At 37.9% G+C, this 288,358-nt stretch overlaps 11 protein-coding genes and 1 long non-coding RNA gene across 22 annotated transcripts in view; 5 read left to right on the forward strand and 7 right to left on the reverse strand.

The window, feature by feature from the left end:
* Positions 1-67,499: 67,499 nt before the first annotated feature.
* LOC309488046 lies at positions 67,500-74,741 on the reverse strand. The gene is made up of 2 exons (XR_014201994.1): positions 74,158-74,741; positions 67,500-73,441 (listed from the first exon to the last, which is right to left on the reverse strand). It is a non-coding gene; the product is annotated as an uncharacterized lncRNA (long non-coding RNA).
* Positions 74,742-92,561: 17,820 nt separating this feature from the next.
* klhdc8a (kelch domain containing 8A) lies at positions 92,562-123,660 on the forward strand. 2 transcript variants are annotated; one of them, XM_082155960.1, is made up of 6 exons: positions 92,562-92,702; positions 114,509-114,921; positions 115,712-115,876; positions 116,115-116,333; positions 119,583-119,684; positions 119,772-123,660. In XM_082155960.1, exons 2-6 carry the CDS (start codon positions 114,546-114,548, stop codon positions 119,972-119,974), a joined length of 1,065 nt encoding a protein of 354 aa, XP_082012086.1. In that variant the 5' UTR covers positions 92,562-92,702; positions 114,509-114,545; the 3' UTR covers positions 119,975-123,660. The 2 variants fall into 2 exon arrangements, with proteins under 2 accessions (XP_082012086.1, XP_082012085.1); XM_082155959.1 differs by lacking the exon at positions 92,562-92,702 and adding an exon at positions 99,489-99,810 and having other exon boundaries at positions 119,772-123,659.
* An 8,098-nt stretch (positions 123,661-131,758) lies between these two features.
* On the forward strand, positions 131,759-163,231 carry slc41a1 (solute carrier family 41 member 1). Of its 4 annotated transcripts, none has more exons than XM_082155878.1 (12): positions 131,760-131,962; positions 133,902-134,067; positions 134,144-134,616; positions 139,114-139,221; positions 152,674-152,745; positions 153,584-153,728; positions 155,667-155,813; positions 158,401-158,548; positions 158,720-158,799; positions 158,917-159,051; positions 159,197-159,345; positions 160,374-163,231. In XM_082155878.1, the coding sequence occupies exons 3-12, from the start codon at positions 134,152-134,154 to the stop codon at positions 160,557-160,559; spliced, it is 1,635 nt and encodes a 544-aa protein (XP_082012004.1). In that variant the 5' UTR covers positions 131,760-131,962; positions 133,902-134,067; positions 134,144-134,151; the 3' UTR covers positions 160,560-163,231. The 4 variants fall into 4 exon arrangements, with proteins under 4 accessions (XP_082012002.1, XP_082012004.1, XP_082012003.1 ...); XM_082155877.1 differs by having other exon boundaries at positions 131,760-131,950; positions 133,869-134,067; XM_082155875.1 differs by having other exon boundaries at positions 131,760-131,950.
* A 1,010-nt stretch (positions 163,232-164,241) lies between these two features.
* Positions 164,242-176,837, reverse strand: LOC309487896 (EF-hand and coiled-coil domain-containing protein 1). The gene is made up of 9 exons (XM_082155849.1): positions 175,707-176,837; positions 174,060-174,624; positions 171,153-171,259; positions 169,225-169,360; positions 168,997-169,114; positions 168,800-168,898; positions 167,192-167,261; positions 166,918-167,114; positions 164,242-166,484 (listed from the first exon to the last, which is right to left on the reverse strand). Exons 1-8 carry the CDS (start codon positions 176,263-176,265, stop codon positions 166,957-166,959), a joined length of 1,812 nt encoding a protein of 603 aa, XP_082011975.1. The 5' UTR covers positions 176,266-176,837; the 3' UTR covers positions 164,242-166,484; positions 166,918-166,956.
* An 11,147-nt stretch (positions 176,838-187,984) lies between these two features.
* On the forward strand, positions 187,985-207,822 carry etnk2 (ethanolamine kinase 2). Its single transcript, XM_082155129.1, has 8 exons — positions 187,985-188,335; positions 195,604-195,863; positions 197,813-197,953; positions 200,265-200,407; positions 201,078-201,161; positions 201,250-201,410; positions 201,608-201,681; positions 203,198-207,822. Exons 1-8 carry the CDS (start codon positions 188,156-188,158, stop codon positions 203,268-203,270), a joined length of 1,116 nt encoding a protein of 371 aa, XP_082011255.1. The 5' UTR covers positions 187,985-188,155; the 3' UTR covers positions 203,271-207,822.
* Positions 207,823-209,142: 1,320 nt separating this feature from the next.
* sox13 (SRY-box transcription factor 13) lies at positions 209,143-239,363 on the reverse strand. 5 transcript variants are annotated; one of them, XM_082155127.1, is made up of 14 exons: positions 239,093-239,363; positions 220,932-221,112; positions 220,696-220,804; positions 220,003-220,089; positions 219,640-219,812; positions 219,451-219,519; positions 218,963-219,077; positions 217,709-217,776; positions 217,480-217,615; positions 216,126-216,247; positions 214,795-214,870; positions 213,971-214,138; positions 211,244-211,460; positions 209,143-211,148 (listed from the first exon to the last, which is right to left on the reverse strand). In XM_082155127.1, exons 2-14 carry the CDS (start codon positions 221,109-221,111, stop codon positions 210,902-210,904), a joined length of 1,767 nt encoding a protein of 588 aa, XP_082011253.1. In that variant the 5' UTR covers position 221,112; positions 239,093-239,363; the 3' UTR covers positions 209,143-210,901. The 5 variants fall into 5 exon arrangements, with proteins under 5 accessions (XP_082011253.1, XP_082011254.1, XP_082011251.1 ...); XM_082155128.1 differs by lacking the exon at positions 239,093-239,363 and adding an exon at positions 233,925-234,054; XM_082155125.1 differs by lacking the exon at positions 239,093-239,363 and adding an exon at positions 224,781-227,119 and having other exon boundaries at positions 218,963-219,074.
* A 12,545-nt stretch (positions 239,364-251,908) lies between these two features.
* snrpe (small nuclear ribonucleoprotein polypeptide E) lies at positions 251,909-254,907 on the reverse strand. The gene is made up of 5 exons (XM_082156045.1): positions 254,719-254,907; positions 254,404-254,430; positions 253,877-253,939; positions 252,220-252,298; positions 251,909-252,108 (listed from the first exon to the last, which is right to left on the reverse strand). Exons 1-5 carry the CDS (start codon positions 254,770-254,772, stop codon positions 252,053-252,055), a joined length of 279 nt encoding a protein of 92 aa, XP_082012171.1. The 5' UTR covers positions 254,773-254,907; the 3' UTR covers positions 251,909-252,052.
* Positions 254,908-255,321: 414 nt separating this feature from the next.
* On the forward strand, positions 255,322-258,966 carry yod1 (YOD1 deubiquitinase). The gene is made up of 3 exons (XM_082155975.1): positions 255,322-255,371; positions 256,069-256,293; positions 256,384-258,966. Exons 2-3 carry the CDS (start codon positions 256,086-256,088, stop codon positions 257,079-257,081), a joined length of 906 nt encoding a protein of 301 aa, XP_082012101.1. The 5' UTR covers positions 255,322-255,371; positions 256,069-256,085; the 3' UTR covers positions 257,082-258,966.
* A 2,054-nt stretch (positions 258,967-261,020) lies between these two features.
* Positions 261,021-266,023, forward strand: LOC309488138 (uncharacterized protein). Its single transcript, XM_082156180.1, has 4 exons — positions 261,021-261,151; positions 262,723-262,876; positions 263,312-263,513; positions 263,596-266,023. The coding sequence occupies exons 2-4, from the start codon at positions 262,772-262,774 to the stop codon at positions 264,786-264,788; spliced, it is 1,500 nt and encodes a 499-aa protein (XP_082012306.1). The 5' UTR covers positions 261,021-261,151; positions 262,723-262,771; the 3' UTR covers positions 264,789-266,023.
* Positions 266,024-266,576: 553 nt separating this feature from the next.
* Positions 266,577-274,473, reverse strand: kif17 (kinesin family member 17). Of its 2 annotated transcripts, none has more exons than XM_082155209.1 (15): positions 274,363-274,473; positions 274,018-274,258; positions 273,512-273,658; positions 273,181-273,282; positions 272,909-273,098; positions 272,371-272,823; positions 272,198-272,286; positions 271,734-271,890; positions 271,551-271,642; positions 270,807-270,925; positions 269,267-269,495; positions 268,374-268,632; positions 268,128-268,207; positions 267,334-267,460; positions 266,577-267,226 (listed from the first exon to the last, which is right to left on the reverse strand). In XM_082155209.1, the coding sequence occupies exons 2-15, from the start codon at positions 274,240-274,242 to the stop codon at positions 267,039-267,041; spliced, it is 2,457 nt and encodes an 818-aa protein (XP_082011335.1). In that variant the 5' UTR covers positions 274,243-274,258; positions 274,363-274,473; the 3' UTR covers positions 266,577-267,038. The 2 variants fall into 2 exon arrangements, with proteins under 2 accessions (XP_082011335.1, XP_082011336.1); XM_082155210.1 differs by having other exon boundaries at positions 274,018-274,261; positions 274,363-274,463.
* A 90-nt stretch (positions 274,474-274,563) lies between these two features.
* Positions 274,564-281,333, reverse strand: sh2d5 (SH2 domain containing 5). 2 transcript variants are annotated; one of them, XM_082155211.1, is made up of 10 exons: positions 281,182-281,333; positions 280,702-280,782; positions 280,452-280,532; positions 279,264-279,338; positions 279,039-279,185; positions 278,594-278,794; positions 277,691-277,871; positions 276,849-276,954; positions 275,817-275,973; positions 274,564-275,723 (listed from the first exon to the last, which is right to left on the reverse strand). In XM_082155211.1, the coding sequence occupies exons 2-10, from the start codon at positions 280,750-280,752 to the stop codon at positions 275,532-275,534; spliced, it is 1,191 nt and encodes a 396-aa protein (XP_082011337.1). In that variant the 5' UTR covers positions 280,753-280,782; positions 281,182-281,333; the 3' UTR covers positions 274,564-275,531. The 2 variants fall into 2 exon arrangements, with proteins under 2 accessions (XP_082011337.1, XP_082011338.1); XM_082155212.1 differs by lacking the exon at positions 281,182-281,333 and having other exon boundaries at positions 280,702-281,098.
* A 1,135-nt stretch (positions 281,334-282,468) lies between these two features.
* hp1bp3 (heterochromatin protein 1, binding protein 3) overlaps positions 282,469-288,358 on the reverse strand; it is a 7,015-nt gene continuing 1,125 nt past the window's right edge. The window contains exons 3-12 of the mRNA XM_082155340.1: positions 288,129-288,358; positions 287,895-288,030; positions 287,047-287,193; positions 286,917-286,958; positions 286,618-286,766; positions 285,842-285,932; positions 285,608-285,767; positions 285,253-285,364; positions 283,942-284,106; positions 282,469-283,706 (exon numbers count right to left, since the gene is read on the reverse strand). The exon at positions 288,129-288,358 is cut by the window's right edge and continues 8 nt beyond it. Of these exons, the coding sequence (XP_082011466.1) occupies positions 283,325-283,706; positions 283,942-284,106; positions 285,253-285,364; positions 285,608-285,767; positions 285,842-285,932; positions 286,618-286,766; positions 286,917-286,958; positions 287,047-287,193; positions 287,895-288,030; positions 288,129-288,358 (1,614 nt within the window). The 3' untranslated portion in view covers positions 282,469-283,324. The remainder of the gene's footprint in view (positions 283,707-283,941; positions 284,107-285,252; positions 285,365-285,607; positions 285,768-285,841; positions 285,933-286,617; positions 286,767-286,916; positions 286,959-287,046; positions 287,194-287,894; positions 288,031-288,128) is intronic.

Raw genomic sequence — 288,358 nt, forward strand, 5'->3', positions numbered from 1 at the left:
TTTAAAGATGGTGCGGAAAGCAAAAGCTTGTATTGTCATTTCAGATCGCACAGTTTGGCCTACGCTTTTCTGGGTCAGTACCATAGCTTTTACAGAGTCTACCTAAGGTTGTTCTGCCAAGCGTATAGTGTAAATGCAGATATCGGATATGGGTCACTTTTAAAAGATGATGTAAGCTGGTCATCAAACAAAATCAGATATAGTCAACTCATCGCAAGACCTGCAGTGTAAATGCGGCCAAAGAGACCGAATCGGCTGAGTGACCTTGTCGGGAAGGAAAGAGAAAGAGATTGAACAGCAGAGGGACAGAGTTTTCTCCCCACAGGCAACATGCTGAGATCTGATTAGATCAGCGATGCCCTTCACAGTGGACTCAGATCCGAGCTGGGACAAAACGAACGCTCCGGAAAATGAAAATCTATTTCAGGGAGGAACGGGGACCAAACGGCCGGGGTTAATATTTAATGAACAAACAGGAGCGTGATGCGGTGGCAAAGCTGCAGGACCCGCCGTGTTTGCACAAGAACAATCTGCAGCTTTTTTTTTAAAGAGCTGCTTTGATTTATGCTGTGAGAAGAGACGCCCTGGGAGAGAGGACACGTCTGATGGAGTTCTGTGCTGGGAAAGCATGGAGTCAGCACATTGACTGGATAACAAGACTCTTCATCAAGCTTTTCTCCTGTGAGAGAACTTGTTTCAGTGGCTTTCGATCGATTTAGCTGTATTCTTGTTGGGGAGTGTTTCTTCTTTGTGATGGTGTGTGTATTGTGTAGAAGTGCCTGATGGGACGCCTGCTGCTCTTTTCAGAATTTTAGTGCTCATTATGCTTGTGTTAAAGACCTAGGTTTGTGCACACTAAAGGCTATGTTCAGACTGCAGGTAAATGTGGCCCAAGATTTTTTTGCTCACATGTGATCTGTTTTTCTCATGACCTTTTCAATTTTGATTTGGGCCACTTCCATATGTGGAACTAAATCAGATCCTGGTCAGATGTTTTGCAATTCGCCGCAGTAATATCAGAATTCATGACTTTTACGTCACTCTAGATCAACATTCGTCACAATTCTGCGCTCATGGGAGTCACTTCAAATATTTTACATACCCAAAGCTAAGACAGTTGTGAAAGGTAAAGTCGGTGAAGGACTGTGTCAGAACTTATAAGTATTACAGTGACAGCTCTATATACAAGCAAATCACGAGGGCTCGTATCATAAATGTTTAAAAACTCTGCTCTCTTTTTTCATATGCTTGTCTTTGTTTTTTTAAATTGCCTGCGCATATATTTTCTGGCTTTGGCGGCAGATCACACTATAAATAAACGCATAATCGGTTACTAGGCGTGTTTCCATTACAGATTTGCGCAAAACTCTAGCGATTATTTTCTTCTAAATGTCGACAAAAAAACTATTGCGAAATGACTGCTTTTCCATTAACCAATGTTATGCGACTAAAACTTTTATGTATATCTCAGCCATCGCACTGGCCATTATTATTAATTCAAGGAGACGTGTGTTATCCAATCATTAATGGCAAGGAAAGACCCTTATACTTGAGAGCGGCACATATGAGGTGTTTCTGGGTGTTTCTCACTATTCTGCTTCGAGGTCTTGATTGTGGCATTTCTTTGAGGTTTAGACTCCAGTATTCCTGTAATTCTTCTGTCTTTTATGAATTTAATAAAGAACTCTGTCTCGTATTCTGTCCAAACATACCGCGTCATCTACGTCAGGTGACCTGGAAATGCGCAAAAAACTGTTTCCATTGCAGTTTTGCTAAATATTTCTTTTTCGAATTGCCTGAAAAACCGCCTCATGCGAGCGTAAAAACTTTTTTGCGATAAATGGGAGTTTTTGCGAAACTGACGTGTTTCCATTGGGCGTATTTTCAATTCGCAATTTCAATTTGCGCAGTTTGAAGGGTAATGGAAACACGGCTACTTTAATGTCCTCTGTCTTTACTTCGGTATGACAGCGTGCTACAGTACGTGACTTCTTTTTATCGACCTTTTGATCTGTTCGCACTGGATTCTGATATCGGCCTCATTTAAAACAATGTGAACAGCTATACAAAAAAATCGAATCTGAGCAATAAATCGGATTGAGCTCCAAGGCTCGCAGTGTGAATGTAGCCTAAGAGGTTTTGGCTTTGTGTTAAAGATTGTTTAACCCTATAAAGCCTACTGTATCATATTTGGTACGTACATGTCTTAAGCCTCTAAACCTGTTGTGCACAATATGCCATCTGTCCTCTGATTGATATTTCATACTTTTCAGCAGCCTAAGTAAAAGGCATTTTAATATAATAGCAAAAACGTCCCCCTTCAGGTCGTGGTTCATGTGTCTTTTTGATGTGAAATCTTTAATGTTTTTTATAAAGTAATAACTTTTATATTTCAACATTAACTGGCCTGAAGCAACTTGATTATGAGTTTGAGCAAGTCAAGATTTTCAGTTTCGTTTAAAGCCAACATGAAAACTGACATACAAATTGACCCTATTTTACTTGTCTTAAAACATGTTATTGTGCGTGATTCATCACTTCACTCTATTCTAAAGAAAAACATTTTCTTCACAATCAAAAAATGTAATAACTTGCTCACCCAAATAGCAATTTAGACTTTCACTCAGAAATGGGCCACAAATGTCTTGTTGACTTTGTTTAAAATAACTATTCCTTTAACTGACTTTAATAATACTGCTGTCATTTACTGTATCAGAGAAGGGCTGAAGATAGCTGTAAACATCCACTAAAAACAATAATCTAGGTCATTTATTCGTTGATTAGAGGGAATGGGTGAATTGTCTGAGCTCTCTGTGGTACAAGAAATATGATCACCCCATAAGGTCAGAAAATAAGAGTGATTATTCTCCTGGTGGAGATTCCATCTGAACCCAACCGTGAGGTGAGCCGAAGACAAAGGAACAAACTGTGATCTTGAGATTCCTCTCAATTCATCTCATTGGAGATCTCAGTGAGGGTTAATTCTGATTCGTGATGCTCTTGGTCGGCGGGCCACATGCACACTGCGTTCAGTCAGGTTTTCTGATGACCTTGGTGGCAATAAAGGCTCCATTATCAGACCGTGATGTCATCGTTCTGTTACACTGTGTGAAGATGATATATTGTCGCAGAGCGGAACAAAAGAGATTTCACAGTAAGTGCGACTGGTGATCTCAACGTTCTAGAAATACACTTAAAGGGATAGTTCACACAAATAAATTCTGTTATTAATTACTCACCCTCATGTCGTTCCAAACCCGTAAGACTTTTGTTCATCTTCAGAACACAAATGAAGATCTTTTTAATTAAATCCTCCATTGACAGCTACGCAACTACCACTTTGAAGAGTTCGTAAAAGAAATCTAATCCATATGAATTGAGCGGTTTAGTCAAAATTTTCTGAAGAGACTCGATCACTTTATATGATGAACAGATTTTATTTAGTCACATTTAAATATTGATCAGCGAAGATAAACCGAAGCTCAACCGAATCTGCTTGACGTGCGAGAACAAACCAGTAGGTTTGTTTACAGTATTTTAGGCTTCTGTCACTTTAAGACCGAATGCTTGGATCTAATATACTGACACAGATCAGGTTTTCACCGACTGTATTTATGTGAGATGCTTTACATGATGGGCATTTTGACAACTGTGTCTGTATTCGACCATTCAAAGAGACCTGAATTCGGATTGCGCGCTGTCTGAGAGAGCTCTTCCGGTGTGTGTGTTATTCAGCGTGATTCAACATTGAGTTATTTTTTCACAACTTTCTGTACTGTGCATAATAATACTGTACTCTTTTTGAATATCCTCGTTAAATGTACACACGTTTCTTTGACGTCTTCGCATCTGATGTCCCTCCCGCTGTCTCTAATATCCCGCCTTCACTAACTACAAGTTAGTAGATAACGAATTGTGATCGGATGGTAATTTTGTTCTCCAAAATTTACTATGACAGATTTACTACCTGTGATTGGGCTATTCTCGCGTGACAGAAGACTACTACTCGCTTTTATGATCACTAGCAAATACAATTTAGGAAAGAAGAAATATGGGACAATATGGGATTTTTGAAGTCGGGACACTAAAAATAGAGCTGAAATACTGGACTGTCCCTGGGAAAACGGGACGTCTTGTCACCCTATGCGTAACACGAGAATGAACCTCATTGGTTCTTGCATGTCAAGCTAACATGCTTGAGTTTCCGTTTACCACAACTGATGTGTGAGTTGATGAATGTTTTTATGTGAATAAAAGCCTAAATTCAATCTGTTCATTTAGAAAATTTGGACTAAACTGCTCAATTCATGTGTATTAGTTTTACAATCCCTTTATGAACTTTTTGAAGCGTCAAAGTGGGAGTTGCGTAGCTGTCAATGGAGAGACAGAAAGCTCTCAGATTTCATTAAATATCTTCATTTGTGTTACGAAGATGATTGAAAGTCTTATGGGTTTGGAATGACATGAGGGTGAGTAAATAATTACAGAATTTTCATTTTTGGGTGAACTATCCCTTTAAGATTGGTCACCCTTTTTTCTTGGAGGAGGAAAAAAGAACAAATCTGGCCTTTGAATAAATATCCCCATGACTTTCAGGAGGCATGAAGGAATTCTGATTTCACTTAACGATTATGGGCCTAAGGACAAAGAGAGAGAATGTATGTAAATATATACATAGTTTTAAATAGTTCATTGTTTTTGTGCTTCACTTCATATTTTCTATAGGGCAAAGTCTTGCCTGAAACTACTCGTAGCATCACATGAGAGGTCGCATGAACTCTATGCACAAGTTGTATAAGTTATTAAACCATTGCATCTGCAGTCACATTTTTAAACAATTATTCATTCATATAATTTAATTACATTTTATATGTAATTTAAGTATTCATTTAAATGAATAATCAAGTAAAAAGCTTGTGCTTGACTTAATACATTTTTTAAAAAATTATAATAGAAAAACTGCATTTTTTTTATACTGTGGTTTTGTAAGTTGTTGTTAGGGTGTAAACAATATAAGCTACTATAATCAGTCAAATCTTTGGTTATTTTCAGCATTTTTTATAATTTATTCCAGTATTATTTCTTAGCGTACCCTTAATTCCAGCTTTGTAAACAAATCAGTTTAAAAATATGTTATACAGTATATGAAAGGCTCCACTTCTCGCTTTCACTTGCTTTCTTCTCCCAAAAGCGCGTCTCTCATCTGTCTTACTGCACAAGTGAGAGCAGAACTCTCTCTCAGCTCAGTGTGTGCTGTGTGGTTGCGGCTCAGCAGCGCCGGCTCCAGGTTTCACAACGGCAGCTCTGAGACGCTGAGGGATGAAAGGCACTAGCCTCTCTCAACAAAAGCATTAGCTGGCCTTTGAATTATGCAAGTTCCACACTTCAAATTGATTTTTTATTTTTTTTTAAGTCAAAGAACAAAAGAGATGAAACGCAAAGGCGTCCCTGTGAAGACGACTATCTTCATTCAAAGAAGAGGCTCGTCTTGAGACAATAAAAACTGGCACAGTATTTTGCAGGTCTCTGCCAAGGATTTCATCCATATTTGCCTTTTCTCATATGTCAAACGTATGAGGAGTAGCAGCCAACAACATTAGCTGTAAACTAACATTTCTAATAGCTCTGATTCATATGTCATAAGATTAAACAAGCAAGACTTTAGTCAGAACTTAGACACTGCATTTAATTGGATGACTTTGAAAGCGAGGTTGTGGGAGATGAAATAAGTCAGTCTCACGCCACCACACTTACTATATCAGATGAAAATCTGATCCATTTTAGAGCTTCTTCTGAACCACCCACTTAGACATGAAGTGACAATCTGATTGACATTTAAAGAGATCAAACAAATGTGTGTGTGTGTGTGTGTGTGTGTATGTGTATGTATGTGTATGTGTATGTGTATGTGTATGTGTATGTGTATGTGTATGTGTATGTATATATGTATATGTATGTGTGTGTGTATATATGAATATGTATGTGTGTGTACATGTGTATATATATATATATATATATATATAAAATTTGCTGCCACTAACTTGGAAAACGTAGGCTAATCCAGTCCTTTCTCTTAATAAGTGGTTGTTATAAATCCATTACCTTGTAAACACGACTTTCCAGATGGACGAGTGCATCCCGGACTTCCGACTCCTGGAAGATATGTAATGCCAGCCAATCCGTTTGGAACTGCCAATTACTAACTCTGGCCTTCTCGACTCTTCAGAAAATTTTGGACTGAACTGCTCAATTTATATGGATTTGTTTTACGATCTCTTTATGAACTTTTTGAAACGTCAAAGAAAGTGGTAGTTGCGTAGCTGTCAATGGAGGGACAGAGAGCACTCAGATGTCATTCAAAAGATCTTCATTTGTGTTCCGAAGATGAACGAATTTTTGGATGAACTATCCCTTTAAGATTTTTTTTTATATTTTAGCCTGCCTGGAAAATAAGACATGAACCGTTGTAAAGAATAGCATTTTTTTTTTTTTTTTTTGCAGTGCATGGTCTTAATTTTATTTACGTCAATCTAAATAATTCAGTTTACTCTAATTTGAGTCTACAGTGTCCAAAGCAAACCTATTTTGTAAACTTTTAAATTTGGTGTCTCTCCACTGTTGGGTGACATATTTCACATAAATGGCAATACATAACTAGCATGCACATATGGTAACCTGCAAAAGTGACATATTTTTGTATATCGCTGTTTTGCAATTTGTGCTCACCTGACACTTATTTTTAACACGCATGTCCTTGGCAGAGTTATCTTTAGGGTTTAGATTCTGTGTGTTTAGCATTAGTTTGTCTGTGTTGGCAGGAGTCCTCTCATTAAGCTGATAGAAGCTCAAAATAGTCCACGTAGACACCTCCCCAACAGTGTGCGAATTGCCTTTACACCGAGATAATTATGGCTGTTTTCAGTGGAACATTTGTTTGCAGTTTTTTCCTCCCCGCTTTTATCTGTGGGAAAACGAAGCAAGGGCCTCGGGAGATGCCGAGACGTTTATTTCCTTCTGTAGAAAGTTTTTTCCGGCTTGCGTTCTGATTCTCATCAGAACAGGACAGATGCGGAGCGGGGAGGGCCGACGGTGCTCCGTTAACAACCTAAAATCGAATCTGTTGCATAAGACTGTGGGGTTACGCTGAGTGAATGATGTACGCCCAACTAAAAACAACTCTGAGTAGATATTGCTCACTGGGAATAAACTGCATTACAGCTAGTTTGTCTTCATCCTCCCATTCCATCATTTCGCCTGTCACTTTACGCTTTCTTCTCGTTTCATGTAACGTATTTACACCTCCCGTTGTAATACATGTGTTCTTTAATGCCTTGGAGCACTAAAAGCACTTGTGCAATAAATTTGTGATGTTTTATGCATGCGTCTCTTTAAAGCTTCCAATGCGAGCGGTTCCTCTGCAAAGACGTTTAATGTCCTAGATCACGTCTCGTTTCCTCAAGCCTTGTTTTCTGTGTCTCTTTTTTTTTTTCTGCTGGAATTTTTTCGGAAATGCATATTTTCAATGTTTTATTCTTTTTTTAAAGTGTTTCTCCTAGCAATGAGATTAAATGGAGAGTTAATGGAGATGTTTCTCCTGCTTCAGAGAAAGAAGTCCCTTCTCTAGTTTTTCTTCTAGCGTTTCTCAACAGTGAGTTGCCTAGAATCAAATTTCTCAATGTAAACTCAAAGATTTTTCATCAGATACTCTCAAGAGCAAAAAATATCTGCTATGTACATAATGTTTTTTTCTATTGTATGACGAATATTGTATCATTTTATTTCTTTTTAAGTTTAAGAGAAAAATCTGAGGCAAAGTTGAGACTTAAATGTTAAGTGTCATTTCTGCTCTGCTATTTTAGCATAAAAGCCTTGAGGTCTCCTGTGCTGTGAAATAACTGAGCAATAACATGTTCCTCGGGGAGTGTTGCTTTATTTCTCTTCATCTGTCCTCTAAAGACATGTCTCTACCCCCTTCATGCATCGGCAGGCTTTGAGTTCTCTGGCTTTCTCTCTGTGTCTCATCTCTCTCCTGAACCCTCTCTGCTCCACATCTTAAACCCAATCAACAGCTCTCGCTTCCAGCCTGCGAGCAAGATGTCTGACCTCAGAGAGCGAAAAAGAGAGGACCGATGAACAAATGATAGAAATGAGGCAGAGGTTGAGAGTGGTAGATGGATATCAGAAGAGAGAGAGAGGGAAAGGGTAAAAGAGAAAAAACAAGCTGTTAGACTGGAACAAACAAAAGACGACTTACAAAAGACCTTCAACGTTTTCAAAGACAGAGAGCAGGTAAAATGTCCTCTAGTCTAGACTAACACGTACTCTAGTGATTTAAATGAATCCTGTTTAATTATCAAAATCAGCTAATTATAATTTATGAAGAGGCCATAGAGGTACAGGATGTATCATCAATTATCATTTTAAACTTTACAGTGTTGTGAATGGTGGGTGGATGGATTGATGGATGGATGGATTGGTAAACATATCGATGGATAGATAGTCAGATGGATGGATGGATAGTCGGATGGATGGATAGATAGAGTGAGATGGATGGATGGATAAATGTATGGATGGATAGTCGGGTGGAAGGATGGATGATAGATGGATAGTGGGATGGATGAATGGATAAGTGGATAGTCAGATGGAAGGATGGATGGACAGATAGAGTGAGATGAATGGATGGATAGATAAATGGATAGTCGGGTGAATGGATGATAGATAGATAGTGAGATGGATGGATGATGATACATCTGGGGCTTTATCTATCGCTTTATCCATCCATCCACCCACTTGACTATCTATTCATCCTTCCACTCGACTATCCATCCATCTCACTATCTTCTCTCTATCCACCCATCAACCCCTATCTCTATAGAGATACATCTCCTCTAGTCTACACTAACATCCATCCATCCATTTTTTTCTTTATTCATCCATGGATAAAGGGATAGTCGGGTGGGTGGAAGGATGGATGATAGATAGTTAGTCAGATGGGTGGGTGGGTGGATAGAATAGATATATACTATGTCTATCTCTATTTAGAGATAGTTGGGTTGATGGGTGGATAGAGAGATAGTGAGATGCATAGATAGTCGAGTGGAAGGATGAATAGATAAATGGGTAGTCGAGTGGGTGGATGGATGGATAAATGGATAGTTGGGTGGAAGGAAAGATAAATTGATAGGTTGGATAGATAAAAAGATAGCCAGATGGACGGATGGATAGATAGTGAGATGGATGGATAGAAAAATATTTAGATGAAAGGCTGATAGATAAATAGTCGGATGGATAGAGATACACTGACAATCGGATAAATCGATGTTATAGACAGACAGACAATCAGATATGTTAAGATGGATGGGTGGATGGATTTTTTTTTTTCTCAAGCAGCAGTGCTATAGAAATTTCTTACAATTATTTCTTAAAAACTACAGAAATACTTTTGAGGGACCATTGAGATCTCAGGCGTGCACTTCTCTAGTATAAAACAGGGTTCCTTAAATCTGGCCCTGGAGCCGCTCCGCTCAAACCCTGATCAAACTCACCTGTAGCTCTGAAGACCTTGACTAGCTTGTTCAGGGGTCTTTGATTAGGGTCGGAGCTCAACTCTACAGGGCAGTCTCCAGAGCTGGATTTGAGGAACACTGGTATGTAAATATAGTCTCTTGACAGAAGGTGAAGTGGCAGAGATGTGATGTTGAGCTCAGTGTGAGCTGATGTCAGACTCCTCCACTAGATGGCAGACCAGTGTCATGAGCCTGTCCTTATGGAGCAATTCAAATATCATCTGCTGAAAAAGGCCATACAATCACACTCCTATAAAAGCCAGTCATATTGCCTGTATTACAGCATACAGAGATATTGGAATTTTTTTATTTTTTTGTAAAAAGATGCTGTGGTGCCTTTCTGATGATACTGAATATAATAGACCATCTTTCTCATGAAACCGTGGTAAAGCAGAATGTGTAGCCAGCAGACATATCTTGAGCATCGAGGAGATGTATAAAAGGTTTGAAGAGACTCTTTTATGTGTCTAAAGCAAGAACAAGAACTGAAATAAGATACAGCAGACATTGTAAATCAAAACTCAATGAAAATCGACAATGCGCATTTGATCACCCTGCGCTTTTTGAGGGCGCTTGCAGGAAATTGCGGTTTGAAATCGGACAAAAGTCCTTTGATTCCTCGAGTCGCAGAGGTCAGTGCATTGCAAACAATCTTCCCACAATAGTCTTTTAATGAAGAGTGTTTCCAGCTTTCCGCACAGTTGGTTATAAGATTGGATATCTAATAGTGCCACCCCCACTTTTCCATAACCATAACAATTCTCAACTGTCTGTTTGAATAATTTCAGGGGTGTAGCATCTCGCTAAAGGCTATTTAATTTCACAGCGTATTCTCTGTTTGAAATTGATTCATGAGAGGACCCGAACTGTGTGCGGGAATACAAATGCAGGCTTTTGGCTGCCGTCAAGAGAGTGCCAGACTTATTCGAGAAGAGCCGTTTCATTAAAACAAGAAATTTGAAAAATCCCTGCCACTTAATTCTCTGAATCTGCCGAGGCTTGTCGTAGGATTATTAACTAACGGATGAGAATTAAGAGCACCGGGATGCATTAATGATGCTGTTCATTGTTGTTATTTTTACGATGCCATCCAGAGGAACATTTATTATCATTTATTGAGATTTAATGGCGTTTTCAGACATATTTTAAGTAGTTATCAACTTTGTATTATAGATGTTTCTCATAAAGCTCCTTTGGAAAAATAAGACTAGACATACATTAAGAGTGCAGAGCATTGAAATAAATGTGGGTAACATATAGCTCAGAAATGTTTAAGATCTCTGACTTTTGATTCTGAGCTTAGTGTGAGTTCTTCTGAAACTCTGGAGGAGATATTCTCAGGAGGATCATCAAGGAGCAAAGATCTTCATTTGCTCTCTGTTTAATCTCATTGCTGTCTAGGAGACAACGTTCAGATTGGTAGAGAAACCTCATATATGTTTTTTTCTATAAGCACTTTATTAATGATGAGGTGAAAAACATTTCTACAAAGAGAAACGGTAAGATAACCCACTTTTGAGAAGCGTTTTTGACCAAACCATGCATGAGGGCTAAGGTTAAATTCACCTTTCAGAGGAATGTATCCAAAGGTTACACTTCTTTTTCAAACCGTAATTTACCAATATTTTCTTAACCTCAATGTTACATGGAATTGTATAACTGTGTTAGTAAGATTTCTGACAAGTCTGCATTACGTACAACAGCAAAGTCTGTCAGAATAGAGTCCAATGTACTATGTTAATAATATGAAGGAAGTTTACATATTGATTTTTCACAGGCGTTTTAACCCTATTTTGAATAATTGTTTTGTTGAGTTAAAAAAGGAAATGGACGATGTCCTGCTAGAAAATTAAGGTACCTTTTCTGTTTTTCTACTGTTTTTTTTTTTTTTTTTTTTTTTTGACTGATTCTCAAACTTTTTGGTCAGCCAAACCTCAGTCTCCCTGAAATGATAAGTCAGTATTTCAATAATTTAATAACACATTTGCATGTTCACGGTTTTCTTGTATTGGCTTATGGTCACATGATATAAATGAAAATTCATAAAAAGAAATAAAAAATTTAAGTGTTAAATCTTTTTCGTAAATTTATTTTTGAATTGTTTTTATTTTTTAATTATTTAATATTTTTTTAACATTTATTTATAATTCATCATCGAAATCTCCATCTATCCATCCATCCATCCATCTGACTGTCCATCCATCCGTCCATCCATCTATCTGTCCATCCGTCTATATGACTCTCCATCCATCCAACTCTTTATCCATCTGTCCATCCATCTGACTGTCCATCCATCCGTCTATACCAGGGTTCCTCAGACTCGGTCCTGGAGGGCTGCTGTCCTGCAGAGTTTAGCTCCAACACTGATCAAACACACCTGAGCAAGCTAATCAATGTCTTCAGGATCACTAGAAACTCACAGCTAAGTGTGTTTGATCAGGGTTGGAGCTAAACTGTGCAGGACAGTGGCCCTCCAGGACCGAGTTTGAGGAACCCTGGTCTATACGACTCTTCGTCCATCCAACTCTTTATCCATCTGTCCATCCATCTGACTGTCCATCCATCCATCCATCCATCTATACGACTCTCCGTCCATCCAACTCTTTAGACATCCAACTCTTTATCCATCTGTCCATCCATCTGACTGTCCATCCATTCGTTTATACGACTCTCTGTCCATCCAACTTTTTATCCATCCGTTTATACGACTCTCCGTCCATCCAACTCTTTATCCATCTGTCCATCCATCTGACTGTCCGTCCATCCGTCTATACGACTCTCCGTCCATCTAACTCTTTATCTATGTCCATCCGACTCTCCATCCATCCGTCCATCTGACTCTTCATCCATCCGACTCTCCATTCATCTATCATCAGACTCTCTATCCATCCGACTGTCTGTCCGTCCGTCCATCCATCCATCCACCCAACTCTCCATTCATCTATCATCATCAAACTCTCTATCCATCCATCCATCCGACTGTCCGTTCGTCCATCCATCTGTCCATCCATCCGTCTATACGACTCTCCGTTTATTCGTTCATCTAACTCTTTATCATCTGTCCATGTGACTCTCCATCCATCCGTCCATCCGGCTCTCCATTCATCTATCATCAGACTCTCTATCCATCCATCAGACTCTCCATCCATCCATCCATCAGACTCTCCATCCATCCATCCATCCATCCATCCATCCATCCATCCATCCATCCATCCATCCATCCATCCATCCATCCATCCATCCATCCATCCATCCATCCATCCATCCATCCATCCATCCATCCATCCATCCATCCATCCATCCATCCATCCATCCATCCATCCATCCATCCATCCATCCATCCGACTCTCCATCCATCCATCCGACTCTCCATCCATCCATCCATTCATCCGACTCTCCATCCATCCATCCATTCATCAGACTCTCTATCCATCCATCTATCCATCCATTCGACTGTCCTTCTGTCCGTCTATCCATCCATCCATCCATCCATCCGGCTATCTATTTAACAATTGAGAAGGCACAAAACTCACCTTGTCTTTTTTATCGGCTGAAATCCAGTGACATTTGGACGTGGCCACGTCATTAGCAGATCGACCTCTGTGGGAGCAGGTGGAGGGGGTAGACTGTGGCTCTGACTCAGTGTCAGGGGCAACACCGTGGGCAGAATTTTAATAAAGCAGCTCGCCCATGTGTCACCACCGTCCTTCGAAGCTCTCTCTCCATCTCACCCGGTGAAACAAGGGATGACACATAGACAGAGCGTGTCCGCGTGTCCCTGTCTGAGCCCGTCCCTTCCTCCCCTGCCACCCCCGGATGCATGCGTTTGCCTGGTGGGGAGCATTTTGTCAATCCTCTGAGAAATCGCGAGGTCTAAAAGCTGGAGCTGTAAGCTAGTCACATCCTGTCTGAGGGCCAGATCCTCAGAGGTTCTTACTAGATTCAAATTTTTTTTCTTCAAAAGCTCAGTTGCAGTCCAGGCGTAAGTCGCCGTGTTGAATTACAAGTGAGAGGAGGACCCGTCAAGTGAGATCTGTCACGTCAAAGCCACTCGATGCGAGTTAATGCTGATAAATGGAGCCCTTATACGTGGCGTTTTTGATCCATGAAGTGACATGAATGAATGTTTGCTTCACACAGACGCATTGCTTTAACCCGACTGTCATCTGTACTGATTAAAACACTCTGACTGAATGGAATTGTTGCTCATTTCAGCATTGAACGATGGTTTTCTCAGAAGTTGCTCGCTTCTTGAACAAAAATAGACCATGTTTTACACAGTTTTGTCAAAAAATTATAATTACTTAAACTATTAATGGTATTTACTAAGGGTTCAGAGCAGGGCATTTCAAGAGTTTGATCATCACTGGGGCACAGGCCCTCCAAAAATGTTACCAAAGTACTTAAAAAGCAGCACTTTGGGAGTATTTGGGAGATTTTCTGGATATTGATTTATTCATTCATTTTCTTTAATCATTTTAGGTAACAAGCATTAATGTAATTATGTGCTGCAAATCATTTCATTAGTTTAATTGTACAGTTTAATTTACTGTAATGGAATTTGCAAGGTAACTGGTTACTGTTTGGGTGATGACAATGACAAGCTCCATATTTTTATTAGGTCTGTCAAGTGATTCATTTTTTTATCAAATTATTTACACAATGTGCCGATTTAGTAATCCAGTTAATCAGAAACAAATCAATTTGGGCTGGAAAATTACCCCCAAAAGTCATTATTGTGTTAGATGAGAAAAGCATTGAATAGACATTACAAAAAGTATAGCTTTAAAAGGAAATATTTTGATTCAACAGAATTTATTACACAAACTTTTAAGGTTACAATTTGGCCATATAACATTTTATTTTTCAGAAGCTGCATCTGAAGTGGCATTTAGGTATATTTACACAGACTGTTTAATGCAGTTCAGAGGTGGCATGAACATGAATGAAAATGAAGTGATACTCTGAATATGAAGCTAAAACCGCCAGTATGTCACGGCAAGTCACTGTCTGAATGAGTGAGTGATTCGTTCAGCTGATTCAATCCAAATGGCTGATTCATTCAGGAATGAAGCAAGTGGCCATCTTTATGAATGAGTCACTGAATCATTGGCTCACTCGATTTGTTAAAAACCACGGATTCATTCAGTAATGAAACAACGCTGTGTGAGGCTTTTTTTGTTGTTGAAATATTGTGTCTAAAATATAACACTATGAACTTCATGTTTATTGAACTGTTGTATAAAATCATCACATTTGCATTCGTGCAGATATTCGTGAAAAAAAACAGCACTCTTGCTTGTGTGATATTGCTAAATTATATAATATGAAATAAATATAAGACAAAAACTGCTGTACAGGTTTGGGCTGGGGCAGGGTGCATTAATTTTTATACATTGGAATTCTATTTTAGCATGGTAATTTGTAAACAATTACTAACTTTTAACAAATTATTAACTTAATTATTAAAACATTTTATTTGACACTTGACCATACCAAATTTCTATTAAAATTACTGAAAATGTATCTGTATTAAAAAAATTATAATAATGTTAGTTTCCTTTTAAAAATGCTAATTGTGAGTTTAACTGATGCATGACTAAATCAAGCCACAATTAAACAATGCTAAATTAGAAGGGATAAGCAAACATTATTTTAGCAGTTAACAAGCTAACGTTATCAAATTTGTGCTAAGTACATTAGATCTGGAAAATGGGATGTCCTCATTCTAAATAATATAAATTCACATACTACTCATTATCATAGTGATAAGCTTTAGCCTGGTAGTTACCTCTCCTCAGCCAAGTCGAGGATTTTACAGGAAAAGTGAAGGGGGAGGAGCACAGCGAGGGGGCGGGGCCAAAGCGTATGATTGAATAGGATGTGCAGGATATTTTCGCTTCAGCTTGCGTTACAATAAGCCTTCAAGTTTAAAATAATTCACTTTATCTAAATGATAACGCTCAATGAATAGGACAACCTATTTTCCATTGTATCCTACCTCATCGTAAAATTATTTATCAGAACATTTTTACTGGGGCACAGCAAGACTTTACTGAGGCTCGTGTCCCAGTAAAAATGATCTAGCAATGCCCCTGGGGAGCAATAATTTACTGTGGACTCATTAATCCCTGTTTATGGACTTAGACTTGCTAATCCCCTAGACTTGCAGGACGAGCCCGCAGAGGCAGAGCCAGAACTAGATCCAAGAACTAGATCCAACTACCTAGCAACACCTGAACACATTAACAACTGTATAGCAATGACCTGGTAACCAGCTAAAACATCGTTTTACACTCACATTTTCTTCAGAAAATGTAAAAAGGGAAGAATCTTGCAGAATTTTTGGTAATTTTAAGTTATATTTGGGACGACACTGGTGGCTTTTATTGTTGTATCTAAAACTACAGTAAGCGTGGTATTTGGAGTGAAACTGTGTTTAGCATGGTAAATATGTGTAAGGAAAGGAACTATTTTTCAGTTTTTCTAAGATATCTTGGGGCTTGGGTTTGTCAAAATTGATTCTGAATGGAAATAAAAGGACTGTTTGTGTCTATTTCTCACGTCACATAAACACAGTAAGCTTTTATAGCTCTGAAGAGTATCTTCATTATCATTCTTGTGCCAACGAAAATGGTCAAAAATAATTTTATAGCTCAGTATTTTTGTCTTTTCCAGTACAAATATCTAAACATTCTTTGGTCAAGAAACATAGCAAAATAACTTGTTTTCTAATTTGCTTAAAGGGATAGTTCGCCCAAAAATGATATTTAAGCCATGATTTACTCACCCTCAAGCCGTTCGAGATGCATATGTCAATCTTTTTTCAGACGAACACATTTTCAGTTATTTTAGAAAATGTCTTAGATCTTTCAGTGGTTATAATGTGAGGCAATGGGGTCCAGCTGCTTCAAGTCCGAGAATGTGCATGCATCCTTCACAAAAATAATCCACCCGGCTCCAGGGGGATAAACGAAGGCCTTCCGAGGGTAATCCGTGCGGTTTTGTCGTAAAAATGTACATATTTAAAACTTTATAAACGAAAATAACTGGCTTCCGGTCAGGGTTGGGGAGTAACGGAATACATGTAACGGCGTTATGTAATCAGGATACAAAAATCCAGTAACTGTAATCCGTTACAGTTACGTAAAAAAACATAGTAATCAGATTATAGTTACATTTTGAAAAAAGGGAGAATACTTTCAGGATTACAATGGTTTCATTTAAACCTAAATAAATCAGTATTTTGGCATAATAACACTATATTAAGCGCTGCTTGATTATACAGTAGTTCCTGGTTCTGTTGCCAGTAATGACTCACGTGTGCCACGCGCTGGTGCGTGTGCAAATAACAGCTTTCTACAATCTCCTCCAGATTGAATCACTGCTAGTAGAAACGATCTGCGGGTAAAATCGCTTTTAATTCATGGAAATTCCGCTGCTATTTTGTAGAAATTAGGAGAGTAGCTTTTTTAGTACCCAAAATGTCCTTTCTTAATCTCTTCTCACGTAACGGGATGTTCGCTGTCTAGGTAACGTAGGGGAACTCCCACTGCCAACGCCCCACGTCCAGTCAGGCAAATTAAGAAAGATCACGGCTTTAGTCAACATGTAGGCCTATTTTAAAATAAACTAATATGTAGATTGTGTAAAAATGTTAAATGTTGTGTTTTAATTTTTTAGTTAAAAATTAGTTAAAAATAAAACAAAATAATCTGTAATACCATACATTAGCCACTAGATGTCTGTATAGCCCTTTACATAAATATATATTCAGGCATGTGTGTATATTTTGCAAATATTGTACACTGGACCAAATTCTTAATAAAAAAATAATAATAATTTTTTATAATATTTCTTCTTGCTTGACTTTATTTATATACGTGACCTTGAAGTAATCCCAAAGTAATCAGTTACATTACTTTCATATTATAGTACTTGGATTACGTTACTGAATACTTTTTTTATGAAGTAATTTGTAACTGTAACGGAATACATTTTTAAAGTAACCCTCCCAAGCCTGCTTCCGGTGGCGGTTGGTGCGCGTTCATGGAGATGGATGCTGGCGTATGACGTAGGACGTAGCGTAGGAAGCGTCGTGACGTAGAACGAACGTGACAGCGCAGCCAGAGAGCAGAGCAAAACAAAACTCTACGTTCGTTCTACGTCACGACGCTTCCTACGCTACGTCCTACGTCATACGCCAGCATCCATCTCCATGAACGCGCACCAACCGCCACCGGAAGCCAGTTATTTTCGTTTATAAAGTTTTAAATATGTACATTTTTACGACAAAACCGCACGGATTACCCTCGGAAGGCCTTCGTTTATCCCCCTGGAGCCGGGTGGATTATTTTTGTGAAGGATGCATGCACATTCTCGGACTTGAAGCAGCTGGACCCCATTGCCTCACATTATAACCACTGAAAGATCTAAGACATTTTCTAAAATAACTGAAAATGTGTTCGTCTGAAAAAAGATTGACATATGCATCTCGAACGGCTTGAGGGTGAGTAAATCATGGCTTAAATATCATTTTTGGGCGAACTATCCCTTTAAAGGGATAGTTCACCCAAAAATGAAAATTCTGTCATCATTTACTCACCCTCAAGTTGTTTCAAACCTGTGTGAATTTCTTTTTTCGGCTGAACACAAAAGAAGATATTTTGAAAAAGGTCGGTAACCAAACAGTTGATGGACCCCATTGACTTCCATAGTATTTTTTTTTCCTACTATGGAAGTCAATGGGGTGGGAGAAAAAAGAAATTCATACAGGTTTGAAACAACTTGAGGGTGAGTAAATGATGACAGAATTTTCATTTTGGGGTGAACTATCCCTTTAATTCTAATTCTTAATTCTTCAAATTTTTTCTTGTGTTAATCAAAAAAAGTTTTGCCTCTCAAGTAAACATAACTTGATTTAAGAATGTTTATGTATTTATGCTGGAAAACAAGACAAAAACAATTAGTTAGAAAATCATGTTGTGCTTAAACCAGCAATGAGTATTTTGCTAACTTTATCACTGTTTTCAATAAAAACTATTTCTACAGTACCAATTATCTTCAACCGTTCGGATAAAACCGGAACCCATGCATACTTGATCAACATGATCATTATTTAAAGGTGATGTGTGTCATTTTTCAAAGTTAAAATACTTTCTCATATCCCTGTTTATGAGCAGATGCAGCTGGCAAGACTCTGTTTGGTCGGTAATGGAAAATGGGGTAAGTGTTAGAGAAAATGATGCGAGTGGCACAGAAATTGTTTCACCTTTAATGATAGTAATATATGGTATATGATGGGAGTGTAATGTATTGTATAACCAAAACCAAATGAAGTCAGATTCATTCTGTCTTTCCTATAGGGACGTTGTAATTCTCAACACATCCCAAACCCCAGGAGTTCTTTTCCTCTAAAGTTTCACTTTGAATCGTACAGTAAGTTCCTCTCTTGAAAACTTAGTATCCCTCTGACAGACACTGCAGCCCAAAGCTTTATATAGAGCGGAGAGAGAAGAAACATTCTGCTCCGCTCCGATTGTCTGGATAACAAAGAGAAATGGCAGACGGTGTCAAACTTCCTCACAGCTGCCACATGATAACTAGTGTGTGTGTGTTTGTGTGCAATATGTGTTGCCCTGGGTCGCATGTCTCCATGTCTATCACACCAGTAAAGTAGATGTCCTATTCTGCACCTGATTCCCTCATATAGAGCAAATGAAATCCTGTAAAACCCATTTCGTAGAGGACACACTCTAATATCACCGTAATCGCACTAGCTGAGATGCGGCCTGACTGCAGACACGTAATTCCAATGTTTTTTGTTGTTTTATTTCATCATTTTAACCAATGAGCGCATTCCATATGTCGTGCGATTCGTCTTAGCTGTCAGAGATCTCTGAAAAAAAGGGATGAGACATTTGTCTGGGTTTTGAGATGGAGAAGAAAAGGGGACGGGAAAGTATGGAACTAGAGATATTGGGGAAAAGTAGCTCCTTTTTTGCGCTCAGTTTATCAGTGAGACGGAAAAAGACAAGGGGAGATAGACGGAATGAATGGACGAGCTGAAAGGGGCGTGAGAGCGATAGATACACGGCTTTAAACGACAGAATGTGTGTGGGAGAGAGATAACACGAGACAGGGATGTCACTGAGATGGAGAGAGGGATAAACGCGAGCAGGGACATATGGAGGCAGAACGGTGGAGTGTATATACCGTTATGCATGGAAAGGCACATACTGTGCATACTTAAAGGAGTTGTTCCAACAAAAATTAAAATGCTGGGTCTAGATTGGGTTTTAACATTGGGAGGGAGATTTTGAAGGAAGTCATTTTATACGGATGAACTGATATACACGGAAAGTCCAGATTTTATAATTTTCGCATATTAAAAGTTGTCCTTGCCAGTCCGTAGGGTGTGTACAGTATGTTATGTGTGTAAGGTGAACGGGACTTCACCAAGTACAACATGTTTGTTGATCCTGGAACAATATTCCAATCAACCAGATTTGAGGGACAAGTTTACGGTTTATGTAAAGTTTAGGTTTACAACACGGTTTGGTGCTTCAGCTTCTATACATCAGTGTTATTCACCTATCATTTCCCTCTGGATTTAGGGGTAACTTAAATGGTTAGGTTTAGGGGTTAGGACTAAGTTTTCGGACTGGAATGTTGTTCCAGGATCAATAAAATACTTGGCAAAATCACAGTGACCGTGTTTAGAATATGTACGTATGTAACTTCAATTACAGTATAATACTTTTAACATACTTTATAGCTTTTTTTGGAACTTGACATCTGGTCACTGTATTGCGTTGAAAATTGTGTGAAAGTTCTTCAGAATATCTATTTATGTAGAGAAAAATTAAGTTTAATAAAACAGATTATGTATATATTAATGGACCATTCTTAAAGTAATTTAATCATAAAAATGGTGCCACTTTACAATGAAGTTTTATACATTAAAGCTGCAGTCTGTAACTTTTTTGGGTTAAAATAATTTTTTGAGCAGGTAAATAACCAGCCAGTGTTCAAAACTCTCTGCTTGCCGTAGCTCGATTCAAAACGATAAACTTGTAATAATGTTTTTAACTCCAGTGGTACTGGTAGATTTCCGCGGGAAATTAGAGCATGTTTTTGCGTCATTACGTCACATCTGTACACATAAAGAAGAGTCTCGGCTATAGGCTATGTTGCGTGTGAGGATGTTGGAGGTGGAGATTTATAGCCTTTTCTCACAGCACTTGATCTAATTAAACGTATCAATTTGATGGCGGATCCAGAAAGTTTCAAACGACAATTACCAGTGACAACTGGAGATTCACCCATTGTAAAATGCAAAAGATTTCAAAGCGGCTAGAGAAAAAAAGAGACTGCAACCGGCCCATGCGAAAACAAGGATAATATCGGAAGGGCTTTTGAAATGTGGCGTGAACTCAGTGTTTTGAAGGGGTTCAAAACGGACGCAGAGACGGCTTTTTTTCTGCTGGACAGGTAAGAATCAGTTCTAAGGAACATTAATTTGTTGGTATGACAATTAGAAATTACAGACCTGCCAACCTGTACGCATTTTGCGTAGCGGATACGCATTTTGACTTCAAAGTACGCTGGTACGATTTGTCACTCTAAACTACGCAAAAACCTGGTGACGCCTCTGTGCACGCGTTGTCCTCAAATCAAGCTACAGCAAAAGAAGAAAAGTTCGACCAATCATAGCGCTGGGTTCATTCCCCAAATAGCAAGCGGGAATGATTGACAGATGCGTAGGCCTATCATTAAAAAGAGACTGAAAATCGACACCAATAAAGATTCCCGCTCGATCCCCCTTCCACTCCCGCGGCCGCCGTCTGACTGATGTCATGAGCGAGGACACCACAGTACGGTACACCGACTGGTCGATGTGTAAAGTTGATTGTTGAGTTAACTTAATCTTATGGATTCGATGATCACACAGATCGCATGGATTATCTTAAAATACTCCGTTAAGTTATTCATGGTCACTCAGAAAAGAGGAAGACATCATTCAGTCATGCAAATAATAAAATGCTCAAGTAATGCTGAACTATAAATCTTGAAATCGCTATGGCTTAGTGATTATGAAAGTGCTGTGATTTGTGGATTACGTTACTGATAAGCGCGAGTCTGGAGAAACAGGCGTTTATTTATTCATTCATTCTCAGTGTTGAGAAACGTATGCGTTACGTTATTGTGTTAATTATATCTAAAGTAGCCTACCTAATTATGTTACATATTTATTTTGTATGAAAACTAGCGCGTTAGTTACTTATGGATTAAAAAGTACCGCGCTCAGTGCTGCGCTCTCTCTCTCTCTCTCTCTCAAACACGGACGCGCGCGCACACACAGAGAGAGAAGATCATTGTAAAATTAAAATTGACGGGCTAAATTTTAATTTTGTTCTTGCTTGTTTGTTTTTTTCTGTCAAAAAGCATTTTGTATTATCCATCCCTGCTTTTAAAATTCGTTAAATGACGGACGTTTACTGTTAAAGGCCAATTTATACTTCTGCGTCGGGTGCGCGTAGAAGGTACGGCGTAGCATACGCATTGACGTGTACCATACGTCGTACCCTTCGCCGTACCCTGACGCGCACCTCCTCAAAAATGTAACTACGCGTCGCGGCGACGCGGACCGCAAGATCTGTGATTGGTCGGCTGGATAGCATCGCGTTTCCTCCTACGCATTTCCGGAATGATCTTCTGCACTCTGCACCGCCCGCCCGCCATTTTTAAATTCCGAAGATCAGTGAAGAGCCATGGAAATAGACCAAGTGACCGAGAGATTGCTTGAAGAAGTGCGGAAATACAGCCATCTGTATGACTCCTTCAGTCGCCATTGCTCAGACAGCCGCGAGGAATGTAAACACAGTGGAACATTAAAACCCACCCGTGCCAACTAGCGTTTCGGCGGTGTAACTGCAGAGCAACACAGACATTCGCAGAAGTATAAATGCTCACGACGGCGTCGCCTACGTGCGTAGCCTACGACGTACACTACGGCGTACACTCGACGCAGAAGTATAAATTGGCCTTAACACAGCCCTTATTATATGTCGGATTCGGAACTTATAACGTTACTTTATATTATTTTTAGAATAAGTGATTCGTTATGCTATTATTGGACTCCTGTCTATACATTGTCAACTGTTTTCTATAAATATGTTTGTATTGGGTAACATTTATTCAGTTAATGCGTGTCCTGTTTAAAATGTGCAATGTTTAAATGCAAAGACAGCACGTCACAAATAGAAGCCCTTTTCCCTGTGGTATTTAGTATCATATTTGGATATTGGAAAATAAATTAATTAGCCTATCTTAATTGTACACAATGTTCGTATGTTTTTTTTGTTGTTGTTTTTTTTACTGTGTTCTAGGGGTATCTTAATTTTAGACTAGTTGACCAGCACACATTATATGCAATGCAATAACGCATGTGTGTCGTCGTCCAAACCGCCCATTAATGATGTAGTAAGACCGGTCTCGAGACCGATTTCTGCTTTCTCGGACTCGACTCGGACTTGTTCCTTCAAAGACTCGGTCTTGACTCGGACTCAACCCTTCAAAGACTCGGTCTTGACTCGGACTCGGCATAGGCGGTCTCGTCCCCAATCACTAGTCCACTAGATTAGAATACACACTAGAAAATTTTAATTTGCTCTGCATGTCCTAACTATGATTAAAAAAGTCAGGGTGGGCTTAACATGTTGATGACAGAGCAGCACTGTTGAAGCAGTTTAGAAAAATAGGCAGAAGATGATGCATGTGGTAGGGATTTTTTTAATGATAGTAAAAGCATAGTCCATATTAAGACGTTAAGACTGCTCCTCTAAACAATTCCCAATCTAGCTTAGTCTGTAGGCCTAACTGTTGATTATTAACTGGGGTGATATTAAATCATGAATATGAAAACTGACATGTTTTTATGGTCTTGGTCTCGACTCCTAAAGACTCGGTCTCGACTCGGACTTGTTTCCTCAAAGACTCGGTCTTGACTCGGACTCGACTGAATTTGAAAACCAACGGACTCGGTCTCGACTCGGACTCGACCCTTCAAAGACTCGGTCTCGACTCGGACTTGACCCTTCAAAGACTCGGTCTTGACTCGGACTCGGCATAGGCGGTCTCGTCCCCATCACTACCGCCCATACAATGAGTGTTCAGCGGTGCTGCGTCTTCTCTCTGTCTCTCAAAATGGGTTGGACAAGGCAAGCGTCGAAACTACACTCTCGCGTTTAGGAGTCGGGACATGACGGAATTGTCACAAAAGTCTTATCAGTTTAAACATTCAAGCTGAGAGAGTTTTATGGCTTTGGGAGGGGCGGATGTGTGCATGCGCGTGTCATTCAGAACACAAGACAAAATAAGAGTGTTCTTGCAAAACAAAACATGGCAAAATAATCGTTTTTACTCGATTGTACTATTTTAGTGATCGTTGGGAGCCGAAATCAAAATCGAAATTAATTGCACAGCCCTAACTACAGGTAGCCCTAATACACATTAAATGTAGTCACGCAATGCTGATGTTGTTAACATTAACAATTTGAGAACTAAGTATAATTTGCATGGTGTGTTGTGATATGATAAGCGATCGTTAGATTTAATCAGCGTGATTTACTGCAATGCTTTTTTTCCCTTAGTTGGTCAGAACAAAAGTGGATGTTACTTTCTTGTTCAGACGACATTTTCCGGTTAAAATTCTTATGTTGGTCATACTTCCAAAAAGTAGAATCTGTGATTGCGAATGCCAGTATCCACACCGGCGCGGCGACTGACAGCCGCACATTCTCCTCAAAACATTGGATTCATCCACACTGTGCCGTGCCGAGGCACAACCCACGTTAAAGGCCCGTTCACACCAAGCACGATAACTATAAAGATAACAATAAAGATAACTATATATGCATCCACACCAACGACCGATAACGGTCTTTTTATTCTAAACACGCGCGCGCCCGCGCTGTCAATGATGGGATAAAAACATCGCCTAGTCAACACCTTTATGTATACAACGCCTTTTTCACTGCAACTTCAGCAATGTTGTCAAAACTAGCGCTGGATAGCCTACCTGAGGTAATTTTGTTACACTATGCTAAACTGCATAATATCTCATCGTTAATAGCCTACTTCTCACCATTTATTTCCAGGATACGACCGATTGCTTTCCATATATCCATCTTTTTTAACGTATCCTTGAAAAGGGGGTTTGACTTGTCAAACAGTGGAGGATTTTTTTGTACCTCGACGATTAACTTCTCTGCAATGTCATCTGCCATTTTAAATGCGCAAGACCTTTAAATTAGAATGGATTCTGATTGGCTGTCAGTGTTTTATCGTTGGACAGCTGGAAAAAAAATCGTTCTGAAAGTGATCCCAACGATATCGTTCCTCATATCTTTATCGTTATAGTTGTGGTGTGAACTCTGTTATTCTTTAATATGGAGAACGATTTTTAGAATTATATCTTTATCGTTATCTTTATAGTTATCGTGCTTGGTGTGAACGGGCCTTAAGTTGATAAGTCCGCGAATAATTGCAATTGCAGATTTCGAACAGAGATGGCGACAAAGAGGAAAAAACTACGGCCTGCAGCTTTAACATTATTCAAGAATTGACAATAAACAGTATTTATATTGTAGGGTAATGTTAATTTCTACATGTGCATTTGTAACATTTGAAGTTGTATAAATAATATATAATTTTTATTTTTATAATACATTTAATTATTTATAAATAAATAATATATTCAAAGTTTAAATTTTTTTAATTAGGTATTATAAATTCACTTTTATAAATAATAAATAAATAAATATATAAAAAGTTTATTTGTTGTTTCATATATTTTTATTTATAACTAATATGAAGGATATTGAACTTTAATGTAAATTATTACCATAATAATATTAAATGTAGCTTTATGTATCTGCATATACATCTTAAGACAATGTGACAATGTGATTTGCACAGAGATAAAATGCAGTATTCACATAATATCTTTGGGGTTATGTGAAAAGGGACCAAGAAAGTGTTTTCAGAAACAAATCATAACATCCTGATACTCTGGAAATTGTGTGAATTATTCCTTTAAAGGAAATGCCGGTATAGCCCATATAGTCTCACTTGGATGCAGGAAACTCGAGGTGTTTAGCAGGATTTAATTGGTTCTAAATGTCGAATGTGTGATGTGAATGTGATGCAGGTCTTGGTCACTTCAGAGAGAGGTGAGGACCTAGCAGACAGCGGGTGAGCAGGGCATCTCGCCTCTGGTAATGAAAGCAAGGGATTCTGGGATGGATTGTGCACCGAGGGGTAGAAAGAGAAAGATGGGGAGATATGTTATATGATTGACAGCGAGAGAAAGAGAAAGTGGGCTTGATTCAGATTGATTCCTGCTGTTCTGCCTGCTGCACATCCTCAGCCTGTCATATGTGCACGTGTTGAGGAGGATGTTGAATTCATGAAGCCGTAGCCATTCACCCAGCGCTCGCGTTCACGTTACTCATCGTGTGTGTGCGTGTGTGTAGTGCGGGGGCTCCTGTGTTCAAACAGGAGATTCTCTCCCACTGTTCGTTTTCCATTAAAAACCACGGCCAAGCGCTCCGTGTCTCTAGACTGCGAGAGTTTGACTGGGTTTAGAAAAGTGTGAATCTAATCTCATGTTGACGTTTAATTTTCAGCATAAAATGTTGCTAATTTAAGCTAATTCTGCCCTCTTAGAGAAGAACAGACCATCTTACTGATTTGTAAAAAACTTCTGCTAACACTTTAAGTAAAAGGATAGCTCACTCAAAACTGAACATTTTGTTCCAAACCCCGTAAGACTTTCATTCATCTTCAGAACACAAATGAAGATCTTTTTGATGAAATCTGAGATCTTTCTGTCTCTCCATTGACAGCTACACAACTACCACTTTGAAGCCTCAAAAAGTTCATAATGAGATCGTAAAACTAATACATATGAAGCTGTTTAGTAAAAATTTTCTGAAGAGACACGATCACTTTATATGATGAACAGTTTGAATTTAGGCTTTTATTTTTGGGTGATATATCCCTTTAAAGTCCTACGTATAATACATTATAAAGATATTATAATGTATGTTATAATGCATTATAATATGTGCAGAGTCCTTGTTACATCTGAATATGGTTGTTTATCATGTGTTTTAATGTATTATACTTTCTAAAGGCTTAACATAAGTATTCTAATGTATAATGACTGAGGCTACAATTATTCATGAGGCCATAAAATGCATTTTAAGGTTCATTCCAAGGCATAATTAATGCATTAAAATACTTTTGGTAAAGTGTTACCGAATGTCAGTTAGGAGTAAAAGCCATTTTAACCACAAAGTAACAGGCTGGCCTGGAATAAATGTCGCATTCAAAATATTGCAAGACATTAATCGCAAACAGTATACAGAAAAATAGTGGAAAATTGGTGTAGACTATGTGATCAAAGTTCCTGTCTGATCAAAATTAATGAGTACTTTAAAGCAAGTCATTTCACTTTGCGGCCATATTATTAACACCCACAGGCAGCTATTTCAACCTTATATAAGAACAGCTTCTGTAATTGAATGGGTAAAGTCTGAAATCTGTGCAACTTCAAATCAAGCTAAAAACTGTACAAGCTCGTCCAGCTAATTTACTCTACCGTCCAAAAGTTTGAGGTTGGTCAATTTAACTCGATCACTTTATATGATGAACAGATTTAATTTAGGCTTTTATTCACATAAAAACATTGATCAGTGAACATAAACATAAGCTCAACCGAACCTGCTTGACACGCGAGAACAAACTTTATTGGTTCTTGCAGAAGCTCAAACGTGCTGCGTAACACAAGAATGAACCTCATTGGTTCTTGCAGAAGCTCAAACGTGCTGCGTAACACAAGAATGAATCTCATTGGTTCTTGCAGAAGCTCAAACGTGCTGCGTAACACAGGAATGAACCTCATTGGTTCTTGCAGAAGCTCAAACGTGCTGCGTAACAAGAATTAATCTCATTGATTCTTGCAGAAGCTCAAACGTGCTGCGTAACAAGAATGAACCTCATTGGTTCTTGCTGAAGCTCAAACGTGCTGCGTAACACGAGAATTAACCTCATTGGTTCTTGCAGAAGCTCAAACGTGCTGCGTAACACAAGAATGAATCTCATTGGTTCTTGCTGATGCTCAAACGTGCTGCGTAACACGAGAATGAACCTCATTGGTTCTTGCAGAAGCTCAAACGTGCTGCGTAACACAAGAAGGAACCTCATTGGTTCTTGCTGAAGCTCAAACGTGCTGCGTAACAAGAATGAACCTCATTGGTTCTTGCTGAAGCTCAAACGTGCTGCGTAACACAGGAATGAACCTCATTGGTTCTTGCAGAAGCTCAAACGTGCTGCGTAACACAATAATTAATGTCATTGATTCTTGCAGAAGCTCAAACGTGCTGCGTAACACGAGAATGAACCTCATTGGTTCTTGCAGAAGCTCAAACGTGCTGCGTAACACGAGAATAAATCTCATTGGTTCTTGCTGAAGCTCAAACTTGATGTGTAACACAAGAATGAACCTCATTGGTTCTTGCAGAAGCTCAAACGTGCTGCGTAACACAAGAATGAACCTCATTGGTTCTTGCTGATGCTCAAACGTGCTGCGTAACAAGAGAATTAATCTCATTGGTTCTTTCTGAAGCTCAAACGTGCTGCGTAACAGGAATAAACCTCATTGGTTCTTGCTGATGCTCAAACGTGCTGCGTAACACGAGAATGAACCTCATTGGTTCTTGCTGAAGCTCAAACGTGCTGCGTAACACAGGAATGAACCTCATTGGTTCTTGCAGAAGCTCAAATGTGCTGCGTAACACAATAATTAATCTCATTGATTCTTGCAGAAGCTCAAACGTGCTGCGTAACACAATAATTAATCTCATTGATTCTTGCAGAAGCTCAAACGTGCTGCGTAACACGAGAATGAACCTCATTGGTTCTTGCAGAAGCTCAAACGTGCTGCGTAACACGAGAATAAATCTCATTGGTTCTTGCTGAAGCTCAAACTTGATGTGTAACACAAGAATGAACCTCATTGGTTCTTGCAGAAGCTCAAACGTGCTGCGTAACACAAGAATGAACCTCATTGGTTCTTGCTGAAGCTCAAACGTGCTGCGTAACACGAGAATGAATCTCATTGGTTCTTGCTGAAGCTCAAACTTGATGTGTAACACAAGAATGAACCTCACTGGTTCTTGCTGAAGCTCAAACGTGCTGCGTAACACGAGAATGAACCTCATTGGTTCTTTCTGAAGCTCAAACGTGCTGCGTAACAGGAATAAACCTCATTGGTTCTTGCTGATGCTCAAACGTGCTGCGTAACACGAGAATGAACCTCATTGGTTCTTGCTGAAGCTCAAACGTGCTGCGTAACACAGGAATGAACCTCATTGATTCTTGCAGAAGCTCAAACGTGCTGCGTAACACAATAATTAATCTCATTGATTCTTGCAGAAGCTCAAACGTGCTGCGTAACACGAGAATGAACCTCATTGGTTCTTGCAGAAGCTCAAACGTGCTGCGTAACACGAGAATAAATCTCATTGGTTCTTGCTGAAGCTCAAACTTGATGTGTAACACAAGAATGAACCTCATTGGTTCTTGCAGAAGCTCAAACGTGCTGCGTAACACAAGAATGAACCTCATTGGTTCTTGCTGAAGCTCAAACGTGCTGCGTAACACGAGAATGAATCTCATTGGTTCTTGCTGAAGCTCAAACTTGATGTGTAACACAAGAATGAACCTCACTGGTTCTTGCTGAAGCTCAAACGTGCTGCGTAACACGAGAATGAACCTCATTGGTTCTTTCTGAAGCTCAAACGTGCTGCGTAACAGGAATAAACCTCATTGGTTCTTGCTGATGCTCAAACGTGCTGCGTAACACGAGAATGAACCTCATTGGTTCTTGCTGATGCTCAAACTTGATTCGTAACACGAGATTGAACCTCATTGGTTCTTGCTGAAGCTCAAACTTGATGTGTAACACGAGAATGAACCTCATTGGTTCTTGCTGAAGCTCAAACGTGATGCGTAACAGGAATAAACCTCATTGGTTCTTGCTGATGCTCAAACGTGCTGCGTAACACGAGAATGAACCTCATTGGTTCTTGCTGATGCTCAAACTTGATTCGTAACACGAGATTGAACCTCATTGGTTCTTGCTGAAGCTCAAACTTGATGTGTAACACGAGAATGAACCTCTTTGGTTCTTGCTGAAGCTCAAACGTGATGCGTAACATGAGAATGAACCTCATTGGTTCTTGCAGGTCAAGTTCGAACTTCCGTTTACCAAAACTGATGTGTGAGTTGATGAATGTTTATATGTGAATAAAAGTCTAAATTAAATCTGTTCAGCATATAAAGCTATCGTGTGTCTTCAGAAATTTGGACTAAACTGCTCAGTTCATATGGATTAGTTTTATGATCTCTTTATGAACTTTTTGAAGCGTCAAAGTGGTAGTTGTGTTAAATCTCTCAGATTTCATCAAAAAGATCTTCATTTGTGTTCTGAAGATGATGAAATCATCATCAATAATTAATGACAGAATTTTCATTTTTGGGAAAGTTCTTTTTGTCTAATTTTCCAGGTAAAAATCCATCACTTGAGAAACAACGATGCATAAGATATCAAGACTTATTTATATTTATTTATTTATTTATGTATTTATAGATTGTGTTTTGAATATAAGTGCATGCACTGCCAATTGTTTTTTAATACTTGTTTTAAGTATAATCAAGTTAAAATCAAATGAAAAAAACTGCAAGTGCAGTAATCAAACTAGACTTTGATTCAAGATACAAGACAATATCTTATGCACTGCAGCTTTTCAACCAAATGCATTTTGTTTTAAGAATTTTTAGTTATTTTTAATGAAAAACTCATTGAAGTCACTCTACGACTTACTCAACTCAACCAATCAGATTAAAACTGCCATTTTCAGACGGTGCCAGACATTTTTGTGTGATCAGGCGGACTGTGAACAGATCGTGTTGTTCTTGGACACGCCGTCTGAGGTTGAATCTAGATTCTGGCTTTCCCTTCGAGACAGATTTTTTTTTTTTTTGGGGAATCGACATGTGAAATGACTCGAGCGTGTCGGTGCTGTACAGTATACGATGCCCTTTTTGAAGTGCGTAGGCTAGTGTATGTTCTGCCGCAGGCTTACCCACGCTGCCTCCTGTGTGTCATCAGTGAATGAAAGGCTCTCGTCTCGTTGGGAACATGTGAGGGAAGAGCGCGTCAGATCTCCGGCAAGCTCTGGCATCAATTATACAACTGACACCGGTGTGAAGCGTCTCTCTCTCAGTCTCTCCCCATAGCGCACGTAGCTTACGAGACCGTAATGAGTCATCCGTCTTAATTAACAAATGAATGGTAGAACGTCAGGAGCGACTGTCACGCTTGTTTACGTGCCATCTTGGCCTGCTGAGTTTCGCCTTTGTGTCAAAGCAAACATGCGATATTGCCGACTCAGAACTCCTGTCACCCAATTAGCTTTGAATGATCGTAGCGGGAAAAACGCATAACGGTGGCGAATGCATCGGGGATGAGTCGAACAAAGAAGTGTCTCTCTCTCGCGCACTCTCGTTCGGTCCCTCTCTTGTTTCCTCTTCAAGGGTCCCCTCAGGGTTCCCACGTTGCTTTTCAAATGAATAGCCTGCCCCGATAAGGGCTATTTGTTTGTTTGCTGTGGTTTCCTAATGTGTGCCTGTCTATTCAATATCCATTAGGGGCCGGCATGAGGCGCTTGGCATCCAAATGCAAAGTGACAAAAACACCTTGATGTGGAGTTTGTTTTCTCTCTTTCGGCCGTCGCTTCCTTTTGTTTGGGACGGAGACAAGCGTTCGTCTTTGTTAAGGCGGCTAATTGCTTCTCTAGTGGCGCGGCTGTAGCTTTAGCTGTCTGGCGGCTGATAAAGTATTGATTGTCTGTCTATGAGGAGGGGAAGAGTGTGGAAGGGGATAGAAAAGGAATTAGGTTCTTTGCACCTGCTTCTACCTGTGGCACAAAAGCGGTCCGAGTTCAGTTGAGAAAGGACAAAGCGTTGACCATTAGCTAGCTTGTAGGCCATAGTTTTATAACAATGCCATGTTGTGGGAACTATTTGCTCCTCCACAGCCGTAGAAAGAGCTGCATTGTGTCTGGAGAGGAAATTAAACGCTAATAAGCTCCTCAAGCCTGAAACTTTTGCCTTTGCCTCGGCTGCTGAAATTGCATTGGGTGTAGAGATAATGTATTTTGACCTGAAAGAACGATTGATTTCAGATTCACCTGAGAAAGCATCGAGAAGGCACGCCAAAGCAGTTAATGAGGTTCTTATTTTAGATTCGTGCAGAAAACAAAAAAACTGCTTAAACCCGAACTACGTTTACACCGCTACTTTTTCTTCTTTTTAATGATTCTGTCAAACCGATTCACAATGATTTTGTTTGGGAGTAAAACTGAGGTGGATGGCATGAATAATAAGCCATAAATGCAAAATATAAAACAATTTGTAAATCTTATTTGAAACGGTGATATGTAGCATTATTTAAAAAGATTTTTGTATTTTTTTGAAGAAAATGTGAGTGGTGCTTGCTCATAGAAAATCATATTTTTTGTATGATTTTTATTTTATTTTGTACTTTGTATTTACTTGGGTTATCTTTGTGTAATATTAAAATTAGTTTGATGATCTGAATTATTTAAGTGTGACAAATATGCAAAAATAAATAAATAAATAAATATCAGGAAGGGGGCAAACAATTTCTCACAGCACTTTATCTATCTATCTATCTATCTATCTATCTATATATATATATCATATATATATATATATATATATATATATATATACATACACACACACACAGATTTATTTTAGATGCGATTTATCGATTTGACAGCACTAGTATAAATGTTTTATTTTTATTAATATTTGTAGTAATATTAAATACTCATTTTATTACAAACCTGTTGCAAATGAACAACCAGTTATAATTACGTTAATTTAAGTTTTGCATGCTTAATTTGGAAACGGACATCACAATGATAACTTGCAGGTTCAGTAAGTGAGTCAGATATTGATTCAATAACTGATCTGACTGATTCAGTGAAGGATTTGTCAGCAACTGATTGACAAGATCCATTCGGTTTATAAGAATCATTTGTCGAAAGTTTTCGCAGTTCAGTCTTTTTATCTCATTACTTCAGGCTGCAAGCTCACGATGGCAGAGATGCTGAATCAATGACTTCATACTCGAGATAAGGAGTAAGACAGCAGAATACAGTAACATGTTGTCAAACCTCTTTTCGTAAGTATGAGCAAGCAATAGTAAATCTTGTTTTAGCAAACACCGCTAACTAAAGACAGCATGAGAGTTCTAATAACTCTTTTGAGTGATGAATTGTTTTTTTTAACTGATTGATTGAAACAAACGAACCACTTCACCAAAAAGCATTGGACTTCCCAGTGCTGATGTCAAATACAAGTGACATGATTAAAATCTAGTTTGGACCGGCAGCCTTTTAGCCTGTGTGCTTCACTGCAGCCCATTTGCTTCATCTCCACTTCGTTAGATCTGTAGATGGCCCCAGAACCCAAAATATCAGCCTGGGATATTAAAGGAAAAGAGTAAGAGCCGTAGAGACCAGGTTTTTACATTATCTGAATGAAAATGTGGGTGGTGGTGACAGTGTTTTAAGGTGGTTGTCATTGTCAGGGCATATGGTTGCTAAGATGTTCTGAGTGTATTTTTTTGCATGTTGCTATGCGATTGCAAAGGTGTTCTGATTGGTTGCTTGTCTTATCAAGTACCACTAATCTTAAGATCTTAAGAGTAAGAACAAAGCGATTAGACTGAACCTTCCCACCATCCTTAGACTCCTCTCAAGCGATGCGATTGTATGGATGGCTTTTTGTTTTGTTTATGCGCTGGTGTTTGGGTCAGTCAGAGTTAGTGTTTGTGAGGCTGACATTAAGCGACGGGAAGGACCGCTCGCCAAGAGAACCGATTGTTTGTTTGAGATCAGTAGCGGTCAGTGGCATTTGTCTAAGCTGTGAGTCAAGGAACAGCGTGACGTTGGTGTTGCCACGGGGATGAAATGACCTTACAGAGCCCATAGATCAAGAGTAATAGGAGACGCCGGTGTCAGTACAACGTTATAAACTTCCTAAAAGAGCAACTTGTTTCAGCTCAAACGTCATCGCACGGCTTTATTAGTAGGGCAAAGAACTACAGAAGCCTGCAAGGTAAGTCAAGAAACGGGTGTCAAGACTATTAAGGTGTTGGAGAGATTTGGGCCTTATATGCCGCTTCATCCTTCATCTGATGATCATGTGTGATAATGCATGTATATTTATGATATGTTAAACATTTTCAAATGCCATAAAGGTAAAGTTATCAGCTGGAAAATGCTATATATAAAATAAAATATAAACTATATATTTATAGACAAAAAGTACTGTAAAATCAAAGTTTGTTATATATAATGTACACACACAATTAAGAAAACCACTTCAAATGATTTTTTGGTGAAGTAAATACTACTGAAAAAAAACTATGTAATTTACATGAAAAAGTTAGTTCAGGCAAGAATTAAAAAAACTAAGTAAATTCCATATCAGTACTTAAAGGACAAGTTCGGTATTTTACACTTAAAGCCCTGTTTACAGATCGTATCTGATGAAATAGAACGGTTAAGATTAAAATTTGGACACATGCTGCTGTCCCGAGAATTTTAGGTTTATTTCGCTTCCCCCCACCACCCCCACAATGGTTGTCTATATGCACTGGAAGATTCCGTCTTAAAAACACATTAAACTTTCGTTTACAAAGACGTGAAACTCACCGAGTGGTCAGGGGGTGTTCACTGATATGTTCCATCAAAAATCGCTGAAAAATATGCATTCCAACAGGTTTTATCGTAGTTTTTGTCCAACTCCATTGACTTAATAGGACGTGCTGTGAGACCGCAGCACCTTTACGATATTACTCCGCCGCTTCTTCTTCTGCTTCTTCTGTGTATTCAATGAAATGCCCGTGGTTTGCTTGCAATTGGCAAAGGTGCATTATCGCCACCAACTGGGCTGGAGTGTCTATTATTCAAGCTCTCAACGGAAGAATCACGGGTGTGACGCGTTTGGCAAAATAGGTCCACAAAAGCGAAATAAACCTAAAATTCTCGGGACAGGAGCATGTGTCCAAATTTTAATCTTAACCGTTCTATTTCATCAGATACGATCTGTAAACAGGGCTTTAAGTGTAAAACACCGAACTTGTCCTTTAATTCAAGCGAGTAGAAATGAAAGCGTAAATATCAACTCAATAAAATTAAGTAAAAATTACTCAACTTTTCTGATACTGGGGTTCCCATCATGCACTGGACCTTGAATAATTAATGAGGTTCATTTTTCACTGGTTTCCAGCTGTATTTACACTGTTTTATCATTGCTTTTGTTGTCAGGATTAGTAACTTGCCATTTTGTGACATTTCGAGTAAATTTTCTGCTCAAAATGACACATACAAACACAAAAACGATCCATCAAATGTTACCGTCATTGTGTATTGAGGTCTTTGCATTCACAACCTTTGACATGATTTAGTATAAATTACTTAGATAATCGAAGTAAAACACATATTATAAATGACTGGTATAATTCAATATTATTGTTTGAGTGAAATGTAATGCAAAGGAAATTTCAACTAAATCGATAATAATCAACCTTTTACTAGCCAAGTTAAAATGACTTATTTTCTTTGTTACTTTCACTTAACTAGGTTAAGTAAAGTTTACTTAAATCCATATTCCAAGTAAATTTAACTTAAAGATTTCTAATTAAAGCTACTGATAAATATGTTTAGGTTTTTACTTGGCAAATCTTTGTAAATTTACTAGCATTTTTTCAAGTAAATCCTACTCCGAATTTTTTTCAGTGTGGAAATGTTAATTGTTAGTGTTATAAACATACATCATATAATATTCTAAATCTACAAATGGTCAAATTTCATTATAATAAAAGTTTGTAAATATACAAACTGTCAATAGAGGCTTTTTTCCCCTTGTTAAACTGCTTCTCTCTTATTTTAAACACAACGCTCTGTCTTTGTGTGAATGTGACTGAACTTGGTTGCATAATGTGATTGTCATTCTCATTAACAACCAAATTCTGTCTGATGGTAAAAAGATGAAAACTGGACTGATGTTCTTCCATTGCAGTATGTAAACCTCAGTTCTGTAATGAAAGAGACTGTATTATGAGCTTATGCATGTAAAGCTTTGACAGCATTTAAATATATATATATATATACACGCATATATTTGGGCCCATCTGATCTTTCAGTTTCAGTGTTTCTATATAACGCTCTCTCTAACGCACACACATTCCCACACACCCCCAAAAGTAACGTCCCCAGTTAGAATCCCATCAGAGAAACAGGTCAAGAAGGTCAATATTTACAGCGTCAAGCCCAGATTGCAATTACCTTCATGGAGGCCAGGCGGCGAGGAGAGAGGAGGCGGTCGCAGAGCAGTTTAGGATGAGCCGTGATGCGATACACCCCCCCACCCCCCTCCACAACCGCAGATTCCTTCTCTTCTGATTGCGGTGCACCTCAGCCTCCAGTGTGGCTAACACTTGTAGAAATTACCTGACAGAACCAATTTAATGTTATTACCCAGCCACGTGCATCCAGCTGTCTCCGAGAGAGGCGTTCGTTGAGATATTGGAGCAGAGCCTCCCCCTCCCACCCTCCCCAATTTATTTCTCACAAATGAAAATGAATTATGCATTTTCCAGTGTCACTCTGGCACATAAATGCCGAGAACACATTCGGCTGGTTCTATTACTTGCGAAGGCAATATGAGGCAGATACTTGTTGAGATGACACTGTTTCAAACTATAAACTTGCCACCAAGTTTTGTGAGCACAAGGCAGAGGTCATCATTTTTCAGGTTTTGGGTTGCACTGTACATTATACGGTTTAATTGTCCTTCAATTGGTTCAATTTGAAGTAAATTCAACCAATTGAAGGATATACTGTATATGTATATGTGTGTATGTATATACACAAATTATAAATACAAATTATAACATAAATAAATAAATGTAATATATTAAAATGTTTATATATAATATTTATATATTTAATAATATCTAAACATCTGGGGAAAATCACATGCTTGATATTGCAAGCGTAATTGCATCTGCATGTTTATGCAGTCAGATGTGTTTTTAGATGTCTATTATTAGAGAGGCAATTGACATGCTCACAAAAGTCACATAAACAGTGCAAAGTTTAAGGAGTGACAGATGCATTTTAAAGCAGGAGTGAATAATCCTAAATTACATTCATTTGCATTGCATCAGTATTCCCTGGTCTTCGAACTCCTAACCTTGGCGTTGCTTTTCTATTTGAGCTACAGGAATGTTATTGGCTGTATTATGTTTAAGTTTGCTATTAAAATCACCTTCCAGAAGAATAACAAATGTGTTGCTTGGCTAAATGAATGCCTCCACATTTTCAGTTCTCTCACACGTCGCTCATTAGAAGTGGCAAAGCTTCATCGGCCTCATCAATACAAGCCTGGTATTCTCGCATGAATGCGTTATGTCTATAACCGTCGTCTCCCTGTTGCAAACGGCCGTCCTTTCTGTGTGTGACAAGGTCGCCTCACATCTGCCAACTTAAGAATTCTCCTCACATTCTCGCTAATCCTTAGCATTTGAGCTGGCAATACAAACAAATTTAACTCTGCCTGTAAGACAGGCTTTTGTAATACCCAGCGGATTGTTTAGTATTCTAGCCATCATCCATCACTGCATCCCTATTCCCTACGCTGTCCTTTCTGTACAATACTGTAAGGAAGCGGGAAAGACTAGCATGCTAACCGTACCCATGAACACAGAAAAATAATGTGGCCTTTCTTTTCCAGACGCTGAATCGTGATGCTTGGAAAGCTTTTATCTCCCGCTAAGCTGCATGGGACGCCTGCGAACCATCGTGATAAGAGGACCGTGAGATGGGTCCTGTGTGTGCTCTGGCAGTAAGTAGCTATTAGGGCGATGACATTTTAGTGGGGTCTTATTGACCGTGACATGCACATGGATGAGTCTGGCTAATGGGTGTCAGGCCCACGTTTTGGCACCCCACACCCCGAGGGCTGTCTAACAAAAATAATAGCCCATAATAGCCTGCTAAATCATCTCATTTTACATTGCTCTTTATTTTGAGCACTGGATGTAACACATATTTGGATTGGAAAGTACTTCAGAAAACAGGATGCACTGGATGCCCTCTACAGAGTTTGGACGTTTCTCCCTGTCACTGGTGAACCATGTTGTCAATTTTTAAGGGTTGTGCACCATTCTGAATTGAACTGAGAATGCCATCCAAGTTCAACTCAATTTGAATTGAGGTAGCAAACAGGACGCACAATTGCAATTAAAATTTTAATGCAAAAATATTAAAAATGATTGAAATTCAAAGAAATTCATATTGATTTTTAACTAGATGAGCAAACACGACAAACTCTGAATGGTGACTTGACAAAACCTTGTTTGAAAGTTGTGAAAAATTTACAATTTACAAGTCTGAATGTTTATAGGCATTATATACAGACAGACAGACAGACAGACAGATAGATATACAGACAGACAGACAGATAGATATACAGACAGACAGACAGATAGATAGATAGATAGATAGATAGATAGATAGATAGATAGATAGATAGATAGATAGATAGATAGATAGATAGATAGATAGATAGATAGATATACAGACAGACAGACAGACAGACAGACAGACAGTATAGATATAGAGATAGATGGATATATCTAATCAATATTGATTTAATGAATACATTAGATGTTTTAATATTATTTTTGTATTGAATATTTGTTTTTTGTTTATATATTTGAAGAAATATTTATATTTTTTAAAATATTTCATTTCATTTAATATTTATATTTTAATACTTTAATAAATATATTAAATTTATATATATGTGTGTGTATGTATGTATGCATGTATATTTATATTTATTAAATATTTAATTTAATTTAATATTTATATTTTAATACTTTAATAAATATATTACATTTATATATATATATATATGTGTGTGTGTGTGTGTGTGTGTGTGTGCATCTACTGACAGTATATTTAATCTTTTATGTATTTTATATGTTTATATTCTTATATTCTAATATTTAATATTTAATATTTCAATTTTAATATTTAATTAATTATTATTTAATTAATTTTTGTAGACCAGGGTGGAAGAACACTTAATTTCCCAGAATGCAAGAACTTCAAGAAGAATGTTGAGCTTCTTCGAATGACAATTCGGTAAAATTCAACTCAAATTCCAGCTTTCTCGTCTGTTGTGGCCAATTCAATTCAAATCCACACTCTTGAATTCAAAGGAAGCCAATTCTTCAATTCTGAATTTTGCTCCACCATGGCAGAGATGTCGTATCTTATTGCAGAGGTTGAGGCCAGAGGGATATTGGTGACAGGAACGACTCGGTCACGGGCACTTTCCCTCCACGTGGCACCGGGAACGGGTTGCCTTGAGTAGTGGCAGTGCCACAGGCTATCGGAGTGTGAAATCGCACGGCGGTTATCCCATTACGCTTCATTTATCAACGCACCGTGCCATCCCTCACTTTTGACAAGTTTCTTAACCGTTGGAAAACAGTCAGGGGGCATGGGGGGGGGGGGGGGGGGGGAGATGGCTCGAGCACAGAGGGGGCAGGGACAGAAAGCTGTTGTGCCGCATCTGGAATGGGATTCTAATAAAGCCAGGCGCTGCCATGGAAACAGGAGGAGAGCCACCCCACATCCTCTGAGCTGGGAGAGACCCCAAGGAGCATCTCTCTCTCGCTCCGTCTTCGAGCGTGGCAAATGGCCCAGTGCCTCCGACCCATACAGAAGCAGGCGCCTTGCCAGCCAAAAGGGGCCAGATAAGGGTGCGTAAAATTAGCTGTGGCTTCCAGAAAAAGAGGGGGAAATGTGCAACCTAGTCCCCCATGAAAGGAATTTCACACAGACGCCTCTATCGCATTTTCCCGCTCCGCACACCGTGACTGCCAGTCCTGCAGTCAGACGTCCACAGGGCGGAAAAGACGAGTACAAAGGGCGAGCAGACAATCAACGCTCAACCGTGTCTGCTGTGGGTGCAGGAAGCAGCGTGCATTATGGGATTGGGTGGCACCAGTTCCTGCCTCCTTTTCCCAGTTTGCTGCATTTAAAAAGGTGGCACCTGCACCTGCCTGTATCCTTAACGGATTACTGGCCGATTTGCTTGGATAACTCGTGCACCCAGCTGCATTCACACAGCACATCTTCTAAAGGAAGCTCTGCTACCCAGAGTTCTCCTCTTCTGTTCCTCGCTGCCGCCTTTCAAGTGACACCAGACTGATGAAAGTGGAAGAAAAAAAGAAGACAGCGGTGGCGGGGAGAGAGAAAAGGAGTTGCGAAATGAAAGAGTTGACTTGTTTCCCTTGAGGGGGGTTTCCCTCAGCCTGCGTTTACACAGCGAGTGTGAAATGCCCCTTGGCTCGCATTAAAGATTGGGTTTTAATATCTGACTAATACAAAGCCTTAATAAGATCCTTTTTTCTGCCCCCTTTCCTGCTTTCCGTGGGTTTATTAGGGAATTGATGAAAGAAGCAGCTGGCAAATGTCTGGCTTCTTATTTATTCACAAATGGATTTGAAAATTGCCTGTATGCAAATGGCTTCGTAGAGCAAAGCTTAATTCCTCTTCCGAGAAAATGCAGGGATGCTTCCGTATAGCCCTCATCTGACGCAAGCGATGGTGTACTTAAAATAATTGTTTACCTGATCTTCTCAGAAAGCCTGATTAAAGCAAAAAATATTCTGTATGTCTCCATTCCAGCATCCAATTCATAATGGCTCCCCTTTGTTCTCACAGTGAAGTTGTACTCAGGTCAGTGGAAACCACATGGGCCTCTATCCCGCGTTCAGCTTTACAGGTCTCGTTGTTCTGAAAACGTCATACTCTTTTACTTGCAACAAACTTGCTGCCCTGTTTTCGCTCCTCGGCGAACAGCTTTTGGAGAAAGTCGGACTGATGGAGGAGGAAAGTGGTTGATTAGATCTGCCTCCTGCTGAGCTTTGATAATTCAAAGCAAGGGGAGCGCAACAGGAAGTTTTTTAATATTCAAATACATTCTTCCAAATTCTAAAAGCATAGACGACAGATAACAGCCTGACTTTGCTGAGAGCAGTGGGGCTCTTTTAGTCCAGATGTTGCAGAAGTTGTAATTATCATTGCTTTTTGTGCCCCACCTAACCAATCCTACATCTTTCACTTATTGCCTTTGGACTTCACTAAATCACTTGTTTATTTAATTTGTCAACTAACTATGTTAATTGCGGTATATATACATAAATCACAGGATAATTCTGTCGTTTTATTAATGGCATTTCTACCACAATGTTATTTCCACCACATCTTAAGTGGAAATTACGTTTTTTAACTTGTTTTTGGAGTAAAATGCCGAGCTCCTTTGTTCTTAGACAAGACTAATTTCATAGCTACCATTTTGTAATGATAATGTACAGTATAATAATATTTTCACACTTTCTGTTTACAAGTGATATTAACCGGTTTTCTTCACAGTTCATGTCTCAGCTCTTCGAACTGAGGAACTCTTATTATTACTATTATGATTTATTTTAAGAAATGAGAAATCTTTTTCACAATATAAATGTTAGAATATCTTAATTTATAATAATTTTTTATAATGCATTTTCATTTTTAACATTTTACATAAAAAAATTCTCTCGCACCTAAAAAAAAATATATATATATAAACAATGAAGAAAAATCGAACTACCAACTAACATATTAAAATATTTAATGAAACAACATTTTAATTACTGGAACTTTGCTTTAAATGTTGTGCCTTTGCAAGCTATGTCAGTAAGCGCCGTAACAAAAATTTTAATAACTCTTTATAAGATTTTAGTTTAATTTTAAAAGTCTGGGTCAGGGACAAATGGAGTAAAACACTAAAACCTCAAAAGAAAATGATGATAGCATGTGGCATGGTTTTAATGTGACTTTCACATAATAAAAAGAAAGTCGAAAGCTCCTAGTATTAATAAAAATCCATTCCTAGGACATAAAAGTGCCTGTATAGTTGAAGAAGCCCCAAGGGACGGTTAACATTAACATGCTCGGCGGGTATCTTGGCAATTCAGTTTCCTTCACACTCCAAAGCAATGTTTATTTAACATATGGCGGGTCTAAAACACTCTCACTTTGTTCACCTTTGCAGGGCCACCAATGTGACCTTCCCTGAAACTCCAGCAGATGTGAGTTGGAAAAACGCTAGAACGTACGATCGCATTCATAGAAGATTGTAGAGATGCTTGGTGAGAAAAATTACAAAGATGAAGCGAGTTAGAGACACTGTTTAAGACAGTCGGTGGACTTTCAAGATCTCTGGCATGTATTTGACACGCTCAAAGGCCTCATCATTCCCCCTCACCGCGACTGTGGCATCCAGCTGTAAAGTGGAGATGAAGTGTAGGATTACACCGATGCCTTTCATCAGCACGTAACCTAACAGCAGCCGCATGAAAGGGAATACAAGGTAGAGCGATGGCGTCTGGAGACACCGCTGGTTGGTTCTGAGTGCGTGGGACGGCTCTGTGATGTGTCCTTCCCAATAATCCTCAACTACAAACTTTGCTGAGGGCTCAGCCGATGGAGGTGGCAGCTCTAAACCTTGCCATCCCCCCCACCACCACCACCACCACCTTTTGTAATGCAGAGCCATTGATCGAGGCTGAGTTGGCGTGGAATAGGAAGAAGAGTGATCCTCCGGCAGCTCTTTGTTTACCGCCAAGAGCGAGGTGTTGAGTCTTTGTAGGCGCTCTACCTGTCACCTAATTTCCTTTTCATCAGCTCCTTGATGGCTTCGGCTGTTCGGTTGCTTGTACGTGGCGCGAAAAGTCAGAGCGGAAGACGACCGAGTTCCCAAATTATTCTGAGGACCGTGCCTTCAGCTTTGGATTGACTAACAAGAGTCAGCTGTAAGCAGTCGTACTGTCATGGTGCCGTTGAAACGGGAGTGTATACCGTGTGATCCCTCGCTGAATCCCGGTTTAATTAAATGGGGGTTAGGTGAAGGGTGTCGAGGCGCAGATGGTGTAGGTGTAGGAACTGGAAGTGTGTGCGTTCAACTTAATCGCTTCCTGTGGGAATCAAGTCGAAGTGATAGCCGCGGTCTCCGAATGACAGTTTTATTGCATTTATAATGTCTGTATACACAGCAGCGAGAGTCTGTGAAAGAGAGGGAGACAAAATCGTTGGCTGTCACTCTCCAATCCCCCTTTTCCCCTCCCCACGCCTCTGGCCCCTCACTTCTGTCAATCATATTTGTGAAAAGGGCACTGGCTCTTAATACGGTGAATGACAATGATTTTTTTCATAATAATAACCTGGATCCTCGGGAGGAGCTGGCGAGGGCATCCCTTTATATTCTGACATTTAAGATAAGCAAACTTTCTCATAACGTCAACACGGATAACAAATACCCTAGAATAGCACACAGTTGCCCTTTAGTGGGATTTGCACGGCTAAGAGAGTTTGAAGCCGTCTAATTATGGCAAGTATGAGCATCGTGCTGGTCAAACTTCTTCTCAATTTTTGCTGTGATTAATCTTAACTATAGCTGGTGAGTCATATGTGCGCACAGAGACTCAAGTGAAAACAATCTGTACTCTTACAAAATGGACAAACACCGTGGTTCCAACAAGAGCAAAGTGTTTTTGTCAGAGGTTGCTCTTCAGAGAGTTATAGCTCATGTAAGATTAATCACAAGTTAGTCAATTTTGGGAGAATAGGATGATAAATGTTTGAGTTCACGTTTGTATTTTCCCGCATTGATTATTGCAATGCTCTACTTGCTGGGGTCTCTAAATCTACCCTAAATAAATTACAGTATTTGCAAAACTCAGCTGCTAGAATAGGACCAGCACAAGTGAAAGGAATTTCACACAGACGCCTCTATCGCATTTTCCCGTCTCACAAGTGACCACATCACACCTGTATTGGAGTCCCTGCATTGGCTCCCTGTCAGGTTTTGTGTAAAATTCTACAAGGCTTTGCATGGTTTGGTGCCACAATATTTACGTATCTGAACTTTTAACCCTCTACACTCCGAGGCGTGATCTCCTCTACCTGTTTTTTAACTGTTCCTCCAACTCGCTTACGCTCTATGGGTGACCGGCCCTTTTTTTTTACTCTGGGATTAGACATGCTGAATCTTTTTAAAAAATCGTTTAAGGGTAGTTTTTATGTGATTATATATTCTTCTTAAATTGTTTTGGTGTATGTTTTCATTTAGCCTTTACATATTTTATTATATTTTGATCTTTGTAAAGCGCTTTGAGATGCTAGAGGAGGTGCTAAAAAAGTAGTTTATTAGCAATATATTGAAATCTCTCATATATGCATGTATGTGTGTATGTGTGTGTGTGTATATATATATATATATATATATATATATATATATATATATAGCCCGAGCTATAGTTCCCGAGCAGACTGTGGGATTACCTACGTTTACACTAGTGCATTTTCATTTTAAAACACGCACAATTTTTGCTACGGTTATGCCTGCCGTCCACACACACTACTCCGGAGTTTCAGACCCAGTTTAGACCCTAACTATTGAGATACTAAATATACCTCTTTTGTGATTTCCCTTTCCCGTGGGTACTTTTTCGTCAAAAAGAAATTAAATGAGATTTATATATAATTAAATTATATATAAATCAAAAACAGAAACATTCTGAAAGCTTCCTGACAGTGTGCACCATTCAGAATTGAAGTGAGAATGCTTTTTAAACTGCACTTAAAATCTTGTATTTAAATTTAATTTGAATTATGGTCGGAATTCATTAAATGAAATTCAGTGACATTCATAATGACATTCATATAAACACAGTTTGTAAAATATGAGAATGTTTGGCTTGACTGCCTTGTTTTGGTTCATTTATTTAAAAAAAAAGTTTCAAAAGTCTGAAGTTTAAAGGTTTTATCGACCTTACAGAAAGAAAGATTGATTTATGCCCAGATGTATGTATACACACTTACTTTCCCAGAATGTCATTACCTGTTGATTTTTTTATTGAATTAAACTATGAAATATGGCCGGTGACTTTTGAACAAGCAAGTACCACTCACATGTTCAAATACAGTGCTTTAAATGTCTTAACTGTAGTAACAATAGCTTTACCTATGTGTGGTGAAAACTATATTCTGCAATGGTGAAGATTTATTTTTGAGCTTAAGAACTTGACCAAAAAGCAACCACCCAAAACGCCCTGACAACCACCTGGAACCTGCAACTACTGTGACTTTGAACAAGTAAGGACCACCCACATTTTCCTCTTGTAATGATTTTCCAGTAGTAACAGTAACTGAAAATGTGTATGATAGTTTTGCGAAAACTATAATAATGGTAATTAATGGTAAAACTCCTCAAAAGTAGTCTAGGAACTATAAAACTTGTTGATGCAATACCAATTGTTGATGCAAAAAACCTACTGTAGTAAAGTTTTATAAAGGTAAAATTTTGAGCTTAAGAACTGCCCCAGTAAGCAACCATCTAAGGCAAGCAAGGCAAGTTTATATAGCATATTTCATACACTATGAGAATTCAAAGTGCTTTACAGAAAGGAATTAAAATAATCACAAAATAAAAGCAAGGAAAATTTAAACGGTTATAAAAGAAATTAAAAGAGATATATGTAAAAGAGAATTAAAAGAGTAATAAGATTATACATAAATAAACTTCTCATAAATAAACTTCTCATCTGGCAAAACACCGGTGTATCATATTTTGCACAGCTGCTTGTTTTACTGTAAGATTTTCCCATGTCGATTGTACTGTGTGTTCTTTCGACGCGCCCAAAAAATCTATTGGACGTCTCCAATAGACCCGATTTTTCCCTAAAATCGGACAGGAGGAGCTCTAGGACTGACTGTAGCAACACCCTAGCCGGTACCACTCACATTTTCTTCAGAGAAAAACTAAGTGTAGTTATTATTTTACTATAGTAACAATAACTAGTACGTGGAAACATGCTAATGCTAAAGGTTTAGCTTTTTTAAATCAAACTTAAGAACTACAAAATCTGTTCATGCAATACCAGTCATCTTCCATCTCCTTTTCCTGAGAGGTTCACAAGTACTGTGTTAAAGAACTGGACTAGCAACCACCCGTAATGTCCTAGCATCATGGAGGTGACTTTTGAACAGGTAAGTAGGCCAACCACTCACATTTTCTTCAGATAAATATAAACATCTACCTATTCCTTTACTATAGTAAGGCATACCTGTGTGTCAAAAACTATGCTAGTGCTAAAACGTTAGCTTTCTAAACTCAATCTTAAAAACTATAAGAAAAACCCCTGTTGTAATTCCAATCGCCCTCCATCTCCTTTCCAGGACCGTTCGCAAGGACTGTGGTGAAGAACTGGATTAGTAAGCAACCACCCAAAATGTCCTACCTGTTATGAACAAGTACTGTAAGTACCACTCAAATTTACTTCAGAAAATATAAACATCTGATTGTTGTTTTACTGTAGTAACAATAACTATACATTTGTGTTGAAAAAAACTATGATGCTAAAGATTTACCTTTCTAAAACTGAGCTTAAGAACTACAAAACCTGTTGATGTACATATCGTCTTCCTATTCCAGAGCTGTTCAAGAGAACCATACTACTCTGGCCTTGGGTGAAGTGTGTCGAGGCCATTTGAGAGAGAGACTAACAGAATAAAGTGGAACGGCCTCTTGAAGGGCTCGGCTTCTTTTTACAGACAGATGGAGCAGAAAGTGAGAGAGAGGACACCTGCTGGTCCACAGCACTGCCCCCCTCCTGCTTCTCCTTTTCTCTACCTCTTTCTCTCACTCCTGCATTAGAATTCAGCATCTCTTCTGCCTCGTCTGAGTGAGTGGGTTACTGAAGCGTGTCACAGTAAGAACCAGTGAATGATAATGAACCGAACGTGTGTGAGAGGGAGGGGAAGAGGGAGGAGATCCGAGAGGATTCCTGTGTGCCGGCTCTCTTCTTGAATCGCAGATAGGGAAAGAAAGAGAGTGAGCGGGCGAATGAGCGAGAGAGAGGACGAGCAAGGTTGTCGACTGAATCACCACCACCTCCACCACTTCACCACTCCTTTCTCTTGGCACGGGGGAGTGAGTGTGGGACGGGACGCCCCACACTGTTCCCTCTTCCCCATTCCCGTCCTCCACCGGCAGACCCACTTATCCGAATGATTTCATTCATCTTCTTCCCTCCTTTTGTCATTTTCATGTCAACCTCCCTCCGCTTTATTATTATTATTTTATTTTCTCTCCTTCTCTGCCCCCTTGTTCTCTTTTCTGAGCTCTCCTACACATCGCTATCCCACTCATTTTGTCACGGCCAAGGAAAAGAATATGATCGGCCGGCGAGCCCGTGAGAGGCAAAAAGGAACGGCGGTACGAGGATAGCTCCATACGGATGTGGAGCTCAAAGCCACAAGAAGCCGGTCCCCTCCTGATGGATTATCCCGAGCGGAGAACTCGGAATGCCTGAGAGAAAAGAGTGCGCTGAAAACCTGATGGGGGGGGGGAGATGATCGTTCTTGTTCTTTTATAACATTCAGATAGTTCTCAATTTGTTCTCCATTGTTTAATTCGATCTCTTGTTTCTCACTCGCGTCTCTGAACCCCCCCCTTCCCACCCTCTCTCGTCTCCGATTTGGGACATTTTGGCTGCTCATTGTAAAGAATTCTCGGGACTGTGCTCTGAAAAGCACTTTTGAATCTAATTAATTCCTTTCTGAGCCGAGACTCGAAAAGAAGCTTTTTTTTCCCTCTTGGTTTCCCTCCTTTTGAGACCAAAATAATTGGACCCGTTGACTCTACTGTAACTGTGCCACAGGAGCAAGTTGGACCAATCCGGACACAACACCTGGTGCAGTGTTTGCTAGAGGAGCCATTTCCCCCCTCTTCCAAATCACTTTATTATCTCTGGGAGGGGGGTACAACCACCCAGGCCCTGGGCCTTACTGATCCGGATATGCTGGAGAGAAGAATTGGAGAAAGGGAGACCTCCAACGAGATGAAAGCCAAAGTAAACTCAGTCTTCAAGTCCAAATCCGAGATCTTGATGACCTTGTCCTAACAAGAAGACACAATGAGGGACGGATCTGATCTTGAGACACTTGACAACCTCGTGAATCTGCTCAAGACTCACAAAACCAGCTAGAGTAGATTAATTATCCTTCCTTCATTTCTTGTTTTAAAAATCTAATTTGAAGAAAGAAAAAAAACAGGTGGAACACGAATTGGCCTTTTGCGCTCATTCCGAGGCACTGAAGAAACTTCGACAAGTCTGGGAACCCCTTCTCGCACTGTATTGTACTTTTTTCCCAGCCTTTTCTTTACCTCCGCCTCCCTCTTTCTAAGTCATTCTCTGGGGCACTTTCACTACCCCCCCCCCCTCCTCCCCCCTCCTCCTTTCGGTAGCTGAAAGCTGCTGAACGCTAATCCACGACCGTTTCATCAGATTCTCTCACTGATTTCTACATTGATTGGCCGTCTACTTCAGAACCTCTCCGACTCCCTCCTCTTGCTCTTTCACTCTCCTTCATCCACTTCTCACTCTCTCATCCCCCTCCCTCCTTCTCTCTCGCTCTCTCTCTCTCTCTCTCTCTCTCTCTCGCCCTGCCTCATTGTCTCTGTGTGCGGCAACAGTGCCGCTGGAAGCCAGTCCTTTTCACTGCTCGCCAGACAGAGGAAGGCAGAGGTGAGTCCTGTCAAACGCATCCCGAACGCCGTTGCCCACCCTTTCTCTGACATCTCTCTCTGGATGTGAACGTCCACCATTGTGTTTGTGTTTGTTTGCTCTCAAAGTCTCTTTTGTCGTCTGACACAACTGTGATTTTTGTGTTTTTCTTCGTTGTTTTGTAGGTGAGTGTGAGTAAGTGTGTGCTCTGCTGGTGTGTGGTGGTTGGGTTCTGGCAGGTGCTTTTGGTGGTCGGATGCAGTTTTTGGCTGGCTACTAGAGTGTGTGTGTGTCTGATTGGGATGTGTTGCCACTCTTGGAGTGTTGCTGTGGTTGCCTTATCTCCAAGTTCAGCATGCAAAAAGCCTTTAGGGTCCAAAAAGCTCTGCAGAATGAGAAAATCAATGACCGTCGCTTCAGCTGTATATGCTTTACATAGTGCTGCTGTATATGCATCCTTGCATAGCCACAGGAATCACATTAATAAATGCATACATGTACATATATATTAAATTGCACTTAAAAACTTTTAACTTTGATTCTCAAGCACACTCTCACACAACGTGTATTTCACTATGGCAAATTTAGGTGTATCCCCAGGGCTGGACGGAAATAGATCCCAAGCTAAATCAGGACAAGCACCAAGACTCCATGGAAAAAAGGTGTTACGCACGACCAGGCTTCCGTGTAAAAACTGAAACTGAATTAAAAGACAGTATTTTAATGGAGACGAAGAAAAGATTGATTGAAAACAAGCAAAGGTAGCAAGTAGATTTAAATGGGACAGGTTTTGTGTGTTTTTTTCGTGTTTTGATGCTGTATCTCCATTTGTCCCATAAAATGGTGTAAGCTGTTCCCTCAGTATCACCTCATCACTAAATCGGATCACCAACATATTGCACCAAGACCTTCATCTCTTATTGGGAGAGAGAGAATAAAAATATAATATATACACTTTTTATATACATTTCATTATTACTTTTTGTCAATTTACCATATCTGTATACAAGCATTTAACGGAAACCGCTTCTATTTTATCTGCTTCTATTTTCCGTTTTATAGTGTCACGTTAAAACCTCTTTGTTATTCAGATTGCTATAGAGACCTCAGTCTATCGTTGTTGCTTTTAAGTTGTTTGGTTTTCATTGGGGTTTAATGCGGCAGCATATACAACTGAAGTTTATCTTCATTTGCTGCACAGGCGCAGATACAAAAGAATGACAGGTTTTCTTACTACTTCTCACAAAATGTCAGCAAATGTAGCTTAAGCTCGTATAAGACAACAAGTGGAACCGTAGATGATAGTGCAGAGTCAAAAGACATCATAAAGTGGATTTTTCACAGCTAAACAGGATTCCCTCTACATTCAGGGTTTCCCTGCTGCTTCGAGATGGAAAGTATAATGTGTCTGTGTGTGTGTGTGTGTGTGTTTGAGCGAAGGGAAGGGGAGGGGAGTCGGACACACATGCTGCGAGAGACGATTGACAGTAGCTAAATTGGTTCAGACACATTACGGTTGGATCTATCCCTTCTATGCAGCGGGGACGGACACCTACGGAGGGCGCGATATATGTTGTCGTCTCAAAAGCAGCAGGTCTTCTGAATCCTGTCCTCTCGTGTGAATGCCTGTCTACATGAACAAAGGGGTCCAAAAGGTTGAGGGATAGTTGTACGCGTACTACGTGACACAAAATACAATCCAGCAGTAACAATAGCCTGCGCGTAGTAAAAAATAGTGATTTCTGTGTTAAAAATACTGAGAGTGACAGAGTGGAAGCTCGGAAGCGACAGGGTCTGGCAGTCTCACTGAGATGCCGGTGTCCAGAGATGGCAATTCCTCCACACCTCCGTGCTCAGATACTTAAGATGACACCTCTGACAGCCCCGCTGTCAGTATCAGACTCTGCCGAGAGATTATCGTTCGCCTCGAACAATGTCTCCAAGTCCCCTATTGTCCTTTCCTCAACTCTCTGGCTGCACTCGTTTGGTTTTCAAGGGAACTCAGTGACCCTGAGGACAGGTTTCAAGACGCTGCCTTAGTCCTACATGTAAACTTGAATGCAGAGTGCATTCGGTTGAATCGGTAAGGTTTGCGAGTAATCGCTCAATGCTTTTTGGAGTCATTTCGATGATTTTGAAGTCTAGCATTTGTAATTAGCTGCTTCTGGAGTAAAAGAAGATTATTAGAAATTATTTTAAAATGCAATTTTGGTTCCCATAGGCAATCAACCATTACGTCATTCCGTAGCCTGTTGATGTGGGCGTCGCCCTTTGAGAAGGGTGGCGAGACTTTTGCCGTCCCCCATCCAATCGCTGTTTACACCTCCTCTGCCCAGCTGCATATTCAGGGCGTGGCACATTCTCTCTGACAGACATCATTCTATCTGTTTTGTCATTCGGCTTTCGAGCCGAAGAAGTTAAAGGCATCGTTCCCGCAAAAATGAAAATTCTGTTCTCATTTACTCACCCCTGTTCTTCTGCCGAACACAAATATCTAAATAGCTTTCGAAATATCGTTTTTTGTGTGCTCCGCAGAAGTCAAAGCAGGTTTGGAACGACATGAAAATGAGTAAACGGTGTCAATTAAAATTTTTGGGTGAACCATAACTTTAAAAACAGAATTAGTAAATACCAAGTATTTTGGAGACTTAAAATGATTGAGCCAGTTGGTTATCGTGCGCAAGCTAGTTTTTGGTGAACGATTACAATATACAAAAGTAGACCCGTCTGGGATGTCTTAAGCTCAGTTCAGCTGCGGGTTTTTTTTTTTTTGGCAGACGAACATGACGTGATTGTGTTGTTCGGGGGGAACCCTGTCTAGTGCATAGCAGCTGCTATTCTCATATCGAAAAAAGGGGGAGAGTTGAGCATCCTACGTTTGAATGATGAGAGCTCTCCAGCATACAGAAGCGTGGTCATACTGAGGCCCATTCACTCCCTAACATTCCCTGGCTCTTACTCATTTTCTGGGAAAAGAGGCGCGTCGCCCAGCAGCCTCCTTTTTCTGCCTCCCTCCCCCGTTTTTATTTATCCATTCTCTCATTTTCCGATAATGACTCTCTCCCGTCAATTAGGCTAACTCGTCGCCAACGTTCCTGAGGTGAATGAATACATGATGATGCCTCCCCTGCCGGCCCCCTGCTCCTGGGAGGTGCGAAGAAAAAAATCAGTGCGATCTTGCAGGGGAAGGCATTTGCCAGAGATAAAGCTAATTTAATCCGATGAAATGTGACATTTGGACGGCGGACGCTCCCACTCGGCCAGAGTGCAGGTGCTGCATCAAGATTAATGAATCGCCAACAGCCCATCCATTCGCACCGAGAGAGAGAAACAGAGGGCGCAGGGGGCAGGGCTGATGAGAAAGAATGAGATGGAGTGAGAAAGAAAGGGGGGAAAAAAGGAAAGAAACAGAGGAAGAATTGTTGAATGCAATGGAGAACAGTGGTTGGTGGGAGGTCAGGTACTCTGTGAAAGGAGGGTGTTGAGCTGCGTGCTGTGTTTTGTCACTGGGGACCTGCTGCGAGAGATTGAGAAGGCGGCTACCTTGATTAGAAGTGAGAGTTCTTGCTCCCCATCTCTCTTTTTTCTTCTGTCTGTTCCTCCTCTTCATTCTGCGAGCCCACTGCTGTTTCTGAACCAACTGGTATAATGAACCAACTGGTATAAGAGGCTGTGGATTGTTTTCTTGTCTGTGCACGCATATGCGCGAGTATGTTTACTTGCGTAGTTAACGGCGCCCACGGTTGGTGGGGAATTTCCTTGCGTGAAGTGCGCGGCCCTGCCAAATGAAGCAGATTGGCATTTTCGACTCATGCCAGAGCATAATAAATACTTACTGCTTCTCACGATTACTTCTGCTCTGAATTTCATTAGGAAATGAGGCCTATTAACTCTAAACTAATAGCTTTTCATGTCGACATTGTAATTATGAAGCGTTTGCTTGCCTTCTGCTAGCTGAATTTCAAATAAAAGCGAAAAGCAATATTTGACTAATTGTAGAAAAACACATCAACAGGGTTTTACATATAAATATTATTTTATATACTTATGCAATTAATTATTAATATAATATTAAGTGTAAAATATAGATATACATTTTATATGTGAATTTAAAATATATATTTTTATTAAAAAAATTATTATATATTTTTCTTACAAAAACATGATTTTTAAATTGTATATATTAAAATTATATACATTTTTAAATATAAAATATATTATTAAATTATATAAAATTATATAATTATAACGGTTTCGTAATCTACAAAGTAACTTGGCACATTACTATCGTATATGCACTCACAACAAGTGTGGATTATTATGATTTCAAGGCCATTGAAAAGCTGATCCAATCAGAATATCCCAATCTAGGCACCGTCTGTTTTGTTGTTAAAAGTTCTGAAGCTTTTGGTCGCATTACAGACAGGTAGCAGGTGAGAGTGCCTTCAGATTCCCCTTCCGTTCTGATATCACCTTGACCTTCATGTCTCCTAACTTATAGAGTGTGACAGGATGTCCTCATTAGAAGAGAAAAAGAGGGCGTTCTGAATTCACCAGGGGACTTGATTACCATATAAAGTGACAGTGTACAAAAACAAAAACGGTAATATGCAGTATTACTGAGTCTCAACTTGTGACCTTGATGAGAGATACTTTCCTGTGAACTGGCTACATATTAGTTTGAAGCTGAATTATAGTTCCCAAGAGCCATCTGCATCCAGCGAGCCGGTAACAGTATCTTTTCCCTATGCAAATAGAGAATTTGTGTGGAAGTGATAACCAGAGAAGCTACAAAACCTGCTGTTTGCAGGAAACTACACCTCCTCTGCAATCATAATTTTTTTTTTCTTAGTATTTCTCTGAGTTTCTCTCATATTTACACGTCCTGAGATACTGCATTGTGTTGCGTCATGGTGACCGCTAGCATTGAATCCAGGCAAATTGGTGGCATAAATCCAAGCCGACAATAGATCGATATTACATGTAAGGGATAATATACAGTCAGCTGGTCTTAATCGTAAAATAAACACACTTATTATGGCTACTTAACAAAAAAATGGAAGTGAATAACTGCACACCTTTTAGGGACTCGGTTTCCTGGGACAAATGTCCATTATACAAAAATATATATATTTGACCGTAGAATTCTGTGATTAGCCAATCAGAATCAAGAATTCCATAGAGCAGTGTAGTGATCAGTTATCTCTGAATCAGATTCACTCACGAATACAGACCTCCTTTTATACTCACTTCCCCCCTTCACATCCGGTTCGGCTTCACCAGTCGTGTAGTGAAACTCTGAATGTGTGGCATCTCTGTAAAAGCATTGTGACCTTTTCTTACCTGGTTACGCTGCTTGGTTTTGTACCTGGTTACTTGAAGATAATCCTCCAGGAGCAAAGTACAACATCACTTACCCCTCGCAGCACTGTTTTTATTTAAGACCGATCAGATCCAGCATCTCAGACGGCCTCCACGGGAGGCACAAATAGGCTTACGTCCACATTTTCCTCCCTTTGAGTTCATCGTTTCAAGAGGCCGCTCAGATTTCTCGTTCTGAATGTGCTCTCCGCGGAGAGCTTTACTATGTGGGCCAGGATCTTTCCATATGATTAGTGAGCCTGATAAATGGGACTGTATAATTATGTTGTGACTATTAAGAAGTAGCGGTTAAGCCGTTCTATAAGAAGTGTGTATATAATTACATGCCGTTTTATCAATAGGGTTGTGCACATCTCAAAAGAGCTCATGCTGAAGGCAGCTGCTCTGTAGTGCTGGGCAGCACAAAGACCAAATAGAGAGCCCTCTCTCTCTCGTGCTGTCTATCTCTCTTTCATTCCCCGCTCTGCTTAATCCTGAAAGATCAATTTGCCATATCCTGGTCCTGCTTAGCAAGGTAATGATGTTTTTTTTTTTTTTTTTATGCTAGTAACACGGCAGTTGTAGGTTCTGCCTAGGAATGGTTTACATCATCAACACAGTAAAAATAAAATAAAATAAAAATTAAGAAAAAAAAAAGTTATATATATCATGACAACTGATACAGCATTTACTGATACAAATGGAATGTAAATAGTCTTGTTGGCCTCGATCTGCATTGCTACTGCTTAGGGGTGCAACGGATCAAAAAACTCACGGTTCGGATCGTTTCTCGGATCAGAGTCACGGATCGGATCATTTTTCGGATCAGCAAAATTTTTTTTTTTTTTTTTATTAACACTTTTAAATTGTTAAATTAAAATATATAAAATCAACTTAAAGTGCACAAGGCATAATATCTTCTTTTTAACATAATTAATGAAAAACAACTTAAAGTGCAACATAAAAAGGCATCTCCTTCCTTTAAACATGGACCAATGCTTTATGTGTTTCCACTGTCATATAGGGCTGTCAAAATTGCTCAAAAATGACGTTCGAATATTCCCTCTAAAAAACACATATTCGAATTATTCGAACATCTGGTTGCGCATTTTGTCAATGACGCGCATTAGGCCTATGTCAATAACAGGACAAATTAATACAAAGAGACATAACTACTTGTGTAGTTCATTTAAGTTTAAACATATTTGACAACGTATTACCTTGCTCGAGTCGCTCGCACTCGCAGGCACTCTTTCTCTCTCTCTCTCGCCGTCACCCATGCTGCGTTCACACCAAACGCGAATAGAGCGTCTGGCGCGAGTGATTTCAATGTGAAGTCAATGTAAAGACGCGTTTACGCACGTCTGGAGGTTTTGCTGCGCGAATGAGGCGTCACGCTCTCTGCGGTTCATAACGCTCGCCATGACCACGCTGTGTGTGGACTGAACATGCGCACAACTTTTTTTTCATCAATCAATCCGCGGATCACGTGAGTGCCGAACCGAAGATATTGATCCGAACGGATCACGGATCGATGATGATCCGTTGCACCACTACTACTGCTGCATGAGTGAAGGCTATTGCCGAAACATATAGAATGCGAGTTGTTTCAAGGAAAGTAAGGAGAACCCCCTAGCAGATTTAGACAGGTGGTGCTGGGGAGGGTGAAGGGCCAGGAAAATTCCTATGAAGTGCACACTGTACTGATGTGAGCCGGTTCGGGATGGAAACAAATAGGTTACATAGATAGAGCATACAGATCGGTTTGCCAAACAACAAAGTTTTGTAACTACATGTTATTGATACATTTTATCAGTTATATTTTTGTCTTGATTTTTTTTTAATTTTCAGAATTTCTTTAAACTATTTGATCTGTTGTGATAAGTTGTTTAATGATAAAAAAATAAGTTATTTAATACAATAAGATTTATAATGTAATATATAACTTATATGAAAATCTAAATGATTTAATATTTTCTATATTGTACAAACATAAATATGATGAAACATTATTAAATATAGTATTAACTGTAATATTGTTTAATATATATTATCAATCAATATTATCAGTCTTGGCAGCGCTGGCTATGGTTCTTCCACCTAGGCCAGAGCTAAGGGCGGACAATAAAGCAAATGCATATATATATGCACAGTAATATAGCTAAACATTTTATATATATATATATATATATATATATATATACTGTATAATTCAAATTCATAGTTGTGGATGAGGTAAATGAACCAAGAATTAGAATTTAAAAGATTCTCTGTTGTTCCTTTTAGGTAGACATTAAACTGCAGGTTGCCACAGCAGAATTATAGCGCTGGTTTAAATAAGCTGCCTCAGTAAAATGTGTGTGTGCTAAATAAGTATGAAAAACAGCAACAAAGCCCTGAATGTTCACTTTAGAGAGGATCTGAATTTCTTTTGTCTTCCTCTAGAGGGAGCTGTTGAGTGCAGTTACGCTAAAGGAGCATAAAATGCAGTTTTGTGTTTTTAAGGTCATATTTGAAAGAGGACATTGCACCCCATGGCTTCTTATTTGCTGCCACTTCATCGACTTAACTTAGACGGACAGGTAGCGCTCGTTTACAATGCTAGTTTTGACCACCGGTGGCCTTCACAAAGAGCAGTTTGGTTGGGCTCTCTTCCTCTGAAAAAAGGGGAAAGGAAAAAAAGGAAAGGAAGGGTAGAAAAAACGTTGCTGTAAGTGTCTTGAATGGAGGCTTTGTTACAGGGGCCAGGACCCAGCGTGAGAGGGCTGAGGGCAGTGATGGATAGTAATACCTGGCCCCCCCGGTGCCTCAAATGCCTCAGCGAGATACCACCTCCACAAACACTGCCTCTGTCCGGCTTCTGTCCCTCTTTCCCTGCCCAGCTTTTTGTGTTTGAACAACCAAAGCTTTTTTCCTACCTCCCCCCCCTCCCCAATCCCGGTCTTCCCTTTTTCACATAGACCAAGAGGGAGGGGTTGGCCAGCTGTCCGTACTCACCTGTGGACGGTGAGATGGAGGTTTTGGGAGGTGGCTAGGAGGAAACAGGAGAGAATAAAGTATTGCGTTTTCTTAGAAAACCCTGAATTTTGAGAGGATTTGGTGTAGTTTTTTGGAGGCTAGCGGAGGAGAGGATGTGCGTCCCAGCAAATTAACCAGGAGAACACACATCGCAGCTAGAGGAAGGTCTGTTTTTTTCCCCTTCAGTAAACACTACTTCTACCAGATCTGACTTTTAAAAATGAATTTGATTGGTCTAACCAATAACCAACCTATTCTGCTTGATTTAGTCATAGTAAATCACATTTTTTTTACTTTTAATTTACCTTTTTTTCAGTTTATCTGACTTTTTTTCTTTCTTTTTTTTCCTTTTTTTCTTCAAATGTAATGAATAATAATTTATTCAGATGGCTCTTGGGAAGCCACTGAATTGTATACTTTATGCTCTATATAGTCTAATTTTGTTTGAGTTTTTTTTTTTTTTTTATGTGTTAAATAATAATTTATTCTATAGAAGCCACTGAATTGTAGATTTTTGTCAATAATATACTCTAATTTTGTCAAGGTACAAGTCGTTGCTGTTGACGGTGAGATGTTAGTGCTATTCCAGGAGACAAGATCCCTGTGCTGAAAGCATAAGCAGCCTGTGGATTCCCAAATGCTTTTATCTGTGTCTATTTTGTAGAGAAGTGAATTCAAGAGCTTGTCGACTGAATTTCCAGAGTTGTCTTAACCTTAATACACACTCAGAGGAAGGGAACTTACTGCCTCAGTGCATTTGCAAACAGTGTGGCTTTTCATCATAACTTTTTTTTTTCTTTTTGGGGGGGGGTATGACTCACTTCTCCTCTTCCCTTCCTCTTATCTTCCTTTCCATCGCTCTTTCTTTTTTCAGACAGGTTTGAGACAGGTCTGTGCCACTGATCAATGGCCCTCTCCCTCACTTTTTAACCAGACACTTTCTCCTTTCTCAGGGTGCTTTTCTGGCCGCCGTCCATTTCATTCTTCACCAGCCAAATAGATCTGCGGAAGGAGAGAGATTGACTTCTTTTTGTTTGCTCGTTCGTTCCCCCTCATTGCGTTTTGAAAGGACTGACGCACACGAGACAAAACCAATCAATTGCCCTCTCTGTGGATCTTTTTCGAAACGACCGATAACCTGATCGAAACATGATGTTGCTCACGGCGGAATTTGATCAGTGGCTAGAAAGAGGGTAATAAAATTTATCACGGCCGACCCATAACTGTATATCACATCGTTCCCGCGTGCCCTTTAGCCCACGTTCCCGGCGAGACAGAGAGCTCTGGGATCAGATGGATGGCTTTAAATTATAGAGAAAGACAACGGTAATAGGCTTGTGGTCAAACTTTGTTTCTCTGTTGACCGTTAGGATTAGCTGTCGGATTTTGTCCCTCGCATCCACGGCTGGAAAACCGTGGCTTATCTTTCTGTCTTCCTGGGAAATAAATAAATAAGACTACTGTCTGTTGCCACAGAGATCTTGATAATGGCACAAATCAGCTTAGGATCCCCTTTCTGCACAAACCTATCTCCCCTAGGATGTTGAAGGCAGGAAAGGACTTAACTCTTTTTTTTTTTTTACCCTCTTCTTTTCATTCTGTCTTTCTGTTGAGCTCACAAAGTCACAAGGAACTCCCATGCTGAATAGGAAGTGAGGATTAAGCCGTTCCTCTGACAAATAACCAATCTATTCTCTATCTATCCATCTGTCTTTCTATCTATCTATCTGTCTGTCTGTCCGTCCGTCCGTCCATCCATCCATCCATCCATCCATCCATCCATCTCTACTGTTCAAAAGTTTGAGGTTGATAAGATTTTTGTTCTCAAAGGCTGCATTTATTTGAACAAAAATATGGTAAGGTCAAGGACAAGGTCATTATGCTTTAGAAGCAAACAAGGCAGTAATGAAATGCTGATGCTTGTTGCTAGCGGTGAGTTGAGTCATCCCAGATTGGTTAATAATTTATTATAGGATTTATATTTTTTGCCTCATAAGTAGTCTTTGCGACTTCTCTTAAAAAGGAGGTGAAAACACAGCCAAGTTGAACAGAGAATATTCAAAGTTTTCTGAGGCTAGTAAAGCAGTGCTAGCTTAGCTTCTTTGCTCTCTGTCAGGAAATATAAAACTCTACCTGAGGACTTGACATTCAGGGAGTCATTTACTCCAAGGAGCCGATATCAGACGCTTCACTCTTCATGTTTTGCAGCCTGTGCTTATGGTCTCCCTGTCAGCGCTCCGGCTCGTGGTCCTATCTGATGCCGCCACATCTAGCTAAACCCACATTGGAGTTCCTCTCTGCGGTCGACAGACCGATGCTGAGGGATTGTGGGACCGCTGGTCCGTTCAGCCGGCTTGTCAGTGCCACACAGAGAGTGATTGAGAGTCTCTCCGCAGGGCTTCTGAGGTGGGGAAGATGTAGGTCGGAAAGGAAGGAAGGATGAGAGGATGGCTGAAGTGTCTAGGCGGTTTCACTTGGTCACTGCTGTGTTTTATGGCTTTCTATTCCTATGTGATTTTCTTCTGTCATGTCACATAGGGTTCAAAGCCATTGGGTACAGAGTGGAAGCTCAACTGAAGGTTGTGGACGGAGAAGATTTTCATCCAAGTTTTATAAAGTGTTTTAGTTTACCACTGTCCTAACCTAGACATTTTTCAGCTTTAAGTAATTCAAATTCAAATAAAATTTCAGCTTTCAGCTAATTCACCTTTATTTTTAACAATCCCCAATCGATAAAATCAAATCCCACTCATTTTTTCTCGTTGAATTTCATGCACAGATTACAGAAATGCATTAAATGCCATTTTATGTTGATGCCAAAAATGGCATCTCAAATTTGAAGTTGCTAGATGAAAAAACTAAATCAGGATTGTGAACCTTTTGTTATTTTTAAATTCCATTTCAGTTCCTGAATTAGAATTGAGTTTGCAAAAAGTAATGAGAATTGAAATTCAAGGAATTATAACCCCAATAAGTGTCACTCTTAACAAGAAAAGTGTATTTAATTTTTTAGAAAACTTTGTTTGAAGCTTTTATTGGCCTTACAGACAGATTTATGAACCAGAAACTTTATCCCAGAATTCCATTTACTTTTAAATTCCATTTTTGGCCTCCAAAACTCTAATTTAACCTCCTGTAGTGTTTGGATAATTACATTTTTATACCAACTCATGTTTGATATACATTTCAGAGATTTTTTTTTTTTTTATGTGAGCATGGTTCCCAGAAAAAAATAAACCAAGCAACTGACACATTGTCTTATGTATAGCTTTTTGTTATCACAACCGGTGTCATGCATAATTTTGTAAAGAAAAGAAAAGGAAACATCATCAACCGGTTAGAGTAGAATGCCTCGATCTCTTATAGTATACAAAAAAACGAACATTTTTGTTAATAATCATAAGATGTAAATGTGTGCGTTTTCTAAATGAGACGAGTTAATGTACATTGGTAATTTGATTGCAGACATTAAAATGTCGTGCATCGTAGCACCATCACAGCATCACAGCACCTTTCCTTGTTCTAGAGTGTTTTTGTGGATCATTGTGCGTTATGTTTCACTTCTCTGTCAGCACAAACTAGCACCTCAACTATCGTGAATCCATTTTGGTAATGAACTTAGCATTGAGTCCCGGAGTGCAGTCACGCTTGTGATGGGCTAATTAGATATGTAGCTGGCGATGAATAGAAAAAAAAATTCTACTCGTTGACAAGTATGACATTACAGCATTCAGGATGTGGCAAGGCCTGCACAATACTGCCAATAATCCATGATTCTTTCCCTTTCTCTCTCGTTCTCGCTGTCACACACACACATTGTGCCCTTGGGCACTGTGTCTGTAGGCTTGCAAGCCCCCCGTTGCACTGTGGCTGGTTTTTGTCCCTGTGGCTGGCAGTTTTACCCGAGCGTCAAAAGCACAGCGCCAAACTGCCATGACCGTCTGCTGAGTCAGGCTGTTTTTAACGAAGCCTGCAGTATTTATCACCGGCTTCCCGCTCTTAATTAGACTCATTGGGAGCAGCGCTGGAGAGTGAAATGTTAATGTTTTATTTCCTCCCAGGCGCAATATCACCTCTGCTTGTTATTGTGATCAGGGCAGGGGTGGCGATGCTACCTGGGGGAATAAGTGAAAGAAGTGATTTGGACAAATAAAAACCCAACAGTGTTAGAACTGGGAGGGTTTTGTGTGTGTGCAGACAGGCAGACAACCACAGCGCGCTGTACCATGAAGACCTGCCTAATTTGTCAATGTGTGAGTCCTCATCTCTCAGATAAAAGCACGGCGTAACTGTCTCTGGGTTTTTCCATGCGTATTTGTGCTAAGTTCGTTCGTTGTTGTGGCTTCGTCCGGCTTTGTTGTAGCTACAGAACTGCACCTGACACAAAATAACGACAATGATAACACTCCTCGACAGCGAACTCAGCAACCAGCGTTTTCCACTCAATTCGCAAACCGCTACGAGTGCCACTCGAGGGCCGTGCGCATAGACGCTCTCCCAGAAGCCCTGCCGAACTGACCTCGATTTGAAAATAATCACAGACGTGCCACATTTACTTGGACTTTAGCCTTGAACTGAACTCCATGAGGAACGCTCAGCGTTGGCTTAAAATACATGTGAGCTTCTTAAATCGTTTCTTCCCCTCTTTTTGGATAACATTTTTATTTAATAAGGTGACTGCTATCTATCTAGAATACGAGGTCATAGTGGATACAAAAATAGTCTTTGTAAAGACCCACTCACACCAAGAACAATAACTGTAACGATAACTATATTAGTGTCTACTCCAGTTGACAATAACGCTCTGTTTATTCTAAGCTTGCGCTGCAGTTTTGTTGTCTTCCACTTTAAATGCTCAAGCTCTTTAAAGCAGGGTGGATTCTGATTGGCTGTCAATGTTTTTATCGTTCATCAGCTAAAACAAAAGTGATTCCATCGATAACGTTTCTCTGCCAATATCGTTATAGATTTGTTTTGGACTTTTATACTTAGAAAAATGCACAAATATGACAAACAAAATGTAAATCTTATCAAACACAAGCGGAATTAACTTGTAAATTGCACGATCCAACAATTAATGTTAATGTAAAGTTGTTGTTTTTTTACAAAAGATATTGTGACAGTGCCAGAAATTACATAAAAATGGTTTACGATTGATTTCAAAATTAAAAAAAATTATTTATGTAGAAATTCATTCTGTTCGTCTTTGATGAATGAGGCCAAAACATATTTTTTTGTGTGTGTTTGTCAAAAAAACAAACAAAGTCGTCACCAGCACATTTGAAATAGCATCATTAGAGTGTCTGACTAATTCATGAGTTGTTTGACTAAACCAGGGACCCTTAGGAGTGCAAATGGAGGCCTGTGCTTGTCTAGGACGCGGGTGCTTGTGGTTTAGTGGCTATAAGGTGCTTACATGTGTAGTTCTCATCACTGGAGTGCCCTCAACCATTAGTGGCAAGTACCCTAATGGGACCGTGGGGACCATCCACAGTTCTGCAATGTCAAATCCATTCAGCGCAGTCCACCCCAGCCGTATTGCTTTTCTGTCCATGTCCCATTGCACATCTTGACACATGGTGTCTAATTTCCCAGCACCTTCCAAATGCATACGCACAAGGCTGTTTAGCGTACGTGGCGGGATTTAGACTCTTATTGAGGGGGTCTATAAATGAACACACCTCCGGTGTCCACATATTCACATGCATGTGTGCCGTGCTTGACCTTCCCGCTTCCACGAGGCTTAAGACTCCAAGATTTCAGACGTCTCAATTCCCAGAGCGAAAGCTGCACTCGAGTTAATTGCAGTCTGCACAGGATATGATAGCTGCGATTTCGCCCTGTCCTCTCACAGGAAGCTCATCAGCGCGTGAGCCGCTCGGCTCAGCCAGCCGAGGCCGAAATGCATTCAGCATGTAATCTCCTCTCTGCAGAACACAAGCAAACCTACAGCCTGAAACAATGCAGTGCAGATAACGCGCCAGTCACGCTGAGATGCTGCTTTAGCGCGTTTTGCCTGTATTATGGCCCTTCAGAATTACGTTATTGAACTTCATAATTGAGAGACTGCTGCATTTTCAGCGCACGATGCTCAATGTTTAACGAGCTTTGTTGCAAGTGAATAAAGTGGCAAATTAACTAAACTCATTTGCTCATGGTATTTCAGCGCAACTCTTATTCACAAACCAATTCGCAATTCAGTTTAAACAAGCTCTTTCCAAGCTAGGCCATTCATGGAGTATTTAAATTAAGCGATTATAATTATTTTCAGTGTAAACACTCCTTTTTATATAAATTTACATTTATTATAGATCAGATCAATTTTCACAGATAAATCAGACCTTTTTGCCTTGGGCAAAAAGCAACTGATTCTGTTTTGTTGCAAAAAGCAAAAAACAATTGGTTTTCTTTTACGCATTTGGCGGATGCTTTTATCCAAAGCGAATCACGTTGCTTTAAAGATATACAATTTATCAGTTCATGCATTCCCTAGGAATCGAACCTATGACCTTGGCATTGTTAGCGTCATGCTCTACTGTTTGAGCTACAAAAATGTCTAATTCTGCTTGGTTTCAACGTATCTTAGAAAAGGCTGTCAAAACGTCTATGTCTAACCCGTCATTTTTCCAGATGCACGTTGTAGTGTAGACTACTTTCATCGTCAAGGTCATCAAAAGCACCGTCTTTCGGATAAGGCGTTAAACCAAGGTCTTGACTCTATGTAGTAATGGAAAAAAATCAAAGGATGTCCTTCGGAAAGAGTAGAGGTGTAAACTCGGCATCCTGGCCAGACTTGCCCACTGGCCTCTGTCCATCATCATGACCTCTTAATCATCTCCAAACAATGATTGGATTCATCACTCTGTCTCCTCTCCACCATTAAGCTGGATCTGGCACAATATGGCTGCCGTCGCATCATCCATGTGGATGCTGTACATTGGTGGTGGTTGAGGAGATTCCCCTCTTCCATATGTAAAGCACTTTGAGTGCCAAGAAAAGCGCTACGTAAATATAACAAATTATTATTATGAGTTGTCGAAATTGCATTTAGCACTGATTTTTGTGTGTTTGTTATCTGATTTGCATCATTTCTTGGTTCTAATTTGATGCAAATTATTCACCCCCAAATACAAAATATTCCTATATCTAGATAAAAATCCTAACACTTAAAGGGTTAGCTCACCCAAAAATGAAAAAGCTCTCAGAAAGCTCTCAGATTTCATCAAAAAGATTTGTGTTCCGAAGATGAACAAAAGTCTTACAGGTTTGGATCGACACAATTAATGATAGAATTTTCATTTATGGGTGAAGTAACCCGTTAAATCTTTTTTCTGAAATGGGATTTTTCTGAAGGCATTTTTATTTCGAAAGCACTGATCATGGATCTGCCAGTACCAATGATTCATGATTGTATCTGGTATCTACAGTACATGTCTTTTTCTCTCTTTCTATCTCTGCAGGTTTCATAAATTTGTGGAGATCCAGAGATAGGTAGACTATGCCTCAGTTCACCTTTGCCTGCTTCTGTGGCCTTCACGGCCTGTGTGGAAGGAAAAAGAAGAAAAAGGAGCAAGAGGGACAACCACGGCAGGAATACGAGACCGAGGTTTGAGACGATGTCTGGACTGGGAAGATTCTCAAGGTTTCAGTAGCTTACAAAGAGAACCAGATGCAAGACGTGACCTCGGTTTCGGCCAAGATCTCAGGGCTGAGAAACAGAGGCGATATCAGTACCCTGTTCATGATTTTAATGTACTTACCTGTAAGACGATCTGCTTATTTTCACAGTTTAGACACAGATAGATCAGTCCAAGGTACAGAGATGCAGGGAAGTACTGTTGCACTTTAAAAAAACTAATTTTTAAACATTTTAAAATGTATATTTACTTTTAGCTGTTCCAAAAATTATTTGGGCACTTTTAAAAATGTCTGAATGTCATTGCATTAGATAACAAAACGTCAAATCTACTGGCATTTATTTTTTCCCCACAAAAATAAGTTTCATTTTAATAATTTTAATTTTTAAATTAACTTTTTATTCTTTTTTTATTTTTTAAAATCATTTGCTTGCATATGCAGTTGGCTTTGATATTTTTATTGAATATAATAATATTAGATATTGTTATCTGATGCATTAAAAGTGGCTACACATACGTCCAAATACGTTTTGGGGCCGCTAAATTATTAATTTTTATTTTTTTATTTTTTTATGGCCTAAATGAATGCATATTCTGTGCTAGGTTATATTACTTTTCAAGCATACTCCTCAACACATGCTGAACATCGAATCTTATTACCATTTAACACGTTTAAATATTCAGTTATTCAATGCAAATACGTCTGGTGGCAGTCGTACACTGTCAGTCTGTTGATGCCAAAAAAGAAAAAAACTTTCGACATATTATAACACATGTATGTTTTGGTGAATGTAAATTTTTGTGTTCATTAGAGCGGCTTTAGAAGCTTTAGCTATGTTTCCATCCTTATGCACAAAATTGGAATATATCGCATAAAACATTGCGAATAAAGCACTGTTTCCATCCAGTGAGCTGAACAGAACAAAATCGCCACTTCCTGTTAAACTGGTCCTAAATATCTCTAAGAAGAATGGAAGTTGCTGCAACAGGAGAAGCCACTATATATAATAATTTCCTATTTAATAAAATGCTTGTGCCTCAGAGCGTGCAGACGAAACGCAATAAAGTTATGTTTAAGTTGTTTAAACTGGTTAAACTGGTTAGTCCAGTTATGCCGTCTCATCACAGTCACATGTCATTTTTGATGCGCAATTTATGTGCATTTCCGTCATTTATGCGCATTTTGGTGTTTCCATCCAGCGGGTTTTTTTAATGCAGTATCCCAAAATGCGCATAAAAATAGGTGGCTGGAAACATAGCTAGTGACGGACTATATTTATAGTTTATGGTGAGAAATCGATTGTTTCAACAAATAGCACCTAAGTATGGTGCCCCTTATCTTGACCAGTTTGCCTATTAACTGCCTCCATGGTAATTAAGGACCTGCGGAGAGATCCAAGCAGTCCATTCGCAAATGCCGTCACGGTAAAGGATGTCTACCATCTGTCATTTCTCAATAACATTTCAAATCTGGCCCCGGGCAAGTTTCACCTGACTTCCCCTCAATTATTGCGCGGAAACTGGAGGAGACGCACCATGAATTTGAATGAAACGTCTGGGTGTCGTTTGTGTGTCCTAGGGAGAAGTGAGCCTGGAAAGTGTTCACAACACTACATCAAAGCATGTAATCAGCCAGAGAGAGGCTTATTCACGCTGTGAATTGGACCTTACCAATCATACCGCACCAGAACCGGCTGGCACAGCCGCGATAGTTGTGGCCGTGAAACGTTTTCCAATAAGAAAAAACGATTTGGCCGTCTCAGGTTGTTTCAGGTTGTTCACTTGGACCGTCTCCCCCTGAAGGCACAGGCTTCGCTGTAGAGTGATAAATAGGAAGTTTATTTCCAGATACATTTCCTGCTCTCTTTTTTCCTCTCAAAGATGAATGCAGCCGAATCGAAATGCACGGGAGTAATTTTGTATGATTTACTTGACCGTGCAACTCAAAAGTCAGCATGTAACATCTACGGGAGCCATTTTCTCTGGCCATCATCCTCTGCCCTTCATAGGTCCATAATTGTCACTATTTTTAGCACATTTATGCGCGTGTTCCCCCAAGCCTGTGTGAATTACCATTAGATCCGCATTAATATATTCAATGAAAGTGGAATTAAAAAAAAAACTCTCCATGGCAACTGGGCTGACCAAAACTTTGGCCTTTGGGTGTGAGGTTTGAATGGGTTTGAAAATAGAAGCAATTGTGTGGGTAAATGGCAGCCCTCATTAGCGGAGGTGATTATGCAGTTCATGCACGCGCGGATGGGGCGACGCAATTAATCTTTCTCAACAGGAAGCAGTCCAGGATGACGGATGCCCTAAATCTGATGTCACCGAAACAAAAGGCGGAAAAAAGTCAGAGACTGAAACTTGGGCTAATCGCCTTAAAGCAAAGGCTTATGAAAACAATTTTAGCTTAGCTTTGTTTTTTATTACGGTTAGGGATCTTTAATCAGCTTTCTCCTGTATTCATAATTTAAGAACTCTGAGGCTGTATTTATGTCAGAAATGGCTTTAATTCTGATTGCGTTTTACTTTCTTTCAGATATTTGTTTTGACCCCCGGAGTCATGCTTAAAAAGCTAGCGAGTCGAATTTCTCATCCATTAAACGAACATCTCGAACAGGCACAGGCCGAATCGATTTCGCAGAGGTGAGCGTCTGTTTATCATAGCCGTGGATTGCTGTGTCTGTGGGTGGACCTGGTTCAAATGACCTTAAATTATTATCTGCAATCACGCTAATTGGCTGCATGTCTTTCACCGCCTCTCTCAAAACGCACGTCGTGAGAAAACTTCACTCCTGTAGATTTTGTCCGGTTTTATTAGCTCCTGTCAACAGGCATAAATTAATTATGACCTCTGTTTTTATAGATAGAAGCTGAAAAGAAAAGGGATGTGCCCAGGGCTGATGTTTGGTGATTAAGAGAGATGTGAGAAAATTTGTTTATTCTCTAAAACACAAATGGAGATCTTCCAAACTTCTGTTTTCCATGCAATAAATGTGGGTGATGATTTTACTTGCAAAGATCTAAAAAGGGAAAAAGTTAAAAAAAAAAATTATGTTTTTAAAGGTTGCATCCAAAGGCGCCATTTTTGAAGTGCAATTGAAATTTGTTTTCAAAGAAAAACAACTTAAATTGTAGCCTGTTCCTCACACAAACTTCCATCATATGGCTTCAGAAATACAGGAGGATTTTTTTTTTTATGGATGACTTTTATTGTGTTACATTTTCTTGAGTATTTCGGTTAAAATATCTAAAACTCCTGTAAACATTATAAATTTCATTGAGAAGCAACAATGCATGTATAATACAAGTGTATTTTTTCTTGCTGCACTTGTACATTTTTCACTTGTTTTAAGTATAAACAAGGTTGAAAACAAGTTTAAAAAATCTAATCAGCCTGTGCAGTAAAACAAAATATACTTTTATTCAAGATACATTCTCTTAAAACAAGTCTAAATATCTTATGCACTGAAAAACAAGTCAAAAATTAGAATTTTTTTTTTTTCAGTTTATCCTTTTTTTTTGAGTAAAAATCCCTGTCCACCTTTGGGAAAACGGAAGCTCAAACATCTGTTTCTGTTTCACAGTATAGAGTTTTCATTTCAGACCATCCATTTCTTTATATCGAAGATGAGATCGCCATCGGGCCGAAACGAAGCGTCTCATGCTTCATTTCCCAACTACACCATGACAAGTTTCACGTTTCTCCATAACAGACATACAGAGAGAGAGAGAGAGACAAAATGAGAGTCAAAGAGAGAGGTCATACACATCGCTTCTTCCCGCTGATGGCAAGCGGTGACAGTCGGGATGTCTCCTCAGCGTAATGAAAATTAAAGTGGGTTTCCTCCTCTTAAGTTCCCCTAATTAGCCAATCGTCCGAACGGACAGGCGAGGCGATGGCAGTCTCTGGTCGAGAAGGGTGAGCGGGGAAAGTGAGATTGTGTAATTGCAAAGGTAATGGATTTTGTCAGGAGCACCTGTCAGGGCCCTGGTGAAAACAGACGCTGGAGCCAGAAAAGGGAATTGGAGTCAGGATGCCAGCGAGTAGAGCCTCTATCCAAGCCAACCTCACCTGATTGCCAATTTGTGCGAGTCTTCATACATCAAGCGGCTGGACACGTGCGTTAAGGGGCCCGGTGGGTGGCGATTCCACGGGCGAACCATTAAAGAACGTGTCAAAGTAAGAGGGCAGACCGGAGAGATTGAAAGATAAAACCCACAGACATTTAATTCCCAATTTAATGTGTGAAAGATGAAAACGGAGCGCGCACCATACTAGACTGGGGCCTGGCTGTATAAAGTTGACAAAACTAGACTTGGCAGACTCGTTGGTGAGAATAGGGCCAAATGAAGGAAAAAATCCAAAGCAAGAAGGTAGATAAACACCAAATGAACAGCCTAGGCGACCGCCGTCTCCCTCGTGTGAATATGGCCTGGTAATAGGAAATGGAAATGTTCCTTAGAGGAAGTGCGGTTGGCATGTGCTTTAAACATTCGTTTTTCAGATCGCAGTGGCCCTTTGAATGTTGTCAGACCTTCCCGGGTAGCTTCAAATAGAGGTCAAGTATACAATTCATTTGGTGCAGCAGATCACATATCCTCTTGAAAACACTTCAAACTTTGAAATAAACGCACGCTGAGTGGCTAAGATTGGTTGAGGGAATGAAGAATCTGGTCTCATGGTCACGGTCCGCAATGCAGCTCATTTGTGCAAAATGTTGTTTGGAAACAGGCTGTTTTAAATAGTTTAGAATATATTGTGGGTAGTGATTTGATGCAAACACACTGATGCTGTATTCAGCCATCAGAAATGATGGATGTGATTCGAGAGCAGCTTTAACAGAGACTGTATCACCGTTATAATGAGACAAGCGGTGCTTAATGAAAATTCACCATGGTAACCATAGTTTCCACCAAAATACCATATGTGCTATTGCAATCATTACTGCAATAAACTGTGCAAACTACCGTTATTAAAACCAACATGAAATCAAAATTGATGCTCTTCACTTCAACACATACTCCTGGTATTATTTTGAAGGCATCATCTACAAGAAAAATTGTTCTTAATATTTTATTGGAATGCAATACCTTTCTTTTTCAATTGATGTCACCAGTCTTGTTTTTATTATTCAGCCCTCTTCTCCAAAAGCACAATTCTTTTCATGATCCGATCAAATCCTACTGGATAAAATCAAGCCCCGCTCTGCATTTTTATTTCTAATTGAATATCCTGTTTCACATATTATGCATCATATTAAGTAAAATGCTCTGGGAATGGAGAATCTTTATTATGATTCTAAACTGTGGCGACTGGTATTTTGGGTGGAAACCATTGTTATAATCGTCGTGTTTCATATAAAGCTATGAAATTAGAATATACTGTAGTAAACTACTGTTGAAAAGTTTTGCATGCATTAAACTGATCAAAAGTGACAGTAAAGATTGTAGTGTAGAGTAGTAGGTATAATAATGTCACTGGGCAGGAGTAGCTATAGGCTATTTCCTTTGTTGCATTCAGCATCTAAAACCAAAAGTTCTGGAAAAGTTTTTGCCATGCAGCTAAAAAAAGCATTCTGGGTTTCACGCTGATAGTTAATCTTAATCAGCTTTCCACGAGTTAATCAATTACACCTCCCTCCGAAATTGTGAGTATCGTTCCTCCCTCCCCGGCCGTCAGACGGGAGGATGGAGCTCAGATGAACACTGATTGCGGTGAGAGAGAATAGCCCTTTCACTTCATCGCCGGAATGTGAGACGGCTGCCGAGTTTCCCCAGACCCGTTTAATTCGAGGTTGCGGGAGACAAACAATCGTTCATTTGTCTTCATTAATGTGCCTTTCTCTCAACGGCTCGAAGCAGGGACAATGGAAAATATCTGTATTATAATCCGTCTTCTCATTCATTCCCACAATGCCTCTTGCTCTTTGCGCAATGAGGTATATGCCCTATTGATCTGTTTGTTGTCGTTTTCATTAGCGCATCGCATTTGCTCTTTACAGAGCGTGTGTGCAACCAACATGCATAATGATTCCATTTATATCTTTTCGATGAAGAGCCATTTTCTCCTTCGGCTAGGAACGGAGGGACTTTTGTCTCCTCCGCTGGCTTGTGCATACAGACGGAGCCGCGAGCCTGATGTTTTTCTTTGTGTAGATTGACTCGCACACCCTTTCAGCAGCTTTTGTGTGTTTCATCTCATTTGGGAGATTTGATGAAGCAGCTTAGCGTTCTTCCTTGCTCTTTCGCGTGTGCTCTCTCTCTCTTTCGCTGTCTTTTGCATTATCTTCCTCCGCCCGAATCAGCAGCCATGGCAGGCGCTATGCCGCTGTAAGCTCCTCATTTTGTTCCAGGCACAAAGTTACATTATTCATTTGAGTGAACCGCGCTGGCGTGCTGTCAGGAGGGGTGTGAAGGGAACTTTTCAGCGCTCTAAATAATACAGATATAACAGAACGGGTATGACAGAACTTTTGGCGCTGTTCGCATCAGGTGTGGTCCACGTTTACGCGAGATGCGAGAAACGCGTCCCTTTCTGCCCTCCGTCACCGTGTTCTCTTCATCAGGCAGCTTCCTTCTCTTCAGCAGGGCTAATGTCACTTTTGTTTAGTGTTTGTGCATGTGCTTGTGTCTGTTCCAGAACCAAGTGAGATGCATCACTGTCTAGTGTCTACTGCTTAGAGGGCTCTACCAACTGAGAGACATTTACCCAGCTATTTAAAGGGTTAGTTCCTCCAAAAATATCCCATAATTTACTCGCCCTCAAGCCATCTTAGGTGTATAATATAATATAATGGGAGTGAATGGTACCAATTTTTTGAAGCCCAAAAAAGCACGTCAGTCCATCATAAAGGTAATCCATAAGGCTCCAGGGAGTTAATAAAGGCCTTCTGAAGCGAAGCGATGCATTTTTAGAAGAAAAATATCCATGTTTATAACTTTATAAGCTATAATAACTGTCTTCCGGCAACGGCCATACGCGAGTCTACTTCTGGCTGAGGAGTGACCTCTGACATGACGTATTGACGAACGTGGAAGCACAGAGGATAGAACAAAACTAAATACTGGTCACAAATTAGACGTTTTAAAAGAGAATTTGTACAGAGAAATGTCAGAGGATTTTGATATAAGAGAAGAGGAGCTTGAGTTTGTTGCCCAGCCCTATTTGTTTGAACCACGAGAGGAGTCTACTCTCACCTAAGCTTACTCTACGCCTGCATCCTACGTCATACGTCGGGTCAGAGGTCACTCTTCAACCCTAGCTAGACTCGCGTATGGCTGTTACTGGAAGCCAGTGAAATATGGATATTTTTTCTTACAAAAATGCATCACTTCGCTTCAGAAGGCCTTTATTAACCCCTGGAGCCGTATGGATTACTTCTGTGATGGATGGATGTGCTTTTTTGTGTCAAAATCGAAGGTAACATTCACTCCCAGTATAAAGCTTGGAAGAGCCAGGATATTTTTAAATATAACTCTGATTGTGTTTGGCTGAAAGAAGAAACTCATATACACCTAGGATGGCTTGAGGGTGAGTAAATGATGGGATCATTTTCATTTTTGGGTGAACTAACCTTTTAAGTAGAAACGGATATTTGATGACCACCAGGAAAAATAAGCTTAAGACAGCATCCCAACAATCGTAGGTGACTGATTTAGAACACCCTTACAACTTGGAACAGACTTTAAATGGATTCAAGTAAAGTTTGAATTTCTAATGGTGCTAATAGCCTGCTGTATGCGCATAAAAAAAAAAACTATGGTGGGTGAATCTATATACACTTATTTTTTATTTTGCCGATGGATTATGTTGGATTGCATTCTGGTATTGGCCTTCTCCAATCCCTTCTCTGAAATTGGCAAAGGATGCACGTGGTGCTGCTTTACAATTTGGCCAAAAAACGAGGCATCTTAGAAGGCAGCATAATTAATTTGCTTACCTTTTGGAACAGCCTTCACGCCTTTTGATCCCTTAAAATGCTTCCTGCGTAGGCAGCACACTAGGTTCTGGAACAGAGCGTGTCTTTGCACGAGGGAACACAACCAGTTAGCCACAGATGTGTGGCGAGAAGCTTGTTTATTTGTCGTAATCAGGTTTACGAGACTCTCTTTCTCTGCCACGTCTCAGGGAAGGATGAATTCGGTATGCATACTGTGCATCACGCCTCAAGGTTAATTACACTTCAGAGGAGTGAAAGAGAGAGCAAAATATCGCACAATCCCCCCATTAAGGGAAGGAGAATACCATTGCAGAGTCGAAGCATTGGCCCACATCTACTCAGTGTGACGTGTATGTTGGAGGCCACGGTTAAGACGGGACCCCTACCCCCGTCTGAATGCGTGTGCGTGTGTGTGTGTGTGTGTGTGCTTAGGATGCTGGGCACGTCTTCGTCCGGCGGATCCTTCCGGCCCGGGGAGCCTCATTAGAACAACTTGTGCAGCAGCCTTAAAGCCGGGATAAGCTTAGCAGGCAGGCACTGCCGATAAAAGAGTTATGTATCACGTTCTTACACAAGCATGACAAAAAGCCCCCTTATCCAGGTGCCACGCAAGCCTAAACTCCTACGGCGCACTGCCGAGGACAACAGTGACGAATCTGTGCAAATTGTTCTTATTCGATCCTCCTGCATTGAGAGGAAACAATAATACGTCTGTCAGAAAATGGAACGGATTTAGCCAGGGCTTTTTGTGATTGTAATACGCTTTTAACTAGATTTGTTTCAATGCAATATGTTTTAAGTCGAAATGGAAAACAATGACAGCTGGGTTATAAGGCAGAAATTAGGTCTGTGGAAATAATTCGCTCAAACTGTGCTTAATTCTATTTCGAGCCTATTGCACGCACATAATTAACGACGTAATACGTTTTTCTGAGGCATTACATTGTTTTAGTTTTTTCACCAGACACTGAAATCAGTCAAACAAACTTTTTTTCTTTTTTTTTTTTTTTTGCTGTGTGATCTGGATTGTGTTTGCTCTTTAAATTGGGTTTTCTTAGGCTACGTTCACACTGCAGGGCTTAATGCTCAATTCCGATTTTTTGAAAAAATTAGATTTTTTTGCAAGGCCGTTCACATTTCCAATTAAATGCGACCTTTTGTGATCTCCTGTGTGAACGTGAAATGACCCAGAAGTGACCCGCATGCGCAGAAGAGTACTCAACGGTCAACGACGTCACTTGTTGTTTGCGGAAGTAGCTAAACTTTAACTGTGATTCTCACACACACACACGAGCGCGCGCAGCGACCGTTACACAAGAGCCAGACAGCAGCCGCTGACTTATCTAATATCAGATTCAGCACAAATAAGTTAACATAACGTATATATAATGGCCGTGGGATTTTTTTTTTTTTTTTTTAATTAACGGGCTCGTCGAGGTCGACCCGTTCGGCAGATTTACCTCAGCTCGACGAATATGCAGTCCGTTAAACGTTTTCAAACCGACGACTACTTCAACGCAGAATTATGACGTTTTTCGCGTATCAATGACGTGCGGGTCGGATAAATGCGACCTGGCCATTCAGACTGAAGTCGCATTTGAAAAGATCGGATATGTATCGGATTTGGGACCACATACCCAAGTGGCCTGGGTCGCATTTGAAAAGATCGGATCTGTGTCGTTCAGACTGTCATGAAAAGATCAGATCCAGGTCGCATAGGGGCAAAAAAATCGGAATTGGGTCGTTTCAGCCTGCAGTGTGAACGTAGCCTTAGAAGAATGTATGCGATGCTGTAACTTCTTTTCATTGATTTACCGTTAATAAAATTCAGTGTACAGGGAAAAATACTAATCAATATCTGACACTGTGTCCAATCGCAACACTGATACTGTAATGTAAATGTATTTCTGCTGCAGATGCCAGTATATTAGAGATGTGATTTTGTAATATTCAAAGTGTGCTGTCATTTTCCTTCTATTGTGCACTTACTATCACAGCTGAACATGAAAGTGAAATGTACTGTGTGCCTTTATCAATATTAATGAGGAGGTAATAATGAATATGCATTTTCTTTCCGGGAGAGCCATATAGCTAATAAGCCATGATCCGGTGAAATGAGATGCAAATGTTTTTCATTAATAAAATATATTACTGTGAGTGCTTCTTGCGTATACATCACTTCAACGCTTACAAAAGACAATTCACTTGTATCTCACGCAATCAATTCTCAAATGAATTCTTCCTTTTGGTGGCAGCTTCCAATGTGGCTGCATGCCGAAAATCTCAGTTCTGTAAGAAAAATGATGGCTAATAAAGTCTTACACCCTGATGATTTTGAATAAAACATCTTTTGCACTGTAAAGTGACTCCTTTGTGATTTCTTCAGTGAGCCTCAGTGGACTATAATGGCAAATGAGGACGCTTTGCTACTGATTATTGGTGTGAATCTCCCCTGAGGGTTATTAATGTCCTTGCACTAACACCTCTGACTAAACTTTCACACCACACCTCGTTATCGTTCCTAATGCAACCTTTACACGCACACACGCTGTGTAGCTAGTTAGCACCCGTGTTTTGGTTTGATTCTGGGCTTCCGCCGTTTCAAAGCGGATTGAGGGGGATTTCAGGATTTCTTCAGCATACTGTAGATAATCCTCGAGTGTCTCCATGGTCTGATCTCTTGGTTAGTGTCTCTCACGGCATGGTCGAGCTCCTCGGTCTCCCCCTCTTCTGGAAACGATGGCAGTTCTCCATCAGCAAAGCAATAGAGGTCATGTTCTCATTTACAGGGGCCAGAAATCATTGGTGTGAATATCGGTTGGCTTGGTCCCATCAGGTTAGTGCAGTGAAGAATGACCAAGACTTGTCGATTTCTCTGAAGGATCTTGTAACCTAGCAACAAGCTCTGGCCTGGTCCTAGTGGACAAACTCTTAATTCAGTAGTTGCTGACTAAATGCGGATTTAAAGTTTTCCATTAGATGCGGCTCTACATGCACACGATTTTATCTCTACACAGTCACTTCTTGTGTCGTAGTTTGGTCATGAGATCTAAATATTCATCCACTTTTTGGTGAAGCTCTTAATTAAAGCACTGCTTTCTTATAGTGCTGCTCTTGCAAAATGTAAATTGATTTTCATTTCCTGTGGCCGTTACAGCACCAAGGTCACAGGTTCGATTCCAGGGAAATGCACATGATAAAATGTATATCTTGAATGTGCTGTAAGTCACTTTGCATATTTACAGATAGTAAAATGTTTCCTCTTGAAGAAATAGTTCACCTTAAAATTAAAATTTTGTTTTCATTCTCTTGCATCATTCCAAATGTCTGTGACTTGCTTTCTTCTGTGGAACACAAATGGAGATGTGGTCTCGATGGAACACAATGGAAACAATTCCACGTTATCAAACTTGGCACATAATGATTTTTAAACGTATAGTTCACACAAAAATGAAAATTCTGTCATTAATTACTCACCGTCATGTCGTTCCAAACCTGTAAGACTCTCGTTCATCTTCAGAACACAAATGAAGATCTTTTGAATGAAGATTCTGTCCCTCCACTGACAGTTACGCAACTACCACTTTGATGCTTCAAAAAGTTCCGAGATCGTAAAACTAAGCCATATGAATTGAGTCCAAATTTTCTGAAGAGACACGAAGGCTTTATATAATGAACAGATTTAATTTAGGCTTTTATTCACATAAACCTAGATCGGGAAACATAAGCTCAACCGAACCTGCTTGAAGCACGAGAATGAACCTCACTGGTTCTTGCTGAAGCTCAAACGTGCTGCGTAACACGAGAATGAACCTCATTGGTTCTTGCTGAAGCTCAAACGTGCTGCGTAACACGAGAATGAACCTCATTGGTTCTTGCTGAAGCTCAAACGTGCTGCGTAACACGAGAATGAACCTCATTGGTTCTTGCTGAAGCTCAAACGTGCTGCGTAACACCAGAATGAACCTCATTGGTTCTTGCTGAAGCTCAAATGTGCTGCGTAACACCAGAATGAACCTCATTGGTTCTTGCAGAAGCTCAAACGTGATGCGTAACACCAGAATGAACCTCATTGGTTCTTGCTGAAGCTCAAATGTGATGCGTAACACGAGAATGAACCTCATTGGTTCTCGCACTTTAAGCTTGAACTTCCGTTTACCACAATGATGTGTGAGTTGATGAATAAAAGTGTGATATAAAAGTGTGATATAAAAGTAATATGTGAATAAAAGCCTAAATTTAATCTGTTCATCATATAAAGTGATCGAGTCTCTTCTAAAAATTTGGACTAAACTGCTCAATTCATATGGATTAGTTTTACCATCTCTTTATGAACTTTTTGAAGCGTCAAAGTTATAGTTGTGTGGACTGTCTTCATTTGAGCTCTGACTTTGAAAGAAAGTCTTCCGGGTTTGGAATGACATGAGGGTGAGTAATTAATAACACAATCTTTGGGTGATATTTCCCTTTAATGAGAACTTATGTTGTTCTTTGAATGCAGGTCACTTCAGATAAAACACCTGTAGAAGGTCTACGCCACCATTCAAAAGAAATCAATACTTCATTCAACATTAAATTTATAGAAATTTACAGAAAAGAAAAAATTATATTTCTAATAAATGCAGTTCTTTTGAACTTTCTATTCATTACAGAATCCTGAACAAAATGGTATCATGGTTTCTACAAAAAAAATTTTTTGGAGCAAATTTTGCAGCAAAACAGCATATTAGAATTATTTCTGAAGGATCATGAGACACTGAAGACTGGAGAAATGATGCTGAAAATTCAACTTTGATCACAGAAATAAAATGTGATCTAATTGCAGCCTTTGTGGGCGCTTTCAAGAACATTAAATATATTATACTGACCTTTTAAATAATGAACTTGTGAACGGTAGTGTAATCATGACAGGATCCTGAACAAAACTAGTTTTCTCATAAGGTTTTAAACATGTTTCCTTGTTCATATCTTTTCTGCAGATTGATTGTGTGAGCTGCCAATATGCGTTACCATTTTTCCTGACAAAGCAAACTCTGGAAAATTACAAGAATGGATGTTTGCAATCAATAAAGCCAGAAGATACGAGTACAACCCAGAATAAATTTCCTCTCGCTTGAACGAGAAGGGAAGACATTAATGTTTGAATATGAAATATTAAACTCAATCCAACAGATGCGCTCAACCGCCGACAGAATTCTGACAGGTGTTGTGGCAGGAAAAGAATATGGATATGCTCATAAATACCACTTATTGACAATGAAATTGCTTTAGAGGACATTCTCACTTCAAGTCCCCTAGATTAATTCACTTATCTTAATTTACAGTAAACTTTTGGTTGACTAGCTTCTGACTGTCAAGAACTCTATAATATCTATAATATCCACAGATTCACATTATAAACACAACATTTTTATAAGACTAGATCAACCAAAAATGTATATTCGGTCATCATATATTCACCTTCACGTTGTTCCACACCAGTATGACTTTATCTTACAAATAACAAAAGTACTGGAGAGATTTGGCTGCTGTTTTTATGAAGCTTTTTGTTAGACCAAACAAAAGATATTATGAACAACATGATGGTGAGACTATTCATTATTTTAATCTACTTTAATTTAAAAATCATACCACAGCAGGATGGAGTCTCAGTGATACCAGAGTAAAGGCCAGTTCACAGCAAGAACTTTAACTAGATAATAACTAACGATATTAGCATCAACACCATCGTTCTTGGTTGCGTTTGTCAAAAACATTGTGAACTAAGTTGATCTTAGACACCATTGGTGCCAATGGTTCTACAATCTACCGAGGCTTACGATGCTTTTGAGAAATGCAACCCAGTTTTAGGCCTATCCACCTTATTTTTCAACATTGAAGTACCTTTCTGTGAATTTCCGATTCATTAGCCGCCATACAATAACTAGAAGAATATCAAAGTGCTGTAAATAGTACAACTATTTGCACTTGTAATGGGAGATTTTTGATTTTCATTACTTACTTTGATTTTCATTAACATACACTAGATTGACTACTATGTGTGCTGCTGACTATGTGATATAATGATTGATGTGAAACGCCTGCGAAGCAGGAGGAAGAGGGGGAGAGCTTTGAAGGCTGAAGCCTTGACCCCTAAGGTCAAAGGGCTGTCCAATTTAGGACTTGCAGGCTGTAAGTTAAGCTAAACTAAAGTTCAGTATAATAGGATCACTGGTGGTGTCTTATCCATCTCTGGAGTTTAAAGAACCTTGGAAGATAACAATAACAGAGTATAAAGACTGGCCTGCCCCTCCCTCCTGGTCGCACTTGTTTCACAGACTGTACTGTCTACCTCTGTGTGGCAATTGGGCCTCTTGCAAGAATAAATTACTTTTTAATGATCATTTGATTCCAGACTGTCTCTTACGCCAAAGATGATTGTTTAGTGAATTAAACTGCCACAACACACTACAAACCAGTGTGTTTATAATTATGACAATAAGTTAAAATAATATAGTACGAAATTTCATTTTGCAATATCAAAGTTGCAAAGTTATTTTGATTTAAAGATTATGAAGGCACATGAATAAAAAAATGTGCATGGATAAATCATTTATAATAAATACTGCAATATTCCATAAAAAAAGAAAGAAAGAGGAATTGTCAACTTTGATTTCTTGGTGACTTTAAACCCAGAACAGCAGGTGCTCCTCATAGACTCACCCAGATCTTCAGTGCAGTCCGCCCTCACACCAGGACTGATGTATTATGGCTGAGGAACAGAGCGTTTTCTACTGCCATAGCTTTTTCTTAGAGTGGAGAACATAGTATTTTACTGCTATTAATAATGACAAGTCTGAGGAAAGACTCCTTTACTGTTTAGATTTAAGATACGGGTGGGTTTTTAAAAGTGGAATCTTTCTTTGGAACCAAAAGGAAGAGTGTGATATTAGCGAACAATCATTTCAGAGGGCTTCATTAAAATCTGGCTTCACAGCAGTTATTCCTTGCTTCATCGATATGTTCCTCAGGCTCATTATAAAGTGTTAAATGTATTGACACTTCGTTAAAGTGTAATAAAACTTTATAGGAACCATAAAGAGGTAAGATGGTGGTTTGAGGATTTAATCAGCTGAAGTCCACTGCATAATTTCAGCCACAAACCAATCCAACATTATATGAATTATATTAAAAGAACGTTCTAGTAAGTTTAGCTCTATGGACTGCATATCTGATGCATGCACAGATGTAAGAAAGACAGAGTGATTAAGAGGAGTAAGCTTAAAAACACATTTCTGTATGAAATAATTCATATGAGCACTTTACCAAAAATACAAGTTGCACATTTGCAGTGCCTTGCCCATAGACTTCCACTGTGAGTGCAATACTGAAAAACGACACATCATGTCACAGATGAGTTACATAGAGCTGGTTTTGAAACAATTCATTTTTATCTACTAAGTACTTACAAAAGTGGAAATGAACTTTTATGGTGAGCATGTAAGAAAATATACAGTTTTGATACACTTCAGTGACACTGAAATTAGGGTTGCCAACTTTTTATCTTTTTAGAAAAATTAGTTTGAAGTAAGCCGTTTACCATGACAATTAATCACATTGTGAAGAAAAAACTAAATGCTGCATACAAAAAGAACAAACAATAGTCAAGTCTCTGCTTTACTAAATTAAGTGCTAACACACATTTGAGATGCTTTTGGCTCATTGACGTATGACTTCATTGGATTTGTTGTAAAAAAATAAATAGATGAATTTTAATATCACACACCATTATGAACATAAATCAGCTTCAACCTAGGCACATTAAAACACTGGAGAATTACGACATACATTTTTTCAAGTTCAGCTTTCAAGTGTTTTGTATTGTAGACATTTTCATTAACAGAGCAACAAATCCAGAGAAAAATGTTTCATTGAAATGCTGAAATTGGATTGTGTTTATTTATATATCAGCATACAAAACATTCTGATGTGAAAAAACTCACCTGGAAAGTTATCTGGCCTTTAGCTTCCTTGATGTTAGCATGAATATAGGTCATTTGGCAACCCTAACTGAGTAATGATTGTGATATACATGCATAATGCTGTTTGAATATAAATTTCATGAAAGCATTGTTGATTTGACATTGCATTTTGGCAGTAGCTCTAACCTGTTTTTGGCCAGTGTGTAGATAGTAATTTGGCTCGCGTATGTCAGGTCAGCTCTGAGGCTGAGAGAGCTGTTCAGTTCAGGCCGGCTCTGCTGAGAACTACTGGCAGATCTGGGCCAGCTGTGTCCATGAATACCATAGACCTCATTTCTCTATTTTATCGCACAGGCCATCAAAAACGCCCGAAGTGTGCAGTGTGTGTGTCAGAGAGACACACACACAGAGAGAGAAACATCGAATAGAGTGTTAAGGTGAAAATACAGCAGTGTAATCAATGCAAGAGTTTTCTTAAAGGAACGGTTCACTTAAAAATTAAAATTCTGTTACTCACCCTCATTTCATTCCAAAACCATATGCTATATTTGTGTGTGTGTGTGTGTGTGTGTGTGTGTGTGTGTGTGTGTGTGTGTGTGTGTGTGTGTGTGTGTGTGTGTGTGTGTGTGTGTGTGTGTGTGAAATATTGTTAAATGCAAATTAGAGTAAAACTGAATTAGTTTGTCTTTGTTATCAGAGTGCTGCAGAGATGATGTATTTTTGTTGGCCAAAACCCGGGAAAAAGTTAGCATTTTACCACTTCCAGTTCCATCATCTCTGGAACGATGCCTGAAAAAGGGTATATGGTGAACACAAGCTAGAGGTATTTTCAGATTTTATTTTATGACGTAAAATACATTAATGTCCCCTTGTGAAAGTATTTGTCTTGAAAAAGTGCTAACAATTGGCTAAATGAGACTAGCTACAGAGGTTGCGTGGGACTTTAAACATCAGCAGCCGAACGGGCCAACTCATCAACTCACTAGTTCGCTTTTTACAGCCACGTTGTGTTTATAATCACGCTCTTGAAAACGTAATTATTGCTCAAACTTTCAAGGACATAAAAAAATAAAAATAAAAAAAAAGCCTGAAAGAATCAGAGGTTTAATGATGGTGACGGTAAAGTCATGTGACCGTGGTGCAGTTCGTTTATAGCGTACATTTAGCTTTTGACTTCTGCCAATTGTATTTAGGCTTCAAAGTTCATAAAAGTTGTGTTCATTTGATTATCACGATAAACAGTGCAAGAATCATAAACTTTTGTTGGTGACAGAGTTTATTTTCCAAAATAATCCAAAAGCGTAAGTCATGACTGCAGGACTCTATTAGCTTACCAAATCTGACCCATTCCTTATGATTCCCACAATGCAACATGCATTAAGATACATGAACACGCCAAATATAAGAGGACCTCAACCAAAACCTCTCAAGCTGATTTCCTTATAATCTCTTTTAAGCATTCTTCGATAACCACAGATATAAACTAGCACTTTACCCATTAATGGCCTTGTTGATCAGTTACTGGTGTGTTCTGCGCCAGCCATTAGCTGTGCTAGCCGAGTTTGTGTCTATGCAGTGGGTGGGCTGATTGTTAAAAACTCCCATCCTTTTTAACAATGAAATATTCAGTTATCTAATTACAGAGAAACTTAGTGTCTGGATGGCGGCCTTATTTCTCACAGCACGGTGGCGTTTGTCTGATGAGGTGCTTCCTGTCGTTCTTTACTCGGCTCACGCTGATAGCGTCGCGCTGACGGGAGGAAGACACACCTGACAGGAGTTTCACGGAGGGGACATGGTGTGCTGGAGGATGGATGTGTGTGGGTATGTTGGCTGGGGGATGAGCGGTCGTGCTCCAGTTGGCACACCTTGCATCGCATTACATTTCCGCCCACGTCGAAAAGCCACCCGAGGGGAAAACCGAAGGCGAGCGTGGAGGGAAAAAAAGAGCGCGAGAACAAACGACTGGGTTGTTTGGATCCGGTTGACGGCCTCGACGTATCACGTTTGCGGTGTCTGATCTAAATGTGGAGAAAAATGGGGAGGCCTCATGCAACCCCTTATTACTCTGTCACTTACCATTAAACATGAATAAACAGCTTGGGCTTCCCGCATCACCCAGGCTTTTTATTTCACTGGCTTTTTAATGAGAGTAAAATTGCATCCATTGCCGAATGTGCCTCTGTAATTTCAAGTGCATTAAAGGGGGGGAAACACTCTTCGAATCTGTTCTGCAATGTTCCCTGCACGTAGGAATTATTTGATTATGAAAAGTTGCTCAAATGTTTACAGAATAAAATTAGATTTCGGATGGGCTGCTGACGCAGAAAGTTGTCTTTGATCAGCGAGGAGATGTTTGCTGTTGGTTCAGCTGGTGTGCATCAAAGTCAAGCTGCTCTGGGATCAACACGTACCTTGTAGCTATAATCAAATTATGGCCAACAAAACAGAGAATCAACATGCTGTAATGTAGTTTAGTGTGCGTAAACACAAATTAAATGAGTCATAAAAAGTGTTGGCTACCTCAGGTTTGTACAACCATTCCTATCTATAGTAGCCTATATTTCAAATTAATTTGATTGTGTCAATTATAGTAAAAAATGATTGTACAAAAATCTGCTTATTTTTGCGTTGCTTTTCTATATAAATTTGAGCATGTACATTTTTACACGGGGGTTCCGAGTATGAAAATGCATAGAATACCTAAAATGTGCAATAAAAAGCAGAGTACTGCATGCAATATCAAGATGTATCAAATGAGCTCAAATTGAACAGTGAGATAAAGAAAATCAAATGTGATTTTTAGTATCTCTTTTACCACTCGTTTGTTAATCGGACTGCCAGGAAGGAAAGACATTTTTACTCCAAAATGTAAAAAAAACTTTTAATTTCAAAATTGAGAACTAGACGCCACTTACATGCAACATGATGTGGTCATGTGTCAACGGTTTAGCAAATGACCGTGTGAAACATTTAGCATAAAATAATTTGTAAAGTGTTTGGCAAAGAAATGGATATGTAAATGTTGATATGTTTGGTCTTGGTGGAATAGATCTGCTACACTGCTGCTGCTGCAGGGCAAGTACGGGACTTGCTACTGCCAATACACACACGACACACTACTGTGAGCAAGACATGCTGCTGCTGTACAATATAGCATACATGAATTACCCATAGCAGATTTATACAGGTGGAGCTGGGGAAGATGGGGAGTTTCTTAAAGCGTGCTGTGCAAGTATTTGAAGGTTGAGCTGCGAGCTCATTGGCTACAGCAGGAACCAATCAGCTGTGCCCTATAGAGAACAATGTGATTGCAAGCAGATTGAGTAAAGGACCAGCCTGCGCCATCTAGAGTTTCATGACAGAAATTTGTATGACTAAAATGAGAAGACATGTTGTCCAATCTAAAAACAATCTTAATCAAAGAATGTTTTCTTGGATGGAACTATCCTGCTTGTCAGCTTGTCACTGTAGATGCGTCTCTTTTTTTACCTCATCGTTTGACATCCTTCATGCAGAAGCAAAGTTAGCTGTTCAAAAGCTTGTTTGGGTGCTTTATTAAAAACAAATCTCTCCCTATTGACAGACCCCAGCAATTAAGCTCTACACGGCTTAGCAGAGTAACGCTACAGCATCCAGAAGCGAAGAGAGAGAGCAAACAGTAAACAAAAGTGACTGTTTGCTTGTGTATATTACTGAAATGCACTTCAGATAAAGGGTTAGATCACCAATGGGATGGACATATGTTATCATCAAAAAATACAGCAACCATAAGGGCTTTGAGATAAAATAAAACGGACATTTTCAAAACAAATTCCTCAATAAGAACTGGAAGATGTGCACGAATGGGATGGAAATGCAAAGCTTGTGTTTGTTGAGTTAGTCAAGTTTATTTTTCAAAGATTTTAAGATTTGTTCCAACTACTTTATATTGTTTAAAGTCAACATGAAATAAAAATGTACACATCAATTCAACTAATTGAATTAATGTGTACATTTGTGTAATAACTATACACATTAACTTGACTAATTCAACACATTTGTGTCTTATGAATTGTACACAACGTTATTCCGAAGAATAACATTGCAATCTCGCATTCAGGTCCATTTATAATGTGAACACCATCATTTCACAATCCAATCAATTTCCAATTGATAAAATCCACTACATATTCTCTCATTGCATATCTTGTTTTAACTTATAAACGCTTCATGTTACAGAAGTAAAATGGGTTGTGCATGCTGTTCATCGCAATATGAACCAATATTCAAGTTCTAAACTTATATAATGTTTTGTAAATACAATAATTTGAAAAGATCATGCATTTGGTGTCTTGATGTTTATTGTACAACCTGCAAGCAAACCAGTTAAGAATAAGTGTTCTGGATATAACAATTTCTTTCAAAAATTAAACAAGACTGTTCTGATGACTGGATTTCTGTTTTCTCTGATGCATGTTTTGCCTTAAAAAGACTGTCAAGTCTTTGTTGCAGTGCTCTATATATTGTGTAATATGCTAATTTTATACAGCAGTGCAAGTTCTAACCCACCCATAACATCCTTAAATCAGTGGCTCATGTACTCAGATGGCAGCCAAGCGCTCAGTTACATTTTAGTTTGTAATCAAGCTGGTTTCATCCAAATAGAAACACTTATCTGAGCATCAAGATTCAGCCGCCCCAGCCCATCAGCCCTCACCACAAATGAGTTTAATCAGTGTGCTAATTATGTCATTTGGTACATTTAACTCAGTGTGAAACTTTGGGCTTTATTGTGTAACAATCTATTGTTCCTCTCTGTAATTTAAAAGTGGTGAGCTAATGTCATGCTTAGTACAAGATTCCTTTGTTTGGCATGCCTTCAAACGAGAGATCTGTCTCATTTTGTGTTATCTCAAGACACTTTCAAAAGCATCTTTGTGAGCTGAAATATGGTTATGAAGTGAGCAGTGAAACAGTGCCACCTTTTGACTAATGGCAGCATCACGGTCCTTCTTGAGGGTTTGAATGTTCAATTCCATATATTCCATCTCAAAGAAAGGGCTTGGCTTCAGGTCAGATGGGAACCACTGCCAGATATGAGATGAAAAGCAACCCCCGTCCCAATGGAAGACCGACAATAGTTGCATGAAGATGTGTTTTATTACAATATTGACTGACCTGGTTCTCCTATGAATAAATAATAACCCAAGATGTTCAAAACCTCACAGAGGTGTTTGATTAATTTTCTAAGCCAGATAATCCTTCTAGCCTTTCAGAACAGCCAATAATCAGGTTTTATGCAAAGGTTTATTTGCACATAAATTATATTTTCATGTTTTACCTTCCTCAAGATAGACCCATATATAAATGGGAAATAATAGAAGAAGGAAGTTTTATTTGAATAGCATCTAACAAAGGTAGTTGAAAAACATTTACAGTTTAAAAATAAAAACAAAAACGTCAAATACAATTCATCAAAAAAACATTTCAAACAAATACGAATTAAATAATTAAAGGCGGATAAAGAAGAGATATTACGAAGAAATTGGGGTAATGAATTCCTGAATTTGGGAGAATCCCACACCTATAGAAAATATATCATCCACCTATAGTAGACAGCCGGAATCTAGGAACTGACAATAGGCCAAGTTCAGATGATCTTTGTAAGATGATATAGAGGTGCAAGACTATTTAAAGCCTTAAAGGTAAACAGGAGTGCCTTAAAATGAATGGGTGATGCAACAGGTAACCAGTGAAGATCATGGAGAAGGGGAGTTATGTGAATGCTACATCTAGTCGAGGTGAGGACTCTCGCGGCTGCATTCTGTAAACACTGTAGCCTTTTAATATGTTTTTTTGGTAAGTCCATTAACAAGGCATTGCAGTAGTCCAAACGAAAAGATAGTGCATGAACAAATTTCTGCATCAGCCAGACTGAGGGAGGAGTGGAGACATGCAAAATTATGCAGGTGATAAAAAGAGTTTTTAACAACAAAAGCAATATGAGAAACAAAGGAAAGAGAGGAAGCAAATAAAACACCAAGATTATGTACTGGGGAGAAGGGTTTAACAAGAACCCCAACTACGGTCAAAGGACAGGTCCATTTTATTTACAGGTATGGTGGAGCTGATGAGCATTATTTCGGTTTTGCTGTCATTTAGTTTAAGAAAGTTCAGGGACATCCAGTGTTTGATTTCTCTAATAATAAATACATGCATTGAGTGAGTCAGGCACAGATGAAATGTCAGAAGAGGTGGTAAGATATATTTGGACATCATCAGCATAACCATTTAACCAAATCCATTGCATATGATATCACCAAGTGGCTGCATGTAGATGATAAAAAGTAACGGACCAAGAACTGAGCCCTGAGGAACACCCTGTGTCAGTGGAATTGTGGTGGACTTATACCTTTGCATGGTGATATAGTACTTTCTGTCAGTGAGATAAGAAGTGAAACAGGAAAGAGCAGAACTCTTGATATCAGAAAGACGGGAAATGAGAATATCATGACAGATTGTATCAAATGCTGAACTTAGATCAAGGAGAATTAGGATGTTTGTAAACCCAGAATGAAGGATATCATGGTAGTTATTTATTTATAGGTACTTTTTTTTTTTCATCTCAAAACGATGCAGCCAAATCCTCCAGCACTTGCACTTTCAGAGATTTTGACAGTCCATATACACATATAGTAATGATTTAGTATATTTTAAATTACCATGGTACCGAAGTATTATATGTTATGTTCACGGACCATTGTATTCTTAAGGTACTCTTCCAATTTCTAAAAAACAACCTATTCCCTTGGTGTCATGTCCAAAAAACCATGGTAATACTATGAAGATTATTGGTGAACTTCTGACTCTGAACATCAAAACGCATCCTTTCTAATTTCTTGTGTCTGTGTATAGTGCAAAAGAGCAGAGCAATTTGATGCTAAAAATATTGATTTCACACATACTGATTGGCATACTAAATGATTTGTTGAGTATTGATCATGTTGTCATTTGTCTGTCCACACTGATGACCCAAATTGTGTTTTTGTCCATATCGCACAGCCCTAATTTTTAGCCACTACATAGTATAGTTTTCAAACTATAATTGTCTCTACACATTAACTTGGGATAAGAGTTATTTAGAGTTTAACTTAAACAAAAGAGCGTATATCTAATAGCCATCATGACTCGTCCGTAATTATAATGGGAGCGTTTTGTTTGGTGGCGTCACGCGCTTGAGGTGTAAATAGTTTGGTTAATTATAATGTGAGCAGATTTGTCACGTCACGTTGTGCCACACACTTGCCTCGCCGACACGCAGTGTTTCGCTCGATGAGACCCTGCTTCTCCTCAACCTGGCTGCATCCAACCTGTTCCTCTCGCTTCTTTCTGTAGCCTTTGGCATCACTCAAACGCTGCTGAATAACTAACTCGCTCTTCACCTTTATTCATGAGGCGTTTCATCTCTTCTCTTCAAGTGTCAGTTTCTTCACAGCTGTCTGGACAGGTTTTATGGAAGTCCAGGGTCCCACAGACAGCTCTGGCTGAAATATTTCTTACCGTGTGTTGTTGGGAGCGTTGTAATGAATGGTGCCATTCAAAATCAAAATGCCATAAAGGAAAGAGATGAGAGCTGGAGAGATTGAAACGGCCCAGGTGACCGACTCCAGACTGCTCTGCCCTTGCAAAACTTTACAATGGTAAGTATTGTTTTGCTAAGATACACCTTACAAAAAGTGCTGTGGTGGTGTGGTAGATTAGATTTTGATACCATGATACTTTGAAAAAGACCATATATCTGCTCATAAATGCTAATGCACATCAATAGGCCTACAACAAAAACATTCTTGGTGTTATCATGGTAAGCATAATTTAAATGGTACTGTGATAGTTTATATCACTGTGTGGTACTCTGGTATATACCATGTTTAACATACTCGTATACAAGAATAAAATAACTGTCATGGTGTTCTTAGAAGTATTTTGAAGTACCATGCATGGTATATACAAAGTGCTGTGATATAACCACAGTCACTGTATACATCTTTTATAAGGGTATATTTACAAAGTACTCAAGGATATTTTAACCTCTTCTTCAAAAATATCATGGTATTACCATGGTAAGCATAATGTTGGTACAATGATAGTTGATACCATGGTGCTTTAGCCTACCCTGTACAATATTTCTGAATTATTACCATATTCATGTACAATGGTAACTTACAAAAAGGTATCAGAAGTTAGCATGGTATTGTAACTTGGAATACTATGTAAATGCCATGGTACATGAATTTCAGTATTTCAACATATATTAAAGTACCATGGTATTGCCACAGTACATTTGTTTATACGTCAAGTTTAATCAAAAATACAATGGTATATTACATGTGCAAACAAACAGTATATCCATGCTACTGTATATATCCAAAAGCATCGTATTATCATAGTACCTTGTTAAACAAATAAACATGCTCATACCATCGTACTTTTTTTTATAAGGTTGGGCTGTTAATGGTTTCCTGGAATTTATAATAAAAACTGGTTTGTTGACATTTCATATTATAAAGACAAATATATTTCATGTCATATTGACATTTCAATCAATACGAGACAAATGTTTATGCTGTTCATGTACTGGTAAAAGCCACAACAGCATGACTAAAGACTTGAATTCATAGGATGAATTATTCCTAAACATAACTGCAAACAATCTATAAATAAAACACAATAATTCTGTTTTAATTACCCACAGATTATGTTAAGTCTAGCTCTAATTTATAGCCTTGCAACAGGCGAAAAAAAGGTGTTCTTTACTGCAACAAGAACAAAAAAAAGCATCATATCTAGGTCTTGTTGTTATTCTGTAACGTGTCCCAGTTATGGCAAAATGGCCTATTTGTGTACGACAATATCTCACTCGAACATCCCACTCCTAATGGCTGTTTTATTTTAAACAATGCGTCTCGGTCCCTAGGCGTACTATTATCAGTGAGTGGAGTCTTCAAGGGGAACGCTCGATGTGACGGCGCGTGGGAGGCCAACTCCAGCTCCACTCATCTGTCACCTCATAAGGGTTTCCATGGGAACCAAAGAGCGCATAGCAAAGTAATGAGGCAGCCCATAATTGTTCACCGTGACCTTGCTGATCCCATCAAGGTTGTATCCCTTGCCTCGGCGCTACGTGTTTGCGCAAATGTTAATGCAAAACCATCTGAGACAGATAAGATGCAGCCCCATGTTTAGGCCGTTTGAGTGAGGCTGGACTTAATCGGTTTTACAATCTAGCCGACATATAGAGTATCATCCAGGGGATGAATCATCACGCTTATGTCCGCCATAACCCGATTAACACGGGGGCTTGAACGCTGCAATTTTACAATTACGCCAACAGCCTCTTAGAAACTGCCCTTCCATGTGTGTCTTATTTATCCATTTTGGCTCTTCTGATTGGCTTGTTTTTCTTCAGACGATCACCTCCTTCCCTCAAATCTGTGTTCGGATGCAGGACTTGTCACTGTCTGTGTTTACCTGCCTCTCTTGAGATATGACAGGTGGCTGAAATGCACTGTGGGATCAGCCATCAGTTGCTAAACTGTCGTCAGCTTTTTCCGGATAGAATTTGGAAAGACGATTTGAGGTGAAACAGGACGCTGTGTTTTCTGTCAGAATTACATCGATTTCCTGCAGGTTGCGTGTAACACTTTAGGAACTTGTAGGATATTAGGAAGCCATCATTATAGATAAGGTTCAAGTGTTCGCAAAATGCATCATCATCATCATCATTTTTTTCTCTTCCTTTTCATATTTTGGCCAAGAGCTGCTGTTCGTCAATGGTGTGTGAAACTCCAGCGCTAACCTAATTAAGGCACATTTAAAATGATTGCAGTGTATTTGCCAAGACTTCGTATTTGTTTATCCAGAATAATTGGTTCTAATGGTGATGTTTCCACAGTTGTTGAAGCAACTGAAGTTTTTGAAATGTAAATGAAATGCGCATGAGTCTTATGTTTTCAGGAGGAGCATTTTCTCTGCATCTAACTAATATCTTCAAAGAGTCAAAATGTACCTGCTGTTTAGAACATAAGACACTATAAAAAATGAGCAAAAATAGTTCTGCAGCTACTTAAAATTCTATTACTCTTGAGTGAATTGAACTTGTGAACTTGTAACCCAATTTAGATTTAGATTTAACGGTATAAATTTCCATATTCATCTGCTTTAACTTAGGAATTTACAAGTCCAACAGATAAAAGAAAATTCACATACCTCTTTAATATCGCACTTGTTTTTCTTGATGCTGAGAAAAAGACCTTAGTAAACTCATGCGTCTCTAGAGTTTCAGAACAGATCTCATTATGTCACATACTGTGCTCAGATTTGCAAGTTTGCAGTCAAAAGTCAGAGATTTTAATATGAATGTTTTTCATCAAAGTCTCCCAAAAGTAAATAATCAAAGTATGCTATATCTACATTCATTTTATAGCTCTATACTCTTACTGTACACTACTGTTCAAAAGATTTGGTGCTTCAAGAAACATTTCTTATTATCAAACAGTTGTCCTGCTTACTATTTTAGTGGAAACTGTGATGCTTTTTTTCCCCTTCATGCCTTAAAATAGCTTGAATGTAACTCTAAACCCTTGCCTCATTTAGTATACGCGGTTCTATGAATATGCAAATTAGCCCCGCCTCCACTCACTCACAGCAGCTCAGAGATCCACTGGTTGACGATCACTCGTTGATCTGATTGGTTACAAGGTAGTTTCTGATGTCAGAAACACCAGCGATTTCAATCCGTGTTTTTGAGACTGTCTTTGGTTCACTGCAGTTTTAAAGAGAAAATACTAAGCAATGGTGTCGACTTATGAATTTGCACATGGTTTGTCTTAAATCATATTAAAAACACCACATAGACACAAACAACATTAAAAGTTGGATTTTCACCACAAGGGGACTTTAAGAGAAACATCTGAATCAGGTGTGATACTGAGAACTCGGTCTTTTACACTGTGAAAACACACTTCCCTCTGGGTAAAAATGTCTTCATTGTCCTGCATTTTAAAAGGAAAGTCTGACAATGTCACTCTGCGTCCTTCACTCACAAAAGCTTTGGATAAAGAACAATGTCTTCTGAATGTCTATTTTTCTTCAAACGCTAGATTACGAGTAAGAGTGTGATAAAGCGTCATAGGTTAAAACTACAACAGAGATCTTCACAGATTGCTTAGAATGAATGTCAGAACTTGAAGGATGACTTTGTACTTAAAGGAAATGACAAAAAAAAGTGTTTGTGTCAGAGTGTTTTGGGAATCAACAATCCTCACACATTTGTTTTGGTTTAAATAGAACCTGAGATTTTTAAATTTTCTCAAGAAAATGTGAGTCTATAAACCTATTTTATCATAAGTTTGATTATGTAAAAATTTAAGAATTAGCAAGACACAAATTGAGACACAGATACCATGCAGCGAAGTTTCTACTTACATTGCTGGAAGAATGTTTGTTCATAATTTTGAGAGAACATTGCCAGAGCATTAGCTAAATTCTGAGAATGTTCCCTGTTAGCTGGGATGGTGTGGGAATACTAGTTTTTACATATTAGCAACAGTAATAGTGACGCTTGGTTTGGCAAAAACCACTGTCTATACTAAAGGTTGAAGGTAAATAAATACAGTTAGCATGTGAACCGTTGCAACCTTTTACTAATGGAGACAGAAAATCATTGGTGAGTGATGAAGCAAAAGGCCAATATAAAAGAGAAAAATGCTAATATGATGTTTCCTTGCTAAAATATCCAGGTAGCTTGCACCATATCGGATTTTACAGCAGAGTTAGCATGATATGAATAGCAATGTAAGGCTTTTTGGAACCGAAACCGTTTAGCATGCATGAACATTTCAAACCAATGTTCTACTTAGTGAATGTTTAGTGCTTTCTCTCCATCAATATCAGTCACAAAAATGACAAAGAGGCCATTCAATCTGCTTGCTTGTCTTGGATTGTTGTGGTTAGCCACTTCACATGGCTGTAACTGTGGGAGATATTGACAATAGTGTAGTATATACCTGTGTCATATCTATCAGTCTTGAAGCACTCTTGGGAGCCGTACACCCAGCGCTCATGAGGCCAGAGTCTATTTTAAGGTCTCATTTCATCTTGGTCCTGCAGCGGCTGAGATTTGTACCAATTAAGGTGATAAAGACAACAGGCTGCCATATTTCTCTCCGCACCAAGGCTGGAAAATTGGGGCGGAAAGATCGGGCGAGTGAGAATCCTTGAGAGACCGCTATGATGAATACTCTTCTACATCCACAGGGCAGTGCTGGGTAGCAAAATGGCATGCTGACCTTTCTCGCAAGATCGTTTTGCTGGTAAGATTCATTTACTAAAATCCCAGTTTACGCATTAATGCTGCATGGGGGCACATTTTCTCTTCTTATTGCCTGCTCTTTGAGTGGACTCAGCTGGTGAGCTTCTCCATCCACTCAGTTAGGGCTTAATTCGATGTGTTATCAGAGCTCCAGTAACCGGTTTGTTGCCAGAGATATGAAGCAGACCCATGCTGTGATGGATGCGTTTTAGTGAATTTAAAGAGCTCACAGTTCTGTCAGTGGCTTGAAATCGCTCTTTCACGCTGCTGTCCTTGACCTGGCTTATATTTTCATTATAAGCCTCTTGACAAAAGGCACTGTAAATGAAATAAAGCCCAAGTCACTGATCTGATACTGATGAAAGGTGAATGAGTCATTGTCAGATCAGGCCAAGTAATGAATGATGAATATTTATTTAATGTTTAGAAATACTATTCTGGGAATATTGTGTGATTTGCATGAAATACATTCAGCTTCACAGTAGAATATACAAGATAATATCTGCATACAGGAAATTATATGTATAACCCTTTTTCCAATAGATTTTGAATGGCTTCAGTTAATCAAAACCACAGCAAAACCATCTCAGCCAAATTACCGGGTATATGAAAATGCAAGGAAACATTTTAACGCATTGACCTTTGACCTTTACTGCTAATAATTTTGCTCATTTTCTGCTTTTGAACACTTGATCATTTCATTATATATATATATTTACATAAAGTTCTGATTCTACTATATATATATGCTTTGTATGTTTACTTCAAGTATCTTTAGAAAAAAAGTAATTATATTTCCTATTTTACCCTTTACTAGTGAATACACAGATACAATGTAATGTCTGTTTCATTCATACTCATAGCTGGGGGGCGCCCTTGCGCAGAAAGTCCACAAGTGAGACTCATAGGCCAGCAAAAATCAGATTTTTTGTATATTCCGATTTTATCCAGATAGGTTTTTGAAAGTCCGGACAGCAAAAAAAAAAATATATATATATACATGAAATCAGTTTTTTTTTTATCTGAGTCAAACCACATATGGAAGTGGTTTGAAATGCAATTCCAACCTGATTTTTACAGATGCCTCTCAGTCTGGATGCTCTGGCTCCTCAAATCAGATTTGAAACTGTCTTTTGTGTCACTCTAAACGCGACACAACGAGAACATCAAAACTGGTGATGGAAATGCCGGAAGTATTCATACAGTGTTCAAATGGTATGTCCGGAGATTTCGGCATTTTCCTGTGTGACGGCGGAGTTCTTGACAGGGCGCTTATTTTGAGAGCGAGATGATGCACCTCCATTATTCCTGCATTCATTTTGAAAGCCTCGTCACGTACGTGGGTACGCCACACCTACATCATTACCAAAGCAACCCATGCAGATATGTTGGTTATGTCAGTCTGGACACACAAATATTATTTCATCACTTCCAAATAATAGAGTGGACAGTCTACCTGAAAAGAGAAAAATCAGATTTGCCTGCTGTCTGAACATAGAATTCATAAAACTTATGACGTTCCAGGAAATCCCTTATATGGACAAAGGCATTCAGCTATGACTGGAGTGTAGCTGAATAAAACAGATGTGTATATATTAGTGCTGTCAAAATTAACGCATTAATGCACACAATTAATGTTTCCAGTTTAACGCATTACAAATATTTAAAGCAATTACCGCAGTATCTGTTTGTTCCGTTATAGTGTTGCAATATATGATCACGCTCTTATTCAAGAAAATCCTTTTAAACCATTCACGTGCGATAAGACACAAAAGAGAAGGCAGTGTGTTACTACTGGCGCATGCGTCTGTGAATGTGTGACACACAGAAAGCCGCTTCAGACTACGCTTGCACGGACAATGCCAAAATGCCTGTTTTGCCGGGTATCCTCACAAGCACAGTTAAATGAGTTAAATAAGTCTTAATTGAAAGCAAAGAGTTGTGAGAAAATAGGATGTGCATCAGATGTGCATCACATCTGCATCATGTGCGTCAGGTCTTAAAGGGTTAGTTCACCCAAAAATGAAAATTATGTCATTAATGACTCACCCTCATGTCGTTCCAAGCCCGTAAGACCTCCGTTCATCTTCGGAACACAGTTTAAGATATTTTAGATTTAGTCAGAGAGCTTTCTGTCCCTCCATTGAAAATATGTACGGTATACTGTCCATGTCCAGAAAGCTAATAAAGACATCATCAAAGTAGTCCATGTGACATCAGTGGGTTACTTAGAACTTTTTGAAGCAACGAAAATACATTTTGGTCCAAAAATAACAAAAACTACGACTTTATTCAGCATTGTATTCTCTTCAGGGTCTGTTGTCAATCCGCGTTCACGACTCCGCAGTGACGCTGCTGATGTAAGACGCTGCTGACATTAAAAATATATGAAAAAAAATATAGCAATACCAAAATACAAACAATGTAGAATAGCTTGAATACAGCGTGCGTCTGTAAACGAAGCTCGGGCGCGTCAGCACGTCAGCAGAGTCACTGCGGAGTCATGAACGCGGATTGACAACATACCCGGAAGAGAATACAATGCTGAATAAAGTCGTAGTTTTTGTTATTTTTGGACCAAAATGTATTTTCGTTGCTTCAAAAAGTTCTAAGTAACCCACTGATGTCACATGGACTACTTTGATGATGTCTTTATTAGCTTTCTGGATATGGACAGTATACCGTACATTTTCAATGGAGGGACAGAAAGCTCTCGGACTAAATCTAAAATATCTTAAACTGTGTTCCGAAGATGAACGGAGGTCTTACGGGCTTGGAACGACATGAGGGTGAGTCATTAATGACATAATTTTCATTTTTGGGTGAACTAACCCTTTAAAGTGACAGAAGCCTAATAAACCCGCTGCTGATGTTTGTCATTAATGTTAATCAAATAACAAAAGACAGAGAAAATCACTCACTGCTCTTTACTGAATAACGTTTGTAGCTTTAAGAAGGATTCATCTATTTTTAATAGTGCTGTCAAATCGATTAATCATGATGAATTGCACCTAAGTTTGTACTGTGTATATATAGACACACATTAATAGCTAATTTGCTTACCATTAAAATATTAAATACTATTATTTCTGCCTCATATTCTATGATATGAAACCACATCAGATCACAAAAGGAAGTTATTTCAAACACTTGACTCTTGCGTTGTTAAGTGAGTTAAATGGCAACGCTGAAATATATATACAGCACAAGTCTGCATGTCGCCAGTCACTGCTCAGTTTCTAGTAGGCGTTTCTTGTTCTGGTTGCCCTAGTAACAGTTGTGAACCTCTCTGCTGCTAAGATGTCGTTCCATGTAATTCCATGTTGAGACTGGATCAGTTTTTATTTGTTTATTTGTGCAGCTGATCACAAATGAGATGTGTTGCAAGTTTAAATAAGATGTCTTTCTGTGTTGACCAGGAGTCCGTTTTCTTGCTGCCAAAAATTGTATTTGAGGAAGCATCGTAGCAACCGAAAAGCAACACCCTGGCAACCATCCACGGCACTTATGCACAGGCAGGAGAAAAATGCTGAATTCTAGTCTCATTTTCTTGCTCAGATGTCAACAAACTCATCATGCCAGGTTGAATTGCTCATCCATGGTGATCTCAAACCGGTATTTTCCTGGAAGTGTGGAGGATAAGTCATGGTCGCTCATCTTCCACTTTCACACCTGAGTTGCACTCTGCCCCTGGCATCTCCAGCCTCAACTATTAGATAAAAGTTAGAAAATCCCAAGCATCAGCAAGAGAGCTCGCCAGGCCATGTCTATCACTCGATAAAGCCACACATCCACTGCATATGAGGTCAGCACGAAATTGCTTGAATAAAGTTGTTTTTTTGTTTAGATCATTAGGACTTGCATGACTACTCATTGTTAGCAACTACGCATTAATTCCTTATGCATATAGCTGGGATGTGAACACTGAACTTCAGAGGAACAGAAGTCATAAGATCGTTAAGTCAACACAAACTAGTGCAATCTCTATTCTTATTATACCAGCAGTGATGCTGTTCTGTTATTTGGCTTCATAATTCACTGAGACGCTGCAGCATGAAACACTTTCATCATCCCAAGGAGTGCATAAATCAGCGCTAAATTAGCAGGGTGTTTTTATCAAGAGGCTGCGGCGAGACTCTCTGGGTGAGGCAGACAGAAAATGATCACCAGGACGCTCCAAATTTCTCATCCCATGCCCTCTCATTTGCATTTCATCCCACGCATGCTAATTATGTGGTATGTTAATTTTTTGTGATTTTTTAATTGGCAATCAAGTTCCACAAAATGTGTTTTTTGTCTGTACCAAGTGCCATCTTTATAATTAACTCACAGTTGTCTTCTTCCACATGAAATCTTGCCCATGGACGAATGTGAACTTCTAGTGTATGATGTGAAGAGAGTAAGATTGGATTATGAAAACTTTTATGCCCAGTTTTGGGTGATTTTTCATGGAAGATTTGATCTCTTTTCTAAATTTAGTTAATCAGGCCCAGATAGAATCTGCAGGCATTTTTCTTCACAGCTTTTAGGAGACAAACTGCAGAATTCTCTGGAATGGATCTGAAGTAATTTAGTCATTTTTTTAATAAAAATAAATCCAAATCCAAAGTTGAATATGGGAGAGCCTATTAATAAGCAAGCCATTCATTCAGAAGTATGTTCTTTATTAAAGTTAACTGTGATAGTAAGCAAATTTGGATGCAAAATATTAAAATTAACAATAAATATGCCTGCATATGTTCCAGGCTGTATAGAACATGACACTCTGGATCCCTATAACCACAAATCACAAATGAGTTAATAAACACACACACACACACGAATAAATGTTAAATTATATAAAAAATCAATGTGTACATGTTTCATCTGTTATAAAATACAGTCTGCATTTGATGTCTTTTATGTGTTATTATCAGGGGTGAAGAACTATGAAATAGTAAATAATAGAAGGCAGACTTTTTCAAAGCCAACAGATTTCAAAACAATGATCAAAGAAACTATTGAAAATACGATGAGGTTAAACCTGCCGGCCTGTTAGCTATAGTTTGTCACTCTAGAAAACTAGTTGTTAATACTAACATTGTGAAAACGGAATGCCCCCACAAAGATGCCAATATCCGAAATCCTTTTCCTTGTGTGGACATTTTTTGTTCCCCATGAGGAAAAAGTCTATAAATCATACAGAGTGTTTTTTTTTTTTAGGTTTAGGGGATAGAATATACATTTTGTACAGTATAGGTATATATCTATATTATGTCTGTGGAAAGTCCTCATAATACATGGAAACCCAGTGTGTGTGTGTGAACCCAGTGTGTGAACACTCTGAATTCCCAAGCATCCCTTCAAATGACGTGGACTCAGTCACGATTCCAGCTTCTGATTCCTGCTTTTTCGTCTCAGACTTCAAACCGTACCCCAGGCACCTGCTGTTTTCTGTACTGTTAATGCGTTGTCCTCAATCCCAGCATGCGCAGGAAGCAACATCTATTGCAACATAAAAGTGCCATTTCTTTTGACATTATTCATTATTAACAGCACTTGTTGGACTGCGGAACACAAAACATGTCTTTTATTGTGTGCGTGGGTGTGCATCTTTCATGTTTTATCACAAAGACGCCCTTAACGTCGAACTTCTCGCTGTAATTACTTCTCGCTGGTTATCAGCACAAGCGGGTCAAGTCTCCAGTGTGGACTTGTAAGGCTACGGGACACAAGTCTGGACGAGTGGCGGTGGAAATCTAGGGCAAGTTGGAGCTTGATGTTGTGATTGGCATCGCCTTGTTCAAATGAAGGACTCCTGCTATATATAGATGAATTGTTGCACAAGTATGTCCTTCTGGAGTTTTTGCAGATAAGATGTTTACAGAGTAAAGAAGAAAGGAGGGTGACAGGGCTGTGTGCCATTCAGAATTGAATTGAGAATGCCTTTTAAATTCCTGAATTGAATTGGAATTGATTTTAGCAAACAGGATTCGAATTTGAATCTGCATAGGCCTACTGTATGTTTTCTGCTGTAAGTTTAAAAAAGGTTCATTTTCAATATGAATTACCCATTTTTTTCATACACACAATTAATGATGTATATATACATACACATTTATCACTTCATAAATGAGCACTTTATTCTACACTACCATTGTTTCCTACAATACACATTTTTATTTAATTATTTTTTTCATTCACAATTTTATAAATAATTGAAGCCTCATTCTTTCATTGCAATATATTATATAACATTTATATGACATAAATATTGACCAATTTTGGTGTCAATATTTATATATTATAAATAATGATTTTAATAATTAGAACGTTACAATAATTGTATACAGTACATTACTATAATTATACGTATTTAATTTAAATATATATTACTATAAATCATATATTATCAATTATTTATAAAGTTCTGTGAAAACAATGTACCAATGTGGTGGATATTTTGTAACAGAGGCATCAAAATAGATTTTAAGATTTCATAGATTTTCTATGTAGACATAATTAGTCCAAATTAATTATGTAATGCAATGTTTTTGTCACGAAACGTGCTTGTTGAATTTGAAGTAAATAAAATAAGTAAATTCCTCTTCCTGTCCTTCCATCTCAACTTCCTGTGGGGCGTGGCCAGTTCGGTACAAACTCACAACACTCTTAAATAAAAGGATTAGGTTCCTAATTTCCCCAAGTTTTAAGGTGATAAAGATCAACAACAACACAAACGTCAGGATAAACGCCTCCTGCAACTTTTCATTTCTTCACAGGCAGCGTCATTTGCGTAGATGTTACAATAAGATGGACTTATGTAGGTTATCAGACGCACTGGAGCCCCCTTGAGCATTTCTGAAATTAATGTCAGAATGACGAATGTGATGAAGGGATGCGATGAATATTTCATGTATGACCCATATGAGGGAAAGAGAAAGAGAGAGGGAGAGAGCAGGAGAGATGCTGTGCTGGGTTCGGCGGATGATGCGGGGTGGCTGACAGACAGAAAGAGGGAGGGTCTCTTTTCCACGCGTGGATTACGGTATTATTGCTCTGCATCGCTCTCTATCCAGAAGGGAAGCACCCGAGGAGAATCGGAAGAAACCGAAGCCCAGACCCGAACAGTAAGTGATTAATTTCCAAACCTCTGTGCTTTGATGTTACGCAGTAGCCTACATGTAAAGAGAGGATCTCTGTCTTCACTGTTTACAGTAAATTTAAAGCCTTGAAACATTTGATTCACACTTTATATTGCAGTGATAGGCTACTGTATATTTACTGTACTGGATGTCTGATAAATCGAAATGCAAATGGAGCTGCTTGTAATTTGTTATTCATTGTATTGTGCAATTAATGCAGCTTTGACTGACTCCATTCAAACTTTACTGTGTGGATAATTTCTCAGGTGTGGTTTTTTAAACTTTTTAAAGACATGTACTATTCAAGTTTGAAAATCTCACTTTGACTTTGTTTAAATGTTCTCCCTTGTGATGATATTTGCATACTAAATTGCAATTGTTCTTCTGCCATGCATTAGTGTGAAATATGGCATTGTCCGAAATCACATACTCTCTGAGTAGGTACTTCTTTTCTATAAGTAGGTAGCCTACTTACTTTGCGACCATTTAAAAAGTAGGTTCTACATAGTATGAGTGCTTCTCAATACTCAAATTGATGCTTCCTCATTTCCTCGCTCCTCCGTCCTCCAGCCCGTGACCCGGAAACCGCTCGAACTCAGCCATCTTGAAGGACATCTAAATTCTCTAATGCTGCCTCGGAAATTTCCTACTTCCCACTTCAAGTCGTGATAGCTGTCTCACCGCATAAAAATTTTGACTTGAGAGGCCGTTCATGTCCAATTTTTTTTTAAACTAGGGAACTAGTACGATAATTCGAATAGCATGTGAAGGCAACAAAATTGCATCGCAAGGAATAAGGTGCGAGAAAGCTTCATGAGGAGTCATGAGCGAGGATAAACGGGTGTATTCTTCCCTCACATCCTAAGGGGGTGGAGCTAAGATGAGAGCGAGGAAAGGAAATGAGGATGCACAAATAAGAAATGAGAAGCACAATATGTGTGTATTATATGGATGAACTACATTTGTCATGTTGTCATTGTCTTGTGACCTACCAGCGACAGTTGGGTCACTTCACAACTCCTGTGGCCTCATGGGATATTAAAGTGTTCATTGAATGAACTACTTCAGAATTTCACCAGAAGTAGTAGGTCAGGAAGTAGTACTGTTTTATGAGTGCTGTAAATTCAGACGACATACTACTCTTTTCAAATACTGTTTATAGTTGGGAAGTATGCATTTTAGATGCAAATTACTTTCCAAACAGATAGTTTTGCCCCAAACTCAAACCATTGGTTGTGCTAACTTGAGTATCCGGTGTCCTGGCAATAAATGCTTTTTGAGGGTTTTAAGGGTAGGTTTAGGCCTTTGGGGTAGGTTTGGGGCTTAGTAAAGCCTCACACCACATGAACGAAATGCTTTTTTCCCCTGTCGAAATGTGCTAGCTACATTTTTAACACATTTCACTGTGTCCTACTACATCTGAATGCTTCCTTTGTGCCCATGAAGCATGCTACCCATATTTTGGACTGTTTTGACTGAAAAAAGGACTGCAGATGTTTTAACTGCAGATAGCTAATCCTGAGCGGGTGGCACAAATCGTCAGAACACCAGCCCACTTGGCCGATCAACTAAACAGATTTTTTACATTTTAATGTGTATTTTACATCTGCAGAGGTTGATCAGAAGCTGCGTAAAGTTGATTTTGATGTATTGCTAACAGAGGGCTATGATGTGACATTTACTATACTTTTTGCACTGCATAGAATCAAAGCCTTAGGACTTGAACTATGGTTTCAACTGGTATTTTATAAATGATAGTAACATGAAATCATCGATTTGCAAGTGCAACAGGATATTCAATGAAAAAAGAGTTTTGGTCCATTCTGACTATCTGTTTGGAAAGTCATTACTTTTCCAATTCCTGGTGTCGTTATTGGCAGAGAAATTGATTGGATTGTGAAAAGTGGTCGATTCATATCAGAATAGAGTCAGTTGGAAAGGGGCTGAAAAGTGAGAGGGATTTGTGACATCTTTCAAAATTGAAAGTCGTTTCAGAGGTGGAGCGTGTTATTACATTTAGAAAAAGATGACAAAAATATTTTTTTTATTAAATATAACATGCACATGTGAATTGTGCACAATCATTTTGATTTTATGTTGACTTTAAGGTAACTTTTTACAGCGTACTTGTGAATGTCAGGTGGGCTCATTGCATTGGACTTTAGTTGGTCAAATGGAAAAATGTGTGCGTTCTCTTTTAACAAATATAGCAGTACTAGTATTTTTGCACTTATCCTGAGATCTCTCGCCCTTTGGTAAAGATGTCACACCTTGCTTCATCCATGACAAGTCTTTAGTTATGGATTGCATCCGTCTACCTGAAAGGTCAGAGACACTGCGAGCAGTCACACAGCCTTCTCATTTGAATGCAACTGATAATGTGTATTAAAGGTTAGCGGACTTTGACTTGCAGCTCTCTTGCAGGGCATTTTCAAAAGGGGGAATATTTGCACTACAAGTTTTTCCCCCTAGGCTCAAACCAGCCAGTTTCTGAAGACAGTTTCATCCTGCTTTAAACTGCGACTGCATAATGTCCACCTGCTCCAAATATTAACTGTCTGCAGCAGTGACAGCCTGCCAAGTTTTCCGAGTCGAGCTTCAGTGATTTCTCGCCTTACTGGTGTCTTTAAACACCACGGGGAATAGCCGGTCTGCTGATTAAGGATCCACGGCCTTGGACTCATTCATATTGTAGGAAGGTATTTCCATAGCAATTAGCTATGAGACCTTTTGGCTCTCGCTTTAGAGAAATACATCCCCAGCTCCCAATTGTAATCTTCCTGCCGAATCCTCATTCGGACCAGTCTCATCCACATTATTATCCCACTGCATTTAAATTCAAATGGCACATCGAAGGCCTTCGTAATTGAATCTAATCCACTCCGTCTGATCAAAGGCCCTTTAAAGGAGTCATAGTTTAATTTGTTCAATGAATAGAGCAGCTATGGTTTTGTCCATGGCTGACCTAGATTTCTCTGGGTTTTTATTACACCGCCTAAGTTAGCCGTCTTTTTTGGAAAGCATGTTGCAGGGAGGTTTTGAATATAAAATCGTCAAGGAAAGACAAACGCGTTTTATGTAATCCTCCAGGGAATGGCGACGGCAGAATTGCATTATATTCTGTGTTCTCGTGCACTGAATTCAGGGTTGCTATGGAAATGATCTGCTCTGCTACAGTTGACATTGGCCAGACAATGAGCACAAAGGATTAAGGAAGCACCAGATGAATAAAGAAGAGGTCAGGTATAGTATTCTTCGGTTTAAGCTAATCATGATAGTTTGATACTAGGCGTGGGAGGAAGGACAAAATCTATATTGCTGGATGAGCCATTTTCTATCATGATGATACTTGAATGTATCACTATATACTGTATGGCTGGATATTTTAGGGAAAAGGTTATTAAATACTCATGTGATGCCTTTTTGGATAGTTCAGTGAAATGAATAGTTTACAAATGAATAAATATTTTTTATTTCTTTTTTATAAATCGTATAAATATTTTTTCTTTTTATTTGGAACTTTGTGGTAAAAAAAAAGAAAAAAAAAAGATTCCCATTATTTAATGCTTTAGTTAAAAAAAATGCTCAAAACAGTAAAGCTAAACTTACGTTTTTTATTTCTTTATAGATGTGGCTTTAATAATTGGGAATTTAATAAGTGTAATATAATATTTAAGTATTTCTGAAAAGTTCCAATAATATTACTTTATGATGGTGACATCATTTCCTGAATAAATATATATATATATATATATTTTTTTTTTACATGTAGGCCTACTGTAAGACTGGTGAATGCAGATATACAGTTTTTTGACTGTTTAACATTTTTGTTTCCAATTCATTTTGTCAATAAACATTTTTAAAAGAAGTTACTGGAATCGGATGTTATTCGAGTTGAACTTACGCTCAAATACAAATTTCTGTCATGAAACTCTAGATGGCGCAGGCTGGTCCTTAACTCAATCCGCTTGCAATCACATCATTCTCTATAGGGAACAGCTGATTGGTTCCTGCTGTATCAGAATCCAATGAGCTCGTTGCTCAATCTTCAAATACTTGGCCAGCATTTCCTTTAGCAGTTGCAGCGTGCTTTCAGAAACCCTCCACCTTCCCCAGCTTCCACTATATAGATCTGCTACGGGTAATTCATGTATTATACTGTACAGCAGCAGCAGCATGTCTTACTTACTCACAGCAGTGTGTCATGATATAATGGCTGCAAGTCCCGTATTTGCTTTGCAGCAGCAATAAACAACAACAGCAGCAGCAGCAAACAACAGCAACAGCAGAAATAAACAACAGCAACAGCAGAAATAAACAACAGTAGCAGCAGTTAGAAGCAGCAGCAGCAGCAATAACCAACAGCAGCAGCAATAAACAACAAGTTTCACGTTTAATTTATTTATAAAGCACATTTAAAACAACCTTGGTTGACCAAAGTGCTGCACAAGAAATATCTGGGTCCATCCCCCAAATTAAAATAAACATTCACAAGACATTAAAAGCACAAGAGTACAAATAGGTTTTCAAAAGACTTCTAAACTCGGACACTGTGGACGCTGTTTTGATAGATCACGGCAACTTGTTCCATAACCTGGAGTCAGCTACTGCAAAGGCTCTGTCACCCCTGCATTTCAGTCTGGATCTGGGTACTCATAGTGGATGATTGGTCTGTGATCTGAGCAATCTGACTGGTTTGTGTTCCGTAACCAACTCAGTAAGGTATCGAGGTATTGAGGAGCAATAACAACAGCAGCAGCAATAAACAACAATAAACAGCAATAAACAACAGCAGCAATAACCAACTGCAGCAGCAATAGCCAACAACAGCAGCAGCAGCAAAAAAACAACAACGGTAGCAGCAATAACCAACAACAGCAGCAGCAATAAACAGCAGCAGCAGTAATAAACAACAGCAGCAGCAGCAGCAGCAATAAACAACAATAAACAGCAATAAACAACAGCAGCAGCAATAACCAACAGCAGCAGTCATAACCAACAACACCAGCAGCAATAAACAACAACAGTAGCAGCAATAACCAACAGCAGCAGCAGCAGCAATAAAAGCAGCAGCAATAAACAACAACAACATCAGCAGCAGCAATAACCAACAGCAGCAGTCATAACCAACAACAGTAGCAGCAATAACTAACAGCAGCAGTCATAACCAACAACACCAGCAGCAATAAACAACAACAGCAGCAGCAATAACCAACAGCAGCAGCAATAACCAACAGCAGCAATAACCAACAACAACAGCAGCAATAACCAACAGTAGCAGCAGCAATAAACAACAACAGCAGCAGCAATAACCAACAGCAGCAGCAATAACCAACAGCAGCAATAACCAACAACAACAGCAGCAATAACCAACAACAACAGCAGCAATAACCAACAACAGCAGCAGCAATAACCAACAACAGTAGCAGCAATAACTAACAGCAGCAGTCATAACCAACAACACCAGCAGCAATAAACAACAACAGTAGCAGCAATAACCAACAGCAGCAGCAATAACCAACAGCAGCAATAACCAACAACAACAGCAGCAATAACCAACAGTAGCAGCAGCAATAAACAACAACAGCAGCAGCAATAACCAACAGCAGCAGCAATAACCAACAGCAGCAATAACCAACAACAACAGCAGCAATAACCAACAGTAGCAGCAGCAATAAACAACAACAGCAGCAGCAATAACCAACAGCAGCAGTCATAACCAACAACACCAGCAGCAATAACCAACAGCAGCAGCAGCAATAAACAACAACAACAGCAGCAATAAACAACAACAGCAGCAGCAATAACCAACAGCAGCAGTCATAACCAACAACAGCAGCAGCAGCAATAAACAACAGCAGCAGCAGCAATAAACAACAGCAGCAATAAACAACAGCATCAACAAACAACAACAACAACAACAGTAGCAGCAATAAACAACAACAGTAGCAGCAATAACTAACAACAGTAGCAGCAATAAACAACAGCAGCAGCAATAAACAACAGCAGCAATAACAGCAGCAACAAACAACAACAGCAGTAGCAGCAATAAACAACAACAGTAGCAGCAATAACTAACAACAGTATCAGCAATAAACAACAGCAGCAGCGATAAACAACAGCAGCAGCAGCAACAATCAACAACAACAACAGCAGCAGTAGTAGCAGCAATAAACAACAGCAGCAGCAACAAACAACAGTAGCAGCAATAAACAACAGCAGCAGCAATAAACAACAGCAGCAATAACAGCAGCAACAAACAACAACAATAGCAGCAATAACAGCAGCAGTAGTAGCAGCAATAAACAACAGCAGCAACAAACAACAACAACAACAGTAGCAGCAATAAACAACAACAGTAGCAGCAATAACTAACAACAGTAGCAGCAATAAACAACAGTAGCAGCAATAAACAACAGCAGCAGCAATAAACAACAGCAGCAGCAGTAGTAGCAGCAATAAACAACAGCAGCAATAGTAGCAGCAATAAACAACAGCAGCAGTAATAACCAATAACAGCAGCAATAGGGACTTTAAGCAACAGCCTCTGGTGGAACGGCAATGGCATTCTGTCGTTCTATTGCGCATGCGCAACTTTAACTGCCACTTCGCGACGTTCTACTGTAACCGTCTACTACAGGAGAACAGCTGATTTGCCGTTATCAGATTAAGAAAGTTAATGTTATGTTTTAGGTTATGTGGCATTGTAATTGTTTCTCTATATCATTAAATGCCAAAAGCAACCCTTCTCTTGGTTTTTAAAATCACTTTCTTTTTTTGCATTTTGTCGGATGATTAAATTATCCCCTACCTACGCCGTCCTCTTTACTATTGTTTGGTGAGTTAGTTACGTGAGTTTACTGTTGCTTAGCTATGTCAGTAAACCGTTTCCGGCTGCCGTTGCCGTTCCATCTGCAGCTGTTGCTTAAAGTCCCTAATAACCAACAACAGCAGCAGCATAGCAGATCTATTCCGCCAAGACCAAACATATAAACATCCATTCACATCCATTACCAGGCCAAACACTTTCTGTTGTCATGACAAATATGAGATATCTAACACTAATATTATAAAAAGTTAGTTACATAGTTCCAACTTCAAGTTCCAAATTTAGTGTTTCCTAAACAGGATATTTTATTTATAAGAACTGAACTTTTTTAACGTGAGTAGAATTATATTTAAAAGTTACTAAAGAAATCTAGAATAAAGGAAGAACGTTTTCAGTTTTTTTCTTCCGATGCTGATAACATCATAAGGATGTTCTGCTTACCATATGTTATTTCAGTAGATTTACCAGTGTTTACACAATGCTAGCCAATGTTAGTTGGGAATTCTGATGTTTGAAGCCCTTATTTTTGCATTACTCCATGTTTCACTCCTAGTCCCTTTTAATGTTTCATTATGCAGTTTTGTCCACTGATTGCCATGCAAATACTGGAACATTTATATATTGCACATTTTCTTCCCGCTGAGTCTGATCGCACAGTATAGTATATTGTCAAAACGCTCAACCCTATTTGATACTGAAAGCAAATGTAAATTTAAATGAATCCCCCGCAGAACTTTAACAACGCTCGGTAGATAAACCCTCCCAGGATCATTTTGTTCTGATTAAGAACCGCACTTCTGTGGACTTTAGAGTTGGCGCTGTTTGAATTCAGGGAGGCTAATTAAATAGAAGTCAATAAACGCTTACCTGCTGGGACTTATGGATTCGCCGGAGGAGAGAATGACAAGAGGACCTTAAATGGATCATTTGCGTGAAGTCTATTGGATCATACTCATAGCTAATAGCTCAGGTTTAGGATACAATGAGGCCCAGAATTAAGCCTAAGTTATGTATTGGGGAAGGGAGACTAACTAATTAAAAGTTTGAAAAGGATGCACACTGATTGTAAATGACTTCAGTGGGCGCTCGTAGGCCTACTGTTGATCTCAAGCTGTTCGAGCAGTTAATTAACCAAAAGAAGAAGACGTGGTGGAGCAAATCATTACAGATTGCAATTAATGCGATTTGCAAGGCATGCCAAGAGAACGTTAACAAGTGAACGTCAGCTCGGGTCAAAGGGGTAAGATCGCTGTGATTTTTGTTTGTTTGTTAATGCATCATTAAAAGCGAAGAAGCCTTCCGCTCAGAACCCCCGGTTCCCACATCTTGAGATGGTCTCATTGTTTCCATGGCAACCCAACTCTGCATACTGAGTCAAGTGTGGGGGGACTTGAGAAATGTGTCTTTCCTTGAGCTTTCTTTTAAGTTCCTGTCTTCCCGTGGATGAAATGTACGACAGCTTGGCCTGTAAATGATGGTGGAGATAGTCGAAACCCCAGGTGAAAGACTGTGATTGGAATACAAAGGCTGAGAAAGAAAGGCAGAGGGGCGGACTCTGAGAAAAAAAGCCTTCTCATCTCAGCTCGTCTTTGACAGTCAATTTACATCTGAGAATATCTCCCCAAGTTACGACTCGCCCGGCTCGGCTTCGAGGCTCTTTGTAATTGTTGTTTGAAACATGTATTTAAATCTCAACTGATAATCTACACTACAAACGCTCTTCAAAGAACAATGTTTTGCAGGTGACGGAGCGTCAGAACGTCTTAATTGGAAACAGATCCATTTCTTCACATTGGAAAGGGATTTTATTGTAGATAAGCATGTCTTGTCATTTTTCAGATTCAAGGGTATCGACTTTTTATAAGTATAAAAAGGCTGCCTGACCAAGGGAGGCTTGCTGATTAGACTAGTTAAACACTTATTTCTTAATGTGTTGGTTTTCTTTTCCTGTGGTGAGTTTCCATTGCCTGTCTTCTGTCGCTTAAAGGGATCGCAAGAATGTCGGTAACCAGACAGTTGATGGTAGCCATTGACTTCCATACTATTTATTTTTTGCTACTATATAAGTCAATGGCTACGGTCAACTGTCTGGTTACCGACATTCTTTAAAATATCTTCGTTTGTGTTCAACAGAGGAAAGAAACTCGTACAGGTTTGGAACAACTTGAGGGTGAATAAATGATGACAGAATTTTCATTTTTGGATGAACTATCCCTTTAAAAGTTTTTCTTTTCAGTTGTGAAAAAAACTGAAGGGTGCTGACACTGCTTAGTAAATAAGTTTTCAAATGTTATATTGCATTTTTTATTTATATATATATATATATTTATTTTTTTTAAGCTAAAGAAATGTAAGAAAGTCTAAAAATAAAATCGTATAAATAAATCGGCATATTAGAATGATTTCTGAAGGATCATGTGACACTGAAGACTGGAGTAATGATGCTGAAAACTCACAGGAATAAATTATACTTTAAATTGTAAAATATTTCAGAATATTGCTGTTTTCACTGTTTTTTCAGTCACATAAATGCAGCCTTGGTGACAAAAATATTTTTCATATAGTATGACGTTTCTCAATCTCGGTCTCTTGCAATTGAATGTTCCTCGTCCGTGTTTGGTGTTTAATAATATGTGTGAGAAACGGGATTTTGGTTTTGGCACCCTTAAGATGGCAGTATGTTGAAAGAAACTGAGAAAGTATGACAGAGATGTGATATTGTGAAGATATTGGGATTCAGTGATATTTTGAACCTGTGTGAAAGCACAAGAGAAAAAGACACTGAACGATCACCTCATTTTACACAGTGATTGGACTTGATGAAGTGTTCACCACTCTCAGGGGTCTCTGTGTAGTTAACACAATCACTAGAGGCCCAGAGCTCTCAACCTGTAATAACCCAGTTTAATCGTCATTAAAGTACTATCTGATGGCTTTCAATGAGAGCAGAGCGGGCCAAACACTTCTATAGTCTGTGATCAGCTTTTCAGAGAAGCCCATCAGGGACTCGCCACACACTGATCAGCCGTAAATGGCATTGAGATGGGAACATTTATGAATGAAGGTCTTGTAAATTGAGACTTGTCCTCTGGGATTTTTCGTATACTTTCTGATGACTAGCGTTGTGGACTAACTAACTCCTAGTAGCAAGTAACTTTACTAAAAAAGCTGTTTTCATAAAAATTAAGTTTCACCAGTTCCGTTTTTTTCCTACTTTTTTTTAATCCTACGTTGTATTGTAAATCACAAGCAATCAGAAGTCGTTCATTTTCAGTTAGACTTGATCCAGAAACCAGCAGCACGAAGACTTGTTTCAACAGTTCATGCAAATAAGTAATTTACAAAAAAACTGCCACATAGTTTGCATTTTAGGTCTGCTTTTTAATATTTTGTTAAATGTTGCTGTTTTCACTACAAGTACCTTTTCAAGTGTGTATTGTAGTATTGTTGTAGCCTATAAAGTGTAAATTTATTATCTTCCTGATCTGTTTTATTTATAGATATGAGAGAGACCCTTTATATATATATATATATATATAGAGAGAGAGAGAGAGAGATAGATAGATAGATAGATAGATAGATAGATAGATAGATAGAAAGATATAGATATGTGTGCGTGTGTGTGTGTGTGTGTGTGTGTGTGTGTGTGTAAATATATATACATTTATATTAAATATTCATTACATTTCAATTAAATATTTTTATTGAAAATATTTTATTTTACTATATTTTAAAATGTATTTTATTTTATGTATATACATTATTATTATTATTATTATTACACTCTAAATATTTATTTTACTCTATTTAAATGTTTTTTTATTTTATTTATTTTATTTCAGCATCATTACTCCAGTCTTCGGTGTCACATGATCCTTCAGAAATCATTCAAATATGCTGATTTGTTGATGAAGAAACATTGTGTATTATTTTTTATGTTGAAAACAGTTGTGCTGCTTAATATTTTTGTAGAAACAGTGATAGATTTTTCAGGATTCTTAGTCGAATAGAAAGTTATTAGAACAGCATGTATTTGAAATACTGTCACTTTTGATTATATTAAAATGTAAACATTTCTTTAAAATATAAAAAAAAAAATTCTTTAAAAAAGATCTTACTGACCCCAAACTTTTGAAATGTACACATTTATTTACATACAGCCTACTCTCCAGTGTATGCTTAAAGAACAAGTACTGGTTTCAAAAGCGGGTCATCTTTGTTGTGTAGCTTAAGAAACAAACCGGATGTCCGATATTACTTGGATTTTGTTTTGAAGCGTATGTTGATATATCTTTAAATGACAGCTGCAATACTTTCATCATTATATTCATTGGTTGTGAAAGCACTCTGGGAAAGTCTTCATGCAAGGGTTCTGGGGAAGCATGGGAATGTTTTCTTCGAGGAAAGTCGGGGACTGGGATGAAGACCACGGTTGCCTGGATACTGCTGGATGCTAAGCCTCGGTACAACAGCCCACTTCAAGCTCATTGTGTACACAGCTGAGGAGAGAAGAACAGTTGTGTGAAATTGGCTGCATCAATTGAATCAAGTGATGATGCTATTCTGGGCCGTCTTCCATAACACTGCCTCCACTTGGATGGAAATAGAACATAAAAAAGTGTTTGCATAACTTAAGCCGTGGATTTTACAGCCATAAATAAGACAAAATGTGCCTCTCTGTATGCCTATTGGAACAACAGTGAGCTTTTCTTTCTGAGTTCAAGTCTTTGATATCCATTAGCCTTCTTGTAATTAGTTCCCTTATTATTTCTCTTAATATGATTACAGAATAATTGTAGACTGTTATCCAATTATAGCACTATGTAGAGTGCTAAATGGAAAGACAACAAGCTTTCAATACATATTTCTGTTTTAGCAGGCATTACAGTATATCTATCTCACATTTAAATCATTAAATTTGAATCAGTATAAAATAAAAATATATTTATTTACCATGGGTCATGCAATATTGGTTGATGCAATGAATACATTTTTTAGCATTAGATATGTTTCACTCTAAAATACATCATTAAAATGACTAAAATGACTACATTCCATGCAAGTTTTTTTGCATAACATCTTTTTTTTGTAATAGAAAATGGGTGATTAAATACCACTGTCACCGTTATAATCAGTTTTCATTTTAGTTTAGTTTTAGTGTGTGCTTTTGTCATTTTTATTGGTTCGTCATTTCTATTTAGCTTTCATTTGTTTTTTTTATTTCATTGTAGTTTAAGTGATTTTAGTACTTCAATTTAAACTTATTTACAGTATTTCAATTACCAAAGCAAGTTTTTCATCTAATATTTAGATTTTATTTTATTTTCCTATATTACTTTTTACATTGTTGTATAATCTGCACTTTATATTGTAAATATTTTAAAAAGAAAATTACAAAAATAATGTATAGCATATATAGAATTAAATTTGCACATTGTTTAAAGATAAGCATTTGGCTATATTATCTGACAGATCTAATAAATAATGGACCGTTTATTTGATTATCAAGACAGTTTGCCCTAATGGCAATTGCAAGTACCTTTAAATACATGTCATTTCTGCTACTAAAATATAAGGCTAAATGCTTCTGGAAGAAAGATGCAACAGAATGGAAAAGTGAGATGCACAATGATGCCTGATATATATTTAGAAGCTTTATGAGATGAGTCAAGCATCATATCCCAGTAGCCAGTCGTGGGAATAGTAGGCGACAGCAGGGCCGGCCCGCGGCATAGGCGGTATAGGCAAATGCTAGGGGCGCCACTCATCCATAGGGGCGCCAGAATGAGTGAACGAGTGATTTTTTTTTTTTTTTTTAACATTTTTTTTAATATATATATAATACTATTTTAAAACCATTAATTCGAAATACTACCCAAAAAAAAAAAAAAAAGTCCGGCTCACCAATCGTCCCCCGCCCATCGAGTGCTTGAAGTGCGTCAGAAACAGAGCGCGCGCGCGATCAGTTGTTGGTAATTTGTTGTGTAGCGTGCGCGACTCCGCATCCAATGTAGACAGCACTGCTTTTGTTAACACACAGCTCGTAGAAACGGGCCTGGCAGCTCGCGCCAGTTCTAGACGCGGTGAAAGTTTCCTGATTGTGACGGAAGGCCGAATTTACATGACACATTATAAATGAGCATAGTCTGCGATAGATACAGTGCCAAAAAGAAGAGAAGAGGATAAAAGGGGATAAAGACAGAGGTAAAGTGATGTAGTGAATGAACAATTTATGGCATAGGAGTAAGAAACTATAATTTCATGGCAGTTATTTTTACCTTAAACTTAATGTTAGCAGTTGTTCTGAGTTCTCCAGAGTCCCCAGACTGTGTGGTTTTGTAACAATCATGTCAGTTTTAAGACGCATTTTTTATTATCACTTTTTTATTAATGTTTTACTCTACAGTTGTGCAGTTGTGGGGATACAGTACAGGCCAAAAGTTTGGACACATTATTATTTTTAATGTTTTTGAAAAAAGTTTCTTCTGCTCATCAAGCCTGCATTTATTTGATCAAAAATACAGAAAAAATAATAAATATTGTGATATATTATTACAATTTAAAATAATTGGTTTTCAATTTATTATACTTTAAATTATCATTTATTTCTGTGATGCAAAGCTGAATTTTCAGCATCATTACTCCAGTCTTCAGTGTCACATGTGACATCCAGTCTATCACATGATCCTTTAGAAATCATTCTAATATTCTGATTTATTATGAGTGTTGGAAACAGTTCTGCTGCCTAATATATTTGATGAATAAAATGTTAAAAAGAACTGCATTTATTTAAAATAAAATAAAAACATTTTCTAATTATATAAATCATCTTTACGATCACTTTTTATCAATTTAACACATCCTTGCTGAATAAAAGTATTGATTTATTTCAAAAAAAAAAAAAAAAAATTACCCCAAATTACTGACCAGTAGTGTATATTGTTGTTACAAAAGATTTCTATTTTTAAAACATTTAAAAAAACTATTTTACTATTTATTTATCAAAGTATCCTAAAAAAGTATCACAGGTTATGAAAAAATATTAGGCAGCAGAACTGTTTCCAACTTTGATAATGAATCATCATATTAGAATGATTTCTAAAGGATCATGTGATAGACCGGATGTCACATGTGACACTGAAGACTGGAGTAATGATCCTGAAAATTCAGCTTTGCATCACAGAAATAAATGATAATTTAAAGTATAATAAATTGAAAACCAATTATTTTAAATTGTAATAATATATCACAATATAAAAAAAAATTCTGTATTTTTGATCAAATAAATGCAGGCTTGATGAGCAGAAGAAATTTCTTTCAAAAACATAAAAAATAGTAATGTTTCCAAACTTTTGGCCTGTACATTTTATGGCATAGTAATGATATTTATTTACAGGTTTATTCAAAATAGCAAAGTTCACATTAAATCTTTATTGTAAATCGTGCTATAAAAGATAATGGGGACTTGACTTGAATGCTATGTAATGCTCTTGGTATTTGTGTTTAGGCTGTAATGTGTGTGTGTGTGTGTATATAGGCCTATATATATATATATATATATGCTAAATCATGAACACAATGACGGGGTGAAATGGGCTGTGATGCATGGGGCGCCAGGTAAAATCTTGCCTAGGGCAGCAAATTGGTCAGGGCCGGCCCTGGGCGACAGTATGAGAATATATGGACATTGTCATTGTTATTGCAAGTGTTGTAATCACTGTACACATTGTCATAATTGCTGTATGAATTGCACACAGTGGATTACAGCAGTGACTACTAAACATTAACGCTATTATAGACGTGGGCTGAATGTAGAGTTAGCCATGTAAACTAATTACTCTTGATGTTTTCCAGGAGCTGACTCCAAAAACCAAAGTGATCGGAAAGGGTGATGACGGTGCCCTCGGCCCATGAGTTCCATTGGCAGAGCCTGGCATGTCTTTCCAGTGCCCGTGTGTATCACTCATTGGCTGATGTGGGGGGACAGCTGTATGTGGTGGGGGGTTGTGATGCCTCGGGTCGACCCACCAGCGCTCTTGAGCTCTACTCGCCCGAGGTGGACCGCTGGCTCAGTCTTCCTCCGATGCCCACGCCGAGAGCCGGGGCGGCTGTGGCCGTTTTAGGGAAGCAGCTGCTGGTGGTCGGTGGGATGGGGAAGGACCAGCGCCCCCTGAAGGCCGTGGAGGTGTACAACACTGAAGAAGGCAGATGGAGGAAGAGGTGCTCACTCAGAGAGGCGTCCATGGGACTTTCTGTCACTGTTAAAGGTAGAAAACTGTTTTGAGGCTTTAAAGTCAACATGGAATGGTGTTCACTACCAATGTATTATCTCCATACTTCCATACTTTACAGGTCAAATATGTTCAATTATTCAATGAGGAAAAAGTTCAGGGCCCTTGATTTTATTCATGGAAATTTATTTATAAATGATACAATAAATGTATTATATTATATTATTAAACTATTATAAAACTATTTAAAAACTAAAGTTTGTTTAGATCTTTAATCCATGTTCTTAATCAGTATAACCTATATATCTATCTATATCTATATATATCTATATATATATATATATATGTGTGTGTGTGTGTATATGTATATATATATATATACACACAAGTTAAATAAGGTGAATTGTAAACAATACAATCAAGAAAGTGTATTACAGAATGAATATTGTAATAGCTATCTACACAAAATTGAACATTTTGATTAAGATAAATATTGATGTTATGATAATACAGTTCAAATATATATATATATATATATATATATATATCTGTGTGTGTGTGTGTGTGTGTACTGATGAATTGGGGGCAAAACTATCAGACAGATGTAATAAAGAACAAAAACAATTGTTTTTAGATAGTGAAAAGTGTCTGAGATAGAGATAGAAAACCATGTCAATGTCACGTCAGTCTCTTTTCAGCCGCAGTTCTGTCAGCACATGGCATTTAAAGCATTTATTCATGGAGTATTTGACATTGTAAGGTGAAAGACTGTTTTGTTCAAGAGTTCTTTGTTCAAAATGAAGACCTTCATTTGATCTCTGTTCAGACGGCAGAGCTGTTGCGGTCGGGGGAATGGGAGCAGACCTCCTGCCTAGAAGTGTTCTCCAGCAGTACGACCTTCGCAAGGACGTGTGGGCGCTCCTTCCGCCCATGCCCACCCCGCGCTACGATACCAGTGTCTGCCTACTGGGCTCCAAGATCTACGTGGCAGGTTTGCTGAGCAGAGAGAGTCCTTGTGTATCTGTTATCTCCCCTTGTACAATAAATACTATGTGTGTGCGTATTTGTGATCCTGACCTCGTTGTAGTTGCTGAAAAATGCCCACTTAAGTTAGCTAAATCTGAAGGATAATTGGTTTATCAAATCGATATTTACTTAAAATGTGGCAAATATTTGGTGCTTTCCCATGCAAAAATGACCAGTCACCACCAATGTCTCTGTCTCTTCAGGTGGACGTCAGTGTAAGCGTTTGGTGAAGACGTTTGAAGTCTATGACATGGAAAACCGCACTTGGTCCTCCCTACCCAGCCTGCTCTGCAAGAGATCTTATTCTGGGGTCATATGGGACAGTGCTGGGCATCTCTGCTGGTTAGGAGGGCTCAGACAAGGAGGATTACACCAAACTTCAAAGTTTACCAAGAATGTTAATATCTTTGACACCAACCAAGGTAAATTAGCTAGACATGCCAACACTAAAATAGTACATACTGTATATCTGATCTGTTACACTGTAAACATACAGTAAGTAGTGAAAAGAGCATTGAAAACATACAAACCATCATGATCGTCATGTAATCTAATTTACATGAGAGGGCATCTCATTTAAATCTAAATGACAATTGATCTACTGTAAACAGAGCACTATACCCAAACTTCAAATTGAAGCTATAAAATGCTGAAATTAGCAGTCAGATTTGGATAGAAAGTTAGTAATTCACTCCATTATTTTACTCTATCATTCAAAAGTTTGGGGTGATTTTTTTTTTATTGAATTATTTTATTCAGAAAGGATACATTAAACTGATCAAAAGTGATCATTTTTAAATGTATTCAAATAGAAAACTTATTTTAAACTGTTATAATATATTATGTTATAATTTTTTTTTTGTATTTTTGATCAAATAAATGCATCCCTGGTAGGGGAGCAAAAGACTTCTTTCAAAAACATGATTTGTTTTTAAAGAACTTTACTTCATAAAAGGCTAGAATTGCAAAAGATGGTAAATAGGCTATTTTTTTTCAATGCCCTATAAACCTAAGATAGTTTGCTGTTATTACTCAGTTAACAAAATATGTTCTAAGAATGGTATCCTAACGTTCTGAAACGTTATGAAAACGCTATTTCTGGATGTTTTCTAAAAACATTTCTTGGTTATGCGATCATTAAGGAAACATTCAATTTTTATCATTTTGCAAACATTAAAGGAATGTTACAGTACTTTCTTCTAAACTTTCTAAATCAAGTAGAAACATTTAAAAAATGTTAGACAAATGTCCAATTAAAACATTGAAAAAAAAAATTCCATGAAGGACGTATAAATAATGTTTTGCGCAAATTTTGAGAACATTATTACAGACAACATAACTTTGAACAAATGTTCTGTTAACGTTACAGGGAAAATGTTTGTTCATAACTTTGAGAGAAGTTTGCCTTCTGAGAATGTTCTCTGTTCCACATGGTTTTCAGCACACAGTATATTGCTAAAAATAGGCTTAGCATTGAGTTTCTGTGAATATTGTAAGGTGAATATAGATAAGTGCTGCTTGTGCATGCGGTATGAGACAGGCCTTAGTTTTAATCTGTGAAATCTCCAAGAAAAATAGTTTTATGTTAAATGCGTACATAAAGCATGCGCATCATGTCATCACGGGTAACCGTTCCCTTTTTATACATTTTTTTTTTTTTCGGATTAACCCAAAAAAAGGGGTGGAAAGATACAAGGTGTGACAAAATGTAAGACCTGCTGAAATGAGTTATTGATTTCTCTCCGGCTTCTCACGCTTTTTCTTCCTCTACATCGTTTCCGCTCAAATCTGATCTTTTCTAATCAGATTCAGTAGATGGGAAAATTGCACAGACTTTTTTTTTTTGGCCCCAAGGGCGATTCAAAAAAAAGTTCCTATCGTAAGTGGGCAGCGAGGAGGTCAACTAAACTTTGAACACGCTGCCGTATGAACCATTTCTCTCTTTTTTTAATTATTCCATTACCGGTGCATGTGTCAGTCAACAGGTGCGTGCGCCGGCGTTCACAGAGCCGCACGGGGGATTAAACCTCGCTATCTAATTTCCTTCTGCCTGAATCCGCCACCGGCAATAAAAGCACCTCGCGTACAAGTCTCCCAATCTAATATAACTAGGCGATAAGATTGTGGGATAGGAAAGGGGGCGTTAAATGATGCTATTCAGAAACACATTGTCATCCCTTATCCATAGCTCATCCTGATAGATAGTTGAGCCCATCGGCTCTTTTGTCTTAACGCAGGCTAGATGGATGTGCTTTTTATTAAAGATCCAACTTGACAATGTATACTTTCTAATTGAGTGGTGATAGACCCAACAGCATGTTTTCTAACGTAATGTCAAATGAACAGGGACCAGGACGGACCCCGCCACCTGTTTGAAGGGAATGTGAATAAAAAGTATGCTTTGCGTCAGAAAAAGTTAAAGGGCAACACCGTTCAACAGAAAAAGCGTCAGATTTTGGGCCAACAACAGAGCGAGCGTTGCACGCCAAGGGCTGAAATCAATATCCTGTCCAAAGTTGACAGACCCTTCATTGCTCATTCAAGTCGGACACTTTGATCCTGATCCAAATTGCCAAATTTGCAGCAAAACATCAATAAATGATTTAACTAAAATCACTGGAGAAAAACAAACTCAGCGGGCAGCCTTGTTGTCCACTGGCTACATGGGCCGCTATCTTTTAAAGCAGCTTCCTGACTGAATGTTGCATAGACCTATATTCCATAAGGTCATTATATAATATATTTTGTATGCACATTTTAATACAAAAAAAATGTAACCTAGAAAAAAAAGAAAAACATCTCTCTACTCATTCCCCATCTTTTTTTTTCATATCACTTGCATTCTAGGATTGCCTGATCTGTGAAAAATGCCTGTAATGACAAAAGTTAGGTGTTGCTTTATATTTATATATACACACACACACACACACACACACACACACACACACACACACACACACAAGTGCTGTGAGCCATCTGCATACGTGTCTTTGCAATCGAGCAAGCAAACATGAATGGTGAAAGGAGTTGGCAACTCTCTAACAACCATCATTATTCTAATGCCGTTTGTGTGTTATTGGCTATGATTGTGCTTTTTGGCAGATTAGGTTGATGTAAATAATGAGCCAAATTAACATTCTACATCTGTGAAACACAGAAAGCCGCTCAAATCTAACTTCCTTTTCAAAGCAATTAAAGTGTTCTAGCTCAGTAATTTTTGAAGAAATGGTCCTTGCATTTATTACGGCAAGCTATCGGCTTAGTTATTAGACATATATTAGATCCTGCAAATGGAAAACAGTCTGTCAACTCTAATCGACAAGCACCCAGACTCTAATCTGCAGGAAAGTCCTTTATTTCTATTTCCTCTTTAGACGCTTTAGGAAAAGCTGTCAAACAAAACAGTTTTTGAGTCATATACTGTGTAAGCCTGTTAATTTTCTTTCACTCATTGTATAAATCTGATTTAATATGTCAGATTTTAAATCACACCGTGTTAATGGTGAATAGTGTGTAAGCTGAAAAACCCAGATTAATGTACAAACTATACGCAAGACATTATAAGAATGACATCTTGCAAATTGCTGCTAGTGGTGCAGATAATACACACTTCACCTTTAATATTTTGCACTTTATTATTGTTATTTGTTTGTGTCCGCTTTGTTTCATAGGAACTTGGTTGAAATCAGAGGACACCGTACCCTTGAAGACCAAGCGAGCAGACTTTGCTGCAGCCATAGTGCGAGGCAGAATGATCGTGGCGGGAGGTCTGGGTATGGAAGTTGCATCATAATATATTTATCTACCGCACAGTTGCTGTCACGGTTGGTGTCATCAAAACATCTGCTCTCCTTTTACAGGCCATCAGCCATCAGTGCTGGACACCGTTGAAGCCTTCCATCCCGAAAAAAGAAAATGGGAAAGGCTGTCGCCCATGTCAACGCCGCGTTGCTCTGCCTCAAGCATCGTGATCCGTGATCGCCTACTGGTGGTAGGAGGCGTCAATCAAGTCCCAAGCTCCGCCCATGAGATTCTATATGTAAAAGAGGAGGAGATTCTTTAACCACAGAACCTTTACACTTCAGAAAAAGTTGCCTTCAATGATTAAGTAAAACACATTTTCACTTTAAAGGTGTGGTCACATTTACCATTGCTAGGTGAAATTTCAGTCATTGCAATTTTCGCTCATCTACGAATTCGCCACACTCACCAACAGTCCTTCATACGTCTCTACGCTATTGACAATTGACCTTGAGAATGTGACCACACCTTAAGTCCTGAAATATTTTCTACGCCAGTGTTTCCCAACCCTGTTCCTTGAGGCACACCAACAGTACACATTTTCATATTCTTCCTAATCAAACACATCTGATTCAACTCATCAGCTCGTTAGTAGAGACTCCTAACTCCTAACTCCTGTGTTTGAGGGGCTGTTTACACGACACCATTTTCAACTAAAAACGTAAAACTTTTTATGCGTTTTGGCCGTTCGTTTACACGACAACGGCATTTTGGGTGCCTGAAAACGCAAACTCGTGAAAACGGGTTTCAAAGTGCAAGTTTTTGAAAACAGTCTCTGTGTAAACAGCAAAAACGCAAATCTACACATGTGTAGTATGTGTTCAGTCTATAGTGTTTCATCGCCATCTAATGGCCTGGCAGCAGAATACAGCGTTTTTAGTCGTTTTCGCGGATCCGTCTGGATGGGGATCGGTTTGACAATGGCGTCGTCTGTATGCGGAAAACACAATGGAAAAACATCTCAGTTTTAAGCATATCGTTGTTGTGTAAAAGTACTCTTAAGTTTGCACAATGAGTCAGAAATTTTAGACGTAAAAAAATTAAATACATTCAGTACACGTTGTGTCAATCACGTTTACACACTGCCTCCGAAACTTTCGTCCGTCATAAAACAATTTGGATCCGGTTCGATTTTCTGCGTTTTTCGCATCCGTAGCAAGCATTTTGAGATGTGTATTGACAATTCAGAGCCACCGAATGACGAATATGAAAAAACGCATACGAAAATCTCGGACTCAGTGTGCAAGGATTTTAAGTCCAATTTTTTATGCCATTCCCTTGCTAACTTCTCTCTGTCTCATTCACTCTCATTCATTGCTTACGTTGCACGAGTGCCCACTAGAGGCGGAACCCTTGCAATGTGTTTAAATGGAACGCCCTAAACCCACTTGGAATCCGCAATGGAGCTGATTTATTATTTATATTTTTGTTCCTTATAAATTTGTTTTACGCACCATTCTGTAGGCCTGTATGTATGCTTGGGCTGTTGGGGAGAATATAAAAAAAAAATACACAAACAAAAATGAGATTAATACAATAAACTATAACAGTCAGCTTAAGGTAGCTACAAGTATTATACGATTACATGTCAAAATAACTATAATTTCATACACTAGCGTTGTGTGGGGTGGGGGCAAATTAAGCGTGATGTCACAATGTTGCATTGTGGTCTATGGATCTGCCTGAAGTGTACAGGTTGAGTAGACTTCGCCCCATCGATCAAAATCATAGGGTCATCGAGGCTGGAGTCTGTCCAAGTACACTTCCCTCGCCCACTTAAAGAAGTTGAATGCACTTCAAAATGGCAGCGGGGATTCCCCTGAAGTGCTTGGTTCATAAGTGTACGTCTAAAAGTGGAGTTAAACACAGCCCAAGGCCAGAAATAGATGGGTCAGATAATGGAGACATACAAAATGTGTACTGTTGGTGTGTTTCCAGGAACAGGGTTGGGAAACACAGCTCTACCCAAATTTGAAATCTTGGCCAATGCATTGCAAAAGCAGTAGAGGAGGCCGTAGAGCTGGAGTTCTAAACTCTGGCCCTCGGGGTCCACTTTTCTGCAGAGTTTAGCTCCAACCTTGATCAAAATCACCTGCCTATAACTTTCTAGTATTCCTGAGGACCTTGATTAGGCGTGTTTGATTCGGGTTAGAGCTAAACTGCAGGAAAGCTGACCTCGAGGGCCAGATTTGAGAACCCGTCGTAGAGTTTCCTTCAAACATCTGTCTTAATCCACATTCAGGTAGCAAGCTATAAACATGTCAACGGTTTAAAGGTAAAATGTGAAATTTTAGCACCCCTAGCACAAGATTCTATTCAATGACTGTCGAAAACGAAGTTTACACCGATGCCTACTATAGCGCCCCTTGTGGCAATGCTGACATATTTCCTAATGCAATCATGAATGAGATCAAACTACAGTTTGTTTACAGTACGTACTTATGTAGAGTATGTTTCAGGCTTAATGTCAGCACAGCAAGGTTCTTGGATGCTAGACTGTTCAAATGAATAAGCTACACTATCTGATGAGGAATAACTAAGCACATTTTAGGGAACAACATGTATTTTAGTTCCACAAAGCTCGCTGTTAATGCCATTTTTACAAGATGCACAGCAACGACAATCTGCCTCCTAAAGCCAACAGCACCAAACAACCACCAAACGAGTTAAGCCAACAACAAATGCACAAACACAGCCACACACGCTTTAGAAACAGAATATATAGGCGTTTGAAATAGAAACAGATTTACAGTAGCAGCAGTCTCCCTATAATGGTGTCTTGAGATATTTTTAGGGTATTTACAGGGTTGCTAATTAATCTACTGCTATTTTTAGCATGATCATCTAGTAATACAGCTGAGGTATTATTAATAAAGTGATATTAATTGTGCATAACTCCCTGCATTAATTGTGTAGGTGATGTGTGAACAGATTTTGGTGATTTGTATGGTGAATATTGGTATTTTTCACTCATTCTGGTCAGTTCCATCCTTGTCAAAGTTAAATTGCACTGCTGTAGCACATACATGCAATCCTTTTTCTAAATGTTTACAGGGTCTTCAGCAATTTATAGTAGCATCAAGTATTTTATCTTTAAAAACCCCTGAAATCGAAAATTGGGAGTTCCGTGGCTTTTTAAAAATGTTAAGACAAGCCTTTTGAAATGTTCTACCCCAACTTACTTTCCAATGGGAAATCCATCGAAACAGAACAGGAATATGCCCTCTAAAAAGGATTCCATGGGGTTTTTAATGCTACGCTAATAAAAAAGATATTGAGTGTGTTCACATGCACAACAATTCAGCTCTTTCAAAGATCCCTGCAAAGCAAGAAACATTAATGTGAGATTTGAAATGATTGGTTTACATATGCACACACACACAGAATAAACTGCCAGGATTGTGGCTTAAACAGTTTATGACCTTCGGCTGATAAAAGAAACCATTAATGTGTTTACGTGACCTTACATGCTGCTGGTTTATTAAGCATAATCAGTGTGAGATTGTGCATGTAAACACACTCATTGTCAGCACAGAGTTCAGAGATGCAGTATTTTGTATCGAAATGAAGTTGAAAAGCCTTTAGGGAAGTCATCATAGCTATGGCCAACATCATTAAATGTTTTTTCTATTATAATGTTTTCACTTGGCTATTTGCTCTCATTTTGTTAGGATAATGTGTCTTGGATGCACATAGCAATAAAATAAAGCACTGTAATACATGGTTTTCTACAATTGCTTGTGGTTTTGCCATTAAATGAACTTTGTCTCCAGTCTTTTTGCTTCCTTGTTTCTTGGTTTAAATTCACCATGGCACTCTTATCTGGGGGGGAAAGAAACAGTGGATTTACTTTTCTCTTTTTTTTTCTTTCTTTTTTTAATGATGTCAAATAGTGACTCACTTATTTGAGTCTTGAGCAGGATAGTGGTTGACAGAACGGGGAGCGACTCTAACCGTGTGGACTCCTGGCCTGAGGTTTATTTGTCTCTATTGATTTCTCTCACCTCTGCAGAGGTGAAATGTGTCTCGCGGTCTTGTCGGCCACGCTCAGACCTGCTATAAAACACTGCAGAGATGCAGTTAAAAAGTGCTGCAGTGGTTCTACACAGTTTATCTGCAAAATGAGGCTAGTGCTGATGTGTTATTGTGTTCCGGATTGCTTGGAAGTCTCTTGGCCTGCTTTTCAGGAAATAGTAAAGCAGTCTTGGCTGTTAGTTTAAACAGGTATAATCTTAAATATCATGAACAAATAGCAGTATTAGTTATCGGTCAAGTTTGAAATGTGTATTTCTCCATACATTAACTTGTTAACTTGACAGTGAATACAAAAATTAAAATGTTGTCACTGTCATGTTGTTCCAAACCAGTATGAGTTTCTTTCTTTTGTAAAACACAAAAACTACTGACTACTGAAGAAAAACTGACTATGGAAGTCAATGGGTGCCATCAACTGTCTTGTTACAAATATTCTTCAAAATACAGAAAACAGAAAACAGAAGAAAGAAACTAATAGTTTTTAAACAACATCAGGGTGAGTAAATTATGACAAAATGTAAATTTTTGGGGGGACTATCCCTTTAATTTTATCCTGTGCTGTCCGATTCGTGAGTCGTTCGTTTGAGCCGATTCTTTATAATGATTTGGTCGAAACGTGTGCAAAGTAGAGATGGGACGATGCAAATATCGGATTATTTTAATGACATGATCTTTAAATCTCTTTCGGCAAAATGAAAAAAAAAAAAAAAAGTATAACCTACATGTCATATCAGAGTTAAATCGCCTATTTCCAATAACCACATTGATCATATTCCAAATAGGAAATCATTATAATGCAGCCAGAGATAAATATGAGAAACAAACATTATTAGTCCACCTCTCGAGACCTTATATTTGTCATGTGACAAACGCACAACGAACGAAACGTTCATGAACGACCTATAGCCTAGTGCAAATTTGGTCATTGTGTGAGTACAAATTTGAAGTAACTTATCTGCAAAATGATGTGTTAGCCTATATGGAGATAAAGTTATTTTGATCTTCCTCGACTAAGTTCCCAAGTCTGATTCCGTTTACGAATCAATGGTGAAGCCTGGAGGTAGGCCTATCACAAGTAACGCCACATTTGTCGTTTTTTTTTTAAAGAAAAAGTACATTTATCTGACACAAAAAAGCAGTAGAGCTACAGCTTCATACTGGAACACATACACCTTACTCATTTCCGTGGTGGAAAGCCAGGTAAGACCATCTTCTCTTTATTTATTTTAGCAGAGTGTGACCATTTGAACGATGGAAATGATCTTGAATTTGAATCAGTTTGAACGAACCGTCTGGAGCGACTCGCTCAAGTGAATCGCATTCTCAAAGCTAGGTGACTAGTCGACTGGCTGGTATAAGGCTGCAATTATACTGTTTACCACTTGGTGACACCGTTTATCAGTTTATGTATGCTTACAATCACTGAATTCCCTTGCCATACATTATAATATAGTTTTCGGTTATAATATATCCTAATTAGTCCAAGTTTTGACATGTCTGGAAGAGTCTAAGAACTCTCTAGAAGATCTATAAATAAATGCAGTCCATCTAAAAATAGCCCACACCATCCAGAATAATGCATTGCATTAGATTTCATAAACAAACTTGCATTATTCTTTAACAGGCACATGGTGTTTGTCTAAAGAGAATCACATCTCTACACTTTCATTTGTGAATCACTTCCTATTCTGGACATGAAGGCGCCCTGAGGGCACCTATAGGTGAAATGTTCTGGGGTTGAAGTACCTTTTTAAGATGTGATACATGCAGTCAGGCTACTCTGTAACCAACCGTTCCTGTGCAGGTGCCTCCTGGCTCCATCCACCTGGTCAGTATTCTGATCACGTGACCTCGCTGAGCTCAGGGCCACTGGGTGACCCGTCGGGAACGGCTTTTGCACCCTGTGCCCGGCTTCAGTGGAGAATTTTCCACATTAGTTGTGTTAAGCTATCTGCGGCACGGCTCTGAATGTATTAAAACAGAGCTTTAATGATGTTTAGGCATAAGAACAATGGGGTAAAATCTAGCAAAGTCTGTCTAAAGTGGAAAATGCTTACTCTCTCCAGTCTCCACTAAACTAGCACGCTTGCGACTCAGAATGAGGAACACATTATATGATTTTCTGCTGTTTCAGAGAACTTAATTGCAACAAGCAGGGGTTGAAATAATGCTCTGATATATTTAATAATAAATCGAGGAGTGTAATATAACAATTTTCATTCCTCATATTGATACAAATAGAACGCATGCTGCTACACGCTGAAGCTCAGTAAAATCAGATTATAGGATTGTGAGCTTGAATCAGGCTATGTAATACTTGCTGCGTTTGTGGGTGGAAAGAGTAGCAGGAAGACAAATTCAAGAGAATGTCTTTATCTACCAAGAAGGTGTTTGTCATAATCACGGTGTAGGGCTAAATTTGTGAGTGTTAACCTGGAATAATCTTTAAATCTGGACAGCAATGAGAGATGGTGTCTGAAAATGGCATAATATTATCATTAGGTGCTTGCTATATTTAAGGCTACAGATTCGAAGTTCGTGTTAAACGTTAGCGCATAATTCATCCAGCACCTCATGAAGTGAGATACTCCGAATTTCCCAGATGGTTGAGGAGAGCTGAGCTATTACTTTTCTAAACCATTGGACTTTTCTTTTATGTCTGGCAGATGAGAAAATGGCATTAAATTACTTTGAAGGAGTGCATATATTTATACATTCGTCTGCCCGAAAAAAAAAAAAGAAAGAAAAAAAAAAGTAGCTGTTTGAATTTAAATAGGCAAATGCTTAAGAGTCAATGACTGGATCATTATTGCTGTGATTATCATGTTATATGTTTGGCAACAGTTCTTCTAACCTAGTTTTTTCTTTTCTTAAACAACCTTGTATGAAAACACATCATGGCCATATTCCATGATGATAATTTCAAGATTCATCAGGCTCAAATTGTGAAAGAATGGTCGGGAGGAAGCCTGAAGCCTCATTTTCACACAAAGTCCAGACCTTAAATTCATTGAAAATCTTTGGGATGTGCTGGAGGAGACTTTACAGAGTGCTGGACTGACCAAAAATGTATGCACCTCTTGATGGAAATAAATGTTGTGATGTTATTTCCATCAAGAGGTGCATACATTTTTGGTCAAGATCACGGTCAAGATCCATCAGTTAGGTTGAGAAGAACTGTTGCTCAACATATATAACATGCTAGAAACATAATAATCACTGCAATAATGATCCAATCATAGACTCTTAAGCATTTGCCTACTTAAATTCAAACAGCGATTGTTTTTCGGCAGGGCAGTGTATATACAAAACACACATTTTTCAGAACGCTTCCTTGTGCAAAACTCACCTCATAGTGTTCTTTACGATTGCCAGAGCATTGTTTAGTGATTGCAAAGGTATTCAGTGTCATTTTTTGCATGTTACTATGCTATAATTTAAATATATCACAGTAGCCTAACGAATACATTCATTCGTACCTTTGTCCTGTTGGAATATTTGCTCTTGCAAAATGTTATAGGTATTTATATTTGCTCAGCCTACACACTGAGGTAGATTTTTGTTCCTGTCGACTGGGTAATGACCGAGGGTTTTTTTCAAGCTGACATTGTTCTTAGGCTGAATTTGATGACCACAAGGTGACCATTGCCTGGTTTCACAGACAGGGCTTAGATTAAGTCAGGATTTAGGCCTTGGTTCATTTAGGACATTAAGAAGCTTTTATAAACGTGCCTTAGAAAAACACATTACTGGTGTGCATCTTGAGACAAAACGTTATTTGTGCAAGTTGCTTCCAGTTAAAACAGCTCAAACATTATTTCAAACTGTTTTTTCATGTGGTCTTTCAAGGTAAACAAGGTCAGGAGGTGTGTTTCTGCACAGATGTAGTGAGACACAGAGTTCCCCACGATCAGATAGAGCCAGCAGAAATATGGGCAATGACTCAGTTTGTTGTCAGGTAAGCAAACCGAACTGTTCATGTTTCCAGTAAGACATGTCACAAAGGCTGACAGCAGGGCATGTCAGGAAGGCCAACAGGTGTCTATTTTTAAGCTAAAGACTATTATTTACAATGACCCCCTTGCCACTCATAGAGCTGCAATAATGGAAAACTTGATGCATTAAATAAAACACTCAATACTGTAAGTGTTAGGCTTAATGTAGTTATGTAGCTTAATGTAGTTAACAACTAAAATCTTATTGTAAACTGTTACCAATTACACTATAATTTCCTCTCTCGTTTGATTGTAAGTTGGTGTGTGAACTACGACCTTAAATAAACAGACGTAATCTGTAAAATCAATTATTTCTGTACTTGTAATTCAATTGAAATGTACGCCGTTGTGAAATTTGTGGCATTGGACCTTGCGCCAAATGTCATAGCAAATGTGAGGTGTGTTTACCTTGCTCTAAAACAGAGAAATCCCTTATGTAATCGTAGTATTTACACATTTAGCACCGACGTGCATCCAAGGGTTTTGTAGTTGTGTTCCCAGAGTTATAGGCTATATTAAGCGCCATGATATAAAGTATATACAGTTTAACTGTTTAGCTGCTTTGATGCTAGGTAAGTACACAATTATACACTTTAGTAACCGACTGTTCAAATCCAAGTGAATATTCCCAAGAGTAAGACAAAAAACAAGGCACAGCGGACCAATCTGGCAGAGATATCCGGAGAGTTGCCAGGAGAGAGTGGTTGTCATGATGCTGTTGCTATGGATAGATTTGTTTTGCTGGCTCATCTCTGCCTCAGCAAGGAGTGAAAACACTTCAAGAAACACTCTGAGCACTTATAAAGATAATACGGTTTGCAATCCACAAGCTGGTTTTAGAGGTGGCATAAGGTTATCACTTGACTAGCACAGTCAGTGAGAAAACACTCCAGGAGTTTGGAACACTTCAGCTGGGTCTTTTTGGATTGTGACATCACTAAAATTAATGTAACTTCAGTCTCAACTAACAGTAGTTTCACCCTAAACATACAGCTGATTTAACCATCCGTTTTGTATTAGATGGTGCTGTAGGTGTGAAAATAACAAGATATGGTGTGATAAACACATCCAAACATGGTGTTCTGATTTGCAGAAGTATAGGTTAAGTGCCTAATAAGAGTATATTTATGCCAAATGGTTTGTAGCCTGAAAAAAAGATTTTGTTTCCACAAAAATATGAAGCAACTGTTTTCAACATTGATAATAATGAGACGTGTTTCTTGAGCAGAGCTTCAGCATATTAGAATGATTTCTGAAGAATCATGTGACACTGAAGACTGGAGTAACGATGATGAAAATTCAGCTTTTCATCACTAAAATTTTAATTGTCCTTTTTAATTGTAATACTTTTTAATTTACTTTTTGATCAAATAAATGCAGCCTGGGTAAGACTTCTTTCAAAAACATAAAAAAAAATATTACCGACCTCCAACTTTTGAACAGTAGTATTGTCACCATTATGTTTAGTGTTCATCATCATGGACTTTTGGTTTGTTTTCATTCTCATCACGTGTTCCTTTGTTCAGTTTTCCTGCTCCTCACTTGTGTTCATTGGTTGCAGCTGTGTTCTATTAATTATCCTCGTTTGTGTTTGCTATATAAGTTGATCCCACACATTCATTCTTGGTTTGCTCTATTGCATTTAGTGTGTGTTTCCCTTCTAGTATGTTTATTATCCTCATTAAACTTTGAGTTGGAATTACTCATCATATTGTGCCTTCCTGCAACCACCCCTGACATGAATATTGAGATCTACTAGTTCACATTTTCAATCAGCATTTGATTTATTGTTTTGATATAGTGTATTATGTTGCAGGTCACCCCATAATTAAAATCTATAATTATAGGTGTAATCATACTCTGTTTTTCACTGCCACACATACTGTAATTGCACTATAATTCCTCCTGTAATTAAGATTCTATTCTATTGATTTATATTCTCTTCTGTTCTCTTGTATTGGGAATGCATTGGCAGTTTCCATGCCTCAGGTGGTCGAGTCAGTTGTCTTTTTATAATCTATGTTCTTGTTTTAATTAGACAGTGACCTTTACGTTCTATTAATTTAATGCAGTTCACCAAACTCTGACCTTTTATCAGCTAATGTGGGCTTACTGGAATTCATGTGACTGAACCTAATTCCAAACCTGCCAAGTTCTTCTGATGAATTTACTTGTTTGTCTGCATGCTTTGGTTGACTCTTGTGAGAGTGACACGTGTAGCTGTCATCTGCACTCTGCTTTCAAATCATCCAGCAAGATTCCTGTTAAACAAATGGTGAAAGATAATCACACTCTATCACTTCTAGTGTTCTAGTCATTCACTCTGTCTACAACCACCAACAATAAATGACATCACAAGTCAGATAACGCTGTCTGACAACACAAATAAATAGGTTATGTGTTACTGCACGGCGGCCCTTTGAAAGTGTCTTGTAAACAAATACGTGAATCAAAATACAGGTACGTAAGGTCACTAAAGACAACAGGGCAGTAAACACATTCACTTTTGTAATGTGTTTGTCCCTTATCAGAAGGAGACAAGGCTGTCAAATTCAAAATACAAAAGGGCTTGGTTTTGATTTCTCATAAACAAATTAGGCCTACACATTAGATCCCACCCAAGGCTAGACGGTTTTCAGAATTAAGCCGCTACTTTGGAATTTATGAGAAATATTCTTAGACCTCTTATTCTTAGACATTCTTGTTGGCAAGCAGAAGAATAACTCTCATAGCAACTTTTCCTGTCCTCTGAGAAGCACTACTGAGCACGGAGCGCCAGGGGATCTTGTTAGGGGTCAGTTTGTGGATCGTGTTGATGCCTTGGAGTGTAAGCATGCTGTGGAGTCCCGGTTGGCCAGCTTCCTATCATCCTGATAGCTCTCAGAATAAAGCCATGCGTGACTTCTCAGTGCTGAGGCTTGTATTGCATGTACTAGAAGGAAAAGTTTTGATAATTGCACTTTTAAATCATATACTAAACGATAAAGATTCTTCATGGTTCTTTGGAGCCCTATTATTTTGGCTATAACGTTCTTGAGTTGGTTACAGGGTTCATATGAGATCAAAATCTTGTAATGTTCAATGTTTTTGTTACTGCATTAAAACGTCATAGGCTATATTACCATGCATTATATACAAATAAAAATATACTGTAAAAAAAAAATGTGATCAATAAGTTATGCCAAGTTTGCTTGACTAAATGTTCTACTTTTTTATAGCAATTTAATTTCAAGATGTACAAGATTTAACTTATATTTTAAAAGTCAGTTTAATGTAATTTAAGTTGAAATTACTTAAACATTTAAGTTGATTGTACTTAAAATTTAAGGCAGCAAAAAAAAATTCTAGTCTGTTAGTATTCATTTAGTTTTTCGTTTTTTCGTTTTTTGCATTAACTTAATAGAAAAATGCAGTGCTCGATCTCTGTAGTTTAATAATGGATCTAATGCTCCTTCCCACAGAACAGATGTTTCTTTTAAAATCATTTTATTTGTCGCTACACGTAACTCAATTTATTTCTGGCAATTTAATAGCAATTATCTTAACAGTTTCCTCTAGTATGAAGATTAATTCATATTCATTGTCTATGGGTGCAGTGAATGTATTACAGCCCTCGGAAACAGTTTCAGGAAGACAGACTTATTTAGTTTCAATGATTATCCAGGGTTTTGTTATATTAAAATCAGCTGCGCTTCCTGGTGCTTGTAAATGAACACATATTAACACAAACGCGATCCCTTCTTGGCCTACTACAGCGAAGGCTTGTCTCATGAATGTTAATTAGCCGGTGACGCTCCGCTTTCTGATTGGCTGAAAATAAGACTCTGCTCTAGTCAGTTCGGGAAGGAACGAATCCTACTAGGGCGAAGGCTTAGGTTCATGAATAATAATTACGTTGCGTGACTGGACGCTCCGGAACAGTTACCAAGCAACGCCTGTGAGATCTATTAGATATTCATGAGCTAAGCGCTTTCCATAGTAGGATTCGAAATTTTCGTCAGCGTCGCCCGCCTAGCGACGTCCTCCTGTCATATAGATGCGCAGGAACGAGCGCGTGTCAAATGGAACAATGTAACGGATCGGAGTTGACAGCCTCAGTCGAGAGGTTACTGATTAATCACGGTCCGGCTCCATAACCATAGATAAGGGCAGAGTTCCGCCTGAGTGACAGGAGAATGACAGCAGGTCCGCAGTGTCTTCAATCCAAGGTAGGAACAGAGGTGATTCATTTACCTGCGTTTTTAATACCACATTGTTACCTGATATGACACATAATATCTGTTTGTAGTTGTAGTTTGTTATTTATTATGCTCCGTTGACGTTACATGCGAACACTGCACAAGCTCCATTCTAATAATGTGTTTAAAAGCCATAAATCACATGTGATTAACTCATGGTCTAATATACATTAGTTGTGTCAAATATTTAAAACTATCCAATTGTATAGTTTATACACCTATATATATATATATATATATATATATAATTTAATATAGAAAATAAAGTTTTTTTTTTTTTTTACCCTAGCAGAAGTTCCACAAAGAACTTTATTCTAAAGTTTATCTTCAGAAAGTTGTCTAAACGTCAGATCACCAATCGTATGATGTAAAGTATTTTTAGAGAACTGAAAGAACTTATAATTCAAACGAAACCGCATAGTAGCGCAATAACCTTATAGACCCAAAATGGGGGTTTAATGGGGTTCTTGCTGAACTTTTAAGTGCTCGACAGAACCACAGAAGAACCTTTATTCGTGCCAGATACTTTTACACAAGTTTTCACTGTTTAGCCCTGAAAAACAGCAACTGTTTTTGCCACTTTGTTCCAATTGGTATAAAGTGTAGAATAAGTCTTACATGAATGGAATAAACGTTCTTTACTGAAGGATATACGTGTGAAGTAGCACCGAGCCGTGTTAATTTACGTCGTCCCATGCTGCGCTGGATTTGATCGGACTACTAAGTAGGGATTTTGTTTCAGTGCGGAGGTAATGAGCAAATTGTTGTTGGCTCGTATACTCCCTTCTTTCTGCCGTCCCGAAAAGACGTTTCTGGGTGCTTGCTTCTCTCAAGAATCGCCCAGAATGTTTCGTCATGACTCATGTTTAAAAGTATATCACGTCATTGTCAGTTTATGAACTTTTTACGTCCGGCGGAAAGTGAGTCCCGTCATACTTGCCTTGACGTGTTTGTCATGAAACTGCATAGCGAAGCCGTTTTGATTGCCATCTATCTATCTATCTATCTATCTATCTATCTATCTATCTATCTATCTATCTATCTATCTATCTATCTATCTATCTATCTGTCTGTCTGTCTGTCTATCTCTATGTCTGTCTATCTATCTATCTATCTATCTATCTATCTATCTATCTATCTATCTATCTGTCTGTCTGTCTGTCTGTCTGTCTGTCTGTCTGTCTGTCTATCTATCTCTCTGTCTGTCTGTCTGTCTGTCTATCTGTCTATCATCCATCTGTCTATCTATCTCTGTCTGTCTGTCTGTCTGTCTGTCTGTGTCTGTCTCTATACTGTGAAGTTTTCATCATAATGTGGAAAATATTGAATTATTTGTAATGTGTAATTTCTTTAGGGGGTTTAAATTTTTTAGCTTGGTTTTATTAAGTCATTTAATTCATAGTAGAAAAAAGGTCTTCCCTCACATTTAATAAAAAAATAAGGCAGCAGTTAAACTTAAGTTTATAATTTAGTAGGTTGATATAGCTGCAGTCTTATCTGATTGATTTTTTTTAGCTTAAATCGTTAAAAAAGTTATAATAGGTGTCATTCCCTTTGGCAGGTGACAAGTCGACCTTATCAGACTCAGCCATTTCAATGAGTTGTAACAGTACCCTGACTCCAGAGACCTTTAAATACATTTCAAAAAGCATTTTACCACGTGGTGTAAAGTGAGACGCCTCCAGCCCTCCAACTGCCCAATGCTGGTTGGAAAGTTATATAGATGCCTTCAGGTGCCTTCAAGAGACACAAGCATCGGACGTTCATTAGGACCCTCAGAACCCATTTTTCTCGTTCATTTTTGTGACATTTTGCTCTTACGGGACATCAGCTTTGTCCCTTTTGTGAAGAATAACTCACTTGGATTCTTTCTTTTTTTTGTACACAGGCTAACATGCGGCTTTCTGTTGTTGTCTTAAAGGAAAATTTGCTTTGAATGGGGAACATAATTTGCATGCTACCCAAGTTCAGGCAGGATCTTACACAAACCTGGAGACGGGGAACACACCTGCCTCTCTTCCTCGACCTGTAGACTCATTCATCAGCACCAGCCGTCTTTAATGGGATAAACTATCTCCAGAGATCAGGTGAACGGCTGATCTTAACTTAAGTAAGACCTTCGAGCTTCTTAATTTCTTCTTAATTGACACTTTTCATCCTAAGGCCTCCGCATGGTACTCTGGTCGAAAGATCAAGACAAACTGTCCGACATGTCCACCGGGACGGAAAGGATAGAGATGAAGAAGGAGGGGGCGCCGCCGGCATACCACCACTCTAATGGGTCTGTCCACCCGGTAATACTACCCGACAACTCAGAGGAGGTGCCGCAGGCTCCCGGGGAGTACGAACTCACAGAGGTGACCTCCTTACCGGACCGCGGTGATCAGGAGAACGAGCGGCCGGACATGGTGGTCCTCGACTGTCGGGCCAATGCGAAGGGCCAGAGGGAAGAGGACGCACTCCTGGAGAACGCCAGCCAAAGCAATGAGAGTGATGACACTAGTACGGACCAAAGCCCGGTGCCACCGGCTCCACTGAAGGAAACGTCCTTCTCCATTGGACTCCAGGTTTTGTTCCCTTTCCTGCTGGCAGGGTTTGGGACAGTTGCAGCTGGCATGGTTCTGGACATTGTTCAGGTGAGTAAATCCAAATTTCCTTGTGTTTAGTGTAAATGTTGGAGATAAAACAAAACATTTCAAATAATTAAAAAAATTCTGGAGGAAAATATGTGGAAAAAAATTCTAGTATTTGGAATATTATGAGAATATTTTGTTCTGGAATATATTTATTTTTATCCAAAAAGACTTTTCAGTATTGTTGATCTTGTTTATTGTAAAGAAGCACCACACCAAAGCCTGACATGTACAGTACAAATGTCAGAAGTAAAACTAATTGGCACACATTCTGAGGTTTTGCATGCTTGTGATGCCATTGACAGAACGCCTATCAGTCAGAGTTTTTCAAATGAGCATGTGCTACGCTCTCCAGATGCTGGTTGCTTGCATCAGGTTCTTTCCAAATAAGCAGTGAACATGTGCTGCTCCATTCTAAGGGCTTCCCTTGTCCTCAACAGCACGTGGAAGGGAGTAATGGTGTTGATTTTTATTTAGAGGATGTGTAAGGTCTATAAATAATGGAAATCTACATAGGGTCTATTTTCCAACAGTGATACATTGCCACGGGATGGATGGATGGATGGATGGATGGATGGATGGATGGATAGATAGATAGATAGATAGATAGATTGATAGATTGATAGATTGATTGATTGATTGATTTCCAGTAGACTTAATGCAATCATGTATGTGCATGTTTTCACGTTTGGCCTTTTTAAAAATAAGCACATCTCGGCTGACAGGTTGAATCGATTTTTTAAGGTCAGTCTAATAAAGATAAAGTCAAAAAGTTAAGTGTCTTATTGGCAGTCATATCACTTTCACATTTAGCTCAAACCTTTTTTACTCTTGGCTGCTCTTACTGTATCTGTACTACCTACTGAAAATGCATTACTCTACTGATAGACATATGACTTTCTGTTGTACCCTGGGTACTAGATGCAAGAACAGATAACCATATGTTTTCAGTTTTTTAGTTTTTCAAAAACAGTGTGCGCACAGAGTCTCTGAAGAGGTGTCTTGTTCCATGTAATACTTAAGTCACTTCCTCAGTTTCCTCAGTAAACGATAGAAATCACATATTTGAAATCCAAAGAGTGATTTGTTTATTACTTATTGTTGTTTTCTGAGGAAAGGGTGTAGACCTGTGGATTGGCGTAAATACATTTTATAACCAATTGTGTGGAAGAGAGTTCACTAGGTGTTGTTGACGTACAGCATTTATGAGGTTTTAGCTCACTACAGCTCCACACCCTTTGTAGTCTTAACCAGCGTGGAAACTTGTTTTTCAGCCGACTTGGTGATTTCGCCTTTTAGCCTGCTGATGTGGAATGTATTGTGTTAGAAAACCTCTTGTCAGACCTGTTTGTGCTGAAGTTTGAATGTGTGAAAAACTATTTTTACCACAAGGAGGATAGACTAAACATTAAGGCCTTGCAGGAAGCCAGTTAGGGTTTACCACATTCATCGTCATCGGCATCTTGACAGATTTCAATGCAGACAGACAAGCCTAATGTCCTGTCCTTAACCCTCCGTGTGCTGAGATCTTATTGTAAGTTTCTGTGTTGTTCAATGTCATATTTGATCACATGATTGGCTTCTATTATTCACGAGTGCAGTTGACTGATTTCTCGTGCAAACAGCAAGTTTTGTGTCAGACGTCATGTGGAGTAACTGTGGTCAGAAATTGTCCCTCTTTTCTCTCCTAGTGTCTCAAAGATTAATCTTTTGCAAACACACATAAATCACCTAATTTCCTTGAACAATTAACATGTAAGATTTGATGTGATTATTTAGTGGCGTTGCCAAGGCTAGTGTCAATATTACTTTGGATTTAGTGTAGGAGTGCCTAATCCTCTTGGAGATCTACCGGCCTGCAGAGTTCAGTTCCAACCGGAAAACCCTGGTTTACAGTGGTTTCAATCCCTCTAATATTTATCTTTATTTATCTATGATGTGTAGTTCGTCCCAAATTGTTGGCAGTGTTATTAAATGCTAGGTATTTAGGTATATATTTAGACTAGCTTTTTATTTTTATATTTTAATTTTAGTTTAGACTGTTTGTTACGTTTTTGTTTCCGGAAGTCAGTCGCTAGTTCCACCGTCTCAATGACATCACGCACGTCGTTAAAGACGGCAAGCTATAATTGGTCGGGAAGAAACGTGTAGTCTGAGGTGTTTCTTGTCCACGACACGACAAGAATTTAGGAGTCAAAATCGCATAATCTGACACAGTGACTATCGTAACAGACAAAAATATTATGTAGTCTGAACCTGGCATTAACATTTTTCCCTGATGGACAAAAAACCTTGGAAAAATGTCCCATTGACGCAAAATTGTTAATGAGCAATGGTTGAGCACTAATCATATTTTCCAGACAATTTCCAGATTATTAAAGGGATAGTTTACCCAACATTTTTAATTATCATTATTTTACTCACCCTCATGTTTCTTTCTTCCACAGAACATAAAAGAAGATATTTTGAAAAGTTTCAGTATATTTCCATACAGTGAAAGTCAGTGGACTTTAAAATATCTTCTGTTGTGTTCCACAGAAGATAGACAGTCAATAGACACTCTTAAAAATAAAGATTTTTATTGGCATCATAAAGATCCATTAACATCCATGGAACCTTTCCATTACACCAAATGTTCTTCATAGTGGAAAGGGTTCTTTAGATTTTTTTAAATGGTTATTTTAAGAACTGTCCACTGTAAGGTTCATTGGGAACCAAAATTGTTGTGGAAAACCCTTATAAGCTGCTGTACTATTGACAAGTTTATCTTGCAAATCTTAGCATGCACATAGATCACTGCAGGTTCACCGATGTTAAACACACCCCAGGTTGGTAGTGTGTCTTCAGAATTCCTCTGTGACCTTATACTCTGAGCCTTGGAGACCAAGGTGCTGGAACCGAGGAGCGTTGCCAGCCAACATTACACAATCCTGCAATCCGAGCCCCCCTCCGGTTGCATGCCTGCACTGCTGTGCGTCAAGTTCGCAGAACCCTGGGAGGCACATGGAGGCATTAGCCAGGACTGCTCTGTTCCCTGAAGACAACATCGTTCTGGGGGAGGGAGATAGACAGAGTAGAGGAGGTTCAGTCAAAGGGAACCGAAGACAAAGTGGCTGGGCGCCAGCTCCCAATTGATGTTCGTCCTTTTTTTAAAGTGGCCCCTGCACTGCCAAAGACTCAAGGAAAAAGAAACGGCCATTAAAACCCGCCTACTGGAAGCTGCACCGCTCAAACTCCTTAACTACTGCTTTTTGCTGCTATTTGTAGGACGATTTTGTGTTATGTTTACCGTTCACTTTTTCTCTAACGTTACGTTAGCAGTGCCCGCCACACTTTCCCACTCTCTCCATGTGCTGAAAAGATGCTGCTAGAATTGATTTAGCTAGTCAGTGTCAGGCCTGTAATTGCCGTGCACCAGTGGGAATGGGTCTAAAGATAAGCACTCCTTCTATGTATTGATCTATACTGCATGCTGCTGCATTGCATCGAAGGCACCGCAGCCTAATGGAAAAAAAACAGCCTGCCAGTTACCAGAGTCATCAACTTGGTCAGACATCTCAAGTCGGGTGCTTGGAAGAGGTTCAAATGGACGGAGGCGTCAATAGACCTGAAATTGGCCTGAGTTTAACATTGGCAGATGATAAGTTCAGTGTTATCAGAGCTTTTCCCCTTGGAAACTTTGTTATAAATGGAAAAGTGTGTTTGTTTTTTAGTGTTTAATCTCACATGCAAGGATTCCACAGAAGATGATTTCATGGTTGCTCTTTCGTAGCTCAGGAGATTTATTTGAGTTTTATGTATAAACTTTGTCTAAATTTTTTCCTAAAATTCCTTACAAAAATAGAAATGGACACAAACAAGTCAATTGCTGACATAGAGTTAAAATGCAGAGCTATAACATGTGAATTAGTTAATATTAGGCAATAATATCATATAACTGTTAGTGCTGTCAAATCAATTAATTGATTAATCACATCTAACATTTACACAAACACACACACACACACACACACACACACACACACACACACACACACACACACACACACACATATATATATATATATATTATTTTTTTTATTTTTTTTATAATCCTGTATATTACAAACTTTTATGTTAAATGCGATTAATTATGATTCATTCATTTGACAGCACTAATAAAAAAAAAAATTCTGGCAGGATCACGATCCACAATCTTATTACAAATCTTTTTCATGTTTGATTATTGATTATCATGATTATTTTGCTAGTTCTGATTTCCTTATTTAAAAATGATAGCCCTACAAGTTAAAACATAAAAGTAAAAAGACCAAGAGGATATTTATATTGAGATCTTTTGGTATATTGGCTGATAGGAGAACATTGTGAGATATTTTTGAGAAGATCACAAACATGGGATCACAGGGTCTTTAGTTCCAACATGGCTTACATAATATCTCTAGTTGTTGTTAGGCTTTAATGTTTAGTGATTATAGCTAAAAGGTTTCTCTTTCTCAATAGCATTGGACGGTATTCACAGAGGTGACTGAAGTCTTTATCCTGGTGCCTGCTCTCCTGGGCCTGAAAGGGAACCTGGAGATGACCCTTGCGTCCAGACTGTCTACTGCGGTAAGTCTTTAAATATTGAACAACATTAGATTTCCAATAGGCATGATTGAACCATTTTTTTTATTTTTTTTATAGAATAACAGATAAATGTTGATAAAACAGAATAAAAATAAGACTCTGAAAGGAATACTCATCAAAAAACTGTATGTACTCCTGCATATGTATTGACTCGTATCACTGAGATGTCAAAATATGGACTTAAATACCATCTCGTCAGAATTTCATGATGCAATTTCACCTGCGTGGTTTTCTTTTGTCTGGATGGTGACTAATGTTTACTTCAGCCTTTGTGCAGCTTTCAGAGGTGTGTTTGAGTTTCATGTAACCTCAGATGGAATCATTCCTCAGGAATCAGGAGGAATCAATCCAGCTGCTGTAGAAACTACACTTATATTTTCATTTGAAGGAAAATATTGGCGTAACAGGGGTTAGATAAAGAGCCGTTGACTGAAATATAGTTTGAGGGCAATTGCATTTAGGAAGGATTGGTGAGTGGAGGTGTGCTATTACTTTTCTAAGTGATCATCAGGTGATAAAAATGTCTGACACTTTTAACTTGCCTTACAAAAAACTCATCTCTATGACACTGTGTTGAAACATTTGCTGTGGGGTTGCCAAGCTTTTTTTAGATTCTTACTATGTTGTTGCTTACTTGGGAACTACCAAAAACACCCCAGAAACTGCAGAACAATGGCCTGGCGATGAGTTTTGAATAGACAAACAACACTTACATTTTACACTTAGACTACCTTTCAAAAGTTTGGGGTAAGATAAGTATGAGAAATGTATTATTTTTTTCAAAAAGGATGCATTAAATTGAACAAAAGTAACAGTAATGACATTTATAATGTTACAAAATATTTATATTTCAAATAAATGCTGTTCTTTTGAACTTTCTAAGAATCCTGAAACAATGTATCATGGTTTTCGCAATAATATAAAGCAATAGAACTGTTTTCAACATTGATAATAATAAACAAATGTTTCTTGAGCAGCAAATAAGCATATTAGAATGATTTCTGAAGGATCATGTGACACTGAAGACTGGAGTAATGATGCTGAAAATTCAGCTTTGTCGTCATGATAATACGAATATTTTAAAATGTATTAAAATAGAAAATTTCACAATATTACTGTTCAAATAAATGCAGCTTCGGTGAGCACAGTCTTTTTCCAAAAACATTACAAAATCTTACCAACCCCAAACTTTTGAATGAGTGTAAATTTTGTTAGTTTGTTTACTTGCGTTTGAATATATATATATATATATATATATATATATATATATATATATATATATATATATATATGTCTGTAAGCAGCAACAATGTGAGGTCAGTTATCCACTATTAAACATTTTCACAAAGCTTCATTGTCCTTCACTGAAGTATGTTAAAAGTAGGGTAATAACTTGGGCTGTCTGCCCCGTTCTCTCAGAGCTTAATGGGACATCATGCAGGACACTATGGTCAAATTAACATCATTTTAATCCCGTTAAGCACATGACCGTACACTTCCCCTAGTTACTCCTGCACTCGATGTGTCTCGGCTAGACTCGGATATGCCAGGTTTGTGGTTCATAGCCAGACATTCCTTTGGGCTGTGGTTCTGTGAGATCCTGCCACAAGATTACATGTTTAATCAGAACACATCCCACGTTTGCTGGTTACATCTTGGAGCAGTGTTTGCACGCTGTGGATGACATTGTTTTTCATTTAATTACTTATGAGAGCAAGCAAGATAATAAGCCATCCCAAAATTACATTTTTCAACATTTACTCACTTTCAAGTCATATTGTTATATTAAGAAAAATAGGAATGACATGGGAGTAAGTAAATGATGTGAAATTGTTAATTTCAGGGTAAACTAATACCCTGATTAAATACCTGTACTTGTTAAACACTTTAAATTAGGTGCAAACCCACTCTCAGAAAAAGTGTTTCACGAGCAACAGAAAGCGTCGACCCCGCAGTCCTGAGGTCGCCTGTGTGCTGTAAATCTACAGTAAGTGCTTCGCTGCTTTATGCTGGTTCTCAGAGCCCACTGCTAATTATCAGCAGATTAACAGCACTGTTGCTTTTTAATGCTCTTACGGCACTTCAGAAAAGATTGAATTCCTTTCATAGCATGAATTAGAACCACATGACCCCATGTAATGGTTTATCGAATTTTCTGTCCTGTGTCACTGTATTTCCTATTCCAGCAGGAATTTGGGATGGGAGATATCAATGGGCGTGTCTTTTTTTTAAATAGCTATGATTTGATACTTGCTATTGCTGTTTTGCTACATTCTTACATTATTATGCTACTGAACATTTTATTGAACAAAGCTTAAGAGACAATATAATGTCATATATATTTTTGGCCCATTTTCTGGAAGACAAACACTGTGTTCTTTTTAAATGTGTATATCTGCTAAATTATTTTAAGTTTAAGTAATAAAGGAAATGTAATACTTTTATTCAGCAAGCATGCATCAAATTGATCCAAAGTGAAAGTAAAGGCATTTGTAATGTAACAAAACATTTGTATTTCAAATAAAACTGTTCTTTTGAACTTTCTGTTCAAATATGCATCATGGTTTTCATAAAAATATTAAGCTGGACAACTGTTTTTAACATGGATAATAATAAGATAATTAATCATGTTTCTTGTGCAGCAGATTTACATATTAGAATGATTTCTGAAGATTTAATAAAATTAATACGTATATTAGAATATATCACAATATTAATGTTTTTTTTTTTAAATGCAGCCTTTATGTGCATGAAAAAATCGGTTGTGTATGTATATACTCTTACCGATTCAGTCATTTCATGACGGTTTGCTGGGTAGGGTGAAGTTTGACGGTGAGCTGTCTGGTACGTTTGCCATTAAACGAGGTGTAAAACAAGGCTGTGTATTAGCGCCTACACTGTTCGCTATTTACTTCTCCTATGTATTCAAAAGAGCATATGAAGACCTGGACAACAATACTGGTGTCTCCCTATTGTCACGTAACGATGGAAATTTCTTCAATCTGTCTCGTTTCAAAGCTAAAACCAAGCAATGTGTTGTGCGTGAACTACTCTCAACTTCCTGCTCCGCATCCGTTCGGACGCTCTTGCTTACTGCTCCGCGCTTTGCTCTATCGCTTTTATATTTTATCTTCTATATTTTTATATTTTAGCTCCTTTTATTACCTAATTTTAACTTCAGCAAATCAGCACAGTGCTCAAACGACAAAGTTTGGATTACCACAAAAACGCAGAATTCTTCTACCCGACCAGCTTACATTCCGGGGAAAGGAAAACACAACTGCCTACAAGGATAAGAGAGAAAATGCCTCTTCTGGAATCTACTTGCTGCACTAACTGCCACAGACTTTTACAAAGGATTGCAGTTCTTGAAACAAAGTTATTTACACGGGACCACCAAACCAGACGGAACACACAACAGAGCTTCGTCATGGACACCCTCAGCATATAGCCGGTGAGTCCCATGAAACTAGTGCTCCTCGACAGGTAGAGAAACAAGCCGATCGACTTACAAATCGATGGCACAAACAGGGAGCGAGACCCAAAGGCACTCGAGATATCAGATTGTCACGAGCCCCACATATTGCCGCAGTAGCATCCTCTACCCCAGATACAGCTCTGACAAGGATTGCAAACACTGGTCTCCTACCAACACCTATACATCTTGAGAACAGATTTGAAGTACTAATGAATGTAAATGAGGAATCCCCAAACATGAGGAATATGATCGAAAACAGACTGAATCAGCCAGTAGCTAACACTGATGCTAACTGGCGCTCAAGGTCGAGCAGACAGCGGCACTCAGCTCAGAGCACAGCCGAGCCCAGGACTCTGATAGTGGGGGACTCCATAATCAGAAACATTAGCAGCAGGGATACAACTACATGCTGCCTTCCACAAGCAACAACTTCTGATATAAACAGGGAACTTCAGAACATTCTGATGAAATATAAGACTGCAAATCGACTCATAATTCATGTGGGGAAGAATGACATTCATAAAGAGCAGTCAGAACGTTCAAACATTCATCAGTGGACCACTCCCAGCAAGAGGAACAAACAGGTTTTCACGGTTGCTTGGGCTTAATACATGGCTACAAAAAACCTGCAATATAAAAGGAGTAAACTTCATTGACAACTTCAATCTTTTCTGGAGTCAGAGACAACTATTTCATCGGGATGGCCATCACCCAAACAAACTTGGTTCAAGAGTGTTAAAGGACAATATCTACTTCTCCCTCAATCATCCTTCTGCAGTGTGTGCCAATCCACTCAATCTGAACGGCACACACACACCTGGAAACAGTATGAATGACCACAGGACTTCACTTCAGAATGGACATGATGTTGACATATCACACAAGGACAATGATAACACCAGTGAGCCACAACAACCTCTGCTCACGGACACAATCTCAGCTGAGCCCTGCCCACAGAGCTCACCACAGACAGACATATTAGAACTGCTCCAAGATTCAGCCCCCAAGGACGACTTCCTGGAAAACAGCCAGGGAATCCAGGACAGCATATCCCAGCCTCCGATAACACCTGAGCAACAGCCCCTCTCACCAGACACGTTATCCCTCTCTCCAACATCCCCACTTCTGTGTTTCTCACAGAAAATGGAAGAACTGGTGCATGCTGGAACCAGACTATCCCACTCTTTTGCTGCAAGCCCCCAGATACCAACCAAAAAACGGCAAGCACCTCAAACACCGAAGCCTGCGCGCCGAGCTCGCCCGCCCCCTCCTGTGAGAGCTCTTCGGCCTCTTCGGCCAAAACGCCAGGGCCCACACCCTCCTCCATCTGCTCAAGGTGAACCAAAAACAACTGATACCAGCTCTCAGTGATGTGTTTTGGGTCCCTGCTATGATAACAGTAACTTTCTCAAATGTTTACAGAACAAGCGGGAACCCAGTGTGCCTGTATCTTTCTCTATTGCTGTTCTATTACAAGATAGAAAGTCTAAGGCCTTCAATAGCCGTACAGCAAACCCAACTAATCTGGTGCCTATTACACGTCAAACTAAGATTGATGTGGGGACAAAAAGTAAGACTGTTAAGTTAGCACTTTTGAACATTCGCTCACTTAAAAATAAATCACTTCTAGTCAACGACTTAATAACCACAAACAACCTGGACTTTATGTTTCTAAATGAAACCTGGCTAGAAGACAGCTGCAGTGCAACAATCCTCAATGAAACATCCCCTCCTAACTTTACTTTTATGAGTGTCTGCAGAGCTGTTAAGAGAGGTGGGGGTCTAGCTGCTCTTTTTAAAGATATCTATCAATGTAAGCAAATATCATTTGGGAATTACCTGTCTTTCGAATATCTAGGTACTGTTTTAAAAGGTGCTCCACGCATTTTACTTATCATTATTTACAGGCCTCCAAAATACTCTCCAGGCTTTGCTGAGGACTTTACAGAACTGTTATCAACAATTACCTCAGAGTTTGACTGTATTGCCATTGCTGGAGATTTTAACATTCACATAGATAATGCAGAAAACAATATGGCAAAATAAATCAAAACTGTTTTAAAAACTTTTGATCTGACTCAGCATGTACATGGACCCACACACAATCATGGACACACTCTAGATTTACTTATCAGTAAGGGTCTAAACATTTCATCGATTGTTATTAAGGATGTAGCACTGTCTGATCATTTCTGTATTTTCTTTGAAATATTGATCTCTCCTGCCATTGAAGCTAGATCTGTGTCTGTCAAGAAGAGATGCTTAAATGAGAACACTAGTGTACTATTTATGAAGGCTATATCCTTAACACCAAGCATATCTGCTGACTCTGTTGATTTTCTCCTTGATTCTTTTAACTCAAAAGTTAAAAATGTAATTGATGATATTGCTCCTGTGAAAGTCAGGAAGAAGAGTGGCAGACAAAAAGCACCTTGGAGAAACTCAACAGCAGTGCAAAATATGAAAAGACAATGCAGAAAAGCAGAGCGCATGTGGCGGAAGACAAAACTTGTAGTCCATTATAACATCTACAAAGACAGCCTGCATGCTTTCAATATGGAACTAGGCAAAGCTAGACAGACTTTTTTCTCAAATATTATAAACAGCAATTTAAACAACACACGCACTCTTTTTGCTACTGTAGAGAGACTGACAAACCCCCCAAGCCAGATTCCCAGTGAAATGCTCTCAGACAACAAGTGCAGTGAGTTTGCTTCTTTCTTCTCTGAGAAAATCAATAATATCAGAAAGGTGATCAGCACATCCTTGAGTTGCGCTGGGGTGAGACAGATCAGACCACCTGAGAAAGTAGTTACTATGTCTGACTTCAAAGAAATTGATGGCAAAATTTTGGAAGAAACCGTACAGCACCTTAAAACATCAACATGCGCCCTTGACACACTTCCCACATCTTTTTTCAAAAGTGTGCTAAACAGTTTAGAAGCAGATCTTCTAGAAGTGGTAAATGGCTCACTTATCTCTGGGAGTTTTCCAAACTCCCTGAAAACTGCAATTGTCAAGCCCCTCCTGAAAAAGAGCAATCTGGATAAGACCATATTAAGCAACTATAGACCGATCTCAAATCTTCCTTTCATAGGCAAGATCATTGAAAAAGTTGTCTTCAACCAGCTGAACAAATTCTTAAGCTCGAATGGATACTTTGACAATTTTCAATCTGGTTTCCGACCGCACCACAGCACAGAGACAGCGCTCATAAAGATAATAAACGATATTCGCTTAAATACTGATTCAGGAAAATTATCAGTGCTGGTACTACTCGACCTCAGTGCTGCATTTGACACTGTCGATCATAACATACTTCTTGACAGGCTGGAAAACTGGGTGGGGCTTTCTGGGATAGTCCTAAAATGGTCCAGGTCATACTTAGATGGGAGAGGTTATTATGTGAGTATGGGAGACCATAAGTCTGAGTGGACATCCATGACATGCGGAGTCCCTCAAGGCTCAATTCTTGCGCCACTCCTGTTCAACCTGTATATGCTCCCAATGAGCCAAATAATGAGAAATAACCAAATTGCTTACCACAGCTATGCCGACGACACACAGATCTACTTAGCCCTATCGCCTAATGATTACAGCCCCATTGACTCCCTGTGCCGATGCATTGACGAAGTCAACAGTTGGATGTGTCAAAACTTTCTTCAATTAAACAAAGACAAAACTGAAGTTATTGCATTTGGAAACAAAGATGAAGTTCTCAAGGTGAACGCATACCTTCACTCTAGGGGTCAAACAACTAAAAATCAAGTCAGGAATCTTGGTGTGACACTAGAGTCAGACCTTAGTTTCAGTAGTCATGTCAAAGCAATAACTAAATCAGCATACTATCATCTGAAAAATATTGCAAGAATTAGATGCTTTGTTTCCAGACAAGACTTAGAGAAACTTGTTCATGCTTTCATCACCAGCAGGGTGGATTATTGTAATGGACTCCTCACTGGCCTTCCCAAAAAGATCATAAGACAGTTGCAGCTCATACAGAACGCTGCCGCCAGGATTCTGAGCAGAACCAGAAAATATGAACATATCACACCAGTCCTCAGTTCTTTACACTGGCTCCCAGTTACATTTAGGATTGATTTTAAAGTATTATTACTGGTATATAAATCATTCAATGGCCTAGGACCTCAATACATTGCAGATATGCTCACTGAATATAAACCCAACAGATCACTCAGATCATTAGGATCATATCAGCTAGAAATACCAAGGGTTCACTCTAAACATGGCGAGTCTGCTTTTAGCTATTAAGCCAGCCGCAGCTGGAACCAGCTTACAGTGGTCACATTCAAATCCAGACTCAAAACACATCTGTTTAGCTATGCATTTACTGAATGAGCACTGCGCCACTGTTCGTCCGACTGTTTGTACTGTACTGTATTTTATTTAATTAAATTTTTCTAAACTGTTTTAATTATTCTTATTTCTTTTAATTATTTTAATTTCTCCTATGTAAAGCACTTTGAATTGCCATTGTGTATGAAATGTGCTATATAAATAAACTTGCCTTGCCTACTCTACGCCGATGATGCTGCTTTATGCGCGTCATCTCCGGATCAGCTTCAAATCCTGATAGATCAATTTGCCGAATCATGTGACAAATTTGGACTCGCCATTAGTCTGAAAAATACTGTTACAATGTCACAGGCCCTTGACCCTCATACATTCACAATCAATGAGACCCCCCTTGAAGAAGTTGAGAAGTTCACCTATTTGGGCTCTACAATGACTCGAAATGCAACACTTGATCTCGAATTGGGTACCAGACTTGGTACTGGTACTTTGTAACCTGGGAAGACAAGATGACAAACGAGGAACTCTTTAAGATTGCTAATTCAGGACCTCTATCATCAAGGCTCAAATTCATTAGTCTCAGATGGGAAGGACATGTAATCAGAATGCCACCATCCCGCATGCCTCACTCTGTCCACCATGGCGTTCTGGAAGAGGGAATTTGTCACACTTGTAGACCAAAGCTTCGCCCCAAAGATGTACTCAAACGAGATCTTGTAGACTTTGGCATACAACCTGAATCCTGGATTCAGCATCAATGAATCGGGATCAGTGGAGGGCTCGACTTCACAAAGGAAGACAACTAGATCACGCCAACAACCTTCAAAAGTTGAGGGAAAGATGATTGAAGTCAATCAACATGGACTAATGTGAACTACCCAAGCATTGTCATACATGACAGAGGCATGCCAACACGTATAGTATAGTTGAGAGAGGACAGAAAATGAGGAAACGGTCAATCTGTATGAGCACCATGGCTCAAATATGGCACAGCTTTACTTTAAAGTAAACGTTTAACCTGGTTTGATATTTAATGAAAGCTCTTGATTTTAATTTTAATGCTCTTTTTTTAAATTGAATTTAAATATTCCCTTTACCAGAAAGAAAAACGTGATTTTGTTTCTGATTCTAGCTTAGTTTCTAAATATCAGGTAGTTTATTATACAATGATGGCGTTGTTTGTGTCATTCCACAATGCCTGGAAGCTGACTAACCGCATGCTATACAGTGTTCCAGTTAAGTCAGAGGGTGTTAGCTCTTTATCCTATTAAATATTACATCCCGTAAACCCTGTGCTCGCTTGACAACCTGTTTGTCAAAATGTTAACTTTCCACAGTACAAAGTCATTTTATCTGAGTTTGTGGACAAAAACCGGACTAAACTCTACGAGTCTCCATTCGCTGCCTCTGCCAGAGGTTCCTCCTATGTCTGCTTCAGAATTGCGTGGTTTATTGGCTTGTAGAAGTGTACCGCCACCATGTTTTGTAGAATGATTTGCGTAGAGCTTATCGTCATCACTTGGACCCTCACTTATCAGTAAGTGGCAGGCTGTTGGAGGAGTAGTTTACTGAAAAATGAAAATGTTGTCATTTACTTTTACCACAAATCATTCCAGTCTTGTATTATTTCTTTTTTTCTGTAAAGCACAAAAGGATATTGGGCAGATTTCCTTTATTTATTTTTTTGCAGTTGCAAAAGCACCATCAAATGATCATAAAAGTATGATTTGTGTGAATTATTTCAAGTCTCCTGAAGTTATAAGATAGTTTTGTGTGAGGAAAGAGGTCTTTTCCTCTGGCGAAGCCCGTTATTCATATTCAGATAATTATTATTTATGAATCTTTTATTATGGTCTGAATTATTCACTTATGAATCATACTGATCTGGTCTCTTTTCATTGTAATTTCCTGGACCAACACATTGTTTTGTGTTCAGTGGAAGAAATTAAGTTTTTGGGTGAACTATTTACATCAGCAGTGGAAGTAGCCGAGCCAGCTCTGTTTTTACCCCTCGTGTGTGTGTGTGTGTGTGTGTGTGTCAGGATGCACTGTGGAACAATCAGCATGATCACCGGAGTAAGGTCACCTCAGAGAGTAGCAGGCGGTTGGCATCGACTCAAGAGCTCCTTCCTTTTGCCTCATGGAGCCCCTGTGTGCACACATATACACACACACACACACACACACACATACATGCATGCATGCATTCACTTCACTTAAACCTAGGCTACAACCGCCCCACTAACGGCCTCTCCTGCCTGCTTTTTCCTTCATCCTGTTGCACAGGATATTTGTAATATAGTAGTGTTGCTAATTTACTGTTATTGTAGTTTGAGCCAGAACAGAAATCAGACTGAAGGAAAATAGAAAGAATTATGTTTTTCTGCCTGGTGAACACTGAACGTGAACGAACAACAATGATTTATAGACACACAGAATCAAGTATTGAGGCTTTTAGTGGCCATTTTATTACTATAGGTCACACAAACCCTGAACCCTAAGAATTAAACTTTGGCATGTAAGTCACCCTGCCTCAAATTGTGTAGCTTATTTAGGAGAGATGTGCTATTACTTTTGTATTATTATTAAGGCATCACATTTGATATTTATGTCTGTTGGGCAATCGAACACCCCAAAAATAGTAGTTATATTGCACACAAAATAAATAAATAAATGTTAAGTCAGTGTTTTTAAAATAAAATAAAATCTTATAATAAGATAAATTCATTTGAAAATGATTATTATTATAATGAATTTGATATACTAGAATGTATCAAATATGTATTTATTTAACTGAATATAGTGAGGTCTAGGCAAAAATAGATACACCGCACAAAAATCCAGTGTTTTGTCTTGTTTTCCAGTAAAAAAAATTAAATAATGATTATGCATTTTTAACAGAATATTTTGTTGTATGAATCTGAATGTACTATATATCAAAAGAAAGAACTGAGCCTCTGCTTTTAAACAACAACCACAAAAAAAAACATATTTTAGTCTAGCTTAATTTTTTTTAATCAACTTTAATGTAGGTAAGTTTCATTGAAAAAAGCTACATTTTGAACAAAAAGCTGAGAAAATCATGTATTTGTCCAAGACTATTCAGAACGATGATCAAACGGATGGAGGAGATCAGGTCCATCAACACCTCAAAGCTTTACAGTCCTATGGGTTCGACATTTCGTTTGGTAACATTACGCAGTTTTATATGCAGTTTGATGATTGCGTTAGCTTAAGCAATGCTTCTATCTCTTGTTTCTGCTACTTCTTCGCTTGTTTTTGGATCCAGAGATTCTGTACTATATAACAGTGAAATCATGGAAAGCCGGAAAATTCCATCAATGGCTTATAGAAAACAGGCAAAAATACTGATTATAAAAAAGGTTGCAATGTTGCCTTAAATTGAAGGATTGACTCGAGTGGTGAGCTGTTTTGGGCCTGGAAGCAACCATCCAGAACAGCCTAAAGCATTCTCATACTAACGTGTGAAAAACCATTTAAAACACCTTAACAATGGCAAAAGAAACGTACAGCCACCGACAACATCCTTGCATTGTTTCAGCGGCTTCTGTACTGGCAAGGAGCACTCGTGTTTTCTTGTTTTGGTTTCTTTTTTTATTTAGATGTTAAAAATCTGGTTTATTTTGTCATGCAGTGTGTAATTGAGTTTTTTAAAGCAGTGAAGCGCTGGAGTTCACAGGAAGCTCAGAAGTGCTACAGCTCTTTTGAAGCATAATGAAAGGCTACAGTGAGGTGCACTGAATGTCTAAAAGAGACTGCTGGGCTGTCGGCCTCTGTGAATGCATTCTGCACACGTACTTGGGCTATTCTACGTCCTGTCTCATTTAGGAAAGAGAACTGGTTCCTTCACATTTGTGTGTTGGGCTGCTGTACTAGATTTGCATTTTAGAAATTGCCTGCCAAGCTGTACATTTTCAGACATCATGCAGTGTTGATGTATTTCCAATTGAAATAGGAAGTTGGGGCAGAGCATGTCAAAGGGGTTGTCCTTTTTCAATTGAAATACCATATTATACCATATCTGTATTAATTCTGTGCGCAGTATGCAAATTTCAGTATGCATGGAATAGCCAGATAACCCTACGTTTTGCTCAAATGTACTGTATCTATTATATTCCACAATGCAATGTGCTTGAATTCATCTTTCATTCCCAATGAACAAATGAACCTGTTTTTTTAAAGAGTTAAGACATTTTTACACACAATTGTATAATAAAAGGAAATATATTATGTTTTATACAGTGTGTGTGTGTTTGTATGTATGTGTGTGTGTGTGTGTGTGTGTGTGTGTATATATATATATATATATATATATATTATTATTATTATATATATATTTTTTATACATATATATATATATATATACACACACACACATCATCATTTTGTATATATCATCTTGTATATATATTCAAAATGATAAATGGACTGATTTGTAAGAAGGTCATGTGATTACTTAGTAGGGAGTAAGTAGTAAGCTAGTATTTATTGCAATAGCCCATAACTTGTATGCTATTACTGTACATGCTGGTTTTCAGATGGTTTTACTAGGATTTGTGTCAAATGATATGAGTTTTTTACCCTGTAGATGCACTCAGAGGTAATAGACATGAACTACAAGCCACAAAACATTTTTATTTAGAGGTTTTTACTTTTTATGTTTCTTAAGACACAACGATTCTCTTGAGGCAGGTGTTGGCCCAGCTGAGTGGGTCCAGGTTGGGAAAGACCCTCTTTAGGGCCGGGGCCACTTGACATTAGTGTCTGCACTGAGAGAGATGAGATAAGTAGGGAGAGGAGGATTAGATGCATCTGTCCGGCTCATAAAACCCTCTTTTGTCTTGTAAACTGACCACTGTTTGTTCTAGTGGAAACTGGGTCCAAGGCGACTGAGCACCAGCAAAATGTACATTTCCTGCAATGTATGTTTCATTGTTTCATTTTCATGGAAACATCACAGTTTAATGAGAATGGTATCAGCACTATTCGGTTTTTTTGGTGGTCCTTAAAGACAGTGTTTCATGTATTTCATGTGAGTGAAACAGAATATCCAGTGGGAAAGAATGTAGGACGGGGCTTTGTTTTATCCGATGGGATTTGATTGGATCATGAAATGTTTAACAATGATATTATTAGTGGTGCTTGCGAATGCTTTTGTTCTGAACCCGTAACCCAAAGTATTCAGCTTGCGCTCCGAAACATGAATGATTCCTCGAATCATGCAGCTTTTCTAAGCGATAAGATATTAATTTTCTTTTCCTGGCGGATGAAAATGATTTACATTGAAGAAATATCCAGATTCTGAAAAAATGTAGGCCAGCTTCTTTAGAAAATGTAAATGAAAAATCTAGTTTGTTAATAGTTATTCAGTTGTTTCAGAGGCAGAGAAAGTTATTACATTTTGATTTAAAATTATGTAAAGGTTTTTTTGTTATTTTTAGAAAGTTAACTTTAGGTCAGATTTTTGGCATGTTGAATCTGATTGCAAAAATAAAACGGCATTTGAACTCTTGAGCGAGATTAGTGCTGCAGACTCGCTCAGAGGAACGTGCAGTGGTTAAACTATAATGGGAACATTTGTAAATGGACTTCCTGTGTTCTCTCTTTCCCCGTCTCACCAGGCTAATATTGGACAAATGGATACCGCCAAGGATATGTGGAAAATGATCATGGGAAACCTCGCACTAATTCAGGTTGGAGACCTTCTAAAAATATCAATCCTGTTTGTCCAATGTACATGCCAACTCTTCACTTCACAAAGGCTTTGTTCAGACAAATCTGATTATTTGGCATATCTGACTATGAAATAAGCACATGAAATCCAATGAATACCTACTAGATCCACATTCAAAAGTGGTTTAAAATTAATTATACATTTTTTTAACGTGTCTTAGTCTTAATATTTTTTTACATATGCAACGTCATCAGTGTTATTTTAGTATTATTTAAATCATATTATAGTATTTATTAATATTTTCAGTTAGCAATTTTAGTTTTAGTAATTGTAGTACTTCAACTTCATCTAATTTATTTCCGTTTCCAAAGTTCTAATATTTCCATTTTATTTTATTTCAGCTTTATTTAAATGACCAAAAATGATAATTAGTTAACAATAACAATACTGAACGTCAAAGTATTGACTGAAGCTGTCCAAAAACATATTTTCTCTATTTGTCCTTATACTGTACATGTTGTGAATATTGAATGAATGAACAAGTCGGTGATTTCAGAAGAAACAGATCAGATTTGTCAGTCCTAAAGATTTGTTCGATTTTTGCACATAATGAGCAAAGCCAGAGTCACATATCACGTGAGGTTTGACGTTTCCAGATTGCACGCTCGACTAAACAATTATGTAATGATTGGGTGATCTTTTTCTTGGAAATTACCCTAAAATCCAATAATGGCATGTGTACACTAATGATGAAAGAGATCAAAGTAAACTTGACATGAACGGGACAGAAGACTTTGAACCTCAGGAATGATGGCCAAAAGAGGTGTCTGAGTTCATGCTGTCCTTCCTGCTTTCAGGTTCAGGCCACTGTGGTCGGCTTCCTGGCTTCCATCGCTGCAGTCATTTTTGGCTGGATTCCAGAGGGTAATTTTAACATGGGTCATGCCGTCCTGCTCTGTGCCAGCAGTGTGGCCACCGCATTCATCGCTTCTTTGCTGCTAGGTGAGAGGTTGTCATCTACTGTACCTCTGAGTTGAGGAACCTGACACTGTGTAGTTTAATTTGTGTCTGGGGTAACATCCCGGGAAGCATCAAATGTTTTTACAACGTTGCAGTTAGATGGCTTCTCAGTGCAGCATGTTAAATACATTTGAAGAGAAAATAAATAAAATAAGCAAGATATGATTTGCTGTATATATATGTATTAAAATTAATTTAGTTGCAAATGTGTCTGTTTTAATTATTTATGATAAAAACACAATGTTTAGAAATGTAGAAATACAGACCTGGTATATTTTCTTTAAGTAGCTTTAAGACTTTTATATATATTTTTACTACAAAAACTAAATCCGATCATAATGCCACATTTGTGAGATATTTTGTTTAAAAAAAAAAAAAAAAAAGATAAACTTTTTTTGCATGTTCATAAAAAATATGGGATAAACAGTAAGTAATAAAGCAAAACTTATAATTAAGTAATGTTAAAGGGATAGTTTACCCTAAATTGAAAATTAAGTTATAATTTACTCACCCTGGTGTTGTTCTTATGTCGTATGCCCGTCTTTCTTTATCAGACCACAAAAGGAATTTTTTTAAAAAAAATTCCCTTTCACGCTCGTCCATATAATTGCAATGAATAGCAACCAGCATCAAGCTTTTAAAACAAGATGCAAAAGCATCACAGAATGATCCCATGTGACACATGTCATATTTTCCAAGTGTTCTAGGGGTATACGATTGGGTTTGGAAAAAAAACAAAGCAAAACTGAATGTATCATTTAGCAAAATTCTTGACCTTGGCCGTTGGTCTTCTGTGTTCGTGAGACTCTATTAGTGCCACAGTTCACTCCGTTTCACCCAGAAAAAGTTTTGAGGAATCAAGATGAATAAATAAGCCTAGAAATCCCCCAAAAAGTATTTGTGTACTTCGTTAACTGTGTTAAATATCTCCAGACCGGAACTCCGTCTGTCTGATGGTGGTCAGAATGAGAGTTGACAGATGTGAACGCGGTAACTTCTTGTTGCAACGAACACAACGGATATAGAAAGTACATGGATAGTATTTCATGCCATGTCTTGGTTTCTCACAACTTGTGTGTTTTTCTGGGTGACACAGAGTGAACTGTGGCGCTAAAAGAGTCTCACGAACACACAGTCGAGCACAGAAGACCAACGGCCAAGCTCAGGATTCACATTTAATAATACATTCAATTTTGGTTTGTTTTTCATCAAATCTTACTTGGAACACTTGGAATATAGGACACATGTCGAATGGGATCATTCTGTGATACTTTTGTGTTTTAAAAAAAAAGCTTGATGTTGGTCGCTATTCACTGCCATTATATGGACGAGCGCAAGTGGGATATTTTAAAAAAATTCTCCTTTTCAAATTCAAAAAACTTTATTATCTATCAACCAGTGATAGAAATTTGTCTTTGGTTAAAAGGCTCACATATACACAATACAATCACACACATCACAAAACACAATTAATACAATGCAAATACCGTACAAATGGTATCACAGGATGAGAGGGGTCTGTAACGACGGAGACCGCTTTCCTCTTTACTGCACAGTTATAGACGAAAGCAGTCTCCATCGTGTTTTGTGTTACGAAAAAGAAAGAAGGGCATTAGAACAACACCAGGGTGAGTAAATGATGACTTATCGTATAGTTTAAAACATTATGACAATGTTTTCGCAACTAAAAAGAAATACTAGCTGAGGTGAGTAACAGCTAATGCTTGTTTTTGAACCTGGAAAGACAAAGCAGCTCTGAGGTCTCATTTCAACACTAGAGTGGAAATATATCCTCCAAACAGGAGGTATCAAAAACTAAGAATGACTGGTCTCCATTGTTTGGGATTGACACAATCTCCTGTGTTAATTCCACCATTTCAACACTAACTTGACAAATCTTTCCTCTCCTCTTCTGGCCAGGTCTTATCATGATCGGGGTTATCATTGCATCCAGGAAGGTTGGCATCAACCCAGACAACGTGGCCACCCCCATTGCTGCCAGCCTTGGTGACCTGATCACCCTGGCCCTGTTGGCTGGCATCAGCACGGGCCTGTATAAGGAACTCGGTGAGTGAATGCCGCAGTTCTTTGGCTGAGCTCTTCGGGAACACTGCTGTAATCGGATATCTACAGTCAGTGCATTTTGTGATCCAAGTGCAGGCAGATAAATGAGCAAGCACCCTAAATTTGCAGATTCACATGCATTCTAGCGTATAACTTATGAACCCTGTGCCCTAGAAACGTAATTCTCGTTCCTCTCGTTATCTTGGACCAAGTCGAGTTCAATGGAGGTATATGGATCTATCTTGGCAACTGAAAATAAACTAACTGAAGATAACATCAAAACTCATTATCTTCGTTAATTAGCCACATTATGCCACTTTCTTTGCTTTGCAGAGGAACTTCCACAGTCATGGCATCTCAACACTTGCTTAGTGGTTTAAAAAGAACACAATTTCCTTTACTTTTTAATAAAAAAAAATCGTGAAATAATCATAATTAAATTTTAAAGTTGTTTCATGTACATTATACTGTATGTGAAGCTGTATTGAAACCACATTAATATGGCTACCCTGACATTTTGCAGGTTAACAGCCATAAACCGACTTTAATTGACACTCTATCATTGTAGACAAACTTCCCATTACTATTAGAAAGCCTTATCACTCCTGTCTGTCACCCAGCATTACAGTGGTAGTTTTCCCTTGCGTAGTTGAAAACCACAAGCTCTTTCTCGGTTTGAAGAGGTGGTTTCAGGTTTATTTGTCACTTACGCATCTATGCTGAGGAAGTGAAATGTGCTTTCTGCAAGCTCTCAGTCCGTGCATCTACCCATTCACAATAATATAAGACACACATGCTTTTAATGAATGTTAAACTAGAGCACGGAAATATTACAGTTATGTAAAGCTAAAAATCCAGAAGAAAGAGTGCAGTTGTAATATAAGAGTAAGCATATGTTTGTGTATATGCTTATATACAGTATGCACATAAGCATTATATTTATATTTACACTACTGTTTAAAAGTTTGGGGTCAAGATTTTTTAATTTTTTTTTATGAAATGAATACTTTTATTCATCAAGGATGCATTAAATTGATTTAAATTGATCAAAAGTAACAGTAAAGACTTTTAAATTATTACAAAACAATTTTATTTCAAATAAATGCTGTTTTTAAAAATCTTTTTATTCAAGAATCCTGAAAGTGTATCATGGTTTCCACAATAATATTAAATATTAACACTAATAATCATTACATTGTAAAATCTACTCAAATAGAACACCGTACAGTTTATCAAGACTTCTGATGCGGGTTATCATGATTTTTGTGTACTTTTGATTCTCATGAGTAATATGTTTTAACAGTCATCATGCTGAGTCACATTAGAGCGTAACGGGGCATGTTGGGGCTTGTGCTTCACAGGTTTCTGAAGTGCACTGAGGGTGTCTTTAATCTCTGAGTGCTTGCTTCATATACACATTAGACTCCGCAGTCTTTCCCTTTAGACCCATAAAGCGACAACACTCTCTAAGTGGGAGGACATTTTCTCATTTCGATTGCGAAGAAACGACTCAATAACACATCTATTGTTAGTTCAGCTTTTTTGTGGCAACACCTTGGTGTTTTGATGATGTGTGGTGAACTGTACTGAAGTGAGAATGTGCAAATGGAAACATTATGGTAAAGAATGATTGCATGTTTATGTCTTATCAAACCTCACAAGACCAAACCGTCTGGATGTAAACATTTAAAACTGCCAGAGTGAAAACAGTAGGTCAACCAAGCATTCATCTTACTCAACTTCTTCAGTATTTTGCTGCAAAATTACAACCAAAAGAATGTTGTGTTATTGTGATTTCTAAACCAACTTTGGTTTTGAAACTGTCTGAACTGGTGTTGAATTCCGAAGTATTGCATTAAACATGTTGATCATGACGGTTCAATCAGAAGAATGTAGATATCTGTATTTTATGACCATTATTTTATCATGGCTTCAACTTGAATCAACATAATAATAATGTATTTTTTTTATTTATTTTTTTATGTAAATGTATAGTTTTAAATGTACTGTTTGTTAGACCTATTTTTAATTTATGAATAATCCCTCAAGTTTCTAAAGACATTTAGAAATTAATTTAATCTAAAATCTAAAGTTTTTGTTTATATAATATATGTGTGTATATGTATTATTATATTTATATATATATATATATATATATATATATATATATTATACATGTATGTGTACACACATATAATATATAAACAAAAACCTTTATGTTAGATGCGTTTAATAGTGATTCATCAATTTGAAAGCACTATATATATTAGGGATGCACGATATATCGGCCGATATATGTTCATTTTTTATGTTATCATTATCGGCCTTTTTAATGGTGAAACTTTTGTTTTTGTGATCAGGCTCTCAAAAATTATATAAAACTTTGGATTTAGATTTATCGGCCAATATATCAGTTATCAGCTTTCAAATATAAAGAATGATATATATATATATATATATATACTGTATATATTTTTTTTTATTTTTTTATTATATTTACACATATTTATAAATTTGTCATTTATAACCATGGAATGTGAAAATGTATTCAATTTAGCTAACTTTAAATAAATTAAATTTTTCCTTACAGAATTCAATGATTATGCCAACCCGATGGTTTGTGCCTTCTTTGTCGCCCTGACGCCCATCTGGGTACTAATCGCCCGGCGGATACCGTCCACCCGAGAAGTGCTGTACTCCGGATGGGAGCCTGTCATTATCGCCATGGCTATCAGCAGGTAGGAAAACACTGATTAAGATAAAGATGCTCATTTCCTCATTCCTCTTTATGATGGATGGATTACTCACTTGCGGCTGACAGCGATATGTCAATCATTTATCTGACACCATAGATGCAGTACCTTTGTGTCGTTAAAAATAGATTTATTCTCTTTGTGCTTTTGAAACAGTGTTGGAGGCCTCATTCTGGATAAGACGGTCTCTAACCCCAACTTTGCTGGAATGGCGGTTTTCACGCCTGTCATCAACGGTAAGACTCCTTATCAAGTGCATATCCTTATCATATCGTGTCAGTGTTTCTGACGGTTGTTCTCTCACTGTCACACCGGAGATCATTGCTTACGTTGTTTGTTTTGCCCTGCTGCAGGAGTGGGCGGCAATCTGGTGGCGGTACAAGCCAGTCGAATCTCCACCTACCTGCACATGAACGCCCTGCCCTTAACGGATCCAAACCCAACCCCCATTAAATGCCCTACTCCCTGGAGCTCGTTCCTTGGGTCAGGTGAGTGAAAAGATATGGCACACTCACCAGACCTATTATTAGCAAAGACGTAATCAGTAAATATTGATAGATGCGTACTTTCCTGTATTGTGTCTTATTTCATTTGGTCATGCGAAGACTAGCTCAACTTTTACTCTCTCACCAGGTGTCAACTCCCGTTCTGCCAGAGTGCTTTTCTTCCTGGTCGCTCCTGGTCATCTGGTCTTCCTGTACACCATTAACTCAATGCAGGGTGGACACACCTCTCTCACCTACGTCTTCATTGCATTTTACCTGGCCGCTGCTCTGCTCCAGGTATACCTGAGCATCTACTGTATTCCTCATTACAAGGAAATTTGAGGTTTAAAAGGAATGTTATGTTGTGTTTCTTTTATTTTTCCTCCTCCGTTTGGCATAAAGCACGCTGTTCGTAGTCATCCAGGTTGAAATGCTGACTAAAAACAAGGAGGTTTTTTAGGTTTTCCACCGAGCATTCTCAATTATTTAGCCTTTAGCCGCAGCCAACAACTCGCTGGATCCTTCACTGCAAAACCAAATATAACTCTCACGCTAAACATTTACTCTTTGAATCCTTGCACCCGGGAACGATACAAGTCGACACCATTATGACAAAAAGTTTGCGAATAAGTATTTCCTACTAAAGCAAGGCGGTATTTGACTGGTCAAGGGTATCCATTGCAGACTGATCGGAGTGGCTTTGGACAGCAACATGCCCAGTGCATTATGGGTGTTAAAGTTTTCCTACCTATTTGGCAAAAGTGAAGACAACAGCCTTTTTTCTTTGTTTTCTCTAGTCAGGTAGCACTGATTTCAAAAACGTTTTCGAGCCAGCAGTTAAGTAGATGCTTTAAGAAATGATGCTTTGCATGAATAACATTAACCTTATTTTAAGACTTTTACAATGTTTGTGCATTATGACATAAAATTCTATTCTATTACTATAATGCGAAACAAATACACTACTAATCAAAAGGATGGGGTCACTGTTAAGAAATTAATACTTTTATTCAGCAAGGACACATTAAAGTGATCAAAAGTGACAGTAAAGACATTTACAGTTTTACATAAAAATTCTATTTTGAATTCTATTTCTACTCATCAAAGAATCCTGAATAAAATAAGCATCAAATTAGATTGATTTCTGAAGAATCATGCGACACTGTGATTCAAAGCTGAATTTTTAGCATCAATTAAGTTGCATTAAAAATGCGTTAAAATTGTTTTATGCAAAATAAAATATCTTTATATCAACCTTCAAATGTTCTGCATTTCCCAGGCGATTTCCATCATGCCACACTGACACATTCTGTCCTTCCGTCTAGGTTCTGATCCTGCTGTACCTTGCAGACTGGATGGTTAACTGGATGTGGAGTCGAGGGATGGATCCCGACAACTTCTCCATTCCCTACTTGACCGCCCTGGGAGACCTGCTGGGGACGGGCTTCCTGGCTCTGTGTTTCCACATCCTGTGGCTAATTGGAGATCGGGACACAGATGTGGGTGATTGATCCACGCTGCTTCCTTTGACTCTGTCCAAGCAACACAAATGTCTTTATTTATAATGCCACATAGAGAAATAATATCTATATTGTTATGGCTACTATGTCTACCATGATTATATTGATGACATTATTGCTTTAGTATTGATTTGTAATTTCGTTGTTGTTTAGCTACTGGGAGAACAACAATCCTCATTATTTTTCAATGGGGATGTTCGGCCCAATTTTACGGCCAGTCGCGTTGGCTGCATGTAAAGATGACATCGACCTAAACTTGAAATATTTCACGAGAGGCAAATGAACATAGAATGCTTAATCACCAAGTGCTACAAAATGGTTTAGTTAAAATGATGTGTTTTGAGGGCAGCACTCACAGCCATTGCTTACTAAAGACAAAAAAAAAAATATTTTGGACCATCACATAAATGACCTGAATATCTATTTCAGGCTAGAGATTGAAAGGGTTACCTGGTCTTAATAGAGGAGACTGAATCTCAAAAGGGACCTTATTTACGAGAAAACAAATTTTAAGAATTTTTGCACATCTCTGCATTTCCAACCAGCTTTTTTTTTCTTTTCTTTTTTATGCAGTATCCCAAAATTCACATAAAAATAGGTGAATGGAAACATAGATAAGCTTTACATAACATCTATAGAAATTAACCGGAGTTTCCATGATTTTTAGTTAAATGTGCTCACAGTGTTCAAAATTAATTGGAAATGATTCTTATGTAGCTGAAAGGAATAGGCATTTGCAAAGCATTTTAGCTGCCCTTTTCCTTTTTTAAAAAAAAATGGCTAAATTACCCAGTAATGTGATTTAAAAAATGCAAAGCCTTAAACTGGAGTCGAAAAACACTCATCACAGTCAACTAAAAAATACAATAGGTTTTAACACAAAGCTTAGCTAAGGGTCAATTGGTGAATTAAATTACCAAAAAAAAGCACCTGCTCATTGGCAAGAAACATGAAACGCTTTGCCTTAAAAGCCTTATTACAATACTATCGAACAATTTCTGTATAATTATGCAAAAACAATTAAAAGGGCTATTTTGACATCTACACTGCTGTACCACTGCATGCTAGCTGAAGAAGTGCTTTTGTAACCGGTTCCCGAATGTGATTTTGAAGTAATGCTTTATTAAAATCCCTGAAAGAGTTTCTTTCATGCTGGAAGAGGAGAGAGATTATTTCATTTCGAATGTTATTTTGTGAGATTAATGCCACTCAGAAACACTTGAAAGGCGAATAGGATGGCTAGCAGCTAAACTGTACCTTGTTTCTCGGCCATAAAAAGTCTCTAATCAGTAGTTGCCAGTAGACTAATGTACACTTTAATAACTAGTCAGGCCTTATAAAGCAACTGACCTCCAGTTATCGACAATGTGTTTAACTCTAATGTTAGCCTCCCATTGCTAAAGGGCTGTGTAGAAACATCGCTCCATTTGCTAGTAAATCTCACCAGTTCGCGCACATCGTCAGCAAAATGGATTGGGACGGGCACATAACATTAAAAAGGCGTTGTTTGTAACGATATTGTGAACGTATCCATTTTTGTTTTAACTGTAACTTGTCAGTTTGTGTCAAACACTTTGGTTTCTGCCCTAAAATGTCTGTTTTTTAACTTTGCAAGGGCGAATTGTTGGTGTTTAATGTCACAATAGATCACTGTGCACAAGATGTACTGTAATGTCAGACGTTGCCACAAGAGGTCGCGCTTGTGCAGGGAGAGCATGCAGCTGCAAAAATGTGTCATATGCACATGTTTATTATAGTACCACAATTATGCATTCACAAACATCACAAACATTTTTGTGCAACTGATCCGGTGCTGCCATTGTACCATGACAGCTCTCTATAGTTGTGAATATTTCTTCAGGGGACGGGAGGCTTTGTTTATTTATTTCTATAGATGTGACAAAGCTATTTGTAAATAATATATTTATTCTATAAATGTTTATTTTTCATTTTGTTGCATTTTTTCTTTGCATTGGACCAGTAGAGATGTTTACTGTACATTTATCAGTAATTTTTTTTTTTTTTTTTTGGTAAACTTTAACAAATATATCAAAGTTTGGTGCCTAATATCCAGCAAAACCTCACACTCGATCTGGTTCGGTGATTGAGCATAATATGCCTTAACAAATCACAAGCAAGGCTCAACACGTAGGTTTTATAGGTCTTCTGATTTGTTTTTGTTTTGTATATGAGCTTTTTTAATTCATGTTACATTTTCATAATGTATTCATTTGATTTGTGTACACAAATCATCCCATCCGTTGTGTTCTTCCAGGGCAGATGTATTGGTGGTCACTCATCCAAAGCAAAGCCACTGAGATCCCCATGAGATTTAGAGTGAATTAATATTTGCTTGAGGGTTGTCTAATCTGTCACATATACTATTCCCTCTCTTATTGATCTAATATAGCTTTCTACAAGAAAACATAACCTTCCCTGAGTTAAACTGAGCTTGAGAGTCAGATCCCAGCCCCTTCGAGCAAGACCAGAGCAAACTTACCAGGTTATCCAAGAGTGTACAGCTAGGAATGGTAACTGGTTTTCCGAATCCTATGATTTCTTCCCCATCAGTTCTGCCCCTGCTGCTTCAATCTGACACTGTCAAGTGGACTTAACAGAGGTACTTGTAAATTGCTGGAAATAAAAGATTATATTATTTCGTACGACTGCCCTGTGCTTTTCTGTGTTCATACCATTTGACTCGGGGCCCTGGCCCATGCTCGCGGGGCCCTCACGGCGATCGCACCAGGACGGCCCTGATTGACACCGATGCTGCTGGGTATGGTTAATGATGAAGAATCACACTGGCACTGATCTTCTGAGATGTGTTGTACTGACATACTGTAGCAAAACTTGCTGGATCACAAAACCAGTCACAAGTCACACGGGTATATTGTGGCAATAGCCAACATGGGTCAAAATTATTGATTTTTCTTTTATTGAAGTAAAGATCATGTTCCATGAAGATATGTTATACATTCCCTACCGTAAATATATAAAACATTTATTTTTGTGAGTGAATGCAGCACAATCGCAAACATAAATGCACAACTTTAAAGCCGGTTTTCTCAATGTTTTGATTTTTTTGCACCCTCAGATTCCAGATTTTCAAATAGTTGTATCTCTGCCAAATATTGTTCTATCATAATGGAAATGGAAAGCTTATTTATTCAACTTTCAGATGATGTATAAATCTCAATTTAAAATAATTGACCCATGTGACTGGTTTTGTGGTCCAGGGTCACATTTATTGAATTGTTTAGTGAATTATGCCTGTTGGGTAATGATTTATGAGTAATGATATGAAGTAATGTAAAATATTATTATTACTAGTTTGGGGTTGGAAGGATTTTTGTATGTTTTTGAAAGAAAGTCTCTTATGCTCACCGAGGCTGCATTATTTGATCAAAAATAGTAATATTGTGAAATATTATTATAGTTTCAAATTATAGTGTTTTAGAATGTAATTTATTCCTGTGATCAAAGCTGTATTTTCAGCATCATTACTCCAGTCTTCAGTGTCACATGATCCTTCAGAAATCATTCTACTATGATGATTTGCTGCTCAAGAAACATTTCTTAATATTATCAATGTTGAAAACGGTTTTGATGCTTAATATTTTTGTGGAAACCTTGATTTAAAAAAAAAAAAATCAGGATTATTTGATGAATAGACAGTTCAAAAGCTCGTTTTTACTGATTCATTTCACTTTTGATAAATTTCCTGATGAATGCAAGTATTTAAAAAAATCTTACTGACCCCATAGTTTTGAACAATAGTGTCAATATGATTTGGTGCAAAAAAAAAAAAAAAAAAATTCAGGATGATAAATGTCTGATAAGTGAACGTTTGAAATGTCCCAGTTGACGTCAAATCCAGTGACCTTGCATTTGTCATTTTCTGCCGTGAATCACAATGCCGCTGCTCCTCCTCTATCAGAGTTTCTGGAGACAATGTTCCATCCTTATCAAACATAACACAGAGGAAGACAAATCATGCAGACGCATAACTCAGCAGATCTGGTTCCAGCATGAGAGCGGCTCAGTCGGATTGGTGTGGGAATAATAGGGATTGACACGGATAAGACCGGACATAGAATGAGGCCAAGGCTTGTCTGGATGGAGGAGGAAGCTTCAAGAGCTTTCTAGATATTATCCCAGGAGAACTGACTCTGTCTAAATGCTTTTTCTATATCATCCTTTTGTAGTTTAAGATTGAATGTTGTTTGAGAGATTCGTTCAGAACACAATGTGCCTGAGACACTCGGAGACAAACTCACACACTGAGGCTCTTTGTAATCTGACAGATGTTTGGGTTGGACCTTCACAACACTAAACAAAAGAACTATACAGTAGCAAGAAAATACATAATGATTAAATAAGACTTGTAATGTACCAAGAAGTTTTTAGGCATTTAAGTCCCTCTTAACCTTAATGTATCGTGTTCGATAAGCAGATTTCTAAGGCCTCTAAATTGTCAACATGATCAACGCTTTGCTAAAAAACCCTTTGTTCACAATCTATGCCTTTTGTCGTCTGATTGATAGTTTAGTTTTGAGCAAGTAAAAGGCCTTTTAGTATCATTGTAAAAACGTTGGCATTTAGGTTATGGTTCTTTTGCTGTGAAATCTTTAATTAGTTTTTTTTTTTAAGTAACCATAAGATATTACTTTTATATTGTTAGAAAAATCTGTTTAAAATGTGAGTATTAAATAGGCTTTTGAGGAACGTTTACCTGTACATCACTTAATCGTCATTGCATTATATATATTTTCTCCACAGAAAAACTACAGAGCTTTGATCAGAAAACTAAGCATTTAAAAATCATCTTACTAAGACATATTATTGGGAGATATAGAGCGACGACTGATATTTATAAGCATTCTAAGAGGTATATTGTTTTAAAGATATCACTGCTTTACATTTACATCAGATCTTGCTTTTTGGCAATATAAATATCAGCAAATGCACCAAATTGCATATATTTGTTCCGTTTGGGCCTCCATATTCTCCTATTTTATATACTATATGAGTCATAAAAGCCTGATGTATCAAATATGATACTCGACAAAAAAAACACATACTGTATGCAAACTTTTTTTACTGTTTCATTTTATAAAAATAGTTTTTCTCCTGACTATTGTTTCATATGTCAGGCTTTTAAGGGTTAAAAGTCATTGCATTAGATATTAAAATATCAAGCCAGGTGGCATTGTTTTTTTACTTTCTAATTAAAAACTGGTCAAATGTACGAAGCTCTCAGGATCTTGTTTCATAAGGATTCCTCCAATGAGCCGACACACCGTCTGTAGCGGGGAATGGAAATGTGACCCGTGTCACATGGAATGCAATCATGTGATGATATCAGTGACACATGCACATGCACAAAAAATTAACCAAATGTTTTCTTTAAAAAAAGTTGTATTTTTTATTTTATCAAATATAACCGATATTATTTCGTAGCATAAATATAATTGTTAAAAATTATTTTGTAAGAGGGTCATATGAGAGCATTATTTTTCTCACACAGATTAAGTGCTTTGCAGAGAAATTACAGTAACACATCACAGTGAGACTGAACTCTAAAGCGTCTTATAATGTGGCCTATTCATGTCTTGCACGTAACAAGGGTAAACGCGTGGAACGGTTTCAGGAGACTATGTAATATGCGTTTGAAGAAGAATAGGTTAAAGTCTGCATGAATCAGAAGTTGCAATAGTCTTTTCTTCCATATTGTGACGTATATCCCAGTTAACCGGCTTCTTGAACAAGCAAAAAATGTAGGGCGGGACTTCGTTTGGGCCATTGGGAATTGATTGGATGGTTGTGGTTTGCTATTGGAGGATCCCATGTGAGTGACAGGTTGCCCCGCCCTCACGCCAGTGAACACATCATCAGAGAAGAGAAGAGATGTCACTGAAAGAGGAAGGGGAAGTTATATTGATGAAAGATTACGAGAACACATAAATTAAAAAAAAATTCTAAAATTAAAAATGATTCCATAAGAAAATAGGAAATGTCAGTTATGTTTTCATGGTGACACTTTCCACAAATAGGGTACAAAATGGGACTAGAAACTTTTAAATTCAATAAACATTTTATTTATTTTTTTAAATAAGTGGAAGACGGTGAGAAAATGATGTTTGTCCACTTCAAGAGGTCAAACGAAATTTTATATGAGCTGTTTTTTAAAAATTATTAATAAATGTTATTTTATTTTATGACATTTGATATGACGCATAACAACAATTTGAAAACATGCGAATACAGTTTAAAACTCTAATTGTAACGCATTTAAGTATAAATGATGTATTAAATGATGTAATAAATAGTAAATGTGATAATGTACCCTGATAGAAAGTGTCCTAAGCGGGACATCTGTGAGCTCTCAGCAGGACATCAGCAGGGGGTTGGACGTGTTTGGGTGACCTGAGGTCACAGAAGGTCGTGACCCGTTGCAGATCTCCTCCTCTCCTCCATCCAGGAGGTCACTGGAGAGAAGCTGCTGGCAGAGTGTGTCCACGACCTGGAACACTGGAGTGCAGTCTGAAGGACAAGATGGGAGTTTATCCAGCAGTTTTGGACAAAAGAAAGTAAATGAAACACATCTAGGCAGAGCTTACCGGGACTTTTTCTGCTACACAGATCTAGTGTGTTGATCAGTATTTTCCCCAAGATCCGCCGAGAGACTCTCTATTAGGGGTCAGAACACAAACGTTTTCATTACGTAACTTAATCACTAGGTGGCAGTGTGGACTTATCAATGCGAGTCTACTGTGCAATTTAGCACTGGCTATTCAGAAAGGGATTCTACAATACAATTTTTGCAGTATATAGTATGCATACAGTCATCTGCATTTTCTTTATGCATAGAATAAAGAGCATTGCATTTGCCAAAATGTAAACAAAGTGCACTGAAAGGAACAATATATCCCACAATGCAATGTGCATGACTTGACTGTATGACTATCACTGTAAAGCTGCTTTGAAACAATCTGTATTGTATAAAGCACTATATAAATAAAGGTGACTTGACCTTTCATTTCCGGTGTGATGAATGAACAGGAAGTAATATTAACCAGGTATCAACCTAATTTTTAACTCTCTAAGGCTGCGTCTGAAATCAAAAACCCCTAAACCGAAGTAGGCGAGTATGGCCAAAAAAACAAACATCTATTGACTTACAATAAAGGGATGCCGTATCATATCTTGACAAATATGTACAAGAATGTACAAATCTACCCCTGGTTTCACAGACAAGGCTTAAAGGACAAATCCAGTGAAAAATGAACCTAGGGGTAATTAACACATGGTTACCGAGTCGATCGTTCCCTGAGATGCGTTTTCATGATAATCGAATATAAAGTGTTTTATCTTTAAAAACAGATTAGCTCATAACAATAGTATATGGGGCACAAAGTAAGTAAAAGTAAATCGCTAGTTAATACCACTAACAAGGCTCAAAATAGCCTCACACTAACACGGTAGCATTATGAGGGTCCATACATGCAAACCGAAGCATTGAGAACTTTGTAAGTGTACAGACAGTTTAATAAGAAGATACTTTATAAAGACAGTACATTACGCGTCACTATGATTAGATTTCACTATGCGTAATTCCTATCGACCAGCTCACTTAGCGCGGCGTTCGTTGCTCGACTAGTCGAGACTGTTTTCCAAGATGGATCCTGCATGTAAACGCGTAATGTACTGTCTTTATAAAGTATCTTCTTATTAAACTGTCTGTACACTTACAAAGTTCTCAATGTTTCGGTTTGCATGTATGGACCCTCATAATGCTACCGTGTTAGTGTGAGGCTATTTTGAGCCTTGTTAGTGGTATTAACTAGCGATTTACTTTTACTTACTCTGTGCCCCATATACTATTGTTATGAGCTAATCTGTTTTTAAAGATAAAACACTTTATATTCGATTATCATGAAAACGCATCTTGTGTTAATTACCCCTAGGTTCATTTTTCACTGGATTTGTCCTTTAAGCCTAGTCTCAGACTAAAATGCATGTTTGAGCTGTTTTAACTGAAAGCAACTCGCACTGACATCTTAAAATATGTCAGTGCCATTGTTTTGTCTCAAAATGAACACCTGTAATGTTTTTTTCTAAAGCACGTTTAAAGCTACCTTAATGTCCTAAATGAACTAAGGCCTAATCCTGGCTTAATCTAAGCTCTGTCTGTGAAACCAGGCCCTGTCATTGAATCTAATTCTCACTTTATGTGGAATCTGCAGCAGTAAAGTGAGCGCATCAGTCAGTCTCTCCTCCAGCAGTGAATGATGAGCTCTCAAGCCGTCCGCCTCTTTCTGCTTCATCTGCAGTCCGTGACAGAGAAGGCAAGGGTTCATTAGAGAAGACGTGGTGGATGACAATCCTGAAAACACATCATCATAGTTTCTGCTTCAACACTCACCTTTACTGCTCCATTTCCCCTCTCCTCCGCTTGAGGAATCCACACGCATCCTTTAGTTTCCTTGGTGTGAACGGAGCTCTGAGAGACAAGCCAGTTACAGATAGCAGCTTTCTGACACCTGTGGAAGGAGAACATGTCCGATTAATGAAAACATGCATGTGTTGTGGCCAAAAAGCACAGAAAGGAAATTATAGACTTGTTTTGTTTGATATTTAGGATATAATTTACCCTTTAGCACAGCTGTGTAATCTGTTAATCAGCCGTTTGACCTCCAGGTGGCAGCACTGCCCTTCATCCATGCCTCTCTCCTCCTCTTCCTCGTCTGATGCTGCCCGACCCTCTACTGACCTCTGCAGGCCTTCTTCTGCACAGAGACATCACATGACCACTACTGCCTTCAAAGGGATACTCCACTTTTTTTGGAAATAGGCTCATTTTACAACTCCCCCAGAGTTAAACAGTTGAGTTTTACCGTTTTCAAATCCATTCAGCCGAACTCCGGGTCTGGCGGTACCACTTTTAGCATAGCTTAGCATAGATCATTGAATCGGACAGGACCATTAGCATCTCTCTCAAAAAATGACCAAAGAGTTTCGATATTTTTCCGCCTGAAAAAAGTCCCCAGCTCGGTAACTTCCAACGTGACCGGGACTAAGTTTGTCTAACCTATTAGACCTATTTTCAGGCGCTGCGTCATATCATTACGCCTGCTGCACCCATGGTACGGCAGGAAAGTTTCTTGATTATTACGCAGGAATGAGAGTATAGTTCCTAGCCATATCAGCCTAGAAAATCGCAACTTTTCATTTTCCGTCGGTCTTAGTACACGATGTAACTACAGAAGAGTCAAGTTTTAAATAGGAAAAATATCGAAACTCTTTGGTCATTTTTTTGAGAGAGATGCTAATGGTCCTGTCCGATTCAATGATCTATGCTAAGCTATGCTAAAAGTGGTACCGCCAGACCCGGAGTTCGGCTGAATGGATTCGAAAACGGTAAAACTCAACTGTTTAACTCTGGGGGAGTTGTAAAATGAGCCTATTTCCAAAAAAAGTGGAGTATCCCTTTAAACGGATAGTTCACATAAATGTTTTTAATTAATTACTCACCCTCGTGTCTTTCCAAACCCGTAAGACTCTCGTTCATCTTCAGAACACAAATGAAGATCTTTTTGATGAAATCTGAGAGCTTTCTGTCTCTACATTGACAGCTACACAACTACCACTTTGACGCTTCAAAAAGTTCATAAAGAGATCGTAAAACTAATCAGTTTGAATTGAGTGGTTGAGTCCAAATTTTCTGAAGAGACTCGATCGCTTTATATGATGAACAGATTTAATTTAGACTTTTATTCACATATGAACATTGATCAGTGAACATAAACAGAAGCTCAACCGAACCGGCTTGACACGTGAGAACAAACCTCATTGGTTCTTGCTGAAGTGCTGCGTAACACAAGAATGAACCTCATTGGTTCTCACAAGTCATGTGAACATGCTTGAGCTTCCTTTTACCACAACTGAATGTTTATATGTAAATAGAAGCCTAAATTCAATCTGTTTATCATATAAAGGGATCGAGTCCCTTAAGAATTTTTTTACTAAACCGCTCAATTCATATGGATTCGTTTTACGATCTCTTTATGAACTTTTTGAAGCATCAATTGTAGTTGTGTAGCTGTCAATGGAGGGACAGAAAGCTCTCAGATTTCATCAAAAAGATCTTCATTTGTGTTCGATCATCGAACACAAATGAAGATCTTTTTGATGAAATCTGAGAGCTTTCTGTCCCTCCATTGACAGCTACAGGTTTGGAACGACATGAGGATAAGTAAATAATGACATAATTAAATGTTTTGTTTGAACTATCCCTTAAATGATCTACTACAATTATTTTTGCATTTATTTCCAAGATGATGCTACACATCACTTGCTGAAGTAAACATGCAAGTGATGATGTCACATGACAATATTGAAGCATATCTTTTAATGTATGATGCTTTTTTTTTAAAGTAGCTATAGTGCACACTACATACTACACAGTATGCTAGTATTCCATCCTGAACATAGCCACAGCTATTGAGATGCATGCCATGCATGCATTTCAGATCTGAATGAGAAGTTGACTGGTTTCTGACTGGTTTTTGGTCTCCTTACCTCTTCTGATGAGGGCATCATCGTGGAGGGAGGGAAATCCGGACGTACATGGTTCAACTAGTGTTTCGGTTCTGTTCATATTCAGCTCTGTGCAGGTGCACTGGGCCCTAAGAATAAGTCATAAAGCACTGTAAACATGATCAAATAACCATCTGCGCAGGTGAGTCAAGATCTTTGGAATTAAAATGTTTAAGATCACATGACTGAAAGAGGATGTTCTGCGTTTCTTAATGCATGCTTGATTACTGTCCCTGCAGAACCTGGCAGGTTTCGACCTGCTTTTCCAGGTGAGGAATGAGCATTACATCACCGCTCTGTGATGCAAATAATGAAATATTAACCCAGATATTAATCTGCTAAGCGTGAAAGCCAGCCATCTACTTGATTGATAGCAAGGTTAATGTGAGCTAAAGTTTTAACACTGGCATTTGGCCATGAATGCTGGAAATGGTTCTAAGAATACAGAAGTTTATTAGTTGATTTTACCGAAGCTTGCTACAGTTGTTAACATTAGTTTTTGGTTTGTGTAATCTCTAATTCAAACTCAATTGCAGACAGAGACAGAGAAGTGTTCAGGAAACCTGTGTAAAAACTAAATATATATATATATTTTTTTTTTTCAATTCTGTTTGGTGACACTATTGGCACTGAAATTACACATTTCCTGTTTAAGTCTTGAAAAATTAGACCTTTAGTAATGACAGATTTCTAATTATTGCTTTGAATTTGTTTTTATACTTTTTTATTTAACATATTGTACTTATAATATTTTTGTAATAATAAGTGTAATATGATATATTTTAAATGCAAAATCATATAAATTAGATTAAATTAATAGTTTTTTTTTCCCATTGTTATATTTCTTACTGTTATTATCGATTAAAAAATATGCTACAATTGACTAAAATTATTTTAGCAATTGTGTTTGGTGATACTATATTACAAATTCCCTGTTTAAGCTTGTGCATTAAGTGAATTTAATATGAAAACTCACCACAAAATACATCTTCTAATTTCATAAGTCGATGTAAAAAACGACTTTTTTTTTTTTTTACAACCTTTTTAGCTTGTAGAAGTACACTAACATATGCTAATAGATGTTGACTAAAAGCCACAAAATACTCCACATATAATTTCTCTGTACTTAGTTTGAACACCTTTCCTCAGATTTTTTCCTCAGCATAATTTGACTGCATTATGTTCAGTGATGATCGCTGTCTGTCCAACATTCCTGCTTAAACACGTGTCTGGACGCAGGCCTACCTTATATCCTTCCTCACAGGATATAATAAGATATGTAGAGTTAGATGCTGTAATAGCGGCTTTGAATGATTTGCTGTAATGCTCACACTTGAAAGCAAATGAGTAATAAGCGTTTTCAGGAAACTGTACCATCCTGTGTTATTAAGGCAGGTCATTAACATCTGTCAAGGGAAAATCAAGCATGCCTGCGACATGCCCTTCAATGCTACTCCTTAATAATCAATCTGTGTCATAACCAACCCCTGTTCCTTGACTCATCAACATCAACTCAAGCCAGAATCCACTCTGGAGCGTCAGTGCAGGTACGAATCTTACAGTTATGCAAGATTTTGTGTTGATTATGGTTTCTTGTCTGGGAACGCCTTTGTGGTCTGCTCAGGGTCTTAGAAAAGTATTTCTATCATGACAACTCTCTGAGTGTTTGGCACAGTAATGGGTCTGACAATTTTTATATGTTTGGTCTTGGTGGAATAGATCTGCAACACCACTGCTGTTGCAGGGCAAGTACGGGACGTATACTGCCAATACACACACGACACACTGCTGTGAGCAAGACATGCTGCTGCTGTACAACATAGCATACATGAATTACCCATAGCAGATTTATACAGGTGGAGCTGGGGAAGGTGGAGGGTTTCTGAAAGCGCGCTGACTAAGTATTTGAAGGTTGAGCTTCGAGCTCATTGGCTACTGATACAGCAGGAACCAATCAGCTGTGGCCTATAGAGAACGATGTGATTGCAAGCGGATTGAGTTAAGGACCAGCCTGCGCCATCTAGAGTTTCATGACAGAACTTTATATGCTTGCGACTAGGTCTTGAAGTGAACTGGTTCAGAATAATTGTATAATTTTGATCAATTTAATTAATTTTGCTTTATTGATAATTCCAATATAAAATGTTGACAGAAACATTAAGTAAAAATAAATGTCTTTCCAAACCTGTATGCATTTCTTTCTTCTGTGGAACACAAAAGAAGATATTTTGAAAAACGTCTTCTTTTTTTTGTCAATACAATCAAGTCAATGGATTCCAGTGTTATTTTGGACCCCACTGACTTTTATTTTATGGACAAAAATAGAATTTTCATTCTTGGGTGAACTACGGTATACCTTTAATAATCCTCAGACAGTACCGTTCGAAATATTTGTAATGTTTTTGAAAGAAGTCTCATATTCACTAAGGCTGCAATATTTGATCATATACTGTAAAAAAAAAAACCTGTAATGTTATGAAATATTATTACAATTTAAAATATTTTTTTATATCATTTAAATGTTATTTATTTCTGTGATGCAAAGCTGAATTTTCAGCATCATTACTCTAGTCTTCAATGTCACATGATCCTTCAGAAATCATTCTAATATGCTGATTTGCTGCTCAAGAAACATTTTTGATTATTAACATTGTTGACAATAGTTGTGCTGCTTAATGCTTTTGTGGAAACCGTGATACGTTTGTTTTCAGGATTTTTATGATGAATAGAAAGTTCAAAAGAACAGCATTTCGTCTGTTATAAATGTCTTTACTGTCAATTTAATGCATCCTTGCTGAATAAAAGTATTAAATTCTTTCAAAAAAATTACTGAGCTCAAACTTTTGAACTGTTGTATGATAGCATTTGCTGATTAAAAGTGAAAAGTACCTGAACTTCTCCAGCTGGTTCTCCAGACTCTGGACTCGTTCTCGGAGCAGGTCAGCTCGTTTGGCCTGGTCTTGTAAAGCTTTCACACCCTCCAGCCCTGCAGCCAGTGACCCTCTGACCTCTTCTGTCCTCTTCTTAATCCGTGCGTTCTCAGTCCTGACACTGTCCACGGTCTCCTGCATCCTGCTGAGCTCTCCATACGCTGCCATCAGCTCTTCCTCTAACCTCTGGTTAAACCTCATGGCTTCCTCCAGCTGTCCATCACGTGAAGCACGGATCAGCTCCAGCTCTCGCAGGAGGTCTTTAGTGCTCCTTCTGGTGTCCCATTCCATGTGTTTGGATTGCCGTGATTTTGTTATTCCCTCAGCGCTGCAGTCTTGTCTCTCCGGGGTTCCACCAGCTGTGTGTTGGGGCGGCACGTCTTTCCGGCGTAACGCCACCTCCAGTGCCATGCACCGCGCGTCGCTGCTCTGCAGGGCCGAACGCAAGTCCTCCACCAACTCCCTCAGACTGGCGTTCTCCAACTCTAGCTGGTCCTGCCATCTCCTCTGAGGGTTAACATCCACTGCAACAAATATAGTACAAATACATCTTCAGTACTGACCAAATGCATCATTTGAAAACACATATAAGGTAGCTATAGGGTTTAAAATGATTTATTAATCAATAATTTTAATAAATATGATACATTTATTTTATTAAATTATTTTAAAATCAAATATTGTTATTAGATGTGTAAAATCATATACATTATAAATTCAATGGCATGCCTTTAATTTAATTTCAAATATTTTATGTTACTATTATTAAAACTGTTTACTAATTATTTTAAATAAAATAGTCAGGTTCTCTGAGTTACTATAATAACAGACTCTGCAATAAACATTAGAAAATTAAACCTTCAGTAAAATTACTAAACTTTATTTTTGCTTTGAAATTAATTCAGAGAAATTATACATTATTTATTAATCAGTGTAAATACAAATTAATAAATAAATGTTAAATATAATTTTCTGCTTGTTTGTAAAACAATTTCAGATTTAATCTTGTATGAAAGGTGACAAATCAATTGTTTATTTGGATAGTTATCATTTACTTTAATAATACACAAAGAAGTATCTTATGTTCTCCAAGGCTGCATCTATTTGATCAAAATAGATAAAATAAGTAAAAACAGTAATATTGTGTGTAAAATATTATCACAATTTAAAAAAGATATATAGGCCTATATATATTTTAATATAGGCCTATTTTAAAATGTAATTTATTCCTGTGGTCCAAAGCTGATTTTTCAGCATCATTACTCCAGTCTTCAGTGTCACATGATCCTGAAAACAGTTAACAGTTCATATTTTTGTGGAAGCAGTAATACGTTTGTTTATATAAAATTACATTTAATAATTAATTAATTTGCAATTTCTGGAAGGCACAGACATTACACTCCTTAATCTCCCGTAAATAAATCTTCATTAATTATCAGGAAAGACTAAAAATGTCCCCTAAGGCTTGAGTTTTTGGATGGAAAAATGCAGCTATTAAATTGGTCCACCTGTCCTGACAGCTCAGGTGTGTGTGTGTGTGTGTGTGTGTGTGTGTGTGTGTGTGTGTGTGTGTGTGTGTGTGTGTGTGTGTGTGAGAAAGTTGTACCTGCGTTTTTCGTGGATTCCACAGCAGAAGTCTGCGAATGATTCAGATTCTGAGAGTGTCCGGATCTTCTCACTGACCTCTTTCGGTTGTGATGGTCGGTAGACAGATCAAAACTGACGCACTTTCTCCTCCGGACGCGGGGACACCGGAGTCGGATCTCGCGCTCGATGTGTTCGGTCTCCTCACTGACCGGGAGTCGAGCTCCAGTCTGTCTTTCCTGAGCTTTAAGCGAGAAAAATCCACATAGTCGTGCGTGGAATTCTTTAAAGTTAAGCACACGAGGAAGTTGTTCTGAGGTGCCATTCTCAGTCCCTGCGCTCGCGGGAATCCCCAAAATCAAACACAGACTCCTAAAGTCCTCATCCGAGACGAGATCATCGCCGTTGTAAAAGGCCAGGTGATGAAACACCTCCTGGAGATACTGGTCCACGCCAGTAGCCAAAACCACGATCTCGTTTTCCACGCAGGGATCTGGACTGAAGTGGTGCGCGAGAGCGCATCTGAGCCACTCGCTTTTACGCGCCGCGCGGACCCGCGAAACCTGCATGACTGAAGACATCCACAGAACACCCGGGTTTCTACATGTCCACCTTCTTCAGACAACAGATGTGTAAATGCAACACGTGCTCTAAACTTACAAGATATGACGAGTATAAAAGGCAACGCTTTACATTACAGTGCTAATTTTTCGCCTAAAAATGATTAACTGAATTTAAAATGTATTGTTGACTTCAAATTCTTTCCTCAACCTCTTCCTTCAGTTCAGGGTTTGTGGTTGTGTGCGTCTTCAGAAGACCCACTCCACCCTTTGGGTTGACAGAGGAGTGTGTGTGTGTGTGTGTGGTGTTTCCATGGCACGTGAAAGCTTTCAGATCCGTCCAATCACAGCTGACTTCAGACTGAGGATTTTTTGGACCACGACCAAGAAAGTGATCTTCTCTGGAGCTTGAAGACACTTAATACAGGTAGTGTGGACTCTTTTAAATGGAAGCTTTTATCTAAGTTTAGAGATCATTTTGAGGGACTTTTCAAGCGTGACTCACTCACTTACAAGAGACTGAAATGAAACAGGTAACACCCATAGGTGTAGCCTATAGAAGCGGTTCCTTACAAAGACTAAAAAAAAACATGAATATTAAAGTCCATAGAAGGCATAAAATAATGCTTTTTTATTCCAAATGAATAAAATAAGGACAATAAAAATATTTTGTGTGTGTAATTTCCACCTTCTCAAATTATGTATTATGTTTAATAGTGCTTTGTGACATTTCATGAAATAAACATTTAAATAATTAAATTAATGATGCTATATTTTTACAGTATTTATTTGCACACTTTGCAAATGACTTGAACATGAGTGATTTAAATAGTTAAGTAAACAAAGTAGGGCGACCTGAACTTGTGTGTATCTGTATTTGTGTCAATTCTGTGTGTGTGTGTGTGTGTGTGTGTGTGTGTGTGTGTGTGTGTGTGTGTGTGTGTGTGTGTGTGTGTGTGTGTGTGCACATGTGTATCTATCTATCTATCTATCTATCTATCTATCTATCTATCTATCTATCTATCTATCTATCCAGACTGACTGACTGACTGACTGACTGACTGACAGACAGACAGACAGACAGACAGACAGATAGATAGATAGATAGATAGATAGACATGACACATGTATAATATCATATGTCTACTACTACATATCAGTTTATCACAATACTCATCTATGCAAAGAGTTAGTCATAAGATGGCCTCTAGCTTAAGTCACAAGCTTTTGTTTCTTGACTGGAACTTACAGTAGGTTGACTTCCCGTAACTAAAGACCCTTGAAGACACCTGATACAAAAGTCCTCTGTTAGTGTCTCTCAGATATATACCACTCCGGAAATAACTGTCCTCACCTTAATAGCCTAGTTCATGACAAATAATGTAATCCCACCGGAAATACTCCCACAATTACACTGATAGCTCATTCCTTCATGTGTCATGTTGTACTTTTTCTGTAGTGACTCAGAGAAAAGTGCTTTTGTTGAAAGGTGAGTGCAAACACTAAGGTAAAGTAGCCCGTCATTGTTTTAGGTGTTTTTTTTTTTGTTGTTGTTTTTTTGCATTTTCCGGAAGGTTAATCACCAGTGGATCTCTGTCCTACTTTTGTTGTTATGTCTTAAATCTACTTGAATCATGTTATATCATTTTGTACAGCGCCAGATTGTCTATCTAGATGTGAGATATCATGGTTTCTGTCAGGTCTTGATGAGACAAGTCAAGACTCCAGAGAGCTATTTTACAGAAAAGCAGACATCATTTTGTCAGTCCTAGATGCATGTTTGTGTTTTCATCCTAAAATGGTCCATCAATCCCATTCAATTCTTAAGTGAGAAATCCGCAGCATTGTCTGGTGCTAATGTAACTGTAAAGTGTTTTTACATGTGCGTTCAATGCAGAAGTTGCTGCCTCAATCATGAGCGGTTGCTAGGGTGTTTTGAGGGATTTTTATATGTCTAAAATATTATATTAGTATACATTATTTATCCACCATCATTTAAAAATGTAATGATGTTATTTATGATGTTATTAATTCACGGTGTTTTGACGTTTTTTTATATTTGCATCATCAAACATGAGTAGTAATGATAATATTGTAATAATATTAATATGAACTATGCCCTATCTACTGTATACTTCATAGTATATGATTAAGAGCAGTGCTTGGGCAAAATGATACATTTTCCATAATTAAATAATCAATGATTAAAACCATTAAATTATCCATTATCCATAATATTTATTATTTAAATATCCACAATAAATATATATTTTTACACTGAGTGTTGCTATACAGTTTTAAAAATGTTTTTTAAAATGTGTTTTAAGTTAAGAGTTATTATGATATTTTAAATAATATTTATTGAATTAATTAATGATCCATTATCCATAATAGAACCACTAATTATGATATTTGTTTTCAAGATGATAGTCATTGACCTCTTACCTATTCATCTTAATTTAGAAAAATGTACTTTGTTCTTTGGAATTTTCTGCTCAAGTGTAACCAAAGAATAAATACCCAGTTTCTTCAGCCCACAATCTGAAGATCAGCAAACATCCCACATCCAAGTTAAAGATTATCCAGAAACCTGTTCACCTGCTTATATAGGCTAGTCAACAGGTAGAACATCAATAACACAAATGTGTTAATTGTTTTCCTCTCGTGTTTGGAAATAGACTTGAGGAAACATTTGTCACATGCCACACTTTATATTGAAAGAAATTGTCAGGATAAGCAAAGCACAATCTAAACAAAACAGTCCCAGAAGCCAGACTGAATGAGTGATGAGAGTGCTTTAATATCCAGGGCTCAAGAGACACTCTCAGAATTTATACTCTCAATAGGATTCCTAATGATGCATGAAATCGGTGTCATTTCATTTGACAGATTATTCTCTGTAATCTTTTTCAGATTACTTTAATTTTCAGAGCCAAATGGGATTGTAATGCTGTGCGTGGAAAATGAAACTCCCCCCGGATCAATAGAGAATCACATTGAGCCATTAACATCCAAACCGGCAGCTGCTCTTCTGAAGCTTGTTTACTTTGGTTGAAAGGAGCTTATGTGAAACTGAAAGGTTTTTTGGAGCTCACGGCATGGTCATAATATGGGGAGAGGTGTCAGGGGTCAAAAGGCCACCGGGAGAAGATACAGACCATGTTTCTGGAAGGTAATTGCTCTATTGATGGGTTTGGGATCTTGGCTTTTGTTCAGTCCATATGTGCTTCTGTGGCTCAAACTCAATGCAAGTGTATGAGCAGGTAAAGACAAACACCAACGCTCACATGCAACACCTTATCAAACCCTTCCTTGACCTAGATTCGGTCTCAGAGAACATATCCCACCCCGTCTTACTCTCTTCTGAAACTCTAGACGAGTCTTTTTCCCAGCAGAAGCTATTTAATCTCATCGCTGTCTAAACAATTGAGAAGAGATCTCAGTTGCTCATTTATCTGATAACATTTGTCTCAGATTTAGATATCAAATCTTTTTGATTTCAGAAGCACTTAAGCATATGTGTGTGCAGACATTCCACTGCGGTGTGATTTGTCTGGAAGGACTGAAATGTAATTCGTACACTCCTCCACACAATTCCTTATCACACCAACGTTTACAACAGCCTATAAAACACTAAATTGATGTTTGTGTTCCACCATAGTATAGACTTTGCTGGGGAACACTTCTGCAATAAATATAGACTTCAGTTTCTGAACCTGAATGGCATTTTTTTGAGATTATGGTGTGTTATTGGTACGAGACGTCAAAGCTGTAATATGGATGAGTAATGCCTGTCAAGAACACATCAGGGTCATATTTCACCCCCAAATCAAATGAAAAAGCTATTTATAAAGACTTGTGGCATTGCTTTCATTACAATTTGACATTTTTCCATCAAAATGTTTTTGTGATGTACAGCCATTTATCAGGTGCCTTTAACAATTTCTGTTATGCTGATTGAATGTCTCTTCACATCCTGATAGCAATCACTTAAGTGGTCTAAATGTATTTATATATTGTCTGTGGAAGGTGTAGGACCATAAAATGTTCGTCCAATCATTGCATTTTGTCCGAATGCTATGATACAATGTTCTACCTGCCTGACAGCGTATGTACTTTCATATCTCCACGCACCTGCTCACGCAGACATCACACGTCATCATTGAGTTTCATGCTATGAATTAGACCACGGGTCTCCAACCTTTTTACATTTGAGAGCTACTTTTTAAAAATAAAAGTGGCCGAAAGCTATGTAATGCAATACTTAAATCTCTTAAATAATGTCTCATAACTCTCATGTTAACAACTATCCAAACTGTTTTAGACCTAAAAGAGTCTTTGTAGGCCTATATATGTCAGAGAAAAGAACAGAACCAGAGATTCATTTTTTAATAGAAAATTGTACTTTGCATAGTAGCCTATACTGTAAAAACACATAATTATAGTTGATTATAGTTGATCATAACTAGAGATGAAATGGCATGAAAATGTCATTGCATGATTATAGTGACCAAAATGAGCACGGTTATGACATAATCCTGTTTAAAAAGTACTAATACTACACAATTAAATTAATTCACCAAGTTTTATGTTGAAAATCAGCAAATAACAAATAAAATTAGCATCAATATTCACTTTTTGTTTACATAAACATTAAAATAATAACATTAAAAATGATGGCCAGATTTTAGAGTGTCTTGTAACATGTTATCTACTAACATGTAAAAGTTCAAATAAAGTTTTGACAAAAAAGGTTTTATAAAAAGAAAAACCTCACATATTTCAGCCTTTAAATAATTTTTATAAAAAGAATGAGTCAAAAAAAGATAAATTACTGACATTTACAATGCACATTAGCTTATCTTTTATTAATAATAGTAAAATTCGGTTCGATTTTCCCGTGGCGTCTGTAGTTGCTATGCAACCATGCACTGCGCTCTCCACAATGACAAAGAAGTTTTAGTAGCTAATGGATTTCCACCACTGAAAAACGCTTGCTGTTGCTGATTGGTTGGTTCTTGTCATAAGACCTGCGGTGCGCTTGCGGCATTCTGAAAAATTGAGATCTTTTAATCTCGGCTTGCTGGCGCCTGGAAAAAATGAGTGAATGAACTCGAGCGCGCAAAAGACGCAATATGTGAACGTCCCCTTGGCGAGCTACCTCCAATCAGGCCACGAGCTACTGGTAGCTCGCGAGCGACGTGTTGGAGACCCCTGAATTAGACAGACGTCAGTCACTGAACACCGCAACAGAAACAGCAGCCGCCTTTTACGGTTCCTCCAGAACCAAAACAACAAACTTATACGGCATAACTGTAATTGGTAAGAGATGGAAACCTGTAACGTTATACTCGGAGCGGTTCATGAAATCTCACTGACCCAAACTTTTGAACGGTAGTGTGTATGCAATATACACTAAATATATATACACGCTCAATACATTCATTTCAATGTACAACTTGTCATTTACTTTTTGTGCACATGACGAATAAAACTTTGAAACTTCATTTACTCTCATAAGCACATCTAGTCCAACACCCTGCAGGCTCTTTCTCTGTTTGTTGTTGTGCTATTTTAAAACTCATTCCACTCATTTTCATTGTGACTTTTCACTCTGAATGGAGGCAAAAAAAACAAACTTTAAAGCAAACAATCTATTGAAGCTCTAATCTTTCTTTCATTATTCATGGTGTATGTGTTTCCGCCACCTGTTTAGTGAGCCTCTCCTCTCTTCCTTCCAAATGAACCAGCTTCTCTTTAACACTCTTCAATGCAATTGTCTACCTTTAGCTTTGCGCACAACAGATGCCACACACAAAATAGCTGAAGCAGGAACAGTAAATTCCCCAGCCTTTAAATCAAGTATTGTTCCTGCTGTAAAGACCTGCAGGAGAATGAAGCCGCAGCAGCTCTGGCGGGTTTACAAGAGACCCGGAGGGCCGTTTAAAGCGGGACGTGTTGTGTGTGGCCCGACACTCACTAGAGGAGGTTAAAATCATCAGGGCTCGTCTGTGTAGAGGAGGAGGATGAGACACATAAAGGAAGACATAAAAACTCTGACAGCAGTGCAGATGGCCGACCGAACTTTGCTTCCACAGTCCAGAAACGGAATGGGGCTTTAATGATGTCACTTCTGTCATTTTTTATGGAACTGAGCTTTAGTGAAATAAACTTCAAGTGTGAATTATGGACGTTTCGATTACATTTATTAATTTGGCAGAAACGTTTATCCAAAGTAATTTACAGTACATTTCCCCTGGGAATTAAACTCCTGACCTTGGTGTTGCTAGTGCCATTTTCTACTGTGTCAGCTATGCCTACAGGAATGGAGCATGACCACGTGATATTAACAATGTTAAAATATTGAAGAAAAAAAATATTGTGGGTTAAAATGTCCTAAAGGACCTTGAATTGTTTACTTTGTGTTCAATTAAATGCAACAAACAATACATAGAAGGAGAAACAAGAAATCCCATATATATATATATATTTAAAACTATATTTTTATGGTTTAGATTGGTGCTTGCTTTATTTTATAGTCATTTTGTTATGTGCTTTTGTCTTTTTTTTTTTTTTTTTTTTTGCTTTGCTTTACATAGATTTTACATAGTCTTAATAATTTTTGTATTTCAGCTTAACTTTTTTTCAGTTAGATGCCAAGGCAATATATATACTGTATATATATGTATATTACATTTTTCATGCAGGCCTATAAGTTTTAATAGTTTCTTTTTAGCTTTAGTTAACAATAACAACAATGTGTGGGTGGTTGCTAGGGCGTTGCTATGGTGTTTTAAGTCAGTTCTCAGAGCTAAGTTAACTATCGGCCAAGTAAGACAATGTTCCTGGATCAACATATTTTGTTGACAACAAAATATTTTGGCAACACTTGTAAACCTAAACTTGACATAAACTGTAAACTCTGTAAAAAAGTCTCTCAAATCTGATTGATTGGTTGATTGGAATGTTGTTCCAGGATCAACAAAGATGTTGATCCAGGTAAATGTTGTAGGCTATTATAGGGTGAAATCACGTTCACCGTGCTTGTTACATTTCAAACAAAGTGCACTTCCATTCAAGTAAAATATAATAATAGAATTATCCATATACAGTTATTATGTAAATTGTTCATATGTAAAACATTACATGCACAAACGGGCATCTGTAAAGAAGTGACTTTCGAAGTGTCAGTTTTACGGCAGTCTTATGGGGTGAAACAGCATATGTTTGGGAACCCATCTGTCTCCTTTTTGTTAAATTATCCAGCAAGCAGGCATCTGTATTTAGTATTGTGCATGTGCAGGTAATTATTTACAGAGAGGATTTTCGTGTGTGTGTGTGTGTGTGTGTGTGTGTGTGTGTGTGTGTGTGTGTGTGTGTGTGTGTGTGTGTTAACATGAAAGAATACAGCCTAAATGTAAAGAAGAAAGAATACAGCCTAAATGTAAAGTGCATATGTGTGCATGCATATTTGCACATGTGAAAACAGGAATCCAGTACAATCTTTACTGCACAAGAAGTGTCAACATGAACTTTGAAAGGGGAATTTGTCTTGGGTGTGGAGATCTTTTGGGTCACCCAGAAAGAATAACCCTTTATAAAACAGTGAACAGGTTAGTCACTGTGTGTTCATTTGGAGAGCAAATATTTCTGAAGTCTTTGGTATCGCATGAGCCGCTCTAGCGGTGCTTCTGCAGACACAAGTTCAGAGTTTCCAGGATACATTGACAAGCAACCAACCCCCTCAAAAAAATCACACAACATTCCAGTCCTCAAGAACAATTGAGAATCCCTGACTAAAGACGGAAACGGTTGACAGAGACGTGTATCTGCAAGTGTGAAAGCATGACATCAGTGTGTGCAGTGGCCCATTCATTTATGCTCCCTGAAAAGAAAACCTATGCCTGAGAGGGATTGTTTCCTGTTGGACATGACAAGTTAATAGTGATATAGAATATTTTACAGAACAACAAGTGAGAACATATTATAAATCTTCTGTTTTTTAAAAGGATTTTTTTCTTGTGATAAAAAAACACATTGAATTTATACTATTTTTCCAGCCATATCATTTTATTGGACTTCTACAAAGTGTTTAAAATTGAAATATCGAATCAGTCAATCAGTGGCGTAACGACGCCCTTGTCAAATAACATATTTCCAGTTGAAATGAATAGGAGTACAAAAGTTGAATGTGCAGTGCTTATTTTTGCCTACCGCATAGACCTTATTCACGGCAGTGCCATCTTTGATTTTTAACTGGAATGAAAGCGAGGCTGTGACGGGATAGACAGACTACATCTCTTCAGTGGTTGTACTGTTATTTACTGTGTTTTTGGATTGTTCTTCAGATGAAACACTGCAAAAATATCTTTCCGAGAAATGTCAGTAGACAAAAAAACTCCATCAACCTGAGCTGTGGAAAATTCCAGCGGATGCCATTCAAAACACGTCAAGTCTATCCATCACAGCCTCGCTTTCATACCTGTCATGGCGCTGCTCTGAATAATGTCTATTGGCTAATACACAGACAGTAGCCTATAAGTAGGCTAGGCCTATGTTGTAATAATAAGTGGCTGCGTCTGAAAGCTTAAAAATGCTGCCTTCGGAAGTTCGGAGGATGTTACCTTCACTTCCATCCTGTCTCATGATGAGTTATCTTCACCTGATCGATTTTTTAAGGCAGCATAGATGTAGTTTGCTTCTCACTCAGCTCCCTAGTTCAGTATTCAGGGCACTGGTCAGGGAGTCGGCCATTTTAAGGGCTGTGTCAATCAAGATTATGTTGCCTCAGAAGTCTGTTCGGAATCAGTTTTGTGAGGTATACCGTCATGAGCTAACGCTGCCTGCAAATGTAACCATTGAGTTGCAACAGCAAGATTCTGCGTTGTGTAGTCGTTGGGATAGGCCTACAGTCACTAGAAATTTTTTGACTTGGGGGTGTAATTTTTTTTTTTACAGTGTATGATACAGGGCTGCCAACTCTCACGCATTGAGCGTGAGACTCACGCAATTGACACTTTTCACACGCTCTCACGCCACACATCCATTTTCTCACGCACAGAAAAATTGCGGAGCAAAGAGGTACTTTTAATATTAAACTAATTATCAGCTCTTAGATTCCGTCAATTTTATTACGAAATTCAGACAAAAAATACGTTTGGCGTTTGTAAATGTGACGTGACAGATCGCTGAGCGCCTCAGTTCAAGTGCACGTGAACCGATCAGCTGTTACTTTTTTATTTAAAGATGCAGTACAACTTACCGAAAGTATACATAATATCGACCAATTAGTGTTTTTCAACCACGGAAAGAGGTCAATATATAATAGCAGGAGAACAATTATGTCACATAACGTTACATTTACCTCAGGAAAGCCATTTAATGACCATAGCATGTTAATTGAATAGAAAAAATAGCTAGAGAGGAGATTTTGCTGAGCACTATATTACATATTTATTATATTTTTACTTATGTCATTAAATAATTGTTATTATAACAAAAACTGAATTATATTTAATTTCATTTGTTATTTTTAACCTTTAATAATACCAGCAGATTGGGCCCTCTATGTTTACAGCATTAGGTGAGATTATTTTTTTAAATAAAATTTAAAATAAACATGTATCCAAAGTAGTCAATACTGAATCAAAATCGGAATCAAATCACAAGAATGGAATTGAAATCTTGACATTTTTGTCAAGCAATAATAAAAACTGTATCCTACCAGTCATTGTACAATGTAAACATTGTAACATGTTGTCACTAAACTTCATAAAATTCTATTTAGTTACCAAATGTTTTGACAATCAATTGTGATGCAATATTTGTTTTTACATACCCCCCCCCTCCCCCCAAAACAAAAATCTCACTCCAAGCTAAACTCAAAAGTTGGCAGCCCTGATGATATTAGACTACATAGCCTATTATAAAAGATAATAAATTTCAAACCTGAGCCAAACATAGTTTTATTCAAAGATCAAAAGTCTGTCATTAGTCTTTATAGTCTGCCACAAAAAACAACAACATTAAAATCATGAATGTCATTGTGAAAAACAAAAAAAAACAATGACTGTTGTAACAGTGCATAAATCAAACCTTTCAGGCTATAGCCTAACGCTAATAAGCCTTATGCCAAAATTATGATTACAACTAAATTGTCGGTCATTAAATAAGAAAACTAAATAATTGTGAAGATGATTTGCTTTGTGTAACCCGACATCAGACATTAAGCCGAGGTTGTTGGTTTTTTTGCACACAGTGCCGCGACCAATCAATCACTCCTTTACGACTGGCTGCCTCACATTCACTGTCCTCGCGCATATTGCAACTTGCGCTCGTTTATCAATGCATGTAAATTCGCGAATCGGTATCTTTGTAGAACTTAAAAAAAATTTTTTAAAAAAAAAGATGCCTCAGCCAATGACTCAACCTCCACGGACAGTTTTTAATGTTTTATCAGACAATAACTATACTCAAGATTTTGCTTTAGTATAATTTTCGGGACAATTAGGGCCGGACTCGGGATCCGGGACAACAGCTTAGATTTCGGGACTGTCCCGAATTTTTCGGGACGTATGGTCACCCTACTTTCACACAAAGTCCTGCCTGATAAAGCAGCGAGGCAACAAGTCAGCTGCCTAGCTTTCGGACGCAGCCAGTATGCCAGTCCAATCTTTGAAGAAGTTGCGGGGACATCTAGTGGCTGAATGTTGCTGTCAACCAGGGTTTTTAGTTAACTAAAAAAAAAATTTTAAAAACATTTTTGTTACTAAAATATAATAAATAAATTAAATAGTAGCCTACAGTTATTTTATTTCATTTATTTCAACATTTCTCATTTAGTTTAATTTTATGTCAAATAAAGAATAACAAAAACAATATCGACATATTTAAATAAGCTATAATAATAATAATAATATGACCAAAAAAAAACTACAATTAAAAACTAGAATACTAACAGTTTAACTAAAATTAAAATGAAAACTGGAAATAAACAAACTAATTAAAATAGTAATATAGCAATATAAGGTTTATTTTTCTGCTAAATTGCAGCTTGTAGGCTATATTATTCACAATGATTTACCTATTTTAGAATAAAAATCTGCTTATTTTTCACATCATCATTCATTATCATCAAAAGATTTTGTGGTTTGTAGTAGGAGAAGCTTATCCACCAGAGGTCACTTTAGCTCATGTTATAAAAATGAATGATTTGGGTCCTTTGTGCGTTTGTGAGAGACTCCTAGTGGCCTGATTCATAGATAGCATTACATGCAATAATGACACATGATTACAGTAAACCTGAGATTAGTTTAGACAACGCAGTCCTTTATGCTAGTCATTTGATTTGGCTAAATATTCAGATTGTTTACATTTCCCCAGGTTAAACTCTGACTTCATTTTTTCACATTATATGATATATAATGTATGGTAGCCTAGTCAATGTACCATGCTACATAAAAAAATATATTTCAAAAGAAAGAGAAAAAAAGACTAAATAATGAGCATATTATGTTTATTGAGAGACACATAAAGCCAGGTTATTTACGAATCTTACGATGCAGAAGGGTTTTCATGAGCCAAGCCTTTACCATGGACGACAAAGCGACGTAATTTTACCTAATCAATATTAATAAGTCAGTCCTTCGCCATTGGAAGGTTCTGAAGTTCCGTCAGCATGACCTCATTAATATTCATGAGCCAGGCTCCGTCATCGGATGATTTCTTGTGGGCGGTGCCTACAGAAGGAAGAAGCGCCGTTTTTTCCTGCCGTGATGACAGAAACCAACGGTACCGGCATATGAGTCGCTCCTCTTGTCTCCTGCATATACTAAACCGGGCTGGACCTTCTGTGCATGTTCAAATAAAAACCTTTAGACCCCCTAAACACTGAAAATACCTATTTAATTCTATGTCGGGCATTAATAGACAGTTAAATCATATGATGGAGACGGAGATCCACGTGCCGGTTGGGTCACCGACGATCAGAAAATTCCCGATATTCGTGGACGAACATAATGTTACGGAAGGGGCGATGAAGCTGATTAAAGAGCTCAGACCAGGCTGGGACCAGAACCTGATCCGTACTAAGGTAGGTGTGACTGTGTAGCTTGAGCTAATCCACTCCCGGCGTGTTTAGGGCCTTTTTTTTTCTGTCTTTCTTTTTTTTTTTTTTTTTTTTGAGGTGTGGCGTTTTTCATTTTCATTGAAGAATATATATTTTAATATAGCTTAAATGACGTTGAAGGTTTTGTGCGTTATCACGTCATATTATTTTCTATGACCGTATGAGTGACGTTGGAAACTAGCCTGGCTAACTTAGCCAGCTGCTGGACATTACACCCAGTTTAACCACATCTAACAACACATATTATGTAATAAAACGCGTATAAATAACTATTTTAACAATTTGCGCCAGATAAGATAGGTTATCAATCTTTGACGTGAGTGAGGTACGTATACGTCCTGTATACGTCACTGGCCAGCTGGCAGTGACTTCTTTGCTATATTACTAAAAACCTTAAAATCAACATCAAAAGAAACCTTCAGTTTAGTATTTTATGATTGTATATATGGGTCAGTGACATGACGTGCATAATTTTGTGTCCAAGTGCACTATTTCCTTTAAAATAATTTGATAAACTCATGACATATCGCTTTGTCCTATAAAACCTATTTAGTTTGAATTCATTTTTAGTAGGCTACATTTAAAAAATACATTTTGTTATCTTAAACCCCCAAAATGTCAGGTGGTGCAACTGTCCAAACAAATGAACAGACTAAGAAAACTATTTAAAAAGGTGTCTTAATAAAATAAAAATAATTAAATACTATGGCATCATTTCAGGTTTGAAACCTTTCATATAAACACATTTTTATACATATCAGTAGTTGAGATAATTTAACTTTTGTCCAGCAATTTGTAGATTCCCAAATGTCAGGGTGGCACAACTGCAAATGTGGCTCTTTTATTATGAATTGACAAGATAATACCAGTAAACATAATGCATCATACAGAGGAGCCCGACCAACTCATCCTTGTAGCAGAGTGAAAATGTTTATAGATCTCTATCAAATACTGGCAAAAACTGCTAATTTCAGGTATGGGTAGATTGGTACACTTTTCATGTCAGGTGGTATAACTAACTACAGTATACATACATAAAACTATTTGGTTGTACCGCCTGACAAGTCAACAGTCAAAAATGAATTTAAATCCTTTGAAATGTTAAAGGAATAGTTGACTTAAAAATGAAAATTCTGTCATCATTTACTCACCCTCAAGTTGTTTCAAACCCGTATGATTTTCTTTCTTCTGCTGAACACAAAGGAAGATATTTTGAAGAATGTTGATAATCAGGCAGTTGATGGGCACCTTTGACTTCTATAGTAGGAAAAAAAAAGGCCATGGAAGTCAATGGGGTTCATCAACTGTCTGGTTATCGACATTCTTCAAAATATCTTCCTTTGTGTTCAGCAGAAGAAAGAAAATCATAGGGGTTTGAAACAACTTGAGGGTGTGTAAATGATGACAGAATTTTCATTTTTAAGTTAACTATTCCTTTAACAACTGAAACTTGTTTAAACACATTGTTCATGCATTATATCAGTTTTGAAAAGATAAAAAAATAAAAACTTTAAGCTTTATTTGCCAATTACATTTTATATATATATATATACACACAAAGTTGAGTTGTGTTTGCATATCCTAGTTCAATCATATGTTGACACCTCAATAAATCTTTAAATTCAGTGAAATGAGTTTGCTTAGTTCATGTTTTGCCATCATGTAAATGCACTTGCTGGTGCATAAAAATACAATATATAAATCTGATATAAATATACCTCAACAAGGTCCTTTGGATTACAGGTGGTTTCAATGCATTTTGTTGCAAGTCATGTTGTTGTTCTGTATATACACACACACACACACACACACACACACACACACACACACACACACACACACACACACACACACACACACACACACACACACACACACACACATGTACACACACACTTATATATATGTATATGTATGTAATCTGTGTGTTTATATATATATATATACACGCACACGTTTTTCTTCTTTTGTCCTTGACACAGGTCAGCTGTTACTTATCATCTCTGAATAACAGGTTATCTCACAGATAAGAGCATCTCCCACCTGGCGTTCTGGTTTGAAACTAGTGGATCTAATTAGATTGACTCGACCCAAAACCACATTTATCCAAAAGTCATTAGCCTATTGGTATTTGCATAATCAGATCAATGGCTCACGACCTCAATGTAAAATATCATTTGTTTATTCATTTAGGAGGCTCACAATATTCAAACGGTTAATAACAGTTATTAATAGTAATAAAGCAAGCCTCCCATAATGCTGCCTTGAGTTCATCCTAAAGCAGCTGTTTAAATAACCTGATTAAACTCTGTGACTCACACTTACTGGCTGGCCTGACGTCTCGGTCCAACGCCACATATGCTACTCGTTTAGTAGCACAGTTATAAACGTTGCATTATTGCACTGATGATCAGCCTCACGTGCTTCATCTGTCATATCTGTTTGAGTGTTATCATTTAGTGTGATGGGAAATGAAGGTTACTAATGAACAGTGTTATTATTGTTTGTTTGTCTTTAAGCAGAGACGGCGTGTCCCAGTCCACGTCACTAATGAATCTCATGAAAACGCTCAAGAACGTGTTCGAGTCATATTTCAACCTAAAAGCAAGGGAAAGGCATAAATATATTGTGTACTTAAAGAAAATGAAGCACTGATTAATATTTTTTATCGTGATATTAAGCTAATTTTCCTCCCAAAGTCTCATTGCTGTAATGCATTATTTTATAAAATTTTTAGCAGTTGTATTTTTATATTTATAGAGATTTTTTCCAATAATTTTTTCCTTGAATGTTAAGGGTTTTTTGTTATAAACAATTATAGCTTTTTTTTATGCAATAGTAGATATTTACTATTATTACTATTACTATTATATATTTTTTATAATATTAGCACTGTAAAGCAATATATGTATTTAGCTTGTGTTTTTTGTTGAGTATCATATATTATGGCTCATATAGTATGATATAGTGTGAATATGGAGTTCATATTCGAGGAGGGAAAAAACACCTCAAATTTATTCACAGGCCCAAACTGAGCAAGAATATGCAATTTGGAGGATTTACTGATATTTATATGGCCAATAATGAAATTCTGATGTGAATGTAAATCATTGAGGTCGTTATAAACAATAAAGCAGACTACTTACATAAGATGCATATCAATATAATTTGTAGCTCTATATCTCCCAATAATGTGCCTTGGTAAGATGATGAAATGCTTAGTTTTATGATAAAAAGCTCTGTAGTTTTAATTGTTGGGACAAAACATGCAATGCAATGATGATTGAGAGATGTACAAATAAACATTCCTCAAAAGCCTGATGGATCATATTTGATATTTACATTTTAACATGATTTTCCTTAAAATTTGCGTATGTATGAAGTGAAAATCAGTAATAGAAATAGGAATGTATAGTACGCTCAAAACATTTTTAAATAATACAGCATTTCAGCTGTTTTTTAGATATATTCATACACATTTTTGTGATTATAATTGCAATTAAAGGCACAATGTGTAAGATTTTTGGATTAAAATGTTCAAAAACCACTAGAACAATGTTAGATGTTTTGTTGACTTGTTTACTTACATTATCCCAAATGTTTCCAACAATGTTTAAATCCAGAGAAATCAGCTATTTTAACCAGTGTAACATCCCACCTGTCAATGACGTCATATCCGCGTTACTGTGTTTACCTGAATGCATGCCAAGACTGTTTTGTGTGTATTTGACTGTTTAAGCGCAATAATCAGTGAAAAATAACTCAATTTTAGTACTGAGAGGCGGCTTTATTTGCGCACACTTTGTGTGTATCTGTGGGAATGAGTAAAATTATGCACAATACGTGCAATCCCACGCCGATATTCAAGCTGTAACACCAACTATATTCACCCAGAGCAAATGAGATGAGAGAGAGAGAGAGAAAACGCAGATGGTATTGTGTATTTTACAAATGAGTTTTGGAAGAGTTTCAGATATTGAAATATGTATTGAAAAATCTATATTTTTGATAACATTACACTTAGTTTATTATTTCAGATGCCTTTTTAAAAGACTACAACTGAAAAAGGTATATATATATTATATATAAAATTCAACCCGCCAAAGTGGCTAGTAGGTTGGTGGGTGTTCATGTCAAGCCCTGGTTATAACATAACTTTCAACACGCTCAAATGTATTTTAGGATGATTGTTTTGACCAAATAAAACCCCACAATTTTAATTCATCAAATAAAGTGACCAGTATGAGTAGTAATTTAGCATTACGGCTGTTTCATTAGAATAAAATAAAATAATGTGAATTTAAGTGATCAAATGCAACTTGCTGATCAAATCCATCGGCTGGCTTTGGAGGTGAAGACGACAACTCCCATGATTCCACGCTCATTCACGCCTACACCTTTGTTATTTCTTTTGAATAAGCGGCCTATAGCGGCGAAACTTTCATACTGTGCCTTTAAATGCACATTATAGATCCACACCACACTTTTCCAGGAAAAAGTGGCTGCATTTGATGAAAACCTTACTGATTCATTTATGATTTTCAACCCATTCCTTTATCAAGTCCTTGTTGCTATTTCAACAAAACCTCAACTATGTCAGCCAGCTAGATAATGTTACCTAGGTGACATTTAAATCAGCAGAATACACAACAGCGATATTCAATGCATCTAAATTTGCATGAGACAAAAACACATGCACATGTTCAAGGATTGGCCCAAAACTCTTCCACTGGCCTATCCTGGGTCCTGTGGCCAGTTGCATAAACTGTTAGGACTAGTCTTACAAGTTAGTCATCCAATTTTATTCTTTAAAACTGTTAATAACAGTTTTAAAGTCAGAAACATAAAAACGTAGATTGGTCTAATTTGACACCGAACAGTAAGACTGATTACCCCTAACTAACTTCTAGTCTATCATACTAGTTCTTAAGACACAGTCTTAACATAATGGCTATGTTTATGCAACTGGCCCCTGGTCTTAAAAAATTCATGCTTTTCATTCTTATGATTTTAGGGTGACCTATGACCCAGACATGTATTTTAGAGATTCACCTCTATACTCTTGGGCCACAACATTAGTTGTGTTTGCCACTGTTTTGAAGCCAGGCTGAATGAACCTAATCCCGTTCTACCTCCACACAGATAGACTAGGGGTGTAACGATAACCACATGTGACGATTCGATACATATCACGATACTGAACTTACAATGCAACAGTATTGCGATACACCAAGACATATGGTAAAAGGTTAATATTTTTTTTTACTGTTAATTAAAATGGTAAATTTAGTATTACATTGTGGGTGTACATGAATAGGCTTGGACTTGGTGCTGATAACCCAATGCACAGGACAATGTTGACATTATAAAATATTCATGATTCATGATTTTGAAGCTAAAAATACAGAATTATTTTAGACGAACATGCTTGCACTCTGTCACTGACTAGATATATTTAAAATAATGTAGGCCACTTTTTACTGGTAACAAGACATTTGGCATTATCAGGACCCACAAATATTCCCCCATTGCATTATTATACATTATATTCAACATTATACTTAGTAGTTTAATGTAGTGCTGACACAAAAACTCTGTAAACTTGAAAAACATTTTCGCACAGTAATATTTATTTTGGATGAACTATTCACAGTGCATATTGTCACTATCCACGATACATATTGTTACATTTTTGTAGTGCGAAATATTGTGACACGATATATTGTTACACCCCTAATAACACTGTTTACTGATAGCCAGCATAGTTTTCATCAATGAAAAACATGCATTGTGCCCAATCTTATTGTTCACAGCTGCTTTGGTACAGTCCTTTGAATGAAGCCAAAATGTTCAAAATAAAGCTCCTCTGTTGGTGTGTGGCATTTTGATGCCATTCATCAGATGAGCTCCGGCGTTCCAGCCGTTTAGAAGAGCCACGTGGTCATGTGACACTGGCAAAAGGGGCTAGATATTGTGTTGTGTTTGTTGATGATAACCACCTGGCCCACACTCAACTATAAACACTAACCACGGTTCAAACCATCCTACATATCACTTTCTGCTTGTTAATTTCAAAGTTTGTTCAGATAGTTGTGGTATATTTGCTTTCATCAGTGTATCTTAAACCCATTTACTATTGAGACGCAAGTTCTAAGTGTTGTAACCTTTCGACAAAACTGTTGAACTGTCTAAATGGCACCTGCTCCGAGATGAATTCATCCTCTGTATGTCGACCACTGCCGCTGTTTGTACTTTAGTCATTTCAGGAATCTCAGAAATGCATTGGTGGGTGGCTGGGCCAGTGCAATGAATTGTGGGATACATTGTCACAAGGACAAAACATTTAAAGTCTTGCCAATTTATCATATGCTCTATCATGATTGACATTTGAATGATTGAAAATGGCTTATTTTATTCTTTCACACCCCTTATTAAGCATAAACATGAAAATCTGAACTTAAATAATGTAATTAATTAATGCTTTGGAATACAGGCCTGAGGTTGGTTTTAAAGAAGAATGTTAAAAACATGTGTTTAATGTTAATCAAATTGACCGTACTAAACATTTTATATTTTAGACAAAAAATATATATTTTACGAAATAATCTGGAGTCTAAAATTGCTAGAAAATCAAAGCCATATGTCTAATCAAGTTGTGTTCCAAATCTGAAGTTGGTATCACTAAAATGGAGATTCCTGAGAGATTTTATTTAGTGGCTATACCAAAAATAGGCAATGAGTTAAGGGGCGGTCTCACTATACATTTCGTTCCATTGAATTCCATTCATACACATGCAAATGCATCAGACCGGAAACGCTCAAGTTCAAGTCTGGTGAACTCTGACCTGTGAATTCGCATCACGTGACGACGTGGGACCAGTAGAAGATCGATATGTCACTGCTCGACCTCTTTAAAAGAACGCATATTTTTGCAGTAAAGCCGAGTAGATTTTATATTTTTACATGTATTACTATTTCAATATGTAATTGTAATGTAATATTCAAATTTATTACAAAATGTAATAATAAAAAAGCACGCCAAGGACAGTTAACAGGTTGTCAACATAAACTAGTTTGAGTCAACATGCATTACATTACGGAAGTAAAACTGGATTTGAACGCCATTTCAATTTGACTGTAATGTCTATGCATCTTATCAAAAAAGTAGCTGTGATTGCAGTTGATATGTTTGATCATGAGAGCCTTATGTTCCTTTTTTTTTGTCCCCTCAGCTTTTCACAGATGGCACAACTAACAAACTGGTGGGGTGTTATGTGGAGGACTGCGACGAGGATGTGGTGCTGGTGAGGGTGTACGGCAACAAGACGGAGCTGATCGTGGACCGAGACAATGAACTGAAGAGCTTCCAAGTTCTACACGCCAACGGTTGCGCACCCCGACTTTACTGCACCTTCCAGAATGGCATCTGCTACGAGTTCATGCAAGGACGCGCTCTGGATACTCAAGACGTCAGGGATCCTGTGTTACTCAGGTGGGTCCATTCTGCACACGGCACAAAATGGAAGTGTGGGTGTTCGTTCTAAAAATAACACGTTGAATTGAACACACTGATCTTGGTTTTTGGCCTATTTTTTGGAATATTTTTTGTCTTTTGTAACTATAATAGTGAAGTCATTAAAACTGACCTCAGCTTAGGCCAAAACCTTGTACTATTTATATATTATACTAATTATATAATTATACCTCTTTTGACCAGATGCTAAGACAGTATCACATGTATTCTTCGCAAATAAGAGAATCCCAGAATGCAATGTGATGAGTTAAAATGATTAAATTATTATTATTATTAAAATATTTTTCATACATACTGAAATCAATTTATAATACCATTCAAAAGGTTTTTCTTATTGTTTTTTATAGACTTTATTTGATTTATTTGATCAAAAATAAAGTAAAAACAGTAATATTGTTAAATATTATTACAATGTAAAAGAACTGTTTTCTATTTGAATATATTTTAAAATGTAATTTATTACTGTGATGCAAAACTGATATTTCAGCATCATTACTCCAGTCTTCAGTGTCACATGATCCTTCAGAAATCATTCTAATATGCAGATGTGAACCTTTCTAATTATTATCAGTGTTGAAAACTGTTCATTAAGAACTCCTTAATAACAGTTCTGCTTAATATTTATTTGAAATAGAAATATTTTGTAACAATGTAAAAGTCTTTACTGTCACTTTTGATAAATTGAACGCATCCTTGGTGAATAGAAGTATAATGTATATAATAGGGCTGTCAATCGATTAAAATATTTAATCGCGATTAAAATATTTAATCGCGATTAATCGCATGATTGTCATGAGTTAACTCGCGATTAATCGCATTTAATCGCACATTTTTTATTTGTTCTAAATGTACCTTAAATGAATACTTTTCAAGTTTGTAATACTCTAATCAACATGGGCATGAATAAATATGGATGCTTTATGCAAATGTATGTTTATTATTGAACATAGAGATGTTTTTCAAAGAACTTGTTCATGTCTATTAGACACATGTAGAAAGAACAAAGAAATACCAGGTTCACATTACTTCTCTTTCTTTGCACTGAGCAATTTGCTAACACAAACATGTTTAGATTTTTGCATGACAGGGCAGCTCTTCTGAAAATGCTAAATGTGCATTTATTATTTATTATTACATTAGTTTGTCTCTCTCTGTGCCCATTTTGATGAAGCTAAATTCTCAATAAAACTGTTTTCATTGGTATATTTTGCTGTTTCTGTTGTCAAACAACGGAATGAATATGAAATAGTGACTGAAACGCGACCCATTAAGACATAACCAGCTCTCCCTTCCAAGATGTTAATCTGCACAAAAATCCTGATAATCGAGCCGTCGTCTGATGAAATCAAATACACAAAGGTTTGGGCGCTTTTTTAAAGGGAAAAAATCGCTAAAGGGGTCTACAATGTCGCTAAGTTGGCAACACTGTGTATCTCCATTTCTCCAACTAGGGGTTGGGCCACGGGTCAAACAGAAAATACGCGCTGCGTTAATCGCGCGTAAAAAAAAATTAGTGCCTTTTAATATGATTTTGCATTAACGCGTTATTAACGCGCTAACTTTGACAGCACTAGTATATAATGATAAAATGTACAGCATATAATAGGCACCCTTTGAAACATGTCTTTAAATATTGAAGAATGGCTTGTGGAAACGTTCTTCAAATAGTCTAAGCTATCTGCAAATTTGGAGTGAAGTTCTTGTGCACTCGAGACTGAAGTGTTCATTCCCTTCATGAGGGTCACATATCTCCTTCCAGGCACACAGTGAACCGTATTGCAAATTACACAGGTGACCTTGGACTAATATCCATTTTTCCACATAAACAGCTTTTTCCAGGCATTGTGTTTAGTCTGAAACTGAGCTTTGCATTTTTCACCAATGTCTTCCTTTGTTTTTATTGGCAGACTGATCGCCCGTGAAATGGCCCGAATTCACGCCATCCACGCACACAATGGCTGCATCCCCAAACCCAACCTGTGGATCAAAATGCGCAAGTACTTCTCGCTAGTGGCCACGGAGTTCACTGACCAAGCCTCTAACGTCAGGTAACCCTCAGGGAGTAAACAAAGCAGCATATCATTCTTCATCGGTTTTGTCTTGGTTCTTGTTCTAAAGTTTGCATGCAATGGCGGATCTTTTCTTCTTTTTTCCTTCTGAGCAAATGTCCTGTAAATGACACAACTCTGACTGACGTCTTGTAGAGAACTTGTATAGAAATGCAATTGTCCGTCCTTGCTCATCCTCGATTGAGTATGCTTTGAAAGCTGTGCAAGACAAGTGAAAATGAAGGATACATGGGCCCTTAACTCCCTTTGGAGTGACCAGTTTAAAACTAGATTAAAGTCGCATCTCTTCAGCCAGGCATTCATATAATCCTACAGTTCAAACTACAATCCGGCCTCTAGCTCATAAATGCCAGAGGAGAACTGGCCCCCGACTGAGCCTGGGTTCTCCCAAGGTTTTTTTTCTCCATTAGGTCACCTGATGGAGTTTTAGGACACCATTAGGTCACTTGATGGAGTTTTTCGGTTCCTTGCCACTGTTGCCTTTGGCTTGCTCAGTTGGGGATATTTTGGGGATATTTAATTTAATTTTATCAATCAATAAATTCCTCTTGAAACAAACTTTGTTGTATTATTTTAATTTAATACTGTGAAGCTGCTTTGATACAATCTGTATTGTGAAAAGCGCTATACAAATAAACTTGACTTGACTTTGTACATTTTCAGACCTTTTTCATGCTCAAACAGCAACATTACACAGGGTTCCCACGGTTCCTTGAAATCCTTGAAAGTTTGTGAATCTGATTAAAAAAAAATGTCAAGGCCCTGGAAAGTTTTGGAAAATAAACATGCATAGATACGGGTCCTTGAACGTGCTTGAATTTAGTTTTGTGCAAGAGGTTTTCTGGGAAAAAAATCCATATTATTCCCTCCGGTTCGCTAATGTGTTATTTCACCAACACTTTGTGACCTATGCGCAATAGCTTGCTTGATTTACGTTAGTCTCGCGCATTTACGCATTACATCAAGTGTTTCCCGTGTGAGGTACTTTGTGTTGTACGTTGCCATGACGTTCACGTGCGCACGAAACTACTACGATGGTACCTCAACGTTTGTTGTTGAACACAACAAATGTGTCCCCACATTAAGTCCTTGAATTTGAGGATATTGGACCCTGAAAGTTCTTGAAAGGTCTTTGAATTTGAAGTTAACCAAGGTGTGGGAACCCTGATTACACACTAAAGAAAGTAAAAAAAAATTACAAATCATAATAGGTCCTCTTTAAAACTTAAATGATCTCATAAAAATGTAGATTATAACTCTTAACAACTCAGAAAGGCACATTTGAATTTAGATTTTGCTCAGACAGGTGTTTCATGGGAATCCAGATTGTATTTGTCCATCTAATCTCATGCTCAGAGCTGTTATGTCACATAATCATCTCAATTGTCATCCTTACAAACACGCTGGCTCTTAAAAGCTGACGTTTATCGGTAGCCAGAGATCATGCACATTCAAAGTCATTTACGTCATCGGTCATTAAAGCATTAGTGTCATCAGAGTTTCTCCGGGAGAGATTTTATTATTACTCCCCAATGTCTAACAGGACGATTTTACTCGGTAGTTTCCTAATGCTATAAAACAAGTCATAAACGTATGCAAAAAAAGCATGCAACAAATCACAGATCAGTCAGAGAGGCTGCTGGGTTTTATGTGAGCCGCTGCATGGCAAAAGGAGATTCTAGAAATAGCTCCTTAAGCCCATTATAAGGGGAGAGTGGTCACTCAGACGGGCTTTCTCATTGGTGGGACTGGACCACATTATCACTGTCTTAATTTCTCTTTTGTTAATCCATCCTTAAGATAAATGACTGATAAAGCATTTTTAAATTGTTGGTAATACTTTACAATAAGGTTCCAGTTGTTAACATTTTTTACATTTTAATTACTTAACAAACTATGCTATATTTATTTCTGCATTTAATAACACAGTATTAAAATTAAAAGTAAATATTATTTAATGGATCTGAGCTAACATGAACTAAAAATGAACAGGTGTATTTTTATTAATTAGCGTAAACAAAGATGAATAAACACTGCAACAAATGTATTGCTCATTGTTAAAGTTAGTTGTCGTTTATTGTTAGTTAATGTTAGCTAATGCTAACAAACGAAACCTTATTGTAAAGTGTTACCAATTATTTTACCAAACGAACATCAGTTATAAGCAAACTTTAATTTCCAAAAATCTAATTTGTGGCATTATTGTGTTGTCAAACACTCTTGTCTTTCTGCCAATCACTTGATTTGCTTGAATCACTGATCTCTTTCCGTGTTTTTTATTATTATTTAGAATTCAGCAGGAAGTGCCCAGTCAGGAAGTGCTTGAACAGGAAATGATGTGGATGAAGGAACACCTGTCGCAGCTGGGCTCTCCTGTAGTGCTCTGTCACAATGACCTGCTCTGCAAGAACATCATTCACAACGTAAAGGAAGGTGGGTAATATGTCAGCATCATGACAATATAGAATCAAATTGACCATTTTTACTATAATATATTATAATAAATGCTTTAATCATAAACACTAAATTTCTCTGCCTCTGCTTTTCTGTTCTGCTGGTGTAACCAAAGTCATATGGATGAGAAAAATAATATTAGTATTTTTATAGCCCACTGTTCATGATCCATTCAAAACCCAAGAGTCTGTAAATTTTTTTATTGATTTCGTTTTTTGTTTTAATGTAAAGCTGAATTTTCAGCATCATTACTCCAGTCTTCAGTGTCACATGATCTTTACGAATAAAAAAACACCCGTCTTATGTGTTAGCACTCAAGTTAAAAAAGCTGCATTGTGGATCCTGTGCAACAAAATGTCAAAAATGTTGACTGGTTCCAGGTTTCTCAAACACAACTGCCGCCTCTTCCATCCTACCTCCCGTGTTTTATTGTTTAGGCAAACATGATGCCCTGCATTTGGTTGAGCCAGAATTTGACATGTTGGGCCACTCAAACAAACAAAGAAAGCAATATTGACACCAATATAGAGCCAGTGTTACACTTTTCACTTGTGGCATTAAATTCAGGGGTTTTGTTTGAAAAGGCACTTAAGACTAATATTTTCTCTTGTTTACTATGAATCAAAGCCTCTTGCTTTTTTTTTTTCAGGTCATGTTCGGTTCATCGATTATGAATATTCAAGTTACAACTATCAAGCATTTGACATTGGAAATCATTTCAATGAATTTGCAGGTAAGCAGCATAAAAAATATATATCATTCATAAAAAATGATGCTCTGGGAACTGATTTGCATTACCCTTCTGTGTGTGTGTTCATCAGGCATGAGTGAACCCGACTATAACCTTTATCCCAGTCGAGAGATGCAGTTGGACTGGTTGCACACTTACCTACAGGCCTACAAGCTCTTCACCAAGAAAGGTGAAGAGGTGAGCCAGAGTGAACTGGAGACGCTCTACGTACAAGTCAACAAATTTGCTCTGGTAAGTTTTGCATGTGCAGAGGACATTAGAGGAGAAAATGTTTTGATAATGCAGGATTTATGAATTGATTTATGGTTGTTTATTCAAAGGTATTGGATTACAAGTTTGTTGCATGATGATTGCTGTCAGTGTTACATCTGTGTGTGGACTGAGCTGGAAGGCTTTCCCCTAAAGTTCTTGTTCTTCCGCTTTGGCAGGCCTCACATTTCTTCTGGGGTTTCTGGGCCCTGATCCAAGCCAAGTATTCCTCCATCGAGTTTGACTTCCTCGGGTAAGCGGCATATCCAGCCTTTCATCTCTTGTGATGGGGGAGGATTTTTTTACAGGCATAAAGATCATCAACAAGAGAAATGGGTGTTAAAGGCAGATAAAGAGTGTACAGTGTAAGTGACAGAAAGTAGTGGCAACTAATGCAGCCAATAACCAGGCAAGTAACCTAATACACTTTTGTAACCTAATATAAAATTCTATTCAGGGGGAAAAAAATAAATATATATACTCTGATTTCCATTTGTTTATGACTGAAATTTTATGCAAGTCAAAATATAATTTGGCCAAAGTTCAGTTTCCAAGTAATTCATTGACCAGAAATGGCCTCAAACCAAAGTTAACACCTTACCCATTCACCTTACAGAAACACATGAGACCTGAATTGAAGGTTAGATCTCTTGGGATCATGGATAAACAGTCCTAAAACATTGTCCATTGTCTTTGAAACTTAAAAATACATTAGACCTGAATCTGTGTATGAATGCTTTGGTTGGAGGTAAAGGTCTTATATGAAGGTCTCCCACATACTGTGCATGAATGGGTGCGGACTGTTAGTTCTATTGCCCATAGAAACCTGTCAATGGTGTTTGTTTTCAAGTGTTGAAAAGCAGATTTGATTCAGGACAAGCCACCCTCTGTGACTTTTTCACTCCACCTAAACCGCACTCGAAATCTTCAGTGTTGTGTATCTGTACTCTGTAGCACAATGAAACTTTACTTAAGTTATTCTCGACTTGGTTTTTCGGAGGGGGTGAGTTATGTCATCCGTAGGCTGAGGATATTTTTGTTGGTGTCGTGGCTCACTTTTATTAAACTGGCTCAAGTAATATATTCTGTAAACTTCCTACATCGCCAGTTTCCAAGCAACAGGTCGTGGTTCCTCTCAAGCTGCACCTTTTAACAACAAATCACTGCCTGCGCATATGAGATCAGGAGGGGTCTCACAGCCTGTTTAAAAATCTGCCTCTTTGCATGTAGAAAAAGGATAAAAATTATTATGTAAATGTATTTAAACTTCGGTGTCTTTCAGAGCAAAATTAGCCAGGTCTCAGGGCAATAATGCCACTGAAATTGACAAAATGCCCCTGTAAAAACTTTTTTGTTATCTTATATTTGATGTATTTCATAGGAACCATAAAAAAATTTAAATGTATTTTTTTGCAGTTATAGTTATATTTAATAATGCATTTCTTTGCGTTTTATATTATAGCCTACTCTAAGTGCTACAAACGTACTGCATAACATATTACAAACATAATACTTAATACATAAATAGATTTTAAAAATCATGTTGAATTTATAGATAACAGCCATAATTGGTCAAAACTATATTCAGTTTAAGTATTTGACAAATGGAGGATTTTTATTTTTGTTAAAAAATGTATTTAAAAAATATTATATATCAATTATTGGAGATAAATATGCCCTAAAAAAAGAAGTAAATTTCTGATTCAATTAATTAAATCCCATTCTTAATTTTGACTTTCAGATCTGATTTAGTCACATTCTTTTTCTAGGTATGCCATGCTACGTTTCAATCAGTACTTCAAGACCAAACCTGCAGTAACGGCCCTGGAGATCCCCAAATGAGACGTCAAGACTGAGGGGACAGCGCTGGTATCTGTTGGCCTCATCGTTGACGGTTTGACCATTGAATCAGAGGCCTTTTCAGTCAGGGGAGGGTATGAGGTACAGCAGGGGTGAGCACTGGGACCTCTTAAGATTGGTTGACAGCTTGTCTGCCAACTCTTAGTTCCACAAATTCTTGATTCCTTTTTCAACAACCATGTTCTCTTTGGGACTCCACATCTAGTTGATCAAGTTTCCCATAAAATGAGTGCATATTTATGTTTTAAATACAATTTATTTATTAATTGTTATAGAGCACTTGTTTTTCACCAAAGTAATCCTTCCAATCTTGGAGCTGACTTTGCTTTGGAACTTCTTGTTAAGGGTTTTGCAGTGTGAGAGCCATTGCACACATATGCAGAATGATTTGCTGTGAAGGAGGCCTGTAGTGATGTTTAGCGAGGATATGTGTTGATACTGCAGGCGTTGATTAACAAGAGTCATCTTAGCCTGTGGCTTCATAATGCCTAACAGATATGGCCCACTCTTGCAATGACAAATGTGCAAAGACCCAAAAATGTGCTAATGCTTTCAGATTTATCTCACAGCGCTGTAATGAGAAGAAATTGGGGTAATGGGTAAAAATCTGGGTTGCTAATACAAAGGTTTCCGGTTTAGGGCCAATCAGGGGTGACTCAGGAACTAGATAGTTACTGAGGTCAAAAAGCCTGCCCTGTCCTGCACTATTACGCACTTGAGCAAATTACTTAACCCCTGCAATTAGTCCCCCGTAAGTCACTTTGGATGAACGGCGTCAGCTAAAAGGCAAGTAACCAAGTAACCAATGAATGAAGTCAATCTGACCTCACTTCAGACATTCCTAAGAAGTCAGGGCTGCGAGAAACCTCAGCGTCTGTAGGACCATGTTTCCACCTATTTAGTTTTTATGGTTGTGAGAAGTTCTGTTGAATTTTCCACTTGTCAGAGGCTGTGGAATATTACAGCCTGCTTCCCCCTCCTTTTCCCGCTCTCGGTCCTAAATGCGTCTGCATCACCTGGCAAAGCTCAAACTGAGATTTGAAAGTCATTATCTGCTCAATGATCACTAATCTCATTCCTAATGTCAAACCCCCCTTAAATGTCAATCTAATGGTTTTCCAAAACTGGAAAAGGGGGCAATATTTATGTAACGGTGTTGTGTAGTTTGATTCAGGTCACCATCTGTGAGGATTCAATGTCCTGGAGCGAAATGGACAAGATTATTTAAGTTCAGAATATTAAATTCTGAATTCATTTCACTGGAGAAAGTCCTTAAAGGGTTAGTTCCCTAAAATGTGGTCATTAATTACTCACCCTCATGTCGTCCCAAGCATGTAAGCCTTTGTTCATCTTCGAAACACAGATTAAAATATTTTTGATGAAATCTGAGAAAAAAAGATCTTCATTTGTGTTCTGAAGGTGAACGAAAGTCTTACAGGTTTGGATCAACATGAGGGTGAGTAATTAATGACAGAATTACAATTTTTGGGGGAACTAACCCTTTAAGGACTTTCTCCAGTGAAATGGCAATTTTGTCTGCATTTAATATTCTGAATTTAAATAATCTTGTCCATTTCGCTCCGGGACATCGAGTCCTCACAGATGGTGACCTGAATCAATCTGAAAATAAAGGGCTATCCCTTTAAATACCTGGACTTACTGGTTGTTTGTGGTTTTAAAGTGTCCCCTTTCCAAATGTTCATGTTTCATCTAGTTTCAATACTGTACATCTGAAATTCTCTCGCCTTCAAGATAGAAGAACACTTCACGACTCCCAGTGTCTTCTAGAAATGCTTTATTTAAATTGCATTTTATTTCTTTGTCAAGCTTTTGCCGTAAAATGATGTCCATTTTTATCTGAGTAAAACATTCCAGTAGAAACTTGCCCGAGCCCCACAAAAAGCACGAAATTCATCTTTTTATTTGTATGATGCATATCGAAAATGCCAAGAATTGCACCATTTTAGTCACTCATTGTACTGTAAACTTAGAGGAGAGATAGTTGGGAGGGTCTGTCAAGAACATGCCAGGTCATATCCCCAAAATAAAAAAATACATGATATTTTGCAAAGAGAAATTAAGCCTTTGTATGACTATTAAGATGTATTGCATTGTAATATTATTTTCATGACAATTAGCATGTACATTTCAAATTACTGTATTGAATTAATGAGAATCCAATGGAATTCAATGAGGGGGAAAAAGAGTGAAGACATTAAAGTGGTACGAATTTGGGGAGGGAAAATGTCAGACTGCAAGAGATCTTAATGGCCCCAAAACAGGCTTTATTTTCTGTTTTTATGCAAAATTTAATTTCTTATTTTTTCCCTTTTAATTTTCTGGTGAAAAGTGATCTGTAATGTTTTTGTGAGATCCCTCTCTATAGAGTGGTGGAGGTATGACATCAGAACCTGGAAGACTTAATTCGCCGCCGGTTCCTTCGAGATTTTCCCATGGGGTTTTTGATTTATGTGTAAAATAAAGCCTGTGGTAAACATAACTTGACAATATGACGTTGTGTTCTACTACGTAAATTACACACCCATAGTGAAACTGTGAATTTTGAAGCAGTTATGTTCATTTTTGTAACTAGATAAGACAGTTTGGGGTGTTGAGTGTGTGACATTGTAGAACAAAACATCAAAGTATTGTCAAGTTATGTTTACCACAGGCTTTATTTTACTCATAAATAAAAAAAAAACATAGGAAAACCTTGAAGGAACCAGACTTCTGGGTTCTGGCGTCATACATGTGCCACTTTATAGAAGTCTGTATCTGTATAACTGGAATCATTATCTCTCTGGCAGCTTCTTGAACCCAAGTGTCCTTTTACTGACCAACCAGATCAGTCGCTGATCAGTTAGTACAGCAAGTCATTTTCAGAACGTCTTGAAACTGAAGCTAGGCGTTGTGTTTGAGCGGTGGGGTCACAGTGAAATCCCGGAGGTGTCTCTGGCTCTGTGTCAGGCGCAGGTTAATAATAAAACGGTTTGAGCCGAGGGCGACGACTGAAAGCAAGAGGCCCTTCAACAAAACCATGAATAATTTTGTAGCCAGTGTTTCTCTAATGACTTGGAACTGCCTGATAGCTCTGTGCTAATATACTTTATTTTGGTTCTGTTCACTGCTTAGATCTAAAACTTGATTTTTGATTTTAAGGTGAATCTTGTGAAAACATTTCCACGTCATATTTCACGACAAAAAATAAATAAAAAATTGCGTACAAAAAGTGTACCATAAAGATTCTCCTAAAATTTCAAATGCTGTAATGTAAAGAAATAAAATTAATTCATCAAAAATACTGTAAATGTACTTCATAAATGTACTATACAATTTAAATAATCGTATGTACATTACTATAATGAATAAAATATGCTTCACATTCTTTATTGATAATGTCATATTTCTTGATTTGAGATATGACCCGGACATGCTCTTGACAAGTTTCCATAAGATTCAATATTTAAGATCAGTTAATGTATTTTTAGATCTTTGTCACTTTGTGGTCCATGATGACTGAAAAAAGTGAAACATATTTATATAAGCTGCATATTCCATACATGCATTAAGAATGTTATGAATTTGAACAACATGTTCATATAACACGAGTGCAATGGCAAGATATCTGTGTAGATGTACATATGTGAATGTGTCCACCAAGAAAACCACTTCTGTTCAGTTTTCTTTTCTTTTTTATGTGAAGGACATTTCTAATGTGAAGGGGGGGAAATGTTTACAAGCACCATTTATGTTTTTTTGGAAAGTTTAATTTTGTTGAAGTGAGATTATATTTTTCCACTTTAATATGAAAATTTCAATGTGGCCACAACTGTTTATTCCCTTTGGAATTAAGACTTATGGTGCAACAAAGTAAATTTGAACATCCTAGACATTTCATAGCACCACATCTGAGTATGTATATATATATATATATATACACAGTTATTTTCTCTATGATTTGAAATGACCTTGTGAATGTCCCTTTTTAAACCTCTGCTCTTAAAAGGGATGTTTACAGGAAGCATCTGTGTCTGGATTTTTATTATGATACCAAACAAATCGGTTTCACAGCTTGCGCTTTATTTGAGATCAGTTCTTTTGTGAATGTACTGAAACAATGTACAGATGATGTTTCATTTATCCTTATATCTTTAATATTTCTACTTGTTTTGTATATTTAACTGAACTTGGGAGTTGTATTGGGTTATTAGGTTGGCATGGACCCAAGTATGTGTTTGCTGGAGACCAGCAGGGGGCGCTACTGTAGTGCAGCGATGCTTTCGGCACTGATAAGGAGTTTGTAAATACTGTGAAATATTGTGAAAAACACTGTACAATGTTTTCGCTTCTATTCAACTGTTGGAGGATAATTTAATAATTATTCCAAAAATTTCCATTAAAATGTCAGAGTTGTCAGATCTGTTTGTGTTGCATTTGCCTTTGTATAAAAAAAAAAGTTGCTTTTTCTTTTTTTCTTTGATATGCTAGAATAATCTGTACTGTGCATTAAAAATGCCAAATTTGCCTCTGGTAACCCAAAGTGAATTGCGAGTCTTTTGCACCACACCCGGCCAAACACTTCAGTTTCCTCCTTGAACTTTTGCCTGTCTCCTGTGGACGGTGACCTGCATTTTGTCCCGGTAAGCACAGGAAGACTACTATTGAGGATATCCTGAATCAAACAAGCACAATGCAGTTACACACGTGCAGGGAAACATCCTCCGGTCTAATGTGGAGGGACTCCTTTTCTGCAAGTCTCAATTGTACGAATGAGCTAAAAGCGTATTGAGAGAGAGAGAAAAAATACAGCGTTCTAAACAATCAGCCTAGCATCAATATTATAGTGATATTACTACTGAAGTAATTTAATGTAATCTTCTCTACAATGAATAGCTGAAACACAAGCTGGCATTTTAGTAAATAAAGAGGACAGGCAATGATTCGCAAGTTCTGGTCAGTCAAATACCAGCACTAATGTAGGCCTATGTTCTGCTTTACTAGAGTTATGTATGTCTGAAATATTTGATGATATCAGGATGGAGGACATCTATGTATGATCTAAAGTCACTAAATATTATAGTTCCTTGAGGGTTGTCTGAACTATTGACTACTGAACTTTTAAAGGTAGGGTAGGTAATTTGTTTTATGAACACAGTTATACTGGTTGAAACATATCCTAATTGCAATCAATAATAGAAATAGTCTACTGTGGAAGTCTCATGAACAAAATATGCTCATCCAGTGCAATGTTACCATGTCTTACCTGCCTGTCAACATCTTCCATACCTCCGCGCACCTGCTCGCGCAGACATCACATGTCATCAGTGCGTTGTAGACAGTCACCGTAAACAAACAGCATTCATCTTTTAGGCCTACAGTTTCTTCTGAACCAAAACACAAGCTTGTGCTGTGTTCACGCCATGTCATAATAACCATAATTACGAGATGGTAACCGGTGTCATTCTACCCAGAGCTGTTCACATCCTCAGACTAGGAGCTCTGTAAGTTGTTTACATACATTATTATTGTAATGTTATGCGCTTTGAGACATGAGGTAATTTAACGCCTTCTCTCATCTCATGACTCTTTGCAAACTTTGATGCGTTTTGAAGGAGGCGTGGCTTTGTAGACTTGCTATTGCTAGCCGCTCTGAAATTGCCTACCCTACCTTTAAATAAAAACTGGATAATATTCATGCGATAATGTCCATCTAACTGTATATGATCACCTACTTGCATGTTTGTAACTTAGTTTAATCATGAACACTTCACTAATTATTCACTGATTGCATAATCATACTGAAACATATCTCCAAATATATATATATATATAAAAAAAATTATAACCACAAAAGTAAACATAACATTTTTATTTATGCTTCAAAAACAAAACCACAAAACTTGCTTGGAAAAATGCAACATACAGAAGAAAAAAACATGTACACCTTTAAATTATACACTTTTATAAACAAAATAAAGTCTATATCTATATTTTACATCCGCTGGTTTTGCAACGTGTCTGGATTGCAATTTTTCCAGTTTTGCCTCTACAGACAAAATACAAACTGTATTTCTGTATCCAGTTTTATACATAATTTCTTTAACATTATAAGGTTTAGCATAGCAATCCATTCAGTGGCAAATCCTTTCTAAAAGCTCCTCTTTAAAATATAAAGGTTTTTTTTTTCTTTTCTTTTTTCACAAAATGTTTACATTTCAGCTCAACTGTAAATCGACGAGCGGCCCAATAATACAGGCCCAGTCAAGAGAACTGCGGGAATGGTAACTCAGTTATTTTCTTCAGCACAAACTCACTCTATATACACACACTAAAATAGAAAAGTAAACCAAATTTTAAAAATGGGAGTAATTTGAGGGGTATTATTCACATGTACTTTCACAAAATGAATAGTAGAAATTATTTGCATATATATACACAAGTGCAAAATTCTACTCTGAAAAAAAAATTGTTCTATGAGGGTATGAAAAAATATATTAGATGGAAAAAGTGCATTTCAAGTGATTATTCTGCACAAAAAAAAAAAAGAAAAAGATTTTGACCTAGGGTAATATTTTAAGTGCAGTACCCAGATTCAAACAGCAGAGGACGCCACCAACCTGAAGAAAGCCTGCAGTCCTTCACTGCCCTCAGACAGAGTCTTAAAGAGGCAGGCTACTTAAATCTCTGTAACAGAACAGCCTATAATCGTCATCTGATAACTAGATATAATAAACTGGACAAGGAGTTCGGGAATGTTCCTTCCTTTTTCCAAGTCCACTTGTTTTCTTTTTTGCTCAGCCCTTGAGCTCTGGAAAGTACCTTGGCACAGTCTTAACAGGAACTTTTGCAGGAAACCCCTGGTGACATCAATAAGCATTATAAAGCACACAGGCTTTAGTTTTTTTTTGTTTTTTTTTCTATGGCTAATCATTCAGAGCTCTCCATCTATTGGCTATTTCAAGAAATAGTTCATCCCAAAATTTTCTTTTTGTCACTGTTTACTCTCTCTAATCTCATTTTCATTTTTGGGTGAACCGTTCCTTCTTATGCATTCTATTATTTGACACTGTATAATCTGTGGAACTTTTTCAAACAAGTCAACCGTGAATATACTTATCTATACCCTTTCTAGAAGAGTCGATTCCCTAGCATTTTCTTATGCACTTTACAGATAACATTTACTTAATAAAACGCGCAGTAGACAATTTTTGCAACACCAGCTCCACAGTGCCTTCAAACGACTCAAGATCTGCAGTCTCACAGCGAATATTGTAGACTGAAAAAGTCTTGCTTTTTCCAGGCTCTGGTCGGTGTGTAAGACCTATCCTGTATGCCTGGCCTACACCACTGGAAAAATCGGAAATATGAATATCTATCCTTTGTTTAACTACTTGTCATCATGTCTGCTGCCTCCCTAACCAATCCTAGAGGACCATGTGACCAATCTGGCAGGTTTGAAACCAGTTTGCAAGGACATCCTCAAAACTGGACTGGAAAACACTGACCTATACCATTTTTTGGACACCATCACGTTGTCCGATTATTTTCTCCATCTAATTCCCCCTCTTGCATTTTCCATCCTCTCTGTCCTCCCATCCTTTCCTCGTTTCATCTCAGTCGGTGAGGACAACCAGCTCTCCCTCACTGCGTTCGCCTGTGTCACTCTCCTCCCCTTCGCTGTAGGGCTGTCGGGGCCGTGCGGCCTCCTGCGTCTCGTCACCTCGGACCTGCGGGGGCTCCAGAGCTCGGGGCAGGTAGTGCTCCAGGAGGGCAGGGTGCAAGGGCAAGGTGGTCATGGACACAGGTGTGGTCGGGTACTGTACTTCACTGGAGGGGTATGGTAGCTGCTGCTCTGATTGGCTGTGGGAAGAAATGTTGACTGTAAGAGGGCGAATCGGGAACCATCGTTAGGATATTCAGACGACTGACATGTTGAGTGTGTCTGCGGGCATCACCTCGGAGGGTACGTTACTCGTTGCTCCTGTCGTCGACTCTTCATCATGGCCTTGTACTCTCCCACCCGCAGTCGTCTTCCCTCTACAATACAGGTGCGCTTTGGCCGGGGTTTGTATTTGTAGTCTGGGTAACGTTCCAGGTGCTGCCGACTCAATCTGGCCTGCTCTTCATAGTACGGCTGCTTCTCCTGATTGGACATGGACTTCCAACGGGAACCTGAGGAGGCATGAAAGTAAGGTATTATATAACAGGGGTTTTCAAACTTTTAGGACATGCAGCCCCCTAGGTGTATCTAATTTCACTCTCACCCCCAACAAAAACATCATTGCTATATTACTTGATGCGTTCGAACATCATTGCTATATTACTTAATATGCTGCATATAGTGTGCAAAACCATGTCTATACCTTGCCGCAACAACTTGAGGATGTCTACACTTGACACGACAAAGCGACCATTGCAAATCCATTTGTTGTTTATGTCAAAAGTAGCGTATGCGCTTTGGAGAACGTCAGAAACAGTACGAGGCATCAGTTTACTGTTGGGATTTAGTGTGTTGCATCGTGTCGCTCGCGTCCGGTGTAGAAAGGGTATTAGTTAAACTGAAACATTCAAAATATCAACAGCTTATAGAATTTTGTGTGATGGCTGAGCTTATTTTTCATTCAGTTTACCATATTACCATCTCTGGTATTCAGGAATTTGACAAGCCACCCGTCCATTTGAGTTGTTTTTGCTCAAATTCAGTTGCGCCAAATATGCCGTAACTATAGCAAACGATTAGCTAGGAGAGTAGGATTGCCCACTCTAGTGGATGACTCAAAAATTTGCTAGTAAAATCTCACATTTACAGCATTTACATGGTCTCTTGCCATCTTCAACACACCAAATATTTATCACAATCTCAATATTACCTCTTCCAACCCTAGACCAAAGCTTGAAGTCGTAACATTTAATGGGGGCTCGTCCGGGATAATTACAATTATCCCTGTAATTGTGATAATTGGGGTTTGTTTGTTAGTGGCAAATGACGGTATGTTGTTGACGTATTGGTAGTGTACTCATGCGGAGTGTTATTGTAGAGCTCATCTGCTTATATATTATGGACACTAATCCACTAAAAGAATTTGCCTAAGGAGATTGTATGCCTGCATATTTGAATTTATGCACCTGTTAGTAATGAATGAAGCTAAAATAGTCAAACCAGTTTATTAGAAGGAAGTATCAATGTACTTTTGGCTTGTAGCAGGTTTTTCAGAGGTATTTTTGAGAGTCTGTGCGAGTTTAAATTCCATAACGACAAGGAAGAGAGAGATAATTCAGAGTGAAAGTACAAAGGAGTGCAAAGGAGGGGAAAAACAATCAGCGACCTGAAGAATTCACTGACCTAATTCGCTACACATTGGGAATGTTTGACTTTTTAAGAATTCGGTTTATTGACTGCATGCGTGCAACGCTGCCTTCAATGACAGTGTGCTGCGGGCTGAAAGGGTAGGAAACTGACAGAAATCTAGGTGTGTACCAGAAAGAGCTTCAGGCCATGTTTGGGAGGAGAAAAAAAGCTTGAATCAGGAGGGTCTCGGTACCGTCACAATGGAATGGAATGCAAGTGTTTTGTGAAAGGAAAGCACTGAGGAAGGCAGAGGTGCAGCAAGGGATGAGGGGGCTGAAGTTCTGGGTGTTGTTTTCCTGTCACCCCAGGAGCCAGGTGGCTGTATGTGCCCTGGTGTGACCCCTTTTTTATCCCCCTAAGACCTTCTGTCCTCCTCTCCATTCCAGGGGGCAACAGCAAGTTACATGTACGGAAATATAGATGTGTTTTACAGAGTAACACTTAAACTGCTGACTGTAGGATTAGCTGTGAGCATAAAGACCCCACAGTTCCCATAACCCCCCAGCCTAACCCAACAATAAACAACTGATCTCAAGAGAAAGATAAAGGAGTAAAAAGAGATGAAATAATAATACAACAATGAGGACAATGTTGTCAGAACAGGTGCTTCAGAATCCACAAAGAGAAAGGATTAGAGATAGTACAGTCACTAGAGCATTCCTTTCGTTGATGACATTTTTCTTTGACAAGACAACCAAAAAGTTTTAACTTTCACAAGTTCACACTTGCATGTAATTAAATCGAGTAAAGGTTATGCGTATTTGGCTTGATGTCCGAGGGGATAGCTCCATGCTCAGAATTTGGGCTGAACCCAGAGTACTCCCCCCATCCCAGGTTGGGATAGGAATAGTTAGAAGTGAGGAGATGGGGTGGTGGAGGGATGCTGGAAAACTGTCATGGAACAGAGGTAAATAAGCTGTATATCTACCTCTTATCTTGTTAATTGAGTTGATTAACTTAAAGACGCTCCTCTTGTGTTAATTAGGTTAATTTTCTGTAAGTGCTCCTCCCGAACTTTGTTAATAAAACATCATTTGATGGACAAAGCCAACACAGTTTGCTTATATTACTATTAACAAAATAAAGACATGAATATAACATGAACTGATGATGTGTGGTCATTGGGCAGAGCAAAAGACCAAGTACAACAATTACAATTTGCAAATAAAGTTTTTTTTTTTGTATCAGTCATTTATGTGCATGCAACATGAGAATGTTCAAATATAGCAATATTCTGATAATATTACTACTAGTAAACTATCTAAAGTTTGGTAACAATCATTAGACTATCACTAAAATCTAATTCAAAATGTCTTGTCAAAACAAATCTTACCAAGGATCTTGCTGATACTGGAGTTGTGCATGTCAGGGAACGCCTGCAGGATACGTCGCCTTTCGTCTTTAGCCCACACCATGAAGGCGTTCATGGGACGTTTGATGTGGCCAGAGGAGGGAGTCCGGGATTCACCATAGCTTCCCACACCAGAGATTGCCATCTGTCCTGTTGGGAACAACAAGATTAAAAAAAACAATCAGTCTAGACACACAAAACTTCCTTTTGTTTGACTACACACCCTGCAGCCAAGTGCAATTACACAGGCAGGTGGCATCTGTGTTTGCTGCATGCCAAAGAGGTTTTTATTGTATGAGAAAGTCATAAATTCACCATTTGTTTATTTGATCAGAAAATTGCATGATCGACTGAAATTTCTTGATTCAAATTTTGCGCACGTACTAGTGACATGCAAAACTATTCTGAGGGTTTCCTGAACGACTAGTCAGCTAACCTGTCTTACCTGCTAGCCATGCATAATTAGATCGGGATGAGGTGATCTCGAAATGGACATGCTTCTTAGGGGGTGTTTACAAAAGACCAACACGGTTTGCAAGAGAATGGAACGCAATGCAGGGATCTATTTTTTAAGTTGACACAGTATCACTTTAGGAAACAGTGCAAGATGCAACACAATAGCCAAAGACATCATGTTGAATGTGTATGGCTGTATCAGGAAAGGAAATAAATTTAAAAAACACTGTCCCATGCGAACTAACCAACAGCTAAAGCATAACAAACAGGCAGCATACTAATTAATGTACCACCGAGAAAAAAAAAAAAGAAGAAGAAAACTGAAGTTGACAATGATGGCCCATACGTACCCTCAGAGTCACTGCTGAGGTGGTCCTCATTCGTCCTCAGGCACTGTCCTTCATCCATCCGGTCTCGAGACGCCTCCTTATAATCAATCAAAATGAAAAGACAGAAAATGTAATGCCGGCTACAGATTGTATGATTTCAGCAATCCTAAAAGATCATTAAAAATCAGACTGTACGACATGGATCTAATAAACTTGGATACTGTATGATGATGCCGATGATTGTGTAGAGCAAGATGAATCGCACTTTGGCAGTTGTGGTTTTTAATGTGTGCTAAAAAAAGAGCAGGAAGCGAAAGAGGAAAATATGGACATGGTCATGGCTAGGTAAAGAGGCCAGCTTGGTATGACAATCTTGCAAATGGAACTTGGGGTAAGTAGTTTTAAGTTTTAGCGCCATGTTGCAATGATCAATACGCCACTTCATGTTTCATTTTTATTGGCTAGTCAGTAGACTGCAGTCATAGCAGAAAACACACTGTGAGATGATCATGCTAATTTTTTTACACTGTCAGAAAATTATCGCATTTTGACCGTGCGACAAGACCATGACAACGGTCGTCTATGAACCTCTCTCACTGTAAGACTAGGACCACCGTTTAGGAGCCACGACCACAGAAATCGCCTCGATTGGTCATCTTTCGTCTTGGACAGCCCAAAATCGTACAATGTGTAGAGAGCATAAGATCCAAAGGGCCCCAAGCGAAATTTGTGGTTGTCAATACAATTTTGAAGCTATATTCTTCTCCCTTTCAAATGGCTTGGCATTGTTGTCAATGTCTACCAGGATATTCAAGAGTAAGCAAGACAGTTGTACAAGTGTCAAGCTGTAAAAACAGGTTTAAGTGGAATGATTCAAAACCCAGTTGACAACAAAGGCGAAATCACTGTCAGATCTCCCTGCGGTTAAACTGAATTCAAAAGCAGAAACAAAGTGGTTGTCGAAACAGGTGTCTACGGAGACTTGAGGCTATTTCACAATTGCCACGAACACAAACAAGTGAACATACAAGTTGTGGTAGAACTCTAATAGCAGCTGTTCTTGGCTGAAATGGGAATGTACCCCTTGTTTAACTGATATCATGAACCTCTGTAAACCAATATCCATCGCTGACCCTGACCGTCCCTCTTCTCCTGTAACACAGTGGGTGTTCTGAAAGAGGGCTGTTTCAAGTGTGGGCCATTAATGGATACTTGCCCCGATGTTTCAACCTTGAAGCATGACCAATGGTGACAAACAGCGGGCCCCAGGTGCCGCCCGAGGAACCTTGGAGAACTAGGGTGTGGAGTATGTGAGAGCGTGTTTGTGTGTGTGTGCTAAGACGTTGACTCACCAGCCTTGTGTTGTTGTCCCTCTCACGGTCCCTCTCTCTGCCCGTCGGGCCTTGTCCTCCACGCAACAGCTGCTGGGCATCATGAATGGCTTGTGTCACAACATCACCCTCTCCCAAGAAGCCTGAAGAGTGAAAGGGCGAGAGAGAAAGGAAACTTTAGACAAGGTCAAGAGAGATACATTTATCCCTCTCTGTCTTGTGATGCACAAATAAAGCCCTTGGCTCGGTCTCAAGTATATGATCCAATCCAGGACAAGACCCCAGTCTTGAGTCCAAAGGCTTAAGACAAACAGTCACGTCTGAGGTGCTGACACATTCTCAGGGGCTGGTTCGAAGGGGGAACAGGTTTTCTGAACTGCTGACAACTGCCGTTAATACTTGGGATAGAGGCATGTTGGCAGTGGGAACCCTAAGATGGGTCCTTTCTAACAGGGTGCAGAGAGTCATTTTTACTGAATGTGAACCTCAAGGTCTGCCCTCTCAAACAATGCCATGAGAGTACAGCAGGAAAACCACAGTGGACATGTCTGACTCATAGGCCCTTTTTACACCTGGTATTAAGATGCGTTTTGTAGTAGTAGACGAGGGAGTCACCTGGTATTTTAATCTGTCCATTTTGTACACTTTCAACCACTTCTGTCCTAATTTCTTTGAGGGGAGGGTCTATAGGTGGTAAAAGTATGGGTTTTTTTTTTTTTTTTTATATAAGCTCACGCAATTTACATATGAATTTGTGAGTGTGTGTTAGAAACCAGGAATGGTGAGAGAACATTGTGCTTGGTATGTTTTTTGTCTTCAAACCAGACTTGGGTCTTTAGCCGACAAAAGTATAAAGCTGGCTAGCGCTCTTCCCGTAATGTTCACGCATCATGTCAGTAGGCGGAGAGTAGGCGTCTTTTGTGGTTGTTCGAACACATTCGATCATATGAGCATTTACACTACGAAAGCAATCCGGTCAAATGCGTTTTCAACTACCTCTGGAAGTGGTCGAAAGTGGACAAGCTCAAAAAGTTTTAGACCCTGTTTACACCTGTATTTAGCGTCATCCACTTGTGATCAATCGACCAAGACGCATCTAATACCAGGTGTAAACAGGTGCCATAAAGAGGTAGAGATATTTTTGGACACATCTGACAGCACAACATAAATACTAAGCAATTTGTTGTGCAACTGTAATAAAGAAATTCACAGTTTTAATCTACTAAACAGTGCTGCGGGTTGAGAGGAAATTGCAAGATCAATTGGAACAAAACAATCTTTCAAATCAGCTTAAAGCACATAGCACTGCTTCAAACTCTCAAGCACATTGTAATTTTGGAGACTGGATCTGTTGGTGTGGTGAAGCGTCACATACTTAGGCTGAGGGCAGATCGAGGAGGGCTATGGGGCAGATCTCTGGGTCGGTACCCTGACTGCAAGTGGGCCAGTTCCAGTGCCTGGGGGCTTGGGGTCTTGGGTTTAGCCGTGAGGTTGAGAGGTTGATTGGTGTCCTTGAGCAGAAAGTCATTGTGAGGTTCGTTAATAAATTACTAAAAATACAAAAAAGTGAAAGATGACCTGCAGATCAGCGCTAGATGGTGTACCTGGCGATAGACTGTACCACTGGACCTTTTGGAGTGTGGATTGGGCAGCAACTGCATGGGATATTCCACTAAAAAGAAATAAACAAGTACATTTAAAAGACTGAAACGTAAGGATTTACAAACATAAATGGTCAGTGGGCATGTGAGAGATCTGCAACCAAATCCGAGCACAACAGGACATGGCCAACTATCAGGTTTCAAGTCAGGTTCAGGTCAATGTTTCTGTTTCACAGGTTCAAAGCATCTAAATATTTCCAAGTTACTATCAGTCCAAATGCTCTGTATCCTTAATGGCTTCTAAGACATATAGCATTGCAAACTGCTAAGTGTTTATCACCTAAGAACTTCTCTAATTTAGCAGCTGGATAAACTCTTTGAGCTCAGATTTGAGCTCAGTCCTTGGCCATCAATTCCAAGTTTCTTTACAATGCCAGCTCGATTGTGTCAGGCATGCTGTTAGCCGACTAGCTCATACACTTGTCCTATTGTTCCCTGTTCTTTCCTTCTATCCTTCATCTTCTAAGCCAATTGAGTACATGCATACAGGCATCAAAGTTGTGCGTTTACAAGAGTCTTTTAACTGAGCGAGGGCACAGTTCCATAGATTACAGACGTCAATGCAAAGAACCTGTTCTGGATTTTACTTGATCAATATGCACTCTAATTCAATGGACAGCCCTGAGCCGTTCTTCAATGAATGTGCAAGGAAATCACTCGGGCAGACCTTTCAATGAGTCTTTCTTTATGAAGTTCTTTCTAAGTGGACCAAAGACATGAGCAAAACCATCAATTCATGCAATAACTACTTGTATTACAGAACAGACCTTTAGACGAACATGCATTAAGAAAAGTTCTTAGAATAAAAAGTTTTTTATTTCCTTTTAGCATAGAATAGCATATTAACTCTTTCAATTCAGCTTGCACTACGCTACATATTAACTGAAACTACAAACCACAGCTGATAAGCTTGCGCTGAAAGGCGCAGGAGCAAACAAGTTTTTCAAATAACCAACAAAGGGTCATATTTGAAGTCAATTATTTAGAGATTTTTGACAGATGCTATTTGATCCCTCTGAAGATAACAGATGGCTGAATCCTGTGTCCTAACAGACTCTTATTGTAAAAGCTAACAGTTGCTCAATATGCAAATAGGTAGGTCTTCTATGCCTATATCAGGATGTGCGAACAATTCACTCCATTCGCCGAAGGGACGGAAGTTGAGGAAGTTTTCTTGAGGGTTTGGTGCGGCCTTACCTGGTTTGCAGGGAATGGGCTGCAGAGGTAAACCCATCTGGGCCTCAGAGGTGACTGGCATCGGCTGGGCGTTGGGGTGAAAGGCGGGGATCATAACATACGGCATGTTTACCTGCTGGTTCAAAGGTCACAGAGAACACCTTAAGTCACCTAATATTGTATTTCCACTCTGTCCAAATAATCTTAATGGAACAATTCACCCAAACAGTTCACTTCTATTTACTCACTGTCATGTAATGACCTCATTTCAATTTATTTCTTCCTTAAAGTCACCATGAAATCATTGTTATTTTGTACAGAACGTTACAGTGTTTAATATAAATGCGTTGCACATCATTATTCTTTGTGCACTCTTAATCTTTAATCAAAAACGTTAACCTTTTTTAACTTTTAAGGTGAAGTATTCCTTTAAGATCATAAGATTCTCCCTAGTCTCTAGTAGTTCATACAGTCAAGTAAACAGCCAGGTTTTGAATCATCAACCTCACCTGAATTTGCTGCTGCAGTAGATTGATTTTATGTTGCTGCTGTATCAGCTGCTGCTGCTGTTTGGCAATCTAAAACAGAAAATCGGCATTCAGAAACCAAACTAATTCATATATTGCTTTTCCTGACACTGCTTTTTTGCAGTTCCATCTTTTTCCTTGTCACTTGTTCAACTAAAAGTGTCTCCACACCTGTTCTTGCTGCTGTCTTGCCAGTTCCATCTGTTGCTGCTGTTTCTCCAGCAGCAGAGCGGCCATATTCCTCTGCTCTGAATGAGCTCCTAGCAGCTGCTCTCGCAGACCAGAGAGCTGGTTTATCATCAACAACAACTGAAACTCCTTCTCTGCCAGACTCTCTGGGGTTCCTGTAAACACATACGCACAAGCTGATGGTCAGGCAAAAGGTGTCAGTGAAAAACAAATGTGAGACGAACCAATCACAATTGAAAAACACACACACACACACACAAACACAATGCTATATGGTTACTCCACTAAATGATTTGCATGACAAAGTGTATGTACTGTATGTGCAGTATAAACAGATAAATTCACCTTTTAAGTTGACACTGGCCTGAAGACCCTTCCCAAGGAACTTTTCTTTCCAGTCTGTATTCAGAAGCTTTTCAATTGTGGGCATCACTAAAAAAACAAAAACAATTAAATATTTTAACTTTTAATCATTTAAAATGAACCCCTGGACAAAATATGTCTGAAAGCATTTAAATGCAATATTTCTATTAAAACGTAGATACAATTTTATTATAGTTCAATATATAAAAAAACAACAAAAAAAAGATATATATATATATATATAAAACCCTAGTTATAACAAAGGAAAAATAGAAAGTGAAATAATTCTAGGGAATGGGTGAAAATAAAAGCAAAGCTATTAAAGAAAACACTTGAGGACTCTTTAATAACCAATAAGCATTTCCCAGGGACTGTGAAATATATCATACAAATGAAATCACTGAAAAGCTTCATAGAGCTTGAAACAAAAGAGGAATTAGGAGGATAATCTCAATGTAGACTGCATTAATAGCAATCAGCTCCTAATTGCTGGCAGATACATGCACGAACCACTTAAACAAAATTAAAAGCTCAAAACTTCTTTCATAATCCTCTTTTGCTCTAGAACAACGGCCTTCAAACATTGGAACACAATGAACACCATGGACCAAGTGCGAATAGGCTAATTAGCCCTCCATGAAGACCTTATTTTTGTAAAGGAACCGTTGCCCTTACCCTCACTGACGTTAGGTTTGCTGTCAGTCTTGTCGTGGGCTCTGCTGCCTCCATCTTGACTGGCAGGTGTGTGTGAACGTAGCAGTTCTTTACTGGGAGGAGAACTCTCCTGAAGAACACAGGAACAAATCCTCACTACAGAAACCTCATATCTTATCATGAAAAAACATACATGTTTTGATATCAAATTACTTTAATTTATAAAACAAGACACATCATCAAACTTCAGGTCATACCAAGGAAGATTGTGCGTTAGGTGGCGCCGACTTCTCAACTGACCAATCACAGATCGGAGAGGATTCCCGGTTGACAACTCTGCCTCCCAATTCGTCGTCTTCAAGCTTGATACCAACACCCACCATGGTCACATTGCTCTTGGCATGGGGATGCAGAGCAGGTGGACTGGGCTCACACATTCTGCAAAAACAAAAAAATATAAATTTTCAGAGCATGTCATTCAAAAGAAAGAAAAAGTTTGCTCTGCCTCAGCTGATGTCATCAAGCCCTCTTATTTTCAACCACCTGTCTCACTTTGGAGTATCAGATCACCTCCTGATGGATAAAAACTAGTCCTGCCCTTCATTTTTCCATTAAATATACTGTTTCACTCAATGAACAATACGTCACGTTACAGAAGTAAAATGCAGTGCATGGATGCAATTCACATTTCAGCATGAATTTGGAAACCATGTCAGACTGCATTGCTAACAAGGGTATTCCGGTTTTGTACAGCTACTGTCTGGGAAGAACAGAGAGACCACGGGGGGAAAAAAACAGCTGACTGCTTTGCATAAGGAACAGAAGGGTTTTTGTGGAGCCCAGACACAGGCCGCCCCATTCAAACTCTTTCACCGAAGCCACTTCTTCGGGGTCTCCAGGGCTCAGGAGCCACTCTGTGTCGGGAGAGGATATTTGTGCGCGTTTGTGTTGTGTGTGTGCACGTCCGAGTTGTTCAAATCTGTCAACATACTGTCAGAAAACAGATGCCAGACTACTGTGCCCATCAAGTATCTGGCCGTCTCAAGTAGCACACCAAACCCCTCTGCAATGAAGGACAAGAGGAGGAGAGAGACGGAGAGAGTGAAGGAAAGAAAGAAAGAGAGAGAAGGCAATTTCAAAATTAGCCGAGGTCTATAAACACCTCTCCTCCACCTCCGCTCTGCACGACAAAAGAAACACAAGACAATCCAAAGAAAACAAACACAAGGGAAAATGCATCTCTCCCTTCTTTTTCACTCTCTAGCCCTCTGCAAATATATATATATATATATATATATATATATATATAATGCCCATTGTTACAGAGAAAGAACAAAGGAAGTTTAAACAATGGGCATGACATGGACAAAAGCAATAGGCTGCAGGAAACACAGCAGGGTAACAATACAAACGGAATGTGCCGATGGTCCGTGACAGAGAAAAAAAAAAAGTGGAACAGTCACTGGGCCGATTCCAGTTCCTCCTGTATTTTTTCATCCACTCTGAAAACACAAAAGCAGCTTGTACGTTTACATTAAGGCGCAAGAGAAAGGTTGAATGCTTAGCTCAAACGTTTTCTGTTAAGCTGAGCAACTTGGTTGAATTGAAAATAATTCAATGGACCAATCTGTTCTTTTGAAGTAGTGATTTGCCAATGTACCATGGAGGAAACTGGCCAAGCCTTGGAAGGTTTGGGCAAAAGGGCGTAGTTTTCTGCTCGTGTATTTGCCTGACCGCAAAGCAAACAAAAGTTTGTGTGTGAAAGTAAAAAAACTTTTTATCCGATAAGAAAACATGCACATAAACTACGATGGAAACACATTTACAGTATAAATTCCTTGATGCGCAAAAAAAAAAAAAATTGGGACGGCATAACTGGACTAACCAGCGGACCGATCTCGGGGCACAGCATCTGAAATGCTGTTTTGGTTGTTCTGAAATGCCTGAGCAAAGTCTGTCGTCAAAGTGGTCTGGCATAATTACCTCCCAAAACTGTCTAACACGACTGTGTTCCCAAACAGAAGCATCTGCCTCCAAAAGCAAGATAACCTTATTGCGTTTCGTCTGCGCGCTCTGAGGCGCAAGCAATTTATTATATAGGAAATTATTATATACAGTGGCTTCTCCTGCTGCAGCAACTTCCATTCTTCCTAGTTATATTTAGAACCAGTTTAACAGGATGATTTTATATTCTTCGGCTCACTGGACGGAAATGTTTTATGCAATATTCCAATTTTGCGCACAAGTTCAATTCGCAACTTTGGATGGAAACATAGCTATTGCTTGTCAGCACACTCAGTTAAGGTCGATCTCTTGCTACGAATCACTGTCAGTTGTGAACTGCAAACTTGATACGGTCTTCCCAAATCAGATTTAGATACCAAGGACAAGACCCCCTCCTTTCCCTGGGAACCAAGTGCACTCAAGAAAGATCCTTGTAAAATAACCCGCCACCATTGGTGCATTATAAATAAACACTTGCAAGAAGTCTACACTATTAAAGTTCCTATTGTGACGAGGCTAAAATTATTTTTGTTCCACCAGTTGAGAAGCACTGATCCACAAACCAGGTGCAGGAAGTGTGAATTTGTCAGCTCCTTCCAAAGTGCACTTGTAGTTCTCGAGATATTCCAGCTATTTGCTTGGAGGGATTTGACTGTCAAAAAATGGCACAGCCTCAAGCTCCAAACGGACTCGTGAAGATTAATGCTAAAGCGAAGCTTCTTCGCGCTTGTCACGCACAAGTGTTAAAGAATGTTGCATTGTAAAAAAAAAAGCAACAGTTGGAAGCGAAATCCTTAACCAGTAAAGCTGAGAATTCACGCAAAATGACATCCTTACTGCACATGTAGCATAGTGATCATTTTGTAATGTAAATATGTAACTGAATGCAAATCTTTAATATTTTATGGAAGCCAATTTGAACTTTAGAGTATAGTAAATAAAAAGGTAATAATTTCTCTTGTGTTTTTCTCACTCACAACTGCAATGTTATGTCTCATAATTTCAACAATCTTTTTGTAAATATAATTAAAGTAAAACAGGCTTCCATGAATATGTCATTAGTTTTGAAAAAAAAAAGAATACAAAAGAATACAAAAGGACAGCACTGACAGTATTGTTCTTAATCCCATTTAAAAGGTGAATGTGTCATAACTTGGTAATTACGATAAGAAATATTTATGACAAGCTCTTATGTCAGCACATGCAAAACAAGCCAGAAAGACTTAACAGCATGATTGATGGTAACTGCCAGTGGGTCTTACAAGACTACAAGTTTCGAGTTTGTTCTTACCTGTTTTTCGGATGTGGAGCCATAAGACGCATTTCCAAAGAGCTCTGACAGTCTTTTGTGGTCTAAGATAATATCAGCCTCCAGGTTCTTTGCGTTTGAGCTAAAACACCTCTGAAATGAAATACTTCCCACGGTCCGGAGTGCGCGAGACAAAAGCCTAAGTTGCCTTACAAGTCGTAACGTGTTGCGGCCTCACATTCTGTCCCGCACTCCTCTCCTCTGATGCAAATACGAGTTTTCTTTGTTGTTCCTAACTCTCCCTTCCCTTATGATGGTACTGAAGTGGTTAATTTCCGCATTGTGACAAGTCAAGCTTCTAAACATTGTCAAAAAGGACAAATAAAACTGTCAGAAGTGCCAAAAACAAGCCTGTGCGCGCAAAGACTTTGTTATACTGAAATCTAAGCGATCATTAAAGGGAACAGAAGACCCGTAGTGGCATAACACCAGTTTGAACTTGAAGTCTAAAGGCTTTTTAACACCCTAAATCATTGCACTTGCCAATTAGGGATGTAACAATTAAACACGTTCTAACTTTACAAGCACCTGTTGTAAACCAGCACTTGACACAACGTGAGAATGCGGCAAACTGCACTGGATGATGGCAGGTTTCCCCTAAGACCAGACAGGTGAACACTTTTGGGTCTTCAGCTAAAAGCAGAAGTGTTTGCAAGCTTTGAGCCCATCAGTAAGCGATGCGAAGTCCAATCAGCTGTTGAAATCCAGCAACAGGACCTTCTAAACCCACCTGCCAGTAACTGTACTCTTAGCAAAGATACAAAGCCTTGACCTACGCAAACGGTCTACCAACCTCAAGAGCATGTGGTCAGTTTTCATCGTCTTCGGGTCGTCTCTTGGAAAGCGTTTCACTTGCCAGTGTGGAAACCTGGAGAAGCAACTCATGTTGTTGTGTGGAAGACGGTGGACACCTCTTTAGTAAAACTGCCCAGTGACGTCCCAGGAATTGAGAGGAGAGCTGGCTTCTCTCAGTCTTGATGCCGGATGCGCAAAACTGCGGTCACGAAATGATGCCCTATAGCCAAGGCAAACAGTAGCATTTGCATGACGTTTGCCTCTGTTATAACTTTCCTCTGAGTACTTTACACAGATAGGGATTTGATAACATTGTAAAAGTGAAATTGGAGAGGAGTATCCAGGAATAAACATGGCAGAAAACAAAATCAGACAGATATAGAAAGAACATTTTGTTTGTGTTTCGATTTGACTGCTGATGACATTTACGTTTGTCGTACAAAAAAAAAAACAACAACCCAAAGAAAATACAGATCCACTAGTTTATTTTATAAGCCTAAATATAGATACAGGAAATAATTCAATGATCAAACAATTCTTTCATTTGGATGAACACAAGACGAACAAATGAGGAAAAACTGCGTAACCTGCGTTAAACCTTTCCTGGAAGAACAATAATATCAATTAATTGTTCTTAACAAAAAACAAAAAAATATTTCACACTAATACTTGTAGGGTGTGTTATACAATGCCTTTACAATTGTTCAAAAACAAGCTTTACATACTCTAAAAGAAACGCCTTAAATCTAATCACGTAGTAATTACAGTAATACATTCATTTAGCATTCAAGTCATTGGAAATATTATAATGCAACTTTTACGATGCCACTTAGTTCACAAACAAACAAACAAACATAATATGAATCGTTGCATTTTCCGAAATAACATGAAACGGTAGCGTGCAAAAGCTGAGTGTCTAAAAATCCAAAACAACGACAGTAGTAAACTTGTGGCGAGACCGTAGTCAAAACCACTTGGCCACGATATTCACAGACTCGAACATGAAAGACATGCAAATGTATTTTCATTAATTTTGAGGACTGAGTTTTGCGCATAAACAGCTCTTTTTTGATGGACTTTCCTCTTCCGTGCAGGGGACAATCCCTGACAGTCGTCGATTTTGAATGAGTGACCGACTACAATTTGCAAGTAATCTAGAGTAGAAATTACATATAAAGTTCATAACTTTGCATGTAAATCCACTGGCATTATTAATAGACACACGAAAAACTGTGTGAAAAATGTATTAAAAGCTTATTTTCCAAAAGTCCACCAGGACACAAGTGGCCATAGCTGAAGAAGCACCCTTACATATTTCCCATAAATCAGCAGGATACGTCAAAACATGCATCGTCTGCGACTTTCTCCAGTCGACTTTCAACAAAAGCAGCTCTAAAGATCAGAATTTTGGGCTCATGTTCTTTTGAGACCTTCTAAATAAGACGTATAAATGGGATGATGGTACGACCACGCTCTGGACACAAAAGAGAGGGAGAGGAGAAAGAAAGGAGAGTGGAAATACACAGAATTATAGTAGCCTACATACAACAATCATTTGACATTTACGTCATAGGACATATTATAATGCAACTTTGCAAATTACGATGCCAAAACAAACCAATGTAATACGAATCGTAGCATTTTCCGAGAAATAACATGAAACGGTAGCTTGCAACAAGCTGAGCGTCTAAAAAACAAAAACAACGATGTTATTTAACTTGTGGTAAGCTAGTAGTCAAAACCACTTGCCCACGACATTCATTGCAGACTCGAACATGAAAGACATGTAAATGTATTTTCATTAATTTTGAGGTATGCGCAATAACAGCTCTTTTTTGATGGACTTTCCTCTTCCGTGCAGGGGACAGTCCCTGACGGTCCCCGCCTAAACTCACCGGTCTTGGTGTTTTGAATGCAGGAAGGAAAAAAAACAAACAATGCAAATCAACAGGGTTTACACACAAGTTTAGGAAACACAAGGACTTACTGTACATTGTTTCCGGGTCCAAGCCTCTACTCTATTTCAAAAGTCATTCATGAGCACTAATCATTTATAGCACACCTTTAAGCTAAGCTTTTATAGACTCACAGTGTCCCGGACACCAATATTTAAACAATTAAAAAAAGATGAATAAATGTCTGGCCAACGGAAATCTCGATAAGGAGATAAAGGTTAAGGTCAGCACACCATGGGTTTGTATTTGCACCGGCTGATGTTTGCCTTAGATTGTTTGCGTTTGGAGCCGAAATCTGTGATGTCAGACGTCGGATTGTTGTGACTCGTACACATGTTTGATTTGAATAAAGACCTTGATGAATCTATTCAACTTTTGTTCAATCTTTCTGGAAATCAGAAGCCAAAAAAAAAAAAAAAAAGAAGATTATTCAATTACTGGTGATTCAAAGCACTTTTTTAGACATTTTAAGGGTATTTAATTTTTTTATATAAATATAAATATATATTTTATAGTTTATATATATATATATATATATATATATATATATATATATAAATATATAATGGGGTTTTTTTCTCTTAAAAAAAAACTTGATAAAAACTTAGTTTCTGGACATGATGAACATGACAAAAAAACTAGCAAATAGGTTTTATCAAAAGTTAGTGTACTTAAAAGTGAATAAAATATTCACTTCACAGAATATTACCATTGGGTGTAGTTTCCAATCAAGCTGTAATTTTATATAATTATGCAAATCGTATGTTTTTAGGATAATATTTGAAAAATATATAATCCTTGAGACAAATACAATTTGCATAATTATCAAAAAGTTGTATCAAATATTTAAAATGATAAAAATTAAATAAAAAAAAAGTCCCATCACTATAATTTCCATCACAGAATGCTTTTAAACACAATATACATCATTTAAGATGGAAACAGTGCTGGGTAGTAACTGATTACATGTTACTACTGATTACATATATATATATATATTCAGAAGGTCTTCCATCACGAACCCTAGTTTGACAATTCCAAACTTCATGTTGTTGATAAAGAATGAAATATATTTTCTTTCTACTTGTATTTTTATATCAATATGACACATAATTATCCTTTTCAAATCAATGTGATAAACGAGTTAGGTAAAAAGTAATCAAAGTAAATCAAAAAGTAGTCCAATTATATTACTTTAATGTGTAATGTAATGGATTAGGTTACTCATGCAGTAACCAACTACAATTTGTAAGTAATCTAGAGTAGAAATTACATAAAGTTCAAACCTTTCCATGTGATGCATGGAAATCCACTGGCATTGTTAATAGACAAACAGATAAAAACTGGTATGTGTGTGAAAAATGTACTAAAAGCTTATTTTCCAAAAGTCCACCAGGACAAAAGTGGCCATAGCTGAAGAAGCACCCTTACATATTTCCCATAAATCAGCAGGATACGTCAAAACATGCATCGTCTGCGACTTTCTCCAGTCGACTTTCAACAAAAGCAGCTCTAAAGATCAGAATTTTGGACTCATGTTCTTTTGAGACCTTCTAAATAAGACGTATAAATGGGATGATGGTACGACCACGCTCTGGACACAAAAGAGAGGGAGAGGAGAAAGAAAGGAGAGTGGGTCGCCGCCGTTTTTTTCCTCCTTGTGCTTTTGAGAAGCGCAGGTTAAAAAGCAGCCTCTTTCATTGTGCCTCTCTGGGCCTAAAACAGTCCGGTTATTGTGGCGCCAAGTGAAAGGCTAGTGTGGCATTTATCTGAGAGACAAGAGGAGGGGGCAATGAAAGGAGGCCGAGCACAAAACACACTTGGAATAAAGAAATATAACAAGAGAAAGGGAATAAAAGATGTTAGTGAAGGGCCCCTTTTGCAAAAAAAGCTGCACAAAAACCTTCCGCCACCCCCTTCAGGCAAAGAAAGACAAAGGCGAAAGACATTAAAATGTGCTGTTTTCTAAGCCCGGCACACTTTTATGTTCAATCTTGATTCAAATGGACCATTTCATTTTGTTTTATATAAGCTTATGAGTGTGTGTCAATGCAGAGGTTTGTGCGCGATGCATTAGACGTTGTTATCCAAAGGTACGCATCATAACGTCACCAGCTCCAGAAGGCACTGGGTCTTGCCGGCACGTCCTTGAACGTCTATGGGTCTTTGAAACGAGTTAGGGATCTTTTGAGAAAAGACGGTGCATCTGTGGGGTTGTCATGGCGACCAGATCAGGCCGTTTTGCGCTACGAGGAACACAACAGGTAATTCTGAGCAACCGCAGGTCTCAGTCTCGAGGCCGAAGTGAAGATCTGTTGGGAAGCAGCGGGCATTGAGGATAACCTCGTAGTGTCTAAAACCTACTTAAAAAACACAATCGGAATGATTTAGGTTTAGGACACTTCACTATTCCAAAACAACATCTTAAAAGGTCAGCTCATCCATAATCTACTCACCCTCATGTCATTTTAAACCTGTGGAACACAAAAGGAGACATTTTGCACAATGTTCAAGCTGTCAAAGTCCCCAAAAAAAGACAAAAAAGCACCATAAAAGTAGTCCTAATGATTTATTTCGATCTGTAAATATAACTAAGTATTTTATAGAGTAAAAATACTATTTCAGTCTTTCTACTTCAAAACTTCACGGTTAATTCAGTGTGTTGCTTGCACTATTTAGGACATTTACAGGCAATTTCTGAGTGAAAACTGTTTCAATGTAAATCATATTCCATTTATTTTTCCAGTGTGAGAAACAGACTGAAATCTTAGTCATTATTTGTATAAAAAAAAAACAATAAAAAAAAAAAAACCTCTGCCTAACTGTCAGATCTAGCTACTCTAAGTGTTAGTTCACCCAAAAATGGTAGTGAATAGTGCCTGAGCTTTTGAAGCCTAAACGCATCTATCCATCATAAAAGTAATGATACAGCTCCAAGGGTTATTAAAGGCCTTCTGAAGCAAAGCAATGCACCTAGATACACCTAGACTAGAGGTCTGCACGGGCTTTAAACTGAAGCCCGAACCCAGCCCGTACCCGCGATCATTTAACCCGACCCGACCCGACCCGACAATTACATTTACATGTTAAGCCCGAACCCGACCCGAACCCGAGGTCCACTCTGTTTCTCACAACAAATACCATTTTTGCAATATGTTGTATTTAATGATTGCTTGAAACGGTAAACAAATACATGTAGGCGCAGCGGCCCTATAAGCACAGCAGTAAGAGAAAAACGTAACTTTGCTGTGGTCGAACAGGTGTAACAGTCACACATTTCTCTGGAACTCAAACGTTAAACCTTAAACAGTTCACGCAGTGTTGCAAAACTATTTACACAAATATATCCTTCTCAGTATGAGTTATGAAGTAAGAGAACGGCGTCGACAGTTGATGGTTTCAGCGCCGTCCTCCTCTGATTGAAAGTTAGTCCAGCTGCACTGAAGTTTCTCTCGCTGCTGCTGCTACTTGCAGGGATGCTGAGGATACTACGGGCCAGTTTTGACAGTAAGGGGAAAATATATATATATATATATATATATATTTGAGAGAGTGTGTCTGTGTAGCCAATGTACATTGCACATCTGCGCACGCATGTAACGTTACTTTCTCTCTCTCGCGTGCCGGTCACCACAACACAGCAAGCAGGCAAAGCACACGGCACGCAAACTATATAGCCTATTTAGTTTTTCTTAGTTACAAACCCGAACCCGACCCGAACCCGAGGCTGTTCATTAAACATTAACCCGAACCCGACCCGAAACCCGAAACATTTTCGGGACCCGTCGGTACATACACCTACATACACCTACATACACCTAGATACACCTAGATACACCTAGATACACCTAGATACACCTAGATACACCTAGATACACCTAGATACACCTAGGATGGCTTGAGGGTGAGTACATTATGGGATAACTATTCCTTTAAAATGTTCCTCACAAAAAAAACTATGAGGGTGAATAGCCCAAAGAAGCTTTGTTTAAGCACAAACTACAAAAACTGTTAAAAAAAATTGGGTTTGTCAAGATTATTGGAGCTTGTTTCAGTCTTTCTACTTCAGAATTTCATGTTTTAGTAATATGCGGTTTCTTTTTAATTATTTGTGAAATTAATTGTGAGTGAAAATAGTTTCAAATCCTACACCAATGCTTTTTTAACGTAGAACAAATCAATCTGAAACAAGGCAGAATCTCTTTGCCACAGTGGCACCAGGCGGTACATTCAGATGGGGCAGATAGCAGAGCTCCCTCGCTCAACGTGAGGACCCAGACACGAAAGGAAGACGAAACCTTCACCTCTCAGGACATCCTGAGACCTCGTGCCTCAACCCCACCAACCTCCCCCCACCCCCCGCCGGCCACTTCACCGGCGCAGGACGGAGCACGTGGGACCCTGCTGTCAAAAACAGGATACACACTCACCACACGGCTGAGAAACAGAAACAAGGCTGGGAGAAGGAGGCATGACGGAGGAAGACCAGAAACATAATGGAATTGCAGAAGGATTTGAAAGGTTATGAAAGCAAAACCCCAAATTATGCCGACTGATGAGTTCAACCTCCTTGAACAGGGTGAACATCAAGTTTCCTTCAGCTTTTGAGAAGTTTTCTCTTTGAGCCTCTCTAATGAGATAAGTTCACCCTAAAATGAACATTTTATCTTTACTTTCTCACGCTCGTCGTGCTTTTTCTGCAGTTTTGGAGCTTGACGGATGTGGACGTTACAAACTGTTGTTTGTATTGATTCTTCAAACATTCACCAAATGGGTTTGGAGAAAAAGTGTCTTTGCTAACAAATGTTGAGCTTGTATTTAAAAGCCACATCTGTATGCAGTATCACACTCTCTGATAACATCTCAGAGATGCTTCTCTAACGCCTAGCACAAGCAGAGGCGAGAAATACACACACTCCCACTTACACAACCACTGCACAGACCTACCTATATTTCTGAACACTGCACGTGCAAACTTTAATATAATCACATAATTTAAGTCCACAGTAAAATTAAACTTTTCTCTAGTGAGATTTAATATCTCAGCCTGACATTACCATGATGATCTCTAGTCGCTCTTCCAAACACAAACTTTCAAAGAAAGTGTTAAACTTTTACCTTTAACACTGAACCTGAAAATGTGGTTTAACTGATAGCTGATATATTTGTCAGCTCATACGTACAGTGACACAAGTTGACAGATTTCTGGCAAAGGCGCTCCCCCACGCTTCCACTATATTAAATTGTTGTCTCTGCAAGTCGTAAATGATACATTTCTGTGATTCTACGTTAGTGATGAGTCAACTGGGGATCTGAAGAGGAACTAAAAATGTTTTTCTCTTTCACTGAAAAGCTCAGGTGTCAGACAACATGATTAAAAATATTTGTCTAGGAATCTGACAGGATAGTAATTAACAAAGGCAATATTTCATCATCACTAAAGTTTTTATGTTTGGGGTCTTATAGCAATGAAAAAAATAAACGTGTAAAACCATCAACAATTATACAAAGTGATTTCATCTCTTATTTCCCCTTTCAACTCTTTAATAAGTTATTCTGATCTAATCAAAAGATATGATTAAGAAATATTATTTATCTCTCCGTTTATCACAAATTATGCGCACGCAGAAAAAGCATGGTAAAAATAAATCACAGGGTCTCAGAGACCCCACAAATATAGTCGTTTTCTGAAATGCGAAACAGTCTATAAACTCATTATTTTATTAAAGAGTCATGAAGAGAACTGGATTTCTAACTCAGACTACAAGTAACAACACATAAGATTTGAACCAGTCGCCTCGCAAACCTCAAAATAACTGTCACTCAAGTTTCCCAGTGTAATCTGTGGGCTGTTTGTTTGAGAACGAATTAATATATAACAATCCTTGATTAATTTGTAAAGAAACAAATCATGAGGCTACGGTAGTTTATTAAATTATCAACCCGCAGGAACACTACTCTGTGTTTTCAAAGTTCACAGCAGAGACCGGTGCAGTTCATGCAAATAACTGCGGGATTATTTCCTGGTCACATTCATTACGACTGAAAGCGCCCTTACTGTATTAGAGAATGACAGTTTATCCAACTGAGAGATAGAGCATAGCCAGACATTTGTGTTTTACACATGACAAACAAACAAATGAAGCCCACACAAATCTGTTGACAATGTTTGCACTGACGTTATTATTCAGATAAATGTAAATGATTAAACTGAATAGCATATGTTATATTTAGTTTGGCTTATTTATAGTGTAAAGACAATCAATGTACATTTGAATTAGATATATTAAAAGTAATCTGCAGGAAATTAAAATGTTCAGAAATTAATTATACAGCTGTATGCAATTTAAAGGAAAACAAATAAGTGAAAACTCATGATTTGGTGGTGTATTACTTCTACATTACCAGAAAATGTGAACTAACTGGAAGTAATTTTTGAATGACATTTTTACTATATTGTCCAAATCCTAGAAACTACAATCTGAAGCCATGGGAATCTTTCTTATTACCTGAACAAGATTTGAACAGCGCATGCATGTTTGCTTTTCCTCATCTCCTTTCAATTTTCATTTCATTCAACATAATTCTTCCCCTAATTTAAACAATTATACATCCAGGGCAATAAATCCACCCTGCAATTTGCCCCTCAAGCTTTTATGTGAAACCTTTTGTTTAAGCTCACACCCAAACCAGCATATTCAGTCTAAATCAAAGTCATGTTCAAGCTTGCATCACAAAAAAAAGTTCACCTTTTGTAACTTTTTAATAAACCTTTAGAACTTGGTGCAGAACAATCCCACATGCTAAACCGTTTCAAAAGTCCAGCCACAGCCTAAAGGATCAAACCTGTTTGGTAGTTACAAATAAAAAAAAATAAAAAAAAAATTTTTTATATGTATTATATTATATTGTGTTATATTATATTATCTTATACAATTAAATTAAAGTTGACATTATTAATTAAATCAATTTAAAACTTGTATTTGGCACAAAGCAAAGCTGCAACATAAATGTGCCCCCAAAATGAAACATAGATGCAAAGAAAAATAGTTTTACCATTGTTAAAATATTGTTTATAAACTAAAAGCGCTAAAGCGCAATAAAAAAATAAAAACGTGTAAAAGCATGCAAAACTTAATGCAAAACAACTGAACACAAAAAAAGCAAAGTTGCATAGCAAGTCTTACCTAAAGTGGCTGTGTTCACCGTTATGACAAAAGCCAGAGAGTGATGCTCGTTTTGATGGGCGGCTGTCAGATTGTCAGATTGCTGAAATGTTCTCTGTTCTAATGTTCTAATGGAGGCCTGGTTAATTTCCGCTGTGGGTCTGAGCTCATCTCATGGTTAAGAGAGAGGGTAGGTGGAACAAAATCTGGAGGTTTTTTGGGAACACGTAGGCGAAGAGTGAAAGTCTAATGGCACTTTCCAGTTGACACCTCTCACGTGCGGAAAGTGATTTTATCATTTCGGACAAGACAATGTCAAGTCAAGTCAAGTTTATTTGTATAGCGCTTTTCACAATACAGATTGCATCAAAGCAGCTTCACAGTATTAAATTAAAATAATACAACAAAGTTTGTTTCAAGAGGAATTTATTGATTGATAAAATTAAATTAAATATCCCCAACTGAGCAAGCCAAAGGCAACAGTGGCAAGGAACCGAAAAACTCCATCAAGTGACCTAATGGTGTCCTAAAACTCCATCAGGTGCCTTAATGGAGAAAAAAAACCTTGGGAGAACCCAGGCTCAGTCGGGGGCCAGTTCTCCTCTGGCATTGGATAGAGGCCGGATTGTAGTTTGAACTGTAGGATTATATGAATGCCTGGCTGAAGAGATGCGACTTTAATCTAGTTTTAAACTGGGAGAGCGAGTCTGAGCAACGAACAGTATCAGGAAGACTATTCCAGAGTTTTGGAGCCAAATGTGAAAATGCTCTCCCTCCTTTGGTGGTTCTGGATATCCTAGGTATGACCAAAAGCCTTGAATTTAGTGATCTCAAAGAGCGCGATGGATTATAGGGCGATAGAAGATCCGTTAAATAGACTGGAGCTAAGCCGTTTAGGGCTTTATAAGTCAGTAGCAATACCTTGTAATTAATACGGAACTTTATAGGTAACCAATGCAGTGATGATAAAATCGGTGTTATATGATCATATTTTCTTGATCTCGTAAGAACTCTAGCGGCGGCATTTTGGACTAACTGTAGCTTGTTTATTGAGGATGCAGGACAACCAGCTAATAAAGCATTACAGTAATCCAGTCTCGAGGTCATGAATGCATGAACTAACTTTTCTGCATCAGAAACTGATAGCATATTACGTAGCTTAGCAATGTTTCTAAGGTGGAAAAAGGCTGTTTTTGTAACATAAGAAATATGATTTTCAAAAGACAGGTTGCAATCGAGTATAACACCCAGGTCTTTTACTGTAGAGGATAAAGTAACAGGACATCCTATGATGTTAAAGTTGTATTGTGCGAGGTTTTGTGGGCGGTTTTTTGAACCGATAAGTATTACCTCTGTCTTGTCTGGATTTAATAAAAGAAAATTACGTGTCATCCAATCTTTTATATCTTTAACACACTCTGTCAATTTGGAAAATGTAGCGTTTTCATCCGGCCGTGATGAAATATATATTTGAGTGTCATCAGCATAACAATGGAAACTAATTCCATGTTTCCTTATAATATTTCCAAGTGGCATCATATATATTGAGAATAACAGAGGGCCTAATACAGATCCCTGCGGCACTCCATAGTTTACTGGAGTTATGATCGATTTTTCTCCATTTAAATAGACAAAATGGTAGCGGTCAGATAGGTATGATTTGAACCAGCTTAGTGCTTGTCCTTGAACACCAGTATAATTTTGTAGTCGATCTAAGAGTATTGTGTGATCTATAGTATCGAACGCAGCACTAAGATCAAGTAAAACTAGTATTGAGATACAGCCTTGGTCAGAAGCTATGTGCCATAAGGGATTATTTAAAGAAGGTTTCTATGTGTTCTCAAGTGCTAAGACTACGTAGTAAACATTTAAGACACAGCAACAAAACGTGCACATTTTTAGACCTTCCAACATCCGCATTGCTTAGAAACATTGAATGAAAACATTAAATTCAAAGTTTTGCAAATAAAAAGGAAACCATTTTGGACAAGATAACAAAACAGCAGGTCTTCAACGTTCCATCATTTTGCATCAACAAAAGCCAGTTGGAATTTACAAATCTAACAAAGTTTTACAGACAAAATGACGTTCCATATTTCTGTTCCACATACAGTGAGCACAAGCGTCTGAACAGAACGCAGTCAGTGAGCCGCACTCAAAGAGTCAAAGCGTGAAGATGATTTGATGGACAGCCGCAATGATCGAACGCATTTATCAGCGCGAGCTTCTTTGGCCTGCTCTGTTTGATTTCATTGATGTTGTGGCGAGCCCTGAAAAACTCTCTAAACAAGCTATTGTCGTCTCTCTCTCATCAAACCCCGGCTCAATAGGACACATGAAACAATGCAGACCCGAACAGAAGAGGTCAAAGTTTGACTAACAGAAAGAATAGACTTTTGTTCATCCTCCTGTCCTAGCTAAACTCTCTACCCTATGGGAAATAATGTCACGAGGTTGTCCGTCCATCAATAATGCAAAGGATTCAGCAGAAGTTCTCAGGACAACTTTTCAAACTGTTCCTGAATTTATACTTCTCAACTTCAGTCTGCATCGTGTGAATGGCTGCCTTTGGCTCAACGCTGACAAACGTGGCATCGGCAGAGCTTACAGTTAATGGAATCCTCCAGCTGAAAATATGAGATGACAAAGAAATACAATGGTAAGTGTATATTTAGAGCTTTATAAAGACAAAACAGGTGTGTCAGCCTCGAGATAATTTTTTTTTAGATATATTGGCCAGGCAAATTAATTGGAAAAGGACAATATTTGGGCACTAATATCTAACAATAATTGCATTAATTGGAAAGTTCAACAGCTTTGTCAATGGATAAACAACTTCGGACTCATTTAATGAATCACAAGTAAAATAAGTGTTTGTATTCTTGTCTTTTCAACTTTTCCCATCAAAATTGTGTAACAATAACAACCATACTGTGATGTGTGATCTAGGTATCGGTCACTGGAAAACCCCTATCAGTCAACCACTGAGGGCTCAAAAAAGCATTGCATTTTCAGTGTGCTTGCCATCCAAAGTGCTGCAAAGTAAATTTCAGCTTGACAGTCAGATAAGAACACAACAGAATTGGTATAAATCAGCTTGTGAAGTGATCCGGGCTCTAGACTTCGCAGAGACCGGATGTATAGACCCGCTGACAGCTAAAGAGAACCACCACTGGTTTCCTGACCTCTCAAACTGAGTACAAATATACAAAGAGATGGATAAGAATGGAGGTGAAACAGAGAGGGATGCAAAGAAGGAAAATAAGGCATAGCGTAAACATAAGATGGTTAGAAATGAGGGGAAAAGCAAAAGGTCAGAGACTCCCTGCTGACAGGCAGCATTGTGCGCAGTCGGCCACTGTGAAGCCAAACACTCGAGACCACTTCGCCAACTTCCCCTTTAATGATCTGTCGACATGCCCGTCCCAATGGAGGTGCACAACTCAGGTGCTGGATGTTCTTGTTCTTGTCTGCACTCGCACGACAGGCTTTGCACACACACACACACACACACACACAACAGGGGCAATAAATGTCTACTAAGAACTCATTATCAAAGTTTTACACCTATTCAGCGATTGCGCCACAATCGGTCTGCCCTGAGGAGCTTTGCTTTCTGGTTATTCCGGAAGGCTGATATTCTTCAACATAGAGATCAACAGAAAATCTGTCAGACCTGTCGGCTGCCTGAATAGCAACTCTTAGCAGGTGGCAATACAATAAAAAACAAAGAACACAGAAACAAAGAAAAAAAGTTGATTAAAATCCATTGAAAGCAGATACAGTCATCTTCATCTAATGTGCAGTGATAGATTGATATATTGGTTAGGCCAATTATCAGCTTATTTTTATTAATATAAAAATAAGCCAATGCAAAATTAAACATATATAAAATATTATATTATTATTATTATATATAAAAAAATATATACAAAAAAATATATAAAATAATAATAATATATATATATATATATATATATATATAGTGTAAGATATGTGTTCATTTAAGTTCATATTTTTGTGCATCTTATTTGCTGTCATTAAACTGTAAAATTGTATAATAGCATCTGCCTACTGCTATTTTGAAATCGACATCTACCACTGAAAGGCCCATATCAGTCAACCACTAATAATGTGAGCTGCAAATTTATTTTATTTCCTTCATTAGGGGCTAAAAAGCACCTACAAGTTCTTGGTTAATTGTTTATGCACTTTTAAGCACATGAATCCCTATTAGACCAGTGAATCACTATTCACAGGTCACTTTCATATTTCAGTCCAAAACAAAACCATTTAAGAAGAGTAAAACACAATTTAAAAAACAAAAAGTTATAGTGTGAGCTCATCTCAAAATGAGATAGGCTAAACTATAAACATAATTGGGAACATGTGCATAGGAAATGCATTCAAAACCCATTCAATTTCCTATTAAACCATACGTGTAAAAGTTCATGTCAAATTGAGCAGGAACTTCAATGAAACAAAACAACTAAGATCTGCTTCTTAACATATAATAATTTGCTGTAATGCCCTTAAGATTAAATATATTTTCAGCTCACATTAAAAGGATTGTTCGCCCAAAAATGAAAATACTGTCATCATTTATTCACCCTCATGTTGTTCCAAACCTGTATGAGTTTCTATCTTCTGTTGAACACAAAAGAAGATATTTTGAAGAATGTTGATAACCAGACAAGCCATTGAATTCCATAGTAATTACAACGGGATCAAAATATCTTCTTTTGTGTTCAAAAGAAAAAAAGAAACTCATACAGGTTTGGAACAACTTGAGGGTGAGAAAATTATGACAAAATTTCATTTTTGGGTGGACTATCCCTTTAATTATTCACTGAGTACGCACTGAAAGCAGGTTGTCATTTCCCATCCAACCGTATGCACAAACATGCTGTCCTGACACACCACAGGACAGTTGCAGGTGGAGAAACGAGTTCGTTTGATGCAGAAAAAATAGTTAAAGTGAGATTTGTTAACTGTGCGGGTTCTGGGACATTATGACCTGACGGATGCGTAAAACTCTGGCCAAGGTAATTCAAGTAGATGATAGCGTCACAATTCTCGTCCAAATGAACTACTTCTGTTGGTTTTTGTATACCTCACTACAAACAGACTAAAACGTGTCAAACACTCGTGCGTAAAGTTTCAAACAAAGCGCCATTTGCCCCACTTACCAACTCCGAAAGAACTGTGCGCTGCGCGTTGCGCTCCCCAAACTTTATTCCTCCAGTCTTTCCGTAGTCTCTGGGCCCGCAGAATCGATAACGCCGCATGCAAAATGTGGTTTCCCCTCGTGTCAATGAATAATACGCCTCTGTCTATCAACGGCTCACAGCAAAACCTGAGACTCCAAGCGTACAGCTGATGAATACGTCGCACTCTCTCCGATCCAGCCTCCCTTCACTCCACACTGACTTTCTGGTGTTCAGTTTCCAACATTCTCGGTCCTGCTGCCTGTCATTCACCTCCCTCTTAAAGGGAAAGCTCTTCTCTCTGGGTTTCCCTTGGTAGAAGAAAAAATGCTGGATTCCTTGAAGGGGGAAAGGGAGATGCTCAGTCCATGAGTACCTGCTGTTTCAAGTTCAGCTTTAATGTGATTTTATCCTTTGCAAACGTATCTTAAATGCACACAATAATGAAAAAATCCCCAAACTGCACACAATAATGAAAAAATCCATTTGGGTGGGAAAAAACATGATAACATGCTTTTTTATATATAATTTTTTTTTTATTTCAGTCAAAAAACCACAATATGGCTTTAGTGCTTTTTGGGAGTGGGTCAGTTTTCAAGTCAAAGTAACCCGTTTTGATGGTTTGCAATGGCATGAGAGTTAGTAATTGGACATTTTTGGAGTGAATCGACACTTTAAATGCTGAATTTATTGATTTATGTTGAGTGTCATCTAAATAATTGAGGGGAAAACATTTCATTAGTCCAAATATTTAATTCTGAGAAAAAACAAAAAGAAAAAAAAATGATATTATGTGGATAAAAAAAAAATAGACATTTATTTTTTAAAACAAGTGTGAAATGTATTATTATGACACAAAACCATAATACGGATGTAAATGATCAGAACTTTAGTGCTTTTTTTTAAAGCCAAAAGTAACTAGGTTTGATGATTTGCAACGACATGAGAATGAGTAATTGCTAAATGTATAGATGTATGTTGTGTGTCATCTAAAGAATTGAGGGGAAAACTTTTAATTAGTTCAAATAATTAATTCCGAAATTCCAAAAAAGCTTTAATATTATGTGAGAAATAATGTACAATTTTTATTTATTTATTTATTTATTTATTTATTTATTTATTAAAACAAGTGTGCAATGTGTTATGACAGAAAAATAGTGGTGTGCCATATCCATGCTTGCCAAAGCTGTAAATCCTGACACATAATACTTAAACATTTTGAGCAAACCCTCAATTAAGACCTTTCCAACAGCAGCGTCATTGTAGTAAAGTTCTCTGTAACGAGGGGCTCCATCACAGTCACCCCACTTGTGACATTTGCACGGGGCCCGTTAGCCAATCTGAGTTCTTCAAAGCGTTCCAGACCTGCGTTTTTATGTCTCTTTCTGTCTCTTTTTCCCCCCAGCGCACGCACAACTAGCCATCGCAGCGCAGGGGTGAGAGCGCAAAGCCGATGTGCCATTTCTAATCCCCTCTGTTCCTGCCTTTGTGTAGTGGCCCAGCAGGAAGTAGGAGCTGGGCAGACAACAATTAACAAAAGAGCTGTGAAGAATACAATTAGCCATCAATAGGAAACCACAGGCCTTTGTGCCTGTTTCCATGGAGATGCTTGACTACCACTATTCCAGGATTACAGAACCTTACCCCCCCTCCACAACACCACCACTTCTTCAGTGTTTTTTTCCACTCCGTCTTTCTTTAACCCTCTCCATCCTTCTTTTCTTCCTCTGCCTTTTATATCCACCTCTCTTTCTTTATTTCCATGTCACTCTCTTGTCACTAAGTAACTCTGGGGGCTTTAGACGAACGCTCGCACCTTTGTTCTGCTAGGAGCTTTTCAGGTCTTCTACCTTTGTGTCCCCCGCTGGGCTGAGGTGAAGGTGGCGATTTTTTTTTTTTTCATTACTCTCTCCCATTTTCTTCATTTGTCCAAAGGATTACCCAGAATGAAGCTTTGTACGGGGTTGAGAAAGACCTGAGCTGATGAACGCCGCCTCAGTGTTCTAGCCCTTGTGAAAAGGGTTCATGAAAAAGAAGTCTTTATTGTCCATCTGGGCACTGTACGTTTCAGCATGGACCCTGCACCCTTTGTCCTGGAGTACATAGTGTTTATTAGTGATTCATGCTGTTGTTTATCAAAGATAAAGAGTTTTTTGTTCTAAAAACATGTTACAAAGATTCCATTTTCGGTGTGGGAACGGTAGGATTCCAAAAACGTTCCTGAAATGTTCTTCTAGCGTTCCATTTATGAATCAGAACAAATTTCTGCTAAATCGTTCAAAAACATTCTATTTATCATTCAGCATTTAAATTGAACCCAACTGTTTATTTTTAAAACAGTTTACAAAGACATTCATTCTGCTCGAGTTTTATGCATAAGGTTTTTTAATGTTAAAAACGTTCAAGCAATGTTGCGCTAAGAACGTGAGAATTTAAATAAAAGATCATAAAGGTTTTCCACAAACTCTGTAAAAAGAGATCAGTTGCCAACTTAAAAAAGTGAATAAACTCGTTGTCTTAAATTTAAGTAAATAAACTTAATTCGTAATTAAAAAAAATTAAGTTATGAGGAAGTTTATTTACTTAATTTTAAGGCAACAGGTTTCCTCGCTTTTTTAAAGTTAAGTCAACTGAGCACTTTTTACAGTGAATATTCTTTTAAGAACGTTTGTTTCAAACAGAAGCAAAACCTTTAGGACAGAAAAAAATACTCTAAGAAAGTACTTTAATGAAAAACTTGAGTTTAATGACACTATAGATCATAACATACTCTTAGATCGACTACAAAATTATGGTGTTCAGGGACAGGCATTAAGGTGGTTTGTATCGTACCTATTAGACCATTACCAATTTTTGTCTATTTAAACAGGGAAAAATCTAAGATACCGTCAGTAAATTATGGAGTGCCACAAGGATCCGTGTTAGGCCCTCTGTTATTTTCAATATATATGCTGCCACTTGTAAATATTATAAGAAAACATGGAATTAGTTTTCACTGCTCATCATAAAGATCAAAGATTTTCCATAATTATTCTTTTAAGAACATTTGTTTCTAACAGTTGCACAACCTTTAGGACAGAAAAAAAATACTCTAAGAAACTACTTGAACGTAAAACTCGAGTTTAATGACATAATAATTTAGTATCTCTATTGCCCCTATGATGTTTATTTCAGCCACAGTAATGTGACAATAAATGTTAATGGAGAGGTGTGTAATTTCTGCGCCATTAGCATCACCAAATAAAATATAAAATGAAGTAAAGTAAAACAGAAAAATAGAATAATTGTTTCTAGACAGGTTTCCCATACAGACTGCGATGCTCAAACAAACACAGCAATGTTTCAGTGTTTTTTTAAGGAATCAACCTATGAATGGTTTACTTGTGTACTCGCACAGAGTATGTTTCTGGACGTTGTTGGAACGCTCCCTATGAGCTCCCAATGTCAGGACAGGCCTTTGTGCATCAAAAGATTGGCGAACGCAAACAAGCATTTCTGCAAAATCGTGGCATTTACAAATGCAAATGACTCCATAGAATGAAGACGTTAATTCAGTCTTTTGGAACACGACCAAACGTTCTTTAGACCCCTTGTCTTCATTATAACACAGCCTGCCTGTCAGGCCTGTAAGAATCACTTGGTATTCTCCGCGCTACACACTATGGCAATTAGGCAATCATTGTGACTAATAAGAATAATCTCACATTGTGGTTGCAAAAATGGCATACATTATAAAAAGAACTTTGGGAGCGGATATGCCTGTTTTCTGTCTTCCTGTTTGCTTGTGCTTGCTGTGCTGTTTTACCCCCCCCCAACTCGCCTATTGAAGATCTTTATCTTTATCAACACATGCAAGTGTGTCTCATTTAAAGCATTATTAAAATTTTGATTAATTTTCTTTGTTTTCCCACTGAACAGACCCGATCATCAATGTAGAGATTTTGTTACAAACATGTTTTTTGTGCTTGATTTCACTACATGTGAATGATTAACTGATTAGAAAATGCTGATTTCGGCGGTACACTGTTTTACCACAGTTTTTCAGTAATGTTATCAGGCAAGTGTCATATTTTGTTTTGCATATTTTGTTAATGCAAAAAAAATGCTTTGTTAATGAGACAAAACATATCGAATTGATTAATTTAGGTTCCCAATGAGTGATTTACTTTTGAACCTTTGACATTTTATGGATTATCTAGGCCACCAAACCAATCGTGCTTGTTCAATGTGGCGGGAGTGTGGAATTGTGGGAGAACGACATAAACCACCATGAAATGATTATTTTCCTTTGCAACTGCTATCTGCGCCGTTTACTCTCCAACCAAAATGGCATTTTGTCTATGTATGCACTTCGCAAAAACCAATGTGTCCTCATAAAAAAAGTGCACAAAATGTTGATGGGGAAATAATACTGAGCCAGATAGTCACTCAAACCGCATGGGAGGGAACCAGGGTGATATGGAACAGCAAACATGACAGATACTCGTCTAAAAACACATATGCGATAAGGTCAAGCGTATTATTTCTGAGAATTATCGGAAAGCCGCAACCCATTCCGATTTCTTTTTCGTTGATATCAGGCAACAAACGTGTTTGTTTGTGTGAAACGGGCTGCAAAACATTCCTTTTTGACCGCAAACGCTCTGTGAAATCACAAGAATCAGGTCTGCACAACCTAATTGAGGTAAAAGCAATAGCAAAAAAGCAGCAGGTGGTTTGAGAACCAAAATATTTGAGTGGCAAGTTAGGCCTTGTTTATTTTCAGGCCAATTACCAGCTTTTTGTGCAACTTGGCTTTCATCAAATATCTCGCACCTGAACAAAATGGGCTGAGAGGCACCAAACAAGTTTATCTGATGGTGCTTTCAGGCTTTCGGCATTTCGATGTGCCAGAATTCTCTCTCCAAACTGGAGGATATGGGCGAAGGGCATTCACCTCGCCTGTTTCATGTCTGCTTGTTTGGATCTCACATTGTACAATGAAAAACTCTACAGAAATGTGCATCACAGCCCTGCTAGCACTAAAGCAAAATACAACAATTAATTACAAAAAGGAGTACAGTATGTATGACAGAAAAGATATTGCACATGTAAATGTCCCCATCTCCTCTACCCATAATGCAAACAAGCTGCAAAGAGGCTGTTGACAAAATACTTTGCATGTACCCGTGAGAATCCTGTTATTATTTATTCACCCTCATGCTGTTGCAAACCTATATTCTGTCATTTGTTCTGTGAGATTTAAAATAAAACAATATATAAATGTATATGTATTTTTCATTTTTCATTTTTTTCAAATATAAGTAATTTTTGGAGCTTTACAGACATTTACATTAATGCATTTGGAAGACACTTTTATCGAAAGCAACTGACTTTACATTCAAGGTTGTTGTTTTTTTCCAGTTAATGCATTCCCTGGGAACTGAACCCAGAACCTTGTCGTCATTAGCGCCATGCTTTACTATTTGAGCTAATGTGAGCTAAAAAGCAATCTTTTAAACTGGTGTGCTTACATCTGGCAATCAGTTATATCAAACTTTCTATGGTGCTTCAAATTGTATCTGTTTTTCTCACAAATCAATATGGTTTCAAAAGATTTGAGATGTAGTGCACAAGTCATGTAGACTATTTTAATGCTATTCTTTTATAGTGTTTTTATTGTCATTTTTGGAGCTTGACAGACATTTGCGTTTATGCATTTCGTAGATGCACTATCCAAATCAAATGACAATACATTCAAGCATTTCTTTTTCTTCCAAGGAATCGAACCCATGGCCTTGGCATATGCTCTACCATTTGAGCTTCATGAGTGCAGGACAGATAATGAGCTGAAACCTATCTTTTAAATTGGCTTGCTTGTATCTGGAATCAGTGATATCATACTTGCTATGGTGCTTCAAACTTTTCCACTTACAATAGGGCTTCAGAAGATGTGAGATGTAGCGCACAAGATGCATGGACTGTTTTTGCACAACTTTTATGATGTATTTTGATATTTTTGGAGCTTTTATCCACACACACACAAAAGAAAAAAAAGAAGAAAAAAGGTATTGCATTTAAGTGTTTATTTTTAAAGTGCATGCATTCCCTGGGTATTGAACCCATGACCCAAGATATTCTTTATAAGCTTCTGTGTCATAAAAAAAAAAAAAAAAATTGGTTTGGAACAAAATTGCATTTTAAACCACAATGCAAGCCTAGATCAAGACCATAGGTGTGTTCCATTCGACTGTAAGAGGACTGCTAAGTGGACTTCACAGGGTATTTCACAATCTTAAGTGAGATTCCAATCCGAGGGGAGTGAACATTTTAATTTTGAAGGGCACAGCGAATGGCATAGGGGATAAGGGAACATCGATACATCACTTCACAGGAAGTGGAACTGTCATTGCGGCCTACATAATGTGTTTTGTATATGTATTTTAAATTTGAAAGTAAATTATGATGTCTATTTATGTTATATCATAATCTGCGTGACCCCGTCGTTGCTTTTCTTTGATGACGTTGCAGCAGGGCGCTCCAAATGTCAGTTCACTTCAACGTATATCCCATGTTCAGGGAGTAGGGAGCAGTGAACACTGCATAGGGAGCCTGTAAATTGGAGCACACCTCATGATGCCCACCAGGCCCGCAAACTGCACTAGTGGCAAGCACACACACACACACACACACACACACACACACACACGTAATGCATGTCTAATTGGCATCGCATTCATGTCTGCCAAGAGATTCCAGCTCTGGCTATTTCCAATTTGCCGTGGTAAACCCAGGTGACAAGGCACAAGTTATGCCCCACTCCCCCCTTTCCTCCGCTCAGAGGCCTGTCTGCTCCAAAACCACCCACATTTCTACTTTAGCGCTTGTGCAAAAAAAACAAACAGTAGCGAGAATAAAGGGCCGGCTCACGGCAGGGGCTGAAGGGAATATTGGCAGTGCCGCACACAAAGGCGGCCCTGAAAATAGCCCCCTAGCACAATGAAACCTGCCACTCTGTCTATGAGATAATGTCTAATTGAAAACAGTGCCGCCATTGTGTCGCTGTCACCGGCCTATTGTCCAAAGCCTACCCCCCCCTCCTTCTCCGCACACACTTTTTTTTCCATTGACGCGGCGCGATTGTTCCCTGCCATTGTGGCACCCGCACCCCTCACTCTCTCTCTCTGTATTGTTATAATTTCATTACTCGTTTGTTTTTTGTTCCACATCTCCTTTTGCTCCCCTGCAGGTCTTTTGTTCGGTACATTTAGGCACTTCATATTGAATTGCCAACACACTGTGTGTGTGTGTGTGTGTGTGCGTGCAAAAGTCTTTGATTAAAAAAAAAAAACCTGCCATGAAAGGGGGAAAAGTGACCAATTTTAGCAAACATAAGTGAGAAGTTTAGAGAGTGAGAGTTAGTTGTTTACTACAGAAAGTGCAGCAACAAATTATATTCCAAAAATGCACTAAATTACATAAGTGTCACTTTGTACTGTGTTTGTTTAGGGTCATTTTAAAACTGGTGCCTGTCGGGTCCCTCATTAACATATGTGCGAATGATGACTTTAACAATGGCTAGCTGATGCCAAGTTTCACTATGTGTCAGAAGGCATCATCAAAAAATCCCTTTTTTTTTCTCCCGTTTGTTTGTTTTGCATTTCATTTCCTAATAAGTATTTGAACTAAAAAGGAATATACAGAAATAAAAGCAGGTATCATGTCCCAAACATATAGGTCTATATATTTATATAAAAAAAATGTTTTACTTAAATAACTCACCTTGCATTTTGATGACCTTGAGTTCAGTTAATAATGTTTCATTAAAATTTCACATTTTCAAATGAAATTATCTAATTATAAATATTTTTCAAATTGAGATTAAAATGTAATTGAAAACATTATGTATCTCAGAATGTTTAAAAATCATCTTTTCGCAATGGAAAGAAACCTTTTTCTTTGAATCACAATTACCGCTAAGAACATGCTATTGCTTTCATGTTATCTGTTTTACACTTGCTGAAAAGATTACATAGAACAGTTCACAGCAAACTCCACCCATTCACCAGCCGTCCCTTGATGCCCTCTATCATCACTGATGATCTGATGATGATGATACATCGAAATGTCCAAAAGTTGTTCATTATTTATTTGCACAAAGCCTGGCCTGATTTGGACCCTTTTTCTCTTACACTCAAGAGTCTGGACCTTTGCCCAACGGTGCCACGTTCATTTCAGCCAAAGTGAGTCACAATGAAAAATGCTACAAATGTTTCCTTGGGTGAAAATGAGAAACAAAAGCCCTTATCGGACTTGCATATTATTGTATGTGTTAATAGGAGAAAAATGGAGGTATTATGCATTACGACCAGACTGTTAAAACAAGATAAGCAACATGTTCACAGGTCACTGCCTGTGCGCTCAGAGAATGCTTTGGTGGAGTGTCACCTTCGTGTAAACAGCATTTGCAGCGGGTTTTTTGTTGTTGCCCATATACCGAGGAAGGTTTTTTTTTTTTTTTTTTTGAAGGTTATACGTCACCTTCAAGTCTTAGATAAATAGGATTATGAAATATGTTTTAAAATAATATATGAAGTTATTAAAATTAAATTGTTCTAATTTTCAACAAATGTTTTGATTAATTTAAAGTCCTGAAATATCTCTTTACTTGGTATGACGTAAAAAAAAATTCTAATATTTTTAAGAGACTTACTGACCTTGACACATATTTCTGGGGGTTTACATTATATCATTTTCAGTTTTATATATATATACATACACACATATATATAAGTATTTATATAAATACTTATATATATATAGTGCTTATATATAAGTATTATTTAATATATATATATATATATAAAATGATACTATTAATAAAACAAGTTCTTTAGTTCACTTAATTATTTCAATAACTGATCTCCGGCCTTATCAAATCATTATCTTGAAACGGAAACAGACTGGTTTTTCAGAAATATAAGTGCCTTTTCTCTTGCATCTTTTTTTTTTTTTTTTTTTTTTATTACCAAAAATGTATTTACAGAGAATCTACTTTCCCAGGTTTACGATTCTGGTTTGAGCTATTTGAGTCTTTACAAGAAGTATTTTCATCCTCGGTTCAGAACAATGAAAACAAACAGGTCATCACTCTTTCTAGACAGAGAGGATGGCAATCAGATAAATTACCCGAAGTCTTTTTAAAATCACTTTTTAATGTGAAAGCATCTCCTGTTTGGATCCGCACGCAGACACAGTGAACAAAAACAACATCAGTGCACAAACATGTGAGTGAACCAGACATCAGGGATGATGGCGATGGATGTTGAGGGCAATGAAAGCATACAGACTGAACCTGTCTGGACGGAGCCGAGGTAGGAGACAGGTCAGATCGGGGGAAGGGAGAACAAAGGACACGCTCACAACAATCACTCCCGCTGGAACAGGAAGGCCCCTCGGGAGCTCCCGGATGCCAATCTGACCTGGGCAGTGTTTCCGACGACTAAACCCAGCAAGGGTCGACCTGCCTGCAAAGCCTTTTGCTTGGTTTCCCATAGCCGGATGGTCACGGCAAAAACGGACTGTCTATTTGGTTTTTTGCCTGGGGTGAGAGGAAAGGAAGTCCCTATGTAGGATGGGATTTGCATAATATAAGGAAACTGTGTGTCATTAAGTGTAGAAGTGTGCTTGGAAGAGTATGACCGGAAAACCACAGTGGCCACATCACCTCTAGAGATCTAACATTACAAATTATTTTACGTGTCACTCTGGAAATCTAGAACATTGGATTGCGGGATACAGTATTCTTTGCCATGCTGGCCTTTTTGTACACTGCACCTTTGTTATTTTAGATATACTGTTATATTTTTTTTAATACTTTCATGAGTTTGAATTAGATTATGTATATATATATATATATTTGTGTGTGTGTATATATATATATATATATATATATATATATATATATATATATATATATATATATATATATATATTCAATTCAAGTCATTTTGACTTTTAAATATCTATATAGTTTAAACATTTTTTTATATAATTCTTAATTATTTGAGTACGTCGAGTTAAACTAAAATAAATAGAGAAATGTTGCCTTGGTAACAAGCTTTAAAAAAATCTGTTGAATTTTTTTTTCATATACACCAAAAATTCACAAACTGTGCACATATACACACACTATAATGTAGGCCTATGCAATTCCAAACAAGAACAAATAGTAGGGTTATATTTGTATCCATTGGGATTTGATTGTGAAAAGGCCTAAGACATCAGCTGAAAAGAAAAGTCATTAAATAAAACAAGTTATTATTTTGATGAGCAAAATCAAAGAGTTTTTTTCCTGTTAGAATAATGTGCACCAACAATAAGACCATGAGTGTGTATAAAGGGATAGTTCACCCAAAAATACAAATTCTGTCATCATTTATTGTTCATTTATTTAGAACTTTTTGATGAAATCTGAGAGCTAAAGCTATCGTGTCTCTTCAGTAAATTTGGACTAAACCGCTCACTTCATATGGATTAGTTTTATGATCTCTTTATGAACTTTTCAAAGTGGTAGTTGCGTAGCTGTCAATGGAGGGCCAGAAATCTCTCAGATTTCATTAAAAAGATCTTCATTTGTGTTCCGAAGATGAACGGAATTCTTACAGGTTTGGAACGACATGAGAGAGGCTAAATCATGACGGATTTTTTTTTTTTTTTGTGAACTAACCCTTTAAGATTTTGCGCAGTTTTGGGAATTCTGGACACTTTAATTTTCATATGAAAAAGAAAGCAAAATACCTCAGCTCGCGCAATTTTGAGCATGTAGGCCTACCTTTAAAAGCCCCCAGCGAAGATGCACAGATATATTCACAAGGGGATTGACTTTATGCAACATTACTGTGGTTGAACCCACAGTGAACGACTAAAAGCGTGTGGTCGCAGTTATGAAGTGAGCTTAAACTCTCTGGAGTCAGCAACTGACTTCCTCCCGATGAGCCTCACGGCTGCATCTGGTTCTCCGGCTCTGACACACGCAAAGCTCTTACTCGTGATTTAGATACCGCTTCCTCCACAGGTTTGGCACTGAGTCCCTATCTATAGTAGCTACTCACCAACCACTGCCTCAGACTTCAAAGTACAGCTTTCCTGCTCTCTGGCAAACCTATCTCAGCACTGCTGACTTGATGCTGTTTTCATATTTCCAGATTTGTATCAAACTTCCCCTTGAGGAAGAAAACCGTTATTGAAATCTAAAGCTGTATAAGCTTAAAATTAGCTATTGTATTTTTCGAGGGAGGCACACACAAAACGGGGGATTTGAAACTATACCACATAGCCTACTGCAAAACAACAGCGCTTAGATAAAGAACTATGCAAATGTATTGAACAATCATTGGATTAAACATGGCTTTGCTGCACATATCATAGCCTACGACTTTATAACTGCAACTGTGTTGTAATTTTTTAAACATTGCTGTTTTTATTTTATTTTTGTATAGTCTACTCTAGTAGTTAGAATCTTGAAAAGCAATATGGTGAGGAATGTTGTATTAAATAATTTGTTTAGCCACAAATAAAAGGACCAACAAGTTATCTTTGGAACTTATTTCGGCCACAGAATTAAAACTATTATTATTATTTTACAAAAGGTAACTGCGAGGCTTTATCTCACAATTCGGACTTTTTTTTTTTTTTTTGTCGGACTTCATATCTTACAAAAAGACAGAATTGCGAGATAAAGGTGTCAGTTTACGTACCTTTTTAATTTTTTTTTACTCAGTGGCGGAAACAAGCTACAGCTTTTCTATAGTATAATCTTAATAAATCACCTGCTGTGTACTTTTAACAGCTAGCTGTTTTGGTTAAAAGCCTGTTAACCCATTTAATCCCACACGTAACATTTGTGACCAAAATGAACTTTTGAGTTTGAAAGGTCAGGAATTGCAGTTTGTAGGCTATCATTGGGCTGTGTGTGTAAAATGCACTTACAATACTGTGCTCACTTCGACATTTGAACATAAACACTAAGCGTATCTAAAGTAGCCTACTATAAAAAGCAACAAAAAAGTACAATAAAAATTCTTCATTTTTAAAAAGGTGTATAAAATGCCAAAAAGTAACATCTTACATAGACAATTTTAACCATTAAAAAATCAGTCCAGAGACTAACTGAAGTACTGCCCTCTAGTGGTTACATGGTGAACTGCAGACAGGAGTCAAATAGGAATTTTACAAATATTACTTCCAACTATTAAAATGGATGTATTTTTAAATATAAGCAACATAGAACCATGTCCATGAGCAGCTCAATAATAAACAGAACAAAAACACTACAGTTCAAAGGTCTGGGGTCAGATATTTAAAAAAAATATATATATTTTTTTTTTTTAGCAAGCGTGCATTAAACTGAAAAGCAGTGATGTTTGTGTTACAAAAATGTTCTATTTAAAATAAATGCTGTTGTTTTGAACTTTATTCATCAAATGTGACACTGAAGACTGGAGAAATTATGCTGAAAATTCAGCTTTGCCATGACAGAAATAAAAAAAAATTATAATTTTTTTTACTGTATTTCTGATCAAATCAGTTCAGCCTTGGTGCGCATAAGAGACTTTAAAAATATAATTCTTACCGACCCCAAACTTTTGAAAGGAATCATTTTCAACCTGATGAACATATGCTAATGGTCAAAAGAGCATATTATAATAATTTTCAGAGAGAAACTTGGTTTTATATGGTAGACCAAACCTCAATATTATAAATATATTTTAATTTCAACACTTAGCCCACGCTTCATAAAAAAGTAGTCTGAAAAAGAGAAAAAAGAAAAGGTTTATTTTGGGAAAATTAGAAAAACAAATATTTCCACAATTTTAAGCATGGGTCAACAATCCAAATATTGACAAATGAAAACAATCTAACAGCAAATAAGTGATATCCAGATGAACTCCTAACAGACGATCAAATGGCCACACTCTGCAGCAACGTGATGTTGTCTCCTTTCAACATAACCCGTCCTATTGGAGAGAGAAAAAAATACTTTTTTTCAAATCTTATCTTATTTACTTCAAGCGAACTTTATTTCTCTGAAAAGCATAACTCGCCACCGTCGCAAAATTCACACTTACCCAGGGGCTTCCTGTTCTTGGTCTTCATGTGAACCTCCTCTGCATCATCCAAAACCAAGTTCATGTACTCATCGAATCCCTTGAAACATAAAAGAAAACATCTTATTTACATGGACCATACCTGCAAGATATTGTTTCACAAGTTCATCTGTAACAGATTAAAATGAGCTGAGTGGAGAGAATGAGATGTGTTTAAAGGGATAGTTCACCCAAAAAGGAAAATTCTGTCATCATTTACTCGCCTTCATGTCGTTCCAAACCTGTAAGACTTTCGTTCATCTTCGGAACACAAATAAAGATCTTTTTGATGAAATCTGAGAGCGTTCTGTCCCTCCATTGACATCTGGATAGAGGTTTAGTCTAAATTTTCTGAAGAGACTCGATCACTTTATATGATGAACATATTTCATTTAGGTCTTTATTCACATATAAACATTGATCACCTAACACATCAGTTGTGGTAAATGGAAGCTAAAGCATGTTCACATGACGTGAAAATGCATAATTTTAAAGATGAACGAGAAACAGCGAGTGCTCTTTGCCATCGCGGCTATTTAACTGCAGCAAACGGGCAAATTCTGGTCTATCTGGGTTCACAAAAGCATTCAGACTCGGAGTCAGTACGGCAAGTACCACCGTATGTACATGGAGACATATCATACATTATAGGACAGTTTCTGACTACTAAAATGAGCTTCTCATTCTTCTTGCCTTGGTCGGACTCGGTTCTGAAGAGTGACGGATCACGCGCACCCCACTGACTTCACTCGTATTGGTTGTCGCTCCCGAAAGTCGCTCTTCATTTGCATAAAGTTAAACGGATATCAACTTTGTCGCGTCGCCAGACAAGCCCCATCCAGTCGCCAACGGTCACTGTCGCTCGTGTCACTGGAAATCGCCCGCTCTCCATTGAAATGAATGGTATCGTGTCGCTTTGTAGCTTGTAATGTGAACGCAGCTTTATTGTTAGTTTTTTACATTTCAAACTTGTAATTGATTTGAATTATTATTGTGTGATGTTCTTCAGGACATTATCTGCACTTTTACAGAAGAAACGTATGCAACTTTTACATTTCTGCAAGGGCTGGTGTTTGGATTTTTACTATATAATAATAGGAGCCTGTTTGATGAAGGGTACGTTATACTTTAGATTAGATCAATGTTTGTGTTTCTGAGGCTCTCAAGAATGTATGCAGCCTTCACTTGTAGCCAAAAACAGTGGTAAATGGTACTATAATTTATATCGTCGTTGATATCGTTATTGCAATAAATACCAGAAAATATCAGGATATATTTTGAAGTCCATATCACCCATCCCTATTACGCAGTACGTCTGTTCAAGCAGGTTTGGTTGAGCTTCTGTTTGTTCGCCGATCAATGTTTTCGTATGAATAAAAGCCTAAATTAAATCTGTTCATCATATAAAGCGATCGAGTCTCTTCAGAATTTTTTCTACTAAACCGCTGAATTCATATGGATTAGTTTTACAATTTCCTTATGAACTTTTTGAAGCGACAAAGTGCTTCAAAACTCTCAGATTTCATTAAAAAGATCTTCATTTGTGTAGGGTGAGTAAGCCATGGTAATGACAGAATTTTCATTTTTGGGCGAACTGTCCCTTTTAAAAGTAAATTTGAGATGTGTTGTTTTTACTCACAATGATGCAACCCTCTATCCGCATGTTGACCTGTTCGTAGAGCCATACCTGGATTCGAGAACGCTGCAGGGAAGGGGAAACCTATTAGTAACTCATTTACATTTCGTCTTCCTGGAGTATCATGTGGTAAAATGTCTTCCATATGGAAGCTTGTTTATGCCACACAACAAAAAATTTAATTTGCAACTTTTTCATCTCACAATTTAGAATTGCAAGGGAAAAAACTCACAATTACCTTTATTATTTTATAATTATGTGGCGTAAACAAGTTTCTGTATGAAAGACACTATTTCCAAAAAACAAAACAATTATAATCATAGTTAATCCATCATATGAGGTGGATTTTAATATATCGCTGCAGGAAATGTTATCCAAACAAAACAAAGCAAAAGTGTAAATGCTTCACAAATAATTCTAATAATAATTAAATAAAAAGATGGAAGAGAAAACAAAAAAACATGGCTCAATCATTTGCCTAATATATAGATAGCCTACATAGGGAAAGGTAAAATTAAATTTGAACTTACATTCTGTAGATACCTGAAAATGAGGTTCTGATGGTGCCATTAAGGAAACAACCAAATATAAACATACTAACATTATACTATCATCCACAATATGAATCTAATCATTTTAAAAGCATTCATTCATTTGTAGCCGATCAACAGGACCAACACAAAACTAATGCAAACATCTCATATATTGATCAAGTATTCTACATTCTTAAAGCCAGATATAGTTATATAATACTTAATTCAATATAAAATGATCAATATTATAAAATCAAAATATATAAATACAAAGGAAAGAAGCCGATGCAGTTCTGTGGTCTGAAAGGATACAATGGGCTGCACCATAACCTTCTGAACCTTCTGTCCTTGTCCTCTGTACGCCATTCTTCCCACTAATATTCAGATATAATTAGAAAAGGTAATCAATGTAAAATTAAATGTAATGTTTTTTGGCGCGGCAACGAAAATCTCACGTTGGTTTCTAGTGTTTCAATGGCGGCGCACTTCCGGAAACGGAATGACGCACACAAAATGAGTCGTTGATTATATGTAACGCTGCTTGTGGCCGGGAGAGACATTACAGACAGGTGGGTTCAAAACTATCATTCAAATACATTACAATAATAATTATTTAAAAAACACATACACACAAATATATTCGGTTGTGCAATAAAACACGATTTTCTCCATTTTAAATCTGCTTTTGCTTTCAATGGTTCATTTTAAATGTCTCTACGTTGCAACATATACATTTTTACATGAACTAAAGTACAGCTATTTCATGTAACATCTTAATATATCAAGACTCTGTTGATACTGCTTGAAATGTAATGTTAACAGTTAAAAAATATATATACATTTTGACGTATGCATTTTGTGTCGTTTTCAGGACGTAGTACACAGAGTATGTGACGTTTTACACGTATTTCCGCTCGGTCACTGTGTCAATTGTTGTTGTTTTAAAAGGCGCTCAGTGGTGAATGGTGAGTTTTGCATCGAGCCACCCGTGACTTTTCTATATAAGACCATTTTCCTATTGATATTTAGAGTACATATTTATAGTGAAAGAATTCTTTTTATAGTGAAATTTAAGGTGATTTCCTTATAAGTTATATCAGTTAAGGTTTTGTAACGGTAACGTTATCTGTAGCCTGGCTAACAATTAGCCTAGCTTAGATTGTTGTAAACATTGACATTTATATTTTTTAAACTCCCTATACTTTTGCTTAGGTGAAAAAAAGGTCACAAAGCTTTAAATTAGTAATTATATATAGTGTTTTTATTCTTTTGTTTTTGTTTAAGTAACTCAAGTATACATACATGAATGAATGAAAAATATATTAAAGGCATTAAAAATATATTCCAATATCACTAGAGATCATGGATTGTCCGTGATATTGGAATATATTTGTAATGCCTTTAATATATTTTTCATTTATCCATGTATGTATATATGTATTATGTATTCATGAACTGTATAAATCATTTAAAAAAAACCAATAAACATTGCTTTACACAGATGATTTATCCATATTTTTAGCAGTTGCTTTGTATGAATATTTTTCAGAAAATAAACTGGATAATTGTGTGCTTTTTCCCCCCTGATAATTATTGTTGCATATGGTCAGTATTATTATTAACTTCATATAATTTTGGTTCATGAAACCTTTCTGCGTTCAGAACTGAATAGGTACAGGATGCTACGTCTGCGGTGCAAAGCCAAAAACGGGACCCATCTGATGCAGGGCCTTACACATCAATCTTGCGTTCAGGAGCTTAAAGATAAGATTGAGGAGCTGACAGGAATACCATGTGATGTACAGAAGATCATGGTAGGCTATCCACCGTCCAGTCTGGATCTACGCGATGGGGAAGCCCACCTCAAAGACTACCCTATCAAATCAGGTTTGACTTGTCCTTGTTTATAAATCCAATCATGCACATTTGTTCATGCTGAGTTTCCAGTGTTGGTCATTGATATGTTTACTGTTCCAGGAGACACGCTGATTGTAGAGGAGGAGAAGAACAAACCCAAACCCCAAGTGCAAGCCACTGTGACCAAAGGGCCCAGTTTTGACCTGGCTCCTGTTCTAGAGCGCCGCGTCGTCCCTGCCGACAACTCTTGTCTGTTTACCAGTGTGCACTTCGTAATGGAAGGGGGTGTGTACGACCCAGCCTGTGCGCCGGAAATGCGTGGGCTCATCGCACAAATAGTAGCCAGTGACCCCACTGCGTACTCTGAGGCGGTATTGGGCAAGACTAACGAGGAATATTGTGCCTGGATCCGTCGAGATGACACGTGGGGAGGCGCCATTGAGGTTTCAATCCTCTCTAAGTTCTTCCAGTGTGAGATTTGCGTCGTCGACACTCAGACTGTGCGCGTCGACCGCTTCGGCGAGGATGTGGGTTACACCAAACGAGTGCTGCTTATTTATGATGGTATTCATTATGACCCGCTCCAAAAGGTGATGCCCAGTTCAGATGTTCCCGCACAGACTGTGTTCTCCACCACCGATGACATCATTTTGGCCCAGGCGCTGGAGCTCGCGGACGAGGCGCGGAGGAAACGTCAGTTCACGGACGTCAACCGCTTCGCTCTGCGCTGCATGGTGTGCCAGACTGGCCTGGTGGGGCAGAAAGAAGCAAGGGAGCATGCGAAGGAGACCGGGCACACCAACTTTGGGGAGGTGTGACGCTCTCTTCGCTCCACCCTTGAAATCACCCCCACCTTGGCCACGTCACTGCCACGCCACCTGACATGGTACCCGCTCTTTCACTGCTGCCTGTTCCAGCTTGGTTCAGTCCTCTACCTCACATTGTCTAGCGGCTTCAAGAGACTTTTATGTGACGAGTTTTGATCCTGAGAATTCAGTATTCTCTCAACTTTGGTTTACTCTTGAGGTTGAAGTGTTAAATTGTGCTCGTGCTTTTGAGTCTGTTGCCTGATATGATGACAAAGCGTCTCTTCAAACCAAATTTTACAGGGATTCTCCACTGATTAAACTGATTTACAATGATTATAATACTAAGTATTAGTGTGAATCTCACGAAACACATCCAGGTCATATTTCTTTCCAAGACATTTGTTTATTGTGTGTGTATATATATATATATATATATATATATATATATATATATATATACACACACACAAATATATCTTATTATGACGCCATTCACCATTAATATAAAAAAAAAATTGCATTGTGATTTCATTTTTATGACAGCTAGGTACATTACCCCACTAAATTCTAATTTGATATTATTTATATTTTAAATTATTTATAAATCATAGTATTGATTGTACTGCTTTGCATTTACGCTGATTAAATTTATTTTATTACAGTAATTTTTAAATGTACACTTAAAATTATTGTATTACATTTAATGTGGAAATGTCATGAAAATAATGCAAAAAATTTTTTAATGGTCGTAAAATCGTTTTCTTTATGGTAAATATAACTAAACATAACTACTTCTTTTAATTTTGGTGTCAAATGTGACCTAGACATGTTTTCGTGAGATTCACCCATGACCTCATGTTAACACTCATCTGTTGTCTGCAGCTCAAAGATGTCCTGAAGAGATGTGTGAGTAACAACCGTTTGACAATGCTAGCTAAACTCTTAGTAGTATCTAACAACTAATGAAACTTTTAATGGGTTATTGTATAAGGCATAATAATTGTTCTTTTTTAAACTAATGAATCATATTTGTTAATATTTCCAGACATAAAGTGCTTCTGGATAGTATTTCAAAACTATGGAACACAGCTAAAGATATGCCTTTCATGATGATTTAAACATGGCATTACTGTATTTATATTATCTGTATTTTTAAGGTCATACGCACAGCTTCTGAACAATCGATGGCACTACATTAAGTCTTATGTTCACTGGCTCCATTGTACCTGTTACTTGAAATAGTCACAGATCAACTGTGTTCCTGAATCCTCAGTATGGTTCTACACATTTTGAGTAAGCTAGTTAGCTGGAAAGAGTGGATTTTACTGAACTATTTTGTGAATCTGTAGATTTTGGGCACTTGTGTAATTTCTTGAAATGACCACACAAGATAGTTTTATGCAAATGTGTTTATTCTCTCTCAAGTGACTGACATATTGTTTGCAAGAGTGATTGTAGTGACTTTCGTTTTGCATTTTAAGTTGAGAAATATGTCATGTTGAAGTTTTTCCTTCTCACAGGGATGATATCAGAGGTTTAGAAACACGTTTAGTGTAGCAAAGCATCTTAATATTAGAGAGTGTTGATGAACTTTAGAGAGAAGACATCTTGTAAGGCCTGATGACGATGTACCTTCTCAGTATTTTTCAGTCAGGTACTATTCACACTGTTGTTTACTTGTTTGCAGCCTTTTTTTGAAGAAGAAATGGTGCCATTGTAAGGCCAAAGGACTTTTTTATTTTGCAGTGGTTTTTCTAAATGGCCGTGATCAGTGTTTTACCTACTCTAAGGTAACTTTGAGTGAGAAACTGCATGTCCAACACTCATTGCTACAAAATCACTGGTTATACTGGGTTAATGATAAATAAACTTGAATTGATCTATATAAATATTGTGTGGTTGTCAGCTGTACGGTTTTTTGTGTCTAAATCTTAACTAATTAGTGGTGTTTACTAAGGAAAGCGTCACTAATAGGCTACAATTGCCAACACTGATTTGTACAAACCTAACTAATTATTTTATTTTGCCAAGCAATTCATAATTCCTATTGAAACAGGAAACCCATTGTTGACCTCATAAGGTCTTGAATGGCCTCACAACCACCTAGTAACATGTAAATTAAACAGTCGCATCGCCTTGTTAACCAATCATTGTGGCCAGCCAACCCACTGCATTATGGTGCCAAGTTTTGCGCATGCGCATACCACTCGATATTCTTTAGAAATGTAAAAATCTGGTTTGCATGCCTTTTAACATAGTATTTTATATAACTAGAAATTATTAGAGAGCTCTACATATTGTTAGTAAGAATTGAATTGTAGAGCTCTTTAATTTAACTCTTACTACACTGTAAAAAATGATTTTTTGGTGAAGTAAATACTACTGAAAAAAAACCAATGTAATTTACATGAAAAAGTTAGTTCAGGCAAGAATAAAAAAAAACTAAGTAAATTCCATATCAGTACTTAATTCAAGCGAGTAGAAATGAAAGCGTAAATATCAACTCAACAAAATTAAGTAAAAATTACTCAACTTTTCTGATACTGGGGTTCCCATCATGCACTGGACCTTGAATAATTAATGAGGTTCATTTTTCACTGGTTTCCAGCTGTATTTACACTGTTTTATCATTGCTTTTGTTGTCAGGATTAATAACTTGCCATTTTGTGACATTTTGAGTAAATTTTCTGCTCAAAATGACACATTCAAACACAAAAACGATCCATCAAATGTTACCGTCATTGTGTATTGTCTACCAAGTATTGAGATCTTTGCATTCACATGAGGCTTAACATCTTACATGATGTAGTATAAATTATTTAGATATTATAAGTAAAACACATAGGCCTACTATAAATGATTAGTATAATTCAATATTATTGTACAGGGTACCTTAGTCATCTGTAGCTTGCCTGACCATCTTTATCAGACTACAACGAGGACCACAATGGAAATAAGTTTTTAACTTTCTTGTGTTATCCTCGACAGTTCTGATTAATGTATAATGTCACTGTGATGACTTTATGTTATGCATTTATTTTATTTTTACTGTCTAATAAATCAAATCAAAAAAAAATGTTTGAGTGAAATGTAATGCAAAGGAAATTTCAACTAAGTCGATAATAATCAACCTTTTACTAGCCAAGTTAAAATGACTTATTTTCTTTGTTACTTTCACTTAACTAGGTTAAGTAAAGTTTACTTAATTCCATAATCCAAGTAAATTTAACTTAAAGATTTCTAATTAAAGCTACTGATAAATATGTTTAGGTTTTTACTTGGCAAATCTTTGTAAATTTACTAGCATTTTCTGAGTGGAAAAAGTTGCCTAGCTTTTTTCAAGTAAATCCTACTCCAAATTTTTTTCAGTGTAGTAAAAATGCAATTACGACGAGAACATTTTAGGCTAAAACGGCTTGCCATACACTCTAACTATAGGTGACCGTGATCCTGTATCTCGTTCATTATGTAGTAATTATTCCTTAGTGAGTAAATGGTGAGTAATTTAATATATTTGAGTCACTACTGGCATAAGTATTATTAGTATCTAATAACTAGTCATGATTGGACCAGGAGCATAAAAATAGATTAAAATAAATAAATAAATGTTTAAACCTCTCAATAGTCTGTATATAGATGGTGTGAAAACATAATGAATCCCAGTCAGTGAAACAGGATCAAATCAGTTCCAGTTGACGGGGATTAAATTAATGTTATTTTAAGAAACCCCTAATAACGCGATTAACTAGGATTTGCAGGTGATCCTCTTGACACTTTCAGTCATCATGTGTTTGTCATTACAGACGTGTGCAGAGAAGTCGTGTAGGTGAATAAGTGTGTATTGACGCATCTTTTCCCCCCCCGCCGTATCTAAAGCTTTTGATTTTGAAACGAACGTTCGTTTTATTGTCTACGCTCACCGGCCTGTTCTCTAATTGGCTGCTGTAGGAGAAAACGAAAATGATTGGTCGAATATTTCCCTATGTACAGTACTGACGTACAGTACCTGACAGTGACACTGACACTGTAGAAGCACGTGAACCTGCTGAGCTGCTATCTAACTCGTTTCTGCACTAAAGGTAAGCTTTCATTAAGCCATGTTTCAGGCTTCATATATTTATTTCTGTGTATGAGTATTCTTAAGATTTTAATTAAAGGGGTTGGCAAATAAGGAATTTTAAACAGAGAAGAATAGCAAATTAATTTTGCAATTGTAAAATAATGTATTGAAATGTATCAGTTAAAATAGAATTTAATTTATAGCATTTGCTCTTATTTTTTCAAGTTGTTCAGCAATATTATTTACTTAAAGGGATAGTTCACACAAAAATGTAAATTCTTTCATCATTTACTCACTCAAGCTGTTTCAAACCTGTGTGAATTTCTTCTGCTGAACACAAAATATATTTTGAAGAATGTCGGAAAACCAGACAGTTGATGGACCCCATTGACTTCCATAGGTAAAACCAATACTGAAGTTAATGGGGTTCATCAACTGTTTGGTTACCGACATTCTTCAAAATATCTTCTTTTGTGTTCAATTGAAGAGAGAAACTCATACAGGTTTAGGAACAGCATAAGGGTGAGTAAATGATGATATAATTTACATTTTTGTATAATGTCTTACCCAAGTGTTTTTTTTGTTTTTGTGTTTTTTACCCAAGTGTTAAAACACTGTGAATTTATTTCTAGTGTAGTCTCTTACAGTGAAAGTTTCACACACCCTTAGACCAGATAACATTGTGTGCTGTATTGTGTAATACAGGTCATATACCCTGTATGCGTAATAAAGTCATGAAATTTATTAGTGTTATGATCATAGATATGAGTTCTATAGAGCTACATAAAAGACATTATGGTGTGTCAAAGTGCATATTTGTGTTACAATTACAAAAAGAACCAAGCATCCGATTAACAACTTCATTAGAAAAAGGCTAGTGGGTTTATGTCGGTAAAAATGGACCTTGCTTTTACAGCCATTGAGATATGGTTCACTGATTACAGTAAAATTATTACAGCTCTCTTAAATATAATGTTCATTTGTGGGATCTGAAAACAAGTATATCCTATAATACTGATGATAGCTTTATTCTTCACCCAACTGCAACTGCCCCTTTCTTCTATACACAAAGAAAACCTGTTTGCTTTTAATTTTGCATGATATCACACAATATATACCCTCACTGAAAGAAAAAATATGCTTTATCATCATCCACGTCATATTCAAATTTATAACAGTTTTACGTGACAACTAATAAAGTAAAGTGTATCAACATAGTTCTTTCTGATCTTTTTTTATGAGCTGGAATAAATGAAACCATTTCTACTAAATGTTAAAGAATTAAACATGATGAGATGAATTTCTTTTTATCTTTAAACAAACTGATGATTCATTGTCTTCCATTCATGCCGGACTTGATCCAACTAAAGAAGCTCAGTGTAACGTTGCTGTAATCTCATTCAACATCATCTGATCATTTAATATACTGTACACAGAAATATATATAATTGCTGCTGGCTCTTTTAAATTCATGATCTTTTTGGTATATGATTGTCTTTAATTGATTGTTTTACAATTGCTCTACCAAACTTTTCCAAAGGATGCATATCAAGACACTAAAATATGCATTTTTTTATATTCTATTTTTAGGTGCAATGCAGTTTCATCAACACTTTTAAAGAACTTTTCATAATTTGCAATGCCGATACGTGACATGTCGCAAGATGGCAATGTCCTTGACACAGTGGGCGAGGTTGACAGTAATGGCAGCTGTGACAGCGTGGTCAGCTTCAACTCATGCTTTGTAAGACATACTTTTATTTTATTAATTTGAAGACATACTGTATATAGTTATAAGATGCATTGTTTTGATGTGTATATATCTAGAAGTTGTGGATGAAACATTGCTAAAGTGATAGTTGACCCCAAAATGAAAATGTACTCTCTTTTTTGTCTGGGGAACACAAAAGAATATATATTTTACAAACTGGGGAGGTTTTTTCTGTCCATGCAATGAAAGTCAAAGGGGTTCAATGTTATTTTGGACACCATTGACTTTCATTGTTTAGACAAAAACAGTCACATCCCTCACAGATGAAATACAGGTTTGGGATGGCATGACAGGGAATAAATGAAAATTTTCATTTTGGGTGAACTATCCTTTTACTCATCACATATTAAACTCATCACACATATTATGACCCAGTCACAAATTTCATGTGAGCAATTTTTGTTTCAGAGTGATGAAAGTCTGGAGTATCTCTCTGCTGAGGAGAAGGCTTGTCTCATGTACCTAGAGGAGACCATTCAGTCACTGGATACGGAGGATGACAGCGGCCTGTCCAATGACGAGTCTGAGCAGCTGCCAGCTCGAGGAAACGTGGCTAACAAAGCGGCCCACCTCTCTGCGTCAATAGGACTCAACAAGGTCCCTAGTCAAGGTGCATTAAACAGTAGCTCTTTTAGTATTTCTAACTCCTAACTATTTCTGATAATACACTAAAATACATTTCTTGATTGTAGATGTGCCCAAAAGCCAATATGAAGGTCCACTGTCATCTAGCAGCTTGGTGCAAAATGAAATTCTGAATTTGATGGTCCCTACTCCATTTGTCCTTGCGAACCATAACTCGCAAATTCAAACCAGACCTGGATTAGCTGCATCCCAGAAAAAGACGGCACCTAAAGTGGCTTCTGGAAGTGCCCAGCTCCATCAAGAAGCTCCACGAGTTCCCTCAGAGGTCAGTGTGGCTGTGATACCACCTCCGCATAAAATCAAAGGCAGCAAAGATACAGCGGAAGAACACCAGAATAATGAGCAGCCAGAGAATGTGGCACGTAGAGGACCCCTTTCGTATGAGGCTCTGGTGAAGCTACGCAAGAGTGCATCGATGCGGAAAACCAATGGAACTGAAGCCAAAACCAAAGGACAGCAGGTTTCTACAAATAACGATCTAGTGGGAGACACCTCTGGATCCCAAACTCTTACCCAGAACTCACAGGCTGTGACAAGTAGAGGCTCCAAGTCCACTCCTCCACCTGTGGCCCCTAAACCTAAAATGAAAACCACACACAAAGTCCCAATGAACCAGGAAGAAGCCTCCAACACTAAGATTGACTCAACCATGCCTTGCTCTGGGGTATTGACAGTAGATAAATTAATGAACCCAGATAAAGTAAGAGTGGAGGCTCTTAGCAAGTTAGGTCTCCTCAAGGAGGACACACAGAACCCAGTCTGTCAACAACTAAAGCATTCCCGATCCCCAGCAAACTTGGAGCAAAACCAGACCACAAGTGAACGTCTTGATCCAAGTATCCCTGCAAGATCTGGAGGACGAATAAACCAGCCAATACAAAGTTGCAATCCTCTCCACCAGAAGTCCGTGAGCGATCTTGCCACAGCTTCTTCACCTCCGCAACATGCTGATATGACTTCAACCGGGAAATCTGCCACACTGGAACTCCCTGGGATGGGACTGTCAGGTTCTAACATCAAAGTCATAAATCAGGGTTCTAAGAATCAAAAGTCATGTTCCTCTGAAGCAGGGACCAAGAACCACCTTAAAGACACTCAAATAGATGCTAATGAATCGACACCCAGAAAAGATGTGTTGCACGTATCATCATCTCATTCCAAAAGCCTAAACGTGCCGGTTCCCAGCATCGGAAGGGATCGAAGAGAGGCATTACGAAAGCTTGGATTACTGAAAAAATGAGATTAGTAGTCTGTATGCTCTCCGGTTTTTAAAGACAGCATGAAATGGTCATGACACAGAAGTTGCGATTGTCTTTTCTTGTCTATTATGAGTGAAACAGCTTCTTTGATTGGAACATTTTGGTTTGCTATTGCAGCGATCTCATGTTTGACAAGTGCTTTTAAAACATTGATCTGTTTGTTTGAACATCACGACCAAAATAGCAACATCAGCTCAACCAATGTCGAGAGTTTCGGCGTTTGATGGACAAATGGTCCTTCTTTTTGCAATGCCGTTTGGTAGCACTATTGGCACAGAAATTGCACCGTTCACTTTTTTAGCACTTTTCACTTTTAGCATTAATTTTTGTTGATTATTTACTGAATAAATAAATAATGTAAAAATCTAAATAATGATGAAAGGTGCAGTCACGTTGGCGAAATTGCAGCGAGATCTCGTGGGCAAAAAAGGTCCATTGTCTGTTGTCAATAGTTTTCAATGTATGTTTACTTTTCCAGGTGAACTTAAGTATATTCGAACTGGCTGTAAGTATAAGCCTTAAATTACTCTTTGATCTTGCTTTTGAAAGCATGCTTTCAGAAAATCTGTCTGTATGAATAAGCCTGTTTTACAAATAAAATGCAGTATGTCTCCTGCACCAGAGACTCTTGAACACGAGGAACCCTGGCTCCCAAAGATCAGCTATCAGTCAAACTCCTCATTTTACACGCCGGCCAGTGAGATCTGACACAGCACTTTGGTGGATTAGTGCATTAACAGACTGGTGTTCATGTTACCTGGCCTCTCAGATTCATCTGTCATTAAAGTTCTTTATCTCAGAATGTGACCTAGTTCATGACTTACACTGAGAATGGTTCCTTCTGTTTGTATTGACTCAGTTAACAGTTGCCCTTTCACGGTTGCTTGTCTAATCGAATACACGCCATAATGCACACGGAAAGCAGCAATAAATTATGACAATGTTTAACCACTTAACACATGAGAATAAAGCAATAATTTCAGCATAAAATGTCTCACTTGGTTTCAGTGTCTGGTTGCTGTGCTCTATGATCAGATATTATGCCTAAACTATATCCATGTCCAAACAATGTGCTTTGCATAACCAACCATTTTAACCTTTCCAGGTGATATGCTTGGGGTTGATAGCAAAACCATGGTGAAAAATATATCTTGTTCAATACCAGTGCAAATAGATCAATAAAAATACATGGAAAATACAGTACGGTTGGTTGCTCTTCATTTTACAGAATGTGTACTTACCTTAGAAAGTACTGGGTAATATAAGGTAACTACTTGGGTTAAGGTTAGGTTTAGGAGTAGGTTCAGGGTTAGTACCTAGTTATTGTAATTACTATAATAAGTACATGGTATGTACATGGGGAACAGGACTGTAAAATAAAGTACAACCCTACTGTTAAATACATTGTTTTGTACATTTTGTGAGTAGGCTGTTGAAAAACCTATTAGTGTATTAAATGGTTCTCCGCTTGGCTTCAGTCTGACTGATAGTGCTTTTCACTGAGTGGTTTAATTACAGTGATTACTGTCTGCTGGGCACAGGTCACTATCACTATTTTGTTTTAATCAAGGTTGCATCTACTTAATGTCAGAAAGAATGATTCATTTACATATATGTAAAGCAATTCTGTTAATATTTTTAGGATTTATCATACCTACTTGTTTTGAGTCTGGCTACAAGAGATGAATCACCAAAAGAAAAAAGGAAATTTAAACAACACAAAGCAACATTTGCAACCCATTTTATATTGCTAATGAGATGCATGTTAATATCGGCCCATAGGAACAAGACTTAATTGTATCCATTAAAAAGTCACTTCTATATAAGTGGCTTAGAAAAAGTACATAGAAATACTATCTCAGAAACATCCCTAGTGATTAGACACTTTTGTTTGTGGGATAAATCTTAAAAAGATCAGTTTTTCAGGACAAAAATACTTATTTAATAATACAGACAGCAGCATGGGGTTTCAGTGCACAATAAAAACACTGCAGCAAAAGGTATTATTTCTACTTCAGGTAGTATTAGTTACAATTCCTATGTTTTAGACAGTGCTTACATTCCAAGAAGTTAGGTCACAAAATTACCCTGTATGTCATTAAGCACTAATACAATAAAATATGTCTTTATATATGTACATATGAAATAAAATCAGATAATAGCAGCTTTAAAAGATATAAAGCTCTGGACTCTCTCATATATATACAAAGGATTTGTAAAGCCGTGTCCTGTCAGTTGCCCTCAGTTGGGATGAATGACTTGCTCTTCTTGCGTTTTACTTTGCCGTGTGCAGGTGGGACTCCAAGGGACTCCAAACGGAAAGGCCGCGGAGGGAGAGATTCACCGGTTAGAGGAGACAAACTGGACCCACTGGAGGTCTGGTGGGCTGAGCCATTACCGACTGAACCAGAATAATTCACTGAGACAAAATGATTAGAATTAGCAACATTTATAAGCATACAGCAGGTGCATGAGAGAAACAAATGAACATGAATCTGTAAAGTTAATATTACATCAATTTCTTACTTGTGTTTTTAATAGAGTCGCCGGCCAACAGCTGACTGGTCCGTTTTGTCTTGAAGTAGTTAGTGGCGATATGTTGGCTATCACTGCGTTTCAACATTTCCTTGTAGCGATCCTCCTCCACTTCTTGCTAAAAAGAGAGTCAGTTGGACATGAGTCAAAGCTATGGATGTTTTTCATATTCATAAGTAAGGTTCTAGGGATATTAAACACTTTTCACACAACACTTAACCCAGGGTTAACATCTTTTTTAAACCCAGTCTGCTTTTAACGCTGGGTTAAGATTAAGAACATTTCAAAGATATTTTGTCATTTTTTTATTTGGGTTAAGACTACTTTTTAACCCTAGCATACGCTTAAGCACTTTTACAGTGCCAACTCTGGATTGTAATTCCAGAGTTATACAGTGTGAACTGCATTAGGGCTAGAATGGTAACAAATCATAAACTAAACAATGCTTGCCTCATTAAATATTCATGTGCTTTGTACTTGTTACATAATCTTTTCATTTCAAATGGCCAAAGCAAAAATACTGGAGTAATGAAAAGGCAATATTTTATATATATATATATACCGGTATATGCACGCACCTCATAAATATGCAAATAATTAAGGTAACACAGGATTGCTTTATTGCAGGTTTAAAATTATCATCAGCTAGCAAGTTCAAGTGTAAAAACACAAACATTGAACGTGGTACATGAATGTAGTACTGGTATATCTGATTCATTTGTAGTGTATCTGTGTGTAAATGTCAGAAGTCATGTTTGAATAGTGTTAATTCACTGTCTGAATACCACAATAGGGTCGGCAAGGTCTGAGGCTGAATTCCTGCGTGCTGAGAGTCTGCCAGGGGCAATGGCACCTGAAGGAGGCACTGCAGAGCAAGAAGAGAGAGAATATATAGACTATATACCTTTAAATCACACAAGCAACTGACTGAATATAAAAGTATAGTATCTCATTTTTAAAATCGATTAAACAAAGATCATCAAGATTCTCAGGAATTTCACACTGCAGCCTTTTTCTTTCCAGCACTTCACCTGCAGGTAAGGTGGTTTTCTGCACCACAACCTCTGGCAGTCTCCAGGTCCCTCCCTCTTCATCCCACACCGCTTCCTTCCGCAGCCGGTCCAGGTTGCTGTAGTTACAGTCCCTTCGCACCAGGGGCGCCATGCGCTCCAAGATTCCTTGAAGGAGCTGGCCTTCCCTCTCTAGACGCCGGATGGTGACCAGATAATCATCTCTCTCCATCTCAAACTCTGCCTGAAGATCCCTGATCTCCAACTTGGCAGCTTTCAACTGTTCATTACATAAACATATGGTTGGACATTTGAGATTGATTCTAAAGTTTCTTCTCAATAGCAAAACTAGAAATATAATCTAGAAGTTAAGACAAAAACATTAAGCTTTTTATATACTTTTTTTAAATTGTAGATTATAGATCCTATTTATTATTTACTATTTCAAAACACAATATTTAGTCCTGTACATTTAGAATATATATATATATATATATAGACAGTACTCTAATTCTGTGTATATTGTACTGCATAAATACAGTGTATATTTGTATATTTATATAGTGTACATTCTGTATTATGTGTATATTTGTATTTTGTGTACTGTATATTTATTTGTTTTGTTTATTTTTGTCTATTTATGTCATGCCTTGTAAGTGTACTGTTCGGAGCATGTACCAAAGACTTTCACCTATCACTACACTTCTGTGTTTTGGTAGTGTGACAAGGTGATTTGATTTTGATTTGATTTGATATATATAAATCAGACCAATCAATATGCAATTGCTACACCAAGACCAGCAAATTTAGTTTCCAAAACTTTCATGTGACATAATTTCTGAACAACGGCATGTTGAGTAACAGTGGAATGTTGAGTGAATACTAAACACTATCCGAGTACTAAAAGCTCTAACCTTCTTCTGTGTGTTCTCCAGGTGTCTGCTCTTGGCATGAACTTCCTCCTGGATGGAATCGTATACGTTCAGCAGAACGCTGTCGCTGTCCTCACTGTTCTGGCTCAGAGCTTCGATTAGCTGCTTCTTCCTCTGGTCAGCCAGAGTCTTCCTCTGTCTGAGTCTCTGCTTCAGTTCCTCGTTCCTCACCTGCTCTCCACCCACAAACTCCTGCTCCAGCTGCTGCAGCCTTTAGGCCAACAAAATATAACAGAGGCAGCATTTAAGTTCATTTTGGACCAAGCAAAATGCCATGAGGCGATATGTGCCTGCTCAATTTCCATTTGTTTCATTTTTGAGGCCCTCAAGAATTCCCTCAAATTCATGTGTCGGCTTTGGTGTGGACGCTAATATAGTTATCTTTATAGTTATCATTCCTTATGTGAACAGGCCTTAAAGGGGTGGTTCGGGATTTTTGACATCGGACCTCATTTTTAAGTCAGCCTGGTTGTTATTCATCAGTGGAGACATTTTTTTTATTTTTTTTTATCCAGTCCTTATATTTGGATAGTTAGCCGATGCTAGGCTAGCGCGAGTCAATGGTAAATGTTAGCCAGCCATTAAAAACCGTTTTACCCACTCCACAGTGCACAAAACGCAAATCAATTATAACACTAGACTATCGATGTATATGTCCGTTGAGAGAATAATGTTAGAAATCAAACTTACCTTTCATCACATTGCATTAGTTATAATTTGTTCCCTGTAATCATAAGCCTTGTCTACAGCAGCAGCGGAGTGATATTGATTACCTAGGCAACCGAGTGAGCCGGTACACACATGACGCAAGTGTATTTACCTGCCGCTGGTACACTGATTACAGTGCGCTTCTGTTCTGTGTTTACTTTTTGCCGCATTACTAACCGGAGCAAAGTAAAATTCCGCAGCTGCTGAGAAACTAGTTCCTTTGGGATCATTGAGATGAAAGGTAAGTTTGATTTCTAACATTATTCTCTCAACGGACATTTGCATCGATAGTCTAGTGTTATAATTGATTTGCGTTTTGTGCACTGTGGAGTGGGTAAAACGGTTTTTAATGGCTGGCTAACATATACCATTGACTCGCGCTAGCCTAGCATCGGCTAACTATCCAAATATAAGGACTGGATTTTTTTTTTTTTTTTATGTCTCCACTGATGAATAAAAACCAGGCTGACTTAAAAATGAGGTCCGATGTCAAAAATCCCGAACCACCCCTTTAACTCTATTTGAGTATCACTGTATTACATCCAGAAAAGAAAAGAAAAACATGCAACCAAATTACATTTATTTCAAAGATTTCAAAGTCAGTCATTGCAAAATTGGCTGACGTTGGTTCTGAGAAAAGACCTAATATCATTTGTCTGCAGATAGCACAGATTTTTTTGTTATCTAATGCAATGACATTCATACATTTTTAAGTGTTCAAATATTTTTGGTGCCTTTGTGCACTAAATTAATAGGGATGCACCACAGCATTTGCTCCAATTCTTGACCCCAAATGGCTATCTGAGCATCTCACCTTTCTAAAACATGCTTCTGGTCCAGTTGATCTGGTGTGGCGACCACAACTGTAGCTAAAACCGAACTCTCGCCACTGGAAGCTCCTTTAACACTGGCAGCAGCAGAAGACGGACTCTCCTACACAAACAAGAGTCGTTTAGATTTGTGAGATATAAAAACTCACTTGGCTGAATTATTGTTTACACTGTCACAAAAATGTAAATTGTATTTTCAAACAGCTCTATACATAAGGTTATATTATCTCTAACTTTATCTGCATATACAGTATACATACACTCACATATAGAGATATATACTATAGATTTTTTATTTTGTTGCAAAATGTAACTGTATTATCCCCCAGCTCTTTATATAAAGTATAAGTATGACTTTATCCGCATACATATAGTATACTGCTCCAACCGAAACGAAGCACACCTGAACCAGCTACTCAAGGTCTTACTTGGCATACTAGAAACTTCCAGGCAGGTGTGTTGAGGCCAGGAGCTAAACTCTACAGGACCGAGTTTGCACACCCATGTACTAGAGCATATCTTAACTGCTTGATTGTTAGTATTGTCGCAAAATGTTAACTATATTATCGCCCAGCTCTAATCTGCTAAATGTGACTAGATATTAGGATATTCTAAGCATTAACATCATGATTTTCTGTGAAGCTGCTTTGAAACAGTGTGTATTGTGAAAAACGCCATATAAATAAATTTGACATGACTTTGACTTGTTTTAGGCAAAATCAAAGCACCTCGGGTACATTGTGGTCAACATTCGCCTGTTCTTGTGTGGCCACAGGTGCAGTGATGGGCTCTTCTTTAGGATGGTCCACACAAGGGCCTCCTGTTTAAGGAGAGATACCAAGACAATTCGACCAGATCAAGACGATATAGAACCTAAAGCTGTACTGAAAGAAAATTAGTTTCAACATTACCAGTGGTGTGTGTTCGACTAGCTCTGGACCTCTCCAGAGAAGAGAGTCTGGTCTCGTATGATGTTCTCAAGGCAGCAATGTCCTCCTGGAGTTTGACTTTGGACTCTTGTTCAGCATCATACTCGGCCTGCAGCCTCGCTAGTTTCTTCTCATATTCCTAAATTTACATTTACATGTGTATTTATGAATTTGGCAGACACTTATGCAAAGCAACTTGCTTTCTGTGGGAATTGAACCCATGACCTTTGCAATGCTAGCGCCATGCTATGCTATACAGGAAAAAAAATTGCAAATAATGCATGAGTTAGTGCTTAAGTATTTCTATTGACAATGAGAAAACCAATGAATCAACACATTAAAATAGAAAGTTTCCTCAAAAATTCTTCAAGATCTTCCGAGATGAAGGCCTCATCCTAGTGCAGAAACAACAACAACTCTTCCATTGACTTTATATCAGTACACACCTCTTTTATACTGTCGCTCTCTGATGTGTTGCTCTGGGGTCGCGACAGAACAGCTGGAAGATCTCCTGAATTCTGACCTGCCAAACGTGCTGTTAACAGACAAAAATAAGTCGAAATTGCGCTCTTTCACTATTCAAACAGATTCAAATTTACACAAATGTTGTGTTTCTTACAACTGAGGTTGGCAGACGCCAGCTGCCCAGAGATTAACGCCCGCAACTTCTTGATTTCCTCCTGATACTCGCGCAGGAGGGCATCTTTTGGGTCCTCGTTGATGACTGGGCGGTTTTGGATGCTCTTGGCACGGTTGGCGTAGCGTAAAGTACTGATGCTCTCTTCGTAATTGTTGTCGGCAGGTGAGAGACAGGCTACCATGAGGGTACGCGTGTTTCCGCCCAGAGAGTCTTGAAGCAAACGAGTGAGCTTGGAATCACGAAACGGGATGTACTTGGAACGACCGTCCACCAACGCAGATATAACATTGCCAAGGGCTGAAAGAGACAAGTTGATCTTGGTTGCTTCTTGAAGGCGATCTCCAGTAGCACCGGTTTTCGACTGTCGTTCACTCCCTGCAAGGTCCACGAGATTGAGCTTTCCAGCACGCAGATGTTCTTCACCTGCAGCATCTAAACTCATATGAAGATTACAGAGATGTTGCATATAGATTTATTCATGCAGAACTCAGTAAAAATGTGTGACTGAGACACAAACCTGTGTTGCAGGTCTCCATGTGAATGGTGAATATGGAGTGTGAACGAGATGAATCTTTGTTCATGAGTGTGAATCCCACAGAGCGATTCCTCCAGCCCTGATCCATGATCCGCTCACATTCCCCAACGCTGTGCACCGTGTGCATGGACAGATCCCGTACATACACACCACGCTCAGGATGCTCCTTCAGCTAAAACACACACAGCATTGAGACATTCAGCCCACTTTAGCTAATATACAAAGGGCTTTGTGTGATCAGTGGAGAGACGTACTTCCATCTTCTGTTTGGTGTCTTTTGCCAAAAGATCTCTGATTTCCTCCTTGTATATTTCCAGGTAAGAGGCCCGTACAAGGAATTTTGTGTTCTCTGCACACTTAATAGAAAAGTTCAGGTTAAATGTCACTTAAAAACTTTAGCACAATGAATTTATAGTATTTTGGCTCTAAACATTTTACTGACCACAAATTTTGAATGTTAGTGTATTTATAATATTTTACTTTGTCATTCATATTGAATATTATATGTCAGTGAATATTAGGTTTTATACTATGATGGCATCCTATCTAGCCTATATAAAATCACATGATATGCAAATTGGTTACCTGGATTGTCTCAAAGATGTGCTCAAAAGATCTAGGGATGATTCCCCTCTGGGAAAGAGGATCTAGAACACCTTGCATAGTAAACGACTTGCCACTCCCTGTTTGTCCATAAGCAAAAATTGTCCCATTGTAGCCCTCAGTTACACCCTGTTTATAAAATAATGAAATATTTTACACTGATTAGTACATTATGCAAAAACACAGACAGATAGACAGACAAGATAGACGATAGATAGACAGACAGATGATAGATAGCCTAGTTATTCATATTTAGAGTCTAAATTGCCCAACTTACACATGCATCTAGTAAATAACCAATTATAGGAAGGGTTGTAGTTTACTTCCGTGACTAATTTAAACTCTATGGTGTTCTGTTTCAGATAAGGGACAACAGGTTTCAGATAACCCATATACAGTATGGGCATGAACACTGGAAAGTAATTGGCCCTAGAAGATCTAGCTGTCACACTGACCACCAATCACACACACACAAAATTCAATATTACCTCCACCAGAGGATATGCGATCTCGTTGTAGATCTGCTCAGTGGAATGGTTCATATAATAAGCCCCATCAAAAGTGAATTGTTTGGGCGGCTCTTCCGAGGCTCCAGGTTTCTCAATGAAACATTGACAGTGACTGCTGTCAATGGAAACCACCATCTTACAGTTCAGCGCCTTCTCTCTGTCGTTCGGTGGTCGACATCTGACCACCACCTTCACGGATTCCATCTGGACGGATGCTTATCTGCTGAACAGAAATGGACATTTCTCTCTAAAGATCAGACTGCTGGGTGTCATGGTCATATCATGAAGACAAGCAGCTCTTCTGTTATTAGGAAAGACGCTTACGAACGCTGTCATCCGGTCCAAGTTCCGTCAAGACCCGTTTGAGATCAGGCTGCTGTTCGTGATAACAAATAAAGCAGCGTGTTTCTCTTGCTGAGGCTTTCGGCGTTTCCTAGCAACTCCAAACTTCAGAGCGCCCCCAATGACATGCGTACTGAATATTGTTTATTATTTTCATAAAGTATAATAAATAAAGCCAGCATGTATCAATAAATATGTTCATGTATTTTGTGCATAAAATAAATGTTTTTAAACCAGTAAGAACATTATTTTCATAAAAATTAAGCACAAAACATTCCACAAAATTCGCAGTATACTTTAACATATCCGTAAGAACCATTCCGTCGGAATGCTTTGCAGTAATGAGTATGTCAATGCAAAAAAACTTATTTTTAACCACACTGAGAGTGTGTATATGTACATGTATGTAGACATACACATATACACACACACACACCAAGTATCTACTTGTAGTTCATTTTGTAACATATCTGGTTAGATGGCAGTATTCTACTAGTTTTTGAACATTAAAAGGAGACAAAATGTCAGTAAAATCAGTTTATGCAAAGAGGCAAGACATTTACACTGATGCAAAGCTAATAACAGAATGGTGTGCATTTAAGAGGTGAAATGTGCAAGAGGTAAACAATATTAAAGCAGCAAAAAAAATAATTATAATATGAACTGGGTAGTGGATATTTTCAGGGTTTGAGGTAATCACAAAAAAGTTATCTAAAACTAGTGATAATATACAACCAAGAGAGTGAAAAAGGCAATCAATGTGTACGCATACAACACAGAATTTAAAGATGTAATACAGGGTACATGCATAGGTATGCATCTTTGCTAAAGTTGAGTATACATTTAAATTTGACATTTACATGAAAAACATGAGTGCTTGTTTCCCTAGAAAATACAACCAAAAAACCAACAAAGTGAGTGCTTTAGGAGGGTTTAGGTTATTGCCAACAGGCAAAAACAAAGTGTCCATTCAAAATATGTAAAAAATAAATCAATGTGCCAATGACTTAAGATCCTGGTTAGGAAGCTTGACTCATGTCAGTATCTCTGTAACTGTTAAAACCAAGTAAAATATGTAGTATACATACAAAAAATTAAAAAAAGGTTATATAAAAAATAAAAAATAAATCACAGAGCATGAAAGACAGGATTCAAACCCAACTTTGGTCTTTAAATGTGCCTTTTTTTTTGTCCTGTGGTGTACGTAAACTCTTTTTGACCATCTCTTCCCAATCGTAACTGTGGTTGACGCGGGCACAGCTCAGAAAACATTCCAGCTCCTCACTGAACTCTGTGTAGTGCTCGATCAAAGCAGCAAGGCTTTCAAATTCAATGTGGCACTTCTGTAAATGAAGATGAAACATTTGCTACATTTGACTTCTGACACAAGTAGTTATAGAGCAGAGAAAAAAAAAAACGGTTTCATCTTTTCTCACCTCAAGGCGGAACTTCCCCTTGGAATTCTTAACAGAATGAGTTACCAGTCCCGATGGAAAGCGGACTGTAAGAGACCAACGGTTGGGTTTTTTGGGATGAGGACAAAGGAGGAAGGAACCCAAGACATCATCTGCCAGGAGTGAGGAACTACAGTTGCTGTAATGGAAACCAAATACTCAACACTAAACAATACACGTACCGGATTAAAAGGCATGTTAATTAATTCCTTTGGGCCTGGTTTCACAGACAAGGCTTAGATTAAGCCAGGATTAGGCCTTCGTTAAATTAGGAAGAAAAAAAACATTACTGGTGTGAATCTTGAGAAAAATCAGTGGCACTGACATATTTTAAGATATGTCAGTGCAAGTTGCTTTCAGTTAAACAACTCAAACATGCATTTTAGTCTGGGACTCTGTTTAAGCATTGTCCGTGAAACCGGGCATTGATGTACTTCCTTGCTTAATTTTATATGTTATGAAGATATAAATAAAATTTAAAAAAAATAATGCAGTGAAGCACAGCAGATTCTATTTTAGCCTAAATGACAATTAAATATGCATGCAAGAATTATGCATGGAGAAACATGCAAAAATGTATATTAAGAGGTACTGCTTAAAAAAAATTAAGAATTAACATTTTTGTGATTGTAACTTTTATAGAGGATAGTTCACCCAAAAATTTACATTTTGTTATTTACTCATCATCGTGTTGTTCAAAACCTGTGAGAAATTCTTTCTTCTGTTGAACAAAGGAAGATAATTTGAAGAATATGGGTAATCAAACAGTTGATGGACTCCATTGACTTCCATTATATGGAAAAACAAAATACTATGAAAGTCAATGACTACTATTAACTGTTTGATTACCAACATTCTTCAAAATATCTTGTTTGTGTTCAGCAAAGAAAGAACGAAACTCATACAGGTTTGGAACAACTTAAGGGTGAGTAAATAACAATTTTCATTTTTGGGTGAACCATCCCTTTAAGTTTACCAGACCAGACAGCAGTGCCATTGTGCACCAATACTGACCTAGACACGCCAGCCCAGCACCACACTGCGTGAGCCAGAGCTTCTTCTGTCTCGGCCAAACTGGGAGCTCGAGACATGCATGCGTTTGCACTGGCCTTTTCCTTTTCTGTTTCACAAAAGAAAAGATTCTTCAGATTCCCAGAGAAATCAAGTTCTCATTGGTTTCACAAATTATGTCAGTGTTTGTTTTCTTTGGCAAAAGAAAACACTGCAGCGTTCTTAGTTTGGACAGACCACAAGTTCAAATATTCTGAGTAGCACACATTTTTTACTGACTTTCTCTAAATAAACGTTATTATTATTATTATTATTATTATTATTATTATTTTCAAGCTGCAGTACAGATCTATTGCCTCTCTATGGCCATCTCGGTTTAAAACATAATTGCAGGTTACTAGTGGAGTTATTTGGGATGTGCTATCTGCTGATTCAAATATTCTCCGATTATGTAAACCATATGAAACCAACAAGAGGGAAAGTCTTTTCTAAGCAACTACATCCTCAGCACACATAGCCGGGTCTTCCTTCAGTTTACAGACGTGGCGTAACCACGCAAAGACAAATGAACACACTGGCATTTCCCACAATAAATCAATAATATATAAATATACACACACATCAAAAAAATTAAAATACACTAATTATTTTGTGGTAACTGGCAGAAACAACGTGGAAATCCCCACCACCTTTTTTGACTCCCCAGCCACCAAAACCAAAGATAAATGATCAGTATAATAAATTAACCCATTGTGTTTTAATTTGGCCAGCCACTTTAACCAGATGTGTGCATTACCTAAAGAACTCTCTCACTCTCGAAAGTGTCCTATGAACACTTATCCCACCTTGTGGTGCACTCAGTTTATCCTGCAGGTGGCGCTGTTTGAGGGGAGTACATGTAAAAGAGCGATATGCTCCGGAGCGCAGCTCTTTGGTCCGGATCGCCATTTTGCGAACTAGAGTGGGAGAGGAAGTGGGACCCTCTTCAGGACTGCTCACTTGCTCCATGCTCTGTTGTGAGAACACCTGTTCAGGGAAAAATCGACATGAACACTGCAGAACAGTACAGTATTCCAATTATTGGAAAAACTGAGGAATTAGGCAGTTTTAAAGGAATATTGAGGGTTATTGACAACTTAAACTCCATTGTAAAAAAATAAAAGCTCAACAAGAGAAGTTTGCACACCTAATATAAGATTTCTTACAAAAAACACTATTTAGAAGCCAAATGCAAATACAAAACATTTTCAATTCACATTATCATCAGTGTTGTAACAGATAATAGCTGATACCTGATTCTATTTATAAAAAATTAAAATAAAATAAAAAAAGAGGCTATTGTATATTAAATTAATCAAATGATTTAGACTAGATCTAGACAAACTTACAGCTCAAGTGTTTTTTGTTTGTTTTTTACCTTTTGTAAGTGCGTAAAAAAAAAACACAAGTTGCAAATTTATGATTTGATAAAAAAAAAATAAAAAAAAATAATAATAATAATTCAAAATATTTTTTCGTGGTAAAAGAACCAGTAAGAGAACAGGCTGACTTTAAGAGGCCCGAAAGGAATTGCTGAATCTCAAAAAAATATTCAGCAATTTCTTTTTGGGCTTCATTCAACAATATTGAACTAGTAATCAAATGTATCAAATGTTTTCTAAGCCACTAGCACAAATTTCATTTGAAAGTTTATCAAGGTTATAATAAACTTCAAAAAGCTCTTTATGCTAGATACGGCAAGAACAAACCTTTGCCCCAGGTAGCAGGCCTTGAGTTGGGGCCCTGCGGAAAGACACCAAGGCGCTGACACTGAGAGGGAATCCTTGATTTAGCAGCGATGGCATTTGAGTTGGTTTGTTCCCCGGACACTCATCCTGTGCTTCCTCTTGGTGCTTCTCCAGAAAATACAGTTGAAAACAGCGGCAAAGCAGCAGGTTCAGGAACTGGGCCTTTATTTGGGAAAAACACCCTCAAATTCTTGCAGCGGTTGAGCATTTATTCTTATTTCTAACTATTGTGCATTTTTACATTTTCAACGTTCTTTAGTGTGCAATGTTACCGTCCAAGCACATAATTTGTTTTTCCACTTCTAAAGATCACACTTGAGAAACCTAAAACCACAATCTTGATTCTAGAACAGATGTGCAATATTACAAACAATTAAATAGGATGATTTGTCGTGTTGAGGCTTACAGCTCGGGCATGTCTGGCTCTGAAGAGGTGGCAATAGAGCTGGGCATCAGAATTTCCAGGATTATGGGAGGCGAAGGCAAACTGGGCATCTGTCGGACGGGCGGTGGACAGCGAGACTCGACACATGGCGTGAGCCATGAGGAGCGTCTGATGAGATACACACCAAAGAGTTAAACCATCTGACATACGCAAAGAGAAACGTCAGAAATCCCAAGATGATCTTACCTTTTCATCTTCATCATAAACTTTGACTCCTTTGACAGAGAATTTCAATGAGACGGTTCGCTTGCTCTTGCAGTTCTGCAAATACAGATGTTCATTAGTAAACTGCATAACCAGTCAAAAAGTATTACTTTTTTCCACATTGTACAATAATAGCAAAGTAATTTTTTTTTTTGATCTTAGCAATTCCGCTCGACTGAATCACTAAAAGGAACAGATTGAAAACATAACTAGATAACCCTTTAAAAATCAATGTTTCATATTTCAGGAATTGCTTTAATCACTGTATTATGAGGTTCATCAAAATCTTTGTTTTCAACAAAGGTCTGTAGAAAACTATTTACAATATAGTTAGAAATGTCATGGAAAAGCTGAACATCTTTGACCTAATATATTTACTTCAAGTACCACCTGAGATTAAAGTTAGAAGTTAGGTCAATAATAAAATTAAGTCAATAATAATAATAATACAATTAAGTCCACGGTTTTCTGATGCCGGTTAATGGTCAAATTACATGCGGGTAAACAAATAAAATGTATTGTTTTATTTTGATTGTTCTTTTATTATTATTATTATTATTATTATTATTTTTGAGATTTAATTAATAGCTTTTCATTAAACTCACAGACCCTCTGCCGTTCAGTCACAAACCCCCATTCTGGAAAACCCTGACATAAATGTAATATTTAATGCACTTCATGTTATTGATAAAGAACTAAATATATTTTCTTTCCCTTTGTATTTTTATATCAGTATGGTACAAGCTTATCCTGTTCAACAAATCAATGAGATAAACAAGTTTAAAAGTAATCTAAACGTAGTCAGATTACTGTATATTACCTTAAATGTGTAATGTAATGGATCACGGTACTAACTACAACTTTGTCATGCAATTTGGAATCAGTAATAGACTACAATTTGTAAGTAATCTACCCAGTACTGTGTAGTGTAGTAATGTTCTTAATATTGTTCTGAATAATTTTCCACATTTTACAATAACAGTAATTAAGATGATTAAATACCCAAATGGATGCATGTGCATAATATGATTACACAAAACTGATTACAAGCACATATATTGCCTAGATTAAAAGGCTTTTAAGACCATTAAAAACAAATTCAGTCAAGTGTCCAAACTTCTACATAGAAAACATACTCTTGAGATTCACTTCACAGCACACACACATTACCTTGAGAGACTTCAGCTGAGTGTGCAGCTGCTGAATCTGATCATCCAAACAAGTGTCATCCACAGGAAATGAGCCAATATACTAGACAAACAGAGGGTTTACTCAGTAAAAGCAAAACTATGAGTTCATGATACAGTCATCCCAATGTATGGGAGGAAACTGTACAATACAACCACAGATACAATTTCAAAACTTAGTTGCAAAACCAGACGTAGCTACAGCATTAAAATAATATTTCAATAATTTTCACCTCAGCAGATCTTGTAACAATCCCATGTTCCCTGCCAGCTGTCTCCCCCATATCCAAGCCTGTTGTTGTTGGCTTTATCAACTGTTCAAAATAATAAATAATAAAAATGACAAAACAGAGGTCAGCGTTTGCCAGAACTGCATTACAAACTCCTTCAACGTTTTAACTTCACGAAGGACAGCACAGCACAAATAGTGAAAGTAAATCCTCGAGATTGCTCAAAGATAAACAGACACATTTGTGCAGAAGGTGTTCAGACCGGTTCAACTCTAAACGTGCCACTAATGGTCAAAATAAAAGTATGTTTTGAGACACAGCCAAACTTTTTCACGAAAGCGAAAGAAATGGCTATATCGGGAAACTCAAGTAGAAATCAAAACAAACGCTGTACTAGTTAACGCTTGAATAATTACATAAGGATCCATAAAGTAGTTGTAATGAAGCAAAAAAAATAAAAAGCCAGAGGAGACAGATACTCACAAATTAGCCCACACGACTGAACCTGGCAGGGTGGGTCGATTATCCTCCAGGGGTTTTGCAATCCATTCCTGACTCACCTTAATTCTCTAAATCCCGCCTATTCAGAGCCAGACTGGATCCATTGGGAAAGATTTGACAAGATCCGCCTACACCACACATGCATGGATGCACAGGTAATTGGTGACTGATTCATCAAACTGATTCACTTAAAGACGGGTTTATCCTGACTCTTTTAAGGGATAGTTCAACCAAACATTTTGTCATCATTTACTCACCCTCATGTTGTTCCAAACCTGCATGAGTTTCTTTCTTTAAACTCAAAAGAAGATAATTTGAAGAATGTTGGTAATCAAACAGTTGACGCTGACAGTAGCCATCGACTTCCATTGTAAGAAAAAAATACTATCAATTAATGTGTTCTTAATTAATTAATGAAGTCAGTTAATTGGTTCTTCAAAAATATCTTCTTTTGTGTTTAACAGAAGAAAGAAATTCACAAAGGTTTGGAACAGGGAGTATGACAAAATATTTATTTTTGGGTGAACTATCCCTTTAAGTGGCCCAAAAGGAATCGCTGAATCTTTTCCAATGATTCAACATTTCGAAACAGTTGATTCAAACAGTGCGTTTGAAATATTCAAGAAAATATTATGCAGCGACGATTCCTTTTTGGGAAACGATGAATTTGTTTGGTCGTCTGAGCAGAATGATTTTCTGGCCGAATCAAACATGACCAGATAACCTTCTGAAAACTGTTGTTTCTGATCTGTGAAAAAAAAAATATATAACACAGCTCTTGTATTTTTAACATTTCTAAATAACACTTTTAATTTTCTAACAAAAATGTTAAGTGTTATAATCTGGCCTATGTTATGTAGTAATGTTAGTTAATGTTTTTAATACAAGTCATCATAAAGAGTTATAGAGAAAATATTTGTTTTTTTATACAGGGGCTACCCGAGTCTGTAAAAATTTTAAACCTTTGATGTTTGTGAATGTTAAAATACTTTTAGACAAGTCAGGGCATGATATGTTTTATGTAAACATAAATGTCAATGCTTAGTATTCTGAATTAAAGCATGCCTTTTCTTCCAAAATACTGTGCATGTTAGAACAAGGAAAAGAATTTGCCACTGTGAATTTCACATCAACAGAGACTGTGATAATGACACAAACCATGCGTTTCAGAGCTTGAATCATTTGGTAACCCTTTTTAAACACCTCTAAATTAGAGGTTTATCATTGGGTATCAAATCAAACGACCCAAATAAAACAATGGTCAAATAATGAAGTACAAATATAGTCACTTTATTAAGGACTACAGAAAAGTATATCAGTTACATGCATGCAGGGTAAGGTAAGCAATGCTCATAAAATTACATCTAACCCCCCTGATAAACTAACACACAAGAGTATGACCGGGTTAATAGTGTGTATTATGTTTTAAACATCTGCTTGGAAAATCTTTTCAGTGTATATTCTCCTTCATAGACTATACAGAACAAAACAACAGTCATGGATATATGGATACCAACGTTTCTTTAATGCATCTTAATAAATCCAATTTTGCATTCAGGTAAACTGTTCAACTGAAAGTTAGGCATCAATAATCGTTCTTTTCTTTGACTTACACGAAGGAACCAACATCAACAAAACTCTTTGATTACAATAGTAGCTAAAGACCTAATTTCACAAAACATGAGCAAAAACAATTGAAATAAAACTTACAAAGAAAGGTTTTTTGAACACTGATGAGAAAAGGGAGACTGAATAACTGAAATGCTTGCCTCTACAGAAAGATTGACTACAAGAACTTTAAATATTTGATTTTTTTTGCTGAAGCACAACTGAGATGAAAACAACAGCTGCTTCTTCAGACTCTCATAATGGTGACCTGAACGAGCGTCTTAAACAACATAAACAGTAGCATTTCTACTCTACATCTTTACCTGTAATTTAAGAATACTGAACATGATATGCCTGTATCTGAATGGCAGAATAATTTTGAAGAGGTCCTATGTTCATCAGAGGCCCCAAGACAAGGACAACTTGGAAGTTTCTACAAAAATAAGAGGAGAAAATAGCCATCACTGCAGTCTACAGAGCTACAGTTGATCTTTTCAGCTGTCTGCAAGCGTGGGATTCATTTCCGGGATCGGAGCGACTTGCGTGCGGCAGGTTTAGCCTTCACGGCAGAATCAGTCGCCTCCTTCTTAGCTGCCTTGGGCGACGGCCGTTTGGACCCCCTGCTTGTCATCTTTTTGGCTATGGGTGTTTTAGGTTTGCTGGTCGGGGCGGCTTTCTTGACTGGTGTGGCTTTCTTGACTGGTGTGGCTTTAACGGGCGCGGGCGCGGGCGCCTTTTTAGACGCTGCTTTGCTCGCAGCGACGGGTTTCTTGGCTGGTGGAGGGGCTTTCTTGGCAGGCGCGACTGATCTTTTTGAGGCAGGAGGTTTTCGGCTGACTGTTTTAGCCCTTTTATTTTGACGAGCTTTAGGCGCAGGAGTCCGTTTTGCACGCTGGGTCCTGTGGACAAATAAAAAGCATGTTTAGCCTTGCAAAGACACAGCCCAATGATATTCTGGTCTGTGGTTGGGGATTTTTTTGCCCATTTTATCATCCGACAAGTGGAAGCCAGACAACACACCATGGTTTATTAGTCAGGGTTAATGATTTGTTCAAATCCCTAAAGCAAAGTATAAAATAGCAAAGTTCTTTAGCACTAATAATTGATATTTTGACGTTATGTGATGCACTTCACCTCTTTCTTCGGGGAGGCTCATCCTCGTCCGATTCTTCCTCTCCAGATTCTTCCTCCGACTCCTCTTCGGATTCTTCATCAGAATCGTCGCTTCTCTTGCGTTTGAGCTTCTGTTCCTCCTTCTGTTTGAGTTTTTCCATCATTTCTGGAAACAGAACCGCTGGGCTACAAAGGAGGAGCGACAGACAATTTGTCAATTCAAGTAGTTCCATCACATTTAATCTTCATTTTGTACAATGCCTTAAGTCTCACCTTTCTCATATGACAAAATCAAAAAATATTGATTTGCAACTAATCAATTCACCAAGTTTAATCTAAAACAATCGTAAGAGTTAAGTTAAAGGGTTAGTTTTTCACCCCAACATGTAAATGATCCCATCATTTACTCACCCTCAAGCAATCCTAGGTGTATATGACTTTTTTTCTTTCAGCCAAACACAACTGGAGTTATATAAAAATATCCTAGCTCTTCCCAGCATTATATTGGGAGTGAATGGTACCTTAGATTTTGAAGCCCAAAAAAGTGCATCCATCCATCATAAAAGTAATCCATAACACTCCAGGGGTTAATAAAGGCCTTCTGAAGTGAAGCGATGTGTTTTTGTCAGACAAATATCCATATTTATAACTTTAAAAACGATAATAACTGGCTTCCGGTAATAGCCATACGCGAGTCTAGTTCTGCCGGAAAAGTGACCTTTATTAACCCTACTGGATGGATGCGCTTTTTTGGGCTTCAAAATCTAAGGTACCATTCACTCCCACTATAAAGCTTGGAAGAGCCAGGATATTTTTTGATATAACTCCATTGTGTTTGGCTGAAAGTAGAAAGTCATATACCCATAGGATGGCTTGAGGGTGAGTAAATTATGGGATCATTTCATTTTTGGGTGAACTAACCCTTTAAAATGCCCCTGCATTTAGGATTTCAAATGTAAAAAGCCCAAAAGCAAATTTTAGAATATTAAAATGTGCACTATGCTTACAGCAGTATTAAAGTATTATTTAAATACTATCATAGTATTTATTCATATTTTGAATTAGCTTTTATTTTTATATTTTTGGCATATTAGTTTATTTTTATTCAGCTTTAACTCATTTTCATTTTAGTTTTAATATTTTTAGTACTTTTATTATGATTTAATTGTTAGTTGCAAAGAAAACATTTTTAATTTACGTGCAAGTTTAAAATGTTTCACAAAATATTTATATTTTGTTTTATTTCAGCTTAATTTCAATCTCAAGCTTCAATTTTATAGTTTTAGATTTAGTAAACAATAACAACACTGGTTTATGGTGAGCTGAACTTACCTTGGGTAAAATGGATAGCTTAGCTGGTACGACCCACTGAGTCCATGACCAGAAATCTGCTCCATCCATCCCATCATTTTACACTTCAGCAAAGTTCTCTTCAAGTTTGGAACTGGCAATCAGAAAGAATACTTTTATAAAAATCAGCATAACACATTAAGTTACAGCAAATACAGAGATATATAGGGTGGCTATAATATAAACTGAAGAAAACTATTTCTGTACCAGCGTTCTTGTGAACAACTCCTTTGAGAATAACAGTTAGAAGCATGCCAAAACAAAAGCAAACTAGATTCAGTCCTCAGAGAGCAAACGTGCCTTAGGCTGCGATAAGTGAGGAGTGAGTGTACCGTACCAACTAAAGAGACGTTCTTCTGGTCCTGTTTCTCCATGAGGAATTTGCGCAGTATGGTGATGCTGCAGGTCTTGGGCTCATTCATGGCTGTGATGGCGGCCACTACAGCATCTTCCAGCAGTCCGCCACCCATGAGCACCTTATTCCCAGCTTTCTTCAACTGTCAAACACAAATGCAGATTCTCATCAAACCTGCTTGTTGAAGTCGTAGAGCAATTCAGAAGGGTAACTAACCTGGAATGTTCCAGAGGCTCCCTTGCCAGTGATCTGCTCCAAGTAGCCCTTTTCCACAGATCTCTGCAGGCAGTTCTTCAACACGTCAGGCCTTAGAGATTTACAGAAGAACCCTTCATTAATAAATCTCCAGGCAAAATGTATGTACACAATTTCAATCTGTAATTAACTCCTAATGGTGTGTATACTATGAACAGTTCTGCATGTAAGGAAATGGAATAACACTTTTATTCAGAAGTGATGCATAAAATTACTCAAAAGTGACAGTAAAGACATTTATAATGTTACAAAACTTTTTGATTTCAAATAAACGCTGTTCTTTTGAACTTTTTATTCATCAAAGAATCCAGATTTTTTTTAAATCACGGTTTCTACAAAACGTTTAAAGCAGCACAACCGTTTTCAACATTGATAATAATAAGAAATGTTTCTTAAGCAGCAAATCAGCATATTATAATGATTTCTGAAGGATCATGTGACACTGAAGACTGGAGTAATGATGCTGAAAATTCAGCTTTGCATCACAGGAATAAATTACATCTTAAAGTAAATTAAATAGAAAACAGTTGTTTTAAATTGTAATATTTCACAACATAACTTTTCTACTGTATTTTTGATCAAATAACTGCTGCATCTGTTCTTGGTGAGCAGAAGAGACTCTCAAAAACATTAAAAAATCTCACTGCTATTATTCCATTCCCAATATTCCCAATATTAAGTAAATTCTTTCAGGTTCAAACTGAAGTCTAGTTATAGGATGTTGAATCAAAAATGACCTGTTCTCCACATTGAGTTGAGGGAAGTATTGTTCCAGGTACTTCTTGATTAGGATGTAGGAAGCCTCCTTGGGTTCACAGAGGCGGGTGATGATCAGAGGCAGAGACTCTCCCAGCGTCTCCTTCGTCCCCGCAGACACAGCCGCCTTCTACACAACAACATGACATTGACAAAATGAACGATTTAATAATTATGACAAACCACCCAAAAAAAAAACCCCAACAACATTCAACTAATTAACACATTTTAAACAGGCTTACATCAATGCAAAGACAATAAACAAACTGTGTTTGGATACCTTTCCAATGGCGAAACTTCCAGAGAAGCCTTTGCCCTTCAGCTGTGGGTAAAGAAGACAAGACAAGGATGGCTTTTAACTTACTGTATATATGAAACAAGAAATATTTATGTGTTAAATTGCAAATCACCTGTTTGACAGAGCCCTTCTCAACCAATCGCTTTAGGGCCCTCTTGTATAGGTTTTTGGTCTTTTTGTCCATTTCTACAGACGGATACTTCTTCATGACATATTTCATAATGGTAATGGAAGAGGCACCACTCCGTTCTTTGCAGCTCTGGGTAGATTGTAAAGATGCACATATAAGATAACAATTTTTTTCCATCTTTGTCTTAGATTTCCAAAGAATATAGTGCTGCAGGAATGAGTCCTAAACTCGAGTTAGAGACGATTCTGCATTTTTTAACCATCTTTTGGTTAAAGTCTCCATGTAATCAAAATTGATCCATTTATTTTTTATTTAATGTGCCCTGATAATCTTTAATCAAAATAACTTCCGCTTCTTCTTGCAGCTACATCTCTTTTGGGAACATTAAACATCATCATGGTGAAGAGGAAATATCATCTACTCACTAGTCCGCTTTACGACCTCACTGTGTTTATAATTGTGCTTTTGCTAAATATTCTAAATGGAAAAAAGCCTAAATACCGATTGTATTTAGGCTTCAAAATTCATAAAAGTTGTGTTAATTTGTGAAGATTATCATAATGAACAAAATGTGTTAGAATCATAAACTTTTGTTGGTCACTGAGTTTATTTTCTGCAATAATCCAAAAGCCAATGGAAAAATCCTATTGGCTTTTTGTCGAGGGAACCAGGGTGATGTGAGCTTACATCACTGCAGCACCGTACACATTTTAACAACTAAAATATTCAGTACTAGTATCCAGTAAACAGTGGGTAAAACATACTTTAAAGTGCCAAATGACAATCTCTAGAAGGTAACTGAACAGTTCCCGTTAAATTCTGAACCAGACCTCAATTGCTTCTAAGATGATTTCTTCAACTTTGGGCTGGGAAAGAGATGATGAAGCCAGTTTGTTGGCAGAAATGGTTGCCCAAGCAGGAATCTTCTTTTTCACCTTTTTCCCTTTGTCATCTCCCTCCTTATCACTGTAACATATGAACAAACAATACATAAAATGCTTAATAAGCCACTTTTATTTTTTATCAGACATTTCTTTCTTTTTTTGTACAACAGCCAGACTTACAGTTTGGCTACAACATCCTTGGCTTTTTTCTTCTTGCTCTTCCCTTGTTCAGCTGCTGCTTCTTCAGTTTTCTCTCCTTCATCAGGAGTCTCTCCTTCATCTTTGACCGGTTTCTCACCATCATCGGTCGCATCCTCCCCATCACCTCCTTCTTTCTTGTCCTCTGTCGCTGCAGGTTCAGTGGTCGCCGAATCCTTCTCTTTCTCACCTACAGGTGCAGACCCTTCAGC

This window comes from Leuciscus leuciscus, assembly GCF_965113295.1.
Source record: "Leuciscus leuciscus genome assembly, chromosome: 23".
NCBI classification, from domain to species: domain Eukaryota; kingdom Metazoa; phylum Chordata; class Actinopteri; order Cypriniformes; family Leuciscidae; genus Leuciscus; species Leuciscus leuciscus.

Coding starts and splice junctions, on each gene's coding strand:
- sh2d5 (XM_082155211.1), bottom strand. CDS start 280,752: ATGGGGGAGACAGCTGGCAGGGAACATGGGATTGTTACAAGATCTGCT. Junction 276,955..277,690: donor TAAACTGAGTGCACCACAAG/GTGGGATAAGTG, acceptor TTTGTGAAACAG/AAAAGGAAAAGGCCAGTGCA. Junction 275,724..275,816: donor AGGGGAAGTTCCGCCTTGAG/GTGAGAAAAGAT, acceptor CTTCATTTACAG/AAGTGCCACATTGAATTTGA.
- yod1 (XM_082155975.1), top strand. CDS start 256,086: ATGCTACGTCTGCGGTGCAAAGCCAAAAACGGGACCCATCTGATGCAG. Junction 256,294..256,383: donor AGACTACCCTATCAAATCAG/GTTTGACTTGTC, acceptor TTACTGTTCCAG/GAGACACGCTGATTGTAGAG.
- LOC309487896 (XM_082155849.1), bottom strand. CDS start 176,265: ATGTCTTCAGTCATGCAGGTTTCGCGGGTCCGCGCGGCGCGTAAAAGC. Junction 174,625..175,706: donor GGAATCCACGAAAAACGCAG/GTACAACTTTCT, acceptor TATTTGTTGCAG/TGGATGTTAACCCTCAGAGG. Junction 169,115..169,224: donor TTACACAGCTGTGCTAAAGG/GTAAATTATATC, acceptor CTCCTTCCACAG/GTGTCAGAAAGCTGCTATCT.
- LOC309488138 (XM_082156180.1), top strand. CDS start 262,772: ATGCCGATACGTGACATGTCGCAAGATGGCAATGTCCTTGACACAGTG. Junction 262,877..263,311: donor TCAGCTTCAACTCATGCTTT/GTAAGACATACT, acceptor TTTTTGTTTCAG/AGTGATGAAAGTCTGGAGTA. Junction 263,514..263,595: donor CAACAAGGTCCCTAGTCAAG/GTGCATTAAACA, acceptor TCTTGATTGTAG/ATGTGCCCAAAAGCCAATAT.
- snrpe (XM_082156045.1), bottom strand. CDS start 254,772: ATGGCGTACAGAGGACAAGGACAGAAGGTTCAGAAGGTTATGGTGCAG. Junction 254,431..254,718: donor AGGTTATGGTGCAGCCCATT/GTATCCTTTCAG, acceptor TGGCACCATCAG/AACCTCATTTTCAGGTATCT. Junction 253,940..254,403: donor TTTTCAGGTATCTACAGAAT/GTAAGTTCAAAT, acceptor CCTTCCCTGCAG/CGTTCTCGAATCCAGGTATG.
- kif17 (XM_082155209.1), bottom strand. CDS start 274,242: ATGGAATCCGTGAAGGTGGTGGTCAGATGTCGACCACCGAACGACAGA. Junction 272,287..272,370: donor GGCGTCTGCCAACCTCAGTT/GTAAGAAACACA, acceptor GTCTGTTAACAG/CACGTTTGGCAGGTCAGAAT. Junction 270,926..271,550: donor TTGACCACAATGTACCCGAG/GTGCTTTGATTT, acceptor TTGTTTGTGTAG/GAGAGTCCGTCTTCTGCTGC.
- klhdc8a (XM_082155960.1), top strand. CDS start 114,546: ATGACGGTGCCCTCGGCCCATGAGTTCCATTGGCAGAGCCTGGCATGT. Junction 115,877..116,114: donor CTCCAAGATCTACGTGGCAG/GTTTGCTGAGCA, acceptor CTGTCTCTTCAG/GTGGACGTCAGTGTAAGCGT. Junction 116,334..119,582: donor TATCTTTGACACCAACCAAG/GTAAATTAGCTA, acceptor TTTGTTTCATAG/GAACTTGGTTGAAATCAGAG.
- sox13 (XM_082155124.1), bottom strand. CDS start 224,872: ATGAGTTGCTTCTCCAGGTTTCCACACTGGCAAGTGAAACGCTTTCCA. Junction 220,805..220,931: donor CTAACGCACAATCTTCCTTG/GTATGACCTGAA, acceptor TGTGTTCTTCAG/GAGAGTTCTCCTCCCAGTAA. Junction 220,090..220,695: donor CAAACCTAACGTCAGTGAGG/GTAAGGGCAACG, acceptor TTGTTTTTTTAG/TGATGCCCACAATTGAAAAG.
- slc41a1 (XM_082155876.1), top strand. CDS start 134,152: ATGGTACTCTGGTCGAAAGATCAAGACAAACTGTCCGACATGTCCACC. Junction 152,746..153,583: donor GAAACCTCGCACTAATTCAG/GTTGGAGACCTT, acceptor TCCTGCTTTCAG/GTTCAGGCCACTGTGGTCGG. Junction 158,549..158,719: donor ATCGCCATGGCTATCAGCAG/GTAGGAAAACAC, acceptor CTTTTGAAACAG/TGTTGGAGGCCTCATTCTGG.
- etnk2 (XM_082155129.1), top strand. CDS start 188,156: ATGTCGGGCATTAATAGACAGTTAAATCATATGATGGAGACGGAGATC. Junction 200,408..201,077: donor CATTCACAACGTAAAGGAAG/GTGGGTAATATG, acceptor TTTTTTTTTCAG/GTCATGTTCGGTTCATCGAT. Junction 201,162..201,249: donor TCATTTCAATGAATTTGCAG/GTAAGCAGCATA, acceptor TGTGTTCATCAG/GCATGAGTGAACCCGACTAT.